The sequence below is a fragment of the Macrotis lagotis genome, chromosome X (genome assembly GCF_037893015.1).
Source record: "Macrotis lagotis isolate mMagLag1 chromosome X, bilby.v1.9.chrom.fasta, whole genome shotgun sequence".
Taxonomy (NCBI): Eukaryota; Metazoa; Chordata; class Mammalia; order Peramelemorphia; family Peramelidae; genus Macrotis; species Macrotis lagotis.
In genome coordinates, this window is record NC_133666.1 from 20,325,957 (window position 1) to 20,606,689 (window position 280,733).

The 280,733-nt window shown below is 36.8% G+C and overlaps 3 protein-coding genes and 1 long non-coding RNA gene across 19 annotated transcripts; 2 read left to right on the forward strand and 2 right to left on the reverse strand.

Moving 5' to 3' along the window:
- Window positions 1-14,179: 14,179 nt before the first annotated feature.
- LOC141502738 (LYR motif-containing protein 1-like) lies at window positions 14,180-14,653 on the forward strand. The gene is made up of 2 exons (XM_074207640.1): window positions 14,180-14,288; window positions 14,469-14,653. Exons 1-2 carry the CDS (start codon window positions 14,180-14,182, stop codon window positions 14,651-14,653), a joined length of 294 nt encoding a protein of 97 aa, XP_074063741.1.
- An 8,388-nt stretch (window positions 14,654-23,041) lies between these two features.
- On the reverse strand, window positions 23,042-131,618 carry THOC2 (THO complex subunit 2). 10 transcript variants are annotated; one of them, XM_074200203.1, is made up of 39 exons: window positions 131,495-131,618; window positions 120,800-120,858; window positions 117,744-117,835; window positions 115,418-115,469; window positions 109,242-109,312; window positions 106,093-106,214; window positions 105,508-105,641; window positions 102,590-102,756; window positions 101,599-101,691; window positions 100,169-100,324; window positions 98,949-99,121; window positions 97,856-98,051; window positions 76,482-76,523; window positions 71,501-71,631; window positions 70,596-70,697; window positions 68,704-68,788; window positions 67,140-67,233; window positions 65,245-65,325; window positions 64,618-64,714; window positions 60,740-60,857; window positions 51,408-51,587; window positions 50,436-50,600; window positions 49,797-50,072; window positions 47,883-48,024; window positions 47,114-47,271; window positions 45,896-46,024; window positions 44,830-44,961; window positions 44,553-44,737; window positions 43,838-44,022; window positions 43,459-43,561; window positions 42,079-42,512; window positions 41,811-41,869; window positions 40,259-40,294; window positions 28,636-28,773; window positions 28,249-28,318; window positions 28,013-28,167; window positions 26,688-26,764; window positions 25,934-25,979; window positions 23,042-23,463 (listed from the first exon to the last, which is right to left on the reverse strand). In XM_074200203.1, the coding sequence occupies exons 1-38, from the start codon at window positions 131,578-131,580 to the stop codon at window positions 25,952-25,954; spliced, it is 4,803 nt and encodes a 1,600-aa protein (XP_074056304.1). In that variant the 5' UTR covers window positions 131,581-131,618; the 3' UTR covers window positions 23,042-23,463; window positions 25,934-25,951. The 10 variants fall into 10 exon arrangements, 8 of the variants coding, with proteins under 8 accessions (XP_074056304.1, XP_074056302.1, XP_074056303.1 ...); XM_074200201.1 differs by having other exon boundaries at window positions 40,259-40,411; XM_074200202.1 differs by lacking the exon at window positions 25,934-25,979 and having other exon boundaries at window positions 26,681-26,764.
- A 48,356-nt stretch (window positions 131,619-179,974) lies between these two features.
- On the reverse strand, window positions 179,975-194,827 carry LOC141497530 (uncharacterized). Its single transcript, XR_012471348.1, has 3 exons — window positions 194,634-194,827; window positions 193,946-194,014; window positions 179,975-180,061 (listed from the first exon to the last, which is right to left on the reverse strand). It is a non-coding gene; the product is annotated as an uncharacterized LOC141497530 (long non-coding RNA).
- XIAP (X-linked inhibitor of apoptosis) lies at window positions 193,531-258,794 on the forward strand. 7 transcript variants are annotated; one of them, XM_074200212.1, is made up of 13 exons: window positions 193,531-193,762; window positions 211,377-211,512; window positions 218,059-218,099; window positions 220,553-220,594; window positions 220,733-220,810; window positions 222,114-222,212; window positions 223,025-223,235; window positions 242,706-243,614; window positions 245,301-245,400; window positions 246,617-246,695; window positions 247,139-247,181; window positions 250,092-250,307; window positions 252,750-258,794. In XM_074200212.1, the coding sequence occupies exons 8-13, from the start codon at window positions 242,738-242,740 to the stop codon at window positions 252,941-252,943; spliced, it is 1,509 nt and encodes a 502-aa protein (XP_074056313.1). In that variant the 5' UTR covers window positions 193,531-193,762; window positions 211,377-211,512; window positions 218,059-218,099; window positions 220,553-220,594; window positions 220,733-220,810; window positions 222,114-222,212; window positions 223,025-223,235; window positions 242,706-242,737; the 3' UTR covers window positions 252,944-258,794. The 7 variants fall into 7 exon arrangements, with proteins under 7 accessions (XP_074056313.1, XP_074056314.1, XP_074056310.1 ...); XM_074200213.1 differs by lacking the exon at window positions 223,025-223,235 and adding an exon at window positions 229,876-229,942; XM_074200209.1 differs by lacking the exon at window positions 223,025-223,235.
- Window positions 258,795-280,733: the final 21,939 nt, after the last annotated feature.

Below are 280,733 nucleotides of genomic sequence, written 5' to 3' on the forward strand. Positions count from 1 at the left end.
GACACCTGCTAACAGCTACATGTTATGATAGGAATTAAGTTTCTTTAATTTTTAGAAGGGATATTTAGGTAAGAAGAAGAATGGGAAATCAGTATAATTATAGTTCTAAGGTCTAGCTTAAGGAAAGGAATGTGAGTCAGATAAGTATATCAGGAAAAGGAAAATCAATGGTATATTTGAGAATATTTTGAAAAATTTCATTTTTAGTTAAGGATGTTTGAGCCATTACTGTAATAAGAGCAAAGGCTAAGATTGTTTTATTTTTAAACCATATGCTGGGTACTCTGAACTAAGATGATTGTTGAATGTATGTTACAAGCTTAAGACAGTATGACAATTCTCATTGGGAGTTCGCTCATATAGTAAAAGTTTATTGTGTTAAAATTAAGTACGTGCATCAATATGGCAATAAGGCAAAATGTAAATTGCAATAAGCTCCAAAATCTCATTGTCTTGTGAAGAAAACATGTGTTTTGATCTAAGTAAAATGTTAAGCAAATCCTTTACCAGAAGACAAAGTTTCAACTAGTCACCTGAGCTGGAGAGAACTTTTTAGAACCAATTCAGAAGATGCAGAAGGATACTGGAGGTCTCCAGGAGAGAAGAGAAGAGAACAGAGACACTGGACCAGTTCATCTCTACCATTTCTCACCAATATTTACATTGTATTGTCAAGTGATCTGTTTTTGTAACCTCCCCTTGATAATGAGAATGCCCCTTGCCAGAATAAGAAGGGAGGCCCTCACCACCCTAACCATAGCCACCCTATTTGGAATAGGTCTGGTAGGAGCGGGCACAGGGATTTCCTCTCTCACCCCCCATCAGAAAGGTTTCAATTCCCTCAGAGCAGCGGTATAAGAGGATATTAGCAGAATAGAGGAATCAATCTCACACCTGGAAAAATCCCTTACCTCTCTTTCGGAAGTAGTTTTACAGAACAGGAGAGGCTTAGACTTGATTCTCCTACAGCAGGGAGGATTGTGCTGCACTGGGAGAAGAGTGTTGCTGACCATACCAGCGTAGTCAGAGAGTCAATGGCTAAAGTAAAGGAGGGGTTGGCCAAACGAAGGAAAGAAAGAGAACAGCAAGAAGGATGGTTTGAAGCATGGTTCAACCAATCCCCGTGGCTCACCACATTGATCTCTACCCTGATTGGCCCCCTGATACTGCTTTTACTCCTCCTAACCTTTGGGCCCTGCATGTTAAAGCGAGTGCTTGCTTTCATTAGGAACAGGTGTAACACTATCCAACTAATGGTACTCAGGCAGGCTTACAATGGTCTCCCTGAGGGTTCTGTGCATCCCTTTGAGGAGCATGAGTGCTCCTGGATTGAACAAGAAGAGGAGGGAATGTAAGACACCGAGTTTCAAAATCTGTGAACTTTAGCCTGAATGCCTGTAAGACCCTGAGTGTCAAAACCTATGAACTGCTGCCTAAATTCTGCCCCTAAGTTCCTGCTTGGTCAGCTAGCTGAGTTTGTGCCAGATCAGCTCCTGAGGATTCTGCCTGGTCAGCCCTCGGACCATGCATCAGGGGGGCTTCTCTGAGGGCCTGCATCCAATAAGACCACGCTGCACCATCTCAAGACAAGCTGCAGGCAGATGCTTGAAACTCCCCTACCAAACCATATATAAGGTCTCTCCTCACTTTACTCGGGGTTCCAGGATCCTAGCCCTGACCTAGGATGGAACCCTAGCTCGAGCTAGTTTAATAAACCCTTGCTATTGCATCTCCATCGTGTCTAGTGCCTCTGTTCTGTAATTGAGGACTTTTCTCGGACCTTAACAATGGAATGTCATGGAAGAGGAAAAGAAAGAAAACTCGTTGTTTGACTTTATAATGGTCCTAGGAAAGAATATTGGCGTCAGGTCCTGAAAGGCTTTAAGCTTCAAACATAGGAATTTGCATTTGAACCTACAGGTAATAGGGAGCCACTAGAGTTTACTGAGCAGGAGAATACCATAGTCAAACTTGTCCTTTAAGAATATCAACAAAGGATACAGAGTTAAAGTGAGTCTACTTTAGAATTGATGAATAATCTGAATTTCAACCTGAAAGGCATCCCAAAGAGTGTATAGTTCAACTCATTCCTAAATGAGGATTCTCTCTATAACTTCCCTAACTAAACCCTCTTCAGCTCCTATCTTCCCTCTTGCCATAGAGGACAACACCATCCTCCTAGTCTTTCAGGCTCATGACCTCACTATCCCTCACATCCCCCACATCCAATCTACTGCCAAAAATCTATTGTCTTTGACATCTCTCAGAAAAATCCCCTCACTTCTCTCCTTTTAAATTGCCCCCACTCTGGTGCAGGCCCTTATCACTTCATGCCTGGACAATTACAAAAGCCATGCTGTGGGATTGGTCTATCTCAATTCTCCCCAATCCATTCTCCATTCAGTCACTAAAGTTATTTTCCTAAAGTAAAAGTTTGATCATGTCACACCCCTATTAAATAAATTCCAGTGGCTCCCTATTGACTCCAAGAGCAAATGCAAAATGTTCTGTTTAACATTTAAAAGCCCTTTATAACTTGACCCCTACCTTCTCAGTTTTCTTATACCTCATGCCCTCCACTCCTTGCATACTCTTTGATGCCTTGATCCTGGTCCCATTATTCTTTATACAAGACACTTGTCTTGGCTCCAGGCCTCCACTGTGCCAGGAATGTCTCCCTTATTCCATTCTGCCTCCTGATCGCTCTGGTTACCTTTTAAGTCCCAACTAAAAATTCCAACTTTTACTGGAAGCCTTCCCCAATCCCTTTTTTTAGGTTTTTGCAAGTCAAATGGGGTTAAGTGGCTTGCCCAAGGCCACACAACTAGGTAATTATTAAGTGTCTGAGACCGGATTTGAACCCAGGTCCTCCTGACTCCAAGGCCAGTACTTTATCCACTATGCCGCCTAGCCACTCCCCCAATCCCTCTTAATTCTAGTGCCTTCCCTCCATTATTTCCTATTTATCCTATATATATATATATATAATTTGCTTTGCATATATTTGTTTGCATGTGGTCTCCCCCATTAGATTGTAGGGTACTCGAGGGCAGGGACCATCTTTTGTCCTTTTTTGTATTCCCCCTGTAGTTGGAACATAGTACATGTTTAATAAATATTGATTGATTAGAATGATTTCTCATCTTTCACTTAAGAGTCAATGTTTTCCAGTGGAAAGTGAAATTATCTTAGTGTCAGGAGATTAAGATGCCATCTTTGCCAATTACTACCTGCATGGCCGCCAGGCCTTGGTTTCCTCACCTGTAAAATGAGGGAACTGAATTTGGATGTTTCAAAATCTAGGCCTATGATTCAATGAGAGGTACCCAGCACTCACCAAGGTTTCCCATTCCACTAATTCCGAAAAAGGGCTTTTAAGGTTTATTTTCTCATTTGCTGCTTTAGAGAAAAGTATGGTAGACAAAGAGCTGGAAACTTAAGGCTTAGGAGGCTTCTAAATTATCTTTTGACTTCAGTTACCCAAGTCATTGCTGGCCCTTGTTTTCACCAATAAATTAGCACTAGGTGTCATCAGAAAGCCTTGAAACTGGTGAGAGCCTATCGGACTGTTAGATCTCATAGACTGTTCATTTCTCTGGAGAAGTGGTAGTAAAAACAATGCAGTTACTGCCTCTCTACAGCTAACTGCCATCCTTACTACTACAAAGAGAAGTGATAAAGGATGCAAACAAATAAAAATCAACCAATAGAGAATGCAAACCTTTCCAAATCAGGCAGTTCCACTCCACCTGCCTTGAACAGGATGGAGTCAATTCCAAGCCCTCTGAGCAGGAAGGCAATGAGGTTTCCTGTGGAGAGAAGCTTCCCCAACCCCATTTTTGCACTGATTGGATAGGTTCTGGTCCCAAATACATGCAAAGGATAACAGTGCTACCCCTCGACCAGACCAGTTCAACCAGCCCTCCCCTTGCCCATGGTTGCACAGGGTAAGTCGAGAGCTTTTTACTGAGCCATTATTCACTATGTGAGAAGAGAAGAAAGAAGTGCCCACTTAGTAGCTTACTTGAGCATACTACCTCCCCCCTCCCCTTTTCAGGCCTGTGGGTTCTATATTGAATCAACCACAAGCGTCAAGTAGCCATATGGCATAGAGTTATACTGGACTGAAAAGTTGTGAAAACCTGGATTCAAATCCCACTTCAGACACCTCTCTGGGTCTGTTTCCTCTTTTTTAAAGGAGAGATTTAGAACCAGATGACCTCTGAACTCTCTTCCAGTTCCAGTGCTGTGATCCTATGTGTGATTTGGGGCAAGTAATTTCTGCTCTATAAGCCATAGTTTCCTCATTTGCTGGACTCAAGGGACCCCTTTCTAACTTATAGCCAGTTTCCTCTGAACAACTCAAACCCACTATAGGCCTGAGCAAGAGCACCCATCATAAGAGTAGACAGCAGCAGCAGCAGCATTAAGAAGAGTGAATAGATTCCAGAGACTGAGGATCTTCAGGGAAACATTCCTTTTGTCATTATGCTCAATTCATTCAACAAATGTTGGACTTTGACCAAGTACTGAACTCTAGCTTGGGTGGAGAGGCTGCTGACTCTAGGACAAAGTTGGGATACTATTTCTAATGCCTTTTCTCTATCAAACTTGATGGTAGGAGTGGCTAGGTGGCTCAGTGGATAAAGCACCGGTCCTGGAATCAGGAGTACCTGGGTTCAAATCCGGTCTCAGACACTTAATAATTACTTAGCTGTGTGGCCTTGGGCAAGCCAATTAACCCCGTTGGCCTTGCAAAAACCAAAAAAAAAAAAAACTTGATGGTAACCTCTTAAGGATGAAGTAAGCTTACCAATGCTTCCTTCCTCAGCCTGAAAGAGACCACCATGCCTCAGCCAAGGGATGGGAGGAGACTGAATCCATAGGCTGCCTTTTTTCCTACTTAATTCTCCTTGGCAAGCCCCAAAGTAATAGAAGGCAACCTGCAATGTCTAACTCAGGGTTTGAAGTCAGACAATAGTAAGTCAAGGCATCTGAAACTTCCAGGGGTGCAAAACTGACAAGTCATTGCCACGGGAGTGTAAGCACTATCTGGACAATGAGCAGAACAAATAATGTTCTATGAATAATGGGAGAGAAAGTTAACACAGTCAAACACCTATTGATGGGGCATATGGAATATATATTTTGCATACAACCTCAATATGTGATATTAAGCTTTGCATATGGTTTATCATTTATAACTACCTAATTTATGCATTATGTTTCCACCTCTGGCCTATACATCTGATCTACCACATGCAATTCTAATTGGAAAGTTATCTTACTATATATCCAGGTAGATGACTATAATGATACTATTTGTAATTTAATTGATATATTCAAACAGATGTAACTCTGTGCCTGCTGTGATTTGAAGAGAGTGTTTTCTAAGAAGAGAATGTTATGGGGGAGTTGTAATACCAATAATGAATGGTTCAAAAGAAGAAGAAAAAGAGAAGGAGGAGGAGAATGAATGAAGAGGAGGAGGAGGAGGAAGAGGAGAAGAGAAGGAGGAGGAAGAGGAGGAGAAGGAGAAGAAGGAGGAGGAGAAGAAGAAGAAGAGGGAGAGGGAGAGGGAGGGGGAGGGGGAGGAGGAGGAGGAGAATGAAGAGAAAGAGGAGGAGGAAGAGGAAGAGAAAGAGAAGAAGAAAGAGGAGAAGGAGAAGAGGGAGAGGGAGAGGGAGAGGGAGGAGGAGGAGAAGGAGAAGGAGAAGGAGGAGGAGGAGGAGATGATGATGATGAAGGAGAAGAAGAAGTTGAAGTAGGAGGAAGACAAAGAGGAGGAGAGATTTCAAAATTCTAAAAAATTTATGTCAGGACTCAAGAATTGTGTCAGAAAATGTAGATTTTGGAAGGGATGAGCACAATCACCTGATAGGGGTCCACTTGGAAAGGGAGCTGAGCACATTTGGGAAATCTAGAGATGCTTGTGGGCTGAAGCAGTCTAGTGCCATGTGATGGGAACTCCTGAGGAGGAAAGCTAAAGTTGCAGAACCAATCCAGAGATCATGGAGGGAGGCAGTGAAAAGTCAGAGTCCAGTGTTAGAGACCAGATGAATATAACTAATGAGCTTCAGAGATCTCCATTGCAGTAACAAATTTCCAGCTTTGGTTCCCAGTTGCATGAATGGTCTTCAGGGAGCTAGCTCCTTCCCCACTGATGTGTGCCCTGGAGTTGGTCACTCTACCAGGATGTGAGGCTAGGAACCAGGGGTTTTTCCTCCCTTGATGTGCTGGAGATTATATTATAATCCTATTTATGTAGGGGGAGGATTGACCTGATTAATTTCCCCTTGCCATTGACCTTGCTATTCTGTCTTAATGAAATACCTTGTAATTTGATTTATACCATTTGCTGGATCTGGGCCTAGGGTTTTGTGCTGTTAGGGGCTTAAGTTACAATTTGCAGAATTGATTGACTCATATTGAATCTGAAAAAAATAGCAAGAAACTCCAGAGTAAGAGGTGGCATGCCTTGCTGACTAGGATACTGAATTTGTAGTTGTGAGAATCTGGGTTCAAATCCTGGCTCATGCCCTTATTAGCTATGTGGCAAATCACTTAACCAATTGGGCCTCATTTCTCTCATTTGTGAAATGGGGGGGGGGGTCACTGTTATGGGATCCTCCATAAATCCTTTTAGCTCTAAATCTCTAATCCTATGACCCATTGTTTCCAAAGAGGCCTTTATTATATGTGTCAATAGAGGGGAGGGAAAAATTTTAGTAAACCTACTTTGCAAAGAACCAGGAAAAAATCTGCCATGGCTTACCTTTTATATATCACTTGGCTCCAAATGAAACTGCCATCTCTAACTCACAATGAATAAAATAAGAAACACCATACAATCATCTAAGTAGCAAGATTTAAAATAATATAAACCCAGTTACCAAAATCAGGATGGGAGAAATAGCATTCTTTCTTCTGAGTGCCCACTCATCACTTGAAGGGTTTGCTTACCCTGAAAATACAAATCAGATGTCAACTCCAACGGACATCCAAGCAGAGCACGTTTTGGACAGAAGTCCTCAGAAGCACTGTGCAAATTGAATTTTGGTCTGCTGGATTCTGTTTGAAATGAACAAAGGCAGAGGACGATTTAAACATAAAAGAAAAAGTCCCCCTTTCACCTTGGAAATTCTGCTGCTTTCCTGATGCAGTGGATGCATGGAATATCTACACTCCTCAGTTTGAAAAGCGAAAAATGGAACCATGATTGGGCCCCTAGGCAGAGTCAGAATTTCATTAGTCATGTTCAGGAAGCAGGGTTGGAGAGCTGGCTTCTGTCACATCTCTAATGACTCTCCAGTTCCAAACTTACAGCTCAAAAAAGAGTGAGGGAACAGTGTGGAAGGTTCAGATTCCTACAAACAAAGCTCTTTCTCTTGAGAATGGGAAGACAACAAGACTCTCTGACTGAAGTCAGATATGGGAACAAGATAAGCATGAAGATTTACAGGCAAATGAACATGTATGTTTACTATTATGAATATGAAAAGAAAAATGAGGTTCATAGGAACATAAATTTAGAGCTAGAAGGGTCCTTAGTGGTCATCATCAGGAAGACCTGGATTTGAATGCCATCTCTGACACTGTGTGAGCCCAGAAAAGTCACTTATTCTCTTCAAATCTCAATTCCCTCATTTGTAAAATGAATAAAATGGTACTGACCTCTACAACTTCTCTCTTTTTTTTAGATTTTTTTTGCAAAGCAATGGGGTTAAGTGGCTTGCCCAAGGCCACACAGCTAGGTAATTATTAAGTGTCTGAAGCCAGACTTGAACTCAGGTACTCCTGCCTCCAGGGCCAGAAGTCCATCCACTGCACCACCTAGACACCCCTGACCTCTACAACTTTTAAAGTTCTTTCCACTTCTATGATCTAATTCAATTCCTTTGTTTTACATGTATGGAACTAAGACTCAAAGATTGTGACTCACCCACTGCCATAGAGTCAGGATCCTGGCTGATATTTAAACCCAAGTCCTCTGATTATAAATCAAGCAACCTTTATGTCCCAGACACTGTGCTGAAGATACAAGGCCGAAAATGAAGCAGTCCTTGCCCTCCAGGAGCTTACATTCTAATAGAGAAGACCACACACACACACACACACACACACACAGGCATAGACAGGCAGAATTAAAGTAACCCTGAAGGAAAAGGCACTGGCATCCAGAGATATCAGGAAAAGTCTCTTGGAAGAGGCTTCTCGTAGACTCAATTGAGTCTTGAAGGCAATGAGGAATTCCAAGAGGCAGAGGTAGAGAGGGAATGCATTCCAGGATGGGAGGAAAGTCAGTAGTACAAAGGCACAGAAAGAGATAGAGAGATAGGTAGGTAGAGGGAGAGAGAGAGATACAAATAGATAAAGAGATGGATAGGTACAAAGATACATAGAAAGAGACAAGTATATAGCTAGAAAGACAGATAAATACATAGGTAGGTAGGTAGATGCATAAATACATAAAGCTATAAAAGTTGACAGAAAAAGATAAGTATATAGAAGGAAATGATAGGTAGGCTAGATAGATAGATAATTTATTAAGAGGTAGTAGGGCAGCTAGGTGGCACTGCAGTGGATAGAACCCCAGTCAAATAATCAGAAGGAACTGAGTTCAAATCAAGTTTCAGACATTTATTAACTGTGTTACCTTGAGCAAGTCATTTAATTCCAATTGCTTTAAAAAAAGGGGGGGGGGGAAGGCTATCTGTCAAGCATTGTGCTAAGCAGTAGAAAACAAATACAAAAAAAAAAAAAACAATAACAGTTCCTGGCCTCGATGAGCTTAGTCTAACGGGGCACAACACATAAAAAGAACATGGAAAGGTGAAAAAGGTAGATGGTATGAAGATGGTCAGGAAGTGAGGTGTAGGTCTGGATCAGGACTAGATAAAGTAAAAGTTCACTAAGAAGAGGCCACGGTGGTTGCAAGGGAGGAGTCCAAAGTACCAGTGGAAAGGAGGCGATGATAGCCCAGGTAGAGAAATCACAGTGTGAAGACGTTTGAGAGATAAGGAATGATGAGAAAATGGCAAATATAAATTATTAAGTCATACAACAAATCATTAGGGAAAGGTAAGATTAAAAGTAAAAATAAGAGAGATAATGGAATGTTCTTAGTAAGGCATAACAAGAAGACCAATTTGGATGTACAGAAAAGTCTATGGAGGAGAGTAATAAATAATCCTGGAAAGATAGGACGGGATTAAATTTGGAAGCACGTAAGATTTTATATTTGATTGTAGAAGTAATAGGGAGCCACTGGGGTTTATTGAATAGGAAGATGACATGCTCGGATCTGAACTTAAGGAAAAATCACTTCAGTAACTGAAGGGAGAATAAAGTGTAGTGAAAAGAGAGATGTGGAGCAAGAAGAGCCTAGGAGAGGCTATTTCCATAGCTCAGGCAAGAATAATGAGAGCCTGAAATCTGGGTAGTGGCTATATAAGTGGAGGGGAAGGATGTGAGAAATATTATGAAGGTCAAAACAGTAAGAGTTGGCAATTGATTGGATATGTGGGGTAAGAGGTGAGTGTGAGGAGTTAAGAATGAAGCAGGTTGCTAAACTGAGATGTAGTCTTCAACCAAAGTAGGGACATGTTAAATTTGCCTTTGGGACATGCAATCTAAAATATACAACAGGTAGTTGATGATAAGGGACCAGAGCTCCAGTGAGAATAAAGGGAGAAGGCAAGTCATCTAAACATTCCACAATTCAATTTCTCCACTAGTAAAATGAATGGGTTGGACTAGTTTGCTTCTGAGATCCAATTTACTTTCCCTATCCATTTCCCATTTCAAACTGCCATCTTCTGGGGAACTTGGGGAAAGATCCTTCACTGTCCTATTTCTCCTCTATAAAACAAGGGAGTTTGTCCAATTCACTCACACAACCACCACCCTGAGGTCAACCCCTTATGGTCAACCCCTTATCACCTCTTGCATGGACTATGGATATAGCCTTCTCATTGGTCACCCTGTCAAATGTCTCTCCAGGCAATGAAAGTAACTTGGCTGTGAATATACTCTAAAAAGACAAGAAAAAAAGCTGCTGGGGTAGCTAGGTGGCACAGTGGATAAAGCACTGGCCCTGGAGTCAGGAGTACTGGGTTCAAATCTGGTCTCAGACACTTAACAATTACCTAGCTGTGTGGCCTTGGGCAAGCCACTTAACCCCTTTTGCCTTGCAAAAAAAACTTTAAAAAAAGCTGCTAAGCTTACATTCAAGTCTCCTCTTAGAGCAGGAGTTGGGAATGTGCAGCCTGTGGACCATATAAGGCTCTCAAAATCCTTTGGTCTGGACTACAAAGGCAACTGCAGGTGGGACTCAAAATTCAATAAACCTAGGAGCAACAGAGCAAGCTCATTTTTAAGTTGAGAATTTTGTATGGCCTGCACATATCCAAATGGCCCTTGGCAGAAAAAAGGTTTCCCACCCCTAAATTGGAGCAACATCTGTCCTTTTTCTTGTCCCTTTCTTTTTAGTACTAAGCAACATTCCTAATTGTCATGTCTATTTTGTGTCTGTGTAAATGCACAGAAACCCATCTTCAATTAGCACCAATTAGCATATACTCTCTAGACCAAATCAAGTAGCTTGGCTTTGACATATTATATCTAAAATTATTACACCAATTTTTAAAAGAATTAAACATTTACACTATGCTTCTGAGAGGTAATAAGATAATATACTAAAGAACTATAATAAACGAAGCTTCATTTTATTTGAAAGAGACAGCCTTGGTGAGGTTTGCATTAAAAAGTAACACATATGTGTGTGTATATACATATATATATATATATATATATATACACACAGGCATACATATGTGCATACATTCATGTGTACATATGCATACATGTATATCATATGTGTATGCATTGCATAGGCACATGTGATACTAATTTGATCATTAAATAATATATAATGTAGTTAAAATGCATTTATGTTGATATATTTAATAGTTTAATCAAAATATATACATATATGCTAAAATGTGGTTAATAAGCTAATCACATATTATATATATACACAATATATTTGATAATTCAAGAACACAGGTGATATATTTAGACATGCAATACAATATTTAATAATGTAGTGACACAACAGGATATATTTATGCATATATACTAATATACTTAATTTTATAATACATGATATATTATTGTATACACAGATAGTATGTTTAATAATACATTATAGGCTTGGATTTGTATTAATCATTTAATGACACAATCTCATCTACACATTTAGGTATTATCTTATGTATTTAACATATCACCAAGTAGAGATTTTAGATGAATGAACTCTTGCTTTATTTCTGGGTGATATGAAAGAGCTAGTGGATTTTCTGATCTTTAAAACAATGCTGACTGCTGCCCCTTTTTTACTTCTGTGGTTATATCACCACTGACTCAAATACAAGTGCTGGCCCCTGTAATCAACTCAATATATGACTGAAGTATCTAGACAGAACAACAATATTTTTTTTCCTATTATTCACCTGCCTCGGAAAGAAATTCAAATTGTTATCTCTACTGAGACTAAGCCCAAGGTAATCAATCAATCAAGTATTTACTAAGCTTCTACTCTGCATTGCCAGGTGCTGAAGATACAAATACAAAGAATAAAATCATCCATTTTTAAAAGGAGTTCACCTGCCAATTAGAAAGACACTTCTCTTCTGGCTCCAAGTCTATGCTCTTATACTCTTTAAGCACAGACTTAAATAGATCCAAAATAAATATAAAGAGAATGCATACAAATATATTCACAGTTAAACCCAAGGTAGTTTAAGAGAGAAGTCACAAGCAACTGGGAATCAGTAAAGATTTCATGCAGAAGGTAATACCTAGGGTATGTTTTGAAGGAAAATTGGAATTCTAAGAGAAAGAGGAAGAGGGAGGAACATTTCCAAACATATGGGTCAACTATCTAAAATGAACACGTAACCTCTGTCTCAAAGCCCATTCATCTGGAACTCTTCTTATTGGTGGAGGTGAAAAGCCTGCCTCAAGTGAGGGGCAGGGCAGAGTTGGTGAGAAAAAAATTTGTTCCAGGCTCCTTCAGTCTCCTTAGGGGGACTCCTCAAGTAGCAGTTCTCTTTTGGATACCTCAACGTTCAGGTCTAAGAGCATTAAGTCATTTGGGCATTTCCAACTTTCAACTTCACCTCAGGATGCTAAAGGAAAAGACTCTGGGAAGACATGGGAGGAGCTAGTAGTCTGCAACATGTTCCTAGTCCCAGCTTTCTAATCTAAAGACTGCAAGGGACTTTCCCCTTGGGCAAGATCAAGGAAAATCTCTCTTGGTTGACCTATCTTGTTCCCAATGGGTGAGATTTTTCATTCTAATATACATTTTCCTATGCATAACTTTACTAATTTGTTTTACTACAATGTGGACAAATGCGTTTCTCTGCTATTCATTACATTTATTCATTGTGGAACTGTTATTTGGTGGGGAAGGGGTCAAATCTTGGATGTGGAACTTGGGATCTGTTGCACTCCAATAATGACAAGGCAATAAGAAGTTAAGCTGAACCCAATCATAGGCCCTAGATTAATATTTAAAGAAGCAGATAGATATACTTCTACTTCGGTATCCTTTCTCCCTTTGAGAAGGGTGAAAGAAGAGTCTAGAGATGTCTATTCTGCTTCCCTTCAAGTCACATAACAACAGTTCTCTACACTTGGAGTCTTCCCTAAGACATAGAAATAGGTGAAGTGCCATTTGGAAATGTCATTTGAAAGGAAGAGAAAGGAAGCCAGTTTACTTGCCACAGTGTGAGGGAAAGAGTAATATTTACTGAAAATGGAAAGAGTTTGGGGCAAAGTTATGTTGGAACTTTGAAAAGCAGTTTCTCTTTTATCCTAGAAGTAATAGAAAGCCACTGGAATTGATCAAATAAGGGAATCATATGATCAGATCTGTGCTTAAGAAAAAACACTAGCAGTAGTCTGGAAGATAGAATAGAGGAGGAGAGACTCAAGGCTGAAAAAACAATTAATTAGTAGGCCATTGCAATAATTCAGGTTGGAAGTGATAAAGGCATGAAGGAAGCTGATAGCTGCATAAGTAAAGAGAAAAGGTTGGAGATAAAGGATGTTACAGATGTAGAAATGGCAAAATGTGACAACTGATCAGATATTTAAGATGGGGGGAGAGGAGTTAAGATTAATGCCACGTTTGTAAGATAGGAAGGATTGGGAGACTTTTGACAGAAATGAAGAAGTTTGAAATGAAGAAAAGCTTTGGATATTTTGAGTTTAAGATTTTTATGAAACATTTGGAAATGCAAGACTGGAGGCCAGAAGAGAAATTAAGGCTGGATTAGTAGTCATATGCATGGAAATGATCATTGAATCCATGGGAGCTGATGAGTTCTTTAAATGAAATGGCCTAGAAAGTGAGCAGAAAAAGAACCAAAACAGATCTTTGAGGGATAACATTTAGTAGGCACCAAGTGGATGAAGATCCAGCAAAGAAAACTGAAGAGGAGAAATTAAACAGGTAGGAAGGAGGTGAACCAAAGGATAGGAGTGTCACAAAATCCCAGAAGATGAAGAGAGTAATCTAGTGTCAAAGGATGCAGAGAGCTCAAATGTCAATAATACAGAGAGCTCAAGAAGGATAAAAACAGAAAGACTTAGCACATAAGATATCATTGGTAACATTAGAGAGAGCACCTTCAATTAATGATGTGATTAAGAGCCTGGTTGCAGAGTTAAGAAGAAAGTGAAAGGAAAAGATTTCCTAGGAATTTTCGGCAAAGAAGACAGAGGAATGGTCAGATAAGTAGAAGGGAAACCAGGAGAAAAAAGAGTAACTAGAAGTGATCAATATAGCAAATAGTAAAAGAAAGATGACGGTTCATCTCCAGCACTATTGGGAGGGGGTACGTAGAGGCAGCTGTGATGAACACAGTTGACAAGTCTACTTCACAATTCTGATGATCTTCTTTAAGAAAGATTAGAGAGGGGTGGCTAGGTGGTGCAGTGGATGGAGCACCAGCCTTGGAGTCAGGAGTACCTCAGTTCAAATCCAGCCTCAGACACTTAATAATTACCTAGCTGTGTGGCCTTGGGGCAAGCCACTTAACCCCATTGCCTTGAAAAATCTTTAAAAAAATAAAAGAAAGATTGGAGAGAGCACAGGAGAGACTCAGAGATGACAATAGCAACACAACAGGAATTTCTCAGCCTGTTCCAAAGGATTTTCAGACTTGCAAGGAAGTGGCATGTAGCATCAGGGCAGATGGAGAAAACCATCAGAAGAAGTAATACATGGGGAGGCTAGGTGGCGTGGTAGATAGAGCACCGGCCCTGGAGTCAGGAGGCCCTGAGTTCAAATCTAGCCTGAGACACTTAATAATTACCGAGCTGTGTGGCCTTGGGCAAGCCACTTAACCCCATTGCTTTGCAAAAAAAAATCCATAATACATTATAAATGAAGGTAGAATTTTTTTTTCAGAAAAACAAAAATCTTATGGATTCAGAACTACTTAAACAATGTATAGATGAAAGCATACCAAGAATTGAAATAGAATTGCATTATCAGATTCCATATCCCAGGCCATTTCATCTGCCTCCAATGGTCCTCACTACCCTACAAATTCGAGACTTCAAATCTTGGAGAAGCTAAGGAAACTTTCCAAACTATTCCATCTCAAGTTTCACAATGAAGTTTATTAATCCAAGAAATAGGTTCTCTGTATGAACTGTGAACCAGGCAGGGCCTGAGCACAAACTAGTTGATGAACATTTTCTCCTTAAGTCGAGTCAGAGAAAGGAAGGGAAAAGTTATAATCTCTCTTAAACACTCCAAGATTTGGGTCCTTAATCTCCTGACACTAATTTTTATATCCTTAAATTTATCAGTACCAGTATGGTGCTACTAGATAGGAATATGCTAATTCCCAAAGATAATTCCTAAGCTTGATATTAGTAACATCTTGGATGAAAGTCTGAATATAGCAAGCATTGGATTTAAAGTTTAAATTTTTAAAATTTTGTTTTGTGTTTAAGTTATGGATATATTTAAAATAAAACCTTTTATTTTAGTTGTTCTGATATTCTTTTTTGGCTTTCTTGACTCAAAGATATAATTCCATTAATATTCAAGTAAGCAAGTTTCTCCTTTACCATACCAGCAGTTTGTCATATATACTCTAGGCCTATCTTAACTTCCAGTGGAAGATATCATAATACATCAGGGAAATTTGGGGGAAGAGGGAAATCTCCCAAATAACTCTATTTTTTATTAGTTTTTGCAAGGCAATGGGGTTAAGTGGCTTGCCCAAGGCCACACAGCTAGATAATTATTAAACATCTGAGGCCGGATTTGAACTCGGGTACTCCTGACTCCAGGGCCGGTGCTCTATCCACCGCGCCACCTAGCCACCCCCTCAAATAATTCTAAAACATGACTTGTAACTCTGTCCTCAAAGCCACACTGCAAACTCAAACTACAAAAGGTAAAAGCAATCACTATTTCTAATTGACAAAAAAAATGGAATCTTACAAGCAGAAAAATATGCTGAAAAATTACAAGGCTAATATGAAAAAATGCTCCAAATCATTAATTACTGGAGAAATGCAAATTGAAACTTCTCTGGGGTACCACCTCACACCTCTCAGACTGGCCAATGTGCCCAGAAAGGACAACAATCATTGTTGGAAGCGTTGTAGGAAATCTGGGACACTATTACACTGTTGGTGGAGCTGTGAACTCATCCAACCCTTCTGGAGAGCTATTTGGAACTACACCCAAAGGGCAACAAAAATGTGCATACCCTTTGACCCAGCAATACCACTACTGGGTCTATGCCCTGAAGAGATGATGAAAAAGGGTAAAAACCTCACTTGTACAAAAATATTTATGGCAGCCCTGTTTGTGGTGGCAAAGAATTGGAAATCAAGTCAATGTCCTTCAATTGGGGAATGGCTTAGCAAACTGTGGTATATGTATGTCATGGCACACTACTGTTCTATTAGAAACCAGGAGGGATGGGAATTCAGGGAAGCTGGAGGGATTTGAATGAACTGATGCTGAGTGAGATGAGCAGAACCAGAAAAACACTGTATACCCTAACAGCAACATGGGGGTGATGATCAACCTTGAAGGACTCCCTCATTCCATCAGTGCAACAATCAGGGATAATTTGGGGCATCTGCAATGGAGAACACCATCTGTATCCAGAGAAAGAGCAGTGGAGTTTGAACAGAGTTCAAGGACTATTCCCTTTAATTTAGGAAAAAAAACATATCTTATTGTCTGATCTTGTTACCTCTTAGACTTCTTGTCTCTTCTTTAAGGATATGATTTCTCTCTCATCACGCCCAATTTGGATCAAGGTACAACATGGAAACAAAGTAAAGACTGACAGAGTGCTTTCTGGGGGGGGGGAAGTAAGATGGGGGAAAATTGTAAAACTCAAATAATATCCTTAATAAAAATAAATTTTAAAAAATTACAAGGCTAAACTAATTTTAAAATTATTTACAAACAGATCAAAAGGAGACTGTGCCTTTGTGATAAACCAAGGAAAAATCCCACTGAGAATCACCATTTTTTTTGTTCAAAGATGATTAAAATCTTCAATAAAAATTGTTCATTTGAAAAAAGAAAAATGCTGAGGACTGAAAAAATACTATTGGAATTGGTATTTTTAATAGCACTTTGGTTAATTTGACCTTCTCTTTATGTACTGTACCACAACATATTTCCTACTTTTTTCTATTTGTCCTTCGTTCTTAAAGACCATTCAACTAGGAATTTGAAAGAGAGCAGCTTTGAATTGCAGGTACAGAATTATAGATAGCAGTATGGGGAATGTTTTATGTCTGGAAAATGGTGTTTAAACTTAGCAATAAAGAAAACTGTTTTGGAATACATTTGTTACATTATTATAATTAATATATACTAAGCCATGTATGTAGACTGATATTTTGTCTCCTAATGTTTAGTTCTATTAAATATTTTCTGAATCACATCACCTTGTACCCATACTATTAGACAATCTCTTTCTGCTCTTTGGCCTCTCCACTCCTAATCTTTTTTGTAGAATTAATCTTCCTAAACTACATTGAATCCTAGATCTCAGTTGCTTTCATGTTCCTGATTGCCTTCAAGAATAAAGTATCATCTATTCCAAACTGATGATCAGGATGTAATGCAACCTTTCAGATTCCCAGTAAATGCATTATGGCTGTTACTAAGTTACTCAATTGAATACCACCAGCATTTCTGCCTTTGTTCCTTTTGTCACAGAAATTTAACCCATTTAGAATTTTCCTCTTTTCACTTGTACAAATCAGCATTAAAATCTCTCTTTAAAATGAAAAAAAGGCCATGTCATCAGGGTAGATGATGCCATGATAAGCACATAAATTGGATTTGAATAAGGAAGGCCATGGTAAGTCACCAGCCTCACTTTCTCCTCCAGAGCCATGTAGGTCCAGTGGTCAGATATGAATTGGGATGACTGGAGATGGCCCTGGATGCAAAGCAATCAGGGTGAAGCGACTTGCCCAAGGTCACAAAGCTAGTCAGGGTCAGGTGTCTGAGGCTGGATTCGAACTCCCATTGTCCTAACTTCAAGGCCAGTGCTCTATGCACTAAGTTGTCCCTTACTTTATTATACATCATTCAAGAAGTCGGCCATGCAAGTCCAGGCTTAGAGGGCTATCTAACCAAATAGGATATTACTGAAAGATATCTTTAAAGGGAGGAAATTTGTTCTCCATCTAACAAGATCAAATATTATTGAATGCTCTGGCATAAATTTACATTCATTTCTTGGATACTTCGATGGCTCCATGCTCTCATTGATGTGAAGTCCAATTCTAGTCCACTGATAAATTTTCATGAGTGAACCTTGTCTATATGTTCCCACAAAAAGGGGCCAGGGGTTCACCTAACACAAGAAGGGCCTTAAGTTCTCTTGACACTTTCTGAACATCAATAGGGCACTGGATTGTTGCCATACAACCAAGCTGCCTCCTTTTTTTAAGGCACTTTCCTTGTGCCATAATATAAGTTTACTTAACACTGTTAAAATGAGTTGGCTCTAAGTAATTGATGGTTTGGGTACTTGTTCCTTTCCCAGAAGATGGAGTATCTATTTTCTCTTAAATTAAGATTTCCAGATTTGCAGTAAATTCTGAACATCATGCATCAAGAATAAAATAGGACTTCAGTGGATAGAGCACCAGTCCTGGAGTCAGGGAGACCGAATTTAAAACTAGACTCAGATACTTGCTATGATCCTGGACATATACTGCCTCCAAAAAGAATTTAAAAACAAACATTAAAATTGGAGGACTTTTACTCTTGATTTTATTGGTATAGGAAATTTTCAAGTGAGAAATTTCTTTATATCAATTCATGTCAATACTTTCTGTGTCACTTATTAGTCTTAAAGAATTGCCTAGAGCACGGAGATGAAGTGACTTGCTCATGATCAGAGGGAGAACCTGAATCCAGATCTTCCTGGCTCCAAGACCTGCAAAGTAGTCACTAGACCACAACTGCCTTTACAAATGAGAACTCACAATGCTGTGCTTTAGTTTGCAAAAGCACTTCCTCATAATAATCCTGAACAATAGCTAGTACAAATATTATAATGCCAATTATCCACCTATCCTAATCCTAAAATGAAAAAAAAAAAAACCTGAGGCACAGAAAGATTAAATTCCTTACCTGGGTTTACTACACCGTTATTGTAAGAGCTCAACTGAATTCTTTCTGTTCTTAAATATATTCCACTAGACTATTAAGTATTAGAAGGTGGAAAATTTTAATTGAATGAACTTCAAAAGAGCAAAACTGACCTGGAGAATAAGGAGTATTCCAAATTTTCCTCCAGGACCAATGTGGCAGGTGTAAAAAGTGTTGGAGAAAATAAGTTGAGATGCAGTGTTGTCAGAGGGGAGCCAAGTTCCATTGGAGGCTAATATATGGAAAAAATTAGAAGTTCAAGAAGAAGGGGGAGTTTCTTTACTATATAATGAGAATTCCAGGACACAGTGGAAGGGGTTGCCAAGATTGGATTGGGGAGAGTTACAGCCAAGATGGCATAGAGAAGACAGGCACAGTTCTAAAGTCTCCTGATCTTTCCCCATCTATCACATGAAACAAACCTCTTAAAAGAAATCCGACCCACAAAACCCAGAAAGAAAAGCCAGGAGAAAGAACATCTACCTCAGGATTTGTCTCCCGCAGCAGCTTTGGCCAAATTCGGGCAGGTGAGTCTGGGCTCAGAGAGAGGATCAGCCCCGGATCAGCCAGATTAACAGCTGAATTGGAACCAGGAGTCTGAGGACCTGATGGATCTGCGGTGGGGCTGGAGGACAGGTGCTTGGGTCGACTGGGGAGCGGAGGCGCTGGTGTTGGTACTGTCCCCTGGGAGCTTGCGGACAGGACTGGGGGGAGAGTTTTGGTGCAGGAGAGCTGGGGACACCATCCCGGGACTCCTCTACTCTGAGGAAGACAGTCCCATTGCAGCTCAGACCTCCTCCCAAACAAACAAATGCAAACTAATTCTGCCTCAGGCCCAGGTGTGTGAGCAGAAAAACCAGCCCAGCTGGGGAAAGACCTCAGGCCAGGGTAAAGCCCACCATTGATTGAAGGCAAAAGAATTCAATAGCTCCAACTCCTCCCTTCAAGCAAAGAGAGAAGGCATCAATCAAGGTCACAGACACTCCAGAGAAAGCAACCAACACCTCCTACTAGCCAGCCAGAGAAATTGTACTCAGTGAGTAAAGCCTTTAGGGATCCCAAGCCCTTGGGAAACAGCCCCTCCCCAACTCAGGTCTTAGCAAAATGAAGAAGGGTCAGCAGAAAGGTGGATCCATAGAAAAATTCTTGGAAGGGAAAGACCCTAACTCAGAGAGGCCTGGAACCTCTGAGGAGAATATGATCTGGTCTTCAGCACAGAAAGACTTCCTTGAAGAAATAAGGAAGGAGCTTAAAAATTTGGGAGAGACAATTAATACCTTGCAACAAGAAAACAAAACCTTAGAAAGTACAATTGGACAAATACAAAAGAATAATCTCTCAGATCATCAATTGGATCAATACAAAATGAGAATAATTCTCTTAGATCCTCAAATGAACAAATGCAAAAAGAAATTAATTCTCTCAAAACCTCAATTGGTCAAAAGATTGGATTGGGGAATGGATGGAGTCAAGTTAAAAATGAGAATGAAATCACATGAAGAAGGGGCAAGGGAGTTTTCTCCTATTGTCAAGTGATTTTACAGAGATAGAAAAACTTTGCAGAATATAATGGGTGGTAAATGTGGAGAGAAACTTCGTTTCCTAGGGGAGTTGCAGAAAATGATGGGTAGAAGGGGCGGCTAGGTGGCGTAGTGGATAAAGCACCGGCCTTGGAGTCAGGAGTACCTGGGTTCAAATCCGATCTCAGACACTTAATAATTACCTAGCTGTGTGGCCTTGAGCAAGCCACTTAACCCCATTTGCCTTGCAAAAACCTAAAAAAAAAAATGATGGGTAGGCCTATGGAGTAGGGTAGGTCATGGAGTCAGGGTGGGAGGTGGGTAGCAATTCCCCTAGCAAGCAAATGATTGTAAGCAGACAAGCCTGGATCTGGGATCAGCACAGGGTTTACAGATGCTCTTAATTCTTCTCTTCTAGTGCGTCTAGGGCAGGAGAGGAAAGGGAGTTGTTGGTGGGAAGATGAGAGGAAAGCAGAACACAAAATCATCTCTCCTTATTCTCCCCCACAATAAGATAGGAAGGCTCATGTTGGATATTAAGTGGTGACTGAACCTCTTCCAATTCAGAGTTCATTAAAATTAAAAGGATTGTCCATTCTGAAAGATTTCACTGTCTCCCCCCTTCTTAATAAAGAAGTCAGCTGTGATCCTTGCACCAAATCCCCTTCTCTGCATGTTTTTTATCTAGTGTTATCTATTCTCTACTCCTGCTGGGAGCCTTCTGCTACAATTAACATCAATTAATTAAGGAAGTAATGTTTCAGAGCATCCCTTCAGTCATGAGGCCTGGTTCAGCACTTATCAAAGTATCTGGCATATAGTAGATGTTTAATAAATGTGTATTGACTGACTTCTCATATTCAACACTACCAAGGTCATTTCTCTCCAAGTTAGAGTTAAGTCCTGCCCTTTTCCTGCCCCCATTACCACCACCCTGAGTGCTGATCACTGCCAAGGATCCATATATCCAATCCTGGAGGTGAGATGTAATCCTGGGAAACACAACACTTGCTCAGAGAAGGCAAATGGTCCAACAGACCTTCACTTCAATCCCTCAACTCAGGCATGTATTGTTGTTAATTTACTCCAGTTGTCCCACAGCCAACTGAACAAAATGATGATGTTCATCCTTCATTCTCAAAGAAGACCACATCAGGGAGGTGATGCCATGATAAGCATATGAACTGAATTTGAGTGGGGGGGGGGGCCTGCTGCTAAATCACCAGTCTCACTTTTTCCTCCAGAGTCATCTGGGTTCAGTAGTCAGCTATGAATCAGTATGACTTGAGATGACCCTGGATGTAAGGCAATCAGGGTGAAGTGACTTGTCCAAGGTCACACTGCTAGTCAATGTCAAGTGTCTGAGGCTGGATTCAAACTCCAAACTCTCGTCCTCCTGACTTCAAGGCTAGTGCTCTATCCACTGCTGCATCTGCATCTGCATCTGCATCTGCATCATCATCATCATCATCATCATCATCATCATCATCATCATCATCATCACTACCAACTGACCAAGAAGTTTATGGGCAAAAGAATCTTAAGAATGAAGGGATCATAATTATCAATTGTTAAATATACTGCTCATTTTGACAAGGAAACAACTTGCAATGGCATACAAGGCAAATTCAAGACATTCAATGTCAGAAAGGTCCAAAGCTGAACTGAAATTATTTCTGACCACTTGTTGCTTTATGATTTTGAAATAGCCACTGATACTTGATTTCAATGCCAATATAAAGCTGTTTTCTGTTTATGACTTATGAAAACAGAAAAGCTTTATTACCTCTCCCATAAGGTATTCTTTTCTTCACCTAATTTAAGTCATACTTCCTTAACATGCTTTAAATATGGAGCAGCTAGGTGGTGCAGTGGATAGAGCACTGGCCCTGGAGTCAGGAGTTCAAATTGGTCTCAGACACTTACTAATTACCTAGCTGTGTGGCCTTGGGCAAACCACTTAACCCCATTGCCTTGCAAAAACTGTAAAAAAAAATGCTTTAAATATCTCAAGATTTAGAATACTTTTCATCTTAGTTAATACAACTAATCTATTGCATGCCTTTGTTGTACTTTGTTGTACACGTTTCAACATAAATATATCTCTGATTCCAAAAAATATATGAACAAATTTACCAATCTATGATACAGATTAACCAAGGCTTTCAAATTACTCTGACTTCCAGAGTATGTTGAATGAAAGAACAACCTTGCACAATCCAGGCTAAAAAGACACTTTCCACTGAAGTGAGAGGATGAGAAAATGGTCAAAGTGAGAGAGAGAAGTGTGTATGCGTATATGTACGTGTATGAGCATTATAGACTGATGGACAGATGTCCCTGGACCCACCTTTTACTGAGAAAGCAACAATACACACAATGATTTACAACTCATTGAGAAAACTATTGTTTATTTAGAAAAAAAGGTTACACTGGTAGAATTCAGTAGATTAAAAAAAAACTTTAATGTCATTATGAAACTTTTCGGACTAGAGTTAAGTGATAAAAAGCTCCTGTAAGCTGTAGAACTGAATGAAGCTTAATTTTGGTTTTGTGGGGGAAATTCTTTTTTTTCCAATTTATCTAAAAATATTATGGACAAAGAAAAAGGTCATGAAGTGACAGTAGAACTATTTACTTTTCTTTTTAAAAACAAATCTTAATGTTATACACACAATAAACATAATAAAATTCCAAAGGACTGCAGTGATCCCAACTTGGTTTTTAGTCATTGATATTATATTAAAAACAGGTCAAATAATAATAAATAAAAACGGAATTTTCAATGAGGTAACTTCAAAACAGTTAAACAGCTGTTTATTTTGTTTTCAACAATAAAAAGAATGCATTGAAAATTGACAGAATGACTAAACCCAGGCAGTATTTAGACAATCTAAACTGAAATTCTAGTATACATGTAACCTCCTCATTTGCTCCATGGCAACTGTTTGTTTGCAGCACATTGTGCTAAAAAAAATAGGGAATAAGTAACACTTTCAGCCATGTACTGAAAATAAATGTGTAAGAACCTAAGCAACAAGTTAAAATACAGAAATGCACAACTCAATTTTTAGGTTTTCAGCACGGGAAAAATAAAGCAGAAAACTGAATAACTTAAGGAGATGTAGATGGGTCCTCTTTGTTCACAAATTTCTGTGCCATCTACTTAGGAAAAGACATTTCTGGTCACAGATGACAATCTTTCCATTTCACCTGAAAAAAAAAATTACAAAGATAAGATATGTTGTGCGGGAGATGGGAATCATACTCTTGACATTTTTATTTCAAGGTTAAAAGCCATATAAGTCATTTATAATATGTAGTAGAATTGTAAGGTTTTTTTTTTAATCTATTTCCAAAAGGACAATAGACTTGCCAAAAACAAGAACAAGTCCAATAAAAAAAGAACTCACTCTACATGATTAACAAATGTCTATAACAGGACCCCAAGAACAAAGTACACAAAAACAAAGTGTCACTACTTTACTGCTTTCTTCCAAAGAAAGAAGAGGAAACAAAAAAAGAAGCTCAAATAAAACAAAACCTAAGTAAGCTTCTTAGACAACTGTCAGATGCAGGTTTGAAAACCAATGAAATAAATATGAAAGAGGAAAAGAAAATTTGACTATTCCCAAGTAGTTTGTTTTTATAATAGTGCCTCAAAAATAAGCATAGTCTAAGAATTAGGAAAATTTAGGAAAGTCCATTAGTTCAATTATACTCAAGCTTTTAACTTGACTTTAGCATGAAACGCAAAATTTTGTTAAAGAAAACTGAATTTACATATTTCATTTGTATCAAACTGAGAATTCTTATTTGTGTTTTTTGTACCACATCTACTTCATATCAATATTTTTACTGCATTTTGGACACAAAGAAGTGAGTACAGCATATAATAGGCAACAAGTAATGTGACAATATAGGAAAGAATGAAATCCTGGTCCTCAAGGAGCTTACGATGAGAACCTAGACCAAGGCTTTATTTAGCAGTAGTGGATGAGGAGATAGTAGATAAAACAGAGCAAGAGAGTTTTACATTTGGTAAGCAAGGATGTTTTAAGAAAGGATCTTGAAAGGTCAGGACATTGGGATGAATATAAAGTCTTACACTTGGGTACCAAAAAAAGACTACTTCACAAGTCTAAGACTAGGGAAGAATAGCTGAAAGCAGATACTTGAGGGGGTACAAGCTCAATTTAAGTAAACAATGTAATGCAGAAGCGTATGTGAGCACTTGCAGAATTTTCTGGCCATGTCAGACCTTATCTGGAGCATTGTATTCAGTTCTCGGTACCACGGTCCAGGGACACTGATAAAATAGCATCCAAAGGAGGGCAAGTAGGATGGTGACAGGTTTTAAGTCTATGTCATATGAAAATCAGTTGAAACAAGTGGAAATCTTTATCCTAGAGAAGGAAGGACTCTGGGGAGAACTTAACTGTCTTCAAGTATATGGAGATCAAACATATTAGATTGTTATGTTTGTTCTGAGTAAAACCAGGAGCACTAGGTCAAGTTACAAAGTGGTATATTAAGGACAGTGATCAGGACAAACTTCCTAATAAGCAGAGCTGTCCAAAAGTGGAATAAGTTGCCTGGAGTGGGTTCCCCTTCCTTTTCAAGCCCAGGCTGGATGACATGTATCATTCTTTGTTAATTCTAAGAGGCAAGTGAATATCCCCTGGATAGATGCACAAGATTAGAAATTAGTGACAGATTTGAAGTTGACAATATAGGTAGATAATAGTCCAAAGTCACAAAGAAATGAGTTCTTCTATTTTGACTCTTTGAAAAAAGCAAGAACCCACAAACAACCCTGGGGAATGTTCTCTTTTACTTAGAGACAGATAAAAGACAAATTTCCCAAACTGCTAGAAAGAGCTATTAGTATGGGTCAATTCCTTTAAAGTAAGAATCAAATAAAGAAAGGGTGACAGCTGTGCCACAGAAAACTAAAACAGGATAGAAAAGTGATTCTAAATCTAAGAAAACATATTAGTTAACAGGAAAATCCACTACGTGGAATACTTCATTTCCCCAACAATGCAGGAAAAGTCAGTAATTACTGGACAAGACAGTTGTCTTCATAAACGACTAAAGTGCTTTAATTCTAAAACCCCAATAAAATATATTTAATTTTGAAATTCGTATCATGAAATATTTATAAAGCTTCTACTATGTGTGAGTTTCTGTGCTAGGTGTTGATGAGAAGTAGTAAGATACAATCCCTTCCCCAAAGAACTTAAAACCTAGTAGTGGAACTAAAATTATACTCACAAAAAAAAAATTAAATATTGTACCAGTAATAAGACTGACAATCGATGAGAGGTGGTAGGAACTATCAGATGTACAAAATATTCCTTCAGTCAAAGAAAATACATCTTTTGCTGGAGTTCTTATATCTGGAGATTGTAAAACCAGCTCTGGGTGAAATTAGACATTTTTGTATACATCTTAGTTCTTAAAATCTTTTTTTTTAATTAGGAAATAGAGCTGAGAGCTAAGGCCAATCTGAAAAAACTTGTTAAAAATTAAGATAAATCTTATTTCATATTTATATTCAAAGGAGTAAGTGGCAATTTGAAATTTCAAATCGTCCTACTTTTGAGAACAAAAAAACCATCATTGAAATATAATTTTATATTTCCATTTAGAAAGGGAAAAGAGGACAGAAAACTCTCACCTTGATTGAAAGTCTTCATTATCTGTGCTTGTCGGAAGACTTATGAGTAGATTTACCATTAAGGAAAACAAGTCTGGCAAAAAAAAAAAAAAAAAAAAAAAAAAAAAAGATCTGCCTCTCACCAACAAGCACATCTGACTACTCTGCAAGTCCCAACCTACAATCAGCTCCACTGTTTTCATTTTGCAATCTCCCCTTCAATGGCCCCTACCACCCAGAGTTTTCTCCTCTTCCCTTTCTTCTGATGGCAGGTGGCACAGTGGAAAAAATGCAGGACTTGAAGTCAAAAAGACTATTCAATCCTGCCTCCAAAACACAAGCCACAGTAACCCTGAACAAGTCCAATCTCTCCTAGCCTCAGTTTTCTCACCTGTAAAATGACAGCACCAACCTCCCAGAGTGGTTTTAAGGATCAAAGGAGATAACAAGAACTTTGCAAACCTTAATGTGCTATGTAAATGCCAACTATTATTATCCAAGCCGTAGTGACAGCACTGTCCTGAAACAGTGAACACCCTCAATGAATCTCCACTTCTCTCGACTGCACAGAACAGATTCCAGGGGGCCACAGAACTTTCCAGGTTTTGCTATGCCCCAAGCATCCAAGCTGATATACTTGTAAACATGGTCGGAAGGAGGTATTTTTGAATTGGCAGCACATACCTAAAAGCGAATCAATTTCTGAAAAACTATAACAGTATTAGTGCTTTTTGTTACATTAACTGATAGTAGCATAAAAACACATACAGGATATTGCTTCTTTTCCTCCTTTCCTCCTGAACTGTCCCGTTTCTCTTTTTTGTCTGTTTTTTCCTTATCATGCCGAGAGTCCTATAAGGAGTGTCAGAATAAGTTATGGTAAAGGATAAAGTTGGAAGTCACCCCCACCAGCCACATCGACACTAGACATGTAATTAATAAGCTTTCACCTAAAGCTTGGCATACATTTCTGAGTAAAACAATACTGAAAAAAAAGACACATTACAAAAACATTTACCCAACTATTTTTATGACAGCTAAGATTTACTATATAACCTCAGTAAGGGAGGTAGCATAATTTAGAGAACTGGTGACAAATTCAAATAGAAATGGGAAGCACTAAATTCGACATAAGGGTGCCTGCAATCTAACTTATTAGTTTTAAAAGGAAATAGTATCTATGTTTTATTATATTTTTATTTCATTTGCTAAATATTTACCAATTAAAATTGTTGCCTGGTTCAGGCTGCACTTAGGAGTAATGGCAGGTCACATGTTTGAATCTCTGGTGTAGAGGACAGATATTGAGACGGATATTCAGGAAGACTGAAGTTTAAAACTCTCTGATGCTTAGGTTGCAAGACCCTAGTTAAGTAAATTCACCTGTGTTCCTTAAGTAACTCCCTGAAAATTATGTACTAACCCATAGATTTATAGATGAAATCACAGGTTGTTCAGAAACCACAAATCCTTTATATAAAGCTTGTTAATGTCTAATTTAAACTATAGTTTAAATATAGTTAAATTAGTGCTAAGAGTATACATAATTATATGGCACCGTGGAAGACAATGACTTCCCCTCTACTGAATTCTGAAATGTTTTATATTCTTCACAGTAAATAAAGATCTAATATAATGTTAGCGTTAACAAGTTCGAAGTTAACAGAATTTATTTTAAATGATAGTTATTGAAGACTACCTGGTTCTGTATAACTCAAGGGATATGGTAAAGGTCAGTAATATTATACCCATAAATAGCATCTGCTATTCTGAAGAAGACACTAAAAATGCAAAGGACACCATATGATAAAAGAATTACAAGGAAAGGTTACTAAGTAAAAAGAGAGCAGGAATAAAAAAAAAAAATCAACAAAGAATTTCAGGACTTGTCTCCTTACAGACTAACTTTCCTGGTGATCTTAAGACAGAGTAATGGTTAAATTCATCCAAAAAGATACAATGCTGCTTTCTTTGAAATGCTCAAGATTTTAAATGGGTAATTAAAAAAGACTGAGCAGCCAACTTTTTTTTAAGTTCCTAAAGTCATACTGGGACTTATTTTTAAGTTTGAAATTTATTGTTCTTTTGTTTTTAATTTACCTTTTTGCTACTAGAAGAGCTTTTGTCCATTTTGTCCATTTTAATGGCATCGTTGCCTTTTTCTTTGCCTGAAGACTTAGATTTGTTTTTTTCCTTCTCATTTGAACGAGGAGAATCTGATGGACTTTCACTTTTACTATGTTTTGAAGCACCAGCTAAAATTGCAAAGAAAATGATGAAAGCCCTTTTCTATCAGTCTGGGGATGCTTACAAATGAATTTGAAAAATCTACCTACTTGTTCCATTTTCCTCTTTACGCCTCTTGGAGGAGTCCTGGGGTGCTTCACGGTCATTGTTTGAATGATCCTAAAGCAAAGATGAATTATGGTATAAGCATATAAAACTTGTTACAAACTATCAATAATAGCTAGCAGTCTATAACAGTTCTAATATTTTCACTTACTTATTAGAATTGGCTTTTTAAATTATTAAAGCCAATATCAAGATACTAGGCTGAAGTTTCTTGTTATAAAAGATTAAAAGTTCTGAAGTGTATACAATACAATGGCTATTCCACCAATTTTTAGAAAAAGTAAATAATGGCCTATGAGATAAAGCAATTATTTTTAAATTCTAGTTATAGGTATGGTTTTCAAAATAGATTTTAAAAAAAGGTCACTAACCCTTTTCCGATCTTTCCTGTCCTTGTCCTCTTTCTTCTCTCTCTCTCTGGATCTTTCCCTTAACTTGTCCAAATCTTTCTTTTCCATTTCTCTCTCCTTACTCTTGGACAGTATTGGAGTAGTGTGATTAATGTAGTGCTGTGAAATTGAAGAAATATTGCTAAAGATTAGAGGTTTCCAGTATTTTGAAAAAAAAAAGTTTTTATTGGAAGATAGTTGGATTTAAAGCCAAAATTAAATTAGCCAGGTCTCTAGATTACTAAGACTAACTGAAGAGAACCTTGGCATGAATTACCAGTCTTCAATTCTTGATATTTGATACATTTTCATGTAAACTAATTATTTGACCTATACAAATTACAACTAAAGATAAAATGTTAACAAATTCCCATGTTAGAATTTTTTTGGTAGTTTTTCTATCAAGACCATATGCTGACTTATAGAAAACCCAATTTAAGACGCCAATTTAAAAAATCAACATGAAGATACTGACTGAATTTTCTTAAATGTGTTATGTTAATGTAAAGAGAAGTAGAATTCACTGACACTGATTAGGATTTTTTAAATGATTACAAAGTGACAACTAAACCTCTTCCTGCATAAAATGTCCTTGGCAACAAGAACTACAAAAAAATCATATTCAGAATTTGACCTCCAATGCACAAAACTGAGCTCTCCAGAATAAACATAATAATAGCTGCAAAAGACTTTTCTTGTGGCTCTAAAAAACCCAGAAAAATGGAGCAACAATTTAAATACTGAAAATGACAATTCACTATTTCCTCCTTTCCCTCTCCCAAATGTACTAATAATTAAAAGGTAGACAAGGAAGATAATCAAAGTGTCTCCTATGTAAACTTAACCACAAATAAAAAGGACCTAACTTTATACATTCCTGTTGTAATTCAGATACACACACACACACACACACACACACACTCTCTCTTACTGGGAAACATCCAAGTGATGACCTATTATTTTATTTGAAACTCCTCAGTTAAAAAACTTAAAAAACTGTGCCTCATTAGTTCAACTTTAGAAAGAAATGCATTCCCTTCTCTAATTTCCATGAAAAAGTTATTTATCCTCTGCTCCAACACTTTCAGTAATATAGGATTCACTACTTCTAGAGGCAGGTAATTCCATTTTGTAGAGTTTTACTATGATATGATCTACTTTATAATGAGCAAAAAAAAAAATTTGCTTAGGTTTAACTTTCATCTGTTGGTAGCTTAACTCAAGATGCTCTCTGATCCAGATCAAGTTGGATCTCTTCTATATGACAACACTTAAAATACTTAGAAGCATATACTGTGCAACCTCCAAGTCTTTCTCTACTATGAACACTCCAAGTTATTTCAACTCTTTATAACATGGAGATTTTGAACCCTGCCCCGCCCCCACCCAGTAAACTTCCTCTGGATTGATCCCCAGTTGTCAATTCCCCCTCTTAAAATGCCATACCCAGAACAGGATCACTCTGCATTAGATTTCTGATCTAATATGGACTAAGTACACTTCTTTAATCCAGGAAATATAAATTAACATATCTTAAGATCACATATGACATTTGTCAGCCATTAGTTTTAATTCTATACTGAAGAAAAATCCCCAAATCATTTTAAGCCTATCTTTCTCCAGCCTATTCTTGTGAAGGTGATTATTTTCAACCATTCTTGATATTCAATTTCATTTAGATTTAACCCCTTGTTCCAACCCATTAAAATTTTTATGGACACTGATTTTGTTATATATCTTGTTTTTTTTAGGGTTTCTTTTCTTTTGCAAGGCAAATGGGGTTAAGTGGCTTGCCCAAGGCCACAAGGCTAGGTAATTATCAAGTGTCTGAGACCAGATTTGAACCCAGGTACTCCTGACTCCAGGGCTGGTGCTTTATCCACTAACCCACCTAGCTGCCCCCTGTTATGTATTTTATTAGTTCTCTTACTAAGTCTTAAAATAGCATGCAATAACTTGAAACATATATCATATGCAGCTGTTTTAGAAGTTTTTTCTTTCCGCATCAGACACACACACACACACACACACACACACACACACTACCATCACCAATCACCAAGCTTCCCTTTGTCACAAAAGGAAATAGCTAAACAAACTTGACTGCAAAAAGACTGTAGTAGAATATACCATAGAAATTTATTTTATCATCTGTTCTCCAGAATGGAACAGTCACTGCAATTAAATAAGGTCAGCTGATTTTTTGGATTCTTTCTGTTTATGTTATCCATCTACGATATTTTCATCCAACTCACTAATAAAAATGTTAAACAGGACAGAAAGGATGGAAATCCAAAATGTAGCACTAAAGACCTCTCTTACAGACTGATATCACTGTTAACTAGTTACAAATAAATCCCTCTAACAATTATACTCATCATCCCAACTAACATTTCTCCCATCATTTCCACATGGCTAAGTGACTTTGTTAAAGATCATTTGCTGATATTAAATTCTGCAAGTACCCTTTGACTCAGCAATTCCTTTCCTAGGTATATACCCCCCAAAGAAATTAAAGAGGAAAACTACTCGTATGTAGAAAAATTTTTATAGCAGCACTTTTTGTAGTGGCAAAGAACTGGGAACTGAGGAGCTGCCCATCAATTAAGAAATAGTTGAATAAGCTATGGTAATGTAAAAGTAATAGAATGTTATTGTGGAAAAAGAAATGATAAAGAGGATGATTTAAGAAAATCTTGGGAAGATTTCTACGAACTGATACAAAATGAAGTGAACAGAACAAGAAGAACAATAACAATACTGTAAAGACAAGTAATTTTTGAAAAGCTTAAGAGCTCTGATCAATACAATGAACCACAACATCAAAGAAATCATGTTGAACCATTCGATCCACTTCCAGGTAACCAAGTGAAAGACTCAAGAGTGCAGATTTAAGCATAACTAATGGAAGAATTTATTTTTCACGACTATACATATATATAATGACTTGTTTTTCTTGCTTTTTCAGTGGGTAGGAGAAGAGGGAGAATACTAGCTAGTAATGCAAAATGAAACAATTTCAAAAAGAAAAAAAAAGGTTGCTGAAATTCAGTTACATTATCAAGATTTAGGGGCAGCTAGGTGGCACAGTGGATAAAGCACCAGCCCTGGAGTCAGGAGTACCTGGGTTCAATTCCGATCACAGACACTTGATAATTACCTAGATGTGTGGCCTTGGGCAAGTCATTTAACCTCATTTGAGTTGCAAAAACCTTAAAAAAATTATCAAAATTTAGATTACAAAGGAGGGAAGCTAGGTGGCACAGTGGATAAAGCATTGGCCCTGGAGGCAGGAGGACCTACTTTCAAGCCTTGCAAAAATGTAAAAAAAAAAAAAAAAAAAAAAGATTTGGATTAGATGTCCACTAACAAAGACCTTATGAAATTCAATTACTCTGATCTAGAGCAACTGTTATCCACAGGAGAAATTAAGAAATATTTAACCAAAATAGCAATTCAACCAATTAATCAAAACTACAAGTAATCCAGAAGATAATAGAATAACACAGTAGTAGGTTCTGTCCTAAGCCCTCTTCTCCTTTTATACAAGAGGTTCTTATCCTACGATTAAAATGTTCCTGGGTGAGAACATATAACCTGATGAAAAAAATGTTAATGGACTCCTTGCTCTTTTCCCCACTCTTCTTGGTAACTTCATCAGCGTCTGGGGACATCTATATTCAGATGATTCTCAAATGTACATATTCAGCTCCAGTCTTATCATAAAATACTCCCTAGACATTTCAAACTGCCCTGACTTAGGGTCTAAACTGACTTAGTGTCTAAAACTGAATTATTACCTTTTCCTCAAACCATTCCCTCTTGAAAACTTCTATACTTTTGTGAAAGGTACTACCATATTTTCAGTATCTTGAGTTTATAACCTTGGCACTATATTGGGCTTCTCAATCACCTACACCCCACATACTCAAATCTTGTCTTTCCTATCTTCACAACATCTTTCACATAGTCAACATCTTCTTTTCACTCAAATAACTATCACCTTAGTTGAAGCCTCTCTTCTAGATTATTACAATTGTTCTCCCAGCCTAAACAGTCTTCACCAATCTAGTCCCATCACACACTACTACTAAAGTGATTTTCCTTAAGCTTAGATATAACCATCTGAGATTCCCTAAACACAACAAACTTCAATTGTTGCTTCTAAAATACATATATGCTCTTCTGATTAGATTTTAAAGTGTAAGATAACCCAAGCCCTAACCCGTTGGATATTACTCCTCCTCACATAGTCTAAGATCCAGGACAAACTGGCCTTTTCCCTATCTCACACATGACACGATCTCCCATTTCTATGCCTTTGTAATGATTCTCCCCATAAACTCCACTCCCCACCCATAACTGCCTCATATAATCCCCTTCTTTCATTAAGATGCAGGTAAAGCTCCAACTTCTACAAATTTTTATTGATTCCAAATGCCAGAATTCTCCCTCCCAAACTACCTTGTATTAACTATTTTATGTGTACATGGTTTATATGTATTTATTCACTATATTTATGGTGTATACATTTTTATAGCTACCTTTTTGCCTCTGTCATTTTAATGTGAGTTCAATTAAAGGATTAATCAGCATATAACAAATACTTGTTGACTGATTATAAGCAAAGAGTACAAAAAAGATTCTCTAAGAACCATGACTAGAAAGGGAGGGGTTAGTTATGCATTATGAGGAAGGATGCAGTCTGGTAGCTGCAACAAGAGCCAGAAAACACTCAAGCCAGTCAGTCTACAAGAATTTATTAAGTGCTTTCTATGCGCCAGGTACCACTACTCCCCCCCCCAGAACTCTTTTACTCTATATCCCCAGCCAGAGATTTGTACAGAGAAAACTTGATCACTGTTCAAAAGAAAAATGATCATCATAATTATGAAAGTTCTCTCCCATTAAAATGTGGGATCCCTATGATTATGTACTATTTTTTGCCTCTGTATCTCCAACACTTAGCACAGTGATCATTAAGAAAAATCTATTATTCATAATGAAACATGTTATCTAACTTCAGATAGTTAATAGAAACATGGGGGGGGGGGGAGTTTTTGGTTTTTCTTGCCCTTACAATGAATGGGTGGAATGGAAGGAAGAGAATTTAGAACTGAAAACAAAGAAAACTGAATCTGAAAAGAAAACTACTAAATACCTATTGATTTGACTTAAATAAAAACCGTATGCGAATGTCTCAAATGAGAGGAGAAATACATATTATAACAATTATAAGGCTTTACCTCATGCCAAAAAAAGTAGATAAGTAACAAAAAGACAGAAACAGAATGAGATGATAGGTAAAGTATTACATTGCTAGTAGAGTTGTGATTAAAATCAATCTTTCTAGCAATGGGAACTTTCAGCAAAACCCAATAAACCTTTGAGATCAATTGACCCAGTGATCCCACTGGAAGAAATTGGGGGTGGGGGGTTGCCACACATGCCACAAAGGTATGAAGCAGGTTGGGAGGAAGAAAGACTATCTATATACATACACATATAACATACATGAACACACACATACACACAAAAATAGCAAATTTCCCTGGCCACAAAAACAAAGAAATAGAGTGAGTATGCCAGTTCTGAGCTGAGTCTGACTCAGGACAGTGTTTTGGTTGTTGTGGTTCAGTCAACTCAGATATCTCCGTCTCTTCATGACCCCATTTTGGGGGTTTCTTGTTTGTCATTTCCTTCTCCAGCTAATTTTACAGATGAGAAACTAAATCAAATAGGGTTAAGTGATTTGCCGAGGAGCACAGTGTCAGTAAGTGTCTGAGGCCAGACTGGAACTCAGGTAGGAGTCTTCCTGACTTCAGGTCCAGTACTCTAACCACTATGCCACCTCCTGTTATGGTAGTTTAACACTGGAACCAAATGAGACACTTGGAGGTCATTCAACAAAGTTAATAAAATTAATAAAAAGATTGATTATTAGTCACAACAAAAAGCTATTCAAACAAAAATAGGAATTGAGGACATCCTGAGTTGTTTCCCTTAACTGATGGAACTATCAAGAGCTTTTTGGGACAATCTTGTATTCAAAGACCAGTGGTGTCAAACTCAAACAGAAACAGAAGCCACTAGATCCTTGCAAACAGTATACTGAATTACTTTTAAAACACAACATTTTCTATGTTTCATTGTATTTATTTCATTAATTTATTTCAATAAATACCTCCCAATTGCATTTTAAGCTGGTTCAGGGCACACTCGAGTATTTTCAGGCATGTGGGCCACATGTTTCAAACCAATGAGGAAGTAACATCAATACTCTGAGATTTTTGTTTGTTGAGTCAATGAAGTCTTGAGGAAAATCTCAATGTCTTTTAAGGAAAAACTAGCCTAACCTGCAGAAGAGGAAAAGATTGGAATACTGTTCCTACCACAGGCCCCATCAATCAGGAAATGTTTCAATAAATTGTTGTATATGAAGAGAATCTAATACTGTCACATGATAAGCAAGGGCAATTCTAAGAAATTCAGAAAAATAAGCAAAGACATAAATTGATAATGAAATAAGCAGAATACAATAATTACAATAACATAAAAATACCACGCTAAAAGCTGAACTCTTCATTAACTGTAATGAGTCATATTAGTTCTAAAGAAGAGATGATAAAAATGTACCTCCCCTTCTCAGTCAAGAGGTGAGAGATCAGAAGTAAAATATATCATACATGTGGTCTAACAAGGTTAATATATGTGTATATAAAATCAGTTGGCTTGTTTACATGTTTTTCTTTCTTACAAGATATGGTAGGGAAGCACAGTGAATATCAATACATTTTTTTTTCTTAAGGAAAAAGCATAGGTAGGGTGCGATTTTTATATTGTTAAAGAGCATACCTACATCAATGAACTGAGATCCATACGAAGAAGCTTTTTGACATCTTAGGACCAAAAACAATCCTTACCTACTAATTAGCTCAAACAGCATATAAGTAATGGTAAAATACGTTAAGTAGACATACTTTTAAAACATTGAGTCAAAATAATGAAGTACTTTCATTTTAAAAAGTTGTTTACCAAAACAGATGAAAATATTAAGGATAAGGAAAATGGAAAACAAAAAAGGGTGAGAAACACACTTTGAAAGCTACTCATTAGCATTTTCCAGTGGTGAACATTATCATCTGCATAATAGTTGTACATAAGAAGGAAACAAGTATTTATTAAGTGCCTACTATGCTAAAGCACTGTGCTAAGTACTTGACAAATATTATCTCATTTGGTCTTCACCAAAGCCCCATGAATCAGATGCCATTATTTATTTTACACATAAACAAATATAGGCAAAGAGGTCAAGTGACTTGCCCAGGGAACCACAACTGATAAGTGTCAAGCCACATTTGAAATGAGGTCACCCTAACTCCAGGTCCAGTGCTCTATCAACTGTGCCATCTAGATAATATAAATACATAAGAATGTATTCTAAGTGATTTTTTAAAAATTAAAGAAAAGGTTTTATGAGACTTCCCCCCCAAAAAATAAATCAAAAATGATATTGCTGAATTTCAAAATAATAAAACCTCCTGCCTTTCCAATCACTTCTCATGAAATAATTAAACAAGACTCAAATGTTTCATTCTTGAAATAATGGGTCAATTGGTCTAATTACTGCTACCAACAGCAATATTGATATAGAATTCTAAATTTAAAATCACACCTCCCCAGAGAAGTTCTCCCAAATAAATGAATATGGGGATGGGGGGAGGGGGGAGATAATAATGGATGGATTTTAACCCCCCCCCAAGATTTTCTTCTTTTAAAAAAAAAAACAAACACGACTTCTTTGCTTTGGGCCTTAGAATGAAGGAAGAAAAGTTAGACTCATCTTACATGCTTAGTCTTGGGTTAGATTGTGGCCTCCAATTTTAGGATGACTAGTACTATTAAAAATAGTATCAATCCTTTAAGTAGTGATTACTGCCCTCCAGAATTTCAAGTTGGCTAGTCTGTCAAACACATTTTTAGATACTCATATCATCAAGTATCACCACTAGAATTAATAAGATATATAAATGCTACTGATCTGTACTGGAATCAGTTTGTATAAATGGGAGAATAGGAAGGTTGAATGATTCATTCAACAAAATATTTATTTAATGTGTGGAACTGTACTAAGTACTCATAGTCATGAAAATGAGACTACGCTATATTTTTACATTTAGGTAGCTTTACTCAAAAAGGTAAAACACACACATAGTTCCTTCTTTCTCACACACACACAAAAAAAAAACTGAACCAGTATGATTATTTCATATGATGGTTTATAAATGAAAATAATTATAGACAATTCTAAAAATGATCTGCTTAGAGGGAATATATGAGTGTGTATATATACATGTACCTAAATTACAGTGTTATTGGCCATGAGTTCAATGTTAAAAATCAGCAATCCCTAAAAAAATTTTTAAAAATCCCAGAAATTCAGAAAAAGGAAGGAGAAATTTGCCAATTTGTATATGTGAAGCCTATCTGTAAAGTATTAAAGTAAACGAGACTCACAGGAAACTAATTCTGTTTCCCCTAGGAGCAATGATTCGGTTTTCACTAATTCAACATTTATAGCAACTTTATAGAGCTTAACTATCGCAAATAGAGAGAACAGAGTAAAACTGAATGCTCAAAAATTAGAATGAAGAGAAGAATTTTACAAATAAGAATCATCAAGTAACACTAAAAAAGGACATACTTTCTAAACTCTGAGATTCAGAAGTTGAACTTACTCAATAGGACTAAAAGTCATCTATTTTGGGGGAATTACTAAAACTTTACTAAAGTATTTTTAAAAAGCATTTCCTAAAAAAAAAAAAAAATTAAAAAAGCATTTGCTGCAAAAACTTTTTAGGTAACAATTCTTAAAAATTTCCAAGTTGTAACTTTTAAAAATATTATGATTCATTACAGCGCTTTTGAGATTACAGTTGAGACAATGAAGTTTTGAAAAGCAAAAAATAATTAGGTACAGTTTTGAAAATACATTGACTTGAACAAATAGTAATTGTTATCTGGCTACAGTCAGTGCTTCTTCATAACAATTACTATTTGTTCAAGTCAATGATTTTCTAGATAAAAATCTATGAGTTAAAAAGAGAAGAGGGAGAAAAGGGTTAGGGAAAAGGGAAAGGAAATTTAAGTAAATATGGATCCTTTTTTAAAAAAAACTATACTTCATAAAAATCACAGAATGTTAATTGGAAAGGACAATAAAGATCACTTAGTCCAAATCTAGTGCCACCTTCCCTTTTCTTCAAATCAATTTGCAGATAAGCTAGTCAGAAAACAGCTAAGACTTCTGAAAAATCCAGTTCTCTGCACCAATCTTCTACCGAAAAAAAAAAGGGTGGGGGAGGAATGTATGTGTGTGTGTATGTGTGTGTGTGTGTGTGTGCTTGCAAAATATTAACAGCTTAATGGCAACCTTATATGAAAACTTACCATAGTATTACATTTGTGTTAAATAAATTATTTTATTAAATAATTTAAATAATTAAGTTAAATATGTTAAAATATATTAAAGCTTAATTTTACATGAAAGGGGATATTTTCATACCAATCTTGATATATACAATGTATAATATTATACATTGGTAATTATTATATTGTAGAATTGTGTGTGTGTATGTGTATTTAGCATTAAGCATTAGAGCTTAGTAATTGATTCTAATCATTAACACTACTCTATGACACTTAAATATCTGTGTCTCCGTTTCTTCATCTGCCAAATGAATAGTACTTGTCCTACTCACCCCCACAGAAATACTGTGAGGATGAATATGTGAAATTTCTTAGAAAAAAATAAAAAAAGGTACATAAATTGTGATATATTATTATCACTCTTTTACCAAAAAAAAACCATTTAATTATTTAACTACATTACTTTAAGCAAAGTTTTCTCTCAAAGTCACCAGTTTCATCTTTTAAACCTTTCTGGGAAAATACTTGATATAACATATTGCTGTATACAATCTACAACAAGATACAAACCTCCACTTATTTAATCTGACAAATAACTTTGAAAATATACACAATACTAGTGACATAATGACAAAATGCATTTTTCTCCATTTACATATCATTTGTTTTCTTAAGATGCATTAAATTCTTTCAAATAAATTCTTTCAAATAATCTCCCAAGAAAAAGAAACTTCTCTAGAATACCATTATCACATACTTAGAATATCATTTTATGACATATCAATAAGAATTAAAACCCTTCAAAATCAAGGTGATTTATCTGCCCAGTATCAACACAGCCATTTATTTTATTTTACAGCTACAAATCCAAAAGCAGCTGGTGTTAGGTCAAATATGGACAATTGGCTCTCTTTCAAAAGAGGAGTATAAACTCTATCCTAAGGATCCACTAGTAAGAGAAAGCACCCTTCTTAGGTAAAACTCCACTTTTATATGTAAAAAAAGCTTACCAAACTATAGTACTAAAACATAACATGGAATAAGACAGGCAAGGATCAAATATTTTAATTACTTTTTATTACAGAATATTAAGCACAAGAGTGATACCAAGGTTAATAGCAACTTTTAAATATACCTGGGTTGAGTAATTTCTGGAAAAAATGTTTTAAATAATTAAATCCCTTGGCCTTCCCATATTGTTATTAGAAAAATAAGAGACTAGCAACCTTTTGTTTACAAAAAAGAGAAGATTAGGTGTTTTCAGGAAAGTGTTTGGTTTGAATGTCTGTTTTAAGACACAGTTAGAGCACTGCCAGTCTGGAGCATGCCAATTCAAAAATATCTATCTCCAAAAGCAAGTAAAAGGGGCAGCTAGGTGGTACAGTGGATAAATCACCAGCCCTGGAGTCAGGAGGACCTAAGTTCAAATCCAGCCTCAGACACTTAATAATTACCTAGCTGTGTGACCTTGGGCAAGTCTCTTAACCCCATTGCCTTGCAAAAATCAAAAAAGAAAAAGGCAATTAAAAATGAAGACATATTGAATGGTATGCTTGCAAAATATTAACAGCTTAATGGCAACCTTATATGAAAACTTACCATAGTATTATAGTTATGGTAAATAAATTATTTTATTAAATAATTTAAATAACTAAGTTAAATGAATATAAGTTAAAATATATTAAAGTTTAATTTTACATGAAAGGGGATATTTTCATACCAATCTTGATATATACAATGTATAAGATTATACATTGACAATTATTATAATTATAATATATATTATCATACATTGATAATTCCAGTATTCAATTACCTCTGTCTTAGTTCTCTCTCACTTGTAAAATGGGGATAGCTCCAGCACCTATTTCATAGGGCTGTTGTGAGAAACAAACAATATAAATCTGGCAGATAGCAGACTTCCTTTCCATATCAATGATACAGGTGGGGAACAGGGTGTCCATTAAACACAGAAATGAACTCTTTAGTTTACTCAGTCATCTAGACCAGAAAGTTAGGTGGATTTTTAACAAGATTTAGGAGAAAAAAGATGAGCAAGAACTACAACAAGATGAGACAGTATGGGCAGTCTACATACACATCAGTGGAGATAGTATCCAATTGATTAAATCATTCATTGATAAGAATAAAATAAGCCGATTTAAAAGACTCAAACCTTTGTTGATGACTCCTTGAGCTCGCTGAGGTTGTCCTGTAGAAAATGAATGGAGATGACAGGTGAGCTGGTATAGTTCTCAGAATCCCGAGAAACTTGGAAGTATGGTTGTAACCTTGAAACAAACCAGCTACTCCTTTTCTGGGAATAAATCTAGTGATGTTATCACGTGAATATCAATATAAAAACAAAAAAAAAACAAAAACAAAAACAAGAAAAACAAAAACAAAAAACAAAAAGAAAAACAAAAAAAACAAAACAAAAAAACAAAAAAAAAAAACAGAAAAAACTATGTGAGATATCAAAAGATAAAATTTTTCATGCCCAATTTGACAAGTGAAAATTCCTCCCACTTTCTCCCAATAAATTAATAATATATGCCAATCTCTTTTTTTCTACCCCCACTTAAAATATAAGCACATTTAGAGGCTTAAAGGTGTGGGGAAAATATTACATCCATTTTTTTTCCACTAAAAGTTTAAAACAATGGAAGTTACTGTGGAAGAACTCTTATTCCACATTCTTTTTAAATCCATTTAAAAGTTAACAATATTTACTATTCATAATTTATTTCATCCTATCAAGAATACTTAGCAGTTTATACTTGGGGGATATTAAAAAATAATCACACTTTTTCCAAAGTTCATAGAAAGAGTGAACCTTATGCCTCCCACAGAAAAAAAAAATAGTAATCACGGTATTCCACCACAGTGTTCTTGATGAAGAATTAGAAACTTACAGTTTTAAAGGTTCAACGTACTGCAAATTCAAAGATTCCATGAACTTAGATGATTTAGAATTAAAATTAAACATGGAGCAAGGAATGGCTACCCTGAGTCTTCAAGAAGGCTACACCCACGATTTTGTGCTGCAGTTGAATGCCTGAGGTTTCTCTTTGCTGGGTGGTAGGACTGGATGCCACATCTGCTTTTATCGTAACGCTGGGTTCAACATGTTGGGAACCCAATGGGTATTAACAAACCTCCAAGGGAAGACACAACAGAAGCTGCATGCTCACTGAATATATACAACTACAGGAGAACTGATCACCAAGGAGACTTTAAAATGGAACTCTTTGCAAGATTCCTTCTTAGAAAGGCACACATCGGTATGATGCTCATCAAGAAGCCTGATGAATTCAGAGGTATCTTGTATATCCCGTATCATCCAGGAAGTCTTCAGTACTATATATTCTTCAATATGAATGCAGAAAAAAATAGGCTCCATTCTGTTGCCAAGACTCATTTGCTTGTAGCTACCATTGCACTCCAAAAAAAAGGACTGCTTAAAACAATAAGGCACTTCTGGGTAAAATTTCTCTTGCACTTTGCAAACACTATTTACAAATTTAGTGCTAGGTCCTTGAAGTTTTAGTAAGAAAAATATGAAACAGAAAAAAAGTCCACCAATACAGACAAGGAATGCATTTTGTAATGCAATACAAAACCTCCAGTGGCTCCAGTGAAGGCACAAGACTTGAAGGAAGTCGGGACACTGGTTTTCCAAACAGGTGAGCCTAATATGGACGCTGCCTTCCTCAGGCTATACTAACCTTTACTGTTGAGGAATGTGATGGAGAAGAGTGGGTATCAAGTTTGCGGCGTTTTTGTTCTATTAGAAAGAAACAATCAAAAAAAAAAATCACGGTTAAGAAAGTTTTCCAATTCAATTTCTTTTTCCAATTACATTTTAGAAATGAATTTCTTCTAGATATTTACTATTTACCTCCTTATTAAAGCATGTATTATATCACTGGGCATAGTTTACAAAAGAAATCTAGTAAAATGAAAGGATGCAAATATTAACAAAATTGAACGTACCCCTTTCAGACTCTGAAGATTCTGATCGGGGAACAGGTGACTTCAAGGACCCAGCAACTGGTGTCTTTTCTCCTCCTTTAATATTTTCCTTGGATTTCGTTTCCTTCGCTACATCTTTCTCTCTGGATGGTTCCTTGTCTCTTTCCTTTTCTACAGTTGACTTTGATTCAGTGTTGCTAACAACTGTCTTGAATTTTTCATCTTTAGAAGATTTTTCATCCTTCTTGAATTTTTCCTTCTCCTTGTCAGACTTAGGTGTTTTTTCCTTGACATCTTTTGCTTTATCATCTTTGTTTGCCCGCTCTTCCTTTGGTTTTTCTTTACCATCTTTACCAAGTGCCTTGGCCTCTGGAGTGGCAGCTGGAGTCTTTTCTTTTTTATCTCTGTCTTTTTCTTTCGCACTTTTATCTTTGTCATTTTCTTTAATAACTTTGCTTCAGAGAGTAAAACAAAAGAGTAAAAGATTAATTCTGACAAATAAAAAAAGAAATATTTATATGTAGTCTTACAATTCAAACAATATGAAAAACTTTAGATTGCACATTCTCACTGTCCCACTTCTCTCCCTCTAATTTCTTTTTGTTATTTTTACTCATTTTTTGCAAGGCAATGGAGTTAAGTATCTTGCCCAAGGTCACACAGCTAGGTAATTAATTATTAAGTGTCTGAGGCCAAATTTGAACTCAGGTCCTCCTAAGTCCAGGGTTGGTGCTCCATCCACTGTGCCACCTAGTTGCCCCCCCCCATTTAATTTCTAATTCATGTAAAGTACAAGATTTGAAGGAGATTTTGGTGACTTCTAGGTCATGCTGTCTCATCTATCTACAACAATCTAAATAAATGAATGAATGAACAAATAAAGTCTAACCGATCAACTTTGTTTCCACCAAAGTGAATCTGATAAATATAGACCTAAAACAAAGACCATGTAATCTGACCTCCTAATTTTACAGAGGATGATACTGAGGCCCAGAGATGTTAAACCAATGATTTATCTAAGATTGTACAAGTAAGTAAGCATTAGAGAGATTTGAAATCAGGTGACAACAAAGTCAAGACTCAAGGAATTCATAAATGACAAGTTTATAACAGGTTATTAACTGGAAATTATGCTTGCTGTATACACATAATTTTAAAAGGAGGTTTCTTTGATGGTAACAACCACATTTCTCCACAAACCATTAAGAAAAGAAATATTTGCATGAATGAACCAAAGATATAACTGACTCAGTGGGATAATCACTATGCCCAAGCAAAAGCTATATACTATATTCCAAAGAAAAATATATAAATTTTTTATGATTATACCTTTTTCAATAATGCCATATTGACTCCACAAATTCAAGAATTAATATTAAAGAGCAAAATTAGGGCTACTACCTATTAGAAGCATTGTTTCCATTATTTGTAGTCGTTTTAGGTGTTGTATTGGCAGCTTTATTAGCAACTTTCACAGCACCCTGAGACTTCTCCTTTGCTTTATCTGAAATAAAAAAAAAAATTATTATATTAAAAAAGTCCCTTATGTTTCCAGGAGGCAGCATTAAACACAATTTTCCAGTAAAATGACTAGAGAATAATAGTTATGAAGCAGCATCAGCCTAACGATTTCTCATGATGTTTAGACACTCTCCACTACAAAGCTGTCACAAAACACCATCACAAATCCACCAGGATTTATATCATTATATTAGTTTGATGAACCAAATTTTTACCCTAATTTGGGGTTAACTTAAAATTTTCTACAGAAATGGCATACCAGTCTCCTCAGTAGTGCTTTCTTCCAATTTAGCTGCATTTATTGTGACTGATGTAGAAAGGCCAACACCACCGGGCCCATTTTGTACAGTGGCAGCAACAGCATTCCTTGGGGGAGGATCTTTGTGGTGGAATTCATTTTCAGGTATCATGTATGGTTTTCTACTTTTCAACTGCCCAGAATAGCTGAAATTCGCACAAAGTGTTAAATACACAAACAAAATCAAGGTACAAAAATATGGGTCTCATTCTGTAAAATAACTACAATTCACCTTTCAGAATATACAGGTTTTTTCCCTCTCTCCCCAACCTCAACCCTGAAACTGCTGAAAGTCTTTGGAGAGAAAAGTAGGTCTCTCTATACTCTTCCACTGAAATAAAAAACATCTCAAAACATAAACAATGGAAATCTAATTTTTTTTCTTTCACTATTAGATTAAAACACTGCTAATTCATATTGTGATATAAAAGGCTAGCTCCTTCCCTCAGCCCCCAAAACCAAGATATCTTATGACTTTGAAACTGTCACACCATCCAGTATAAACCAAAAGCTGATAACTGGAAGTGACAACTCTCACCAGCCTGTGGGGACATGATCTCATAATCTCCAGAAGTAAGTCAGAAGTTAAAACTTGACCACTGTAAAACATTTCAAAGTCTTCAACATCCTTCTGTTATCTAATCTCATAAATCACTTTATAGTAAGATTGTGTTACCCCATAGCCAATGCATATAGGTCAGGTCTCTTCTCTTTCTCTTCTTGACAGATTTTATGTACTCTTCGTTCCAAAGCCTGGCCCAAGTTCAAAACTTTAGGATACCAAGGAAGTATTTTGGTCAGCACGATGAGAATATTCCTGATATGAGTATATTCACCCGTTTCAAGGCAATGCACTGATGCCTACAATAGATTTTAAGAGCTATGATGATGACAACTTAAATCAATACTAAAAAAAAATTAAGTCTGAAAAAAAATCACAAATTTGTTTTTACCTTTGTTAGCTTATAATGCCACTTGTGTACAACATGTCGAAAATTCTCATAGTCTAACTGATCAGCTTTGTTTCCACCATCAAATCCAGTTGCCCGTAAAATGGTAAGGAAGCCTGGATAGTTACCACATTCCTAAGGAAAAAGTCAATATAAAATAAAATCAACAAACATTTACTAAGCATAAAGTACGTTAAAAGTCTAGTGACAATAAATATTAGGTACTTACAATGCTAGGTACTAGAGATACAAAGACAAAAACCCTCAAGGAACTAGTAAGGAGAAACAGCATGTACATTTATAAAATGGATGAGATCATTTTAAGGCAAAGGCATAGGAAAAATTGGAGTGGAATGCACAGGGAAGCCTAAATTAGGATGATGGCCATATGAATAAAGAGAAAAGGATTAGTGATCAGTATTATGGAGATGGAAACGACAAAATCTGATGACTAGATGGATACATGGATTCAATGAGGAAAAAAAAGGATGGCATTTATAAAGTTGTGAATGTGAATGACTTGCAAATGACTAAGAAGATGGTGAGACCCTTCAAAATAATAGTGAAGTTTGGGAAGTGAGGTGGGGGAGGAAGAAAAGAAAGTAGTTCTGTTTTAGGACATGGTGAGCCTCTTGAGCTGCCTTAAGGACAGCCAGCTAAAACTATGGACAGGAACAAAACTCCTTTTCCAAGGAATTACAAAAAAATGACACTTGATTATTTGACCAAATCCCTAAAGGGTAATAAGTACATATTTAAATACTAGATGTTTTTCACATAAAGGGCTCACTGGTTTTATTCAATGATTGAATTACTGGTAAGGACTGCATCTAAATGATCTCTGAGCACCCCCACAATACAAAAACCTAATAGGTGTTTCAATACTTGATGACTTACCATTGACTTCAGATAATAATCAAAATGCTTCTAAACAACTCAAGCTTGAATGAAACCTTAAGCTACAATGAAACCTTAAACTGAACTTTATTTAGTAACAATCTTAAACTATTCATATTACAAGACGAGTTGATATTTAACTATTCATCTTACAAGTAAATAAAATTCATACCTTTTCATATATTGCTCTATCACTATGCCACCTAGTCACAGTTTCTAACATGCAGCAGAGAAATCTTCCATAGCGACTACCTTCATTTTCAGTACAGCTTGCTACTGTGTAAATTATATCTGAGAAAACCTATAAACAAATAATTAAAATATGAAATATAAAACCCATAATCACTTGTCTCAAAAGCCTTTATTCAATGTAATTTTTCTTCTAACATCTTTTGAAATAAAAAATCACCACCATGTAGTATAATAAACTGAAGTAGTCATTTGTTTAACCTAAAACATTCTTGCAGTTACAGTCTCACACCTCCACTCAAATTCTAAGGCTCACTATGGCATGAGATGACCCTGGGCTTCTGAAGGCATACCTGCTTAGCACAAGCTCTTCAGTCTTCCAGAGCTCAAAAAAGCTTCAAATATAGACCTAGACTAGTGTGTGTTCTACAAACTATCTCAGCTAGCCCTGGGGCTCATCACCATGATGGGAGGGAATGATTAATTTTCCAGCGCTATCAATTCCCAAAGACAATCTGATAAATAACAAAAGGAATTTTCCTATTCTGCATCAATGCAAAGTTACTGATCCCAGTGTAATTGGAGATGCCTAAAAAGTACTGAATGACACATTCTTCCTCAACAGACATATAGAAAAGGGAGGGGAGAAATTAAGCCTTTATATAGTGTTTACTATATGCCAGGCACTGGGCTAAGCAATAGCCTCACACACACCTTTTTTTTTTTTTCCCCAAAACAAGTATCTCAATTGAGATATGGTCAATCTCTATTAAGAGAGCAATTCTTTAAAGAAGTTCCCCTAAGAGCAAGGGGAAGGAAGAGTCAGAAAGGAGTCAGAATTAGTTATCCAACATTAATATAGAGCAGTAATTTGACTATCAAGGGGCATACATTTAAAAAAAGAGGAATCCATCAACATCAACAGTTTGAAGGAAATTTTTTTATTGATCCTTCCACTAAAACTCTCCTCTATTTATATGAAGGCATTTTTGCATTTAGAGGGAAGAAAAGATACAATCTATACTACTCATGAGACTAAATGTAGATAGACCCAATTGCTAACCTTAAGAAGTTCCTTAAGTTATTATAGGAAAATTTTTTTAAAAGCTTTTAAGAAATACTATTTACAAATTCATGGGAAGAAACCCACAATTGTAATACAAATTACCCAATTTAAGTAATTTAAGCAATACATACTTACTCGATCATAACACAAAAGTGTGGAAAAATTAAGTGTTTTCTGCTGATGGACCAATTCTACAAAACGAGCACAGTAAACAGCATCAATTGCTGAAAAAATGCAGCGAGGAAATATACACAGTTGTAGAAATTTTGTGATGGTCTCATTTTTTGTAGATTCTAAAAAGAAGGACAAGATAAATTAAGGGATGAATTCTGCCTTCTCAATTGAATATTACAAATTTCAAAACTATGAAAAAAAGTTTACTATATAAAATACTAGGAAATCCAGCATTTGGTATCAAAAAAATTATACAATGAATAAAATTCATATCTATGTTCTGGTACATTTTTTCCCCACTTATAGTTTTTTTCCCCAAAATAGAAGCAAAAACCTCCACAGAAAGAAATGTGGAAAGTAAATTGTCATTAATGAGTAGTTTTCTTTACACACAGTTCCGTGAATCATTAGTTCCCACAGAAAACAATTAAGAATGATTTTACAGGGTAGCTAGGTGGCACAGTGGATAGAGCACCGACCTGTAGTCAGAAGGACCTGGGTTCAAATCCAACTTCAGACCCTTAATAATTACCTAGTTATGTGACCATGGTCAAGTCACTTAACCCCATTGTCTTACCAAAAAAAAATTTAAAATCAAGAGCCACAGAAGAATAAACTAAACTACCTAATAAATTTTAATATAAAAACATGACATATATTTTCTAAAATCAGAAAGGGTTTCTTCTAAGTGTTTAACAGGGGAGGAAATGAACTAGTCCCATGAACTTACTTGCTAAAAGCCAGTTATCTTTTTCCAGTTTTAGTCTCTGCAAAACTCTCTGGACATGTTCAATCTGTTTCTTCTCTTCTTCAAGAAGCTTGTCCTGAAGGGCAGTACAGCGTTCCTTCTCCTTTTTCTTTTTATTTGGAGGCTAATAGGCAATAAATAAATTTGATATTCTTTCTACTTATATACAATTTATCTCCCCCTTTCTTAATTTTCTCAAAATATTCAGATCACTAAATTAGTGATTTTTTTTTGCAGAATCTTCAATCACCACTAAAATGAAAATAACTTCAAAATCTCTCATTCTCTAAATATGATCTCCTATAGTTTGCAATTTGATACCCTAGAGGATGTGCTGCTACTTTCACATTAAATTCAACATCCAAAACTGAACTTGTTTTTTGCCCTGAAATAGATTCCCCTTCCTATGTCTCTTATTAATACTACCATTGTTCCAGTTTTAACAGTGTAAAATCTCCCTCACTCTTTATTCTAAACAGTCATCACCTCTTCCTTTCAAATGTCACCCTTTTGTCCTGCACCCTAGTCTAGTTTCTCATTTCTTTATGCCACTGTTTCTGTGGCAGCATTCTAGATACCCAACTACTGTCCCCAATACTTACTAATTCCCCTCCTCAACAAAAACCAACTTTAACCCCAACTGTACCCTGATGCCAGACAATATTATCTAAAAAACCTTATTTTCTTATCATTCCTTTTCAGAATTTCAATAATCACTACTCCACTATCTACCATATAATCAAGTCTAAAACGTCTCTACTGAGTTTTCAAGATGCTACCTGTCCCAATTTAACTATACAACTTTATTTTATATTATGTGTGTGTGTCTGTCTCCATCCTCTACTACAGTCAAGATGTCCTCATGTTCCTTTCTTTTTTTCCCCCAAATTTTCAAACTCATTCTCACCTCTACTGATGTAGTTGGCCTATTCTTTCTATCAACTAGAAAACCCTATTTGATTTTTGCCACCTATTCAAATACTATCCATGTTTAAAAACCCAAGACATCTATTAAAAGTGTAGGTATAAGGGTGGTTAGGTGGCGTAGAGGATAAAGCACCGGCCTTGGAGTCAGGAGTACCTGGGTTCAAATCCAGTCTCTGACACTTAAGAATTACCTAGCTGTGTGGCCTTGGGCAAGCCACTTAACCCCATTTGCCTTGCAAAAAAAAAAAAACCTAAAAAAAAGTGTAGGTAGATGACTATTCCAGCCCATACCACTTATATCAAACTTCTGATTTCCAACTGTGTATTATACAGTGTTTCACAAGTCTTTCAAAAGTGCTGTTTTATTCTATTAAGGCTTAAAATATCATTAAGATTTTGGGTGTATTCACCCTGTAGATGGGTGAATAACAATTAAGCACTTAAAGGTCCTCTCATTTTTAATTCACTACTCTTCTCTAAGTACAATATAATTTCCTTGAGGGGCAGAAGTATTGTTATATACAACTCTGCATCCCTTAAAACAGAGGTGGGGAACATCAGACCCTCAAAATCATTTGGTCTGGTGCTGCCATGGCAACTGTAGGCAGGATCCACAATTCAATAAATCTAGGAGCTTTTTTAGCATTAGGATTTTTAAGTTGGTAATTTTATATGGCCTGCAAATGATGCTATAAATATCCAAATCACCCTTGACAGGAAAAAGGTTTTCACCACCCCTGCCTTAAAAATTATCTAACCCAATGCTAGGAAAAAAAAAGATTAACAGTCCCATATAAACCATGAAATATAAAAATGATACATTCAACTAGAAGTTTAGAATCACCATGAAAACAAGATTATGCCATTAAAGAAGATGATTTTTCTTGACCAAAGTTACTAAGCTTTAACAGTATTTATAACTTAATGCTATAAAGGTATTCTCGTTGAGCTAACAGAATAAAAACATACCATTTCCTGATTGTCATCAACTGCTTTCATCTGGATTTTCAGTTTATTGACTTCTCTTTCATAACTGTTACGTGGAACTGCAAGGTCATACATTGTCAATGACCAAAATGTGGCATAGAACTGGGGGCTGATGTCATCCCACACTTTTGGCAAATGCAAAGAGACCACTGCCTCATGGACTGGAGCCATCACTAATTCACAGGATGTGATGTACTTATGAACTTTATGTTGCTGTTTACTTCCCTTCTCAGCTTTTTTAAGCTCATCATATTTTGACTGGGGATGAAAAACAAAAAACAAATGTTTACTGCACAGATGATTTCTTTCCAGGCATATGGATTTATTTACAGGTTCTAAGATCATTGACTCTATGAATTTCAAAACCAAGATTCTACGTAACTTTGGCTAAGTATATCTTGATTTCAAAATTGTAATAGCTCTGGTCTACAGTGAAATATTAATTCATTTAAATTCTGGAGAACATATTCACCCAAGATTTTCCTTCAAGGTAGCTCAAAGTCCTACATATTAACAAAAATACAAGCAAAACTTCCAAAACTCAACAATACTGATAAACTTTTGCTATCCAACACACATAATATTCAGAAAAAATAAGAATTTTTTTTAACATTTACTTACTGAGATGTGGTGTGCATACATAGGCCTAGACAGGAAAAATGCTGCATCATGAGGTGTATGAAACTCATTACAAAGCACATCAATTGAAGGCACTCTCTTTATATAATCCTCTGTGCTTAGATTAGATGCTAAAAAGCCACCAAACTGAACCAGGGTATCATGACACTAAATTCAAAAAACAAAGATAAAAATAAATCACGTAAGTGCAAGAAAAGAGTCCTTCAAAGATTTCCTTTTAAGAAAACTTATAAAATGAGCTTCAAAATTAACTACTTGATTGAATGAAAAGTTAAATTTAAAATCATTAAATGTAAGAGCTTAGAAGGGTCCTTACAGATCATCTATTCAAATACTCTCACTTCACAGATAAAAATCTGCCATGCAAGAGAGATCAACATCTTATCCAAAGTCACAAGGAGTTCCAGTTTTGCCATAAACTAGTCTGCCTTCTGAGATAGTGACAAAGTCACGTTTTGTATCAGAAAGTAACTTACCTGGATCACAACACAAATATCTTGTATTTCAGGAAAAATTTCTTTATCTGCATAGTCTCCTAACTTCCTACATTGTACATTGTGCTTTCCAAATATACACTTCTTTGGTTTTCAAATTAAAATCTAGATTTTTAGTAAGAAGAACAGTTACCACAACTGTATCTGTGACTGGGATTCAAAATAAGGACCAAAATGAAACATACATGAGGTGTGAAATTTTTATTTAGGTGAAAACATTCAGATACTGTAAGTTTAGTACTGTAACAGGGCTAAATCAACTCTACTACAAAAATTCTACCCCTCACTCAACCTGTTTTAGCATCAAATCGTTAAATGATACCACAGAGTGACATGCATTACACAGCTATATTTGAAAATAAATGAGCATAATAGAATTTAAGTATTCATATGTAAAATCTTCTAGTTTTTGTGCTGCATATTAAGCATTTATTAAAACATACAAACCACATTTACTTACCTGGTCATATAATTTTCCCACAAGTTTTAAGTGTTTTTCTCCTCCTTCCTGAAAGATTACGCCATTTCTCTGCTGAGCCATAAGCAAGCATAGAGGAAGGGCAAGATCGTGGTCCAATAATGCATCCTTCAACCTCTGAGAGGATTTTTTAGTGTTTCTGATCTGTCCAAAATAGCCACCCTGCACCACCCCCCCCAAGAAAAAAATGATTATATTTCAATATATATTCACACATGAAAGTGCTCCAGACAGCAAGATGAAGACAATCCAGTGAGTAAAGTTCTTCTACCAAAGCAGATCAGCAATTGTTCTTCAATTGTAACCTTAGGAAGTTGGAGGTAGCAAGAAGTTCAGTGACTTATACAGGGTTAACAAACTCAACATGTGTCAGAAAGAACTTGAAGCTAAAGCTTCTGACTCGAAGGCCAGCTCTATTTATTATACCAGGTTCAAATATATTAACCAGCTACTTTGAAAAAGATAGAACAAATAATCATGTGCCTTGAATAAAACTGTAAATTCACAATTTCAACATCGCTTGATTCTCTTCCTCTTAGAGTATGTTCGCTAAATATAGAATGCTGTCAACTACAGTTACTCAATTAAAATGTTGACAGTTTACCACTTTTATATTGCTGTCTTTTCCTTCCTCTTTACTCTCTGTAATCCTTGCAAATGGCATAATACAAACAGTGCTTTTCAATGACTATTAGAAGAAACAAACTGGATCAAAATTGACATCTACATAACAAACAAAACTGAAGGTAAAAGAAATTTGTTACTAATTAGAAAATCAATAAAAAGGGAATCATAAAATAGGGGAAATAAAAAAAAATTAGCAGTCAGTTTTATCATACAGCCAAAACCACCACAAATATAATTTCATAAAAAATGGGCCATTTTGTCTCACTGCATTCATGGTGAATAATGTAAGGAATGGAAATAACTATAGCTTATGTACGAAAATCTCAGAAAGAGCAATTGGAATACAGAGGAACTGTATGAAAAGTTTGACAAGATTCTCCAAACCAAGGCCAATAAATATACTTTGATACTCAAAGACCTTGGGAAATTAAATTGGGAGGACAGATTGAGTCAAAACTTTCATACTTGATGTTCACTCAAAGACCCTAACTTCCTTTAGTCCCTTTTTAAGTTATTCAACTCCTAATCCTCTATATCCCATCTCAGCTAGAAACCGGACTATTCACATACATACTTGACTGGCATGTGAAACAAAGGTTTTCACATCCATGTTTAAGAATGCTAAAATTCCATGTAATTTCTCTTTATTCCTTCTCCTAAAAATATTCTTCATCCTAAAAATGACCTCCAGGGGGAAGGAGACAAGATGGCGACATGAAGGATCAAGTCTTAGGAGCTCTCTGATAAAAACTCATAAACTAAGGACTCTAACTAAACTTTCGAGAGACAGAACCCACAAAGGGACCCAGTGAGGCAGTTCTCCTACTCAAGGTAACCTGGAAAAGAGCAGAAAGGCTATGCTCCCCGGGGCTGGAGGGGTGGCCCGCCAGAGCCAAAGAACTTCAGCCTCCCGGAGGCAGCCCCAGGGCACTGGGAGCCTGGCTCACAGCGGGGGAGTCTCATGAGCTGCACCCCAGGGAGCACCGGCACAAAGTGGGGGAACACCTGGGGACCTCTGCCAGAGCTACCACGTGGAGCCCAGCCCTTAGGGCACACAGCCAGCAGCCTGGTCTTTAGGCAGCCCTGATCCAGAAAACAGAAGCAGGCAGAGTGGAGCCAGTAAGCAGGAGCCCCAAGGGCATGAGCTCATTGAACCTAGGGAGGGGAGTGAAGAGAGAAAGACTGCAGAGCTCTGCCCTCTGCCCCTGGAACAGGACTCTGGAGCTCTGACCACATTCAGATCCTGATCGCAGTCTAGGCCCCCCCACAGAACAGCAGGGCCCCCCCCCACACCTCAGCCCCATAGCAGAGGGGGGCGCTTATGGTCATTCACAGACCAGGAGGGAGGACAGAGCCCCACACACTGAGACCCTTGTGGGAGTGTCCCAAAAGTGCAGGAAGCACCCTAAAAAACAGGCTTAGGCTGGGAAAATGAACAAACAAAGCAACAAGAGGAAGACCATTGAGAAATATTTTGCAAATGAGCCCAAGAAAGATCAAAATACTCAGTCTGAAGATGAGGAAGCACAAGCTCCTGCATCTAAAGACTCCAAGAAAAACAGAAATTGGGCTCAGGCTATGATAGAGCTCAAAAAAGACTTTGAAAATCAAATGAGGGAGTTAGAAGAAAAACTGGGAAAAGAAAGGAGAGAGATGCAGGAAAAACATGAAAATGAAGTCAGCAGCTTAGTCAAGGAAATCCAAAAAAATGTTGAAGAAAATAGCATGCTAAAAACCAGCTTAGGTCAAATGGATAAAACAGTTCAAAAAGTTATTGAGGAGAAGAATGCTTTAAAAAGCAAAATTGGCCAGATGGAAAAAGAGATAAGAAAACTCTCTGAGGAGAACAAATCCTTCAGACAAAGAATAGAATTCAGGGAGATTGATGAATTTACTAGAAATCAGGAATCAATACTTCAAAACAAAAAAAATGAAAAATTAGAAGAAAACGTGAAATATCTCATTGAAAAAACAACTGATATGGAAAACAGACTTAGGAAAGATAATTTGAAAATTATTGGAATACCTGAAAGTCATGATCAGGAAGAGCCTTGACATCATTTTCAAAGAATTACTACAGGAAAATTGCCCTGATATTCTAGAAGCAGAGGGCAAAATAGAAATGGAGAATCCACCGATCCCCCCCGAGAAAGAGATCCCAAAAAAACAACCCCCAGGAATATTATAGCCAAGTTCCAGAACTCCCAAGTCAAAGAGAAAATATTACAAGCAGCCAGAAGGACACAGTTCAAATATCGTGGAGCTGCAGTCAGGATCACACAGGACTTAGCAGCAGCTACATTGGAAGCTCGTAGGGCTTGGAATACAATATACCGGAAAGCAAATGAGCTTAGAATGCAGCCAATAATGAACTACCCAGCAAGGCTGAATGTCCTCTTCCAGGGAAAAAAGATGGACTTTCAATGAACCAGGGGAATTTCAAAGGTTTCTTTTGGAATGGCCAGAGCTGAACAGAAGGTTTGATCTTCAGATACAGGACTCAGGTGAAGCATGGAGATTGGAGGAGAGGGGGGGAAATATGAGGGACTTAATGAGGATGAACTGCATGTATAGAAAAATGATACTGATAATATTCATATGAACCATCTCAGTTAATAGAGCAGGTAGAGGGAGCTTTTATAGTTGAAACACAGGAGAAAGCTGAATTCGAAGATAAAATATGGTGTAAAAATGGAGTCAATAAGAAAAAAAGGGAAATGGAATGGGAGAAAGAAAAAGGAGAGGGGGAATAGTCCAAGCTATTTCACATAATAAGATTTTTTTTTTATTACAATGAGCTATTGCAATGATATGGAAGGGGGGAGGCAAGGGGGAATGAGGGAACCTTTGCTCTCATCAGAGATGGCTAGGAGAGGAAACAGCAAATATACTCAACGGGGTATAGACAACTGGAGTAAGAAGGAGGGGGGAGCAGGGGGAAGGGATGGGGATGTAAATAAAGGAGGAGAGGATGGACCATGGAGGGACAGTGGTCAGATATAACACATTTTCTTTTTTTTTACTTCTTACAAGGGGCTGGGATTGGAAGGCCTGCCCAGGACCATAGTGCCAGGTGGATTCTGGGCCTAAGGGGTGGTATGGGTGCTCAGGGCTTCTTGGCCCCAGGGCCAGGGATCTGTCTGCTGCACCACTCAGCGACCCTACAGCAGAGTCAGAGTGAAAGGAGAAAGAAAATATAGTACATGGTAGTGGAGAAATAAGAAATGAGGGAGTTGCGATCAGCAATGGCAACGTTGGAAAAATATGGAAGTAACTTTTGTGATGGACTTATAAAGAATGTGATCCACTCATGACAGAGTTGATGGTGTTGGAAGAAAGACTGAAACACATTTTTTGTTATTATTATTTGGCGGTGGGTGCAGGGCAAGTGGGGCTGGGTGGCCTGCCTGGGGCCACATGGCAGGGTGATCATGGGGTGTCTGGGGCTGGATTTGGACCCAGGTGCTCCTGGCTCAAGGGCCAATGCTCTGTCTGCCACCCAGCCACCCCTACTATTATTACTATTTTATTTGGGGTCTTTTTTTTTTCTTCTTTTTGGTTTTTGCAGGGCAGTGGGGATCGGGTGGCTTGCATGTCACATGGCTGGGTGATTATTGGGTTTACGAGGCTGGATATGGACTCGGGTGCTCGTGGCTCCAGGACTGATACTTTGTCCATTGCACCACCTGGCCATACCTACAATTACTACTATTATTTTTTTTATTTTAATTTTTTTTCTCCCCCCTTTACTTTTTTGCCCAAGCAAGTCTATCTATATTCAATGGGGGAGGGATATTTTGTTTACCTGTAAACAAGTATATTTTATTAATGTAAAGAAAACATTTGTACAAAATGAGAATAAAAAATAAATTTAAAAAAAAGAGTAAAAAAACCTGACCTCCAATTCTTCCACGCGTCAGAACTTTCCCCTGAACAGCGCCTCCCCTTGGGCCACCCCCCGATTCCAAGTGCCCTTTTCTCATCATCTCACACAATATATGTGTATATGTATTATTATTGTTGTTGTTGTTGTTGTTGTTATTATTCACAGTCAAAGCAAAAAAGTGCCTTAATTGATTTTATTCCTTTCTCTATTCTTTGCTGATGCCATCTGCAATCTCCCCAAATGACCTGGTTGTTTTAGTTTATTACAAGGTCTGAGATGCTCATCATTCAAAAAAAAAAAGATAGAACTTTTAACTCTTCAGGGAAAAAACACAGTAAATAAAAGAATAAACCCAGAAATTTTAAAAATATTGTTGAGTTGTTAAGTAGAGAAATTACCAAATTAGAAATAACTTAATCCTTTTATCCCAAATATCTTCAAATAACAAAACATATCCAACTACAAAAAAAACCTTCTGTTCTTGGCAGAGAAAACAGAAGCAAAATAACAATTAACTACTTCTGCTCCTCTCTATCCACTACTGTCATCCCATTCACTCTAAGCAGCTACTCTATCCTTTCTTAGAACATCTAAAAATCTCACCTTCTGCTAGAAGCCTTTCCTAATTCTCTTTTCCCCTCATCTCACACAATTATATAATATAATATATATATATATATATATATCTAGCATTGAATTTTGCAAAGCACTTCAAACGTTGTCATTTGATCATCACCCTAGCATATAAAATCTTTGTTAATGCTAGTCTCTGATGACGAGATAGTCCTTTTCCCTTGCCAAACATAACCTGAGACCCATTCTATCTTCTCCAGCAGATTGCCCTCCCTTGTCAATCTCTTCTTTGAACTGGCTCATTCCGTGCTACTTTCAGGCCTATGCTAATTTTCCAGGTCATAATGAAGTCTTTTCTCTGACTATATTTGCTGGCTCCACATCATCACCTCTCACTCTCTTCTAAATCTTTTGCAATCTGACTTCCAAACATAACATCATTCAAGCTGCAACTTTTCTCTACAAAATTACCAATAATCTCTTAATTGCCAAATTCAATACTTACCTTTCTTGTCAGCTCTGCAGCACCTAGAAATGATGATCACCTTTTCCTCCTGTACTCTCTTCCTGGAGTTTCCATACTGCTATTTTTCTATTTTCTGGTGCCTACTATTTGGCCAATACTTGTCAGTTTCCTTTGCTGTATATTCTTCCATATAATACATAAATATATATACACACACACACACACACACACACACACACACACACACACACACACACACACACACATATATACACACACACAATTTTCTGATCTTAATCTCTTCTCTTTCAAATGATAGCTTCATAAGGTTCCATGGGTACTAATATCTCTATTTAGTTAACTCAGAGATCTACATATCTAGTCCTTACATCCTTGCTAAGTTCCTATCCCACATCACCAGCTGCCTTCTGAATATATCAAATAAGATATTCCATAGTTATCTCAAATTCACTATTATTATTAATTATTATTATTATTACCCCCAAATCCACCTTTCTTTTTAATTTCTTCACTTCTGCTGAAACACTATCCTTTCAAACATTCAAGTTCATATCCTACTAATCATTCTTTGCCTCTTTCCCTCCTCCACATACAATCAGTTGCCAAGTCTTACTGATTCTAATTTCATCATTATTATTATTAAAAATGATAATGCTGATAATGATTCTACTTCCACCTCACATATATGGTCACTAACACATTTCAGGCTCTACTCACCTCGAATGATCTCCCAATTAACTGGTCTCTCTGAATTAACTCTTTTGCCTCTCCTATCCATACACCACACAGCTGCCAAAATGAAACTTCTAAAAGCAAAATCCTACCACACAAATCTTATGCTTAAAAAAGCTCCAGTGGCTCCCTACTGCCTCTAAGATGAAATACATAAACTCTTCTGTTTGGCAGGTCAAACCTTTCAAAACCCATCTCTAGACAGGCTGTTCAGGATGATTCCAGGTTATTTCACTCTGCAGACTCTACCTTCTAGCTAAATGGGGGGAGGTAGTATGTAGGTATGCACAGCTCTTCTAAATCTATACTTTTGCAAAAAGTACATGAAATACTCTTTCCTTCCTACTCAATTCCTTAGACTACCTAGTTCCCTTCAAAGCTCAGCTCACATGCCACCTCCCACACAAGACCTGTCCTGATTCCGCGTCCCCTCAAAATTACCTGATGTATTTTGCATGAACTCGTATGTGGACAAATTATTTCCCTCCTGATAGAAAATAAGATCTTTGAGAATAAAAACCTTTTGTTTTTGCCTTTCATAACTCCTGTGAGCACAAGGCCTGGAACTTCATAGACACTTGATATATACTTGATGATAGAACATGACAAAAATAAATGGTATTACTGTGCTTTAGCTATAGTAAATGGGAAGTGATGTGAGAGTCACATAAGAAGTAACCATGTACAGTTACATCAATTAAAACAAAAGTCAAAACGAACATCAAAATTAGAACAAAGGATAAAGATGAGATAGCAAGGAGAACAAATATATTAACTTCAAAATAACCTTAACGAGTTGTAGATGCCCCCAAAATTGAAATTTGAAATAGGCAAAAGATCTTGATCTTGATTATTATAATTTTTTTGAAGAAGTTTAAAAAGTACAATGCAGAAGGGCAGCTAGGTAGCGCAGTGGATAGAGCACCAGCCCTGGAATCAGGAGGATTTGATTCAAACCCAGCCTCAGACACTTAATATTTACTTAGCTATGTGACCTTGGACAAGTCACTTAACCCCACTGTCTTGCAAAAACAAAAAAAAAAGTACAATACAGCTGCCACAACGAGGTAAAATGATCTCAGAATTTATCTTAGTCAGCAAGCACTAACTTCTTGCTAAGTAAAGAGTCATGTCAATGTGAGAAAAAACCCATTCAGAATAAAAATTTATCAGAAATACACTATGGAAGATGTTAGCAAAAGATTAAGATCAAAGCACTCACAAAAATGGCAAAAAGGGAGTGGAAGTGAAAATTTAATCCACAGAAAACTTGATGGAAGACTCAACTAAGCTACACCATTTCAAAAGCATCTATAGATTCAACTAATAGGAGAAAAACAGAAAATACAATGGTATTGCTAAGCTTTCTATCACAATCTCTTTTCATCATCGACAAAGGAATTATCTCACATGGACCCTAATATCTTGGTATTTAGACAGCCATGAAATGGCAAAGAGGAAGAAGGAAAAAGTAGCTGAACCAGATCAGGTCTGAACCAACAAAATCCCAATCGAGATCATTTTTGGATCAGTTTACAGGAAAACTCAGAGAAGGGAAAGAGATCAAAAGAAGAAAAAATTACTTTTAAAAGTGTTCAAAAAAGAAATCAAAAAATAATTAATAATGCAAATTTCAATTTTCTCACCTTTGCAAAGTAAGCTAAACCTATGTATCAAGGAGCATTCTTGATGAAAATAAGAAAAGTTAACAAGCAGTTTGCAATAGTACATATCTTTATAGTCACACAATTGACTAATAGGTACGGAGAATGCAAGATTCAGTCATGCTTATTTTGGGATTACTAAAAATTATTTGATTTAATAGAAGAAAACATTTTCTCCAACAAAGAGTTGTTCATATATGCTAAGATCATTTGATAAATGCAATGAGAAAACTCTGTCCAATGAGTCTCTGACCAATGACCTGTTGTCAAAACAAGATATAAAACAGATATGCCAAAGGTACTTGCTGTCATGGAGGATATCCTACATAAGACACAAAGAATATTGCAATTATAAATGATATCGTCCATATGTGTCTGATTGCAAATAAAAATTGTGTTTGCCAACATGAAGTGCCAGAACACAGGACTTGCTCAATGAGATCAATAGTTATCCAAGACATAGACCTGATAATTCATTGAAGAAAAACTAAATGGATAAAAATGCCTATTGTACAGACAATAACATGTGCAGCTGAGTTAATACATAAGTCTTTCTAGTCCATCCCCCATCCAACTATCTTTATATGTGTGCATACATAGATATATGACAAACACAGACAATGGATAGGACTCCAAACTGCATAGAAAGAAACAAAAGAGTGAGTTTCACTACATTTAGGAAATTATGTAGTACTTTTCAACAACACTAATCACACCAAGATTGATTTCTCTTTTAACACAACTTTACTCCTAGCTATACTGATAGAATTGGTTATAGCTTCTTGGATCACCACAATCTCTAAAATTCAAAGTATGAGACACCTTACATAACGCAGATGACCCAAAGTAAAATGAAAAGATGGAAGTGGTGAAATTGAATTAATTGTAGTATAACTTCATAGAATTGAAGGGTGGACAAACAACAGTATTATACTAGCACTGATGAAAAATGTTTTGTTTTGTTTTTTATTACTTTCGTTATTTTGCTTGTTGTTCCTAGAGAAAGACATCCAGGCACAGCAACTAAATTACCTATGCAGGACCTAAGGGGGGAAAAAAGGCAACACTAGCAAAGAACTCATGCATAAGCTGTGATCTATGCCGATCCTGGCAGTATCTATGAGATAACAAACTCATTGACCGAAGTATTACAGCAATGAAGTATAATGCAGAAACTAGAAAGCACTTTTTTGAAAAGAAAATATAACCATGAAATAAGAAAAAAATATAAATAATGCTGTCATGGTGAATTTGGTATGTAATTCACTCAAAAGTTTGTTAATAAATGACTTAAAAGGAAAAAAAAATAAATTGAGCATACAAAACCATGTCAAGGTATACACACCTCAGCTTTAAGTTGTTCCCCACCAGTCATGGCCTCAAGTTGTTCCATTGTTATTTCTTCAGTAATTTCAATTCCTGCCATTTTTTGTACAACCTCTTTCAAAATAAGTAGGTCAAAGCTATTCAAAAGGAAAACGAGAAATATGCTTATAGCAGAAATGTAATTACAGAATTATTATTTAATTCTGCAATAACAAGACTCAAATAAAACATTTTGTTCTGGAAAGGGGAACCAAACCTGGAATTTCACTGACATAATGAAATGCAGATTTACAATCTTAACTTCCTATCTTAAGAGAACTATATCTAGAACATTAAAAGCCTATATTCTGGAGTCAGAGACAGAACTTAAATCAAGATCTTTCTAAGTCAAAAATACAGCTCTCTCTCCATTCCAATGTGCTTCATCTTTAGTATAGGTGTCTACACGAAAATTCTATAAGAAATAAGTTGTTAATCGTGTATTTGTTCTAAATAAATGATCTTAGATCAGGAATATTTTTAAAAATTAAAGTTTTAGAATAAAAAACATTACTTGAGAACAATGAAATTCAAAGTATTTAAGTATATATTTAATAAAAAAAAGTGCAAGAATCTCAAAAACCCCCATATTGGCATTAGATGATTTTTTTAAACCATGCTCACAGGTGGCTGCCTAAAGCAATGAGTCAGTATTCAAGTCAAGGAAAAGAGTAGAAACCAGAGATTACATTCCAATACTTTTCTCTGCAGTGCCTGAAATACTGACTTCAAAGCATTTCCTTTCCAGTAAAGATTTAACCACAGCAATTAAGCTTTATATATTCTAGAACCATCCTTCTTTGTATATAAGGAAGATGACAAGGAAAAAACTCTTTCTGAAGGTCAAAGGGGTGAGAGAACTTTCAGAGGTCTACCCTGACACATAAAGGCCACTAGCAAGTTAAAAGTAATGGATGCAATTTTTCAAGCTTATTAGAAAATATGTATACAACAGTTAAAAGAAAAGTGCTGGTTTTCTTTTAATGATCTTGTAATTTTTTTAAAAGGTCTACTTCAAAACAAAAGTAAACATTCAAAGAAATTGGTATATTTCAAAAAAATCAAAGAGAAACCAACTATTAAATGTAATCGAATATGAATAAAAGTGTCAATTATGTATCAAGCAGTATATGTTAGGTATCAAAGATAGAAAAAAAATGAATGACAGTTTTATTTGCTATCTACTTACTTGCAGGGAAAGCAAACATTCTGTAGGCAAAAGTCTACAATTCTGTGGATCTGATGATAAGGAGAATAGTAAAAGCAAAAAGCACAATAGCTTGAAAAAGTTAGGAGTAATCAAGATTTAATCAATGCAATAATTTTAGTGATCTAAATAAACTAAGCTTTCAAATTTTTTCTTTAAAAAAGTAGGCACAAGCAGGAATGAAGCTAACCTGGAAAACATCTGGTGGTATTCCAGAATATAAAAATAATACTAACTCCCTGACTGTGGCACAAAAATCAGTGGTAAGTATTTTTTTAAAAAGTACTATTTCAAAATATAAGCAATCTGGTTCTCTAAAATTAAAATACTTAAGTATAGAAACATTTGAATCAAGAGGTTTGAGTAACTCCTCCTCCTCCTCCAAAATATAAATGTCATGATTACAAATGACTAGGATTTAAAAGATTTATTCTGGAAATAAAAATTAAAAGTTCATTGTCTGTGTGTGTGTGTGTGTGTGTGTGTGTGTGTGTGTGTGTGTGTGTATCAACGTATATAAACATAAGATTATATATTATATCTATAGTATCAAAACTATTCTCTCAAGTACTCAAAAACTTAGCATTAGCAGTTAATAAGTTTATTTTGCTAACAAATACAATGTTTTGGAGGAAAATATCTATAACTCAACATCCATCAGACTGGCCAAGTTGACAAAGAAGGGAAATGACAAAAGCTGGAGGGACTATGGGAAAACAGGTACTGCTGCTCTATTCATGTAGTTGTGAATTGGTCCAGCCATTACTAAACTATGCACACTCGATGCCTGTATCCCAAAAAAAGGTCAAAAAGATGAAATGGACTTACATGAACAAAAATATTTAAAACATCTTTTTCAGGTGGCAAAAAAATGAAAACTAGGAGAGTACTCATCAATTAGGCAATGACTGAATATCATGGTATATGCATATGATGGAGTATTATTGTGCTACAAGAAATGATGAAGGGGGTTACTTTCTGAGAAATATATGAAGATTTTTATCAAGTAATACAGAGTAATGTGAGCAGAACCAAAAGGATGATTTTTACAACAGCAATATTGAAAGACAGGCAACTCAAAGACTTAGGAACTATAATCAACATAATGACCAACTATGATTCCAGAGGAATAAACAGACTTTTATTTTTTTTTAGGACATGATCAATGAGGGAATTACATTTATTTGACTAAACATATTTTTAACACATTCTGTTTTTCCTGCTTTTCATGAAGGATTGAAGGGGGAGGGTTGGAGGAAGAAAATACAGATCAGAAAATTTTAAATTTAATTTTTTTTTTTGCAAGGCAATTGGGGTTAAGTGGCTAGCCCAAGGCCACACGGCTAGGTAATTTTTAAGTGTCTGAGACCGGATTTGAACACAGGTACTCCTGACTCCGGGGCCAGTGCTTTATCCACTGCGCCACCTAGCAGCCCCTTAAATTTAATTTTAAAAAATATCCATAGCTTCAACAAAAAGGCCTACTATTCTATGGAGTCCTAAACCCTGAGTTCAGAGACCTTGCCTTAAACTATGGAGTCCAACACTATCAACTGAGAAAGAAAGAAACTGAGGTTCAGCAAGAAAAAAATAATTTACCCAAAGTTACACAAAGCAGCAAAGACCTAGGTAGAGCTGGTAGAAGCTTAAGAGGCCATATAATATAATCCAACTCCATCATTTTACAGAAGGACTGGAATGAAGAAGTAATTGCCCAAAGTCACTAAAATAGTAAGTGGTAGGGCTAGGATTCAAAGCAAGATCCTCTAAACATAGTATTGTTTCCACTAAACATGCACTGTCTTCATTAGATGTTGAATAATTAGATATATTTTAGTGGAGTATTAATTTTGCTTACATTTTTCTACTTATATGATCCCCATAAAAGAAAAGCACAAAAACAGTGCACCACATTAAAGTCTATAATTCAGAGTCAAGTAAATGTATTTATTATGTTGCTCTTGGATATGCTTTTTCTTATTTTTTTAAGTACCAGACATTTTCCAATATCAAATCTTCTCCTAAAAAAACTATTCTAATCACAAATAAAAACAGTTAAATTGTAGGAGGATCAACATCCACTTAGATTGCTCCCTAAAAAGTAAAGAAAGTATCCTGGAGACTTACATGGCCCAGAACATTAAGATTTGAACACCTTAATAAATTCCTGTTTGCTCATGTCTAAAAGTACAGCACTTGAGGAACCATTTCACTACTGGGGCACACTACAATGGCAAATGTAGAGAGCAAGGGGAACCACATCCAACTGAATCAATGCAGTCTCCATCCTAAATTTCTTTTGCTAAACGTATGATCTCTGAGTGTCTCATTTTGTCCTAATCACAAGCCTGAACCCATCAGTTCATCATTAAAATCAATAAATATTTGGCACCTAAATATCCCCCCCCCCCTTTCTCCACAATGAGAAGGGAAGTATCTCATCATTAGTTCTCTGGAACCAATATTGTTTTTAGTCCAAGGTTAGGTGCCTTTTAGTATTGTTTAGATTTACCCATTTGTATTTTTATCTGTTGTTTTCCTGACTTCTTTCTTATTTTAAATAAAGTTCCTCAGTATAATAGAACTCAAAATAGCTGGATACTCACAGTAATGAATTTAAGAGTAGATCAAAGAAAAAACTGTATACATACCTTTTTCCTGCTTTTAGCTGATTTGCCACATACTGAAGAAGACCAGCAAGTTCAATTGGATATTTACGAAAAACTGCACCACAAAAACTTGCTAGGCCTAAGTATGAAGTAAAATGAACTGTTATTAAACGGAGTTGATGATTTAACGTATTAGTTTCTCCAACTAAATTTACAAAAATAAGGAGGAATGAAAGACTAGTTGATTTTATTGGCGATTTTATTGGAGTATTTACTAATAACTGATGAGTATCTTGCAATGGCTGGTCATTTATTCACCTTCAGTCAGTTAGCAGTTCAAAAAATTTAATCATACAATATAAGTCTTTATTAAGCACAAGGCAACATTATATGCACTTTACAGATATTATCTCATTTGATCCTTACAACAACCCTAGGAGGTATGATCTTTTATTATCCTCATTTTAAAGTTGAAGAAACTGAGGAAAACAGCAGTTAAATAACTTGCCCAGTGTCACATAGCGAGCATCTAAGGCTGTATCTGAACTCTAGGTCCAGTACTCTATCCACACCACTTTGCTATCTCAAGTAGCTGCTTGTGTTAGGGAATATTCTTCTGAGGTGTTTACTCCTTCATATACTGAAATATGTAAAAAGAACAATACTCACTTTGAAGCCAGCTTGAGATGGTTGTATCATCATGTTTCATTCGTTCCTTCTCTGGATTAGCCAAAGCTTCAATGATACAATCTTGTACAATATTAAGAAAAATATTTACCTGGAAGAGTCTCTACTAATTTCCCTTTAATAAAAAAACACTCCAATGTCTTAAAAACTGGAAAAATTATTTTGTTTTCTAATTACAATAAAAGATTACGGAGAATGCATTTATTCTAAGTCTCTTGTTCATACTCTGAGTAAACAAGTAATGCTCAATCATACAAAAACAAAGGGTGGTTGGTAAATGTAAGAATCTTTTCTTCCTCTTCCTATGGAGGAAAAAAAACTCATCTAAGCCAAGGAAGAAACAATGAAGAGAAATGGTTACTCCTCTCTATGCAAGTATATTAATGCACTGTTAGTGGAGTTGTGAATTGGCTCAGCCATTCTGGACAGCAATCTGGACATATGACCCTAAGCCACTAAAATTGTACCTACCCTTTGAACCAGTTAATAAATACCTCTATTAGACCTACAACACCAAGAGATCAAAGAAAGAATTATACATAATAAAAACATTTTTAACAACTCATTTTATGGAAGCAAAGCAGCAGAAAATAGAAGTGTGTCCACCAATAATGGCATGGCTGAACCAACTGCGAAAAATATGCAATGGAATAGTTATCCCTTCTACATCATGACTTTCCCCATCAGATTTGATATACTACAGGTCAGAAATAGGAATTAAATGGGAATTTTGACGAAGTCAAAGATGACACCATAAAGCCAACAGATGACACAGAGCCTATAAACAAATTTTTTTTTTTTTTTAGGTTTTTGCAAGGCAATGCAGTTAAGCGGCTTGCCCAAGGCCACACAGCTAGGTAATTTAAGTGTCTGAGGCCAGATTTGAACTCAAGTACTCCTGACTCCAGGGCCGGTGCTCTATCCACTGCGCCACCTAGCTGCCCCAACCAAATATTGAACCCAAATTTTACAAAGGTACTGTAAAGAACCCCTAAAAGAAAAGTAAAAAATTCAAATTTCTTCTCTAATAGGAAGGGAGAGCCAAGAATTTTTTTTGGCAAGGCAGTGGGGTTAAGTGCCTTGCCTAAGGTCACACAGCTAGGCAATTATTAAGTGTCTGGGGCTGGATTTGAACTCAGGTACTCCTGACCCCAGGGTCGGTGCTCTATCCACTGTGCCACCTAGATGTCCCCAGGCCAAGAAATTTTATGAGGATTTTCTAGATTACAGGGGCACCATGCCATCAACCCCTGAAATGTTGGAGGGAACTACTAGTAAGTTGTAAAAGATGATGAATGCAACATTTTCAGAAATACTTGGGAAAATTCATATGAACTGATGCAGAATGAAACGAGCAGAATCACAAAAATAATTTACACTGTGATAACAACACTATAAAACTGAATAACTTTAAAGATTCAAGTACGGGGGCGGCTAGGTGGCGCAGTGGATAGAGCGCCGGCCCTGGGGTCAGGAGTACCTGAGTTCAAATCCGGCCCCAGACACTTACTAATTACCTAGCTGTGTGGCCTTGGGCAAGCCACTTAACCCCATTGCCTTGCAAAAAGCAAAACAAAACAAACAAAAAAAAAACGATTCAAGTACAGAGCTCAATGGAATAACCATTTTTCCAGAAAACCAATGAAGAATGCGTTCCTATAACTCCAAACTGAGGACTCTATCCACAGTACAATAAAACGCTCAAAGGCAAAAAAAATTATCACCTGACAAATCAAAGATTGTTGCAAAAAAAAAGTTAAATATATTTGTTGGTTTTCTCACTAATTTGTCTAATAGCAATTATTTCAAGAACTATATTTTTTATGCATTGGTTTCATATTTCTTAGATCTCCATAGTATTTGATTTAAAAGGATACAGGCCAAGACATCATAGTTCAATGAAGTGAGGTATTTCAGTGAATCAACTACTGGTGTTATTAAGTTATCATACTTCTGTATCTGTGACAAAATCTGAAACAAAAGGAACAGATGAAACTTAAAATTTACAATGCCATCAGATATGGTTAATTAATAACTAGGATATGCCAGTGGATCGGCAGCTAAATAAAGTTACAAAATTAATAATTTCTTAGTCTTTTCAAGTTTAGATTCTAAACTCAGCTGATTTTATAGAAAATTGAGTTTTCATTACCTGTTAAGAATGTTTTTTAATAAATCATTAAAGAATTGATTTTTAATTAAAAAATGAATTTTCAAGTTGGGAATAACAAAATCTACTCCATACCATCTATGTTCAATGAGCTATGAGGAAAAAGTTGCTTTGAAATCTTAAATTAATACAGAAATAGTTATTCTTATATTGATAATAGTATAAATAGGCTAAATCTTACTTTCAGAAGTACAAAATGGTAGCATTTCAGGTGAAATACTATAAAAACTATGAAGAAAGTAGTGTTACATGTAGGCTGCCAGCTTTCACAATGCTGGTACACAGTAGGCATCTAATAAATGTTTATTGATTCTTCACTCTTCAATAATACAATTCACAAAAAAAATTCTCATTAATAGTTATTTTCAATGTCATTATAAAAACAACATAATCAAGAATTAGAAATACCTTTATAGTAGCATTAGCACATATTAGTAAAGAACATGATCAAAACTTATATTCCTGTACTATGTAGTAATTAAATTAAATTATTGTTTCTAGTCTAACCACAAAGATCTCTGATAAAGCTACAAGTGGGGGCTGGGGGGGCGGGGTTTGCAAGGATACACATTTAAGTGACTTGCCCAAAGTCACACAGCAAAATATTAAGTGTCTGAGGCCGGATTTGAACTCAAGTTCTCCAGACTCCAGGGTCGGTGCTCTATCAAGCTAGTTGCCCCTAAAGCTACAATTTTAATTTATATGATAATAATATTGTAAATATAAAAATACTGATGATTAAAATTTTATCTATGCAGTAACTAATCATGATTACAAAGAATTATAAAAAAATGCTATCCAGAGAGCTGCTGGACTTAAGAGTAAAACCTGATGCACATTTTATTTTCTTTTTCCTTTTAGTGGGGGGGGGGCGGGGAGAAAATATGGTTAACAGTTATTTTTTTTGTTTGATGACATATTTGTAACAGGATTTGCTTTCCTTCCTTGCCTTATTGATAAGAGAGAAAGTGGAAAAATATAGGAAATAAAAATTTTAAAGTTACTGTCTAAAGTAACCAGTAATAACTAATATTTATACAATTTAAGGTTATAAAGCACTTCATATAAATTAGTTCCTTTGAACCATAATGATGACTTACAGGGAAGAAGTGGAATTAAGAATCGCTACTGAATCTTAAATATCACCTAAGATGTTTATATAAGATGGAGGTATTATTTATATTTCTCTCTAAAATGTTTTTTAAGAAAGAGAATAAAAATGAAAATAAGTCTTTAGAATTTTTTAACATAATTTGCATATTAATACATACATAATCAAACAAAATGGTTGGATTGCTGTGGCTCAATTTTCCAATTTGTCTTCCAGAAGGCTTCACATTTTCCTTTGTCAATCGCCTGATAGAGGACAAAAAAAAGGGACAGGGTCAATTTTATCTAAAGTATCTCTCCCACTATAAAGTTCATAGATCTGTTACTTTCAGTTACAGAAGTAACTGCACGTAAAAGTCCATCCTGAATTGTTTATGTAGCAATCAGAAAATCATCTTGTATTAAGAACATTCCACAAAGGTATTTAGGATGCAAATATGCCAGAACTACTTTTTAAAAAGGCTTTAATGATTTATACCATTTTCCCATACCAATGAAATCAGATAAATACTCAAGTTTTTTTTCAACTTGTCACAATTTCTCTAAAGATCAGCATATATAATCTTGTTACTAACATCTGAGAGACCTACATCTCCATTTTATTTAATGCTGCATTATATCAGAATAATAAGGCCTAAATAACCTCTCATTATTATTATTATTATTATTATTATTATTATTATTATTATTCACAGCCAAAGCAAATAAAGTGACTTAAGTTATTTTATCCCTTTCTCTACTCCAATTGTTGAACCAATTTCCCCAAATGATCTGGTTGTTTTAATTTATTGCAAGATTTGAGCTGCTCAACATTCCAAAAGGTAGAACCTTCCACTCTTCAGAGAAAAGACACTAACTAAAAGAATAATAACAAACCCAGGAATTTTAAAATCCTGTTGAGTTGCTAATAGAGAAATTATCACACTGGAAATAACTTCATCTTTTTATCCTAAATAACGTCAAATAACAAGCCATCTTCAGCTACCAAAAAAAGCTTCTGTTCTGTCCTTTCCAGGCAAAGATCAATCTCTTTGGCAGAGGAAACGAGAAGCAAAATAAAAATTGACTAGTTCTGCTTCTCTTCACCATCTACAATCATCCCAACCACCCTAAGTAACTATTCAATTCTTTCATAGAGCATCTGAAAACCCTATCTTTTGCGGAAGCCTCTCAATTATTTTTTTTTAAGTTTTTGCAAGGCAATGGGGTTAAGTGGCTTGCCCAAGGCCACACAGCTAGGTCATTATTAAGTGTCTGAGGCCGGATTTGAACTCAGGTACTCCTGACTCCAGGGCCAGTGCTCTATCCACTGCACCACCTAGCCGCCCCTCTCAAATCTTTTAATGTTAATCCCTTCCCTGAGATATTTTGTTTAATTCATCCTACATCTAACTTATTCATACACCAAAGTTTCCCTATTATCTTCCTCATTAGACTATATCCCTTGTGCTGAACAGTGCCTGGCACTGAACAGGTGCTTCATAAATACTTCTTAACTTCTTTTTGCCCAATATAACTTTTTTTTCCAATATAACTTGTAAAAAAAAACAGCTTTGCAGTCCTTAGTATACTAACCTCAGCTCATTTCTCCTTCTGGAAGCCAGCCTTACACCCAGTTGCATCCCACCCCTGTGCCTTTGTACTCAATCTTCTTGATTCCATATTTTGCATGTCTTTTTTTTTGAAAGTCAATGGGGTTAAATGACTTGCCCAAGGACACACAGCTAAGTAAGTATTAAGCTTCTGAGGTCACATCTGAACTCAGGTCCTCCCAACGCCAGAGTCAGTGCTCTATCTACTGCACCACCTAGCTGCTCCCCTGCATGTCTTTTTAAAAATTAACATTGGCTGAAGAGTACTTTGTTAAATACATAGTCTTCTCGAATGTAAAATCTTAAAACAAGGTCCATTACATCAAAGTCGTATAATACACAAATTGCTACTAGATTAATACAATGTCCAAGAAATTAAGACTCATTAACCAACATTTACAGTTACTTAAACTATCAAAATTTACCATGATTTAACAAATATAAGAATTTAAAAAACTTACTTCATTATATACTTGGCTCTGTCTATCGTTTGAGCTTTAACTTTTACCAAAAGTGGGTGACTATTATAAGTTTCATTCTTCCACTGACCATACAGACGATACCTTAAAGAAGAAAGATCAGGGTAGAAATGTTATGACTTAAAATTCAATGCATGAGAAATTTCTAATGTCTTTTATGTATCAAGCATATCCCCAAACAAAAGTCTAAGTACAGTTTTAAACTTTAATAAATTTAGATATATCAATGCTGCAAACTCACAAAATAGATCACTTCAAAGTTTAATGATTTAAATATATTTTAATTTTGGCAAGATGGAGCACACTGTCATTATTCATTGTATACTGGGACAGTTTCTAAATGACATTTTCTCAAACCAACTGATCAGTAGTAGAAATCCTACTGTTTAACTTCTTGGTCATCTGATGTTATCTCCATTAATCTTTTTCTTATCACATCAAAAATGTATCAAAATCTCAATCTTTATATGCTCTTAAGGCTGGGATTACAAAAGGAATCTATTCAGTCACTGAGCTACAACTTTCACAAAGTTCTAAAATCATCTAGAGGAATGTATAACATAAAATACTAGTTATGGTGAATTTTATTGAGACATCTTAATATTTTTAAAAATTACATTTTCAGTTTTTTCTATAAATTTAGAGCATTTATAATACTAAAGTTACTAAAACCTTACTGTCAATGCATAAGAGGAACTGGTTCAAAATTTTAAGAATAAAAGCCAATCACCAACAGATCAATTGTCAAAGGTTTTGGTAAAAATTTATTTTATTTTTAGTGGGGATAATGAGAGAAAATAAATGCTTTTTAAATGCTTTTTTTTAAAAAATAAAGTCAATGCATCAAAATTGACAAGATTCAAATTCCAAAAGATATCAATGCATACCTGTATTGATATGGAAATGATTTAAACATTCCCCATAGTTCTTCAGACATACAAGCATTGCAATCCATCAAAGAAAGAGAAGGAAGTAGCACCTGGTCAGTTATAGTCAGCAAGCAGCTAAGCAAAGTTTCCTACCAAAAAAGGAAAATAAAAATCCAAAAGATGAGTTGATGATATTTGCCTAAACTATTCTTCAGATCAGAAATACCTATGACAATAAGCATGAAACATCCTAAATACATAACAAAGACTATATTAATATGAGAATCTTATTAAAGATAAGGAGTATATTTCTCCAAATGCATGACTTATCAAAAAGTAATCAATATCTGTATCCTCAAACTAAAGGCTCTTTCCTCAATCCTCATTCTTGACCTATCTATTGCATTTGACACCATTAACTACTCTCCTCTGGACACTCTGTCACCTCATTGATCCGAGTTCCATATCCCACCTTACAAAAATGCAGTTGTACTCAAAGGCTATATCTTAGACCCACTTCTCTGTCTATATTCTCACTTAGTGACCTCAACTGCTCCCACCAACTTAGTAACTCAATATAAATTACTCCCAGATCTATTTATCTAAACCCTACCTAATCTCATATAATCCAGTCATATCTCCAAATGTCTAGTAGATATTCAAAACTGGGCATCTCCTAGAAATTACAAATTAAATATATCCAAAATGCAGTTCAACTTTTACCCCAAAACACCCCTCGTTCTTTATTTCTACCTAGGACACCTTCATCCTATCTTTCATTCACGTTTAAAACCTCAATGGTATTCTCAATTTCTCTCTCCTCCACTCCACATTGCCAAATCTTGTGGAGGAATTAGAAATTACTTCTCTCATCACTCCCTTTTCTCTCTAGTAACACAACCACAACCCTGGGTCATCATTCTTTTCCCAGTTCCTCAACTTCCTCAAATTCCATTCTGTAATTTCTCTCCACCTCAGCCACATACACAGGAATGGCAATACTCTAGAATCTCACTAAGCCAAAAGGGTTTTACTTCCACACAATAAAACTTGGTTTTCCTTTACCTGACTAAAACCTATCAGGCCATCTCTTCCTGTTCTTCACTCTTCTAAACGTATTCTTTTCTATCATGATGGTCAATTGCTTCAGTCCTTCCAACTTTCTCAGTCTATTGTCTTCTGATGTTACTTTCTTCCCTTACAAATCTCAAACCTTTATTTAAGATCACTTCCACAAAGTCCTTTACTCTCCAAATCCCTCATCCATTACTATCAATCATGCCTTGCCAAACCCTGTCCCTGGATTACTCTGACCATCTACTATTTTTGGTCCTATTCAAGTGTTTCTGAACAAAGCTAGAAGAAATCATGCAGCCATGATGATTCTTCTAACTACAAATTTGTTATGTGATTTCAACTAGGTCCTCACAGCAATAAAGCAATCCTTTTACTCCTTGCCAATTAATCCTCTATCCCGTTCCCCAAAGAAGTCTTTTCTCCGAACATTCTTTTTCTTCTCAAACTTCCTATACCTCCCCCTTCTAAGTCTCAACTAAAGACCTAACTTCTTGCTTTATTGAGAAAATTGAAATCATTCTCTAAGTTTCCTGTTCACTTGTCCTCATCTCAAAAACCCTTGACATCCGCATTATCTTCTCTGCTCCAAGTTCTGATGAAGACTCTTTGTTACAGCCAAATTTTTTACATGGGCTCTGGGCTCCAACCCCTCATCTTCTCCAGTAGACCTCAATCATCCCCTCAGACTCTACCATCCCATCAAGTTAGCCACTTTCTCTTCTCCCTTTAATTATCCCTGTATAAATGGCCCACAGATCTATATATCCAATCTATTCTTTCTCCCAAGTATGAGCTTTGCTTATTAGACCATTTCAAAATAAAACACTGTACAGACATATCAAATTTGACTTGTTCCAAACAGAACTTATTATCTCTGCCTAAAAAAATGGAAACCTTTTCTAAATTTCTCTATTTCTAATTAGAGTAGTATTACTCTTCAAGGCAGCTAGATAGTGTGGTCAGCAGACCTGAAATCATAAAGACCTAAGTTCAAATCCAGTCTCAGACATTTACTAGCTGTGTGACCCTGGACAAGTCACTTAACCCTATTTACCTCAAGTTATTTATCTGTAAAATAGAGAAGGAAATAGCCCAGTTATCTTTGCCTAGAAAACAATGAATGGGGTCACAAAGACTCTGACACTACTGAAACAACTGAAAAACAACATTTTTCAAGTATATTCAGCTTTGAAACCTTAACTCTCCGAGCCTAACCATTTGACCAACTCATTTCTACAGACACAATATTTTTCAAATCTTTCTACTTGCAAAATTACCACATTATTCAGGTCCTCATCACCTCTTACCAGGACTTTCGCAATAGCTTTATAATTGGCCTCCTTTTCTTAGGACACAACTGTCAAAGTGATTTTTCTTAAATATAGATCTAACTGCATCACTCTCTTATACAATAAATTCTAATAGCTCCCTATTACATATAAACTCCCCTCTGTGGTTTTTAAAACCATTCACAACTTGGCCTGAGCCTATTCTTCCAGTCTTATTATATTCTGATGACTTCTTCCGCACACACCAAGCTCAAGTTAAACTGGTTTTATCAGTTTTTCACCAGAAGCAGTCTACAATCTCCCTTGTTGGAACTAAGCATCCTCTGCATAGGAATGTATTTCCTCATCCCTTCCTTTGATAATATACTATTTCTTCTGATAATATACTAGTTCAAGACTGAACTAAAGTACTATCTTCTACAAAAGAAGTCTATCAGGATACTCCACATACTAATCATAATATACACATATCATAATACTGCAATAATCCACAATTTCCCAAATTGCCCTGTATTGTGTATATTCTTAATAACTGCCTAGCTGTGTGACCCTGGGCAAGTCACTTAACCCCATTGCCTTAAATAAAAGTTAAAAAGAAATTTAAAAAAAAGAAATAAGCAGCAATAATACTCTTTACCCCCTCCCAGGATTAAGTATTTAAATGAAGTTAAGACCATAAATGATGTTTTGATTTAAAGTTTGACCAATCTAAAATGATTACTAAAGAAATTATGTATTAAGTTGAATTACTCATTGTCTCTACAAGCATTCCAAAAGCTAGGTGCAACTAGAAAATAGCAACAATCTGGATAACTGACAGTAACCATTTACACTTTATATGCTAAACATTAGTGTAAGAAAAGTCAAATCTAATGAAGAGAAAATGTATAATGGTTTATTCCAACATAAGCTTACTTGATACAGGAAAATACTGAACAAAAGCAAAGTTCAAAGGAGATTTATCTATTTTTTCAAAATAATTCTTTAAACGAAAACAGCAACCTTACTTAACTGTTCAAAATGTGTTAAACATGTTTCAAAAAAAATTTGCAGGAGAAAGCTTAAGGAAAAAATAGAAGTTATTAACTTCCATACTGAAAGGTTAGAGAAAAGTGATACCGGGGCGGCTAGGTGGCGCAGTGGATAGAGCACCAGCCCTGGAGTCAGGAGTACCTGAGTTCAAATCTGAGCTCAGACACACCTAGCTGTGTGGCCTTGGGCAAGCCGCTTAACCCCATTTGCCTTGCAAAATCCTTAAAAAAAAAAGTATGATGTAACCCTAATATGAATTTCAAATTAAATTGATTAACAAAATATGAATTGAAGCCTAGAGAGTTGATACTATTAGTAATGTCTGTCCAAATTCTCCCATGGTAGTAAGAGAAAGGAATAAAGGAATAAAGAAACAAAGGAGCAAAGGAGCACGACATTACTCTGCTCTGAATTTGAGTTTCAGTCAGATTCCAGATCTGACATGGCATGGTGATAAAGTACAAGTCAGAAAACATATCCTCCCCAGCTGATATATGGCCTTGGACACTTTCTGTGTGTCACTTAACCCTGTTTGTCTCAATTTACTCATCTGTAAAATGAGATGGAGAAGAAAATGTCAGATCACTCCAGAATCTTGACCAAGAAAATCCCAGATGGAATCACAAACAGTTGGACATGATTAAAAAGTGACTGAACAATTAATAGATGCCAAATACAAAGAACAAGAGGAAAGACATGATCATGTTCCATCCATACCAATTCTAGATGGGGAAAGCTTAAATAAACAGTTAATGAAAAGAAAGGTGACAACCTGAAAGATATGGCCAAAACATCTGTAGGAATTACTGGAAACAGCAAAATACATTTTGTTCAATTAATTGCTCTTATTTTAAACAGATTCCTACGTTCTTTTAAACATGTTACAAATGAAATTGTTCTAAACTTTCATGGGAATTAGTTTTATATGGTACATAATTGTATTTTGGTAATAACTTTTAAAAATATAACTATTACCTATTTGCCTCCTGTCTGGAGATAGGTGCAAGACAGGTTATAACAATGAAAGTTGCAAGGGTGCCACCTAAGGATACCTTAATCAAATTTTAGACTTCTCATAGTTGGATCCCCCCAAAAGTTACAATTATACAAAAGAAATTCATTACTCGTCCATCAAATGAAAAGATGCTACCAATGAATTTTAAATTATCTCTCACACAGCTTTTCAGAAATAGTTATGTAAAACAAGATATACTTATCTTTGTCAAAGGAGAATAGAATCTCCACCCCAACCCTGTCAACAGTATCCTCCTCTATTTTTAGAGCATTCCTTCATCTCCCTCTTTTACCCACCTAATTTTCCTATTATTTTTCCACATTCTCCCATCCATATTAGACAAAGTATATTTTTTCAAACAAAAAGAATGATGCTTTATAACTCCACCCTTCTCAACCTCACAGATGAGCATGCTAATCTAAAATAGCTCAGTTTGTAAGCTCTTCTGAAAAATGATATTTGATAAACAGTTGATATTAAAAAATTATAGAGCATTTTGCCACATATGGCTCAAAATAAAAATTTTCTACCTGCTGTTATGTCTAGCCAAAATATTAGATGTCATTATGTTTTCGTAGATTCTTACCATTCTGTCTTTTTCTTCTGGTTTGTTCCCTTCAGTCTGAAACTAAAAAGACAGACAAAAAATTAAAACTAAGTATAAATTGTTTCTATTAACTGCATCTTAATTAGTTCTTGTTTTATATCATATTAAGTGTTAGTCAATACCCTGAAGTATTTGCTTGCTTCATTCTTTCCATATGCACCCAAAGGAATTTTAAGAATGCCCAGGTAAGAGTACAATCAGGAAATTTCTGAATTAGAAATTTCCCCTTCAGAGATGATAAGGGCAATGTTAACAAGAAGAAAACCAAATTGCTAATATCATAAATGAAAAAAGGTGAACTCACCACTAATGAGGAAATTAAAGCAATAACTCAGAAATATTTTGCCCAACTCTATGCCAATAAATTTGATAATCTAAGTGAAATGGATGAATATTTACAAAAATATAAGTTGCCCAGATTAAATGAAAAGGAGATCAAATACCTATCTCAGAAAAAGAAATTCAATAAGCCATCATTGAACCCCCTAAAAAAAATCTCCAGGGCCTGATGGATTCACAAGTGAATTCTATCAAACATTTAAGGAACAACTGGTTCGAATTCTATATAAACTCTTTGGAAAAATACGTGAAGACGGAACTGTTTTTATGACACCAATATGGTACTGTTACCTAAACCAGGAAGAGTTAAAACAGAAAGAAAATTATAGACTTATCTCCCTGATGAATATAGATGCAAAAATCCTAAATAAAATCTTAGCAAAACGACTACAACAAGCTATCTCTAGGATAATATAATATGACCAAGTAGGATTTATCCCAGGAATGCAGGGTTGGTTCAATATTAGGGAAACTGTTAGTATCATGAATTATATCAACAAACCTATCAGAAATCATATGAAACATATGATTATATCAATAGATGCTGAAAAAGCTTTTGACAAAATACAGCATCCATTCCGATTAAAAACACTAGAGAGCATAGGAATAAATGGACTGTTCCTTAGAATAATAAAATAAATATTCTATCTTAAGTAGCCCATTTTAAAAATAAAAAACATTTCAACTCTCACATTTCTAAACTTCACAATACCTAGACTATTTTATTCAAAATCCTAGAACAAGTTCTAGCCAGCACAATAATTAAGTGGCATAATATCCAAAACTTAATTCAATGTTATTTTCTGGTGAAAAGATGAAAGGGAGGAGGGAGAATGTTAAACATGATGATCACATTAATACTAAATTATAGAAACCAATCTGAAGAAATTGTATACAAGAATCCTAAATGGAAAGAAAAAAAAAATGGAAAAAGCTAGGAAAAAAGTTAAGTGCCCTTTCACAAAGGAACAATTAAATAGAATTGTGATCTATGCCATGGAATATTACTGTACCATAAGAACACATAAACATGAGCAATTCAGAGAAATATAGGAATATTTATGACTTGATTCAGTAATAAAAAAACTGAACCAGTAGAAAAAAATTCACAACTACAATAATAATAATAATATAAATTAAAAAAGGCAGCTGAATTCAGATTAAAAGCAGTGACTAACACTTGTTTGAGAGAAGAGATGATGAAAACACGGTAATATAACTTAGCACCATGCCATGTCTCAAAAATGTAAGAAACTCTTCATAGAAATAGAAATAACTATTGCCCAATGGTCTAGAAACTCGGCTAATTTAAACCCTATTAAAAATGAACATTTGTTAAAAGTATAGAGCTGAGCTTCTCTTCTTCTCCTACTCCTCTCCCCTTTTCCCCTCTCTCCCCTTCACCCTCCTCTCCTTTCCTCCCCTGCCTTCCTCATCCCCTCACTCCCTTCCCATCCCCTCACCTCCTCTCTCCACCTCTCTCCCCCCCTCCCCTCCCCTCTCCAGCAATGGAAAACAGATCAATTAAATAGAAACTTTGTGCCCCCATTGAAAAAGTCTTTGAACTGAAGAGTTTAGAAAGGCTCCTGAGACACACTTTAAAATTGACTTGGACACAGAAGATAACAAGAAAGAGAAAGAAATGAGCAGCCTCGGGTCAATGTCAATGTGGGCTCTCCATCAGATCAAAATCCATCTATAAATTAGCAGATGAATACTAACCAGTGCTCTGAAGCTCAGAGTGGTTAGAGCCATATGGGTCAGGGATCAGATATGAGACCGGATGACTGGATAAGGCCCTGGATGCGAGGCAGTCACTGATTTGCCTAAGATCACACAACTGATAATGAGTGTGCTGTAGTTCTTGAAGAAAGAATGGTGACCAAATTTTTACAAGACTCCTAATATGCATTGAATCCAGAATTGTCCCTTTCATGCACATGCATATTAACATGGAGATGTGTACTATTGCTTCTTTATTCTCCACAAAAAGAATAATCCTGTGCCTTCACTATCTTACTAAGACCAAGAGAAACCACTGAAAAAATGGAGAAGGAAGGATTGCCCACAGGTCCTGGTTTCCTGAATGCAAAGAGGATTGGGCTTGTCTTCTGTGGAAAAGATAATGGCACAGTTGCCCAGAACAGAGCAAAGAGTCAGAGATGAACCTCCTCTCCAGAAAGAAGGCCTAACAGAATGCCAACAGATATGACCTGGGGTCCATGTTGCAGTCCTTAATATCACCAAAGAACTACAGAGTGAGAGTTAGAAGGGAAGATGAAGGTGATTTAGTCAAATACTTCATCTTACATCTTACTAATAAGGAACTAAGCCAGAATTTAAACCTATATTCTCTGATGCTCCTATTTGTCCAAATTCCCACTCTTTTCCAGATATCCTTTTATACTTATTTATATCTTTAAGTTTTTTTATATTATTATCAGAGAATATAACCATCAGCTGATTTTTTTCCATGTCAATAAATCTACATTTAGGGATGTGAATATCGAATCCACACTTGCTCTTCATTGGTCATGAAAATTTCCCAATAAATGGAGAAAAAGAGAAAGAGGGACCTATTTCATGACCATATTAGAAATTCTATGAAGGTAGGGAATATTTCCATTCTGTCCTTGAATCTCTATTTTACTTTCAAATTAAAAATATTTGTTGACTGAAATATTAACTAGCTATGTGACCCTGGGAAAATCATAAACTTTTTGAACCTTAGCTTCCTCATATGTAAAATAAAGGAGTTGGGCTTGATGGCTTCTAAAGTTAAAAAAAAAAAGTATAGAGCTGAGATTCTTATCTTTTTCTTTCCTGGTATCCTGTAACCCTTTGGCAGGCTGGCGTGCCTAAGAATCCCTATTTACAATGTTTTTGGATGCATTAATTTACAAAGAAAAAAAATCATGTGAAAGCTTAACTATATTTGTTTATTTAAAATAAAAAGAAAAAAAGATCACAGGGACCCAGAGTAAGCAACCCTAGGTTAGAATTAGGGTAAATAATGAATGAGATAGAAGGAAATCCAAATTCCAATCCAGTTTTAGATTAGGAAGTTACCCTGGGCAAGTTATTTAATCAATCTGCCTCAGTGTTCTCACCTAACAAAATGGACATAACACCTACCTTTTTTCAGAGTTGATGAGAGAATAAAATGAATTATTTAGCAAACTGCCTGGCACATAGTAGGCACTACATAAATGATGATGATGGTGATGATGATAAAGAAACAATAATTAACACATGATGGGGTCTAGGTGGCACAGTGGATAGAGTACCGGCCCTGTTCAAATCTGGCCTCAAATACTTAATAATGACCTAGCTGTGTGGCCTTGGGCAAGCCACTTAACCCCATTGCCTGGCCAAAAAAAAAAAAACTAAAACTAAATAATAATAATAATAATAATAATAATAATAATAATAATACTTAACACATGTACCAAAATCTATAATTCAATGTCAAAATGTGTACAACTGATTGCAGTCAACAGAATAATATTTTCAAGTAGTTTTTAAATAAAAGGACCCCAAATATTTGTCTAGAGTACAGGTCTGACAACCCTTGCAAGTCTGCAAAAATCAAAATAAATACTTAGACTTTTTAATTTCTAATATAGTAAATATTAGGAGAATACTCAAATATTCAGAGTATAAAAAGGGATGAGGAAATGAAAAAGTTTGATAACAGTTACTAGTCTGGTGAATTTCTCAAGTGTAATTTAAAGCTTTTTCTTACAGCTATTAATATATAGAATGAAAACTAAGACTAGAACTACGAAGTGGTCAAATTATTTTGTATTTTAATTTGCAATTATCTAAGAAAAACAAACCAACTCTCCAGATGCTCTGACCAAGGGATTCCACTAATGGGTAAATATACCCCAAGGAAGTGAGATATAAAGAAAGTTTCAAAACATTCATAACAGCACTCATCTAAGTAACAAAGAATTAGAAATAATATTGGTGGAGAATGGATAAAAAACTGTATCACATTCATGTAATGAAACATACCATAGTAAGAAATAGCATATGAAGGTCTCGGAGAAGCAAGGCAAGGTGGATATGAATTGATAAAGAGTGAAATAAGAACAAAGTAAAAAACACCAAGAACCACAAAAGTCAATCAGTAAAAGGAAGTCAAACTGACTGGAAAAGAATGAAAGGCCCAGAAAAGAGATATAATGAAAAATAAAACCTCCACAGGGAAATGGAAAACTACTACTACAGAAAATTGTCTACACTATAAGATGTGCTTGCCAAATGAGATGATTTTTCTAAACAGCAAAACAAACTTTTTGGTCTCAGAATTCATTAAAACTTAGAATTATTGAGGACCCTTATGTTGATTACATCAATCAATACCACATATTAGGCTAAAATATGGTCAAAATGGATATATGAAGGTGATTTCATAAACAAATTAGAAAAGCAAGAAATAGTTGACCTATCAGATTTATGAACAAGCAAGAGACAGAGATTATAAAATGCAAAATGGATAATTTTGATTACAATAAATTAAACCTTTTTGCACAAACAAAACCAAAGTAAGCAAGATTAGAAGGAAAGCAGAAACCTAGGAAACAATTTTTACAACTAGTTTTCTGAAAAAGGCCTTTTTTTTCCAGAGAATTGAATCAAATCTATAAGAATACAGGTCATTCCTCAATTGATAAATGGTCAGTTTTCAGATGAAGAAATTAAAGCTATTTATAGTCATATGAAAAAATGCAAATTAAAACAGCTCTAAAGTTCCACCTCACATCCATCAGACTGGCTGATATGACAGAAAACAAAAATGATAAATGTTAGAGGGCATGTGAGAAATCTGGGATACTAAGGTTTTACTGGTGGAGTTGTGAACTGATCAAACCTTTCTGGAGAGCATTAGGAACTTTGTCCAAAGGATAATACAACCACGAATACCCTTTGATCCAGACCACTATTAGATCTGTATCCCAAAGAGATCACCAAAAAGTTTTAAAAAATACACAGGTACAAAAGTATGTAAAACAACTCTTTTCTTAGTGACAAAGAATTGGAAATTGATGGGATGCCCATCAATTGGGGATTGGCTAAACAAATTGTGAGATGTGAATGTGATAAAACACTATATTCTATAAGAAATCATGAGGGATGGGACTTCAAGAAAAGCCTGGAAAGACTTGAATGAACTGATGCTGAGAAATGAGCAGAACCAGAAGTTTATACACACTACAAACATGGGATAATGATCAACTATGTTGAACTCATTTAATTCAGCAGTGCAATAATCAAAGGCAATGCTAAAAGTCTTGGGATGGAAAATACCATCCATATCCAGAGAAGGAACTGTGGAGCTTAAATGAAGCCCAAAGTCTACTATCTTCAATTTTTAAAAGTTGTCTTATGTATTATGTCATTTGTTTTCTCTAATTTTTTTTTTTTTTTGCTTCCCAGGATGATTCTTCTTTCACAATATGATCAATATTGATCTATGTTCAGCATGGTTATGTATGTAGGGCCTATATCAGCTTGCTTTCTGTGAGGGGCAGGGGAGAGGGAGTAAAATGTAAAACTCTTATCATTGCAAAAGATTGATTGGTGAAAACTACCTTTACAGGTTGTTGGAGAAATGAATAAAATTTTTAAAGCCCTCAAAAAAATTGTTCTATATCATTATTTTATTTTAGTTTTAGTTTTTGCAAAGCAATGGGGTGAAGTGGCTTGCCCAAGGCCACACAGCTAGGTAATTATTAAGTGTCTGAAGCCAGATTTGAACTCAGGTACTGCTGATTACAGGGCCTGGTACTCTATCCACTGAGCCACCTAGCCACCCTCTAAATCACTACTGATTAGAGAAATGTAAATTAAAAACAGAGGTAATATATCACACCTATTAGATTGGCTAACACAGAAGAAAAGAAAATAATAAATGTTGGAGGGGATTTTGGAAAACTGGGATGCTAATGTACTCCTAGAATTGTGAACTGATCCAACCATTCTGGACAACAATTTGGAATTATGCTCAAAGGGCAATAAAACTGCAAACCTTTTGATCCAGCCATACCACTACTAACTCTGTATCTCCCAAAGAGAGTGTGCAAAAGAGAAAAGGAACCACACATACAAAAATATAAAATAAAGCCAGAAAGCAGATTTAGAGACAAAGGATCTGTGTTCAAATACAAGCTATGCCACTTACTATCTGAGACCTTGGGACAGATACTTCCCTAGTTTCCTACTCTGTCAAATGAAGGGATTAGCCTCAAAGGTGTCTTTCAATTCTAAGATCCTTTGCTTAAGTTAGACAGTGGAAGACATTGACTATTAGAACACATAGTTGTCATTTTATCTACAGACAATCTTAATATGGGAATGACAATTATAACTATTCATTAGAAAGAAAACACTTAACAACAGTGAAGGATGAATTGAAAAGAAAAGACAAAGAAAGGAGATTGGAAAGTCAAAGGTAATGAGAGTCTGGATCAATGTGGTAACCAAAGCAAGACACAGGTGGAACAGATGAAAAAGATTCTATAAGGAAAGAAGATGACTCCAAATGCCTGAGTAATTATGAAGATCGTTTAAAAAAAGCACCAACCAAGAAGGAAGATTAAAAGGAAAGATAGATTTGGAGGGAATCAAAGTCGGTGTTGGATAATTTAAGATCATTTGGGAACAACCAAGTAGAAATATCAAGTAGGCAGGTACCAATGTAGGACTTAAACTCAGAGGTCAGACTAGAGATACCAATTTATCTGTATAGAGACAATATATAAAATCAGAGGACTGAAAGGATCACTAAGGTATGGATATAGGAAAATCTGTCACAGCCAAGAACAGAGCCTGGGGGATGGGTAAAAACTTAGGGAAACAAAGAAAAAGGCAAAACTGAAGTTCTCAAAGTAGAGTATAAGCCAAGAAGTGACAGCATCAAATCATAGTTAACCATGTCAAATAGAACAAACTTTGAAGAGGATAAAGAATAGTGGATTTTGTTGACAGATACTATGGTTATCAAGGGTCTTTTAAAAAATAATTTCATTAGAGTGGTGGGGAGACAAGTCACATTACAAAAGAATGAGATAGGAGAGAGAATTTTTTTTTTCTTAATGGGGGGAAAAAGTAAGACTACCCTTTCTATAAATTCGGTCATAAAAGAGAAAGAAGAAATCAGACAATAGTTTGAGAGGGCAAGCTTAACAGGGAAAAGTTAGCGTTCTTTGTTTTTATTTTTAAAATTAGAGTAAACCTTAACAAATTTGTAAGTAAATGGTAAGGAACTAATAGAACAGGGAAAAAATGGGAAGGTACAAAATCAAGTTGCAAATTAAGTGATCTAAGAAAGGAGGATAATCACATCCTGAGTATAAGCCAAAAGGAGAGTCAAAGACATGTAACTTTTGAAGTATGGAGAAGAACTGAGGGAACTCATGACGTCTTTATTCTAATCAGTAAAGTCAGGCAAGGTCATATGATGGGTGACTAGCTTCATACAAGGCTTTGAAAACAGTGAAGCTTATATTCCTAGAAAAATAGGCATTTAAATCTTCATGAAAATTCATCCTAAAACATTTCTGACACAGGAAAAAAAATCACAAGCTAATAAAGAATCAGAAATAGTCAAAGAAATAAATAACACCAAGAGCCAGTCTCAGAAAGACAAAGGGTTCAAAGGATAGGAACAATTTTCAAAAACTTTGCAAGTTAGAATCGACCACATGAAATAATGCTCCACTTCATATTAAACAATTCAATAATTACACATTAAAACAATGAGGAAGTTTTATCTCATACCCTAAAAAATAGGAAGGAAAATCACAAAATTGCCATAGCAAAAACTGGAAAGGATATAGGCAAACAGGTACAATGCTAGTCAAACTTCCATATCCTTTCATCCAGTACCCATTGTCCCCAAGGAAGACAAAGTTCCAGCACAAACCAATATTCACAGGACCACTCTTTCTAGTAGCAAAAAACTAGAAAACCAAAACGGGTGACCATGGATAGTGTGTGTGTCTGTGTGTGTGTGTGTGTGTGTGTGTGTTAGAAAAATATAATGGTGTGTAATTGTGTGGTAAGAAATAACAAATTTGATAAATTAAAAGAACGCAGAGTGAAATAAGTAAAATAATACAAATGTATTACATGTAAAAAAATAAATGGAAAAATTCTCATTTCAAACCCCCAGTACTTGGAAAACCAAGGAAGGTTCTAGGAAAGAGATAATGAAACATATCTCCTTCCTTTATTGCAGAGGCAGGAGACTTTAAAGGCAAAATGTTTTATATATTGTCAGATAGGTCACTGTAGGAAAGACAATGTCTTGTGCTTCACTATTTTTCCTTGACACAGGAGAGTGTTCAATCTAGGGTGTTTTTTTCTGGCCAGAAATGTCTGGTATAATGAAAAAAAGCTATTAATAAAACATTTCAAGTTCAACTGTACCAAAACTGAAGAGGTTAAAAAAGCTACTTAAGAAAATTTTAATATATTTATCATAACCAAATATTTATGTTATAACACAACTTTAACTGAAGTTAAATAGATAAAAACTTAATTACTGACTACATAAAAATTAACTACCTTAACTGTTGGTTTCTCCATGATTCTACTAAAACATATATATGATCTAGCTTTAAAAAAAAGGCATTTACGTCAGGACTGAGTTTGATACAGAAACAAAGAATATCAAAACTAGAAGGATCCTGAAGATCATCCAGTCCAGTGGAAAAACTGAATTTAGAATTCAATTCTACACTTACTGTTTTTTTCTAACTTATACCATATCATATCTAAACTAAGTACCATAAAATAAACTAGTACCAGGATTCAGGCTTTACAAATTAGTGATCAAGCATTTAATCTATGAAAAATAAAAAGGAGGGCAACCCATCAAACAAAGTCTGATCAGAGTCAGCAGCAGTGTCTGAGATATCTCAGCTATCTCCAGGTATCAAGGAGACTCAAGAGAGAACAACAGGCCAATATGACCAGAAAGGATAATGATCATTGCTGGAAGGGTTGTGGGAATCTGTGACACTATTACATTGTTAGTGGAGCTGTAAACTCATCCAACCTTTCAGGAGAGCAGTTTGGAACTACATCCAAAGGGCAACAAAAATGTACATTACCCTTGGATCCAGCAATACCACTCCTGGGGTCTATACCCTGAAGAGATGATGAAAAACAGTAAAAACATCACTTGTACAAAAATGTTCATAGCAACCATGTTTGTGGTGACAAAGAATTGGAAATGCAGTAAATGTCCTTCAATTGGGGAATGGCTTAACAAACTGTGGTATATGTATGTCATGGAACACTATTCTATTAGAAACCAGGAGAGATGGGAATTCAGGGAAGCCTGGAGGAATTTCATGAACTGATGCTAAGTGAGATGAGCAGAACCAGAAAAACCCTGTATACCCTAACAAGCAACATGTGGGTGATGATCGACCTTGATGGATTCACTCAATCCATCAGTACAAAAATCAGGGACAATTTTGGGCTGTCTGCAAAGAAGAACGCCATCTGTATCCAGAGAAAGAATTGTGGAGCTTGAACAAAGACTATTACCTTCAATTTAGAAAAACAACCTGTTATGTAATTTTGTGATCTCGTTTATACTTTATTTTTCTTCCTTAAGGGTATGATTTCCTCTCTAATCACATTCAGCTGTGATCAATGTATACCATGGAAACAATGTAAAGACTGACAAATTACCTGCTGTGGGGGTGGGGGAGGTGAGTAAGGTCAGGGGAAAAATTTTAAAACTCAAAATAAATAAAATCTTTAAAAAACAAACAACAAACAAATAAATTTCCCAGGCAGAAAAAAAAAGGTAATTTTCCCAGGGTCACACAGCTACTAAGTGTTTGAGCCTGAGTTTGAACTCAGTGCTTCCTGACTCCAGGGCTGGTAGTCTGTCTATTAAACTTTTGCCTAATTATTTGTTGGTGTAATTGTCTTCCTTGGTCTTCCAAGGTGTTTTATTTTTATGTAATTAATAATATGATTCTGGGAAAATGTCCCTAGTGAGTTAGAAAAAGTTGTAAGTAAATTCATTTGGAGAAATAAAAAGTCAAGGATTTCCAGGGATTCAATGAAAAAAAGTACAAAAGAGGGTGGCTTACTCTGACCAGATCTAAAATTATATTATAAAGCATCAGTCATCAAAACTGTCTGATATTGGCTAAGACATAGAGTGGTGAACCAAGTGGAATAGACTAGGTGTAATAGCAGGAAACAATTATAGTAATCTGTTTGATAAACCCAAAGAGTCCAGCTATCGGATAAAAACTCTCTTCGATAAAACCTGCTGCGAAAATTGGAAGTTAGTAGGAAAGAAACTTGGATTAGACCAACACCTCACACCCTATCCCGAAATAAGATCCAAATGGATACAGGATTTAGACATAAAAAATAATACTAAAAGCAAACTGGAAGGTCAAGGACTAGTTTACCTGTCAGATCTATGGAAAGGGAAGCACTTCATGACTAAGGAAGAGATGGAGAACATCACTAAAAACAAACTAGATGATTTTTTGGATTACATTAAAGTAAAAAGCTTTTGCACAGGCAAAACCACTGTAACCAAGATCAAAGGAAATGTAGTAAACTGGGAAACAATCTTTACAACTAATGTTTCTGACAAAGGAATCATTTCTAAAATATACAGAGAATTGAGCCAAATTTTTTAAAAAAACAAGCCATTCCCCAATTGACAGATGGTCAAAAGATATGCAAAGGCAATATACACATGAGGAGATCAAAGCAATTCATAGCCATATGAAAAATTGTTCTAAATCATTACTTATTAGAGAAATGCAAATTAAAGCTTCTCTGAGGTACCACCTCACACCTCTCAGACTGGCCAATGTGACCAGAAAGGACAATGATGATTGTTGAAAGGGTTGTGGGAACATTGGTGGTGGAGCTGTGAATTCATCCCATCTTTCTGCAGAGCAATTGGGAACTACACCCAAAGAGCATCAAAAATGTGCATACCCTTTGAGCCAGCAATACCACTACTGGGTCTATGCCCTGAAGAGATGATGAAAAAGGGTTAAAAACATCACTTGCGCAAAAATATTAATATCAGCCCTGTTTGTGGTGGCAAAGAATTGGAAATCAATTAAATGTCCTTCAATTAGAGAATGGCTTAGCAAACTGTGGTATATGTATGTCATGGAACACTATTCTATTAGAAACCAGGAGAGATGGGAATTCAGGGAAGCCTGGAGGGATTTGCATGAACTGATGCTAAGTGAGATGAGCAGAACCAGAAAAACCCTGTATACCCTAACAGCGACATGCGGGTGATGATCAACCTTGATGGATTCACTCAATCCATCAGTACAAAAATCAGGGACAATTTTGGGCTGTCTGCAATGGAGAACGCCATCTGTATCCAGAGAAAGAATTGTGGAGCTTGAACAAAGGCCAAAGACTATTACCTTCAATTTAGAAAAACAACCTGTTATGTAATTTTGTGATCTCGTTTATACTTTATTTTTCTTCCTTAAGGGTATGATTTCCTCTCTAATCACATTCAGCTGTGATCAATGTATACCATGGAAACAATGTAAAGACTGACAAATTACCTGCTGTGGGGGTGTGGGAGGTGAGTAAGGTCAGGGGAAAAATTTTAAAACTCAAAATAAATAAAATCTTTAAAAAACAAACAACAAACAAATAAATTTCCCAGGCAGAAAAAAAAAGGTAATTTTCCCAGGGTCACACAGCTACTAAGTGTTTGAGCCTGAGTTTGAACTCAGTGCTTCCTGACTCCAGGGCTGGTAGTCTGTCTATTAAACTTTTGCCTAATTATTTGTTGGTGTAATTGTCTTCCTTGGTCTTCCAAGGTGTTTTATTTTTATGTAATTAATAATATGATTCTGGGAAAATGTCCCTAGTGAGTTAGAAAAAGTTGCAAGTAAATTCATATGGAGAAATAAAAAGTCAAGGATTTCCAGGAATTCAATGAAAAAAGTACAAAAGAGGGTGGCTTACTCTGACCAGATCTAAAATTATATTATAAAGCATCAGTCATCAAAACTGTCTGATATTGGCTAAGACATAGAGTGGTGAACCAAGTGGAATAGACTAGGTGTAATAGCAGGAAACAATTATAGTAATCTGCTGTTTGATAAACCCAAAGAGTCCAGCTATCGGATAAAAACTCTCTTCGATAAAACCTGCTGCGAAAATTGGAAGTTAGTACGAAAGAAACTTGGATTAGACCAACACCTCACACCCTATCCCGAAATAAGATCCAAATGGATACAGGATTTAGACATAAAAAATAATACTATAAGCAAACTAGAAGGTCAAGGACTAGTTTACTGTCAGATCTATGGAAAGGGAAGCACTTCATGACTAAGGAAGAGATGGAGAACATCTAAAAACCTAGATGATTTTTTGGATTACATTAAAGTAAAAAGCTTTTGCACAGGCAAAATCACTGTAACCAATTTGGGATCAAAAGAAATGTAGTAAATGGGAATACAATCTTTATCAACTAATGTTTCTGACAAAGGAATCATTTCTAAAATATACAGAGAATTGAGCCAAATTTAATTTAGAAAAACAAGCCATATCCCCAATTGACAGATGGTCAAAGGATATGCAAAGGCAATATACAGATGAGGAGATCAAAGCAATTCATAGCCATATGAAAAATTGTTCTAAATCATTACTTAAGAGATATGCAAATTAAAGCTTCTCTGAGGTCACCTTCACACCTCTCAGACTGGATTAATGTGACCAGAAAGGACAATGATGATTGTTGAAAGGGTTGTGGGAACATTGGTGGTGGAGCTGTGAATTCATCCCATCTTTCAGCAGAGCAATTGGGAACTACACCCAAAGAGCATCAAAAATGTGCATACCCTTTGAGCCAGCAATACCACTACTGGGTCTATGCCCTGAAGAGATGATGAAAAAGGGTTAAAAAACATCACTTGCGCAAAAATATTAATATCAGCCCTGTTTGTGGTGGCAAAGAATTGGAAATCAATTAAATGTCCTTCAATTAGAGAATGGCTTAGCAAACTGTGGTATATGTATGTCATGGAACACTATTCTATTAGAAACCAGGAGAGATGGGAATTCAGGGAAGCCTGGAGGGATTTGCATGAACTGATGCTAAGTGAGATGAGCAGAACCAGAAAAACCCTGTATACCCTAACAGCGACATGCGGGTGATGATCAACCTTGATGGATTCACTCAATCCATCAGTACAAAAATCAGGGACAATTTTGGGCTGTCTGCAATGGAGAACGCCATCTGTATCCAGAGAAAGAATTGTGGAGCTTGAACAAAGGCCAAAGACTATTACCTTCAATTTAGAAAAACAACCTGTTATGTAATTTTGTGATCTCGTTTATACTTTATTTTTCTTCCTTAAGGGTATGATTTCCTCTCTAATCACATTCAGCTGTGATCAATGTATACCATGGAAACAATGTAAAGACTGACAAATTACCTGCTGTGGGGGTGGGGGAGGTGAGTAAGGTCAGGGGAAAAATTTTAAAACTCAAAATAAATAAAATCTTTAAAAAACAAACAACAAACAAATAAATTTCCCAGGCAGAAAAAAAAAAGGTAATTTTCCCAGGGTCACACAGCTACTAAGTGTTTGAGCCTGAGTTTGAACTCAGTGCTTCCTGACTCCAGGGCTGGTAGTCTGTCTATTAAACTTTTGCCTAATTATTTGTTGGTGTAATTGTCTTCCTTGGTCTTCCAAGGTTTTATTTTTATGTAATTAATAATATGATTCTGGGAAAATGTCCCTAGTGAGTTAGAAAAAGTTGTAAGTAAATTCATATGGAGAAATAAAAAGTCAAGGATTTCCAGGGATTCAATGAAAAAAAGTACAAAGAGGGTGGCTTACTCTGACCAGATCTAAAATTATATTATAAAGCATCAGTCATCAAAACTGTCTGATATTGGCTAAGACACAGAGTGGTGAACCAAGTGGAATAGACTAGGTGTAATAGCAGGAAACAATTATAGTAATCTGCTGTTTGATAAACCCAAAGAGTCCAGCTATCGGATAAAAACTCTCTTCGATAAAAACTGCTGCGAAAATTGGAAGTTAGTACGAAAGAAACTTGGATTAGACCAACACCTCACACCCTATCCCGAAATAAGATCCAAATGGATACAGGATTTAGACATAAAAAATACTAAAAGCAAACTGGAAGGTCAAGGACTAGTTTACCTGTCAGATCTATGGAAAGGGAAGCACTTCATGACTAAGGAAGAGATGGAGAACATCACTAAAAACAAACTAGATGATTTTTTGGATTACATTAAAGTAAAAAGCTTTTGCACAGGCAAAACCACTGTAACCAAGATCAAAGGAAATGTAGTAAACTGGGAAACAATCTTTACAACTAATGTTTCTGACAAAGGAATCATTTCTAAAATATACAGAGAATTGAGCCAAATTTTTTAAAAAAACAAGCCATTCCCCAATTGACAGATGGTCAAAAGATATGCAAAGGCAATATACACATGAGGAGATCAAAGCAATTCATAGCCATATGAAAAATTGTTCTAAATCATTACTTATTAGAGAAATGCAAATTAAAGCTTCTCTGAGGTACCACCTCACACCTCTCAGACTGGCCAATGTGACCAGAAAGGACAATGATGATTGTTGAAAGGGTTGTGGGAACATTGGTGGTGGAGCTGTGAATTCATCCCATCTTTCTGCAGAGCAATTGGGAACTACACCCAAAGAGCATCAAAAATGTGCATACCCTTTGAGCCAGCAATACCACTACTGGGTCTATGCCCTGAAGAGATGATGAAAAAGGGTTAAAAACATCACTTGCGCAAAAATATTAATATCAGCCCTGTTTGTGGTGGCAAAGAATTGGAAATCAATTAAATGTCCTTCAATTAGAGAATGGCTTAGCAAACTGTGGTATATGTATGTCATGGAACACTATTCTATTAGAAACCAGGAGAGATGGGAATTCAGGGAAGCCTGGAGGGATTTGCATGAACTGATGCTAAGTGAGATGAGCAGAACCAGAAAAACCCTGTATACCCTAACAGCGACATGCGGGTGATGATCAACCTTGATGGATTCACTCAATCCATCAGTACAAAAATCAGGGACAATTTTGGGCTGTCTGCAATGGAGAACGCCATCTGTATCCAGAGAAAGAATTGTGGAGCTTGAACAAAGGCCAAAGACTATTACCTTCAATTTAGAAAAACAACCTGTTATGTAATTTTGTGATCTCGTTTATACTTTATTTTTCTTCCTTAAGGGTATGATTTCCTCTCTAATCACATTCAGCTGTGATCAATGTATACCATGGAAACAATGTAAAGACTGACAAATTACCTGCTGTGGGGGTGTGGGAGGTGAGTAAGGTCAGGGGAAAAATTTTAAAACTCAAAATAAATAAAATCTTTAAAAAACAAACAACAAACAAATAAATTTCCCAGGCAGAAAAAAAAAGGTAATTTTCCCAGGGTCACACAGCTACTAAGTGTTTGAGCCTGAGTTTGAACTCAGTGCTTCCTGACTCCAGGGCTGGTAGTCTGTCTATTAAACTTTTGCCTAATTATTTGTTGGTGTAATTGTCTTCCTTGGTCTTCCAAGGTGTTTTATTTTTATGTAATTAATAATATGATTCTGGGAAAATGTCCCTAGTGAGTTAGAAAAAGTTGCAAGTAAATTCATATGGAGAAATAAAAAGTCAAGGATTTCCAGGGATTCAATGAAAAAAAGTACAAAAGAGGGTGGCTTACTCTGACCAGATCTAAAATTATATTATAAAGCATCAGTCATCAAAACTGTCTGATATTGGCTAAGACATAGAGTGGTGAACCAAGTGGAATAGACTAGGTGTAATAGCAGGAAACAATTATAGTAATCTGCTGTTTGATAAACCCAAAGAGTCCAGCTATCGGATAAAAACTCTCTTCGATAAAACCTGCTGCGAAAATTGGAAGTTAGTACGAAAGAAACTTGGATTAGACCAACACCTCACACCCTATCCCGAAATAAGATCCAAATGGATACAGGATTTAGACATAAAAAATAATACTATAAGCAAACTAGAAGGTCAAGGACTAGTTTACCTGTCAGATCTATGGAAAGGGAAGCACTTCATGACTAAGGAAGAGATGGAGAACATCACTAAAAACAAACTAGATGATTTTTTGGATTACATTAAAGTAAAAAGCTTTTGCACAGGCAAAACCACTGTAACCAAGATCAAAAGAAATGTAGTAAACTGGGAAACAATCTTTACAACTAATGTTTCTGACAAAGGAATCATTTCTAAAATATACAGAGAATTGAGCCAAATTTTTTAAAAAAACAAGCCATTCCCCAATTGACAGATGGTCAAAGGATATGCAAAGGCAATATACAGATGAGGAGATCAAAGCAATTCATAGCCATATGAAAAATTGTTCTAAATCATTACTTATTAGAGAAATGCAAATTAAAGCTTCTCTGAGGTACCACCTCACACCTCTCAGACTGGCCAATGTGACCAGAAAGGACAATGATGATTGTTGAAAGGGTTGTGGGAACATTGGTGGTGGAGCTGTGAATTCATCCCATCTTTCAGCAGAGCAATTGGGAACTACACCCAAAGAGCATCAAAAATGTGCATACCCTTTGAGCCAGCAATACCACTACTGGGTCTATGCCCTGAAGAGATGATGAAAAAGGGTTAAAAACATCACTTGCGCAAAAATATTAATATCAGCCCTGTTTGTGGTGGCAAAGAATTGGAAATCAATTAAATGTCCTTCAATTAGAGAATGGCTTAGCAAACTGTGGTATATGTATGTCATGGAACACTATTCTATTAGAAACCAGGAGAGATGGGAATTCAGGGAAGCCTGGAGGGATTTGCATGAACTGATGCTAAGTGAGATGAGCAGAACCAGAAAAACCCTGTATACCCTAACAGCGACATGCGGGTGATGATCAACCTTGATGGATTCACTCAATCCATCAGTACAAAAATCAGGGACAATTTTGGGCTGTCTGCAATGGAGAACGCCATCTGTATCCAGAGAAAGAATTGTGGAGCTTGAACAAAGGCCAAAGACTATTACCTTCAATTTAGAAAAACAACCTGTTATGTAATTTTGTGATCTCGTTTATACTTTATTTTTCTTCCTTAAGGGTATGATTTCCTCTCTAATCACATTCAGCTGTGATCAATGTATACCATGGAAACAATGTAAAGACTGACAAATTACCTGCTGTGGGGGTGGGGGAGGTGAGTAAGGTCAGGGGAAAAATTTTAAAACTCAAAATAAATAAAATCTTTAAAAAACAAACAACAAACAAATAAATTTCCCAGGCAGAAAAAAAAAGGTAATTTTCCCAGGGTCACACAGCTACTAAGTGTTTGAGCCTGAGTTTGAACTCAGTGCTTCCTGACTCCAGGGCTGGTAGTCTGTCTATTAAACTTTTGCCTAATTATTTGTTGGTGTAATTGTCTTCCTTGGTCTTCCAAGGTTTTATTTTTATGTAATTAATAATATGATTCTGGGAAAATGTCCCTAGTGAGTTAGAAAAAGTTGTAAGTAAATTCATATGGAGAAATAAAAAGTCAAGGATTTCCAGGGATTCAATGAAAAAAAGTACAAAGAGGGTGGCTTACTCTGACCAGATCTAAAATTATATTATAAAGCATCAGTCATCAAAACTGTCTGATATTGGCTAAGACACAGAGTGGTGAACCAAGTGGAATAGACTAGGTGTAATAGCAGGAAACAATTATAGTAATCTGCTGTTTGATAAACCCAAAGAGTCCAGCTATCGGATAAAAACTCTCTTCGATAAAAACTGCTGCGAAAATTGGAAGTTAGTACGAAAGAAACTTGGATTAGACCAACACCTCACACCCTATCCCGAAATAAGATCCAAATGGATACAGGATTTAGACATAAAAAATACTATAAGCAAACTAGAAGGTCAAGGACTAGTTTACCTGTCAGATCTATGGAAAGGGAAGCACTTCATGACTAAGGAAGAGATGGAGAACATCACTAAAAACAAACTAGATGATTTTTTGGATTACATTAAAGTAAAAAGCTTTTGCACAGGCAAAACCACTGTAACCAAGATCAAAAGAAATGTAGTAAACTGGGAAACAATCTTTACAACTAATGTTTCTGACAAAGGAATCATTTCTAAAATATACAGAGAATTGAGCCAAATTTTTAAAAAAAACAAGCCATTCCCCAATTGACAGATGGTCAAAGGATATGCAAAGGCAATATACACATGAGGAGATCAAAGCAATTCATAGCCATATGAAAAATTGTTCTAAATCATTACTTATTAGAGAAATGCAAATTAAAGCTTCTCTGAGGTACCACCTCACACCTCTCAGACTGGCCAATGTGACCAGAAAGGACAATGATGATTGTTGAAAGGGTTGTGGGAACATTGGTGGTGGAGCTGTGAATTCATCCCATCTTTCTGCAGAGCAATTGGGAACTACACCCAAAGAGCATCAAAAATGTGCATACCCTTTGAGCCAGCAATACCACTACTGGGTCTATGCCCTGAAGAGATGATGAAAAAGGGTTAAAAACATCACTTGCGCAAAAATATTAATATCAGCCCTGTTTGTGGTGGCAAAGAATTGGAAATCAATTAAATGTCCTTCAATTAGAGAATGGCTTAGCAAACTGTGGTATATGTATGTCATGGAACACTATTCTATTAGAAACCAGGAGAGATGGGAATTCAGGGAAGCCTGGAGGGATTTGCATGAACTGATGCTAAGTGAGATGAGCAGAACCAGAAAAACCCTGTATACCCTAACAGCGACATGCGGGTGATGATCAACCTTGATGGATTCACTCAATCCATCAGTACAAAAATCAGGGACAATTTTGGGCTGTCTGCAATGGAGAACGCCATCTGTATCCAGAGAAAGAATTGTGGAGCTTGAACAAAGGCCAAAGACTATTACCTTCAATTTAGAAAAACAACCTGTTATGTAATTTTGTGATCTCGTTTATACTTTATTTTTCTTCCTTAAGGGTATGATTTCCTCTCTAATCACATTCAGCTGTGATCAATGTATACCATGGAAACAATGTAAAGACTGACAAATTACCTGCTGTGGGGGTGGGGGAGGTGAGTAAGGTCAGGGGAAAAATTTTAAAACTCAAAATAAATAAAATCTTTAAAAAACAAACAACAAACAAATAAATTTCCCAGGCAGAAAAAAAAAGGTAATTTTCCCAGGGTCACACAGCTACTAAGTGTTTGAGCCTGAGTTTGAACTCAGTGCTTCCTGACTCCAGGGCTGGTAGTCTGTCTATTAAACTTTTGCCTAATTATTTGTTGGTGTAATTGTCTTCCTTGGTCTTCCAAGGTGTTTTATTTTTATGTAATTAATAATATGATTCTGGGAAAATGTCCCTAGTGAGTTAGAAAAAGTTGTAAGTAAATTCATATGGAGAAATAAAAAGTCAAGGATTTCCAGGGATTCAATGAAAAAAGTACAAAAGAGGGTGGCTTACTCTGACCAGATCTAAAATTATATTATAAAGCATCAGTCATCAAAACTGTCTGATATTGGCTAAGACATAGAGTGGTGAACCAAGTGGAATAGACTAGGTGTAATAGCAGGAAACAATTATAGTAATCTGCTGTTTGATAAACCCAAAGAGTCCAGCTATCGGATAAAAACTCTCTTCGATAAAACCTGCTGCGAAAATTGGAAGTTAGTACGAAAGAAACTTGGATTAGACCAACACCTCACACCCTATCCCGAAATAAGATCCAAATGGATACAGGATTTAGACATAAAAAATAATACTATAAGCAAACTGGAAGATCAAGGACTAATTTACTAGTTTACATGCGAGTGATGATCAGCCTTGATGGATTCACTCATTCCATCAGTGCAACAATCAGGGACAATTTGGGACTGTCTGTGATGGAGAATACCATCTGTATCCAGAGAAAGAACTTTGGACCTTTAATTTAGAAAAAGAACTGATATATCATTGTCTGGTCTTGCTATCTCTTATAGTTTATGTTTTTTCCTTAAGGATATGATTTCTCCCTTGTCACCTTCAATTTGGATTAGTGTGTACCATGGAAACAATGTAAAGACTGGCCACTTGCCTTCTGAGGGGGGGGAGTAAGATTAGGGAAAAAATTTTAAAACTCAAAATAAATAAAACCTTTATAATTCAAAAAAAAAATAAATAAATAAAAGAGTGAACACCAGGAGGGTTAAGAGAACAGAAGCAGGTCTCGTCCCTCCAAGGACAGATGAGTAAGTAGTTCACAAAGAGCAAATAATAATCTCCCCAAAAATGCTATTCTGGAAGTTTAGAAATCAGTTTAGAAATCAGAATATATTTATCCACAGAAACATAAATGGTGGGCAATACATAATAAGTGGCTAAAAATGTACTATAGTTTGTTATAAGTCTCCCTGTAAGTTTAACAGCAGCTATGGAAAAAAAAGTTTTTCATTTCTCCAGCATTATTTTATCAAATAACTAAAATGTTCTTTTTGCCACTTAAGATCAACTCAGAAAAAATTTAAAGTCAAAGAAAATCATGGAAAATACGGATGAAGCTAAAATTACCTCAAAATAAAAGAAAATAACAGAGGGGCAGCTAGGTAGCGTAATGGATAGAGCACGGGGCCTGGAGTCAGGAATACCTGAGTTCAAATCCGACCTCAGACACTTGATGATTACCTAGCTGTGTGGCCTGGGGCAAGCCACTTAACCCCACTGTGTTGCAAAAAAATAAAGAAATAAAGAATAACTATTCCAAAGTATAGTTTGTTGGTGTAATATTTTATCCAGTGTGAGTTTATGTAAGATTTGATTTACCTATTGTACTTCAGACTTAATTCCCCCAAGCACAGCTTTTTAAAAATTAGACTGTTATATTCTATTTTCAGGGTTAGAAACACTTTCAATACAATCTAAGAACAGAAAATTTCTACATAAGAAATGATTTTCTTAGAAGAGAAATCTTACAAACCTCTTTCATAAATGCTTTTCCTAAGCGTACTACTTTGGCAAACAAAATGGGATCATGAGAAAGGTGAGGACCAAGCTGACAAAGCATGTTGAATACTTCTTTTCTCATATCTTCAAAACTCTCTGCCTGTTTTGGAGCTCGTTTGTTTTGTAACAGAGCAACAAATGATCCTTTAGCACCTTTAGGTACTCCAACTCTAAAAGAACAAGAAATAAAACAATTTTTATACCATAGGGGAAACCTACACCAGTTTAAAATTTCTAGTTCATATTTACTTTACATCAATAAGTTACTTTATACCTTCTATATTATATATCCCCCACAATTTTATTTTATTAGAATAGTAGATCAAAGATCTATTTACATAGTGCAAAAAAACATAACAAATATCAAGAAAAAAATAAGGAATAGGCCTCAAATGGCATAGAAAGCCGAAAAAGATTACGTAGAACTATAGGTTAATCAAGTGTTAATGCTTTTCAACCCAGGTGCTTTCTAAACTAACTATTGGGGAGATAAAGGGGAAGGGGGTCAAATTATATATGTAATTTGAGGCAAATTCATAAGCCCAGAATGCTTCCTCATAACATAAATAGCAATAAAGAAAAATAATATCTTTATAGGATACAAAATAAAGACTCTGAGGCTATTGCTCCTAAGCAGTTCCACAGTACTCCTGGCACTATCAAAAAACTGAAGAATAGCAAAGGTTTAGATGGCAATGGTAACAACAGCAGCCTGCAGAGCTATTTAATATGAGAAAGAGGTAGATGACAACAGACACAGACCTTAGGAAAGAGAAAATAAAGAAAAATGGAAAGAAAAGGAAGAGAAACAAGTTTCCACTCTCCTCAAAGATCTAGCGTCTAGGTATCACTATGACTTAAATTTCTTGGTATATAAATGTGCTTAAACCCTGGTTTAGATGAGAAGAGAACATTTGATCACTAGTTAATCATTTTCCTTAATAAAAATTCTACACTACGCATGTTTCATTTCAAGTTAACATAATGTACAATTTGACAAAACAAATAATATCTGTTACTGTTCTAAAGGATTTCTTCAACATTTAATAAAGAATGTAATAATATACCTTCGGTAGAGGGGGTCAAGAGTTACATGGATAAGCTGGCAAAGAGCAATGGCAATTGGCCTGTGTGAAGAAGCATAGAATGGAGGCATCTGTTCCATAATGTTCTCTGCATGTTGCCAATCACTAATCTTTAAAAGAGCTTCTAATAAACCAAGTTTCTGATTGTCAGGTGGCTAAAAACAAAGAAAAAGACAAAAAAAAATCAGGATACATTTTCTACTAAGATCCATAACCATTTTCATGCTTGAAATATAAACTGGGTTCCTTAAAAAACAGAAACTATAATTGATTTTAAAAGATTAATAAGAAAAATAAACTTTCCAAAAGTTATTTTAATAAAAGTATCATTAAGGGCTTTAGCTAATTTTTTTAAATGACAAAAACTGTATCAAGAAATTAATAAGGTAATTATGTTGATACCAAAGTCTTCATTACTCTACAATTATAGTAGTATTACATTTTCTTGATTCAGGGAAATAATGCTCTTATCAAATGAACTGGTTACCTAAGTAACGTTTTGGTTAAAAGCCCAATTTGCATACTTTCCTGCCTTAAGGACATGAATCTTTTTGATAATTGAGGATTCTGCATTATCTCCAGGTTAACAATTATGACACTTACTAGCACTGAATTTTATTTTTTAAAAAGTTGTTTCTGGGGTTCAGCACAATCTCTAAGTTGTGTTTTCTTAAATAAACTCCCAATATCAGGGGATATGTTGGTAATTTGCCTCAAGCTAAAAGTAGATTGATTGCCAAAAGAATTCTGCTAGTTTGATAACATTTAAATGGAGATTTTTACCATATAAAAATCTTCCTATTATTCCTTATTATCTGGGGAAGATGAAATGTTTTCTCACCTGCTTTTAAAATTACTTGTAGACTTGAATTAAACCAGTTTATCACCATTTATCTTAGTTCACATCTACCACAAATATCTAAAACCTTTGAATTTCATTTAAAGGTTATTTCATAAATACTACTTTTTTAAGTTTCAAGGAAAAAAATGTGATCAGCAATTTTGGAAAGCTGTTAAAGAGATTTGAAAAACAGTCAATTTTAAAAGTTAGCAATGTCCCCCAAAAATACAGGGTTTCATTGGCAGCAAGAATACTTTTATGAATTTTTAAGCCCATAAATTGATACCATTGATGAGAATTCTTCTTCTTGGATTAAAATTAAAGTGCAATGCTTAATTCTGTTTTAGTATACTTTAAGTACCTTATCTGTTTTCTCCTCCTCTTTTTCCTTTTCTTTTTCTTTCTCATCCATCTTTTCAGAGGACAAGACAACCATGGTAAGTTTTCTAACAATCTGCTTGGCTTCCACAATTTCTTGTTTGTGCTCATCAAGAATGGTATTATCCACTGGAAGAAGCTATACAAATAAGAATTAAAATTATGTAAAAGGGATAATCCCAATTACCTGCCCATTTCATCAAAAAGCCAGAAATGAATTCTTAAGAACTTCCAAAAATTTCTCCAAAAGCCCAAGAGCAGCATAGGGTAGTCGTAAGAATGCTGGTCTTCAAATCAGTTGAGAATTGGATTCAAATCCTACCTCCAACACTTATTAGTTATGTAACCCTGGACAAATCACTTGATCTCTCTAAGTATCAGTTTCCTTATCTAAGAAATGGAGATAGAGTGAATCGGTATAGAGACAGAAGAGCACTGGATTCATAATCATAAGACCTGAGCTCAAAAACTGACTCTGCTGTGCTATTTACTAGGCATGACATTACAGACAAATCACTTAACCCTTCTAATTTTCTCCTTTATAAAATAAGAAAGCTTGACTAGATGACCTCTAAGGATCTTAACAGCTTTAAATCTATGATTTTTAGGACTTCATAAAGAATAGGTACACAATGCATTCAAAATTACAAGTCCCACCTATACTTATACCTATAGTTTTCCATTTCCCTCCTAACTGGGTGTTTTATTAATTTTCCTTTATTGCCTCTAAAGGATTATATTGACTTACTTTGGACTAATTTAAAAAGATTTAGTGATTCTGAGTTTTAAATGGCTTATCTGTCAGTTTAAAGGATTCTAAAATAAGCTTTTGTCTCGAATATTAAAAACTTGAAAAAGTCTAAGAATTGGTTTATTAGTAACAGACAGGAGAATTCACTGCTACTCAGGGGAAGTAAATATGAGTTATGTTATAGATATGTTGAGTTTCAAGGGATAGGACACATAAATGTTATCATAATCCAAGAAAATATACTCATAAATCCCAGTTTGCTAAGGTAAATTCCTAAACCATAGACCTACCAAAGTAACCATCATATAGTTTAAAGTCACAGATTTAGCATTTGCATTAAGAGGGAATATTAAATAATAATAATATTAAAGAATATTCCCTAATGTCAAAAGGCAGCCCTGGTCTGAGGTCAGTCTATATATCTCTAGCTTTAAGTGTACTGCATTATTGAGCTTAGTCATCTCTGCACAGACCCAAAGTTTAATTTGTAAACATAAAGTAATAACCTACAAGGACTAACAAGTCAAATGCTACCAAGTACTGTGTTTATCTTCCTTGAATCTAAACAACTTTAGTCAATTTTAGTCAGTCCTACATGGGTCCCCCTTCTTACTTCCCAACTGCATGATGGGCAGATTTTCTCTTAGGTCTAAATAACTTACATGAACATAAAGATCGTCTAAATCAATAAGATCATACTGCAAAAGTATTGCTGCAACTCTATATAAAGAGGCTGGCGTTTCTCCATTTGGTTCCTAAAACAGAAAAAAGAAAAAAAAATTAATGAATGCCTTGTAACAAAAGAACCACTAAAATCAAAGTGCAATCTTTCACCTACATACAGTATGATCCAGTAGAAGGAACAGAATCTGAAGAAGCCTAAATTAAAAACTTATTTTACAAAACTTTAAGTACTTATATGAAGTCAGACACTATTAGTAATGCCATGACCATCAATAAAGATAAATTAGACCAAAAATATCTAATTCAAAGGTAGATTAAAGAACTAGAATTTTTGAAGGGGATACTTAATATAAATAAAATGGCATAATTTCAGTAAAATTTATAGATAACAATGAGAACATAATCAAGTGAACCAGAGTACTATTATCTTTCTATCTCTATATCCAATAGGTCCTGGGCCTATTTTACTCTAAAATATTTGTCACTCTTTTCTCTTAAGATGATCAGAGAAGAGAGTAGATTCCCCTGACTGCTAGTAAGAGAAGCAAATACTTTTCTTCTCTGGTCTTTCTCCCTCTCTCCAAAGAATTTTTGATATTCTTCTTCTGTTTCTACATTTCCAATCGTTCCTCACAAATCTCTACCTTCTCTCAGATTTGGAGATTTTTTTATTTAACTTTTTTCGTGGATGTTCCATTTCCCCCCTCTACTGCCTTCCAGGGGCCCCCAAGGAAAAATGATTTTTATTAAAGTAAAATAACCAGCAGCCCACTGGGATGGTTCTTCAGCTGCAAATTACAGATTTTTCCTATCATAATTAGGAGACCAAAAGAATAAAACTAAAAGTATTAAAATAGGGCTTATATTAAACCTCAATCAATACCATTTAAAATTTAAGAAAAAATTTAAATCTAAGATTTACACACATTATAAATCAGTTAAATTATAAGATATACATATAAATAATACCTGATAAAACTTGAATTTGAACCCTAGAATATGACAAAGTGTTTGAGGTTCACACATACACATATAGGATTCTATTAAAGGTACAAAAAACTCATCATATTCGGGTCTGCATTCATAGACTTCTAAAATGACATCCAGAACTCTGTTTGGGTCCAGATTAAAGCATCCTATAACAGATATAATAGGGTCAATAAATCATAATTAATTGAACATCATTTCTTGTAAAAGCAGTGACAACTTAATCATACAAAATAATGGGCACAAAGTGAGGCTAATGCTATGCTATTCCTAGCCTAAGGAAGATTAAAAATTAAAATTATGTGAGACATTACTTTGAAAAGTCATCCAACTACCACTAATCAGGTGGTACTTCAGTTATTAGAAGACGCAAATCCAAATCACAATACAAAAAATTAGGATTCAAAAATACTATTCTTATCGTTAAGTTGTGAATTTTCTTTAACCAAGTAGAATGGTTCTCTAAAACTATTTCTTAAAAGACTAAGGGGAAAAAAAACTCTCTATTTTTCCTCATTTTAAAAACAACCCCACAGGTAAGTAAAAACCAGGGTCTTCAAAACCCAGTAACACAGAACAGTTCATATGGAAACATGCTCTATCTACTTTTTTTCCCTTCCTCAGTGAAATGTCAAGTTAAATTTCTGAAAATATTATTTTTCAAATATGAAAACTTAAATCCCTGAGTAATCACCTTAAGAAATCAAGGTTGAGATATATGGTCAACTATTTTTCATAAGTAAATAGTAGCTTATGGACACACACAAAGATGAACACATAATCGTGTGAAAAAAATTAGACTAACAGGGAGTTATACTTCTTAAGTACTTTGGAATTATAGTGGATTACTGACTATTAAAGTTTTTACTTGAATACAAATGTATAACTGAAATATGAATATTGTTCTCCTTTATTAATGTTACAAATTCTAGTGAAATTGTTACATCTATGTTATCATCCATTCACTTCCAAATATAATGCACAGTCAAATGATTTAGCAATAAGGACCCGATACATTTTTCATCTGAATGAGATTATATAGTTTCCAAGAGAAATATAGGTTTCTAATTAAATAATTTAAGTGATATTAGCTCAATTAATAACTCAAGATCAAAAATTAACATAAAAGGAGACAAACTAACCGAAACAAATGTTTAAAACTTTAAAATTGTTCTAATGAGTAAGAAGTCATTTTTTATGGATGGAAAACTCAGTTAACAATAATCCTTAAACTTGTTTTTTTTCTGAAAAACTTTTATCTATTAACAACTGTTTAGAGTACATAAGGTATCTAAGTCTGAAAAATGCTCTTTGCCCTGCCCCGGTATCTGTTTATATAAATAAGACCCTTTTCAAGCCACAGTAGAGGGCTTCCATAATATTCAAACCAGCCTATTGTAATACAGAATGGGAATAAGGTTATCATGACCGTCAGAGCAACAAGCATAATCACTGTAAACTTATTAACATTAGATGAATGTACACATGAACCACTAAGAGTCAAGGAATTTCATAAAGCAAAAAAATAAGATATTATAGTAACTAAGGGCAAAATTAAATTCTTAAGAGAAAAGGACTAAGCAATGGTATTTTATGCAAATGTGTGATTAGAACAAAATGGCTACCCAGCAAACTTGGAAAAAAAAAAAAAACAGCAACTTTGATTTTGCTACCTTTGAGTAAGAGCTCTAACTGTAGGAGATAAAAGAGAAAGCCTTCTCATAACTCTGAACACCTAGTCACTAGACTTTATCTCCTGTCATTGCTATTCTTTCATGTCCTTCAAACTTTCAAGAAGGCATAATCTATCTCCTTTATATGTAGAATAGCTAAATTCCTTAGGTCTAAGTGAAAAGTTCAACCCTGATCCTGAATGACTCCAGAGAAGTATTTTTTTTTAGGTTTTTTTTTTCAAGGCAAATAGGGTTAAAGTGGCTTGCCCAAGGCCACACAACTAGGTAATTATTAAGTGTCTGAAACCGGATTTGAACCCAGGTACTCCTGACTCCAAGGCCGGTGCTTTATCCACTACGCCACCTAGCCGCCCCCAGAGAAGTATTTTTTAAACTTTTTAGTACCATGGACTCCTTGGCAGTCTGAAGTCTATGGATCCCATTCTCAAAATAATATTTTTAGACAACTGTAAATTAAAAGGAAGGCCACCTTTGAATAAAAGGAAAATGAATAACCTGTCTTCTGCCCAGGACTAAAGAGGGGAGAAGGAAAATAAAGGGCTTAGGACTTTTAGGTTTTTTTTTTTTAATTGAGTAATGAGAATGAAGAAAATAAAGCCTACTAGAGAGAGCTGATCGCAATCAGGAAAATCTGGTTTCAAGTTCTGCCTCTGACACATACTTGTATGAACCTAGGCAAGTACCTTAAGTTCTTAGTGCCCTAAGTTTAGTACTGTAAGACTAGAAGTTGCAGAAAAGGTGCTGATGTGCCCACCTGAGAGTTCTCTAAATAACTGAAAAGCATCAGTCTACTTCAATACTTCAATGATAGGATGATAATGAACCATGTAAAGATTTAAACTTTGCAAAGCACTTCACAAAATCTCTACTTTGAACCTCTTAATAACCCTGTAAGGTATTATTATATAGTAAGGTATTATAATAATTATAGGTATCATTATCCCCATTTTACATACCCAAAAAACCGAGGCTGAGAGGTTAAGTGACTTGTCTGGTGACATAGTTGTGTCAGAGGAAGGCCCTGAACTAAGGTTCAACACTCTATCCACTATAGATAGTACACTCACTCCAAGCAGTAAGAGGTTTAAAAAAAAAAAAAAGCATATGGAATGCATTAATTTAAGGCCATTCTCTATGGAAAATCATTGGCAATAAAAAAAAAGCTCTTTCAGAATACAAATATCAAAGGCTGTGTATGTGCCTTACCTATTAAAGATTTGATATTTTCTAAAATTAAGTCACTAGTGATATTTCCAGACAAATCCTGCCCCAATTCTGCAATCAGTTTTGCATAACCTTCGTTCTCTTCTCGTAAGAGATTGAATTTTTGCTGCTTATAACTGAAATAGATAAAAATAGTTAAGTTATCAAACAAATTATTTGTGGGTGTAAATTGTAATCTTAACATTGGTAAGATTTTCATAAAGAGGGGATAAAAAAGATTGTCAAGAAAAATATTAACTTTTTCTTATATGATGATGAAATCATTACACTGAAATTCAAAATATAACACCAGGCAGGACACTGAAAGAAATATACTATCTTTCTTTTGTAATTACATTATAGTTAATATTTTGTTAAAATTAAAAACAATAGAAATAATTTTAATTCAATAATAGCTTTATATTATCAGAGGAAAATTTTAACTACTGATGTAACTTTATCTACTTTAAGAAGGTAAAGATTAAAAATAGCAAATACCCTGGTCTTTAAAATAACCAATATACACAAATTATGAACTAAAAATATAAATTTAACTCTATCACTTAATCTACAACATGGCATACTTACAAAAGTTTTGTCTTGATTTTAACAGATTTTTGATTGAATTGTTGGGACTGCTTAATAAGACCTAAAGATTCCAAGGTTTCTGGATCCAAACGCTCCTTTAATATTGTGTCTGAAACTAAATACTACATAAGAGAAGAGTGGTGTAAAAAATGTTATTTTTTAAGTTTTCGAGGCTATATTTCATTCTATATGATTTCAAGACATTTTTAACTCTAGAAACTCTAGAAAATTAAAAAATAAAATAAAAAACTCAGTGTGTACGTATCCATACAGAGACCCATCACAAAAAACCATGAAACACAATTTTGACTTTTAAGTAATTTAATTCAAAAGACAAAAAAAAAAAGATATCTGGTATTTATGAAAATAGTCAAGAAAAAATTTGCCATATGCAGTCTACAAATTTTAAGTATTAAGGTGAAATTCTAGTTAAAATGAAACTCATCTTAACCAAACATTCTAATAAACCACAAGTTAAAATCTATTACAACATGGAGAGGCACGTTTCTCATTTCCAGTATTGGAATGCTACCTTTGTATATGCTATGAAAATCTTATTTATATAAAAATATATTTAAAACAATAAAAAAATATTCTAATAATATGGATCATTTTTTGATAATTTTATTAAAATGTAGATAAATTATCACTTTTTTAAATATCTCAGTTCTTTGGGAAAATGCCTTTTTAAAGATTCAGAAAAAATATATATTAGCAAATTTAATATCAATTATGTCCAAAGAAACTTTCCAAAATTATTTTCTCACACTGGATATTTTAACTAAAACTTGTTCTAATACGATCTAGGAAATACATGGCTTGGACACTTCTACTGAAAATGTATACACGTAAAAGGAATAGAACCTTGTTACACATTATTCAACATATCAACTACAAGTATATAGGTGGATATGTCTTCATCACCATGCATGGGTGTTAATTTAATAAAATACCAACAAAAAGAATGTTGTTAAAAAGCAGTCTCACTTACAAAGCAGTCTTTACAGGGACTAAGAAAACAACATAATAGCAGTGCTGAAAAGTTATCAGTTATTTAATAAACTCTCAATTTTCCAAATAGGAACAGAAAATTTTTAATATTAAAATCATCAGGGGTACGTACATAAGCGCTTTGCTTTTCAGCTTCTGTCATAGTCTCTTCTCCTGTTTAGTTTTATTTAGCAACAAATCTATAACTGAGTAAAAATGGAAAAGGAAGGGCCACTGAGATTTTCTCACTCAGATCAATGCAATGGTCAACCAACATTCCAGAGGACTAAAGACGAAGCATGCTACTGATCCCCTGACAAATAGGCGGAGTCAGAGGTTAGAATAAGGCATACCATTTTAGACAATGCCAAAGCTAGATATTTTGTTTAACTATGCATATTTGTTATAAGAGATTTAGTTTTCTTATTTTTCAATTAGGAGTAGGAAGAAAAGAGGAAATAAAAAGAGGAAAGACAGGGCAGCTGGGTGGTGCAGTACTTAGAGCAGCAGCCCTGGAGTCAGGAGGACTCGAGTTCAAATTCAGTCTTAGACACTTAATAATTGCCTAGCTGTGTTGGTAACTGAGCAAATCACTTAACCCCACTGCCTTAAATAAATTTTGAAAAGAAAAAGAAAAAAAGAGGGAAGCCAAAAAAAGCTTTTTTTAAAAAATGTCTATTTTTTTATTTATTTAAGGCAATGGGGTTAAAGTGACTTATCCAAGGTCACACAGCTAGGCAATTATTAAGTGTCTGAGGTAGGATTTGAACTCAGGTCCTCCTGACTTCAGGACTGGTGCTCTATCCACTGAGCCACCTAGCTGCCCCCCCCCAAAAAAAAACTTTTAAGACCATCACTAAAAGATTTTTTTAAAGGTAGAGAAAGTGACTGAAAGAAACAGAAAAACAGAACAGTTCTGCAATTTTTCATTATATAACCAAAATGAAAAGCAGCTGTACACAACTGAGAGTTACAGTTTCATTTGCTCTCTTTCTATTCTATCTGGTATATAGAAATGCTTATTTTATCTACTGTTTAAGAATTTTTTAACATTTCCTCTACACACTCCAGTACAAATAGCATGACTTTATCATTACCATACTTGAAAATGACAAACAAAAAGGTAGAATTCAAATAGGTCCTTTGCATAAGCTGTATGATCACTCCCAAAATCCAGTTAGACTGGCCAACTTTCTATTCCTCAAGATAACACTGCATCTACCAACTCTGCATTTGCAATATTTGTGCCCCATGCTTAAAATGATCTCCCACGTCACCTTGAATTTCTAAGTTTTATCCTTCGTTCTCTAAGAAGACCATGACATCAGGGAGCTGATGCTATGACAAGCACATGAATTGGATTTGAGTGAGGGGATGCTATGCTAAGTCACAGGCCTTACTTTCTCTTCCGGGGCCATCTGGGTCCAGTGATCAGATATGAATCAGGACAACTGGAAATGACTCTAGATGTAAGGCAATCAGGGTTAGAAGACTTGCCCAAGGTCACTCAGCTAATAAGTGTCACGTACCTGAGGCTGGATTCGAACTCCCATCCCTCCTGACTCCAATTTCTCTATCCACCTAGCTGTCCCTTGCTATTCTGTTTTCTTCTTTTTCAATTGGGGGTAGGGAGGAAGGGAGGGGAAGTATAAGGAGGAAAGCAAAACAAATTTAAGACCACTAATCAAAAAGTTTTTGTAAAGGTAAAAAAAGAGACTGATATAAAAACAAAATAGCTCTGCAAGTTAATTTTGCATTTATTATATACCTAAAATGAAAGGCATTTGATAGAGCACTGGCCTAGGAGTCAGAAGAATGGGAATTCCAATCATATATCTACTTATTACCATGTTGTCTCCTCCATAAGAATGGGAATCAAGAAGGAACTAAGCAAAAAGATTTTAATCACTCCCTTCCTTAATCAGGTATTAATTAGCGTTTACACTGCTGTTTAGTGCTATGAATTTTTTAATATGTCAGATATAGCCAAAAATATAAGCACATATGCATTACAAAGCCAAATTTGATTTGGAAATTATCAGATTACCTACTGTCATTCCATGGCTCATATTAACATGGAAAATTAAGAGACCAGCAGTATCACATTCTAAATTAAATCACATTCAGTAAAGAAACGATTTTCTAAAGGACATACTTACCAAACAGGATAACACCAACTGTGTGTACTGATCTCTCTTGCTTTTTTCTTCTAAACAACTTATCTCAATATCTATGACAAATGACAAAGATAAAGAAAATGAATTGCTTTATAGTTTTTGCTGCATGTTTTAACCTTCTAGCTACTCCAAAAAAGGTTATTTCATTTACAATTATTACTAAAACAAACTGTTTTTTAAGTTTATTACTGTCCTCCACATGTGAAAGGAGTTTTTCCTGCTAATGGCAGTAATGATCATACTCTCTCACCAGGTTCCCTTCAGACTAATGAACATATATATCCATAAGATGGTAGCCAGTATGAAAAGTACAGTTCATGGCCCTGGAAGTTAAGAGTACAAGTTATTTTTGTTTTGTTTTATTTTTAATTTAACAAAAAAGGAGGGGGGGAGTATCGAGGGGAAATACCTAACAACTAGAGCTGTACAAGCAATAGAATCAATAGAATGAGGTGCCACCAAAAATAATGAAGCTTCCTATCAGAGAAATATTGGAGCAAAGACTAAGGATCATGCAAAAAAGATTTATGTATTGATTAAATGACATCTAAAGTCACTTTCAACTGTGGTATATGTATGTCATGGAAAACTACTGTTCTATTAGAAACCAGGAGGGAAGGGAATTCAAGGAAGCCTGGAAGGATTTGTATGAACTGATGCTGAGTGAGATGAGCGGAACCAGAAAAACACTGTACACCCTAACAGCAGCATGGGGGTGATGATCAGCCTTGATGGACTCGCTCATTCCATCAGTGCAACAACCAGGGACAATTTTGGGCTGTCTGCAATGGAGAATACCATCTGTGTCCAGAGAAAGAATTGTGGAGTTTGAACAAAGACCAAAAGACTATTACCTTCAATTTAGGAAAAAAAGAAAAAAAACCATTATCTTAGTATGTAATTTTGCAATCTCTTATACTTTTTTTCTTCCTTAAGGATGTGATTTCTCTCTCATCACATTCACCTGAGATCAATGCATACCATGGAAACAATGTAAAAACTAACAGAATGCCTTCTGTGGAGGGTGAGGGAAGGGAAGCAAGAATGGGGGAGAAATTGTAAAACTCAAAATTAATAAAAATCTTTCTAAAGAAAAAAATTTAAAAATATAGTCACTTTCAATTCTATTATTCTAAATGGTACAGTTGTAGATCAAAGAAATGACTGACTGACTTAACATTCTAACCAAGTAACCTATTCAACAACAAAAAGCCTCAAATATTTCACTGATTTTGTGTTCCCTGGAATGATGCAAAATTCAACCTTTCTATTCCTGTCTCTGTGTTCTTGTCCACATCATCCTAAAAACTTACCACAGGGATATACTTTAAAGAAGTTTTGAAATTTCCTCAAGATAATCTAGTTTCACTCTTCTAGTTAATTTGGGTTTAACTCCATTTATATTGCTCCACATACACAAAGACAAATCCTAGGGGTTGCCCATTCAATTTGATTGTCATAATCTGGGCAAGAGAAATTCTTCATCCACTTAGCTTTCACTGTATACATAGTTAACTCTAACTTTTTGTTAGTTTTGGACATAGTGCAAGAGAACCTCCAACATTCTAGGACTTGATGTGAGTAGCACAATAACCTTGGTGAATGAAGACATTTGTATAACTTCACCCTTTGTAGGGAATCAACCAACTTAAGACTCTGTTCTGGATCTCCTCTATCATAGCAGGAAACATTTGTCTCATTTTGTACTTCATCTAATATATATGATCAGGAAGTCATAAATCAAAATTTCATGTGTTATATATTTCAGAGTCTTGAATGATTATCATGTACACCCAGGTAATACCATACTGGTGTCATTTTGCTCTACCAAATGACACACTAGTACTTCTATAGCTTTCTCAATTTGTGTGATTGTAAAAATGTGGGCCATCATGTAAATACACTGTCCTTGAAGGATGAACATTTGTTATAAAAAGTCTGATATTCCCTTTTCCACCTTTATTCTATTTGGTGTTCCTCCATTTTCATTTTTAAATACCCTTGGCATGCCTCTCCTGCAGACTACTGAACCAGGGAGCAGCTGGGTGGCACAGCACCAGCCCTGGAGACAGGAGAACCTAAGTTCAAATCCAGCCTCAGACCTTTGATACTTACTGAGTATCAAATTTAGAAAACAAACAAAAAGAAACAAACAAAAGTTCTACTGGTCAAATTTTCTTTAAAGTGTCCTTGCCCTCCACTGCTTTTCTCTGCTTTGTTTATGAAGCAATAATATTCATGATCTTTCAATATAGTTCACCGTAAGATTTCACAAATGAGTATAAATTCCGAATTAGTACTGTTGATGGGCTGACAAGTCAAGTATTTGCTGACTAACACCACTCATGGTCTCATTTGAGAAGTTAGATTTTTTCTGTAACATTATTATAAGCAATGTCAATACCCTTTCTTCAGTCCATTATCCACTTCCCAATATCAATAACTTTGGTGAATATGTAAGGAACTGACTAGTTTCAACTGTATGTCAAATCTTTTACTCCTCCTTTCTTCTAGTTGCATGCCATTTCTGACCTCTACTCTAAAGAGACATTGCTCTGACTATAGACAATTGATTCAGGAATGACTTAGCAGTTATAAATTGTCTCCTGTCTTCAGGAAGAGACTAGATGATCATTTATATGATGCGTTTTAGTGGAGGATCCCATAATCAGGTGACTGGTAAGGCCCCTTCCAACTCTCAATTCTATGATTGTTTAAATATAATACAACTCATTTTTGTAATGCTATTAGGTGTTAACCATTTCTATCATTTATTGGTTCTTTTGTTTTAAAAAGCATTCATGAAGGAAAGACGTGAGGCTTCTGTGTAGTATGCAAATCTTTGGCCTCTTTCATTTCTTATTCCTATAGTTCATGTTTTCCAATATACTTCTCACCATTCTTACTCATTTCTACCTTCAAACTGAAATTACCAAGTATGTTTTCTTAATTTGGAGGGCATTATAGGGTGGGTTCTTTAGAGAATTTATCTACTTCTTTAACTTCTGCAGAGGTTAGTGCAAAAATTACCACTATTTTCATAGTATTCCTTTGGTGATATTTATTACAATTTCTGCAATACAAGATAATCAGTTGCCCCATAAAATGTTTTTTGTTGCCTTTGGGCACAATATAAAAATCAACCCCATAAATTCTATTGTTGGTACCTCCAAGGAGTTAATTAGGAGCCACGGACTTGTTTCTTCAACCTTATTAATCTGGAATCTGTTATTTCTTTTAAATTTTTTTGATGACTGTTTCAATATAACTGACTTTATAATCATATACAGATTATTTTATCCATTTTTAAAACCTTAAATCTGAGAAGTCCATAGGCTTCACCAGACTGCTCAAGGGTCTATGAAACAAAAAGGTTAAGAACTCTTGATTCACAGCAAGAGTATCAAGATTGATATCATTCAGTCCATTTAATCACTAAACAAGGATATCAGATTTAGAATACTAGTCACCAAGTTTTATAGACTGTCTAAAAAGAGGATGATCTTTAGTATTCTTAGTACCATTCTATCACCATGAGGGATAGAGGGTCACAGACTGAACACAGACTGAAGGTCATTTTGTTTTGCTTAATGGATTACCCATAGTCAGCAAATAAATCAACAATTCTACTAATAAGGAACCTCTGAGTTTGACCAATCTTCAAAAAGTAGACTCAGTTCATTGCCATGAGTATAGTTGAAGCTTGTCTAGCTAGCATGGCAAGCCCTGGCAAAATATATAGCATCTTTCAAGAAAACAGGATATCCATACCCCCCAAAAAATTATATCACATTTCCAAAACCTTAAAATGTCACACTAAATGTCTAATAGCTAGCATAATCTATACAACCGTTGAGTCATAAAATTTTCTAACGTCAGAAAACTAAAAGTTCCACAAGTTTCTTCAAAGCACTCAAAAAATAGATGTAAAAAAATCCTCCTTTGTAAAATAAAGACAACTAGTACAATGAAATAGTTCCAAGTTCATGGAATCAAGAAACTCAATCATTACTAAGGAATAGTGAAGACTCACAGATGCACTAATATTCACAACTAATCTTTAACTAAAGAGTAAAAAAATTTCCAAATACCAACAGAGTTGAGTTCCAGGCACAGTCTCTTCACATAGGTTTCAGAATATCAATCTACCCCCCCCTTTCCAGACACTTCCAACTACCACTATACCCTTACGAGTCAGTTGGCTTCTCTGTCAGCTTTCAGTGTAACAGTCTTCTCATTTACCTACAATATTCTGGTATCTTCCCAGATCTCTATCCCCCAAAGCTTATCTCTTTCATCACCCTAAATCTCTAGGGAATAAAAACATTTTCCTTTCTGGAACCCAGGTCCATCCTCTTTGGCTTCACATAAAAATCATTCTCCTGGCAGCCACCCACCATGCCCTATCCAACCTGTGTCCCCCTGACCTCACAATTCTTTTAATTTTACCCATTAACTTATCCTCCTTAGCACAACCTAAGTCTGTCATACAAGTGCTTCTTGCAATTCTTACCTGGTGTTTTGAAGCTGTTTTAAAGGTGGAGGGGGCCCATTACCTCAGAAGCCTGTTCACCCACTCTAATACCACATGTATCTTTAAGTAAAGGTCTGGCACCTACTTCTTTACCCCCAAAGTACCAAATAAATGTGTGAATTTCTTTACCAGCTTTACCTGGGAAGACCCAGGGAAATAAAAAAAAATTTGTTACATGGCTATCTTATTCACCTTCCCAAAAACTAAATTGTGTGGGCTATAGATAGGGTTATCCCCCCCCAAAAAAAGCACCAAATATGAATTCATAAAAATTTTATCTATTGAAAAATAATTATTTTACAGGTACATCATAAGAATAAAGCACATTATTGAATTATTCAAGTAAAAAAAAACTTTTTCTTCCTGTCAAGGATTTCTAACAAAATAAGTCAACTGTCAGAATTCTAAAACATCAGTCAAAACCATTAAACAAAAGCTTTAAAAAGTGACTAAATTAGGTTTTTACTTTCAAAAATTCCATGATAAATAACAACCAGCATATATTTTTAAATTTTCATTTAGCTTATGTTAAACCTCTCTCAAGATAATTTAATTAGATACAAAAGAAATCATAAAAACCTATTCAACAGGCTCAAAACAAGCAGCCAGAACTGACTGGAAAAAGTCACTCAAACTCTATGCCTTGTTTCACAAAATCTTACTCACAACCCTGAAGCATTCTGATTTACTCATTGCAATTCTAGGTCTTATTTTTGCAAGCTTGAAAGAGGTATTTTCAAGGGGTATTCACTTATTTAGGCCAAAAGTATACTTTGAATGAGATAGAAGTATCCTAAACCAAGATATGAATGAACAAATTTATGAAAGAGCCAAAGTAGCAATTCAAACTTGCCATATAAACTTGGAGGCTATTTTATTCCACAAGAAGTGTTTAAAAGTGGTGCAATGTTTGTTTTTTAAAAGTTAAAAAGTAAAGATGCAATCTAACTTTTAATAACCATCACTAGGCAATTATGTACTCAAGATTTTAGTCCAGATATGAGATTTTTTTGAATGAAAATAAATGTATCATCCCACTTAAAAAAGCATAAGAGAATGATTAGATTTCCTTACCTACTTTAGTACATGGTCACTAAAGCAAAACCAGTACTTTTTTAATGTGGCACAAGTTCTCTTGAACAAGTAGAAAACTGGCTATTTCTAAATCTTATTCATTCACTGGCTTAAAATTTTCTTAACTTCAAAACTAAAGCAGTCTTTTTTTAAAAAGTCATTAAGGAGGATGAAGCACATTTGTGGCAAATAAGAATTTTAGACCTTACCATAAATTCAGATAGCTTGTCTATTAAAATTGGCAACAAAATGGGGGGTTATTTAAACTACTGTAAATTATTTAATTACTACTCGAGTCCATCAAATAATCTGAAGTCAACTTTAAATTGCTTGGAATCCCTCTACCTATCAAAAAAGAGTAAATTAACCCAAAATGCCTGAATTATTGCTGTACTTCACTCATAACACTCCAATTTCCAAAAAGAAAAACAGTTAACTACATAGGTCCATAGAATCATTTGTAGAAATTTTTGTTTTGGGGAGGGGGGTGGAATTTTATGAGCTTACCAAATGGCTCTTTTCATAGTTGAAATGAAGAACTGATACCTACCTAAGATGCAGAATACATCAGCTAGGATGGAGGGCATATCCTCACGAAAGTCCTAAATTTTGAAGATATAATTATCATGGCATTAGAACACCACCCTTAAGTGATTTTTTTTTAATAATACTGTTGAAAGGTCTAGGCACCACTATATCGATGTGTACTTAAATCCATCAATTGAATTTCCTACATCTAGAAAATTAAAAAAAGGTCAGAAATTATAAAAATCATAGATGAGAAGCATGGGAATCATGAAATAATTTGGCAGAATGTATAACAGCACAAAAGTATAACTCCTTCAAACAGCATCCTAAATTAGAAACCACTTGTATTAAAAGGCACCTCACATCTACCTAAAACAAAATGATAAAGAACTATTGCAGAAACATTTCTTATTTAAGTTTATGTTAAGTTCATATTTAAGCTATAAAACACTAAGCTATGTAAAAATTAGTCTATTATACTCACACTTCATCAGGGTAGAAGTATAAAAAAATACCAAAAACCCTAATATAAAGTTGTCCTATACTCTTCACTCTTTCAAGATACATATTACATATTTATATACACCAGATCCCACAATCTAACTTCTTCCATTACTAATCATCTGTTATGTCTTTCACCTTTGGAGAAACTCTGTAGTTGATTCTTTTTTTTTCATTTCTAATACCACACTTTATAAGCATTTTAAGTATTTTCCTACGAACAGTCTCATTTTTTCTACCTCCCTCTTTTCAATTAGTAACCATCATAGAAGAGCATCAATTAGTTGGCTAACACTATAGCAACCTTAACTAAACTATTTGCAAAGGCCTAATAGAAACCAGCATGAGTCTTAAAAAAAATCAAGATGCTAGAATAAACTAAATGAAATGCATTTATCATTAAAATATAAGGCAGTTCAGGTTGCTGTGCTGTATGTATGCCATGACAAAAGGAACAAGTAAATACAACATACAACCCTGGTTAGCATTGAGAACCCAAAGTAGACATCCCCCCCCCCCCCAGGAAAATGTTCATTCATACTCTTCACATATCAAAATAGTTTATTTGGAGGGTATGTTAAATAAGTTACCCTCACCCTCCCCCCACCCAAAAAAAAAGCTCTTCATATCTACTCCTGTAAACACCACCACCCTCCCAAAGGAAAAAACAAACAGATAATACTAAAAATGCAACCCAATTTTCAGAATGGAAAAATTAAATTACTAACTACTCTGATGCTAAGTTTCAAAAGGGTCAAAGTCTTTGATTTTAATTCCATTGGTTTACCTGGGCACCAGAAAACAAGAGTCGAGTTTTTAAAATATTACACATTAGCTGTGCATGGTGCCCAGAAGAATAAGCAGAATGTTCCAGACGAGTACAATAGTACCAGGCTCATATTGTCTGAGAATATCCAAAGAACTACAGGCTGCCCAAAACCCAAGATACTTTATTCCAAACCAAAAATCAAGACAAAGGCACTAAGGAGCACCTGAAGACTTGCCCCTATCTCTGCCAATCAATAAAGCACTTGGAAAATAGCTGGCTTGAAGCAGCACGGAGAAAAATTTACACAGAGACAAAGAGTCTCCAATAACCAGGAAACACCAAGAGAGGTGGTTTTTGACTGTTGGAGGGATTTTGTTCAAGTCTGCTTCATTTCACTCCCTAACAGCAGAACTGAGCAAATGTAAATAAACTTCTAAAAATTTATGAACTAACTTAGTCTCCATAGCCTTACCATTTAGGAGTCAATCTTCCAGATAAAATATCAAATTAATTAGAAACATTCTCTCATCTGAAACAAAGCTAAATTCTAACAAAGAAAATGAAAGGATGTCAATTCCTTTAATAGAAGGGAATAAATTTTAACAACTGGTTTCTTTGAGGAATATTATTTACAACACTGGTGGAGACTAATAGGCAAAAGATTTCAAGAAAAAAACAATGCATCATTTTATAAGCAGACTCTAAAATATAATTGCTTGGTTTTAGTCATTAAAATTTCAAACTACATACACAAAACAGAAAAATGCTTAGCTTTATACTAGGTATTTTTTTAACTGGTTAGATATTGACCAAGGTTCTTGTGATGTTTTCACCTTCAGCAAGCTTCATTCTAATTTTCTTTTACCTCCTCTTCAAATATAGTCTGCTTTGTTTTCAACAGGGGAACATTTTAATTCCATATAACCAAAATAAGTTGGCATTATTAACAACTTTAAAATAACACAAACACAGGTGAGAAAATTTAATAAATCTGAAGAACCTCTATTTCAAAAGACATCATGTATTAATATTGTTTCATCTCTACCTTTGGAGATAAGGCAAATGTACATATACTTACAATAATGTCACCAAGAATACTCGCTGCTTGTTCATGCTTTAGATTTCCCTTTATGACATGACATGATAACTCATAGATAACTTGCTGGAGATCTGTTGAAAAAAATATACATTGCAAATGCACTATTACTAGAACACAAGCATGCTTCTTTGGGAACATTTGCCTAACTTTCAGATACTTTTAGTTTCTACTGTAAAAACATCAATACTGAAACTTTTAACTAGTAATTTAAAAGGTTTTTTTAAAACATGTGTTAAGTTCTAGTAAATTAAAATCTTAAGAACTAGGAGAGAGGGGCAGCTAGGTGGTGTAGTGGATAAAGCACCGGCCTTGGAGTCAGGAGTACCAGGGTTCAAATCCGGTCTCAGACACTTAATAATTACCTAGCTGAGTGGCCTTGGGCAAGCCACTTCACCCCGTTTGCCTTGCAAAAACCTTAAAAAAAAAAAACAACTAGGAGAGAAAGGCAACACAAAACCCTGATTTTCTCTCCAACCTATTAAAACACAATGAACCTCTTTCTTTCTCCAAAACTTATCATTTCTATTTCCCTTCTCTATTGCCTAAACTATTATAAAATGCAAATAGGAAGGATTGTTCAAGAAAACTCTATGCTGAACTACCATTAAACTCATTCCTCTCCCCCCCCCACTGCCCCAGCATTTCTAGCAAAGAAAATAAATAAGGAAAGAAGAGGAAGGGGGCCCTCTTCTTCCAAGTCATCCCACCTATATTTTGATCCTTTACACTATTAGCTTCACTTCCAGTGCTTCTCTCTCTACCTGATGGAAAATAGAACCCTTCAGACTTAGCCACATAACAAAGTATATTTCAGCTCTCATGGGGGAAAAAAAGTGAAAACTATTCTTCTACAGTACCTCCAAGACACAAGGGAAAGCAACATTACTAGAGAAAGAAAAAAAAAATCTTATATTCTTTCTCCCCAACCCACAAATGGAATTAGTAAGACACAATGAAAACAAATGTGCCTCAACTACATTAGCTAGAGGGGAAAAACAAGTTTCACTACAGTTCCTTAAAAGATGTATAAATACCCATCATCAACACAACATCCCTGCTCCCAAAAAGGGGAAAAACAAATAATTAGAATCATAATCTAACAAAACGTCTCAGAAGGTTCTCAGTGTACACTGGAACTATGACTTCTAGTTTTGAATAAATGGAATCAATTGGTTGGTTATGATAAAAGTCCAGGCAAAAATTGATAAAGTCATGAATTAGGAAGCATTGAGAAGGGGATAGATAAGAATAATGTGCAGAATAAACAATATGAGGAAAAGTCAAGGCTGATTCAAATGGTATTATTATTATTCATCATAATCTCATTGGATCAGGGCAACAAAGTGGCTCAATGGATACAGCACCAGCTATGGAGTCAGGAGGACCTGAGTTCAAATCTGATCTCAAGGCACTTAATAATTACCTAGTTGTGTGACCTTGGGCAAGTCACTTAACCCCAATGCCTTGCAAAAACATCAATAAAATAAAAAGAATCTTATTAGATGAGTTCATACAAGAAAATAACTAAGAAAAAAAGTAATTCTTGAAAGTATCTCAAGAATAGCAAGAAATTGGGGCCGCTAGGTGGCGTAGTGGATAAAGCACCAGCCTTGGAGTCAGGAGTACCTAGGTTCAAATCCGGTCTCAGACACTTAATAATTACCTAGCTGTGTGGCCTTGGGCAAGCCACTTAACCCCATTTGCCTTGCAAAAACCTAAAAAAAAAACAAAAAACAAGAAACAAAGAATAGCAAGAAATGGCATTATTTCAGTGATTATAACCTTTGATGATAAATCTCAAATTTCCCAGAAGGGAAATCATTTATATTTTATCTTGTCTATCAATGTGTACTTCATTCTATCACCCTTATAAACCATCCAGTTCTCACTACGTATTATTAGTAGAGGGACAAATTGAGTAACTACTATAACTTTTGCTTATTTTAAAAAACTTACCTAAAGTATGTTTTAAAATGAAGAAAAGTTTTTTTTTTTAAGTCAAGCAAATGCAAGATAAAAGGTTCTACTAAAAGGAATACTACAGGAAATGCCTTCAACTCCCTAGAAATCTCAAAGTTTTTCCTCTCCTTAATAACCAAACCACAGCATTAATGAGTTGTTCAACACTGCAAACACTCAGTTCTTAAAAGATAAGAGTAAAAAATGTTATTTGGCAAAGATGCACTTTGAAAAAGGAAATAAATTTTAAAACAAATTAACAAATAAAAAATTGATCATGTACTGCTTTCAAAACATACATTTTAATTACACTTTCAAAAAGTATTTTAAATTATAATTGTAATATAAACATTCCCTCTGCTTTTAGTTTTCCATAACTGATTTAACAAATTCCTAGATATCACTTAAACATAAACACCTCAGCAATTTAAAAAACAGAACTCCAATTTCTGGCAATGTTTTTAGACAAGAGAGTTGTTCTTTCTACAACAGTTTATTTTGTTCTGTTTCTCACTGATAATTGCTAGTTGAATTAGAATGACAACCTAGATACAAATACAATCCATTTTAAAAGCATTCTTGGGCAGCTAGGTGGCACAGTAGATAGAGCACCAGCCCTGGAGTCAGGAGTACCTGAGTTCAAATCCAACCTCAGACACTTAATAATTACCTAGCTATGTGGTCTTAAGCCCATAGTCTTGCAAAAAAAAACTAAACTTAAAAAAAAGCATTCTTATCATATAGGTTTCATTAAAATGCAAGCCAAATACTATCACCTGTTTGTAATAATGTACCAAGAACTTCCTACTATATACAGAATCTAAAACAGATGTTATCTTCACGAAAATTATGTTGAAATTCCTATTCTATTTTACAACCTTGTTTTTTTTTTATTCTCAAAGAACAATAAAAATACAAATTCTTAAAGGATTCAGCAGGACAGATAAAAATAAAAACTAGGATAGGCATTCTGTATCTAATAAGTTATATTTTGACTTTTGTTTTTACCATTTTAAAAGAATAAATTGAGACCATCATATTTACCAAATTTTTATTCAGACTAGTTTTAAACTTACCTCTGAAAATCAAATGTTCACGGGTTTTGTTTTCACAGAGGGCTCGACATAACTGCACACTAAAATAAGACAAAAATATTAACATGTCAACTTGATTAGAGAAGTATACTTGGATATCTCAAGTTACTTGATTCATTCAGTGTCTTCCAACTAAAGTAATAGCATCCAAGAATGCATATGCAGGGCAACTAGGTGGTGCAGTGGGTAGATCACTGGCCCTGGAATCAGGAGGACCTGAGTTCAAATCTGACCTCAGACACTTAATAATTACCTGGATGTGTGACCTTGGGCAAGCCACTTAACCCCATTGCCTTGCAAAAAAAAAAAAAAGAAGAATGTAAGCTTTCTGAAAAGAGATACTATTTCATTTTGGGGGGCAGCTAGGTGGAGCAGTGGATAAAGCACTGGCCTTGGTGTCAGGAGTACCTGAGTTCAAATCCAGCCTCAGACACTTAATAATTACCTAGCCGTGGGGCCTTGGGCAAGCCACTTAACCCTATTGCCTTGAAAAATCTAAAACAAACAAACAAAAAAAAAGAATGCATATGCATATATATGCACGCACGCACACACACACACACACACACTATATATATATATATATATATATATATATATATATATATATATATATATATATATAGTGACCCCAGGAATGGATACAAATCTATATGCAAATACTAACATTTACACTTAAATTATTCTTGCTCACTGCAGTATTTTACTGGTGAGCAAGTTTCACTATTTTTAAAAAATGGACAAATCCAAAAACTAAAATGCTACAAGAATACTAACTGAAATGATTTCCAATTCTAAAGAATATTCACATAGCAGGTTACTATTCTGACTAATCCAATTTAGTTATAAAGATATATCATGGGAAGGCTAGGTGGCGCAGTGGATAGAGCACCCGCCCTGGAGTCAGGAGTACCTGAGTTCAAATCCGGCCTCAGAAACAATAATTACCTAGCTGTGTGACCTTGGGCAAGCCACTTAACCCCATTTGGCTTGCAAAAAAAAAAAAAAAAAGATATATCATAAATCAGAGCATAATGATTGTATGCATAATCTAGTCTAGCAACTATAGGTATATATTACATATTGATAATATATGTCAGTTTTTATTAGTTACTAAAAAGATTAAATGATTCAGGACTAGTGCCAAAAGTAATAATGAATATGAAAACTTTAAAAAAACAAACAGAAAGTGATTAAGTTATTTTAAGTGATTCAAAATGAAAAAAAAAGAATTAGAGAATATAAACAATTGCAACTATTTTTAATCTGAGTTAGAAATTGGAAGTTATTTATAAAGTTGCATGATCAACCACAGAAATTATTCTTAGGTTTTACTTAACTTTTTTGTCTACAGCAGCTACAAATGAAAGGGTGATGGGGAGGGTAGAAACACCTAAAGCTCTAAAGGAAAACTGGCTTTAGTCATTTTGGAGTACACCTAGAGAAACTAAGTAAGAGAAAATAAGGTATCTAGGTAGATTCCCTTCAGTCTCCAATCCCTTAATCTTACATCCACTCTACTTTCTCTTTACAAAAAAAGTTTAACAGGATTCAAAAATGTTTTTCTGAGATGAAGTGACTTAAACTTCTTTGAAGGAAAGAAAGCAAGGAAGTTGAGAGGGAGAGACTACAAGAATGGAAATGACTAAAGGAGCAGGGACCTAGAAAAAAGCAGCATGTGACAGAGTACACAAATGAAAGAGGTATTAGTTCTTAAAGAGAAAGGCTACTTTCTCCTCTGATTGAAGAAAAAGATTAAAAGAAATACAGATGTTAGGAAAACACTGAACGGTCTCTATTTTCTCCAAGTTCCTGCAAAAATAGCATAGTACAAAAGCATAGTTGTTTTAAAAAAAAGGGTTTTAAGATTTCAACTTACTCATGCATCTTTTTTTTAACAAATAGGAATTACAGGACCACATAGGAATGATATAATTCCATATTTCAAAATTATACTTCATAGTTAGAATAATGCTTTGCATTTGTGCTTTCAATAAAATTTTTAATCATACAAAAGTGCAGTGGATAGAGGGTCAGCCTTGAGGTACAAGTAGTTGTTCAACCACCCAGTGATTGTATAGGATGAATAAAAACATTTAACCTGTCATTTAAGATAAAATGACCAAATACAGACAAGTAGTCAATCTACATCAGAATAAAACTCTGCAAAACATTATTCAAATTTATCATGTCATTGTATCAGAATATTTTGCTTAGCTCATTTATCACAAAGCTTTTCCTTTCCTTCTATTCTAGGAGAAGGGGTGAGAGTTCCTATTCCAAAAATTGGCTCCTGTAAAAGACAAAAACATACTAATAAATTTTTTTTAAGTCAAATACTTTTTTCTCCAGTATAAAAACCGGAAGACTCTCCAGTTTGTTTTTTTATGAAAGTGAATACAGCAAAAGGAAATCATTTTAATGTTTTAAAAATATGTATTTGGAGCCAACTAGGTGACATAGTAGATAGAGCAAGGGCCCTGGAGTCAGGAGTACCTGAGTTCAAATCCGACCTCAGACATTTAATAATGACCTAGCTGTGTGACCCTTGGGCAAGCTACTTAACCCCATTGCCTTGCCAAAAAAAAAAAAAAAATCTAACATATATATATGTATGTATGTATTTGGGTCAACAGAAATAGAAAAAAAATGAAGATTACTCAACAAAATCTTTTAGTGTTACTTATCTACCACATTAACTTTTATAGACCCTTCCTTGGCACCTAAATATTAGCTTTGTTTTGCTTTTGCGAAACCCCCCCCCCAAAAAAGAATGCCAGTCTACAAGTTTGTTACAGTCATTCAGGCTAATTGAATTAAAATACTAATTATCAAGCCAGAATTTGAAAGTAAACCGTGGCTAGAATCTCTATTAAAAAGAACGTAAAGAACAAAGAAATTACAAGAATAATTTCAACCATATCAGTTCCACAACTATCATTGAAAGCTTAAAAAAGGGGGGATTTATACACACTGATAATCTGAGCCAGATTAATTTCTTATTAGCACAGAAATAAAATGACATGCCCAAGGTCACACAGTTAATTACTAGAACATCGGTCTGACTCACAGGTCTATGCCTTGGAACGTTGTAAAAATGATCAACAAATCATTCAAGATGTCCTTTTTCCCCCTAGAGAAGGATTTTAGTAATGGTTGGCTATTCTAGTTATCAAGTAGGTTGGTTCAAACGTTATTATATATTAAAATACCACTTGTCCTTCAAAGAGTCACAGGTTTGCTGAACTTAAGCAAATGTGTATACCTAACTTTAATAGATCTTTTAGTCATTTTTACATTATTCAGAAACCTAGCATAATCAAAAATATATCTGATTTTGGAGAGGTGGTGAAAAGCACTGAATTTTCTTTGCTGAAAGATTTGCTATAACCAAAATTCCACCATCAACTAGCAAAATAGTAGGAAAATCATGCTAAGCTTTAAAGTGGCTAACTTCTTTTTAGGGAATTATCTTCCAGACAAAATTCCATCTACATGAGAAATTATGCGTTGTTTCTGTTAAAAACATTTATGTTCAGCTCTTCCACTAGACATGTTTGGGAATAAAAAGCACTCAGATCAGGAAATTAACTCAGATCAGGAAATTAACTTTTACGAAGCTCCATGAACATAAAGAATCAAGTAAAAACTGAAGCAATTGCTTTGTACTTTCTGAGAAAAGGTTTGCCAATAAATGACCTGGAAGCCAGAAAAAAAGCATCAGAGGATCCTGAGGATTCCTTCATCAGAGGTCTCAGGCAATGTTTAACACTTTTTGAAGAAAAGTCTAACACTTTTTTTTTTTCACTGAGAGGGTAGGAGGGAACACTTCAACTTAGAAATTTCTGAACACTGATGTCAGGAAATAAGTTCCAAATTTGAACAACCAAAAAAAAGACAAATCTGAAGGAATAAAAAAAAAGCATAATTCCAATGGACAGAAACCAAGAAATGCACTGATAAATTATAATTCCAATGCACAGAATCTTTTTTTAAAAAATTGTTTTAGGTGTAGTCTAGCCTAAATAACAACTTTCCCAAAAATAATTAAGCTTTACCCACCAAATGACATTTCTTTTTTTGTTGTTTTTAGGTTTTTGCAGGGCAAATGGGGTTAAGTGGCTTGCCCAAGGCCACACAGCTAGGTAATTATTAAGTGTCTGAGACCGGATTTGAACCCAGGTACTCCTGACTCCAGGGCCAGTGCTCTATCCACTGTGCCACCTAGCCCCCCCCATGACATTTCTTAAAGTGATTCACTTATCAGTCTGTCATTTATGATTTAGAACCAAAAGAAAGCCTGAAAATTAGCTAGTCCACAAAATGAAGAAACAGGCTTGCTAAATGATTTCTTTTTTTTCAGTTAATGGTAAAGGAGTATTAAGGGAAAAGAGATAATTTAAAAAGTGATGCTCCTTCCCCTCAAAAAGAATAATTTTAATAACCATTGTAAAAATGTACATATGTGCATAAAGAAGGAAAATCAGAAGGAAGTAGTTTCAAAGTAACATTCATATTTAAATTTATATATATTCATATTAAAGTAAAATTTCTATTTTTAGGTAAGCAGTATGAAATAGAAATTCCTTATTTCATCTGTAATTCTTTTTTACAATCTGCTGTAAACATGGAAATGCTCTTTTTGGAGTTTTAAGTTCATAATTTTTAATCTAGGCCAATCTCTTCATTTTACAAGAAATTGAAGACTACACAGGGTTAAGAGATTTGCCGAAGGTCCAACACCTAATAAGAAAAAGGATTTAAATAGCTCCTCTGACTCCTCAGCTTCTCAAGGGCAGGTAAGAAAGAAAACATAAAGCAATGTGACTGTCTTTTTGGAGCTAGTTCATATGTGACTAAAAATTATCCCAAAAGAAGAGTTTTAAAATTTTTCTGAGCAAATAGTTGCATTACCAAAATAATCATCCAAGGTTAACTATTCAGAAAGGAACAACATTCACATTTACATAGAAAGTTCTAGAATGATTCTTTTAAAAAAGTTTTTATTCTGGAAAGTTAAGTCTGTTTCTCACACTGCCTATGAGACCCTGGACAAGTCACCCACTATCACAGTGTCTCCAGGCAACTCAGAGCAGGTTCATTGGTAGAAGTTTCCTCAGTTTCTTAAAGCAATGAAGTCACAGATCTTTACTAAAAAAACAACTCCTCCCCCCCCCCCGAAAAAAAAACATATAACTACATACAAATCCATACCCTTGTCAAATTTGGAAATACACTGGGATTTATATAATAGCATTTGTAAATAAAGAGGATAAGATAAAACCTTTTTCTCCCAAGGTTTCATGTATAAGAAAATCCTTTACTATATTACTAATTCCATCCACTACAATGAGAATCCTCTATTAGAGTTTTACTATGACAAAAAATCTCATCCTCCATATCAGTCAAATTCTGTACTAAATATAGTAGATATTTTAAAAGTATATAAATTAAGATACAGCCATATAAGCCAGAAGATTCCAAAACCCAAACTGCTAAAAACCTGCATGTTATGTAATGTGAAAAAAATTTATAATTGGGTAAGAGAGCTCTAAAAAAAATTCCAGAATACTAATGGAAAAATTGATAACAATAAAGTACAGACACCAATACATTAAGCATTTCATTAATGCCCTATTTTTAAATACTTCTTAGGAAAGACTCACAAAATATTTTAATTTCCTTTCTTTAAAAAGAATGCACAAGATTACTTGAATTAGTTCATAGCAAAGAAAGTAAAACCAAAATACAGGGAATGACTTCGATAAAGTAAACAAACACCCTAAAATGCCATTAGAAGCCAGATTAAATGTACTGATCAATCATAATTCTAATGGACAGAGAAAATTTATTTCCTTCCTCTAGGAAGAAAGACAATTAATAACAGGTGTTAAGTGTTAGACAAGGCAGTTGATTTTGCTATTTCTGTTAAAAGAGGGAAGGAAAGAACAATCATGAAAAATGGAAAGATGAAAGGGAAGGGAGAGGAGAGGGGGAAGGGAAGGAGGGAAGAAGAAATGGCGGTGAGAAAGTGGAAAAGGGAGGGGAGGGGAGAAGGGAAGCTGAGAACTATGTCCAAAAAGTTATTACTAAAACCACGAAGTGTCTGACCTAGCAGTAACATTACTAGAGCCCAATCCTAAGAATACCAAAAAGTAAAAATAAATTCAGTAAGTAAAAAAATATCTATAGTAACAGAAAACTAAGGGGATGCTGATCAATTGGGGAATGAACAAATTATAGTAAGTATATAATGGAATATTATTGTGTTATAAGAAATGATTCAAGAGTCACTTTCAGAGAAACCAGGGAACCTGTATTAAGAGTAGAACTGGAACAATTTATATTATAACTACATTGTAAAACTGAACAATTATGAAAGACTTAAGATTTCCAATCAATGAATGATGTATCACAATTCCTTAGTACATTTAATAAAGAACTCATCTCCTGACTGAGGTGATGAACTAATATGTGGAATGGAACATTTAATGTATACAGTCAATGTGGGAATATTTTGTTTGACTATGTTTATTTGTTGCAGGAGTTCTTGTTTGGAGAGGGAGTCAGGAGAAGAAAAATCCTTGACAATTATTAAAAAGATTAATTTTTTTTTACAGTAAAGGCAGAAAAGTTGGTTATCTGGGATATAAGAACACATGGCTTACTCCACTAAGTAACCCTGACATTATCTAGTAGTACCATAACAACTTATAAGAAGTTCCACTGCACTAAAATATAGGCCATAGAAGCTCAATGCCTTTGGAAACATGAAAAATCTCCAATCTGTTGGCTTTAAAAACAATAATTAGCAAGATGTTTCTAGCACAAAGTACAGCAAAATTCTACTTCTTAGAACTTAAAACTTAATGTACAAAGAAATGAAATTACTCTTACTATTTTTAAGCAGGTAAAGAATCCCAGAGAAACAGAAAATGAACAATCAACCACCATTTATCAAACACCTACAATGTACTACTGTGCTAAGTTTGGAGCAAGAATCTTACATTCTAAAGGGAGAGACAACATGCAAATGTCTTACAAGCAAAGGTATTATTGGAGTCAAAGCTAATCTATTTAGTCCAGTAAAACAAACTTTTCTAGGGCAAAGGCCAGGTCATTTTTATTTTCCTATCTCTGGTACCTAGTATAATGCCTGGCACATAATAGGCACTTGATAAATGTTTGTTGAATTGGATTAGTTTGATCAAGGAGAGAAAATACATCTAAGATATATAATTTGAAATATGTGGTATTGATGATGGGGATGATAATAAGCATCGATCTTTGACCTTCCAATCTTCCCACACACACTACAAGGTAATCATTAATTTGTTAGGTTTTACATTTTCAGAAAATATTTTTTCAATAATTTAAGATACCTTTAAATCTTGCCCAGAGAAATAAGTGAAAAATATAACTCAGAAAAAGGAACAAAAAGTTAAGTGATCTACAAAAATATTAACTTGATAACTTTATGAAATATTTAATTTTTAATTTCATTACAATGTACAAAAGATCTTCTGTCGTCAACTCTTGTTTATGTAATAGAACCCCATTATAAGCTATAGGAATTTAAATATAATGCAAATAAATCATGTCTTTCAGAAATTTAAGTATACATCGTACAGTGTTGATAACTAGTGTTGATAACTGAGTTCATAAAAGCTGCCTACTACTGCCAACGTGTTGCATTTTCAAAACAAATTTTTTTATGTTTTAACCTGCACAGAGCCTTACACCACAAAAAACTCTGAATTTCACTATATTTATCCCTAAACGCTTTCTGTTCAGTAGCAAACTGTCCCAAAAATAGTAGTCAAGGCAAGCAAGCTGCAAAATTTCTATTAGTCCCTATATAAATGAAATGACTTTCCATTATTGACAATAAAAAAGGCTTATTAAGCAGGAATCAATATAGTATACAGGTCTTTTTAAATTATAAAATATGTATACATGTGTGTACATGTATATATAAATGTATAGACACATAAACACAATAATTTTTGGCAAATATCAAATACTTTGGTACTTACGGTCAGTCCAGATTAGTCATTGTCCATTCTCTTAGCTGCATCAATGTCCCTGGCTCCACCTTTCCTTCTATGTCTTTTCCCCCTCCCCCTATTTAGTACTTTACACAAAATAGTAGTGTCCTAAGAGGACAGCGACAGTCGTTCTTTTTTTTGCTTGCTTGTTGATTTGAAAACTTAAAGCTGGTGCAAAGTGTTCAGTGTAAAGATCTTGATGTTCATAAGAACGAAAAATGGAAGCTGTTCTCTAGTGGAAAGCACCTGAACACCAATCCACAAAATATTACTTCAAGATATTTCTGTGTTCAGCCCTGGTACGAGTTGGGAAGGAGGGATAAAGTAGTATAAAGGCGTCTCAGAGGTTATATTGGTGAAGAAAGTAGAACCGGCCAACAGGTAATCCGGTCACTTAAGTGATTGGAGAATAAGTCAAAGATCACTACAAAATCCTTTCTCTGAATTCCTTTTGCACCAAGAGTGTAGTATTCAAAAGTTTTATTGGGGGAATTAAATCTCCCATTGGGTCCTATAAATATATGTTTGGAAATTTCTATTTAGGAACTATCTAAGAACTAAAGCTCAAAAGATTCATATTTTAACAGGACCAAATGCAAGGCTGGCAAAGCAAATAAAACTAAACGCACCCACTTCTAACAAAGTTTTTGTATTGCTACCTAGTTTTAAATGTTGAACAATATCTTAGAAGCCAATGGTGATTTGTTTACAATACAATTAAAGAGCCCTAAGTATTAAGCAGGTCTTCCGGCTTGAAGAATGGAACTAAACATCCTGCTGCAAAAGCGGCCAGTAATACCTTAGAATTTAGGTTTTATTAACCACAAAGTATTTAAAGTCAATGTATAGGGCACATTTTGTTCAATTACAACATTTTCTAAAAGATGAGGGAATGGATACCGTCGGTGCCTTCATGCTTTCTGTTTGTTTGTTTGTTTTTAGCTTTTTGCAAGGCCATGGGGTTAAGTGTCTTGCCCAAGGCCACACAGCTAGGGAATTATTAAGTATCTAAGACCGGATTTGAAACCAGGGCCTCGTGACTCCAGGGCCGGCCACCTGGCCACCTGGCCACCCCACCTGCACAGTTTTCCAAATTGTAGAGCATGAGTTTTTTTCAATCACCAAAAACCCGTGGGACTTTTTTTCAATGCAATGTGAATGTGGCACATGGGCGGACATCCTATTAGAAGCATTTTGTGATTAAATGTAACTAAATTGCGCAACGTCCTTAATTAAAGGAATCTGACCAAGCTAATCTATTACCGAGCGCCCTCATCAACGCAGCAGCTATAAGTAGGGGCGATCGAAATAATCAACTACATGGGAGTGTCCAAGGGGAGTAATTACGGAGCGCCGAGGCAGGTGACTGCCGAATTCGTTCCGTGTCCGTGCCCAAGTAACCCCACGCAGCAACGCCACCCTCGAGACGGCTCGGGCCGCGCCGCTCCGCGAAAGCGCCCTCCAGCAGGAGCACTCCATCACGGGGAGCCAGAAGGCGCAGGAGGAAGAACGGAGCAACTTGGCAGGGCACAGCCCCGGCCGGTATGTCAGCAGGAGCAGGGACCCGGGGAAGCGGCCGCGCTCGCCGCGCCGCAACTCCGGCGGGAAAGCACAAGAAAAGCGCCAGGGAGCCCCAGGGGCCCAGAGCGCCGCGGGAAGCACAGGCGGAGCGGCCGGGGAGGCACGGGGAGACCCAGGCATAAAGGAGAAAGGGCCCGGCGCCAACGGGGGTCGGAGGAAGGATGGCTGGGGGGGGGGGGGGCAGGCACGGGATGGCGAGGGACGAGCGGGGTGCAGGAAGCCTGAGGGAGCCTCGGGGGAGGGGGGGGCCCCGGGGAAAGGAGGGCTGCAAGGGGTGGGGAGAGAACCCAAAGCAGGAGAGAAAGTCGGCAGGGGGCGGGGAACAGCCGGGAACACTGGGCGGCCAGGGGGGCGCCAAGAGCAACTCGGCGGGAAGGGGGCAGGGGGGTGGGGACAAGAGCAGGGAACACTCCGCTGTCGGGGGCCGGAAGAGAAACTCCGCCCGGGGGGGCCCCCTGCCAGGAGAAGGAACAAGGGAGGGGTGCGGGCGGAGGGAAGCAGGCGCCGGGGCGCCTCCGGGGAGGGAGGCCCTCGGGAAGGAGGACTAAGTGGCGGAGATCGCAGCAGGGGGCCGCGGGGGTGGAGAACCCCCGGGGGGCGGGGGGGCCGCCCGGGAGGCACAGCGGGGGGCAAAGGGAGTTTGGGGCGGAGCCAGAGTCAGCGAGGGGAGCTGCAAGTGGGCAAAGTGGGGCCGAGGAGGAGCAGCAGCGCCGGAGCCGGAGCGAGCCGAGGGTGAAACTGAGCGAGCGCTCAGCGATTCGACGCGCAAGCCCAGGGCGGGAAGCGCCGAGCTGCGCCTGTCACATTTGAAAGCGCAGGGCGAGGAGAGCGTCTGCCCGGCGCCGGGGCGGCGGCCCTGGGATCCGTTTGGGGCTCGAGGCCTCGGGACTTACAAAGTCCTCCCTAATTCCCTGCCTTCGTGTAGGGAAGAGGGAAGGGTGGGGGAGGGAAGGGCCGCCGCCCCCCCAAGGGCTCATGGCCCCCGCAGCACTCTCGGGAGTCCAAAGATCCAGGCCCGACCGCCCCAGACGAGCCCCCCCTCACTCACAACTCGGCCCTGCCCGCTTTCTCCCAATTTTTTATCCACTCGTAGGGAACCACCGAAGTCGATCCGCTTGTCGTTGCCGCCGCCATCTTCCTCTCTCGAGGAGCTGAAGCCCGGATGTGTAGTGAAGGAAAAGCGGGTCAAAGGGGAACCCCGCCTCCCAGGCATGCTGGGAACCGCGGCTCCAGCTCGCCACATTCCCCGCCTCCCAACTTCCAGAGGCAGCCCCACCCCCGTCCATCACCGCCACCTACTCCTGAGCCTGAGCCTGAGTCCCGGGCCTCGGCTCGGCGGCCCGTAGTCGTCTCCGTCCCGGCAGCCCTGGCGGAAAAGCCGCCCTGGCTCCCACGCCTGGGCCTATCCCGGCTCCTTCTCTGGCTTCAAATCCTCGGCGAGCTGGTGGCGGGAACCCAAGTCCCCGGCGGCATCTGCCACGTGTGCATCTGCACGCGCTCAGGGCCTGCCCTGCAGCCTGCCTCTGCTCCCTCCTCAGCGTCCCCCTGCACACAAGTGGGTCTCCTGGGTCCTGGGCCTTCCCCGGGCCTCCAGCCAGCTGCTCAGTCCAGTCCGGACAAGACGGGAAAAAAACACTACCACGGGCTCAAGGTGCCTCAAGGACTGTTGGCACTACCAGCCTGAGGAAGTACTTGGGAAGTTGACACTATTATCTCCTGGAGGTGTTAAGGGCGGCTCTGCCCTCATCCCACTCAGCAGCATTGTGCAAAGCACGCAACAATGTAGACACTGGCTAATTGCTTTCTGTGGGGGTGTGGGGGACGAAAGAAACATGGGGGGATGGGAAAACCCAAAGAAAATCCTAGAAAACTGAAAAAGGGCACTTTTGGTTCAGCATCATGAGCCCCTCAATCCTCTCTGCTACCTTACTACACGGACCTGATTAAAGTTCAGGCTACTCCGGGCGACTAGGGGGCTCAGTGGATAGAGCACTGGCCCTGGACTCCAGAAGACCAGAGCTGAAAGCCGGCCTCAGACACTTAATGACCTAGCTGTCTGGCCTTGGGCAAGCCACAACCCCATGGCCCTGCAAAAAGAAAAAAAAAGAAAAAATCAGATTAGTCCTTTCTATAATCCTAAAACTATGCCCTTCTCTTGGTCTCAATTTTTCTCCACTCTAGCAAGAGTAGGGTCAGATAGTCTCTAAAACTTCTTTCCATTCCGACTTCGTGCTCCTAAACCACTTCCCTGGCCTATACTCTCAGATATTCCATTTTAAGTGGAGATGATGAGACTACCCCATCTCTAAAACCTGTAGAGCTCAGACATACTATGATTTTCATTCCTTTTTTTCCCACTTAGACAAATCTCCATTTCCTCTTCAATATCAGCAGCATTTCAAACAACTCGGACTCCTAAAAGTCACTGTGATGCTAGTTCTTTCCCATCCGAGTACCTCAGTTTCTTGTCTTGATGTAACATAAAAGGGCTTGACACTTGTTCAATGGCATTCTGCTATTTCTGATATTCTGAACTTGTACATTTCTCCATTCATCATATAAGCTAACATTCAGAGAAGCTTAGAAAAAGTAAATTTCTGAAGAAAATTATACTTTCACAACAGGAATAAACTTATCAAACTCATCATATTGAGAGGCCCCAAAAAAAGGAAATTTAATATGATAGAATAGAGGTTCGGGCTATCCAGACCCTTCTCCACAATCTAGTCCATGAGTTATTAAGTTGGGGCCTACCGAATCTGTTGACTGAGAGATTAGTTAAGGAGTTCTGCTTTGAAAGGTTTTATGTATCTAAATATATCCACTTATTCTGTAGTCTTCACAACCATAGAACTTCATGGTTTACAACATACAAACATACATGATCTATTTGTTGTTAATCACTAAATGGTAGAGATTTTTTGAAGACATGTATGTGTATGTATGTATGTCAGTTGCTCTTCTCAAAAATTTTACCATACAGTTGAAGAAAAAAACTGATAACATGAACATCAAAGGACAATATAAACCAAAATATAATTGAGAAGATTGTTACTATTATCTCACTTCCCTCATTTATGATGGAATTGAAATATAAGGAAGTTATCCTGCTATTTTGGGGGGGGGGGTTTGGTTTGAGAAATGAAATATTTTAGAGACACAGTTTGATAGTACCGACACAATTCAAAGAATATAAATTTTCCCTAACTCTTCACAAAATGTATTTCCTGACAAGTTTAGAAAGAGTAGGATCATGTTTTCATTTTTGTTTCCAGTTCCAAATTTTCTACCTCCCCCACTCACTGAGAAGACAAGAAATATGACACCCATTATATACATGAAGTCATGCAAAACCTATCTCTACATTAGCTATGTTATGAAGAAAGAACAATAAGAAAGAAAAGACATACCTCAGTCTCTACTCAAAGATCCTCACTTCTTTATCTGAAAGTATATTTTGCAAGTGTTTTGAACCAGATCTGTGATTCCATAAACATAAGGAATTCCTGTGTGAAAAAGCTCACTCTATCAGTTTACATTGACACTTTTTGCAACAATCACCTAAAACACTGGCAAGTCAAGTGACCTGTCCAGGGTCATATAGACAGTACATTTCAGAGAACTGATCTGAACTGAAATTCAACTGAAACTGACCTTTCCAAGTTACTGACGATGGATCCTTAATTGCTAAATCTCATATGCTTTATGCAGTCCTCACCCTTCTTATCTGAAAGTATATTTTGCAAGTGTTTTGAACCAGATCTGTGATTACATGAACATAAGGAATTCCTGTGTGAAAAAGCTCACTCTTATCAGTTTACATTGACACTTTTTGCAACAATCACCTAGAACACTGGCAAGTCAAGTGACCTGTCCAGGGTCATATAGACAGTACATTTCAGAGAACTGATCTGAACTGAAATTCAACTGAAACTGACCTTTCCAAGTTACTGACGATCATCGTTAATTGCTAAATCTCATAGGCTTTATGCAGTCCTCACCCTTCTTGAACTTTTGGCCCAGCCACTGACAATGTTTCCTTCATTCTCTCTGAGTTTTTGTGGCATTGCTCTCTTTTGCTTCTCCTCCTCCAAGTCTGACTATTCCTTTTCAGTCTCCTGCACCCTCTTCTCTGACCATACCATTTTATTTAAAGATCTCCCACTAATTCAATTGATTCTCAGATCTATTTATCCAGCCCAAATCTTTTTTCCGATCTCTTGTCTGGCATCTCCAACTTCTCAAATTGGATATACTGTCGATCTCACTAAGTGTTCGAAGTAAACAGACCTCATATTAAAAACTAAACTCATTACCTTTCCCCCAAACCCTCCCCTCTTCCCAATTTCCCTGTTATCCTCCCAGTCACCCAAGTTCAAAATCTAGTTGTCATCCTTTATTGTTTACTTTCCTTTCTCTCTAATCATTTGCCAAGTCCTGCTGATTTCTCCTTGAACAAAAATTACATATACATACATATATTTACATATATAAATTCATACACATAGAGATGATATAAACAGATATATAGAGATATAACTATATCAAGAGATCTACACATAAACAATCCACTTCTCTCTTCTGATACTGCCATCACTCTCATGCATGTCTTCTGATTGATTGTTCTCCCTATCTCAATTCTCTCTTCTTTTCAATCTATCCTCCACTTAGGTATCAAATTGACAGTCAGGACAGATCTGACCATGCCACTCCCCTATTCAATACACTCCAGTGATTGATCCTTCAGGATCAAATCGAACATCTCTGTGTGGCTTTTAAAGCCCTTACTAACTAACCTGACTCCTTTCTATCTTTCCAGTATTTTTATACTTTACTCCCCTCTCTCCTCTCTCTGATCCAGTGACACAAGCCTCCCTACTATTATTACTAATCTCCTAACTTTATACTGTTCCCCCAACCCTCCTCTACTCTGCCTCTTGGCTTCGCTAACTTCAAGTCTCATCTTCTAAAAGAAATCATTCCCAGTTCCTCTGATTTCCAGTGCCTATTCTCAGAGATGATCTCTAATTTCTCCTGTGCCTATCTTGTTGACCTACAGTTGTTTGCATGGTGTGGCTTTCTTTGTATCCCTCAGCACTTAGCACAGAATCTTACCAAATACAGTAGGTACTGATTGACTGACTTGGATCTTCCTGGTTCCAAGTTCAACTGTTTATTGACTATGCCATATTTCCTCCCTTCCTGGACCTTTTATATTTAATGTTTTGCTGTTTCCCAGGTGAATAAAATGGCTGCTTTTTGTTACTTAATATTTATATTGGGGTGTAAGCTCATCTCTAAATTCACTGAAAACATCTTTGTGAGGGCTCCAGGAATAGACAAGATATTATGTGCCTCGTCCAGTTGCCAACAAGGTTTTGATTTCTAAAAATATCTCATTTGATCTTCACAACAACCCTGGGAGGTAGATGCAATTGTTATAGCCATTTTATAGATGAGAAATCTGAGGTAGATAGAGGTTAATGACTTGCTCAGCATCACATACCTAATAAGTATCTGAGACTCAGGTTTTCCTGAAATTGGTGCTCTATCCACTATACCATCTAGCTTCCTAAAGTCAGGTTGGTCTCTATATTTTGAAAGCTTCACTCCATAACTCATCAACACACTGACATCTATTAAAAACATCATTTTAATTTATTATTGTCATTGTAAATTATGATTACTTTGTAATACAGGAAATAAATGCTGTGGAAGTCAAAGAACAGATAAATATGGTCCTGGAAAAATTCATATGAAAATTGAGAACTTACCTGAGTCTGGAAGAATTAATAGTAAAATTGCCTCCAGTGGTGTGCTAGATCCAGCTCTTAAATAATTCCAAGAGTCAATTGTTACGTTCAGCTGGTTAGTCCACTGGATATAGGACCAGCTCAGGAGGATCTCACTTCAAATCCAAACTCAGACACTAAACTAGTTGTGACCCTGGGTACACAACTCTGATTGCCTTCCCACTTCAAAAAAGTGCCAATTATTAAAATTTGAGTGTATTTATACCTCAGAAATTAAAAAAATAGAAATGAACACTAGACTTGGTATACTGGTAAGTTTTACAAAATAAGCTTTTTCAAAACTGGAGATGATTGTACATAATGAGTACAATAACCTAAGTGAAAGAAAGGAAATACAGGGCATCTGAATTCATGAAACATCATCAGTCTTGATTCCAGAGAACAACATGTTTTTCTCCTCTCTTTAGTGATGGGGGAGGAACTATAGGTTCGAGATGTTACAAAGGTTACATGTGGTTATTTTTTGTTGTTTTTTTCAGGTGATTCAATTTACTTGCTTCTCTTTTATTTGGGGTATTTGTTTTGCAAGGCAATGGGGTTAAGTGGCTTGCCCAAGGCCACACAGCTAGGTAATTATTGAGTGTCTGCAGCAGGATCTAAACTCAGGTACTCCTGACTCCAGGGCCTCTATCCACTGTGTCACCTAGCCACCGCTTCTTTCTCTTTTATAAGGTGGAATTTTTTTTTAATTTTTGCAAGACAATGCGGTTTGGTGACTCCCCCAAATTCACACAGCTACATAATAAATGTCTGACTGCACATTTGGACTCAGGTGCTCCTGACTCCAGGGATGGTGTTCTATCCACTGTCACCTAGCTTCCCCAAGGTGGGATTCTTAAATTGGAGTTCATGTACTTTTTTCTGTGTGTATGGAGGCAATGAGGATTAAGTAATTTGATCATCAACAAAAATGTGCAGACCATGTAATCCAGGAACACCACTACCGGGTCTATACCCTGAAGAAATGATGAAAAATGATAAAAATATAACATACAAAAATAGTCATAGCATCCCTATTTATGGTGGCAAAGAACTGGAAATCAAGTAAATGTCCATCTATTGGGGAATAGCTGAACAAATTGTGGTATATGTAAATTGTGGACCACTATTGTTCTTTTAGAAACCAGGAGGGATGGGAATTCAGGGAAGCCTGGAGGGATTTGCATGAACTGATGCTAAGTGAGATGAGCAGAACCAGAAAAACCCTGTATACCCTAACAGCAACATGCGGGTGATGATCAACCTTGATGGATTCACTCAATCCATCAGTACAAAAATCAGGGACAATTTTGGGCTGTCTGCAATGGAGAACGCCATCTGTATCCAGAGAAAGAATTGTGGAGCTTGAACAAGGACCAAAGACTATTACCTTCAATTTAGAAAAACAACCTGTTATGTAATTTTATGATCTCTTTTATACTTTATTTTTCTTCCTTAAGGGTATGATTTCCTCTCTAATCACATTCAGCTGTAATCAATGTATACCATGGAAACAATGTAAAGACTGACAAATTACCTGCTGTGGGGGTGGGGGAGGTAAGTAAGGTCAGGGGAAAAATTTTAAAACTCAAATTAAATAAAATCTTTAAAAAACAAACAACAAACAAATTTCCCAGGCAGAAAAAAAAAGGTAATTTTCCCAGGGTCACACAGCTATTAAGTGTTTGAGCCTGAGTTTGAACTCAGTGCTTCCTGACTCCAGGGCTGGTAGTCTGTCTATTAAATTTTTGCCTAATTATTTGTTGGTGTAATTGTCTTCCTTGGCCTTCCAAGGTGTTTTATTTTTATGTAATGAATAATATGATTCTGGGAAAATGTCCCTAGGTATCCCCAGATTGCTAAAGAGATCCAGGACTCAAACAAAGTTAAGAACCCCAAGGACTGAAGAAAAGTCGTTAGGGAAGGGGAAGTATCTGAAACTAACTGTGTTATTAAAAGTACAAGAGACAATAATAAAACTTTTGTTGATGTAGTTAATGATGGTGTAGATGTTGTTATCCAAAAGTCTTAGAATGATCGGAATAATGACTCAGGAATCTTCCCAAGATTTTCCTTAGACTAAACAAAGCCTAGAGGCTAAGAAGTAAATGTCTAAGCATCCAATGCAGAAAAATGTATTTAAAGATAAAATGCAGAAATCCCATTCAAAGTAACCTCAGACAAAATAAAAATACCTGGGAGTCTATTTGCCACGGCAGACTCAGAAACATTTTGAAAACAATCATAAAACACTTCTCCCATAAATAAAATCAGATTTATATAACTGGGAAAGGATCAACTGCTCATGGATAGGTAGAACTTCTGTAATAAAAATGACAATTCTACCAAAACTAAACCACCTGCTTAGCGCCCTACCAATTAAAATTCCAAAAAATTACTTTAGTGAGGTAGAAAAAGTTGTAAGTAAATTCATGTGGAGAAATAAAAAGTCAAGGATTTCCAGGGATTCAATGAAAAAAAGTACAAAAGAGGGTGGCTTACTCTTACCAGATCTAAAATTATATTATAAAGCATCAGTCATCAAAACTGTCTGATATTGGCTAAGACACAGAGTGGTGAACCAGTGGAATAGACTAGGTGTAATAGCAGGAAACAATTATAGTAATCTGCTGTTTGATAAACCCAAAGAGTCCAGCTATTGGAGAAAAACTCTCTTCGATAAAAACTGCTGCGAAAATTGGAAGTTAGTACGAAAGAAACTTGGATTAGACCAACACCTCACACCCTATCCCGAAATAAGATCCAAATGGATACAGGATTTAGACATAAAAAATAATACTATAAGCAAACTATAAGATGAAGGACTAGTTTACCCCTCAGATCTAGGGAAAGGAAAGCACTTTATGTCTAAGGAACAGATGGAGAACATCACTAAAAACAAACTAGATGATTTTGATTGCATTAAATTAAAAAGATTTTGCACAGGCGAAAACACTGTAACCAAGGTCAAAAGAAATGTACTAAACTGGGAAACAATCTTTACAACAAATGTTTCTGACAAAGGAATCATTTCTAAAATATACAGAGAATTGAGTCAAATTTTTAAAAAAAACAAGCCATTCCCCAATTGACAGATGGTCAAAGGATATGCAAAGGCAATGTACAGATGAGGAGATCAAAGCAATTCATAGCCATATGAAAAATGGTTCTAAATCATTGCTTATTAGAGAAATGAAAATTAAAGCTTCTCTGAGTTACCACCTCACACCCCTCAGACTGGCCAATGTGACCAGAAATGACAATGATCATTGTTGAAAGGGTTGTGGGAACACTGTTGGTGGAGCTGTGAATTCATCCGATCTTTCTGGAGAGCAATTTGGAACTACACCGAAAGAGCAACAAAAATGTGCATACCCTGCAAAGGCAATTTACAGATGAGGAGATCAAAGCAATCCATAGCCATATGAAAAAATGCTCTAAATCATTAATTATTAGAGAAATGCAAATTAAAGCTTGGCTGAGGTACCACCTCACACCTCTCAGATTGGCCAGTATGACCAGGAAGGATAATGATCATTGTGGGAAGGGATGTGGGAAATCTGGGACACTATTACACTGTTGGAGCTGTGAACTCCTCCAAAACTTCTGCAGAGCTATTTGGAATTATGCCCAAAGGGCAACAAAAATGTGCATACCCTTTGACCCAACAATACCACTACTGGGTCTATACCCTGAAGAGATGAGGAAAAAGGGTAAAAACATTACTTGTACAAAGATATTTATAGCAGCCCTGTTTGTGGTGGCAAAGAATTCGAAATCTAGTAAATTCAATTGGGGAATGATTTAGCAAACTGCGGTATATGTATGTCATGGAACACTAAGGTTCTATTAGAAACCAGGAGGGACGGGATTTCAGGGAAACCTGGAGGGATTTACATGAACTGATGCTGAGTGACATGAGCAGAACCAGAAAAACACTGTACACCCTAACAGCAACATGGGAGTAAGGTTCAACCTTGAAGGACTTGCTCATTCCATCTGTGCAACAATTGGGAACAATTTTTGGCTGTCTGCAAAGGAGAGTACCATCTGTATGCAGATAAGGAGCTGTGGAGTTTGAACAAAGTACAAGAACTATTCCCTTTAATTCGGAAAAAAAAAACCCAGATGTCTTATACTTTGATCTGGTTACGTCTGAGAATTCTGTTCTCTTTAAGGATATGATTTCTCTCTTATCATACCCAATTTGGATGGAGCTACATCATGGAAACAAAGTAAGGACTGACAGAGTGCTATCTGTGGGGTGGGGGTGGGGGGAGGGAAGCAAGATTGGGGGAAAACTGTAAAACGCAAATAATATCGTTAATAAAAAAAGAAAGGAAATAGTGGAACACACTAAGAAATAAAACAAAAATGTGCATAACCTTTGAGCCAGCAATACCACTACTGGGTCTATGACCTGAAGAGATGACGAAAAAGAGATAAAAACATCACTTGCACAAAAATGTTAATAGCAGCCCTGTATGTGGTGGCAAAGAATTGGAAATCAATTAAATGTCCTTCAAATACGGAATGGCTTAGCAAACTGTGGTATATGTATGTCATGGAACACTACTGTTCTATTAGAAACCACAGGGGTGGGAATTCAGGGAAGCCTGGAGGGATTTGCATGAAATGATGCTGAGTCAGATGAGCAGAACCAGAAAAACCCTGCATACCCTGAGAGAAATATGTGGGTGATGATCAACCTTGATGGATTCACTCATTCCATCAGTGCAAAAACCAGGGACAATTTTGGGCTGTCTGCAATAGAGAACTCCATCTGTATCAGGAGAAAGAATTGTGGAGCTTGAACAAAGACCAAAGACCATTACCTTCAACTTAGAAAAAAAAAAACTGTTATGTCATTCTGTGATCTCTTTTATACTTTATTTTTCTTCCTTGAGGGTATCATTTCCTCTCTTATCACATTCAGCTGAGATCAATGTATACCATGGAAACAATGTAAATACTGACAAATTACCTTCTGTGGGGGTAGGGGGGGAGTAAGTAAGGTCAGGGGAAAAATTTTAAAACTCAAAATAAATAAAGTCTTTAAAGAACAAACAAGAAACAATAAATTTCTCAGTGAGAAAAAAAAGGTAATTTTCCAAGGGTCACACAGCTATTAAGTGTTTGAGCCTGAGTTTGAACTCAGTGCTTCCTGACTCCAGGGCTGGTACTCTGTCTACTAAATTTTGGCCTAATTATTTGTTGGCGTAATTGTGTTCCTTGGTTTTCCAAGGTATTTTATTTTTATGTAATTAATAATATGATTCTTAAAAAATGTCCGTAGGTTTCCCCAGATTGCTAAAGAGGTCCAGGACTCAAAAAAAAAGTTAAGAACCCCTAGGACTGAAGAAAAGTCGTAAGGGAAGGGGCCGTCTCTGAATGTAACTGTGTTATTAAGAGTACAAGAGACAATAATAAAAGTTTTGTTGAGGTTGTCAATGATGTTGTTGATGTTGTTATCCAAAAATCTTAGGATGATCCAAATAATGACTCAGTAATCTTCCCAGGATTTTCCTTAGACTAAACAAAGCCTAGAGGCTAAGAAGTAAATGTCTAAGCATCCAATGCAGAAAAATGTATTTAAAGATAAAATACCGAAATCCCATTCAAAGTAACCTCAGACAATATAAAAATACCTGGGAGTCTATTTGCCAAGGCAGACTCAGAACCTTTTTGAAAACGATTATAAAACACTTCTCCCATAAATCAAATCCGATTTAAATAACTCAGCAAGTATCAACTGCTCATGGATAGGTAGAACTAATATAATAAAATGACAATTCTACGAAAACTAATCTACATTAAAGTGCCCTACCAATCAAAGTTCCAAAAAATTACTTTAGTGAGTTAGAAAAAGTTGTAAGTAAATTCATATGGAGAAATAAAAAGTCAAGAATTTCCAGGGATTCAATGAAAAAAAAAGTGCAAAAGAAGTTGGCTTAGTCTTAGTCTTACCAGATCTAAAATTATATTATAGAGCATTGGTCATCAAAACTGTCTGACACTGACTGAGACAAAGAGTGGTGAATCAGTGGAATAGACTAGGTGCAATAGCAGGAAACAATTATAGTAATCTGCTGTTTGATAAACCCAAAGAGTCCAGCTATTGGATAAAAACTCACTCTTCGATAAAAACTGCTGCGAAAATTGGAAGTTAGTAGGAAAGAAAGTTGGATTAGACCAACAACTCACACCCGATACCAAGATAAGCTGGAAATGGATACAGGATTTAGACACAAAAAAAAATAAAACTATAAGCAAACTAGAAGATCAAGACTACTTGTCAGATCGATGGAAAGGGAAGCACTTTATGACTAAAGAAGAGATGGAGAACATCACTAAAAACAAGCTAGATGATTTTGATTACATTAAATTAAACATCTTTTGCACAGGCAAAACCAGTGTAACCAAGATCAAAAGAAATGTAGTAAACTGGGAAACAGTCTTTACAACTAATGTTTGTGACAAAGGAACCTTTCAAAAATATACAGAGATTTGAGTCAAATTTTTAAAAAAACACGCCATTCCCCAATTGACAGGTGGTCAAAGGATATGCAAAGGCAATATACAGATGAGGCGATCAAAGCAATTCATAGCCATAGGAAAAATTGTTCTAAATCATTACTTATCAGAGAAATGCAAATTAAAGCTTCTCTGAGGTACCACCTTACACCTCTCAGACTGGCCAATGTGACCAGAAAGGACAATGATCATTGTTGAAAGGGCTGTGGGAACATACATTGTTGGCGGGGCTGTGAATTCATCCCATCTTTCTGGAGAGCAATTTGGAACTACAACCAAAGAGCAACAAAAATGTGCATACCCTTTGAGCCAGCCATGTCACTACTGGGTCTATGCCTTGACGAGATGACGAAAAGGGTTAAAAACATCACCTGCACAAAAATATTAATAGCAGCCCTGTTTGTGGTGGCAAAGAATTAGTTGGAAATCAAGTAAATTTCCTTCAATTAGCGAATGGCTTAGCAAATTGTGGTATATGTATGTCATGGAACACTACTGTTCTATTAGAAACCACGGGGGTGGGAATTCAGGGAAGCCTGGAGGGATTTGCATGAACTGATGCTGAGTCAGATGAGCAGAACCAGAAAAACCCTGTATGCCCTAAGAGCAACATGCCGGTGATGATCAAACTTGATGCATTCATTCATTCCATCAGTGCAAAAATCAGGTTCAGTTTTGGGCTGTCTGCAATGGAGAACGCCATCTGTATCCGGAGAAAAATTTTTGGAGCTTGAACAAAGACCAAAGACCATTACCTTCAATTTAGAAAAAAAAAACTGTTATGTCATTCTGTGGTCTCTTTTATACTTTATTTTTCTTCCTTAAGGGTATCATTTCCTCTCTTATCCCATTCAGCTGAGATCAATGTATACCATGGAAACAATGTAAATACTGACAAATTACCTTCTGTGGGGGTAGGGGGGGAGTAAGTAAGGTCAGGGGAAAAATTTTAAAACGCAAAATAAATAAAGTCTTTAAAGAACAAACAAGAAACAATAAATTTCTCAGTGAGAAAAAAAAGGTAATTTTCCCAGGGTCACACAGCTATTAAGTGTTTGAGCCTGAGTTTCAACTCAGTGCTTCCTGACTCCAGGGCTGGTACTCTGTCTACTAAATTTTGGCCTAATTATTTGTTGGCGTAATAGTGTTCCTTGGTTTTCCAAGGTATTTTATTTTTATGTAATTAATAATATCATTCTTAGAAAATGTCCCTAGGTTTCCTCAGATTGCTAAAGAGGCCCAGGACTCAAACAAAGTCGGAACCCCTAGGACTGAAGAAAAGTCGTTAGGGAAGGGGAAGTATCTGAATGTAACTGTGTCATTAAAAGAATAAGAGACAATAATAAAACTTTTCTTGATGTTGTTAATGATGTTGTTGATGTTGTTATCCAAAAGTCTTAGAATGATCGGAATAATGACTCAGGAATCTTCCCAAGATTTTCCTTAGACTAAACAAAGCCTAGAGGCTAAGAAGTAAATGTCTAAGCATCCAATGCAGAAAAATGTATTTAAAGATAAAATGCAGAAATCCCATTCAAAGTAACCTCAGACAAAATAAAAATACCTGTGACTCTATTTGCCACGGCAGACTCAGAAAATTTTTGAAAACCATTATAAAACACTTCTCCCATAAATAAAATCAGATTCCTATAACTGGGAAAGGATCAACTGCTCATAAATAGTTAGAACTAATGTAATAAAGATGACAATTCTACCAAAACTAAACTACCTTCTTAGCGACCTACTAATTAAAATTCCAAAAAATTACTTTAGTGAGTTAGAAAAAGTTGTAAGTAAATTCATATGGAGAAATAAAAAGGCAAGAATTTGCAGGGATTCAATGAAAAAGAGTGCAAAAGAAAGTGGCTTAGTCTTACCAGATCTAAAATTATATTATAAAGCATCAGTCATCAAAACTGTCTGATATTGGCTAAGACATAGAGTGGTGAACCAGTGGAATAGACTAGGTGCAATAGGAGGAAACAATTATAGTAACCTGCTAATTGATAGACCCAAAGAGTCCAGCTATTGGAGAAAAACTCTCTTCGATAAAAACTGCTGCGAAAATTGGAAGTTAATATGAAAGAAACTTGGATTAGACCAACACCTCACAACCTATACCAAGATAAGGTCCAAATGGATACAGGATTTAGACATAAAACATAATACTATAAGCAAACTATAGGAGCAAGGACTAGTTTACCAGTCAGATCTAGGGAATGGGAAGCACTTTATGACTAAGGAACAGATGGAGAACATCACTAAAAACAAACTAGATGATTTTGATTGCATTAAATTAAAAAGATTTTGCACAGGCGAAACCACTGTAAACAAGATCAAAAGAAATGTAGTAAACTGGGAAACAATCTTTACAACTGATGTTTCTGACAAAGGAAACATTTCTAAAATATACAGAGAATTGAGTTAAATTTTTAAAAAAACAAGCCATTCCCCAATTGACAGATGGTCAAAGGATATGCAAAGGCAATATACAGATGAGGAGATCAAACCAATTCATAGCCATGTGAAAAACTGTTCTAAATCATTGCTTAATAAGCAATGAAATGAAAATTAAAGCTTCTCTGAGGTACCACCTGACACCTCTCAGACTGGCCAATGTGACCAGAAAGGACAATGATCATTGTTGAAAGGGCTGTGGGAACATTGTTGGTGGGGCTGTGAATTCATCCCATCTTTCTGGAGAGCAATTAGGAACTACACCCAAAGAGCAACAAAAATGTGCATACCCTGCAAAGGCAATTTACAGATGAGGAGATCAAAGCAATCCATAGCCATATGAAAAATGCTCTAAATCATTAATTATTAGAGAAATTCATATTAAAGCTTCACTGAGGTACCACCTCACACCTCTCAGATTGGCCAGTATGACCAGGAAGGATAATGATCATTGTGGGAAGGGATGTGGGAAATATGGGACACTATTACACTGTTGGTGGAGCTGTGAACTCATCTAAAACTTCTGGAGAGCTATTTGGAACTATGTCGAAAGTGCAACAAAAATGTGCATACCCTTTGAGCCAGCAATACCACTACTGGGTGTGTACCCTGAAGAGATGAGGAAAAAGGGTAAAAACATTACTTGTACAAAAATATTTATAGCAGACCTGTTTGTGGTGGCAAAGAATTGGAAATCCAGTAAATTTAATTGAGAAATGGTTTATCAAACTGTGGTATATGTATGTCATGGAACACTATGCTTCTATTAGAAACCAGGAGTGATGGGATTTCAGGGAAACCTGGAGGGATTTGCATGAACTGATGCTGAGTGAGATGAGCAGAACCAGAAAAACACTGTACACCCTAACAGCAACATGGGAGTGATGTTCAACCATGAAGGACTTGCTCATTGCATCAGAGCAACAATTGGGAACAATTTTTGCCTGTCTGCAAAGGAGAGGACCATCTGTATGCAGATAAGGAGTTGTGGAGTTTGAACAAAGTACAAGGTCTGTTCCCTTTAATTCGGAAAAAAAAAAACCCAGATGTCTTATGGTTTGATCTGGTTACCTCTGAGAATTCTGTTCTCTTTAAGGATATGATTTCTCTCTCATCACACCCAATTTGGATCGAGGTACAACATGGAAACAAAGTAAAGACTAATGGAGTGCTATCTGTGGGGTGGGGGTTGGGGGCGGGAAGCAAGATTGGGGGAAAACTGTAGAACTCAAATAATATCTTTAATAAAAAAAAGAAAGGAAATAGTGGAACACACTAAGAAATTTAAAAAAAAAATGTGCATACCCTTTGAGCCAGCAATACCACTACAGGGTCTATGCCCTGAAGAGATGACGAAAAAAGGATAAAAACATCACTTGCCCAAAAATATTAATAGCAGCCCTGTTTGTGGTGGGAAAGAATTGGAAATCAATTAAATGTCCTTCAAATAGGGAATGGCTTAGCAAACTGTGGTATATGTATGTCATGGAACACTACTGTTCTATTAGAAACCAGGAGGGATGGGAATTCAGGGAAGCCTGGAGGCATTTGCATGAACTGATGCTGAGTTAGAAGAGCAGAACCAGAAAAACCCTGTATACCCTAACAGCAACAAGCGAGTGATGATCAACCTTGATGGATTCACTCATTCCATCAGCCCAAAAATCAGGGACAATTTTTGCTGTCTGATTTTGGGCTATTACCTTCAATTTAGGAAAAAAAATCTGTTATGTAATTTTGTGATCTCTTTTATACTTTATTTTTCTTCCTTAATGGTATGATTTCCTCTCTTATCACATTCAGCTGAGATCAATGTATAGCATGGAAACAATGTAAAGACTGACAAATTACCTTCTGTGGGGGGGTGGGGGTGATTAAGTAAGATCAGGGGAAAAATTTTAAAATTCAAAATAAATAAAATCTTTAAAAAACAAACAACAAACAAATAAATTTCCCAGTCAGAAAAAAAAGGTAATTTTCCCAGGGTCACACAGCTATTAAGTGTTTGAGCCTTAGTTTGAACTCAGTGCTTCCTGACTCCAGGGCTGGTACTCTGTCTACTAAATTTTGGCCTAATTATTTGTTGGCGTAATTGTGTTCCTTGGTTTTCCAAGGTATTTTATTTTTATGTAATTAATAATATGATTCTTAGAAAATGTCCGTAGGTTTCCTCAGATTGCTAAAGAGGCCCAGGACTCAAAAAAAAGTTAAGAACCCCTAGGACTGAAGAAAAGTCGTAAGGGAAGGGGCCGTCTCTGAATGTAACTGTGTTATTAAGAGTACAAGAGACAATAATAAAAGTTTTGTTGAGGTTGTCAATGATGTTGTTGATGTTGTTATCCAAAAGTCTTAGAATGATCGGAATAATGACTCAGTAATCTTCCCAGGATTTTCCTTAGACTAAACAAAGCCTAGAGGCTAAGAAGTAAATGTCTAAGCATCCAATGCAGAAAAATGTATTTAAAGATAAAATGCAGAAATCCCATTCAAAGTAACCTCAGACAAAATAAAAATACCTGGGAGTCTATTTGCCACGGCAGACTCAGAAAATTTTTGAAAACCATTATAAAACACTTCTCCCATAAATAAAATCAGATTTATATATCTGGGAAAGGATCAACTGCTCATAGATAGGTAGAACTAATGTAATAAAGATGACAATTCTACCAAAACTAAACTACTACTAAACTATCGCCCTACCAATTAAAATTCCAAAAAATTACTTTAGTGAGTTAGAAAAAGTTGTAAGTAAATTCATATGGAGAAATAAAAAGGCAAGAATTTGCAGGGATTCAATGAAAAAGAGTGCAAGAGAAGGTGGCTTAGTCTTACCAGATCTAAAATCATATTATAAAGCATCAGTCATCAAAACTGTCTGATATTGGCTAAGACATAGAGTGGTGAACCAGTGGAATAGACTAGGTGCAATAGGAGGAAACAATTATAGTAACCTGCTAATTGATAGACCCAAAGAGTCCAGCTATTGGAGAAAAACTCTCTTCGATAAAAACTGCTGCGAAAATTGGAAGTTAATATGAAAGAAACTTGGATTAGACCAACACCTCACAACCTATACCAAGATAAGGTCCAAATGGATACAGGATTTAGACATAAAACATAATACTATAAGCAAACTATAGGAGCAAGGACTAGTTTACCAGTCAGATCTAGGGAATGGGAAGCACTTTATGACTAAGGAACAGATGGAGAACATCACTAAAAACAAACTAGATGATTTTGATTGCATTAAATTAAAAAGATTTTGCACAGGCGAAACCACTGTAAACAAGATCAAAAGAAATGTAGTAAACTGGGAAACAATCTTTACAACTGATGTTTCTGACAAAGGAAACATTTCTAAAATATACAGAGAATTGAGTTAAATTTTTAAAAAAACAAGCCATTCCCCAATTGACAGATGGTCAAAGGATATGCAAAGGCAATATACAGATGAGGAGATCAAACCAATTCATAGCCATGTGAAAAACTGTTCTAAATCATTGCTTAATAAGCAATGAAATGAAAATTAAAGCTTCTCTGAGGTACCACCTGACACCTCTCAGACTGGCCAATGTGACCAACTCAAACAAAGTTCTGAACCCCTAGGACTGAAGAAAAGTCGTTAGGGAAGGGGAAGTATCTGAATGTAACTGTGTCATTAAAAGTACAAGAGACAATAATAAAACTTTTGTTGATGTTATTAATGATGTTGTTGATGTTGTTATCCAAAAGTCTTAGAATGATCGGAATAATGACTCAGTAATCTTCCCAGGATTTTCCTTAGACTAAACAAAGCCTAGAGGCTAAGAAGTAAATGTCTAAGCATCCAATGCAGAAAAATGTATTTAAAGATAAAATGCAGAAATCCCATTCAAAGTAACCTCAGACAAAATAAAAATACCTGGGAGTCTATTTGCCACGGCAGACTCAGAAAATTTTTGAAAACCATTATAAAACACTTCTCCCATAAATAAAATCAGATTTATATATCTGGGAAAGGATCAACTGCTCATAGATAGGTAGAACTAATGTAATAAAGATGACAATTCTACCAAAACTAAACTACTACTAAACTATCGCCCTACCAATTAAAATTCCAAAAAATTACTTTAGTGAGTTAGAAAAAGTTGTAAGTAAATTCATATGGAGAAATAAAAAGGCAAGAATTTGCAGGGATTCAATGAAAAAGAGTGCAAGAGAAGGTGGCTTAGTCTTACCAGATCTAAAATCATATTATAAAGCATCAGTCATCAAAACTGTCTGATATTGGCTAAGACATAGAGTGGTGAACCAGTGGAATAGACTAGGTGCAATAGGAGGAAACAATTATAGTAACCTGCTAATTGATAGACCCAAAGAGTCCAGCTATTGGAGAAAAACTCTCTTCGATAAAAACTGCTGCGAAAATTGGAAGTTAATATGAAAGAAACTTGGATTAGACCAACACCTCACAACCTATACCAAGATAAGGTCCAAATGGATACAGGATTTAGACATAAAACATAATACTATAAGCAAACTATAGGAGCAAGGACTAGTTTACCAGTCAGATCTAGGGAATGGGAAGCACTTTATGACTAAGGAACAGATGGAGAACATCACTAAAAACAAACTAGATGATTTTGATTGCATTAAATTAAAAAGATTTTGCACAGGCGAAACCACTGTAAACAAGATCAAAAGAAATGTAGTAAACTGGGAAACAATCTTTACAACTGATGTTTCTGACAAAGGAAACATTTCTAAAATATACAGAGAATTGAGTTAAATTTTTAAAAAAACAAGCCATTCCCCAATTGACAGATGGTCAAAGGATATGCAAAGGCAATATACAGATGAGGAGATCAAACCAATTCATAGCCATGTGAAAAACTGTTCTAAATCATTGCTTAATAAGCAATGAAATGAAAATTAAAGCTTCTCTGAGGTACCACCTGACACCTCTCAGACTGGCCAATGTGACCAGAAAGGACAATGATCATTGTTGAAAGGGCTGTGGGAACATTGTTGGTGGGGCTGTGAATTCATCCCATCTTTCTGGAGAGCAATTAGGAACTACACCCAAAGAGCAACAAAAATGTGCATACCCTGCAAAGGCAATTTACAGATGAGGAGATCAAAGCAATCCATAGCCATATGAAAAATGCTCTAAATCATTAATTATTAGAGAAATTCATATTAAAGCTTCACTGAGGTACCACCTCACACCTCTCAGATTGGCCAGTATGACCAGGAAGGATAATGATCATTGTGGGAAGGGATGTGGGAAATATGGGACACTATTACACTGTTGGTGGAGCTGTGAACTCATCTAAAACTTCTGGAGAGCTATTTGGAACTATGTCGAAAGTGCAACAAAAATGTGCATACCCTTTGAGCCAGCAATACCACTACTGGGTGTGTACCCTGAAGAGATGAGGAAAAAGGGTAAAAACATTACTTGTACAAAAATATTTATAGCAGACCTGTTTGTGGTGGCAAAGAATTGGAAATCCAGTAAATTTAATTGAGAAATGGTTTATCAAACTGTGGTATATGTATGTCATGGAACACTATGCTTCTATTAGAAACCAGGAGTGATGGGATTTCAGGGAAACCTGGAGGGATTTGCATGAACTGATGCTGAGTGAGATGAGCAGAACCAGAAAAACACTGTACACCCTAACAGCAACATGGGAGTGATGTTCAACCATGAAGGACTTGCTCATTGCATCAGAGCAACAATTGGGAACAATTTTTGCCTGTCTGCAAAGGAGAGGACCATCTGTATGCAGATAAGGAGTTGTGGAGTTTGAACAAAGTACAAGGTCTGTTCCCTTTAATTCGGAAAAAAAAAAACCCAGATGTCTTATGGTTTGATCTGGTTACCTCTGAGAATTCTGTTCTCTTTAAGGATATGATTTCTCTCTCATCACACCCAATTTGGATCGAGGTACAACATGGAAACAAAGTAAAGACTAATGGAGTGCTATCTGTGGGGTGGGGGTTGGGGGCGGGAAGCAAGATTGGGGGAAAACTGTAGAACTCAAATAATATCTTTAATAAAAAAAAGAAAGGAAATAGTGGAACACACTAAGAAATTTAAAAAAAAAATGTGCATACCCTTTGAGCCAGCAATACCACTACAGGGTCTATGCCCTGAAGAGATGACGAAAAAAGGATAAAAACATCACTTGCCCAAAAATATTAATAGCAGCCCTGTTTGTGGTGGGAAAGAATTGGAAATCAATTAAATGTCCTTCAAATAGGGAATGGCTTAGCAAACTGTGGTATATGTATGTCATGGAACACTACTGTTCTATTAGAAACCAGGAGGGATGGGAATTCAGGGAAGCCTGGAGGCATTTGCATGAACTGATGCTGAGTTAGAAGAGCAGAACCAGAAAAACCCTGTATACCCTAACAGCAACAAGCGAGTGATGATCAACCTTGATGGATTCACTCATTCCATCAGCCCAAAAATCAGGGACAATTTTTGCTGTCTGATTTTGGGCTATTACCTTCAATTTAGGAAAAAAAATCTGTTATGTAATTTTGTGATCTCTTTTATACTTTATTTTTCTTCCTTAATGGTATGATTTCCTCTCTTATCACATTCAGCTGAGATCAATGTATAGCATGGAAACAATGTAAAGACTGACAAATTACCTTCTGTGGGGGGTGGGGGTGATTAAGTAAGATCAGGGGAAAAATTTTAAAATTCAAAATAAATAAAATCTTTAAAAAACAAACAACAAACAAATAAATTTCCCAGTCAGAAAAAAAAGGTAATTTTCCCAGGGTCACACAGCTATTAAGTGTTTGAGCCTTAGTTTGAACTCAGTGCTTCCTGACTCCAGGGCTGGTACTCTGTCTACTAAATTTTGGCCTAATTATTTGTTGGCGTAATTGTGTTCCTTGGTTTTCCAAGGTATTTTATTTTTATGTAATTAATAATATGATTCTTAGAAAATGTCCGTAGGTTTCCTCAGATTGCTAAAGAGGCCCAGGACTCAAAAAAAAGTTAAGAACCCCTAGGACTGAAGAAAAGTCGTAAGGGAAGGGGCCGTCTCTGAATGTAACTGTGTTATTAAGAGTACAAGAGACAATAATAAAAGTTTTGTTGAGGTTGTCAATGATGTTGTTGATGTTGTTATCCAAAAGTCTTAGAATGATCGGAATAATGACTCAGTAATCTTCCCAGGATTTTCCTTAGACTAAACAAAGCCTAGAGGCTAAGAAGTAAATGTCTAAGCATCCAATGCAGAAAAATGTATTTAAAGATAAAATGCAGAAATCCCATTCAAAGTAACCTCAGACAAAATAAAAATACCTGGGAGTCTATTTGCCACGGCAGACTCAGAAAATTTTTGAAAACCATTATAAAACACTTCTCCCATAAATAAAATCAGATTTATATATCTGGGAAAGGATCAACTGCTCATAGATAGGTAGAACTAATGTAATAAAGATGACAATTCTACCAAAACTAAACTACTACTAAACTATCGCCCTACCAATTAAAATTCCAAAAAATTACTTTAGTGAGTTAGAAAAAGTTGTAAGTAAATTCATATGGAGAAATAAAAAGGCAAGAATTTGCAGGGATTCAATGAAAAAGAGTGCAAGAGAAGGTGGCTTAGTCTTACCAGATCTAAAATCATATTATAAAGCATCAGTCATCAAAACTGTCTGATATTGGCTAAGACATAGAGTGGTGAACCAGTGGAATAGACTAGGTGCAATAGGAGGAAACAATTATAGTAACCTGCTAATTGATAGACCCAAAGAGTCCAGCTATTGGAGAAAAACTCTCTTCGATAAAAACTGCTGCGAAAATTGGAAGTTAATATGAAAGAAACTTGGATTAGACCAACACCTCACAACCTATACCAAGATAAGGTCCAAATGGATACAGGATTTAGACATAAAACATAATACTATAAGCAAACTATAGGAGCAAGGACTAGTTTACCAGTCAGATCTAGGGAATGGGAAGCACTTTATGACTAAGGAACAGATGGAGAACATCACTAAAAACAAACTAGATGATTTTGATTGCATTAAATTAAAAAGATTTTGCACAGGCGAAACCACTGTAAACAAGATCAAAAGAAATGTAGTAAACTGGGAAACAATCTTTACAACTGATGTTTCTGACAAAGGAAACATTTCTAAAATATACAGAGAATTGAGTTAAATTTTTAAAAAAACAAGCCATTCCCCAATTGACAGATGGTCAAAGGATATGCAAAGGCAATATACAGATGAGGAGATCAAACCAATTCATAGCCATGTGAAAAACTGTTCTAAATCATTGCTTAATAAGCAATGAAATGAAAATTAAAGCTTCTCTGAGGTACCACCTGACACCTCTCAGACTGGCCAATGTGACCAGAAAGGACAATGATCATTGTTGAAAGGGCTGTGGGAACATTGTTGGTGGGGCTGTGAATTCATCCCATCTTTCTGGAGAGCAATTAGGAACTACACCCAAAGAGCAACAAAAATGTGCATACCCTGCAAAGGCAATTTACAGATGAGGAGATCAAAGCAATCCATAGCCATATGAAAAATGCTCTAAATCATTAATTATTAGAGAAATTCATATTAAAGCTTCACTGAGGTACCACCTCACACCTCTCAGATTGGCCAGTATGACCAGGAAGGATAATGATCATTGTGGGAAGGGATGTGGGAAATATGGGACACTATTACACTGTTGGTGGAGCTGTGAACTCATCTAAAACTTCTGGAGAGCTATTTGGAACTATGTCGAAAGTGCAACAAAAATGTGCATACCCTTTGAGCCAGCAATACCACTACTGGGTGTGTACCCTGAAGAGATGAGGAAAAAGGGTAAAAACATTACTTGTACAAAAATATTTATAGCAGACCTGTTTGTGGTGGCAAAGAATTGGAAATCCAGTAAATTTAATTGAGAAATGGTTTATCAAACTGTGGTATATGTATGTCATGGAACACTATGCTTCTATTAGAAACCAGGAGTGATGGGATTTCAGGGAAACCTGGAGGGATTTGCATGAACTGATGCTGAGTGAGATGAGCAGAACCAGAAAAACACTGTACACCCTAACAGCAACATGGGAGTGATGTTCAACCATGAAGGACTTGCTCATTGCATCAGAGCAACAATTGGGAACAATTTTTGCCTGTCTGCAAAGGAGAGGACCATCTGTATGCAGATAAGGAGTTGTGGAGTTTGAACAAAGTACAAGGTCTGTTCCCTTTAATTCGGAAAAAAAAAAACCCAGATGTCTTATGGTTTGATCTGGTTACCTCTGAGAATTCTGTTCTCTTTAAGGATATGATTTCTCTCTCATCACACCCAATTTGGATCGAGGTACAACATGGAAACAAAGTAAAGACTAATGGAGTGCTATCTGTGGGGTGGGGGTTGGGGGCGGGAAGCAAGATTGGGGGAAAACTGTAGAACTCAAATAATATCTTTAATAAAAAAAAGAAAGGAAATAGTGGAACACACTAAGAAATTTAAAAAAAAAATGTGCATACCCTTTGAGCCAGCAATACCACTACAGGGTCTATGCCCTGAAGAGATGACGAAAAAAGGATAAAAACATCACTTGCCCAAAAATATTAATAGCAGCCCTGTTTGTGGTGGGAAAGAATTGGAAATCAATTAAATGTCCTTCAAATAGGGAATGGCTTAGCAAACTGTGGTATATGTATGTCATGGAACACTACTGTTCTATTAGAAACCAGGAGGGATGGGAATTCAGGGAAGCCTGGAGGCATTTGCATGAACTGATGCTGAGTTAGAAGAGCAGAACCAGAAAAACCCTGTATACCCTAACAGCAACAAGCGAGTGATGATCAACCTTGATGGATTCACTCATTCCATCAGCCCAAAAATCAGGGACAATTTTTGCTGTCTGATTTTGGGCTATTACCTTCAATTTAGGAAAAAAAATCTGTTATGTAATTTTGTGATCTCTTTTATACTTTATTTTTCTTCCTTAATGGTATGATTTCCTCTCTTATCACATTCAGCTGAGATCAATGTATAGCATGGAAACAATGTAAAGACTGACAAATTACCTTCTGTGGGGGGTGGGGGTGATTAAGTAAGATCAGGGGAAAAATTTTAAAATTCAAAATAAATAAAATCTTTAAAAAACAAACAACAAACAAATAAATTTCCCAGTCAGAAAAAAAAGGTAATTTTCCCAGGGTCACACAGCTATTAAGTGTTTGAGCCTTAGTTTGAACTCAGTGCTTCCTGACTCCAGGGCTGGTACTCTGTCTACTAAATTTTGGCCTAATTATTTGTTGGCGTAATTGTGTTCCTTGGTTTTCCAAGGTATTTTATTTTTATGTAATTAATAATATGATTCTTAGAAAATGTCCGTAGGTTTCCTCAGATTGCTAAAGAGGCCCAGGACTCAAAAAAAAGTTAAGAACCCCTAGGACTGAAGAAAAGTCGTAAGGGAAGGGGCCGTCTCTGAATGTAACTGTGTTATTAAGAGTACAAGAGACAATAATAAAAGTTTTGTTGAGGTTGTCAATGATGTTGTTGATGTTGTTATCCAAAAGTCTTAGAATGATCGGAATAATGACTCAGTAATCTTCCCAGGATTTTCCTTAGACTAAACAAAGCCTAGAGGCTAAGAAGTAAATGTCTAAGCATCCAATGCAGAAAAATGTATTTAAAGATAAAATGCAGAAATCCCATTCAAAGTAACCTCAGACAAAATAAAAATACCTGGGAGTCTATTTGCCACGGCAGACTCAGAAAATTTTTGAAAACCATTATAAAACACTTCTCCCATAAATAAAATCAGATTTATATATCTGGGAAAGGATCAACTGCTCATAGATAGGTAGAACTAATGTAATAAAGATGACAATTCTACCAAAACTAAACTACTACTAAACTATCGCCCTACCAATTAAAATTCCAAAAAATTACTTTAGTGAGTTAGAAAAAGTTGTAAGTAAATTCATATGGAGAAATAAAAAGGCAAGAATTTGCAGGGATTCAATGAAAAAGAGTGCAAGAGAAGGTGGCTTAGTCTTACCAGATCTAAAATCATATTATAAAGCATCAGTCATCAAAACTGTCTGATATTGGCTAAGACATAGAGTGGTGAACCAGTGGAATAGACTAGGTGCAATAGGAGGAAACAATTATAGTAACCTGCTAATTGATAGACCCAAAGAGTCCAGCTATTGGAGAAAAACTCTCTTCGATAAAAACTGCTGCGAAAATTGGAAGTTAATATGAAAGAAACTTGGATTAGACCAACACCTCACAACCTATACCAAGATAAGGTCCAAATGGATACAGGATTTAGACATAAAACATAATACTATAAGCAAACTATAGGAGCAAGGACTAGTTTACCAGTCAGATCTAGGGAATGGGAAGCACTTTATGACTAAGGAACAGATGGAGAACATCACTAAAAACAAACTAGATGATTTTGATTGCATTAAATTAAAAAGATTTTGCACAGGCGAAACCACTGTAAACAAGATCAAAAGAAATGTAGTAAACTGGGAAACAATCTTTACAACTGATGTTTCTGACAAAGGAAACATTTCTAAAATATACAGAGAATTGAGTTAAATTTTTAAAAAAACAAGCCATTCCCCAATTGACAGATGGTCAAAGGATATGCAAAGGCAATATACAGATGAGGAGATCAAACCAATTCATAGCCATGTGAAAAACTGTTCTAAATCATTGCTTAATAAGCAATGAAATGAAAATTAAAGCTTCTCTGAGGTACCACCTGACACCTCTCAGACTGGCCAATGTGACCAGAAAGGACAATGATCATTGTTGAAAGGGCTGTGGGAACATTGTTGGTGGGGCTGTGAATTCATCCCATCTTTCTGGAGAGCAATTAGGAACTACACCCAAAGAGCAACAAAAATGTGCATACCCTGCAAAGGCAATTTACAGATGAGGAGATCAAAGCAATCCATAGCCATATGAAAAATGCTCTAAATCATTAATTATTAGAGAAATTCATATTAAAGCTTCACTGAGGTACCACCTCACACCTCTCAGATTGGCCAGTATGACCAGGAAGGATAATGATCATTGTGGGAAGGGATGTGGGAAATATGGGACACTATTACACTGTTGGTGGAGCTGTGAACTCATCTAAAACTTCTGGAGAGCTATTTGGAACTATGTCGAAAGTGCAACAAAAATGTGCATACCCTTTGAGCCAGCAATACCACTACTGGGTGTGTACCCTGAAGAGATGAGGAAAAAGGGTAAAAACATTACTTGTACAAAAATATTTATAGCAGACCTGTTTGTGGTGGCAAAGAATTGGAAATCCAGTAAATTTAATTGAGAAATGGTTTATCAAACTGTGGTATATGTATGTCATGGAACACTATGCTTCTATTAGAAACCAGGAGTGATGGGATTTCAGGGAAACCTGGAGGGATTTGCATGAACTGATGCTGAGTGAGATGAGCAGAACCAGAAAAACACTGTACACCCTAACAGCAACATGGGAGTGATGTTCAACCATGAAGGACTTGCTCATTGCATCAGAGCAACAATTGGGAACAATTTTTGCCTGTCTGCAAAGGAGAGGACCATCTGTATGCAGATAAGGAGTTGTGGAGTTTGAACAAAGTACAAGGTCTGTTCCCTTTAATTGGGAAAAAAAAACCCAGATGTCTTATGGTTTGATCTGGTTACCTCTGAGAATTCTGTTCTCTTTAAGGATATGATTTCTCTCTCATCACACCCAATTTGGATCGAGGTACAACATGGAAACAAAGTAAAGACTAATGGAGTGCTATCTGTGGGGTGGGGGTTGGGGGCGGGAAGCAAGATTGGGGGAAAACTGTAGAACTCAAATAATATCTTTAATAAAAAAAAGAAAGGAAATAGTGGAACACACTAAGAAATTTAAAAAAAAAATGTGCATACCCTTTGAGCCAGCAATACCACTACAGGGTCTATGCCCTGAAGAGATGACGAAAAAAGGATAAAAACATCACTTGCCCAAAAATATTAATAGCAGCCCTGTTTGTGGTGGGAAAGAATTGGAAATCAATTAAATGTCCTTCAAATAGGGAATGGCTTAGCAAACTGTGGTATATGTATGTCATGGAACACTACTGTTCTATTAGAAACCAGGAGGGATGGGAATTCAGGGAAGCCTATAGGCATTTGCATGAACTGATGCTGAGTTAGAAGAGCAGAACCAGAAAAACCCTGTATACCCTAACAGCAACAAGCGAGTGATGATCAACCTTGATGGATTCACTCATTCCATCAGCCCAAAAATCAGGGACAATTTTTGCTGTCTGGTTTTGGGCTGTCTATTACCTTCAATTTAGGGAAAAACAACCTGTTATGTAATTTTGTGATCTCTTTTATACTTTATTTTTCTTCCTTAAGGGTATGATTTCCTCTCTTATCACATTCAGCTGAGATCAATGTATAGCATGGAAACAATGTAAAGACTGACAAATTACCTTCTGTGGGGGGTGGGGGTGATTAAGTAAGATCAGGGGAAAAATTTTAAAACTCAAAATAAATAAAATCTTTAAAAAACAAACAACAAACAAATAAATTTCCCAGTCAGAAAAAAAAGGCAATTTTCCCAGGGTCACACAGCTATTAAGTGTTTGAGCCTTGAGTTTGAACTCAGTGCTTCCTGACTCCAGGGCTGGTACTCTGTCTACTAAATTTTTGCCTCATTATTTGTTGGTGTAATTGTCTCCCTTTGTCTTCCAAGGGATTTTATTTTAATGTAATTAATATTATGATTCTGGGAAAATGTCCCTAGGTTTCCTCAGATTGCTAAAGAGGTCCAGGACTCAAAACAAAGTTCTGAACCCCTAGGACTGAAGAAAAGTCGTTAGGGAAGGGGAAGTATCTGAATGTAACTGTGTCATTAAAAGTACAAGAGACAATAATAAAACTTTTGTTGATGTTATTAATGATGTTGTTGATGTTGTTATCCAAAAGTCTTAGAATGATCGGAATAATGACTCAGTAATCTTCCCAGGATTTTCCTTAGACTAAACAAAGCCTAGAGGCTAAGAAGTAAATGTCTAAGCATCCAATGCAGAAAAATGTATTTAAAGATAAAATGCAGAAATCCCATTCAAAGTAACCTCAGACAAAATAAAAATACCTGGGAGTCTATTTGCCACGGCAGACTCAGAAAATTTTTGAAAACCATTATAAAACACTTCTCCCATAAATAAAATCAGATTTATATATCTGGGAAAGGATCAACTGCTCATAGATAGGTAGAACTAATGTAATAAAGATGACAATTCTACCAAAACTAAACTACTACTAAACTATCGCCCTACCAATTAAAATTCCAAAAAATTACTTTAGTGAGTTAGAAAAAGTTGTAAGTAAATTCATATGGAGAAATAAAAAGGCAAGAATTTGCAGGGATTCAATGAAAAAGAGTGCAAGAGAAGGTGGCTTAGTCTTACCAGATCTAAAATCATATTATAAAGCATCAGTCATCAAAACTGTCTGATATTGGCTAAGACATAGAGTGGTGAACCAGTGGAATAGACTAGGTGCAATAGGAGGAAACAATTATAGTAACCTGCTAATTGATAGACCCAAAGAGTCCAGCTATTGGAGAAAAACTCTCTTCGATAAAAACTGCTGCGAAAATTGGAAGTTAATATGAAAGAAACTTGGATTAGACCAACACCTCACAACCTATACCAAGATAAGGTCCAAATGGATACAGGATTTAGACATAAAACATAATACTATAAGCAAACTATAGGAGCAAGGACTAGTTTACCAGTCAGATCTAGGGAATGGGAAGCACTTTATGACTAAGGAACAGATGGAGAACATCACTAAAAACAAACTAGATGATTTTGATTGCATTAAATTAAAAAGATTTTGCACAGGCGAAACCACTGTAAACAAGATCAAAAGAAATGTAGTAAACTGGGAAACAATCTTTACAACTGATGTTTCTGACAAAGGAAACATTTCTAAAATATACAGAGAATTGAGTTAAATTTTTAAAAAAACAAGCCATTCCCCAATTGACAGATGGTCAAAGGATATGCAAAGGCAATATACAGATGAGGAGATCAAACCAATTCATAGCCATGTGAAAAACTGTTCTAAATCATTGCTTAATAAGCAATGAAATGAAAATTAAAGCTTCTCTGAGGTACCACCTGACACCTCTCAGACTGGCCAATGTGACCAGAAAGGACAATGATCATTGTTGAAAGGGCTGTGGGAACATTGTTGGTGGGGCTGTGAATTCATCCCATCTTTCTGGAGAGCAATTAGGAACTACACCCAAAGAGCAACAAAAATGTGCATACCCTGCAAAGGCAATTTACAGATGAGGAGATCAAAGCAATCCATAGCCATATGAAAAATGCTCTAAATCATTAATTATTAGAGAAATTCATATTAAAGCTTCACTGAGGTACCACCTCACACCTCTCAGATTGGCCAGTATGACCAGGAAGGATAATGATCATTGTGGGAAGGGATGTGGGAAATATGGGACACTATTACACTGTTGGTGGAGCTGTGAACTCATCTAAAACTTCTGGAGAGCTATTTGGAACTATGTCGAAAGTGCAACAAAAATGTGCATACCCTTTGAGCCAGCAATACCACTACTGGGTGTGTACCCTGAAGAGATGAGGAAAAAGGGTAAAAACATTACTTGTACAAAAATATTTATAGCAGACCTGTTTGTGGTGGCAAAGAATTGGAAATCCAGTAAATTTAATTGAGAAATGGTTTATCAAACTGTGGTATATGTATGTCATGGAACACTATGCTTCTATTAGAAACCAGGAGTGATGGGATTTCAGGGAAACCTGGAGGGATTTGCATGAACTGATGCTGAGTGAGATGAGCAGAACCAGAAAAACACTGTACACCCTAACAGCAACATGGGAGTGATGTTCAACCATGAAGGACTTGCTCATTGCATCAGAGCAACAATTGGGAACAATTTTTGCCTGTCTGCAAAGGAGAGGACCATCTGTATGCAGATAAGGAGTTGTGGAGTTTGAACAAAGTACAAGGTCTGTTCCCTTTAATTCGGAAAAAAAAAAACCCAGATGTCTTATGGTTTGATCTGGTTACCTCTGAGAATTCTGTTCTCTTTAAGGATATGATTTCTCTCTCATCACACCCAATTTGGATCGAGGTACAACATGGAAACAAAGTAAAGACTAATGGAGTGCTATCTGTGGGGTGGGGGTTGGGGGCGGGAAGCAAGATTGGGGGAAAACTGTAGAACTCAAATAATATCTTTAATAAAAAAAAGAAAGGAAATAGTGGAACACACTAAGAAATTTAAAAAAAAAATGTGCATACCCTTTGAGCCAGCAATACCACTACAGGGTCTATGCCCTGAAGAGATGACGAAAAAAGGATAAAAACATCACTTGCCCAAAAATATTAATAGCAGCCCTGTTTGTGGTGGGAAAGAATTGGAAATCAATTAAATGTCCTTCAAATAGGGAATGGCTTAGCAAACTGTGGTATATGTATGTCATGGAACACTACTGTTCTATTAGAAACCAGGAGGGATGGGAATTCAGGGAAGCCTATAGGCATTTGCATGAACTGATGCTGAGTTAGAAGAGCAGAACCAGAAAAACCCTGTATACCCTAACAGCAACAAGCGAGTGATGATCAACCTTGATGGATTCACTCATTCCATCAGCCCAAAAATCAGGGACAATTTTTGCTGTCTGGTTTTGGGCTGTCTATTACCTTCAATTTAGGGAAAAACAACCTGTTATGTAATTTTGTGATCTCTTTTATACTTTATTTTTCTTCCTTAAGGGTATGATTTCCTCTCTTATCACATTCAGCTGAGATCAATGTATAGCATGGAAACAATGTAAAGACTGACAAATTACCTTCTGTGGGGGGTGGGGGTGATTAAGTAAGATCAGGGGAAAAATTTTAAAACTCAAAATAAATAAAATCTTTAAAAAACAAACAACAAACAAATAAATTTCCCAGTCAGAAAAAAAAGGCAATTTTCCCAGGGTCACACAGCTATTAACTGTTTGAGCTTGAGTTTGAACTCAGTGCTTCCTGACTCCAGGGCTGGTACTCTGTCTACTAAATTTTTGCCTCATTATTTGTTGGTGTAATTGTCTCCCTTTGTCTTCCAAGGGATTTTATTTTAATGTAATTAATATTATGATTCTGGGAAAATGTCCCTAGGTTTCCTCAGATTGCTAAAGAGGTCCAGGACTCAAACAAAGTTCTGAACCCCTAGGACTGAAGAAAAGTCGTTAGGGAAGGGGAAGTATCTGAATGTAACTGTGTCATTAAAAGTACAAGAGACAATAATAAAACTTTTGTTGATGTTATTAATGATGTTGTTGATGTTGTTATCCAAAAGTCTTTGACTCAGTAATCTTCCCAGGATTTTCCTTAGACTAAACAAAGCCTAGAGGCTAAGAAGTAAATGTCTAAGAATCCAATGCAGAAAAATGTATTTAAAGATAAAATGCAGAAATCCCATTCAAAGTAACCTCAGACAATATAAAAATATCTGGGAGTCTATTTGCCAAGGCAGACTCAGAACCTTTTTGAAAACGATTATAAAACACTTCTCCCATAAATAAAATCAGATTTATATATCTGGGAAAGGATCAACTGCTCATAGATAGGTAGAACTAATGTAATAAAGATGACAATTCTACCAAAACTAAACTACTACTAAACTATCGCCCTACCAATCAAAGTTCCAAAAAATTACTTTAGTGAGTTAGAAAAAGTTGTAAGTAAATTCATATGGAGAAATAAAAAGTCAAGAATTTCCAGGGATTCAGTGAAAAAAAGTGCAAAAGAAGGTGGCTTAGTCTTACCAGAACTAAAATTATATTATAGAGCATCTTTCATCAAAACTGTGTGTTATTGGCTAAGACATAGAGTGGTGAACCAGTGGAATAGAGTAGGTGCAATAGCAGGAAACAATTATAGTAATCTGCTGTTTGATACACCCAAAGAGTCCAGCTATTGGATAAAAACTCTCTCTTCAATAAAAACTGCTGCGAAAATTGGAAGTTAGTATGAAAGAAACTTGCATTAGACCAACACCTCACACCCTATACCAAGATAAGATCCAAATAGATACCGGATTTAGACATAAAAAAATAATACTATAAGCAAACTAGAAGATCAAGGACTAGTTTACCCATTAGATCTATGGAAAGGGAAGCACTTTATGACTAAGGAAGAGATGGAGAACATCACTAAAAACAAACTAGATGATTTTGATTACTTTAAATTAAAAAGCTTTTGCACAGGCAAAACCACTGTAACCAAGATCAAAGGAAATGTAGTAAACTGGGAAACAATCTTTACAACTAATGTTTCTGACAAAGGAATCATTTCAAACATATACAGAGAATTGAGTCAAATTTTTAAAAAAACAAGCCATTTCCCAATTGACAGGTGGTCAAAGGATATGCAAAGGCAATATACAGATGAGGAGATCAAAGCAATTCCTAGCCATTTGAAAAATTGTTCTAAATCATTTCTTATTAGAGAAATGCAAATTAAAGCTTCTCTGAGGTACCACCTCACACCTCTCAGACTGGCCAATGTGACCAGAAAGGACAATGATCATTGTTGAAAGGGTTGTGGGAACATTGGTGGTGGAGCTGTGAATTCATCCCATCTTTCTGCAGAGCAATTAGGAACTACACCCAAAGAGCAACGCAACAAAAATGTGCATACCCTTTGAGCCAGCAATACCACTACCGGGTCTATGCCCTGAAGAGATGATGAAAAAGGGTTAAAAACATCACTTGCGCAAAAATATTAATATCAGCCCTGTTTGTGGTGGCAAAGAATTGGAAATCAATTAAATGTCCTTCAATTAGAGAATGGCTTAGCAAACTGTGGTATATGTATGTCATGGAACACTATTCTATTAGAAACCAGGAGAGATGGGAATTCAGGGAAGCCTGGAGGGATTTGCATGAACTGATGCTAAGTGAGATGAGCAGAACCAGAAAAACCCTGTATACCCTAACAGCAACATGCGGGTGATGATCAACCTTGATGGATTCACTCAATCCATCAGTACAAAAATCAGGGACAATTTTGGGCTGTCTGCAATGGAGAACGCCATCTGTATCCAGAGAAAGAATTGTGGAGCTTGAACAAATTCCAAAGACTATTACCTTCAATTTAGAAAAACAACCTGTTATGTAATTTTGTGATCTCGTTTATACTTTATTTTTCTTCCTTAAGGGTATGATTTCCTCTCTAATCACATTCAGCTGTGATCAATGTATACCATGGAAACAATGTAAAGACTGACAAATTACCTGCTGTGGGGGTGGGGGAGGTGAGTAAGGTCAGGGGAAAAATTTTAAAACTCAAAATAAATAAAATCTTTAAAAAACAAACAACAAACAAATAAATTTCCCAGGCAGTAAAAAAAGGTAATTTTCTCAGGGTCACACAGCTACTAAGTGTTTGAGCCTGAGTTTGAACTCAGTGCTTCCTGACTCCAGGGCTGGTAGTCTGTCTATTAAACTTTTGCCTAATTATTTGTTGGTGTAATTGTCTTCCTTGGTCTTCCAAGGTGTTTTATTTTTATGTAATTAATAATATGATTCTGGGAAAATGTCCCTAGTGAGTTAGAAAAAGTTGTAAGTAAATTCATATGGAGAAATAAAAAGTCAAGGATTTCCAGGAATTCAATGAAAAAAAGTACAAAAGAGGGTGGCTTACTCTGACCAGATCTAAAATTATATTATAAAGCATCAGTCATCAAAACTGTCTGATATTGGCTAAGACATAGAGTGGTGAACCAAGTGGAATAGACTAGGTGTAATAGCAGGAAACAATTATAGTAATCTGCTGTTTGATAAACCCAAAGAGTCCAGCTATCGGATAAAAACTCTCTTCGATAAAAACTGCTGCGAAAATTGGAAGTTAGTAGGAAAGAAACTTGGATTAGACCAACACCTCACACCCTATCCCGAAATAAGATCCAAATGGATACAGGATTTAGACATAAAAAATAATACTATAAGCAAACTAGAAGATCAAGGACTAGTTTACCTGTCAGATCTATGGAAAGGGAAGCACTTCATGACTAAGGAAGAGATGGAGAACATCACTAAAAACAAACTAGATGATTTTTTGGATTACATTAAAGTAAAAAGCTTTTGCACAGGCAAAACCACTGTAACCAAGATCAAAAGAAATGTAGTAAACTGGGAAACAATCTTTACAACTAATGTTTCAGACAAAGGAATCATTTCTAAAATATACAGAGAATTGAGCCAAATTTTTAAAAAAAACAAGCCATTCCCCAATTGACAGGTGGTCAAAGGATATGCAAAGGCAATATACAGATGAGGAGATCAAAGCAATTCCTAGCCATTTGAAAAATTGTTCTAAATCATTTCTTATTAGAGAAATGCAAATTAAAGCTTCTCTGAGGTACCACCTCACACCTCTCAGACTGGCCAATGTGACCAGAAAGGACAATGATCATTGTTGAAAGGGTTGTGGGAACATTGGTGGTGGAGCTGTGAATTCATCCCATCTTTCTGCAGAGCAATTAGGAACTACACCCAAAGAGCAACAAAAATGTGCATACCCTTTGAGCCAGCAATACCACTACCGGGTCTATGCCCTGAAGAGATGATGAAAAAGGGTTAAAAACATCACTTGCGCAAAAATATTAATATCAGCCCTGTTTGTGGTGGCAAAGAATTGGAAATCAATTAAATGTCCTTCAATTAGAGAATGGCTTAGCAAACTGTGGTATATGTATGTCATGGAACACTATTCTATTAGAAACCAGGAGAGATGGGAATTCAGGGAAGCCTGGAGGGATTTGCATGAACTGATGCTAAGTGAGATGAGCAGAACCAGAAAAACCCTGTATACCCTAACAGCAACATGCGGGTGATGATCAACCTTGATGGATTCACTCAATCCATCAGTACAAAAATCAGGGACAATTTTGGGCTGTCTGCAATGGAGAACGCCATCTGTATCCAGAGAAAGAATTGTGGAGCTTGAACAAATTCCAAAGACTATTACCTTCAATTTAGAAAAACAACCTGTTATGTAATTTTGTGATCTCGTTTATACTTTATTTTTCTTCCTTAAGGGTATGATTTCCTCTCTAATCACATTCAGCTGTGATCAATGTATACCATGGAAACAATGTAAAGACTGACAAATTACCTGCTGTGGGGGTGGGGGAGGTGAGTAAGGTCAGGGGAAAAATTTTAAAACTCAAAATAAATAAAATCTTTAAAAAACAAACAACAAACAAATAAATTTCCCAGGCAGTAAAAAAAGGTAATTTTCTCAGGGTCACACAGCTACTAAGTGTTTGAGCCTGAGTTTGAACTCAGTGCTTCCTGACTCCAGGGCTGGTAGTCTGTCTATTAAACTTTTGCCTAATTATTTGTTGGTGTAATTGTCTTCCTTGGTCTTCCAAGGTGTTTTATTTTTATGTAATTAATAATATGATTCTGGGAAAATGTCCCTAGTGAGTTAGAAAAAGTTGTAAGTAAATTCATATGGAGAAATAAAAAGTCAAGGATTTCCAGGAATTCAATGAAAAAAAGTACAAAAGAGGGTGGCTTACTCTGACCAGATCTAAAATTATATTATAAAGCATCAGTCATCAAAACTGTCTGATATTGGCTAAGACATAGAGTGGTGAACCAAGTGGAATAGACTAGGTGTAATAGCAGGAAACAATTATAGTAATCTGCTGTTTGATAAACCCAAAGAGTCCAGCTATCGGATAAAAACTCTCTTCGATAAAAACTGCTGCGAAAATTGGAAGTTAGTAGGAAAGAAACTTGGATTAGACCAACACCTCACACCCTATCCCGAAATAAGATCCAAATGGATACAGGATTTAGACATAAAAAATAATACTATAAGCAAACTAGAAGATCAAGGACTAGTTTACCTGTCAGATCTATGGAAAGGGAAGCACTTCATGACTAAGGAAGAGATGGAGAACATCACTAAAAACAAACTAGATGATTTTTTGGATTACATTAAAGTAAAAAGCTTTTGCACAGGCAAAACCACTGTAACCAAGATCAAAAGAAATGTAGTAAACTGGGAAACAATCTTTACAACTAATGTTTCAGACAAAGGAATCATTTCTAAAATATACAGAGAATTGAGCCAAATTTTTAAAAAAAACAAGCCATTCCCCAATTGACAGATGGTCAAAGGATATGCAAAGGCAATATACAGATGAGGAGATCAAAGCAATTCATAGCCATATGAAAAATTGTTCTAAATCATTACTTATTAGAGAAATGCAAATTAAAGCTTCTCTGAGGTACCACCTCACACCGCTCAGACTGGCAAATGTGACCAGAAAGGACAATGATGATTGTTGAAAGGGTTGTGGGAACATTGTTGGTGGAGCTGTGAATTCATCCCATCTTTCTGCAGAGCAATTGGGAACTACACCCAAAGAGCATCAAAAATGTGCATACCCTTTGAGCCAGCAATACCACTACTGGGTCTATGCCCTGAAGAGATGATGAAAAAGAGTTAAAAACATCACTTTCACAAAAGTATTAATAGCAGCCCTGTTTGTGGTGGCAAAGAATTAGAAATCAATTAAATGTCCTTCAATTAGGGAATGGCTTAGCAAACTGTGGTATATGTATGTCATATAACCCTTTTGTTCTATTAGAAACCAGGAGGGATGGGAATTCAGGGAAGCATGGAGGGATTTGCATCAACTGATACTGAGTGAGATGAGCAGAACCCGAAAAACACTATACACCCTAACAACAACATGGGGGTGATGATCCACCTTGATGTACTTGTTCATTCCATCAGTACAATAATCAGGGACAATTTGGGGCTCTCTGCAATGGAGCATCTCATCTGTATCCAGAGAAAAAACTGAAGTGTGAACAAAAAACAGGGACTATTAACTTTAATTTAGAAAATAACTGATATCGTATTGTCTGATCTTACTATCTGTTACACTTTATGTTTCTTCCTTAAGGATATGATTTCTCTCTCATCACACTCAATTTGGATTAGTGTATACCATGGAAACAATGTAAAGACTGACAAATTGCGTTCTGTGGGGCATGGGGGGAAGGAAGTAAGATTAGGGGGAAAATTGTAAAACTCAAAATAAATAAAATCTTTCTTAAAAAACAAAAAACAGGGGCGCTAGGTGGCGCAGTTAATAAAGCACAGGCCCTGGAGTCAGGAGTGCCTGGGTTCAAATCCCATCTCAGACACTTAATAATTACCTTATTCTGTGGCCTTGGGCAAGCCACTTCACTCCATTTGCCTTACAAAACTCTGAAAAAAAAAGGATATGATTTCTCTCATCACATTTAATTTGGATCAATGTTCAACATGGAATCAATGTAAAGACTGACAAATTGCCTTCTGTGGGGGGTGGGGGGAGGGAAGTAAGATTAGGGGAAAAATTGTAAAACTCAAAATAAATAAAATCTTTAAGTACCTAAGCAAAAAGATAAAATACATATAAAATAATTAAATATATCATATACCTTGAACATCAAGTAGTTGATTTTTTTTCATGGAAATGGGGTGATTGTAGAAATTATAGGGTCCCACAAGTACTATGGATGGTGAGAAAAGTAAAACAGAAGAATGCAAGCAAAGAAATAGAAGAAAAATGTTTTCTGTGTTATCAGAAAAATAGGTATGTTTTTAAAATATATGGATGTAAGGAGTGTGCCCAGGACTGAATTCCACTTTATATCTCTTTAAGGAAATTTCTTTATTTTCTCTTTGTTAAAGATGAAAGGTTTCGGAACAATTTTACTCCTTTGTATATTTATGTGATTGCTTTTGTTGATAGTTGTTTTAAAAATAATCAAGAAAAAAGGAGACTTAAATTAAGCTGGAGAGTTGGAAAGAGACCCCCACAGAGAGGAGAAACTAGGTTCCCAGGATGGGGCACCTACATATCCATCAGGCCTCGGGATTAGTAGTGGCCTGATAGCCAGAAGAGCTGCTGAGTCAAGCCTACCCAAACCCAGAAGAGGAATTCTTGAATTGACTATAATTAATTCCTTCATGAAAAAAATCTGACCCAGCTCGGCTCTGTAACATGAAGAACAGATCCATAGAACGTCTTTCTGATATGTTTTTATAACAACCACCCAAAAAGTAAGTTCCTGGGTTCCCACAAAATCCCCTCATCTAAGATCTTTGGATTATAAATTTAGATGTGGAAGGGACCTCACAGGTCATTTGTCTACCCCCTTCATTTTACCTTTATTAAGGCCTGGGAATGAACACACAAAGTAAGCAGAGTCATGAATTCAAGTCAGATCCTCTACATCCAAGGTTAGTGATTAAAATTACATTGCTCACATTAAGGAAAACAGATCCATTGAAGTATATAGATCTATTATGCTGAGGTAGAGTAACCTTAATGATTATTATTATCACTAATAACAATAATAACACTAAAAATGACCACTTATTTTACACTTTACCATTTGCAGAATGCATTCCTTCTATTATCTCGTTTGAACTTAACAAAACAACCCTGTAAGGTGGTATTATAGGCATTGGTATCCTCATCCTGAGGTTGGCCAACAGAACATTAAACCTATCCTTAGACTGTTGAGTTTTCAAAGGTAATTTTTGTCTTAATGGACTCCTGAAAACAACCCATAGTGGCGGCAAAAAATTCAAAGGAGACATTCTATTAATTAAAGGCAGATACAATCAAGAAAATGTCTATTTGGACTTTTACTTCTGAGAATCATGAACTTAGATATGATCTCTATACTGCCTACAATCATACCCACTTCTCGAACTGGGATGCGACTACTCCCAGATATTCAGACTGTTTGCTCAAGAAAAGAGATGGCAAGCCTTCCCACATAGTCCTCTGCCAGAACTCTCTCTCAGAAAGTCAAAATCAGTCCTTACTCTTTTATATAAACTTCATTTCTTTTTTTTCAAATTAAATGTAGAGTATGTATGTGTGTTCATTTGAGATGTATATATCATCATCTAAACATAGAGATAAGAATTGTAAGGATAAGCATTGATAGATCTCTTTGGAATCTTGCCAGCCCTTCTCCAAGGGAGACTATGATTCCTACCTTGAGGGGAGCAGAAAATGGGATCATCAGACTAGTTATTCTATTCTCCAAGTCTCTGAGAAAGGAGTGCTAGACTAGAATCTGTCCCCTAAGAATTCAATGGGTTCAAAACCAAAGCTGCTATCTTCTCTATTCACTATCCCTTAAAGAAGAGAAGTATTTGAACTATCTGCCCAGTGGATCTGTTTGCCTACAGGGGAATGATATCTTAATACTATACTTACATTTCATTGAGCATATGTTGTATGTTTTTTAAAATATATTCAGTCCTCAAAATGACTCCAGAGATAAGACAAGGAAGACATTTTATCATCCCATTGTCAGATAAAGACACTGAGGTTCTAAGATCATAACTTGCCACTTTGAGATGGAAACAGGAGAGAGCCTTCAAAGGCCTACTCTCTCTCCTCTAGGTATTAGGGGTGTTGGACTAACTAGAGGTTCAGGTAGAATTGTGCATTTTCTTTTCTTTTGAGGGGGAGAAGAAAGTATACATTTTCAGATATGACTGAGGTTTTAACCATGCTTATTTGCTTCATCCCATTCTTCAAATGTGAGGTTAAACCTAAGTGATCTCTTCAGAGTTAAAGAAGTTGTATCTTCTCTTGAATTCCTGCATTTGTTTTGAGGGGTAGAGGAGAGCTGCCAAAAACTGAGACTGTGACACTAGTGCAGTTGAACCAGAATAAAATGTAATTGTGAAATATTTAACAAAATTAATAAAAACACAATAGAACATAGATAATGTTAAAATGTGGTTTTCTAAGTCAGTTTGAAGTCTGCAGTGATCCTTCCATATGATATAGCTTAGCAGATCCCATTTTATTTGAGTTTAGCACCACTGAGATAGACAAAGGAAACCTAGTGGCATCATCAGTTTTGTCCCCAAGGTTGGAACTTAATCTCTGACCCTTGCTTCAATAGACCTTGTCTTTCAGTGTCTGGACTTTGGTTCTATGTGGGAGAGAAAGTCTTTATGGCATTTTAAATGACTTCAGTAACCAGGTTTTTTTCTTAGTGGATCATAAAGGTGACTTGGAGAAATTCTGAATTCCTAGCAGCCCTCCAGAAGATCCCTATCCGAGTGGACCACCATCATCATCATCTTCGCCATCATCATACTTAAAGGCTTGCAAAGTCCTTAACAGATGTTGTCTCACTGGATCCTCACAACAACCCTGGGGGGGTTATGATTATTACAGATAAGGAAACAAAGGTAGACAGCAGTTAAGTGACTTGCCGAAAGTCACACAGCAAGTAAGTGTCTGAGGCTGAATTTGAACTCAATACTCCCTAACTCCAAGTCTAACACAAAGTTTTAATCTACAGCACTCCTAGCTGACTGTATGTTGCTCCTACTTCCAGAAAAACCACACATACCACCATTATATATTGGCTTTGATAATGCATAACTCTGTTTACTGTGAACATTTCATCCTTTGCACCTATTGCCTGTTGAGTCCCTTTTCCAGACTCTTATGTTGAGTCCTACTTCTGGACTCCCTCAATCTTCCCCAGGTGAGCCTTGGAGGGGTGGAAGACAAGGATAACAAGGGAGACAAGTACTACATCAAGATCTCCAAGTGCTCCAAGTACTCAGTTTATTTACCAAAACACCAGTGCTTAAATATCCTTTCCAGTCTCTAATCCACTCCCATTCCTGTGGCACTTAGTAAGATAAGACTCTGGTGTTCAAGGACACCAGGTAAAGATAATTTACAATCCTCCCATACACTACAGTTTCTAACAATTCCCTACAGAATCTTCAACTATATTGAGCTGGGTCATATCTGAATGACTTTGAAAATCTTGTAAGCATTATCAGTTGGTGAATAACATGCAGAAGTGGAAGACAATGTCATTTGGGCAATTGAGGCTGCAGCTCCTGGACTTAACCTATGGTAGTTCTATGGGACTTTGCCAAAGAGATCAGGCATTAGACACTAAAAGGGTAAAGGGGGTCATCAGAGGCTGCAACTTCAGTACCTTGATGAGACAGGAGGAAGAAGATGCCATTTATAATTTCCATTTTCTAATATATTCTTTACCCTACCCTAATCCAGAGTGCTATCCCTTATAATAAAAGATTTTAAAAGCAGTTCAGCAAAACCTACACATTAATTCATCCAACAGTATTTGCCATATGCTACCCTCTGCAGTCCTCCATCTCTGTATAGGAGGAAATGTAGTGCAATAATAAAACCCATGAGAAAATAAATTCCATTCAAAATAACTATAAAATATGTAAAAATATCTAGGGATCAATTATCCAGGCACATCAAATACTGTATAAATATCATGACAAACCCCCCAAAATAAATAAATATCACTACAAAACACTTGAAGGATTATAGTCCTTTCATTCTTGATGAGATAAAGGGGTAAGATTAGATGGCCTTTGTGGTCCCCTTTCAGCTCTAGATCTAAGAACTTGTGACTGACCTGGCCCAACATTCTCATTTTGTACAGTAGTTAATGAAACTGAACTCATGGAGGTTTATTGATGTGCCTGTAACCCATAATAAGTATTAGTTTCTTGACTCCACCTGCTGTACTTTTTATAATTATATCAGCCTCTCCACCTCCCCTGAAAAAACCATTTGAATAACAGGAGGCATACTGCTTGCTCATGACTAGGTTGTACCAATGTAATAAACTGATGATTCTACATAAATTAATTTACAAATCTAGTCCTATTTCAAACAGCCAAGAGAGTGCTAAATAGAACTAGACAAAATAATAACAAAAATTTCATTCGAAGGAATATTGGTGGGGTGCTAGGTGGTGCAGTGGATAGAGCACCGGCCCTGGAGTCAGGAGTACCTGAGTTCAAATCTGGCCTCAGTTCCTCAGACACTTAATAATTACCTAGCTGTGTGGCCTTGGGCGAGCCACTTAACCCCATTGCCTTGCAAAAACTAAAAAAAAAAAGGAATATTGGTTTAGAATCTCAAGGAAAATAATGAAAAAAGGTAGGAATGAAGGGGGAAATAGCACTTCTAGATTTCAAAGCATACTATAAAATGGTAATTATCAAAATTCCTTGGTATGGGGTTAAAAAATTAGAAAATTAAGTCAGTGGGATAGACCAGAAACAAATGAACCCAGCAACCTAGTGAATGAAAAGTGTGAGAGCACAAATACTTTATAGGAAAACAACTAGAATCCATGACCTTGGTTTTTTTTAAATATTGTGACCACTATATCGCAATATCATTGCACTAATAATAATACAAAAGCCTTTTCATCTTTCCTGAAACCTCTCATGGTTCTCCCCCTCCCCACCCTCTTAGCTGAGAACCTTTCTCATATTTTATTGAAAAAAATTGAAGTGTTCACTAAAAGCTAATTCCCTGTTCTCCCCTCCTCTTCATCTCATATCACTTAGATGCTGTCTGACACTATCTCTGCATTCACCTGTCTCACATAATGAGATGATGTTTTTTCTGTCCGAGGCAAACCCCCTCTATATGTACAAGTGTTCCCCTTCCACCCTATCTTCTCCAACAAATCACCCCCTCTATCATTCACATTCTCTCATTTTGCTTGAATCTCTCTCTGTCTGCTGACTGCCTCTCTACTACCTACAAATGTGTTTATTGCCCTCATGCTCAAAAAATCTACACTTAAACCTTTCATCTCGAATACCATACCACAGTTCTCCTTCATTTTGTGGCTATACTCCTTGATAAGGCAATCTACAATAGGGACCTCCACCTCCTTTCCTCTTCCCCTCCCTTCTCTATAACCTGACTTCTCATCATTCAATTAAAACTGCTCTTTTCAAAGTTACTGATTATCTTTTTTTTTTTTAGTTTTTTGCAAGGCAATGGGGTTAAGTGACTCGCCCAAGGTGACACAGCTAGGTAATTATTAAGTGTCTGAGGCCGGATTTGAACTCAGTGATTATCTTTCAATTACCAAATCTGCCTTTTCTTTTCCTCAGTCTTCTTGACCTGCCTGCAGTCTTGTCATATTCTGATCACCCTCATTTCTCTGATACCCTCCTCTCTCTAGTTTGCCTGACTAGTTCTTTTGCCTAGTTCTCTTGTTTAGTCCTACCCTCCCTCCTCTCCTTCAATCTATTCTATTCCTTCTAGCGATGATTTCCAATTGATCCTGTGTCTATCTTGTTTCCCAGGCTTATTTGCATGTTGTCTCCCTCATTAGACTGAGTTCTTCAATACCAGGAACCTTTTCTAGTATCCCCAGTGGATACACAGGGCCTATGCCTGATCCATTCAGATGTTGAGAAAATGTGTACTGAATAAATTTAGCAGAGTTATCAAGGCCCTGTACAAACTTCTGTGTCCAACCTTGTCCCCTATCACTTTCCTATACAAACCCTCTGGTCAAATAGATCTACTCTCTGCCCTTTGCAACACACCATGTGTTTTCCTGACTCCAATCCTTTGCTCCCACTTAGAATGCCTTCCTCTACAGTTATCTACTAAAATCTTCATAAAGCCTTCCCTGATCAATCCAGTCATCAGGTATCTCTTCAAAGATTTACGTTTAATTTGACTTATTATTTCAATGTCTTATCAATGTGGTCACTGATTTAGTTTCCAGCTTTAGAGAACAATTTCATGTCGCTATGGCAAAAACAAAACAAAACAAAATAAAAAAAAACAACTTTAAGTCTCTTCCCTTTATGGTCGATTTTCTACTGATATAACTTCTCCAGGTTGAATTAGACTGGTCCTTGAGAGGAGACACATTGCCTGGTCTTGGTTCAAAGCCTTGCCAGCAGAGTAGGACTTGTAAAATTTTGTGTCCTGTATTGAAAATTTGGAAAAGTCAAAACCATCTGCAGCCCATCAGGAGACATCAGAAGAGGACTGCTGGAGGGGCACTCAGATATGCCCCTTCTTGTTGTATTTCACATTGTTTTTTTGTATCCCCAAAACCTGGCACAGTTCCTGATGCATGGTAAATGCCCAATAAATGCTTAGTAATTAAATGAATGAATTAATGAATATAGCCTGTTTCCACCAATTAGAAAAAAAAATTCCCACAGACTAAGAAACCTAGATTAGATTATTCTATATAACCAACATACAATGTAACAGTACATGGTAGAAACCCAATAAAAGCTTGTAGATTGTGATGGAAATGATTTTTTAAAAACTCCTCTATTGACCAAAACTCCACAAATAGGAACCTTTCAGTTAACTAGTAGATTTTTATTTCTTCTGTTTTTCAGGGAAAAGAGGCAGATAACCTAAAAATGGAGGTTGGTTTTCTTTTTTAGAAAAAAAAAATTCCAGAGGATACCTTGAGCATGACTTCCCATTCAACTCAATTTCCTTCTACCTCTCTGGTTATTGTTCATTAATATTTAGAATAATGACCTCCCCAGGCATTTCCGGGTCCTCAGTTGTGTCCAGTGTACTCTTCCACTTCCATTAAAATTCTCATCTCGGGGTGGCTAGGTGACCCAGTGGATAGAGAGTGGGGACACTGGAGTCAGGAGTGCCTGAGTTCAGATGCAGCCTCAGACACTTAACTTAGCTGTGCGGCCTTGGGCAAGCCACTTAACCCCATTTGCCTTGCAAAAACCTAAAAAAAATTCTCATCTAAAAGGCTAATGCAGCTGGACTAACAGCTCTGGAAGGTCCTATTAATCTGGAAAGGCTTTGAATACCAGTCCAGTGTGTTTGCTGTCTGTGGACCAACCTGGCTAAGTCTGGACCATCACTAGACTGGTCTCAGTGGAATGAATTCTTTGAACATAAAACCAAAATCAAATCAGAAAATAATGAATGAGTTGCATTTTGCATCAGTAGAAGGAGTCCATCACAGATATTTGAAGTACTACACTGTGGGAATAAACCATCTTTACTAAGACAGAAAAGAGCACTAATATATTTTAAATAGATTTGAGCTAAGAAAAGATTGAAATAAAAAGGATATTCTAGTTAACTTTCAACATAGAGTCATATTATTTACAGACTGGAAGGAACTTAAAAGATCACAGGATCATGGTCCAACATGTCTATTTAGTCTTTGTTTCAGTTATACTGTTCATTTTTCATTTAGCAAATAAATAAATTTAGTGATAAATAATTAATTAAAAAACTTAAGAACTCTTATCAATACAATAACCAACCATGAATCCAGGGGACAAAGGAAATGTGAGAATTTGTTTGCTTGACTATACATTCTCATTATGAGGTTTTTCTTTTTCTTTAACTTGGGGGGAAGAGAGAAGGCTAAGGAAACTCATTTAGTGAGTATTTATTTTCTTTCCTTCATGATAACTAAACCAGGTTAAGGGTAACAGATGGGCTACAAACTCATTGGTGAGTTGGTGAAGTGTCTACTCTCAGGTAAGTGACTTTTTATGATGAAATAGACAGATAAGAACAATTTGTTCCAATGGCCTTGACGGTGACAGAAGTAGGTGCTATAGATGATTTAGCATTTGGTCAGATCATCAAGATCATCTACTGCATCCTGGGCTAACAATCAGTCATTCTGATGTTTGTTTTGCTACTGGACTTTGATGACTCTGGAAGAAAGTGAAGGTGATTACTTGGTGCAATTCTGCCTCACTTAAACCCAAGTCATAAAGGAGTCAAGACATCACTCCATGGTGTCACTGGTCCTCTTCAAAAATGAAGGACAAACATCATAAATTGTTCTCTTTGTTTTGCTCACTTCACTCTGCATTGGTTCATGCAAGTCTTCCAATATTTCACTGGATCCATCCCTTTCATTATTTCTCATAGTATTCCCTTCTTTCTACTCAAGTACCATAATTTCTTCAGCTATTCCCCAATTCATGAACATCTCCTTAGTTACTTCCTTTAAAAAAAAAATTTGTTACATTTTGAGTTCTGAACTATCTCCTTCCCACCCTACAAACCCTGTACTAGAAAAGTGTATATATGTGTATATATATATATACACATATATATGAAATCATAGAATAGGAAATAGATCTAATAGTGGTATTGCTGGGTCAAAGGGTATGCAAAATTTTGAAACTCTTTGTGGATAATTCTAGATTGCTCTCCAAAATGGTTGGATTATTTTACAACTCCACCAACAGTATCTTAGTGTCCCAGTTTTTCCACATCCTCTCCAATATTTGTCATATTTGCCTTCTCTCAAATTAGTCAATACATATTAGTAAAATAGCAATCCTTTCTATTCAAATATCATAATTTGTTCAACTATTGTCTAATTGATGAGCACCTTCTTAGTTTTCAGATCTTTGGAATTATAAAAAGAGCTACCATGATCATACATATGGTTCCTTTTGCTCTTTCTTTAATCTCTTGAGTTATTGGAATAGTGCATTTTTGGGTCAAAGAGTCAAAAAATTTATTAACTTTTGAGGCATGGTTCCAAATTGCTTTCCAAAATGGCTACATCACTTCATAGTTTCACCAATAGTATATTTTTTATTTTTATTTATTTAAGGCAATGGAATTAAGTGACTTGCCCAAGACACACAGGCAATTGTCTGAGGCTGGATTTGAACTCAGGTCCTCCTGACTTCAGGACCAGTGCTCTATCCACTGTGCCACCCAGCTGCCCCCACCAATAGTATATTAATGTTTCCATTTTCCCCTCAGACCCTCCAACTGTTATTATCTTCCTTGTTTATAGCTTTGCCATTCTGATGGGTATGAGGTGAAAGTTGGTTCCTTTAATTTACAATTCTCTAATTATTAGTAGTATGGAGATTTTTCCATGTGATTGTTGAGGACTACATGTCTCCTCTAAATTTAATGTGCACTTCCTCAAATAGATTTCAGAGACTTTTCTCACTTAGTCTTAAGGTCTATGATTGATTGATTGATTGATGGTTATCTGTTCTTATCTGGTGAAGGCAACAAGCTAATATGGGGTGGAATGGGTTTGACCTCTTCTGTTATTTGTCAAACATGGGACTAGAATTAAATGAAGTCTAATAGCCCTCCTAGCCCAGATATTTAGTTCAGTTGAGTTAGCTAGAGTTCTAATCCCTTGAGCATCTCATTTATTCTTGATTTTATTGTACCTATAATTAATCCTTTGATGTTGGTTCTTTGTCCTTCCCCCTATATGATTTAGCTGCAAAAATCCCACTCCAAAGTCACAAACTGTTTTTAATTCTGGAGTCCTTGACTGTGTAACCTGATCCTTGAAGTTGGAAACTAAGTACCAGGGCACTAGATGGAGCCAAAGACTTGAGTCCAAGAAGTCTAAACCCTTAATTTTACAAATGAACAAACTGAAGCACAGAGGGATTTAAATGACTTACTCAGGAGCCAATATCAGAAACAAAATTCAAACCTAGGTCTTACTGACTTCAAATCCAGTGCTCCATGTCCTATGCTTAGAAATACAAGCCTAGAATAGAATCAAAATTAATATATGCTATAACAATAATGCTAATCTATTAGCAAAACTTAAGGTTTCTGCTTTGCAAGCTTCCTGTACAAGAGGGAGGGAGGGAGGGAAGCACATGATACATGGGAATTAGTTATGTGAGCTTTCTGAGCCTCAGTTTTCTCCTTAGTAAGACTTTCCCTCTCTCCATCAAGAGGCTGGGAGTAAAGCACCTTGGAAACCACAGTGTTATATAAATCTTAGCAGGGCTGTAAAAGTGTTTGTCGGTACAAATGACAATAGGCTATTCACTGAACTTGACTTGGCTTGTCATTGTTACCTGCCCTAAGGGTAGCATTGCAGGATGAGGTCATTCATTTCACTCTGCACATCATGTAGTGGGGCTGCCAAGATGAGATTTGCCAAATGACACCCATTTAAAAGGATTGAGCATTTTTTTGAAGCATAGAAGTATGCAACCATGGTGTCCCAGATTTCCCACAACCCTTCCAACAATGATCATTATCCTTTTTGGTCATATTGGCCAATCTGAGAGGTGTGAGGTGGTACCTCAGAGAAGCTTTAATTTGCATTTCTCTAATAATTAATGATTTAGAGCATTTTTTCATATGGCTATGAATTGCTTTGATCTCCTCATCTGTAAATTGCCTTTGCATATCCTTTGACCATTTGTCAATTGGGGAATGGTTTTTGTTTTAAAAATATGACTCAGTTCTCTGTATATTTTAGAAATCAGTCCTTTGTCAGAATCATTAGTTGTAAAGATTGTTTCCCAGTTTATACATTTCTTTTGATCTTGGTTACAGTGGTTTTATCTGTGCAAAAGCTTTTTAATTTAATGTAATTGAAATCATCTAATTGGTTTTTGGTGATGTTCTCCATCTCTTCCTTAGTCATGAACTGCTCCCCTTTCCATAGATCTGACAGGTAAACTACTCATTGATCTTCTAATTTGCTTATACTATTGTTTTTTATGTCATAAGACAGCTTTTTAAAAATGGAAGATGATAATCTTTGATCTTCATTTAAACTCCACAGTTCCTTCTCTGGATACAGATGGTATTCTCTATCACAGATCCCCTAAAATTGTCCATGATCATCGCCCCCATGTTGCTGCTGTTAGGGTGTACAATGTTCTTCTGGTTCTGCTCATCTCACTCAGCATCAGTTCATGCAAAGCCTTCCAGGCTTCTCTGAATCCCCATCCCTCCTGGTTTTTTTTTTTAATTAAATATTTTATTTGAGTTTCACAATTTTTCCCCCAATCCAAATTCCCTCCCCCCACCCCCCACAGAAAGCAATGTGTCAGTCTTCACTTTGCTTCCATGTTGTACATTGATCCAAATTGAGTGTGATGAAAGAGAAATCATGTCCTTAAGGAAGAAACAAAAAGTATAAGAGATAACAAGATCAGACAATACGATATCTTTTTTTTTTCTAAATTAAAAGGAATAGTCCTTGAACTTTGTTCAAACTCCACATTTCTTTAACTGGACACAGATGATATTCTTCATTTCAGACAGCCCAAAACTGTCCCTGATTCTGCACTGATGGAACGAGCAAGTCCATCAAGGCTGAACATCACCCCCATGTTCCTGTTAGGCTGTACAGTGTTTTTCTGGTTCTGCTTATCTCACTCAGCACCAGTTCATGCAAATCCCTCCATGCTTCTCTGAATTCCCATCCCTCCTGGTTTCTAATAGAACAACAATGTTCCATGACATACATACATACATACACCACAGTTTGCCAAGCCATTCCCCAACTGAAGGACATTTACTTGATTTCCAATTCTTTGCCACCACAAACAGGGCTGCCACAAATATTCCTGTACAAGTGATGTTTTTACCCTTTTTCACCATCTCTTCAGGGTAAAGACCCAGCAGTGGCATTGCTGGATCAAAGGGTATGCTCACTTCTGTTGCCCCTTTGGGCATAACTCCAAATTTCTCTCCAGAAAGGTTGGATGAATTCATAGCTCCACCAACAGTGTAATAGTGTCCCAGATTTCCTACAAGTCTTCCAACAATGATTGTTGTCCTTTCTGGTCACATTGGCCAGTCTGAGAGGTGTGAGGTGGTACCTCAGAGAAGTTTCAATTTGCATTTCTCCAATAATTAATGATTTAGAGCAAGTTTTCATATGGCTATGGATTGCCTCGATCTCCCCATCTGCAAATTGCCTTTGCATATCCCTTGACCATTTGTCAACTGGGGAATGGCTTTTTAAAAAAAGTATGATTCAGTTCTCTGATTAGTCCAGAAATGAGTCCTTTGTCAGAATCATTAGTTGTAAAGATTGTTTCCCAATTTACTACATTTCCCTTGATTTTGGTTACAGTGGCTTTATCTGTGCAAAAGCTTTTTAATTTAATGTAATCTAAATCATCCAGTCTGCTTTCGGTGATGTTCTCAATCTCTTCCTTAGTCATAAACTGCTCCCCTTTCCATAGATCTCACAGGCAAACTAGTCCCTGATCCTTATAACATTGTTTTCTATGTCTAAATCCTGTATCCATTTGGATCCCATCTTGGTAAAGGGTGTGAGGTGTTGGTCCAATCCAAGTCCCCTCCACACTAGCTTCCAACCTTCCCAGCAGTTTTCATCAAAGAGAGAGCCTCCATCCCAATAGCTGGACTCTTTGAGCTTATCAAACAGCAGACCACTATAATCGTTTCCTGCTATTGCACCTAGTCTGTTCCGCTGGTCCACCACTCTATTTCTTAGCCAATACCAAACAGGTTTGATGACTGATGCTTTATAATATAATTTTAGATCAAGTAAGGCTAAGCCCCCTTCTTTTGTACTTTTTTTCATTGAATCCCTGGAAATTCTTGACTTCTTATTTCTCCATATTTACTTACAATTTTTTTCTAACTCATTAAAGTAATTTTTTTTTCAAATTTTTATTGGTAGGGCACTAAACAGGTAGTTTAGTTTTGGTAGAATTGTCATTTTTATTATATTAGCTCAGCCTCTCCATGAGCAGTTGATATTTGTCCAGTTATTTAAATCTGATTTAATTTGTGTGAGAAGTGTTTTGTAACTGTTTTCAAGAAGTTTCTGAGTCAGTCTTGGCAAATAGACTCCCCAGTATTTAATATTGTCTGAGATTACTTTGAATGGGATTTCTCTTTCTAGCTCTTCCTGCTGTATCTTGCTAGACATATATAGAAAAGTTGAGGATTTATGAGGGTTTATTTTATATCCTGCAACTTTGCAAAAATTGCTAATTTTTCCCAGTAGTTTTTTGGATGATTTCTTGGGATTCTCTAGGTAGACCATCATGTCATCTGCAAAGAGCGAGAGTTTTGCCTCTTCTTTCCCAATTCTGAATCCTTCAATTTCTTTTTTCTTCTCTAATTGCTGAAGCTAACATTTCAATAGTAGTGGTGATAATGGGCATCCTTGTTTCACCCCTGATCTCATTGGGAATGCCTCCAGCCTCTCCCCATTGAATATAATGCTTGTTGATGGTTTCAGATAGATGCAGTTTATTATTCTAAGGAACAGTCCATTTATTCCTACACTCTCTAGTGTTTTTAGTGGGAATGGGTGCTGTATTTTATCAAAAGCTTTTTCAGCATCTGTTGATATGATCATATAGTTTCTGATAGGTTTGTTGTTGATATAATTGAGTATACTCACAGTTTTCCTAATATTGAACCAACCCTGCATTCCTGGGATAAATCCTACTTGGTCATAATGTATTATCCTAGTGATAGCTTGTTGTAGTCGTTTTGCTAAGATTTGATTTAAGATTTTTGCATCTATATTCATCAGGGAAATAGGTCTATAATTTTCTTTCTGTTTTAACTTTTCCTGGTTTAGGTATCAGCACCATATTGGTGTCATAAAAAGAGTTAGGCAGAGTTCTGTCTTCCCCTATTTTTCCAAAGAGTTTATATAGAATCAGAACCAGTTGTTCCTTAAATGTTTGGTAGAATTCACTTGTGAATCCATCAGGCCCTGGAGATTTTTTTTTAGGGAGTTCAAAGATGGCTTGTTGAATTTCTTTTTCTGAGATAGGGCTGTTTTAGGTATTTAAGCTCCTCTTCATTTAACCTGAGCAACTTGTATTTTTGTAACTATTCGTCCATTTCACTTAGATTGCCAAATTTATTGGCATAGAGTTGGGCAAAATAATCCTGAATTATTGCTTTAATTTCCTACTCATTGGTGGTGAGTTCACCTTTTTCATTTATGATACTAGCAATTTGGTTTTCTTTTTCTTTTTTTTAATCAAATTGACCAGAGGTTTATCAATTTCATTGGGGCTTTTTTTTTCGTAAAATCAACTCTTGGATTTATTTATTTAATAAATCAATAGTTTTTTTGCTTTTGGTTTTATTAATTTCTCCTTTAATTTTTAGAATTTCTAATTTGGTATTTAATTGAAGAGTTTTAATTTGTTTTCTCTAATTTTTTTAGTTGCATATTTTGCATTGATTGCATTGATTTCTTCTTTCTCTAATTTATTCATGTAAGCATATAAAGATATAATATATCCCCTGACAGCCGCTTTGAGTGAATCCCATAGGTTTTGGTATGTTGCTTCATTATTGTCATTATCTAGGATAAAATAACTTATTCTTTCTATTATTTGTTGTTTGATCCACTCATTCTTTAAAATGAGGTTATTCAGTTTCCAATTTGTTCTGGGCCTATATCTCCTTGGCCCAATATTGCATATGACTGTTATTGCATTGTGATCTGAGAAAGATGTATTCACTATTTCTGTCTTTTTGCAGTTGATCATTAGTTTTTTATGCGCTAGTACATGGTTAGTTTTTGTAAAAGTGCCATGTACTGCAGAGAAAAAGAATATCTTATATATTTTAGATTTGATACCTTTGTCAAAGAAACTTGCTGCAGAGATTTCTTATCAATTGCCCATTTCCCTTCTGATTTTTACTACATTAGATTTGTGCAACATTTTTATTTTATAAAATCAAAATTATCTGTGTTGCCTTATGTCATCTTTTCTATCCCCAGTTCAATAATAAACTCTTCCCCTATCAATAATCTGAAAGGTAATTAGTTTCTTTCTTGCTCCTCTAATTTGATTATGATCTGATTTTTTTTTTATATCTAGGTCATGGATCTTGTCTTAGTATATGGTGTGAAATGTTAGTCTAAGCCTGATTTTTCCCGGACTGTTGTCTTGTTGCCTTGTTGACAAATGGCCAGTCCAATCCCCAGCAACTGGGATCTTTGAGTTTATGGAACATCATGTCACTATGTTTGTTTGCTTCTCTATATTTGTATCTAATTTGTTCACTCATCAATCTCTTTTTTTAACCAGCACTAAACATTTTAATTGATGTCAAACTCAAATAGTAACAAATCCCTGTAGCCATGTAGTTTTATTTTTTATATATTTTATTTGTTTTCCAATTATATGCAATAATAGTTTCTACATATCATTTTCTGTAAGGTTTTGAATTTTACAATTTTTCCTCCACCCTCCCTTCCCTCCCCCATCCCCCCCACAGAAGGCAGTCTGGTAATCTTTTTATTGTTTCTGTGCTATACATTGATAGAAATTGAATGCGTTGAGAGAAAAATCATATCCTTGAGGAGAAAATAAAATATCAAAGATAGCAAAATTATGTAATACATGAGATACTTTAAAAAAATTGAAGGAAATAGACTTTGGTTTTTGTTTAAACTCCACAGTTCCTTCTCTGTATACAGGTTTATTCTCCATTGCAGGTGCTCTAAAATTGTGCCTGATTGCTGCACTAATGGAATGAGCAAGTCCATCAAGGTTGATCATCACCCCACATGCTGCTGTTAGGGTGTACAATGTTCTTCTGGTTCTGCTCATCTCGCTCAATATCAGTTCATGCAAGTTTTTCCAGGCTTCTCTGAAATTCCATCCCTCTTGGCTTCTAATAGAACAATAGTGTTCCATAACATCTTGCAGTGATTTAGAAAACCACAAATTAATATTATTTATGTTGTATGGTATTTTATTTTGGTAAACATTTCCCAATTACATTTTAATCTGGTTCAGTCAGGAGTTTTGACTAGGCTTTTGGGAAGCTGCTAATATTGTAACTCTGCTTTTTTTTTAAGGTTTTTGCAAGGCAGTGGGGTTAAGTGGCTTGCCCAAGGCCACACAGTTAGGTAATTATCAAGTGTCTGAGACCGGATTTGAACCCAGGTACTCCTGACTCCAGGGCCAGTGCTTTATCCACTGTACCACCTAGCTGCCCCTGTAACTCAGGTTTTAATGATCATTGCTTCATAGTACAGTTTGAAATCTGGTACTAATATCCCTCCTTAATTTCTAGCTTTTTCATTATTACAAAGATTATTTTTGAAGCTCTTGATTTCTCATTCCTTCATATGAATTTCATTATTTTTCTCCAGCTCTGTAAAATAATATCATAGGAGTTTAATTTGTACTGTGTTGTCATTTCACTCATATTCAATTCTCCATGATCTGAGTTGGGGTTTTCTTGATGAAGATTTTTAATTACTTGTCATTTACTTCTCTAGCTCATTTTACAGATGAATAACCGAGGCAAAGAGGGTTAAGTGACTTGCCTAGGATCATACAGTTACTAAGTGTCTGAGGCAGTTTTTGAATTGAGGTCATCCTAACTTCATGGCCTACACTTCTATCCCCTATACCATGTAGGTGTTCCTTTTTATATTATACTAAAAAAAATAATTTAGGTGGTATCATCATTTTGATTATTATATTATTGGTCTGACCTACAGAACACTCAAAACTCATAAAATATTTAACATTTTCTTCTATTTTATCTTTATTTGTAATACAATGATATTTCTTTCCTCTAATGGTATGTTAACTCTATTCATTAGATAATAGCCTCACATTGAATTATATGACAGACAGAAATTTGGGTGGAGCTATAAGAATGTAGGACCAAATCTTTTATCTTACTAAAATATTATTCAAATTAATATTTTAGTGAGATAAATATGATTAGATATATATTGTTATTTTTCAAAATCTTTGGATATCCATATGGGAAAGTAGAACAAAAGTTATTGGATCTTACTAAAATTATTATTCAGATTAACATTTTTAGTGAGATCAAAATGATTGGATAGTGTTGAAAAAATGAAAGTCTTCCAGAAAGTCTTTATTAATTTAATATAATTTTACATCCAACAATTTGAAGTAACATTGAACTAGGCAAGGAAGGAATAATATGTTAACATACAATTTAGAGTTAATATTTCAAAACAGTAGTAACTACTCAGTTCCTTCCTGGACTACTCCCCTCAAGTGTTCTCCAGAAATACAAGGGGACCTCTTCCCTGAAAGCAAGTGGAGAAGGGTAGGTCATAGCATTATCACTTAAGGGGATGAAGGCAGAGGGGTCTTTCCTCCTTGCCTAACCAGCCTTCAAACAGGGAACTCTGGAGAGGGTTTTTTAGATCAGAGAAATATATTTGTAGTTTTTTTTAGGTTTTTTTTTTTTTTGCAAGGCAAATGGGGTTAAGTGGCTTGCCCAAGGCCACACAGCTAGGTGATTATTAAGTGTCTGAGACTGAATTTGAACCCAGGTACTCCTGACTCCAGGGCTGGTGCTTTATCCACTGCGCCACCTAGCTGCCCATATTTGTAGTTTTTAGTAAGTGTTTTAGGAAGTTTTTAGTAAGCTTCATTATTTTTCAAAATCTTGGACAGTGATCATTCTGCTCTGCAGCTGCCTCAGTAGACCTGCTAAATGGCTAGCTTCTGACTTCACTGGTTAACTTGGCAGATTATGAAGCAACTTTCAAATCGTGGTTGTAAAGTGTTAGTTCATTCAATATCTTTTTTATAAAGAAAGCTTCTAGCACACCCTACCTCTCCGCCCAGATTCATAACTGACTCCTATATGATTGCAAAGTACTTTCTCATGTATTAGTACATTTGGTTCTATAGCAGCCCTGTTAAATTAGTTAGTCTAAATATTACTTACTGTATGTATTTTACAGATGAGGAAACTGAAATTAAAAGAGGTCATCAAATAATAGATCTAAAAGAACAAAGGAGCTCAGATGGCAGCAAATTCTATCCCCTCATTTGACAAAGCAAGACTCAAGGAGTTAAAATGCCCAAGATCACATATAGATTCTTAGATCTAGAAGATGAAAGACATTCTAGAGGCCAGCTAGTCTAACCTTCTCATTTTTCAGAAGAGGAAACTGAAGCCCTTGAAGATGAAATGATTTGGATTCATAGGTCTACAGGAATATCAGAGACCTCCAATCCCCTCATTTTACAGAGAAGAAACAGAGGTCCAGGAAGTTAAGTGACTTACCCAAGATCACACAGATAGTATCAGTCAGGATTTAAACTCATGTGGCTAGAGTGCCAAGTCTGGAGTCTGGAAGACTCATTTTCCTGAGTTCAAATCTTGCCTCATACATTGAATAACTATATTACCCTGGGCATCCAATTTGCCTCAGTTTTTTTATCTATATATGCAAAGGCAATTAACAGATGAGAATATCATAGCTATCCATAGTCAATTGAAAAATAGCTCTAAATCATTACTGATTAGAGAAATACAAATTAAAGTATCTCTGAGGTATCACCTCACACCTCTCAGACTGGCCAATATGACCAGAAAGGAGATTGATCAATGTTGGAAGGGATGTGGGAAATCTGGGACACTGATGCATTGTCGGTGGAATTGTAAACTCATCCAACCTTTCTGAAGAGCAATTTGGAATTATGCCCAAAGGGCAACAAAAATGTGCATACGCTTTGATCCAACAATATTACTACTGGGTCTCTACCCCGAAGAGATGATGAAAAAGGGTAAAAACATCACTTGTACAAAACTATTCATAGCAACCCTGTTTGGGGTAGCAAAGAATTGAAAATCAAGTAAATGTCCTTCAATTGGGGAATGGCTTAGCAAGCTGGTATATGTATGTCATGGAACACTATTGTTCTATTAGAAACCAGGAGAGATGGGAATTCAGGGAAGCCTGGAAGGATTTGCATGAACTGATGCTGAGTGAGATGAGCAGAACCAGAAGAATATTATACATCCTAACAACAACATTGGGGTGATAATCAATCTTGATGGACTTGCTCATTCCATCAATGAAATAATCAGGGACAATTTTAGAGCACCTGCAATGGAGAATACCATCTGTATATAGAGAAGGATCTGTGGAGTTTAAACAAAGATCAAAGTCTACTACCTTCAGTATTTTTTTAAAAAGTATCTTATGTACTACATAATTTTGCTGTCTCTAATAATTTATTTTCTCCCCAAGGATATGATTTCTCTCTCAACACATTCAGTTTTTATCAATGTACAGCATGGAAACAAGGTAAAGATTATAAGACTGCCTTCTGGGGGGGGGGCAGGAAAGGCAGGGTGGGGAAATTGTAAAATTCAAAACCTTACAGAAAATGATAGGTAGAAACTACTATTGTATATAATTGGAAAAGAAAGAAATATTAATAAAAAGAAATTATGAGTAAAAAAAAGTTTTCTCATCTATAAAATGAGATTAGAGAAGGGAATGGCAAACCACAATAGCTTCTTGGCCAAGAAAACTCCCAATGGGGCACAAAGAGTTTGATACCACTGAAAAATTACTAAATATCAACAATGTGTGACTTTAGGGCACATGCTGCTTCTGTCACATTACAATTTCTCTTCAAATGCCCTCTCAAGCAACTTATTCAAGTTCATACAACTGTTAAATACACTTCAACCTGGGTCTTCAGTTTCCACATCTAAAGCTCTTGCCACTGTGACTCATTGTCTCTTACACTGAGTTAATTTTCTACTTTTTACTGAATTATTTGGATTGCAGTTCTCCTTTTCTTACCAGGAACAGTCACAACTAGGATAAAGCCACTGGGGTTTTTACTTAGAGGGCCAAGGTTAAGTTGTATTCTGGTCTACTATCTTGGCACCTTATAGTCATTTACCTTCCCTCTTCTTGGTATCAAGAACCTTGCTTCTTCAGTCTGACCTGAGCTACCTACCATTCCCCACCACTACCCACTCTGCAGTACCTCTTAGAAGGGGGCCAAGGCAGGACTCTCTGAGCTAGTATAAAATAACCCCTTGTCACCATAGTGTTTAATTATTTCTATCAAGAAGGCAAGAGAGGGAAAAAGATAATTTTATACGGGTGCTCTGAACTATCGTTGATGCAATTTTGATAATATATGCCTTTTGTAGATTGCCCCCCCTTTTCTTAATGGATTTCTCAGCTGCACTTTCCAAGGATGAACACCAGAGGGCACGATCACCTAAGCTAGAACTAAAATTTCCCCGCCCACTTGGCCAAGAGGTTTACTTTCCATTTATTTCTTCCCAACACTTCTTTCCCTTTCCCTCCACCCCCAAATAAACCAATGAATGAGCTGACTGCAGCAACACCCCCCTCCCTTAAACTTTGGCAGAGCTAATGTGTTGCGAAATCTTCCTGCCTCTAAACTGAGGATGAAAAATTGTGAGGTTGCAAAGTAACTCCAGTTTAAACTGCCCCCAGTCTTGCAGAGAGCTTTAGTCCCCACCATTGTTCGGGAGAGGCACAGAGAGGGAGCCAGAACTAGGCCAAAAAGGGGGTGGGGGGAGAAAAACCTGGGAAGGGGAAAAGTAACCATGAAAAGGAAAAAGTTTTCCCATAATCCATAGCAGTCCCACACTATAATTGTTTTGGTCCTTCAAACATATCTGTGGGAGATAATGTGGTGACCCTGAAGTCAGAAAAATGTCCAGATCTAGTTCTGTGCTACTGTGATCATAAGCCTATAATCCTGCCTTTGAAGCTGTGGGTCCTTTAGACCTGTGGGTCCTTGGGAAAGTCACTTCCTTTCTCTGGGGTTCAATTTCCTCAACTATAAAATAAGGGGGTTAGATTAGCTGGGGCTCTAAGATCCTATAATTTGCTGCCCCATTGCTACACAGTGTTTTAATACTAATGTCTATTTCTAGAATTGTCCAGTTTCTTAAAACCACCTCGGTTCTGATAATCATACAAAGCAATTCTGGGCTTTCTTTTTTATGCTATAGTCATAGATCTTTCATCTCAAATTAAAAGGAACTTCAGAGGATATCAATTCCAACTTCAATTTCTTTTACAGATGAGGAAAATGAGGCCCAGAAAGGTAAAAGAATTTGCCCAGGGTATACAACCAACTGGTAAGTGTCCACAGCAAGATTCAAAGTCAAGTCTTCTGACTTCAAACCCAGTGTTCTATCCACTATACCACACTGTTTCCCTTTTATCGATGCTTGAAATATCTGTTAAATTTGATTAAGTACATTTTTGAAATCTGATTATAACTGAATGATTAGGCACTCTACTCTCATTCTGTGTTTGACTTTGTCCTTTTTGGAAGAGTCGTTCCCCAAATGAAAACTGATCAAAGGATATGAACACAAAGTTCTCAAGGTAAGCTGTCAACAGCCATGTGGGGAAAAAAATGCTGCAAATTGCCAATAATTAGAGAAATCCAAATGAAAGAAACTCTGAGCTTATATCTCACATACATCAGACAGGCATCATTGACCCCCCCAAGAAAGGGAAATGACAATTCTTGGAAGAGACAGGAGAAAATAGGTGTACTAATATACTGGCATATTAACAGCAATAATGCTATCAGAGCTATGAATTCTAGCCATTCTAGAAAGCAATATGGAACTATATACAACAGTATGTACAACTGTACATATGCTTTGATCCAGCTATGCACTATTAGGTGTATGCCCAAAAGACACATATGTATGTATATATGCCACTTATAGCAGCTCTTTTTATGGTGGCAAAGAACTGGAAACTAAGGGAGTGCCCATCAATCGGGGAATGACTGAACAAATTGTGGTATATGGATGTGACAGAATACTATTGTACTGAGAAACGATGAAGGGAACAAGTTTGGAGAGACGTGGGAAGACCTATATGAAGCAAGGCAGAGTGAAGTAAGTAGAACTAGGAGAACAACTTAGAAAAAAATAACTATTATAAAGATAAACAACTTTGAAAACTTAAGAACTCTGATCAAAGCAGTGGCCGGTTACCATTCCAGAGGACTCATGATGACGCGTGCTATCTACCTCCTAAGAATGATGTGATATAATAGACTCATGATGCAAATTGATGAGACATATATTTTCTGGACATGGCCAATTCTGGGATTTGTCTTGCTTGACTATGTATACTCATTTTAAGCATTTTGGTTTTTCCTCTTCTTCAATGAAAGGATGAGGGAAAGAAGGAGGATTTGCATTAGTTGAAAAAATAATTCAAATAATTATATAGGAATGTAGTGGAATGCTATTGTTTTGTATAAAAAATGACAAAAGGAACAGTTTCAGACAAGACTGGAAAGACTTTAGTAAACTGATGTACAATTAAGGGAACAGAACCAAGAGAATTTAAGCACAAGCTCTCCAATCAACACAATGATCAGTCATGATTCTAGATGACCAATAGTGAAGAATATTACCCATCTCCTAAGAGAAAGGGGATAGCTATATTCAGAAAGAGAGAAACATTTTTGGATTTGGCCAATGTGGGAATTTGTTCTGCTTGACTATGCAAGGCTCCTCCCTATCCCCCAGGGGTGTGGAGAGGTAGGAAAGAGAAAAATGAAAAGAATGCAATTTATTTTTTTTTTTCCAGAAGGAACTTCTAATTGGCTTTATTCAATCTTAGATCTAGGGCTAGAAGGGATCTCAGAGACCATCTAGTCCAACACTCTCATTTTACAGAGGAATGGAAGTGATTTGTTCAAGGTCACACAGCAATTGTAAGAAGTGGGATTTGAAGCCTGTCTGCAAATTCAGCCTGTAGGTATTTTATCATGCTGCCTCTCTTGGGTGCTCCCCTGAGTCAAATCTCCTTTTACTAAGCAGGAGCTTTAATTATCAGAGTCCTCAAGAAGCTGCTCATCAAGGAGAAAATTCAGAAGGGAACATGGATAAGCAGGGCAGTTTTATTACTATTACATTACATTTAAAATATAGTTTGTAAAAATCTATGCATTAACAGGTCATCATTTTATGTATAACTCTTTTATGGTATGGTTTTTGCACATGAAAATATTTATCTTTGTTGATGTTTAAGTTCATAAAAAAACTTTTTAAAGCTACTTTTCAAATTTTCCTTTGGCCAACCCAATTCCTCCTTGGTATTGGAACTGCCTTGTTTACTGAGCTTTCCTGTGGTACTCCGAGTCTCTCCAATACCATTTTCTGAAAGATGCCTTTTGTGTTTTGCAATACTAATCTCCTTGACCTGTACAGTTAACCATGCCGAATTTTTCTCATTCTTCCAAGGGCCTGATGGTTTTGACCCTCAGCATATATTTTTCATGGGTTTCAAATAAGGTGTTGTAAATGGTCTCTAGGCTTCCTCTTGGTTATTGATTTTTTAAACTCTGCCTTTTCATTTTCCCTAATGCTTACATTTAGTCTGGCTCCTTTTTCTTTTTTAAGTTTTATTGATGCCTTTTGTTTCTTTACCTACATCTTAGTTGCTTTCAAATATAGCCTTTCCCTCTCCCCCCACAGAATTCTACTTTGTAACAAGGAATAATGGTTAAGCAAACTCAGCTGATTCATTGAACTCCCTGTAGTCCAGCCCTCTCTGCCTCCTATAGGAAGAACTGCATCCTCTGGAACTAAGATTTCACAATTAATCTGAGATCTGATGTCTTTTAGTAGAGTTTTCCTAAACTTTATTGTAGTTACTGTGTATGTCATCTTGATCCTATCTTCTTCTCTCTACATTGGTTCATACCAGTCAGTCAACAAGCATCTAAGTCCTTGCTATGAGCTAAACACTGTGCTATGCAGAGACAAAGACAAAAACACAATCCCTGCCCTTAAGGAGCTGATCTTCTAATGGGTACCATAGACATCATGCAAAAAATTGTTCATTCACAGAATAAATGCAAGGGATTCTCAGAGAGAAGGTATAGGGTAGAAAAATGGGACCAAGAAAGCCTTCCTGGGCCACTAGGTGGCACAGTAGATTAGAGTACTGGCCCTGGAGTCAGGAGTACCTGAGTTCAAATCCGACCTCAGACACTTAATAATTACCTAGCTGTGTGGCCTTGGGCAAGCCACTTAACCCCATTGCCTTGAAAAATCTAAAAAAAAAAAAAGAAGCCCCAAGATAGAAATGAATAGAGAGGTCATTCTAGGTTTGTGATACTACCAGTAAAAAACATGGAGGGGCAACTGGGTGGCACTGCAGTGGATAGCACACAGGTCCTGGTGGCAGGGGGACCTCAGTTCACCTCAGATGCTTAATACATCCTAGCTGTGACATATTCAGTACTAGGTGGGTAAGTCACTTTAACTCCATTTCCTCACAAAAATGTTTAAAAAAATGAAAAGACATGGAGTTAGAAGATGAAATATTATATGTGAGGAATACTAAAGGGCAATAGAATATATGAAAAGAAGAAAAGTGTAAGAAGACTAGAAAGGTAGCGAGAGACAGATGAAGAACTTTGAAAGCAGAAAAAGAGCAGTTTGGATTTGGTCCTGGAAACAACAGGGAACCACTGAAGATTATTGAACGAAGGTAGCAGGGTGACTTGTTTAGGAAGATCACTTTGGTGGCTAAGTAGAGGGTGGAATGCGGTGGGGCGAGTCTTGTGGCAAGGACACCAACCAGCATGAGATTGCAACATTCCAGGTGTGAGGTTATCAGGGACTGCACCAGAGCGTCAGCTGTGTGAGTGGAGGGCAGAGGACAGATAGGAGGGGTGTGGTGAAGGTAGAAATGATAAGACTTGGCAACAGACTGGATATGTGGGTTGAGTACAAGGGAGGAGTCAAGGATGAGAACATGGTTGCAAGCCTGGTATCTTTCTCAGAATTACTCATATTCATTTGTTACAATAGAACAATATTTTGTGGCATTAATCTTCTCCATTTATTCAACCATTCTGAAGTCAAGGACAGACCTTCCCTACCAGCTGGGCAGAGGATGGGGGTGGGGGGAGGAGATGTTATTGCCTAGTAGGAAGAGTGAGAAAATTGCCAATGGCTCAACCCTCTGTGACCATCACCACCAGGATCCTGCTCAGAATTAGAGATTCTGCCATTAAGGTGAGTAAGTCAACAACACCTTTAACCTTTCATCCCCACCAACCTAGAACCAGATATTGGCTTAGGGACTGGAGCTGGGATTTCATTTTTATATCGAACTCTGAGATGAGGGGGTAATGCAATTTGCCACATACTCTGTAACCTAGTCTTAGAGAATTATATACAGCAAAGAGAGTGACTTACCCAGGGTCACAGTGCCAGCATTTCTGAAGGACAGTTGGAACAGTTCTTCCTGTCTCTGAGACAGGCTCTCTGTTGGGAAGAGAGAAAAAAATCAACAGTGCTTCAGACCTCCATAACTGTGAAGTACTGAGAACCAGAATCTCCAACACCAGAGCTTCAGAAATCAAACCACTTGGTGAGAAAACATTCTTCCTGGGTCTACCAGGACCCAAATGCATACTACATATGAAGTATATCTTATGACTACATAAATCATCCCCTGTCTTTTAGAGATGAAGCAAAGAAACTGAATTGCTGAATGTGAGGTTAACCAAGTCCCTGGGGTCCCAATTATTGGATTTTGACTCTATTAATCTTCCTTTTTTCTTTGGTGTTTGGAAAAGAATATAGTGCTACTACCCTCTAACATCATATGAAGTCTTTGGGGTGGGAGCCCCAATTAAAGGGTACTTCCTTGTTCTATGGCTAGCAAACACTAATCTGTACTGCTCACCTAACCCTGTGATTCACAGTCACAAGCTGGCTAGTTGAAAGCCTCCTTCCCCTACTAGCATTACTCAGTCCACATCTCCAGTCACATCAGCCCTACCCCTCCCATGTCCCTATCCTCTTGTGCCTCCCCTTCCACTGAGCCCTCTACAAACCCTCTTGGCCTCTTAATGAATTCTCCTTCACCTTAGACCTTTACCTCTGAGCCTCCTTCCATTCTTTTTATTTAATTTTATTTTTGGCTCCTTCTATTCTTTGCAGTCATGAAAAAGTTGGCTCCCCCGCAGAAAACACTGCATCCCTGCTTATCTTCTCAAGTAATGGTGCTTCTGTTATGCCCTAGTCATGCTGAATCAAAAGGAAAGGAAGGCATACTCTGTGGTCTTCAATACCACTTACAGGCCCTCAATCAGATCTCTGGGTAGCACAGTGGATGGATTACTGGACTGGGAGTCAGGAAGACCTGAGTTCAAATATGACCTCAGATGGTAGCTGTGTTACTCTGGAAAGCCACTTAACCTCTGCTTGCCTCAGTTTCCACAATTATAAAATGCAGCTAATAATAGCCCCTACCTCCCAGGTTATTTGTAAAATTATGCAACACAATGCCTGGCCTAGTGAGCCATGAACTTGTTCAATGATGTGCTGTCCTTGACTTTCACATCTTTTCCCTCCTTGCCTTATCACTACTCCCCCCAACCCAATCCTGGTCATACCCTGACTCCATAACCACTTCCTCTGTTCCCACCACCATTCAGTGCCAGTAGGTCTCAGTTGAAAGAGGTCACATGTCAGGTTACTAGGTCCAATACAAACTCATATTGTCTAATCTCACCTGGGGTCACAGCATGGTAATTTATTCTTCTCCAATTGATTATCCTGCTATCCACAGCAGCTGTTCCAAACTTTTTTTAATTGAAAGCAAAAACAGATATTCTAAAAAATAAAAAAGAAATAAAGAGAGAAAAGGAGAGGAAGGGAGGGAGGGAGGGAGAGAGGGAAGAAAGAAGAAAGGGGGAAGGAAAATACATCAAATTCAGTAGTGAACTAATCTGGAATGGAGAAAGGGAAGTGGTTAAAAGGGAGGATAATACTAATAAGAAAATAGATGCAAATAAACCAAACTTTGTGATACTGAAATGGGGAGATGGAGGTGGGGAAAGAAGTCAAAGAACTAGAGTTCAAGGAGAAAGGGCATTAGATGACCTCTTGGAAAATATGAGAAATGATAAACAAAATATGACATATGAATCTTGGGTTGTATAAAATGACAAATGACAGAGTAAAGTGAACAGAATCAAGAGAACAAAGCATACAAACACAGTGTAAAGAAAAATAGCTTTGGGGGGTGTCTAGGTGGCATAGTGGATAAAGCACCGGCCTTGGAGTCAGGAGTACCTGGGTTCAAATCTGGTCTCAGACACTTAATAATTACCTAGCTGCGTGGGCCTTGGGCAAGCAACTTAACTCCGTTTGCCTTGCAAAAACCTAAAAAGAAAAACAGCTTTGAAAGCTGTTCTGTACTAATGACCTTCATGTACTTGCCTCCAAAGGACCTATGATGAAGCATGTTACCTAAATTCTGAGAGGGGACAGATACAAGCTGCAGAAACAGATATTTACATTTTTGTACCTAGTCATACTTTTTTAATGAAGGGTTGGAGAAGATGGCTTGTGAAGTGTCTTGCTCTCTTAATTTTTTCCTTTTCTATTCTCTCCAATCTTTTGGCTCTCACTGAGACCTGGCTCCATTTTGATGATATAGCATCCCTAGCCACCATTTCCAAATTTTCTTCCTTCCTTCAGCCCGTTCCCCCACCTATTGAGAAAGCAAAGAACATGATGTTTGTTATTCATATAAAGTCATGTAAACTTATGTCTAACTGCCTTGTATTCTGTAACATCCCAAACTGGATGTCCTGTAGATCTCTTAATCATATACAAAACTGAACTTGTTCTCTTTCTTCCTAAACCCTCCCCTCTGCATATTTCTCACTAATCCAGCCATCTTCTACTCAGCTGCCTAAGTAACTTTCCTAAAGTGTTGATCTAACCACGCATCTTTGACCTAGCAATACCATGAATAGGTCTGTATCCCAAAAGAGATTTTTTTAAAAAGGAAAATGGCCTATATGACCAAAATTATTTCTAGCAACTCTTTTCTAGTGGCAAAGAATGGAAATTGAGGGAATGCCCAAAAGTTGGGGATTGACTGAGCAAATTGTGGTACGTAATTATGATGGAACTGGCCTTGGAGTGAAGAGGATGGGAGTTTGAATCCAGTCTCTGACACTTATTAGCTGTGTGACCTTGGACAAATCATTTTACCCCAATTGCCTCCCATTCAGGGCCGTCTCCATTCATCCTGATTCAAATCTGGCCATTGAACCCAGATGGCTCTGGAGAAGAAAGTGAGGCTGGTGACTTAGCACAACCCCCCTCCCTCAAATCCAATTCATGGGTTTGTCATGACATTTCCCTCCCTGATATCATGGTCTTCTTTGAGAATGAAGGAGAAACATCATTATTCTACTGTAAGAAATGATGAGCAGCATGCTCTCAGAAAAACTTGAAAAGACTTCTATGAGCTGATGAGAAGTGAAATGTACTGTGTACAAAGTAGTAGCAAGATTGGAAGATGATCAGCTGCGAATGACTTAGCTATTCTCAGTAATACAATGATCAAAGACATTTCTGAGGACTTATGAAAAATACTGTATAGACTGAAGCAGACTACTTTGTTCATTTTACTTGAGGGTATTTTGGTCTATATTTTCTTTCACAGTATTACTTTGATGAAAATGTTTTGCATGTCTACACAAGTATTATGTGTATCAATTGTTTGCCTTCTCAGTGAGGAAGGGGAGATAAGGAGTAAGGAAGAGAATTTGGAACTCAACGTTTTGAAAACAAATGTTAAAAATTGCTTTTCCATGTAACCAAGGAAAGAAAAACTGAAGTGATGGTCTAACCTCATCGATGTCTCTCTTTCACACACACAAGATAGTCACACAAAGACACCCACACAACCTTCCATTATCTCTGCTACCTCCAGGATCAAATATAAAATCCTCTGGCCTTTATACCTTTCCTTCCTCATCATTCTTTTGACTTGAGTCTTTTCCAAAGCACCATCCCATTACACAGGGCTTTTTGATGGTCTTCAGAATGTCTGCTTGGAATTCTGGCTTTCCTGGGCTTCCTTCAAGCCTCAGCTACAATTCCACCTTCTACCAGGAGTCTTTCCTGGTCCCTTTTCCCCTGCTAACTTTACTGCCTTTCCTTTGAGATTGCTTCCCATTTACACTGTATGGACCTATTTATAACCTCTCTCCCCTATTAAGACATAGAAACTGGGTTTTTGCCTTTCTTTCCCCCAGTGTCGTGCTTAATAAACGGTTTTTGACTGTTCTAGTAACTAGATCTCTGAGCCAATTTATGACCTCGGCCTTACTCTCCCTCAGCCTCCTTTTCCTCTTCTGTAAAATGAGAGGCCTGAACTACATGGCCCCCAAATTTCCCTTGCAACTCTAAATCTAGAATTCTGTTTTCGTGGATGGGAAGATACTACTGCATTGCTGTATTGGTGTCCATTCCCCAGGGGGGATCTTGCTTCATTTCCTGTCTCGTTGGTTTGGGGCTCCCCTAAGGATGCCGGAGAAGCAGGGGTGATTAAGTCAATAGATTCTGGGCTATTTCTACAGATCCACCCCATGACAGCAGACATTTTTAAAAGGAAGGTGACTGTAATTGAATACGCGGGACTTCCGGAGGCCTGGAAGCAGAGGGACTTCCGGGCGAGGGGGCGGGGAGGAAGGGGGTTGGCCAGCAACCAGTAGGCGCTAGAGGAGGAGAAAGGCGCACGTTGGGCCCAGCTGGAAGAGGAAGGAGGAGGGGGGAGGAGGAAGGAGGAGGCGGAAGGAGGAGGCGGAAGGAGGAGGCGGAAGCAGGCGGGGCCTGCTCCGCTCCGCAGCCCTGGGCCCGGGCTTCCTAGAAACTGCTAAGAGCTCGGCTGAATGCCGCCCCCTGATTGGCCAGGATGGGCTTGGGGAGCCAAAGAGGCTTGGCTCCTCTGCCCTCCTTTGTCCTTGAGGAACACTGCCAGCGGCCTCCCCTCCCCCTCGGCAGCCGAGCTGGGCCTGCGTGGCACTTCCCCAGCACAGAATGGCTGCTTTTCGAGAAGCCAGGAAACCCCTTGTTGGAGTGGCAGGCTGGGGTTCAAATGCTCCAAACTGGCCTCCTTCCCCGGGAAGGGGCGGGCAGTCCCTGGCAGAACCCACGGAGACCTGGGCTGCCCTGGCCAACGTATACACATTCCTTCTCCAGGCCAGGATCCGGAGCAGAGGAAAAATCGGAGCTGCAGGTCTCAACCCAAGGGATTGGGTTGCAGAACCTGAGCCCAAGGAATCTTGATTCCTTTCCCTTCTTCCTGCTTTTGTGGCCCTAAAGACCCACAGGAGCCTCTGAAAACTTCCTGAGCACTTCCCCGTGATAGTCCGGTGGCTAGACTGGACACATGCAGGCCAAATGAGGGTAGGAGTCCATATCCTGTGTGAGGCCGCCGAGCCTGAGAAACAAAATCTCCATCCCCATTAAAGGACAAGCTTCTTTGAGCCCAGAAGAGCCTCCCTGCACCAGTTCTATCCCCGCTCCACTTCTTACTGTGCAAAATAAAAACTTCTACTCACACATGTGCTCAGGGAGGTGCTCAAGGAATTATAGCAAATTAATCTGGGAAGGAGTCATTCTCATTTAGGGTTTTCTAGATTGGCCCTAACACTGCAAAAGGCCCGGAGGGGCTGCTACACACTCCCAAGAATCTCAGTCCTCACCCCAGTGATAAGACATCTGGTCACCTGAAGGGAGGGAAAAGCCTGGAAAGGTTTTTTGGCATCTGATTTTGATATGCAACCTGGAGGAGAGGCACCTGAGATCAGAAATGCTCTACCATGGGAGCCACATCTGATAAAAGATACAGGGCCAGGAGTTGAGGTCACCTATCTGGCTGTTCTTTTCCACCTGGCCAATGTGTTCCCTCGAAGTTGGGCAGACCAGACAATTATTATGAATAATAATAACATTTCTAGAATACTTCAAGGTTTGTAAAGTGCTTTACATAAGATCCCATTTGCTCCCCAGAACCTAATAAAGTTAAAAACTATCGTCTTCCCCATTTTACAGGTTAAAAAACTGATTCGCCCAGGATTACAAAATTGCTTAGAATGTGAGTGAACATTTCTCCTTAGGTTTAGCTGACTGCCCAATGCTGTGTTTAATCCATTATTCCATCTACCTGAGGCAAGGGCAAGAGGAAGATCTAGTTTCCAAGTGATCCAAGCACAGCTGGGGACTGGTGGGAAATGTTCTAGGTATCCTTTCAATCAATCAACAAAACTTGAATTAAGCTATATTCATGGGAATTACCTAAGTGCTGGGAATACAAATGCAAAAAAATGAAACTATACCTGCTCTCCAGGAGAACAGGAGGAGCCAAATGAGGAACCTTTATGTTTGTATGTGTGTGTGTCTGAAGAATAAATACAAATAAATCCAAGGTAGTGTGGGGGCAGGGGAAAGCAGGGTTCAGGAAAGATTTCTCTTAAAAATGTTAGAGCTTCTGTTTGAAGGAAGTGAAGGATTTTATGAAGTAGACAAGGAAAAGACCAAGTTCTAGGCAAAGGTCCAAAGATGGGAGAAAAAATGGAGAAAAGAGTCCTATTTTTTTGTTTGTTTTCTCATTAACGATTTTATTTATTTTTTTGTTTTACAATTTTTCCCCTAATCTTACTTCCCTCCCCCTCCCCCCCACAGAAAGCAGTTTGTCAGTCTTTACTTTTTTCCCATGTTATGCAGTGATCCAAATTGAGTGTGATAAGAAAGAAATCATACCCTTAAGGAAGAAACAAAGTATAAGAGATAGCAAGGTCAGACAATAAGATACCAGGTTTTTTTTTTAAATTAAAGGAAATAGTCCTTGGACTTTGTTCAAACTCCATGGTTCTTTACCTGAATACAGATGGTATTCTCCTTTGCAGACAGCCCCAAATTGTCCCTGATTGTTGCACTGATAAAATGAGTGAGTCCATGTTGCTGTTAGGGTGTACAGTGTTTTTCTGGTTCTGCTCATCTCACTCAGTATCACTTCATGCAAATTCCTCCAGGCTTCCCTGAATTCCCATCCCTCCACAGTTTGCTAAGCCATTTCCCAATTGAAAGACATTTACTTGATTTCCAATTCTTTGCCACCACAAACAGGGCTGTTATGAATAGAAAAGAGCCCTACTTAAGAAGAGCAGCTAGGTGTCAAAGTGGATAGAGCACCAGCCCTAGAGTCAGGAGTACCTGAGTTCAAATCCGGTCTCAGACACTTAATAATTACCTAGCTGTGTGGCCTTGGGCAAGCCACTTAACCCCATTGCCTTGCAAAAACTAAAAAGAAAAAAAGAGGGCTAATTTTGCTATATTGTAAAGTAGAAAGGCAAATCATATAAAATGAGGTTGGAAACATGATGAGTTAGGAATAGATTTTGAAAGGCTTTAAATGATCAACATGGAAGTTTATATTTTAACCTAGCATCAATGGGGAACCACTGCTGATTATTGAGGAGAGTGGTGGGGTTCATCAGCAGGATGGAAAGCCTTGTTAATAGACAGAAAATCTCTCAGATCTGGCTTGTAAAGGCCTAAGTGTGAAGGGAGGAAACTAAGGCACGAGTAGCCATAATAGTAGCCCGGAAACTAATAGATTAGACTAAGAGCTAACCCACCAAGTGTTTCCCACAAGAAAATTATAACTTACCATGCCAAACTACCTAGTTCCATCTCTTAGACTTTGCCTACTGACACCACTATACACTGTATACTCAAGACCACCAAAGCAGGTTTAGTACATCTGTAGTTTGAAGCACCCCACATGTTCACAACCTGGATGCAGGATTTCTGAATACCCAAAGTGAGATATGGTCCTCAATTATCCCCTATGTTAGAGCTGGGAATAGTGCCCTAGAAATGCATCCATCACAGCTTGCCAGTGAATGATATGGAACCAGTCTTCTCAATAGTAGCAGAACATAAGCATCATGGTCCATGAGAATAGACAATAATGATTAAACTGGAGTATCACTATAATCTCTTTCCTGGTGATAGTGAATCCTGGGTTGGAAGTTAATGGAGGGAGCAGTCAAGCTTCAAGGAATACCTGGGTCAAGCTAAATGTTTCAGTGATCAAAAGTGCTTTCCCCAGTTAGAGGGGCCTCATACAAGCTAGCTTTATTAGTTGGAAAGGTCAAAGGACCTGGAAGATGGGGCTCGCTATAGGAATGGATTATTTGACTCATTAGTGAATCTGAATTCTTTAGTGATACTAAGTGCTTTCCCCTGTTGTGGGAACCCATTCAAGATAGTACAGAAGTTGGGAAGGTCATGTAGCTCCCTGGAAGGTGGAACTCACGGTTTCAGAATGGACAAGGGGATAAGATGGGTTTCTTATTTCACCTTCATACAGCTTGGGAGTGTTATTACCCAGTATAGTATTATGTGTTTGGAAAACTGAATATGTCCTTGGGAAGAACTCACCACAGAGGGAAGATTGATTGTCTTGAGTGTTTCTGGATTTGGTTATGAGTAGATTGCATTTTTTTTTCTGATGGATTAAATAAAAGCTTTCCCATAGACGATGCCTGGTTAATCCTATGTGCTTGCAAGGGAATGTAGGGGGCCCTTTTTCTTTTGCTAGAGAGATGTGGGAAAGAGTCAAATTCTGACCTTCCTAGTGCAAACCTAGGTTACAGGATTAACCTAAATATCATGATTAGTGAGCTTTTAACTTCATTAGGTTCTGAGGAGCAAATGGGATCTTATGGAAAGCACTTTACAAACCTTAAAAGTATTCTAGAATGAAACTAGTCCTTGTTTCCAGAACTTCAGTTCTGGTCTGTAGGTTACACTTAGTGATACAACTATGTAGCTGCAATGTTAATTTTAGGCTGTGATTACTTGTATGAGAGAGAAAGCATGACTAGATGTTGAGAATTCTTTCAAATAATTGGGAATATGGACTGTAGAGAAGAAATAGGAGAAAATAGGCCATCATCAAGTGTTTTAACATCCATCACGTGGAAAAGGAATTAGAATTGCTCACAAAAGGGAGAACTAGGAACAAGTTGAAGTCATAAGAAACAAGTTTGGTTTTGAAGTCAAGAAAATCATTCCTGGATTCTGATTCAGTTGATTTTGTGAGTTGCTGGACAGAAAGGGATCCCAGCAATATCCCCACTATAATCTCTCAGCCTTATTTTAGATTGCTCTAAGGGGCCTTGGCACTCCTATTATTTTTCATTCACTGTTAGAAGGGGCAGATAGGTAGCTTGTCCTAGAGGGAGTGGTTTGTATTTGAACAGTTGTTCTGTCTATGTATGTCACCAGTCACAGGGTAGAATGCTAAAGGCAGAACAGGCTCATGTCTCCTCTTCTTCCCTCTTCCATGGGATAAAGGTGCAGAGGAGAAGGGGGGAACAGGAAGTGTCAGCAGGAGCAGTCAAATGCGATTGGGGAAGTCATACAGTGCAGCCAGATGGCAACAGGGATAATGTGCCAGGCCTAATGTGCCTTTTCTCATGCCCTATAAGTATATGGGAAGGTTTGTGTGCCTCTGCAGGCCCAGGCATTTCTCTACCAGTGATGGATACTTTTTCACAGTAGTACCATATTTTCTTCTTTTACTTATTAAGTATAAAATAATGAAAAGTTCTAACAATCATGTTCCACTTGAGTTAAGCCTGTAACTGACAGCAGGATTGATTGCTCCTAGAATATATGTTTTTTTTTTCCCTTTTGTCAGGAACAGAATAAGAGATATGGGGCCAAAAGTAATCAGCTATAAGGCAGCTCTTGGTGGTGGTGTGGATAGATCACTGACCCTGAAGTCAGTTCAAATTTGACTTCAGACACATACTAGTTGTAGGTTTACAGGTTTGGCAAGTCACTTACTTAACTCTTATTGCCTTCCTCCCACCAAAAAAAATGTAATCGGATAATAGATCAATTAACATTCACTAAGTGCTTATCCTCTTCATTCAGACTGTTTTCTGAGCTTTCCTGACACTGACACCAAGCTAATACAAAGAGAAGAACAGTTCCTGCCTTCAAAGAGCTTCCATTTTAACAAGGCTACAAAATGTATATAATAAGGCTCATATGATATTCAAAAAGAGTTAGATGGAAAGTACCCCTAGAAGAGAAGGTACTAGTAGCTGGAGAAAAGGCCTCTTGCAGAATGTGGGATTTGAACCGAATCCCGAAGAAACTCAAGGATTCTAAATCGTGGATGTGAGGAGAGAAAACATTCAAAACATGGGGGACAGTCATTACAAAGGTATAAAGGAAATGTAACATCTTGTATGAGGAATAGCAATTAGGCCAGTCTAGCTGGCTCCGAGAGAGTTCACTGAAAGGAGGACAGGAAGAACCCATGTGGTGAAGAGTTTTAAATAGCAAACAGTTGTTGATACTTTATCTTAAAGGTAATGGGGAGTCACAGGAATTTATTGAGTAGGGGAGAGATATGCTTAGACCTAAGCTCTAGGAAAATCACTTTGGCAGCAGTTTGAAGGATGAAGTTGGGAAACACTTGAGGGAGGGAGGCTAATTAGGAGGCAATTTCGAAAATCCAGGCAAAAGGTGATCCTGAACCAGGGTGGTGGTTTTGTGAGTAGAAGGAAAGGAACATATCCAAGAAATGTGGATGTTCAATTATCTTCTCTATGCAGATAATTCTCAGATCTATTTATCCAGTCTGAACTTGTCTATCACCAAACCCCTCGTAGGTATTTCAAATAGGACACTCCACAGACATCTTAAACTCAATATCTCCAAAACAGAACTCATCTTTCCTCCCCTTTCTCTTTTTTCTTCCCTCATCTCATTTCTTCTCTTCCCAATGTACTTATTACTGTTGATGGTATTAACAATCCTCCAAGTCACCCAGGCTTGAAATCTCAGTATCCCCCTCTATTCTTCACTCTTGCTTTCCATATCCAATATGTAGCCAAGGTCTGTCATTTGATCTTTATAATATCTTTCCTAAACTTACTCCTATCTCTCAAATGAATTGCTTCTCAACCTGTTTGATAATTTATGAATGTTCCTGAGCCTTATTGGAACATGACTTTTGTTTAGGTCATTTCAGTTCAAAGGTCTTTTGCCATTTAATTTAAAGTCTATAAATGAATTTGATTGACTGGGCATCTTATCTCTTACTTTGAGTGGGATAGGGTCTAGTAAATCAATCATCCCCCAATTATACTATGAAAATATGAGAGGTAAATAAGTGCGCTTTTGAAAACAGTTCCCTACAGCCAATCATATCTTTAGAATGACACAATAGACTGAAAGGTACAGAAAAAAACAAGGTTCTACTGTGTTTATTTTTTGTTGATTACAAAAAAAAATTTGACCTGGGAGAACAAATACAGCCTTATAGATTCTCCAATAAGGATTCTCTCATATTTACATTAAGCTCATACAAGATTCCTGGGTAAATGAAGCAATAGAGATTATTGTTCTACCACCCTGTAAGAGGGTGGCTAGGTGGCACAGTGGATAGAACACTGGCCCTGGAGTCAGGAGGATCTAATTTCAAATCCAACTTCAGACACTTAATAATTACCTAGCTGTGTGGCCTTGGGCAAACCACTTAACCCCATTTACCTTGCAAAAAACTAAAAAAGAGAGAATACTAAGCCAGGCATAAAATAAGCAGGTATCTGCCCACCAAAGCTGCTTGCTATCATCCTAGAGAACATCACAAGCAAGATCCAAAGGAAAAGGGTTCTTCTTGTCCTCTTTACATTGAATCTTAGGTCATGACAGAGTCTGCTCGATGGGATTTATGATTCATCCAAAGAAGTCACTTTAATAATCCAACAGGAAAACTAAATGAATGAGGGATGCTTATTGTCCAAATTCTGACATGCAGTTCCATGACCAATTCATCAAGTCAGTAAATCAGTGCATATATTCAAGACTGGTGCTATGCTACAGATGTCCAAGATTTAAGTACAGAGTTAAATAGTAAGAAAAGAATAGATTAGGTTGTATTTGGAAGTTATGTTGTGCTTTCAGTGATCCCAAACTCCTGCCCAGAGCAAAAGTATACCTTTTTTGTTTTTAACAAGGCAATGGGGTCAAATAACTTGCCCAAGGTCACCCAGCTAAGTATATATTAAGTGTCTAAAGTAAGATTTGAACTCAGGTTCTCCTGACTCCAAGACTGGTGCTTTATCCACTGCACCACCCAACTGCCCTAAAAGTATACCTTTTAGACAAAAAGATGATTGCTAATTTGGGGACATCATGATCCCTGAAGAATCAAAGATCTTGGTGCCCTAAAAAGAAACAGAAAGATCTATTATGGGCCCAAATAGTCTAGAATATATTTCAAGAAGTCACATAAGGCATATCACTGAGGAAACGGAAAGGAAAGGAAAGGAAAGGAAAGGAAAGGAAAGGAAAGGAAAGGAAAGGAAAGGAAAGGAAAGGAAAGGAAAGGAAAGGAAAGGAAAGGAAAGGAAAGGAAAGGAAAGGAAAGGAAAGGAAAGGAAAGGAAAGGAAAGGAAAGGAAAGGAAAGGAAAGGAAAGGAAAGGAAAGGAAAGGAAAGGTTCGAAAAATGCTTTGAAAACAAGGGTCAACAAAAGAACAATTTGACTGCTACACTAGTGCCAGTGAAATTTAGAAAGTCCTAGAAGGAGGCCTCCAGCACATTAGATTAAATCCTATGGGACAACAAGGAAAGAAATCTGCAGCAGTTGAAAAGTTATGGTTTTTGATCTACTCTTCACTCAGGTTCATTGAAGTATAACCAGGAAAGTGGTAGTCTCACTGTCTTCTGCCCTGGTTAGACTACAATTGAAATCTTGTGTTCAATTCTGGAAACTACATTTTAGGAAGATGATTGATAGAGATGAAAAGTGTTAACTAGAAGGGATAAGTGACATGAGATCATAAGCCAGAATTGATGGAAGGAATTTGACATATCTAACAGGGGTAACTAAGTGGCAAAGTGAATGGAGTGCCTGATCTGGAGTCAGGAGGACCTGAATTCAAATCTGACTTCAAACTTACTAGCTTCAAGACATTGGGCAAGTCACTTCATCCTGCTTGCCTTGGTTTCCATCTGTAAAATGAGTTGGAAAAGGAAATGACAAACCACACCATTATCTTTGCCAAGAAAACCCCAAATGGATCAGCTATGATAGACTTAGCTCTCCTTAGCAGTACAATGATCAAAGACATTTCTAAAGGACTTGTGATGGAAAATAGCATCTATAGTCAGAGAAAGAACTATGGAGTATGAATGTAGACCAAAACCAACTATTTTCTATTTTAAAATTTTGTTTTATCCTTTATGGTTTTTTCCCTCTCACAGTTTTCCCCCTTTTGTTCTGATTATTCTTTTACAACATGTCTAATATGAAAATATATTTAACATATTTATTCATGTACAACCTATATCATATTATTTGCTGTTAAGGGGAGGGGAGAGGGAAGGGAGGGACAGAGAAAAATATGAAACTCAAAATCTTGAATGAATATTGAATGTTGAAATTGAATGAATATTGAATATTAGAAAATGAATATTGAAAACTATGTTTAATATAGTTGGGAAAATAAATAACTTTATATAAAAAATTAATGTTAGAGGATTGTGGAATGGTAGACACACTAATACATTATTGGTGGAGCTGTGAAATGTTACAACCATTTTGAAAATTATTTTGGAATTATGCAAATAAAATGACTAACATGTCCATTAAAAAAAATGAAAACCCCAAATGGGGTCATGAAGAATTGGACATTACTAAACATCAAGTCTGGAGAAGAGAAAATTTGTCAAAGGGTAGGACAGTAGGGCAAAAAAAGATTGCTGAATTCAAATATTGAAGCGCTGTCAATTGACACATGGATTAGATGTGCTATGCTAGTCCCCTGAGGACACAATTGGAAATAATAGGTCAAAGTTATGGAAAGGCAGATTTAGGCTGGATGTAAAGTAGAGCTTCCCTGACTACTAGAGGTGTCCAAAAGTGGAATGTGGGGGTTGCTTTGGAGATCAAGGATAAACCTACGCTATAGGTCTTCAATTGAAGACTGGGTGATTATTTGTTGAGAATGCTGTATAATTCTGGTCAATATGAATGAATTACAGTTGATAGCTTCTGAGTACTGTGAAAACCTATATACATATTAACATCCATAAGAATATCTGTCACTCTGTTGCTTATGTAGTCTATTCATTGACTACTATAACTGCCCAAAAAACAAACCTCAAAGTGAATTTTCTCTTTTACAACACTATTTAATGAGTATCATCACCTTACATCTGAAGAATTAAAGTGATAATTGTCACTTTTTCTTTGCCTCTTATTTTTCTGCATTAACTCATTATTATACTATCTAATGTAAATTCCCCTCCCACCTCTATCTCTCTCCATCTGCTTCTTCATCTTGTAACCTTAGGTTCTCTCACATATGATCCCTGTAAAAGCTATCCTTGGGTAAGCATCCACCCAAACTCATAGATCATGAGCCCCCATTGGTGTTTATTTTACCAAACCAACAAGAGAACAATTAGTTCAAAGCCAATGACATTTAATTAAACAGTACAGCAAATTAAATGATGAAGAAAACTTTCCCCCAAAGATATGGAGATACATTGTCCTATGGATTTTTACACTACTGGTGAATGCAAGAAAATGCATATGGCTTACATATGACCTAGGAACAAGTATAGGAAAGGGGTACCTATGTAGAGAATGCATATAACTAGGATGCATGTATGGAACATATAAGGAAGAGATATAATCCAAGCAGGGCTAATATTCCAAAAAGAACTTTCTGCCATTTCCTGCTCCTTGCAGAGCAGGCTCCATTAACTGCTGGTCAAGTAATAATGTCAGAGTTACAGGTTGTTGTGTAGGACTGTTTGATTGCTTTGTTGAGCTATTCTCTGCTCTCTGCTGCCATCTGATGGCATTTTAAGCCTAGGCTGCTCCCTGCTTCCATCTACCACTGGTTGAAGGCAACCCTGTGACCTATTCCGTGTAGGAATGGAGAAATAACCTATGAGCTCTATTTGGCATATAAAGCCCTTCATAACCTTTCCCATCCTCCTTTCCCCTCCTTATTGTATATTACTTCCCTCTACACACTCAACAGTATAGTCAAAATGACTTACTGTTCTTTGTATATAATACTTCATTTCCCATCTCCATGACTTTGCATTGACTGTTTCCTCAAGCCTGGAATGGGGGCGGCTAGGTGTCGTAGTGGATAAAGCACCGGTCCTGGAGTCAGGAGTACCTGGGTTCAAATCCAGTCTCAGACACTTAATAATTACCTAGTTGTATGGCCTTGGGTAAGCCACTTAACCCCGTTTGCCTAAAAAAAAGCCTGGAATGCACTCCTTCTTTACCTTAATCTCTTGAAATCACTGGGTCCTTTTAAGACTTTGCTAAAGCAGGGGTGGGCAGGTGGCTCTAGAGTCAGGAGTACCTGGGTTCAAATCCGGTCTCAGACATTTAATAATTGCCTAGCTGTATGGCCTTGGTCAAGCCACTTAACCCCATTTGCCTTGCAAAAACCTTAAAAAAAAGACTTAACTAAAGCATCACTTTCTTTCTATATGAAGCCTTTCCCAACTCTACCCTTCATCTGTAAGTGGTATTCAATCATTGTATCTATTTTTTATCTATCTATCTATCTATCTGTTCTATCTGATGAAATGAAAGCTCCTTAAAAGCAGGGACACAAAACACTTTTGTCTTTTTTTTTTACCCAGTCTCTCAAATAATGCCTAAAATATAGGAGTCTGAATGATGTTTATTGATGTTAATTGCTAAATGAACCCAGGAGTTATCTTAGCTTTTTATAGTAGATAGCCAGAGAAGCCCTTAGACATTACATCTACCTTGCCTTAATGCCATCCTAAAACCTCAATCTACCATCTAATTTGCTTTTAGAAAATCCCTTTCAAATTCTTTCCATTTCCATAATGAGAATAGTGGTCAATGCAAAACTCACTTCAGGAACAAGACTGAAAGAGGATAATAGATTGGAAACCTTTGTTCTACTTTTCTACCAGGAACCAAGTCCCCATATCCTCTGAACTTCTATTCATTCTTTGAATTTCCATTCTTTTCCCTCTTTCCTTTTCTTGTCCATTAATCCTGTATCTTTTTCCCATTTTTCTTTCCCTGTTTTGAACAGTCTTATTATATATACATTACTCCTCTTCACACATTCTACAATCTAGACAAACTAGCCATCTCACTGTTCCTCCTATGCAGTTCCTCTTTTTTTCCCTCATTGGTTCAAACACTTTAATTACCTGGTATATTAAAAAATAAACAAACCCACAACATTGTATTGGGTACTGAAAGATATCCTTTGATACTTCAAAGGATCCATGACCTCATCCAAGTGAGTGTTTTCTTCATTGATGAAGATTGCAACACAGCGCATGCAATTCTCTTTTGTGTTCTTCCATAGATTTTTCATTACAAATCTATTCAATTTGCTAGAGGCCTTATTCTAGTTCACTTTACAGTCTGTGGATAACAGTGCAGAGTTCAATTCAAGTCAATATGCATTTATTAAATTGCCTACTTTGTGCCAAGCACAGGGTTAACCCTGGATATACAAAGAAAGGCAAAACTGTCACTGCTCTGAAGAAATTTCTAGTCTAATGGGGGAAAGAATATGCAAATAGATGTGTACAAATAAGATATGTATAGGATAAATTATAGATAATCTCAGAAAGAAAGTGCTAAAAATAAGGAGGACTGAGAAAGGTTTCTTGCAGAAGATAGGATTTTCACTGAGACTTGTAGAATCTCAGGAGGCAGAGATAAGAAGGGAGAGAGGAAAATGCATGGAGTCAGAGGATATGTAAGGAACAAACAAGGAGGCTGGATTGCAGAGTACATAGAGAGGAATAAGGTGTAAGAAGGTTGGGAAAGTAGGAAGTGGCCAAGTTCTAAAGGACTGGGGAGGCTAAATAGAAGATTTTTATATTTGATCCTGGAGAAAATAGGGAGCCATGGAAGTTTGTTGAGAAGGGAGGTGACTATGGTTAGTCAGACCTGCACATTCAGAAGATCAATTTGAAAACTAAGTTGGGGATGTACTGGAATATTGAAAGACTAGAAGTCTCCAACCAGCCAGCTAGTTCAATGGAACAGGTGTGAGATGATGAGGGCTTGCACCAAAATGGTGGCAGTGTCAGAGATGAAAGGGGGCATGCATACAAGAGATGTTGCAAAGGCAGAAATGACAGAAATTAGCAACTGATCTGATATAGGAAGTGAGAGAGAGTTCGAGTTATCCATTCCTTACTCTCACTATATGATATTCTTTTCTGATCTTACAAAAGGCCAAGTGAAAAGAATATGCCAGCCTTGGAGCCAGGAAAATATGAATTCAAGTTCCATCTCTGACATATAATATCTTTATGACCCTGAGTTAGTTGCTTGACCTCTCAGTGGTCTAGGCAAATTTCCTAAAATAGGCATCATGGAGGTGGGATAACATTTTTTTAAATAGAGACAGAGGAAAAGACAAAAAGGGAGAGACAGACATCTAAATTAGGAATAAACCTCCTCCTGTGCTAAATCTTCCCTGTAAGACACTCTCAAGGGGGGGAACACCTCTCTAGCTTGGTGTTTTGGCTCTTATCTTTACTTTCTCTGTGTGCTGATCTATATTTGCTTTTCCTGCCTCCTCCTAGTCTCTGCTACCCTCCCTACAGGTCCCAGGTTATATCTTCTGTTTGGGCTGCCATCTCTCCACCTCTATAACTCATTTTTTCTCAGTCTCACTTGATTAATTTCTGAATCTATATTTCAGGGCATGTTTTTATTACTCCTTTTTCTCTGTTTCTCTTAGATCTTTTCCCCAACCCACCTTCAACTATGTTGCTCTTGACCTCACCACTGCTTCTGTTGGTCACTGCCATCACCAAAAGGAATGAAGACAAGATCATTGTGACCAAATGTGTATTCCCTACTTCCAACCCTGGCAGGTATCTCTGTTCATCTATAAAAGGTTCCACCAGTTGTCCAATCAGTGAGTCTCCACAGCTGCTCACTGTGCCCACCAAATCTTTGGGTGCTCCTAGGGAAACACATCCTTGGGCACTCAGAGCCCTTGCAGCAACTCAGGCTGAAACACTTATATACAATCCTAAATACAATCTCAGTCCCATCTATCCTGACCTTAGTCTGCTTTATCTTGAAAAACCAGTGAATCTGACCCTTGAAGTTCAACCCATTAAGCTAGGCAAAGGACTGTGTTTACCCTGAGATAACTTGTGTGGTGTCAGATTGGGAGACCATTTCCAGTTTTTTTGCCCAATTTTCCAACATCTTGGGGCAGCTAGGTGGCATAGTGGATAGAGCACTGGCCCTAGAGTCAGGAGGTCCTGAGTTCAAATAGGGCCTCAGACACTTAATAATGACCTAACTGTATGACCTTGGGCAAGTCACTTAACCCTATTGCCTTATAAAAACCAAAAAAAAAAACCCCACCAAGCCTAAAAACAATTTTCCAACATTTTCCAGTGTGTGAACATTAGTATCTCATCCAGTAGCCTGCTCCTCCCTCTCCATCTTCCATCTCTTCTCTCTCTCTCTCTCTCTCTCTCTCCTCCCTTCCTTCCTCTCCCTTGTCCGTGTCTGACTCTCTGTCTCTCTGTCTCCTAAAGACTCCAGACATGGTCTAAGCTACAGACAAAAAGATTGGGAAGGGGGAAGTCTCTTGAAAGAATGCTTGGGGTAGGGGGATTTGGGTATATAATGGAGTCCTGCAGGGCCTTGGGTCTTCGGGCATGGAATGCTGTGCTCTGTTCAGGTATCCTGGCATGTGAAGAGATGACCCTTAAGGCAAGGCAGTCAGGATTAAGTGATTTACCCAAGTTTTTATACAACTAGTATCAAGTATCTGGGGTCACTTTTGAACTCAGATCCTCCTGACTCTGGGGCCAGTGTTTTCCTTGCATCACCAAGCTGATCCTTGCCCCTTAGATGACCTGAAAATCCAACCCCGAGCTCTACAAAAGAATCCAGGCATCCTGATTCTTTAGCTCCTGGTCCTTCAGATCAACTCATTTGACCTGCTCCTCCTCCCCCAGGGATGGGATTCAGGAGTCTCATGGTTCAGCCATGGATCCAGTCAGAGGCCCCAGGTTTCCTAGTTCGCATCTCTGGTTTGTATTCTGATGCATGGGATGGGAATCAAAAGGATTTAGAGATGTAAAGGACTAGAACACATACAACAGCAGGTCTGCAAAGGATCTTTTAGAAAGACCATGTACTTCAATTTTTACAAATAGGGAAACTGAAGGTTAATCTCCTATTAGAATGAGCAGAGAACCCCTGATCCAGGCACTGAAGGTACAGAGTTCTCTCCTATTTTCCAGGTATCCTAGCCCCTTCTATGAATCTACTGTTGTCATTGCTCAGGTATCCAGAGCAATCAATAACTGAGCTGGTCCCTCTGGGACCTCCCCCATCTCACACAGTAGATAACAGCCTTAGATTAATAAAATCTAAAATGGATAGATAATAGATTAATAAATTGGGAATTAACTTCATAATAGGAATCTTGCTCTCTCTCTCTCTCTCTCTCTCTCTCTCTCTCTCTCTCTCTCTCTCTCTCTCCCCCTCCCTCCCCTTCTCTCTCTCTCTCTCTCCTGTCTGTCTCTCTGTCTCTGTCTTTCTCTGTCTCTGTCTCTGTGTGTGTGTCTGTCTCTCTTTGTGTCTGTTTCTGTCTGTCGCTCTAAGTCTGTTCCTGTCTCTCTGACTCTCTCTCTCCCTCCGTGAGTCTCCCTCTGTCTCTGCATCTATTTCTGTCTCTCAGTCTCTCTCTATCGCTCTCTGTGTCTCTCTATCTCTCTTTGTCTCTGTCTCTGTTTCTGTCTGTCTCTCTAAGGCTATCTCTCTATTTCTCTCTGTCTCTGTGTCTATCTCTCTTTGTCTCTGTCTCTCTAAGTCTGTTTCTTTCTCTCCCTCCCTCTTCCTCCATCTCTCCCTCTGTCTCTCTTTCTCTCTGTCTCTCTGTCGGTCTATCTCTGTCTGTTTGTCTCTCTTTGTCTCCCCCTCCCTCTCCATCTTTGTCTCTTTTTCTCACTAACCCTCCCTCTGCCTCTCTCTCTCTCTCTCTCTCTCTCTCTCTGTCTCTCTCTCTGTCTTTCCATCTCTCCTATCTGTCTTTCCATCTCTGTCTCTGTCTGTCTTTCTCTCCCTTTGGCTCCCACCCACTCTGACTCTCTCTTTCATTTTGTCTCTCTGTTTCTCATAGTCTGTCTCTGCTTCAGTCTATCTGTATCTTGTCTCTGTTGCTCACTCTCTCTGTGTCTCTCTCCTCTATCTCTCTCGGCAAGAAAATTGAAGAAAAACCGATAGAAATAGGGATATTAGAAGAGGCAAGGTAGTTAGAAGGAGGGGTGACAGGGGTGTTTTCTATGATTCATCTAAGTAGAAATGTCTAATAGTTTGAGGCCTAGAACTGTTTACCAAAAGATTAGTCTGCCATAGAAATACATTTCACATTGTGTATAAACATAAATCTTCGTTTATAAATTACTGTACTTAAAAACTCTTCTACGATGTATTACATATTTTTAAGAAATATCTTCCTTGGGGCAGCTAGGTGACACAGTGGATAGAGCACCAACCCTGGAGTCAGGAGTACCTGAGTTCAAATGTGACCTCAGACACTTAATAATGACCTAGCTGTGTGGCCTTGAGCAAGCCACTTAACCCCATTGCCTTGCAAAAACCTAAAAATAAAATCTTTTCCTTTATGTAGCAAACGTATTGAATGGAGTTTTTCATTATTTTTTAAATTCACTTGTAAATTTCCCATTTTTAGAATGCACTTCTGTTGAAGATTTACACTTTATGGGCAAAGCATCACAGGCCAAGCTAATCTCTTTTCTAGAGTTACCAGTTTTGAACTTCTAGCTTCCCAAAATCACAAGTGTAAATCTTCAACAGAAGTGCATTCTAAAGATGGGAAATTTACAAATGAATTTTAAAAATGCACAAAGGAAAATATTGTCTAGTTTTACAAAATATTGTTTTTGTTCACAAAGATGACTATTAGGGAAATGTTTTGCATGACTACACATACCTCAGTTATATTGAATTGCTTGCCTTCTCAGTAGGGGATGGGATCTGAGGAGGGAGAAAGGGAAAGAATTTGGACCTCAATATTTTAAAATATAAATTTTAAAAATTGTTTTCACATGGAACTGGGGAAAACAAACTACTAAATAGATAAGAATTTTTCTAAATGAAAAAAATCTAAGAGGAAGTGATTACTTTGGAGAAACAATTGTGGTAAGCCTACTATTACAATGGTAGTCAAGTGGTGTGCGGTGAATGGAGTTCAAATCTGACCTGAGATACTAGGTGTGTGACTTTGGTCAAATCACTTAATCTCAATTTCCTCAACTGTAAAATTGAAATATTAATAGTACCTACTCACTGGGTTGTTGTGAGGATCAAATGAGATAATATTTAAAAAAAATATTTAGCATAGCACCTAACACATAATAAATACTATATAAATGTTTATTCTTTTCACTTCAATCTTCCAAGAAAAATAAAGCTTTTTCCTTTGTTTTTATAGTGGAGAAAGGTTCTTAGAAACTTCATTAAAAGGACCAGATCCATTTTCTATTTATGTCTTTATAAAAGGCATTTTAACCCCACAAATAACTAAGTAACTCCATTCTCATGAGTATTCTATCCAGGAAGCCTCAGTAGGATACTGATAAAGGTAATGAATAGAAGGAAAAAGCCTATTGAGTTTTGTAAAGTCTGTTATACTGGATTAGTATATAATTATGAAACCTAAGCTTACCCCTCAACTTAAATTGGTTGTAAGCCCTTCCCCAAATTATAGTCCATTCACTCTGTATGCTTAGAAAGACATTGATGTCTGGTATCCAGGTGCATTTGACTTCGATCCAACAAGAGGTTCTTTAATGACATCAATTATGAGGTAGTTAAGTGGTTCTCTGCAGAGAGCACTGGACTTGGAGTCAGAAGGACATTTATTAGATGTTTGACTAAGTCAGTCACTTCACCTCTGTCTGACTTAGTTTCATCAACTGTAAACTAGGGATGGCAATAATCCATTTCTCCAGGTTGTTGTAGGGATGATATAAGATATTATTTGTAACTTGGCACAGTGCCTTACTCAGAATAAGGAACAATGTCAGTTTAATTGTAGAAACTAGAAATTTTCTCTAAATCAGAAATTCTTGGTTTTAGAATCATGGTAAATTCATGAAAATTGTTTTTGGCAGATTTTTGTCTAAAACAGAATTGAGTATTAATATGTTTTCTTCAACAATAAGCATCTTAGACTTGGCTTCTGATCACTAATAGAAAGCCAGCAGGGGCCCAAGATGACCTCTCTTCTAAAGACTTCCATGGCAACTAAATAGAAGTTGGAGTCCTTTAAAACACTTAAATGCTGTTTTTTGGAGCAGAGATACCCAGTCTTGATGATTCCTGATTAGGTTCTTAGAATCTGACCTTTTCAAAAGAAAGGCCAAGTCTGGCAATTATAGGAAGGTATTTTTGCTTATTTCTATTAGGAAGGAAGGAAATAAGCATTTAGTTAGAACCTGCTATGTGTCAGACCCTGTGTCAAAACCTCTACAAAGATGATGTCATTTCATCCTCACTACCATCCTGGAAGGTAGGTAAACTCAGGTCTTTCTAATTGCATACCCAGATCTTGGTACTCCCTAATTGCTTCTAGGTAGAAGTAAATAAGTATTTTTCAGGCCCCTACTTATGTGCCAGGAGGGAATGGGGAAGGCATTTGGAGTGAGGTAACTTGCTCAGGATCATACCACTAGTAAGTGTCTGAGACCAAATTTGAACTCAGGTCCTCCTGCTTCCAGGGCCAGTGCTCTATCACTGTGCCAAGGTCCTATGCTTTATAATTATTTCATTTGGTCTTCCAACAATCTTGTGCTATTATTATTTCCATTTTACAGATAAGGAAACTAAAGCACAAAGAGGTTAGGTGACTTGCCCAGGGTCACACAGCTAGTGCCTCCAGGAGTCTGAGCTGTTTGTTAAATATGGTAAGACTTAGATTATGCCAGTTTTGACCCTTCCTCTACCAGCTGTAAATTAACTACCTACTCTGAGACTAAATCAATTTTAATTATATCATATTTCTTATGATGCCTTGAAGGGAATGGGACAGTAGATCTTATCTAGTACTAAGACTAGGCACCCATTCCATGAACAGGAGTTTAATTGCTTCCAACTCCTCAAAGAATCCCTTAACTCCATGGCACTCTGGCCAGGGACTCCCAAATGGATTAAAACCCTACATTTGCTATTTTATTCATTTGCTGTTCAAGTGTTTTTCAATTGTTTCTGACTCTTTGTGAACCACTTTGGGCTTTTCTTGGCAAAGATGTTGGAATGGTTGGTCATTTTGCAAGCTCATTTTTCAGATGAGGAAACTGAGGTAAACAGGGTAAAGTGACTTGCCCAGGGTAAAGTGACAGCTAGTTAGTGCCTGAGGTTGGATTTGAACTCAGGTTTTCCTGAATCCAGGTCTGCATTCTATCCCCTGGGCCATCCAGCAGCCCCATTTTCTTCAATGCTTATTATTAAATAGTCTAAATATGTGTCAACTGTTTTATGTTTAGAGAGCTAAAGACCAGGGAGTGACAGATCTTTAAATGTTCGACCACAAGAGCGCAAGGATTTCCCCCACTACCCCCAGAAATGCTTGCTCAAAATATTCTGGTCATTTCAGTCTCTGGCTCAAATTGGTCAACAGATCTTCCTATTGAGAGTCAATCTTCAGAAATGTGAAACTAGACTAAAAATACCTTTCTGCCAGAAAGACCAGATTCCCTGGATTGGATTGGAGAGGGAACCAGGTTATTGTGGGTCAGTGAGCTTAGACAACAGAGGCTCACCATGTAGATGAAGTCAGGACCAAGTGCCCAACTTAGGACAAGTTGCTGGGGGTGAGGGGACTCAGAATGGAGAACAAAGTATATTAAAATGTCTCTGTGCCAGGAGAACTCAGCCTTTATATCACCATGAAGAAATAAATAACAAATAAAATATATTTAGAGAATTCAAACATAAAGATTCTCGAACAAAGCATTTTTTCCCAAAAAAGGATTATTTAATATAAATTGGGTACACATTGTTCGTGGTATCTCAACTGGTGGGGGATGGACTGGAGGGAGAGAAAGAATTTAGAGTTCAAAATTTAAAATCAATGTTACAAAAATATAAAAATTAAAGTACAGTTCTGATTGTAATGAATGATATTTTTTGCTAGCAACATCTTTTTTTGTATATATATGTGGAAATCTCTTTAGTTAAAAAAAAAAAAAAGAAGGTCAAGGCTTAGCATAACTGAAATCAGTTTAAGAGTTTTCTCTCCACTGATTATGAAAAAAAGGAGGAAAAAAGCCTTTGTAGCTACTTCACAATTTAAAATGTTACAGTTTCTATAAGCTTAAGAACACTGAGGTATTGTCTTCATTTTCTTCTTCTCTCCACACTTGAAGGAAAGAAAGCTGGAGAAAAGGAACTACCTCAGGAAAAAAATGTAAGTAATTTTTTAAAAAAGGTAAAATTTTACTTAAAGATTTAAATTTAGTCAACCACAGTGAGCTTTTGAATGATTTGGCAGAATTTAATTGCCTGGTAAATTAGAAGCAAAATCACCTAAAAGTGATTAGAATGTATATTTACTAGTTCTTGGGGAGGAAACCAAATTGAAAGCTGCCAATAAAGCTGCCAGGAAAACTGAAAGTTTTAGGTATGATCACCTAAAAGCCAACTTTTGCAATGAATTTGAGATGAATGGGGATATTGTCCTAATTTGCAAAGGAGATTTATTAGAGGAAAAAAAGGAAACTGAAGTGTAATAGTGAAACATGATGTGAAGGCAAAGAGTAAATGGTAAGAAATTAACAATATTGTAAAGAAAATTAAATATTGAATCAGTATCAAGAGAAATGTTATATCATGATTTACAACAGTTTGGATTAAACAGATAATTAAAAAAAAAAGCAAGAGGATAGCTAGGTGGTGAAGTGGATAGAGTATAGACCCTGGAGTCAGAAGGACCTGAGTTCAAATGTGACCTCAGAGATTTAATACTGCTTTAGCTGTGTGACCTTGGGCAAGTCAGTTAACTCCATTGCCTTTCAAAAACCAAACAGAAAAAAAAAGGCAAGGCGACAAGAATTTATTAGGTATTAAGCACTGAGGATGCAGATACAGGTTAAAAAATAAAACAACTCCAGATCTGGAAGCATGGTGTCCTAGGCCTAGTCCCAAAATGAAGACACCAGAAAGAATTCCCCAGAGAGAGAAGGCGCTGGAGAGGTGCAGAGATGTTTCAGGGTCAGAAGGTCCCAGGTGCTAAGGGAAACTTGAGTGTGAAAGAGTGTGAGGCATGGTGGTAAAGTCCTCAAAGTCAGAAGCAAAGGTGGAAGGGGACTGAAATAGGACAGGTTTTGGAATGCCCCCAAACGGAAAATTGGTCAAGAGAATTAAAAGAAATAAAAGTTTATACACTGATGAGGCAGGTGAAATCCAATTTTAGAAAACGAGAAACATATAGAGAGGTTTTTGAAAGCAGAAAATTCTAAAAATATGTTTGAATACAGTAGTATTAAGTCATCTAAAGCCCAGATTAATGTCTTCAATTTGTGATTCTCCAATAGGAAAAAAAATGCCACAAGTGACTTTTCATTTAAAAAGATTCCAATCCTGAATTGGATTAAGTAGAAAAACAAATGAAAGGGAAGTTATTTTTAAGATATCAGTGAAATAAGAGAATAGTGATAGAGACAGAGATTGCCATGCCTACAGTGCAGCAAACTCCATCCTGAGAAACACTTATTTACTCCACCAGGGAGTTGTATTTAGTTTTCAGATTTCTTTTTTTTTTCTTTTTTTTATATTTTTCAAGGCAATGGGGTTAAGTGGCTTGCCCAAGGCCACACGGCTAGGCAATTATTAAGTGTCATGAGACTGGATTTGAACCCAGGTACTCCTGATTCCAAGGCCGGTGCTCTATCCACTGTACCACCTAGCCGCCCCTGGTTTTCAGATTTCTAATGAGTTCAAAACTTGGGCAAGCCACTTAACCTTGTTTGCCTTGCAAAAAAACTAAAAAAAAAAAAAAAAACCAAAAAGAACAACTTAACTTCCTGGATAGCAGTATTCCTGTGAATTTTGAAAAGAAGCTGGAATCACCTAGTAACTGAAATTTAAGTAGATAAGAATCTGAATTTGTGTGGGGTTTGAGTATGTTTATGTTAGGTTTTTCATTTAGATTGAGTTTGAGGACAGTTATTCATGAAATAGTTGATCTTTGCTTGGAATTGCAGGTGCTCTACTTTTCTAGGTGTGGCATTAAAAGCAGGAAAAATCCTCTTGGCTAGTTTCTGAATACAATCAGTATAGACTGAGAAAATTGATAGTTGAATGGAATGGAATTTTTTTTTTGTTTCCTTACAGATGATTTGGAAAATTCAATTCAATTGGATTAATATTATTAGATTGGCAATAAGTTTAGTTTCATGTTTATGTCTTAAATCCGTAAGATTGTTTTATGTTAGTGCTATGTTTATAGGTTTGGGGCAGTATGACTGGAAATTATTACATAGACTTTATTTGGGGCATTTGTAACATTTGAATACTGTGATCAAAAGAATCTAAATTATAAAGGATACTTTTGGTGAGTCTATGTTAGAAGTGTATATATATATATATATATATATATATATATATATATATACATATATATATTACAAATATAATTGCCACAGCAATTCTCTTTGGGAGAATTAAACTTACATTGGTTGATTCATCAGGCTTCGTAAAACCCTAGTCAATTGCCTGCATCTACTAATGTGAGACATTGTAGTATGTCAATTTCTGAGGACTCTCTTTTAAATACTTTGTTTTTAATTCTGTATATATTTATGTACGTTCATGTTGTATCCCACTCTGTAAGAATTGATTATTTCACTTTTGTACTCCCAGGGCCTGATACAGTAGTAAACATCCATAAGAAATAAATATTTGGTAAGTACATTCCAGAAAGAATGAAGCAATTCCTAGCTTCAAAATGTATCTTTTAGTGTTCCCGTCTTGTCTTTTCAGTCTCTCCAGCTTGAAATAACAAAGGATTGTCTTATCATGCATTTCTCTTATTATTATTAGTGATTTGGAGGGGGCAGCTAGATGGTGAAGAGTACCTGGTCTCAGATATATAGTAATTGCCTACCTGTGTGACCTTAGGTAAGTCACTTAACCCCATTGCCTTAAATAAATTTAAAAAAATTTAAAAACAAAATTAAAGAAATTATTAGTGATTTGGAGAATTTTTTCAATTCTTCTTTTGAAAATTGTCCCTATCCATTGACCACTTGCTCATCTTTTATGAATTTGTGTTCTATCTTCCCAGAGCCGTTCCAATATGGTTTGTTTCTCTTTTGTCCTGTTTCCACTTTGAAGGGCATGATGAAAAATCCCCATTTCACTAATGCCCTGGAGAATTTTGCAATTTTTTGGAAATTTTTTTATTTTAGAAAATCCTTTATTAGGGAAAGGCTCTTGTTCTCAGTTGTTGGAGGCAACTTTCCATATATATTATATATATATATATAATATATATATATCAGATACCATACTTTTTGATTATTTGATAAAAAGTTTTTGTTGTTTTACTGATTTTGCTCGAACAAACACCTAAAACAATTCGTTTAGGTGGTCTTTGATTTCATTGGCGTAGGAAACTTTCAATGAGGAAACTCCCTTTACCTAGGCAGTTCTCAGCACAAGTTCTGCAACTTATAGTTGTAGAATTGCCCAGGTTATTGAAAGATCATGCGACTTGCTCGGTGTGGGTTCACAGGATCGTTGACCTGGAGTCAGAAGGGACTTTTAAGGCCATCTAGTTAAGCTTCCGCATTTTACAGAAGCACAAAATGAGGCCAGGGAGTTCCAACGGCTTTCCTAAGATCCCACAGGCAGCATGTGTGAGAGAGACACTTGAACGCAGGTCTTTCTACGAGATCAGCTCTCTCTATTCTTTGGATACGGTCAAAATTGCCTTTTTGGTGAGCTTCTCTAGCTCAGCTTTAGAGATTTACTGTTTCCTCCTGTTGGGGGGGGGGGGGGCGGCGTGTATCTATTTGCAATTTATTTCGGAATATGGTATCTGCTGGCTCAAAGTGCTTCCCAGTTTCTGCAGAGGCTCTCATGAAAACGAGGGGGGGGGTCCCCTCTTTCACAGGAAGCAATGAACCGTGGCATTCCCTCCCTTCCAGCTCTGCCCTGCGGGTTCGGTTCAGCACGGCTCCGCCCCGCCTTCTTTTTCTTAGGCCCTTCTCCATTTTTCCATCCTTGCCTTCCTTTCCTAGCCTCCCTCCTCCCCTCGGCCTCCTCCCCAAGCCGTGGAAAACCGGAAAAGCCTTGGCGGGGCTGAAAGCGAGTGATGGTCATCGAGCATGCGCCAACGTCACCCGGGAAGGTCTCTCTGGGCATGCGCCAAGGCTGACCCCGCCTAAGTGCTGCCTGACACCGCCTTTCACTTTCTCAGCTGACCCGAAGACGTTTTTTCTCGGGGCCGAGGTCTCCTGTCAGGGAAGCGGCGCAGGTTGCACATGCGCGATAGCGGCCGTTCGCGCTGCTTCGAAAGGTAAGTGAGCGGCTGGGCAGGCTGAGAGGGAGGGGCCCAAAGTTGGAGGCAGGTGTGGGGGAAGAACCCCCCCCCCTGCTGGCAATGGGGTCGCCGTTTCTTCCGCTGCCTCGTCGGCCTCAGTCAGTTCAGTCCTTCCGGCAGGCCCGGGGAATTCAGCCCTGACATTTCCTCTCGTAGTTCTGGGTCCCGCCAGGGGCAGGTAGTGCCCCGTCGGGGACCCGCTGGGGCTCCGGCGCGCGCACCCTGCCCCGAGTGGACTCGGCGCTCGCGCGCGCGCGCGCTCTTTTTTCTTGTCCCCCCCCGCCCCCCGCGCGCTCCTCTCCGTTCTGCCCCCGGGGCTGAGCCCAAGTCCAGGACCAGGAGCCGAAGGATGGGGAGGAAGAGGGCGGCGGCGCCAGGGCAATGCCAGGGCCTGGCTTTTCCTCCCTTCCGCCACTTTGGCCAGGACAAGGCGCGGGGGCGGCCCAGTTCCCCCCAAGCCTTAGGGAGGGGGGAGGAGGAGGGCATTTACCTCCCACATCTGGAAGTTCTGTCTAGCTATCGTCTACATTCCCGGGGGGGGGCGGAGCCGGACTGAAGGCTCCCCCTAAGAGGTCACTTGGGAGCAAGGGAGCCCATGATTCAGCCTTCGGCTGCCAGGCTCACTTTTTCAGCCAACTTTGTGCAACAGAAGGATTGGAACTTGGTGGAAAACTTTTAAAAATAGCGAACACACACACAGTCACGCACACTCTTGCTCCCCTCTTTCGATCCCCATCCCCTCCCCCCCTCCCTTTTCCCCCAACAGTAATTCAGTCTTCTTCATTCAGACCCATCAAGTTTTAAGACCGTCTGACACGGCATTCGAAGACAGTTACTTCATAACAAGAAAATGCCAAAACAGTGATGCATTGGTTATGGATGTGTTTGGAGCAGACCGAGCGTTACTGGACAAGATTTGGGGTTGACGTTTTGCTGTGACTGGACAAAGTGAATGACAGTGGACTGACGTGTAAATAACGCCCTTCTACTCAAAGACATGTCAGTATTTAAGTTTTTACAAAGTGAGGATGATAGTTGGCCTTTGTTCTGGAAGACTATGGCATCAGGGAGGTGATGCCATGACAAACAAGTGAATTTGAGTGAGGGGATGCTGTGCTAAGGTCATCAGCCCAGAAGGCTACGGTGAGGGACAGAGGTACTGTAGGCCTCAAGTAGCTATGACTTGTTCCGAATAGGGATAAGAGGAGAAAAAAAGCCACAGAGGTTGCAAAAAATGAAGGCCAAAGCTACATTACCTACATTTTCTTTTGCCTCTCCCATTTCAGGATTAGCAAGTAAATGAACGGTCAGTGTTGGGCAACAGAATCTTGAGATAGTAACCATTTGGTCCCTGTTAATCAGGCCTACAAGTTCCCTAAACTTGGTCAGTGTGCTCATGTGTCTTTATCACCTGGTCTGTATCTGAAGCCCAGCTTTCCCAGGTGTTTCCTTGCAACAAAATGACAAGTGAACAGCTACTCCCCTGCCTTTGTTTATCCTTGAAACAAGTGGGGAACCACCCCCTCTCCTTTAGAAAAGAGGTACACTCATATTTCCCCTAAGAATTTAAAAAAATTCTAATAGCTACAGAGAAACAGAGATTTAAAATAAAAATTATAAACATCCTAAAAGCTTTCGGTCACTTTATTAAGTAGCTAGCTTCCCCAAAATAAGAACTGCAGATCTTTTTTAGATCCTTGCCTCTTTCTGTAATTCCTTTGGGTTCTCATTTTGGGCGTCAATCTTGCTAAAAAGCTTTTGAATTTCCTTCTCTTTTTGATCAGAAAACATCTTTAGTCTCATATCCTTGTAATTAACCATTGGTAGACTGCAGCTAAAAATAAAAGGTGTTCATTGGGTGTACAGTGGCTCACAGGAGATTTGTTTGTTTGAAGTAACAGCCTGTGTGTTGAGTTGCTACTATGATAAAAATCATCTACATATTTTAAAAAATTCAGCTTTTTAAATCACGTGTTAAACAAGGATTAGAATTTCAATTTGAAGAAAATAAACATTTTAATGCTGTGATTATTTTATTGAAACAGCATCTGTCTGAAAGGTCAGATCCTCTTTAGTTTTGAATATTAGCCTAGAAATAGTCAAGAACCTACCTAGTTTTGGTTTTCACTCACCTGTACCAGATCATCTATTCAAAATGACAGCTTTTCCAAAGAAATAGAAGTTTTTATTTCATGATTAGAACTTACCGTAAAATAATAGGCTTAAAATTGTCATCGAAAGGACATGCTATGATCACTTTAGATTTAAGAGGCAGGGTTGTTTTAGTATAAAGAAATTTTATCAGTATAATATTCTGCATTAATAACAAAAACAATGAAAACTACAGGATTATATCGATAGGTCCCAAATTTTTTTTGGACAAAGTCCAAGAGCTTTTCTGTTTAAAGGCTTAGAAAACATGAGAATAAATGGACTTTTCCTTATTGTGATAAGTAGTAGCTATCTAAATCTGAGTGAACATTATTTGTAATGGAGAAAGGGCTGTGCCTTTTCAATAAGATACAACAGAGCAACAATGTCTGTTATCATTAGTGTAATTTAACAGTGTGAAAAATTCCAGCTATCACAAAATGAGAAGAAAAAGAAATTGAGGGACTAAAGATTTAGGCTAAAAGGAAACAAGTACCCCTTTTTTGTAGATCATGTGCTCATCTAGAAAATCCTAAAACAATGAGTTGACTAAAAATTAAATGAAAATACATGCAGCAGAGTTGCAGGACAAAGAATAATATATAAACCATCAACATTTCTGACTATTATTAAAGCTGCAGGAAAGTAAAGAAAAAAATTCATTTCAAAATATACTACAGAATATAAAAAAATACTTGGGAGTCTAAATAGCCATATATGGTGCAATGACAAAACAATCTTTGCAGAGATAAAACCTTAAATAATTGAAGAAATGTTAATTAGCATTGGGTAGAACAAGCCAATATATTTTTTAAAATGACAATACTACCCAAGTTAATTTATTCATTCAGTTTCATTTCAAACTACCAAAGAATTATGTTATAAAGCTAGAAAGAAAATGAAATTAATCTGGAGGAAAAACAGTTAAAATTCTCGAGGGAAATATTGAAAAAAAGTGGGAAGTAAGGGAGCTTGAAAGTACTAGACCTCAAATATGCTACAAAGCAGTAATCATGAAAGCTATTCAACATTGGTTAAAAAATAGAGAAGTAGGGGGAGGCTAGGTGGTGCAGTGGATAGAGCACCGGCCTTGGAGTCAGGAGGACCTGGGTTCTGATGGGACCTCAGACACTTAATAATTTCCTAGCCCTGTGGCCTCAGGCAAGCCACTTAACCCCATTGCCTAGCAAAAATCTAAAAAAATAAATAGAGAAGTAGATAAGTGGAACAGATTAATTCTACATCATATAGAAGGAAACAAACACAGTAGTATAGTGTTCCATAAACTCATGGACTCCATCTACTAGGTTAAGAACTCAATTATTTGGCCCAACTGGAAAAGCTGTAAAGCAGTCTAACAGAAAAAAAAAAAACTTTTGCAGGTAGTTTCTCTGATTTAAATTTATTAAGTATAATAATTTCCCAATAGTACCCAATATCAAAGGCTACAAATAGGCAATTTTCAAAGGAAAGGATTTGAAATGTCAACAAAAGTGAAAAAATACCTTGAGTCATTAATAATTAAAGAAATGCAAATTTAGTCAACCCAGATTCTATCTTCTACCTATCAAATTGTCACAGATGACAAAAAAGGAAAATGATAATTGTTGCAAGAGAAGTACACTCATATTCTTATTGATAGAGCTACAAAGCTAGCCATTTGGAAATCAGTCTGAAACTATAGTCCTTAACAAATTGGTACATGAATGTAATCTTACTGTGTAATAAAAATTGATAACTATAGCATGGAAAGATTTGAAAGGGGCAGCTAGGTGGTGCAGTAGATAGTGTACTGACCCTGAATCAGGAGGACCCAAGTTGAAATCTGACCTCACACACTTGATGCTTGCTAGCTGTATGACCTTTAACCCCATTGTCTTGCCCCCTAAAAAGAAAGATTTGCAAAGTGAAGCAGGCAGAACAAAAAAAGGATACAAATATCATGACTACAGCAATGTAAATAGATGAACCACAAAACATTAACAATCAAAAGTCAATGTTGCAAAATTACAGAGAATTAGCTTGGTGCTAAAGAAGAGAAATGAACAACTCCATCCCATCTCTTTGCAGAGATGGGAAGCCCATGAGGGTGGTACATTGTATATGTTTACAGTCTTTTTTGATGTATTTGTTGATTTTTTTTAAAAAAATTTATTTTACATATTTGATGTAGCTTTCTTGGGAGGTGATTGAGGAGGGATACTGTGGAAAATTTTGATGGTATAAAAAAGCAAGAGATCAATAAAATTTCCTTTAAAACATTTTTTTAAAGAAAAAAGAAATCATACCCTAAGAGTCAATGAACTGTCTATATCTTTTACTCAGCAATACTACTCCTGGTTTTATTCCTCAAAAAGATCAAAAACAGTGGGAAAGGATTCATATATACAAAAAAAAAATATTTGCAGCATTTTTTTGTGACAAAGAACTGTAAACCAAGGGTTACCCTTTTGAGCAAAGGCTAAATAAATTGTGATATATTAATGTTATGAAATACTATTATGCTATAAGAAAAGATAGAATGGATCATTTCAGAGAAATATGGTAAGACATGTATGAAGTGATGCAGGGTGATATTAAAAGTACTAAATATTTTTATAATCAGCAGTATTATAAAGCAAGCATCTTTGAAAGATGTAAAAATTCTCATCAATCCAATAACTGATATAACTAATGATGCTTGTTTTCTACCTCATGACAGAGATATAATGCAATCAAGATGCAGAACAAGACAGTGCTTTCCAACTCATAAGTGGGAGTTTATTATGCGTGATTATACATGTTTTGGGTTTTTTGATTTTCAAGGAATGGGGTTGTGACTTGTCCAAGGTCACACAGCTAGGGAATTATTAAGTATTTGAGGTTGAATTTGAACTCAGGTCCTCCTGACTCTAGGACTGGTGCTCCATCCACTGTGCCACCTAGCTGCCCAAGATTATATATGTTTTAAGGGTTTTCTTTTTCTTTTCTAATTAGAGGGGATAGGGCATAAAGTAGAGATAAGGGATCAAGTTGGGGGGGAAGTCATTGAGTCATCCTTTCTTTAATGCAGGAAAGGGAACATAAGGAAGACTAGTAAGCATAGACAAGCAGGACAGCTTCTCTGTGATGAATTAATTATATACATAATGATCACATACAAAATTTGATGAATTTATTACATACATAAAAGGAAAAGCATGATGTGCATAATAGATATGTACAATCTTCTTTTTTTCTTTCCTGACTCTGGAAATGCCCAATTTGGTGTTTCTTAAGTTCAGAGTAAAAATAAAAATTTTAAAAATTATTGTATTCAAATATAATTTCTCTTAAGTCTGGACCTAGTTCAAGGGCAAGTGACTAAGTCTCTACCTGTCCAGAATATTTTTCTACTGAGGACGGGGATAGGGATACACTATTATGAGGTATCTGAAAGGGAGTAGATGAGGATGTTTGCCAAGTGCCATCCAGGGTCCTTTAGGAATCAGTCCTCTATCAGAGGCAGAGTTGACCAGAGATGGGAAGCTTAGGGGATCAGGCTGGGAGTGTTGAGGAAGTTCCCAGAGGACATAGACAAATTGAAATATATCCAAAGCAGGGTGATCAGGGTGAAGGGACTGTAGCAGAGGATCATTTGAAGGAACCGGAGATGTTTAACTTGGAGGAGACAGACTTAGTGGGGATATGATAGCTGCCTTCCGGTATTTTAAGATCTGTCATGAAGAAGGGAAAGATTTGTTGTGCTTGGCTCCAGAAGGCAGGAATAGAGGTAATAGGTGCTGATGGCACCTATTACTCTTTCTAACCTCCAACGAAATGGTGTTAGGATTATCTAGGTCACTGCTCTCCTCTAGTATCACAAATCATCAAAAGTTGATTGCCATTTGCTCAAAAGGACTCTACTTTCTGTGATGTTACCCTTAACCCCATTTTTACAGGGCAGAGATACTAAGACTAAATTCAGCAAGTTGCTTGTGGGGCAGTCCTCATCTTTTCCCTTCTCTCACTCTGTATTGACTGATAAGGAACTGTATTTCACTTTTGATCAGTAACCATTCAGTAGATGGTATCAGCCTGTTTTTTTTAAAGAAAGATTTCATTTGTTTTGAGTTTTATAATTTTTCCCCTATTCTTGCTTCCCTCCCCCCCCCCCCCCCAACAGAAGTCAGTCTGTTAGTCTTCACGTTATTTCCATGGTATACAATGATCTGAGTTGAATGTGATGAGAGAGAAATCATATCCTTAAGGAAGAAAAATAAAGTATAAGAGAAAGCAAAATTACAAAATAAGATATTTTTTTTTCTAAATTGAAGGCAATAGTCTTTGGTCTTTGTTCAAACTCCACAGTTCTTTCTCTGGATACAGATGGTATTCTCTATCGAAGAGATAGCCCAAAATTGTCCGTGATTGTTGCACTGATGGAATGAGCAAGTCCTTCAAGGTTGAACATCACTTCCATGTTGCTGTTAGGGTGTACAATGTTTTTCTGGTTCTGCTCATCTCACTCAGCACCACTTCATGCAAATCCTTCCAGGCTTCCCTGAATTCCCATCCCTCCTGGTTTCTAATAGAACAATAGTGTTCAATGACATAAATATGCCACAGTTTGTTAAGCCATTCCCCAACTGAAGGGCATTGACTTAATTTCCAATTGTTTCCCACCATAAACAGGACTGCTATGAATATTTTTGTATGTGATGTTTTTACCCTTTTTCATAATCTCTTCAAGTATAGACACAGTGATTGTATTGCTGGATCAAAGTATATGCACATTTTTGTTGTCCTTTGGGCATAATTCCAAATTGCTCTCCAGAATGGTTGGATGAGTTCACAGCTCCACCAACAATGTATTAGTGTCTGAGATTTCCCACATCCCTTCCAACATTGATCCTTGTCCTTTCTGTCATATTGGCCAGTCTTATATCAGCCTATTTTTGGACAGATGCAGTTAGCAGAAAGAAGTCTAGATTCAGTAACAAAATGTGAGTTCCAGAAATTCAGTTCATCCAAAAGCAGGGGCAGCTTCAAATCTCCTTGATTGGTTTGTTCAATGTACTATTTTAGGAAGCCTAGTGCTGTAACTTGTTAAGCAACATATAAAGAAATAATGTATTTTTAAAGGGATGTCCAATAAACTGCTAGGTATGGAATTTGGGGATAACAGCATTTCCCTTTCCTAAAAATGGGATAGATGGGAACTGTGTGCCCCACCCCCCAGTTTCTTCTCAAGTTAATTAGAATAAATAGATTGATAAGGATTTGAAATTCTTATTTATGACCAAACTATAAATGAATAAATTCTGAATGAAAGTCTAATTTCACATGCAGCTGTTTTTCTCTTAGCTGCTTCCTAATATGTTCCTGCTATTGACAGAACTTACTCTGGGATTTAAAGGCCAGCACATATTGTACGCAGAAGCATTACTTAATAGTATTATAATTCATTGAGCCAATGGGCTTCTTCAGTTATTCAAATAACCTTAGTGACCTGAATGCTTGGTTTCAGTGAAGGAAAGAATTTTACCGTCTGTGTGAGCCTAGGGAGTAGAACTGATCTGGCTGAGAATTGCTAGGTGAGTACCTCAATCATGCCTCATTCTTCTCTAATGGGACATGCCCTGGGATACTTCCTTTGCCTTAACCATAAAGCAAGGCTAGGAACTCGTCTTTCCCACCCTAACTTTCCACTTCTTGGTTAGGAATAATAATCAAATAAACATTAAATTACTAAAATGCTAAAGTATTGCATTACAGCTCAATTTACAAACCCTTTGATTCTGAATTGTGGATTACTAAGGCCAAAGCTCCATCTATTCTCATTCTCTCTCTCTCTCTCTCTCTCTCTCTCTCTCTCTCTCTCTCTCTCTCTCTCTCTCTCTGCAACAGTTCATTATCAGCCACAGCCCTGCAGTGCCTCTGTTGATAACAAACGGTTCTTCATGTTGGAGCTGTATTGCCCCCCCCCAAGAAAAAAATTGTTTGGATAAATCTTGTGGTGAATTTGCTTTGTACATGTTCCTCCGCCCCCTTTAAAAAAAGGAAATGGAAAAATCGAAACTTCTTGAGGGCAGAGAGTTTGATTTTGGTCTCTGTTTCCTTAGTACCTTGACCACTGACCTGCACATAGTGACTACCTAAATACTAATTGAATTGACTTATTTTAACGTCTGACTTCAACCTCATAAGAGCAAGTATGTTTTTGTGAAGGGGTAGGTTAAAATTTCTATTAAGAAGGATTTTTAAAAAGCTCAAGTAGTTCAAGTAAACCTTTTGAAATTTTAGATTTTTACATTCGTGATTTATATTTCATTGCAACTTTTTATTGTCATCCATAGAGATCTTAATATTATTATTCCTAGATGTTATTTCCTAATATATTTCCTAAACTCAAATGGCATTCCTAAAGGGGAAAGTACCTGTGACTAATAAAGGAGGGACTGACCTTTGTTAGGTAAGAGACAGTGCTACCCAATTAGAAAAATTATAAGTTCTTATTCCTTTTTAGCCCAAGGAAGAAAGGGACATTGGGTTTATAAAGAAATTTGCAGTTTTTCTATAAACAGTGTAAAGAAGATATTAAAACTAAGGTTATTTGTGTATCTTATAGCACATTTTTAATTTTGATTATGTAGCTCTGAAAGAGTTTGTGAACATTATATTGAACCCTCTGATTCAGTGAAAGCTTTTACAACCACTGCATTATAGTATTAGCTTAGTGTGCTAGGTTTTGTGTTTTTTTTTTAGTTTATGTTTTCTGAAAATAACAGCCGATTTGAAAACTTTAGTCTTAGAGGGGAGGGTTGTCTTGAAACTCACTAGTGGGAAATGTATTCAGGATATATTCAATTGTCTTCTAACACTCTTTTTATTGAACCTAGCACTAAGTACTAATATTTTTAAACAAAGTAGTTAGTGATATTCATGTTGATATTATATTAATTTTCACTTTTTGACCCTTCTAGATGTATAATTAGTGCAATTTTTGAGTAAGAATGTATTCTAGATACTCTTCCCTTCCTTCTCTCATGCCCCCTCCATAATTGCATCTGTGCCTTCCCTTTATTCAAGGCCCAATTCAGATCCCACCTCCATGAAATCTCAATTTTTCTGTCATCCTCTACCCCTCCCATAATGACACCCTAGTAATTTATCCCCTCCAAATTCTCTTTATGTTTTGCTTGGATATTATATCCTTATATTAGTAACAGTGCCTTGTATACAGCAAGCATTTAATAAATCTTTATTTTAATTAATAAGAATTAATAGTTAGATGCAAGAATGTAGTTCAATCTCATTTCATATTTAAGGAAACAGACTCAAAAAAGGTTAAATGACTTCTTCGAGGTCTTACAATTACTTAGTAGTCAGAGCTAGGACTTTGGTCAGGAAGGGGCTCTAAGATTCTGTGATCTGTCCTTCCTACTGTATTGTTTTCCCTTTTATTCTCTGTCAAGAGCTGGGCTGCCACTGCTACTTCCCTGCCCCCACTCTCATTATTAATAAAAGAAAAGGTTCTCTTCACACCAGTCACAACCCCTGCCTACACCACAGGACCTTTAGAGATTCATGTCACACATCATTGCTTAGCTTAAGTCAGGATTCTTAACCTTTTTGTGTCTTGGACCCCCTCTAAGAATGTTTTTAAGTGGATAAAAGAAAATTCATAGGATTGTAAAGGAAACCAATTAGTTTTCTAATGCAGTTGTAAATATTTTTAAAAATTCATAAATTCTAAATTAAGAATCCCTGATTTAAATCAAAGAGTTAATAATGCTTTTCTAATCTACAGGTTTTTCCTGTTGATGAGGTTTGAATTGATAGGGTCAGAGTTTATAATTGCACTCATTCCTTTTTTTAAGGTTTTTGCAAATGAAATGGGGTTAAGTGGCTTGCCTAAGGCCACGCAGCTAGGTAATTATTAAGTGTCTGAGGTCAAATTTGAACTCAGGTACTTCTGACTTCAGGACCAGTGCTCTATCCACTGCACCACCTAGCTGCCCCCCAGTCATTTCTTTTTTAAGAAAACATACCATCGTTTCTTTGGGAAGAATGTCAGACTAGATATTGTTATTTAATTACATTTAAAATATCAAATTATGTTTAAAATAATATATAACAAAAGTATTTTAGAGAAATAGCATGTATTAAGTAATTTGGAGACAGACCTGGGTGGAAATCTTGACTTTGAATTTAACTGTGACTGAAAAAGGTTGCTTGACTTTTTTATCCTCAGTTTCCATATCTGAGAAGCTACTAGGACTTGCACTTTGTAAAGTTTGTCCAGATATGTCTAATGGTTATTAATCCTCCTAGCCAAGAGGTTTTGGTAATAGCCTAATAGGTTAAAAAAAAGCTGTAATTTACTAACTCCTTTTGGGACTTGATTATCTTAGTGGATTTTAAGGTTTTTCCAATAGCTAAAGTTTATGCATTAATAAGTACCTGTAAGCATACCAAATAGAAGCAGCTAGATATCTCATTGGATAAAGTGCTGGACGTGGAGTCAGGAAGACATGAGTTCAAATGCAGTCTCAAGACAGTTTCTGGCTGTGTCACTCTGGGCAAGTCATTTTACTTCTGTTTGCCTTAATCCACTAGAGATGGAAATGGTAAACCACTCCAGTATTTTTGCCAAGAAAATTTCATCTAGGCTCATGAAGAAGCACTGAACAACAGTAACAAAAGCAGACCAAAGTATGAAGTGTTGCTTAGGTCTTCTAAGTTATTAGTGAGTAATCGGATGAAGCATCAATATTGGTGCCAAATCCCTTTATGCTACTTAATGCTACTCTTTGGAGAGCTCCTTAGATAAGTAGGGTCAAATTTGGTCAAGTGCTGAATGGGAAAAGAACCTTTCTGTCCAATTCAAAATGGGAATGAATGGGATTGACCTTTGCTCTAGGTGGAGGGGGGGGACGGGTGTATTTATGATCTCAAATAATACAATAAAGGAACTAGTTAAGAGACAAATTTAATGTAGAGGAGACCATTAGCAAGCAAATGTGGTGGTATATAATTATTTATTAAGTGGCCTGATCAGAAATATAAATGAAATCAGAATTAACACTTAAAGGATTTCAGTGAGTGAAAATGAAGAAGATATTCCAGATGGGCGTAGGAGAAGTAAGAAGTGGGCCTACCATGGGGAGCAGATATATTTATCTATATATCGATCTTTATCTATAGATAGATGTAGATGCAAAGAGTAACATGATTAAAAGAATTGTTGGGGAAATTCTGTTTTCCCTTACAGTACCTGAAGGATTGAAGGTGGGAAAGAATAGGAGGCAGGGGGAATTGGAAAACAGAAGTTTGGGGTGTTGACTAGGATGGGAGCAAGTTCAGAAGTGGGCATATCTAAGAGATTGGAAGGAGCAAAGCAGCGACCTTTGTAGTAATCAAGGGAGGAAGGAGAGGAAGAAGTCAAAAGTGAAAGTTTCTTGCACGATATGGATAAAGTTTCTGTTTAGTTTATGACTCTAAAGGTTCTTGGGCTTTTTTTTTTATCTTAGGAGGGTTTTTCCACTTGGAAAAAAAATGCCCCTAATCTTAACTACTAACTATCATTTTTTTAGGGTTTTTTTTTTTTTTTTTTGCAAGGCAATGAGGTTAAGTGGCTTGCCCACAGCTACACAGCTAGGTAATTATTAAGTGTCTGAGGTAGGGGCGGCTAGGTGGCACAGTGGATAGAGCATCGGCCCTGGAGTCAGGAGTACCTGGGTTCAAATTTGACCTCAGACACTTAATAATTACCTAGTTGTGTGGCCTTGGGCAAGCCACTTAACCCCATTGCCTTGAAAAATCTTAAGTGTCTGAGGTCGGATTTGAACTCAGGTACTCCTGACTCCAGGGCCGATGCTCTTTTCACTGCAGCAACTAGCCACCTCCCCCAATCTTAAAAGTTGTAGATTTAATTGAAGGACCAGAATCCTATCATGATGATAATGATATAATAATTTAGAAAGTAGAAAGGTTTGATTTCCTATGACTAGGCTTTTAAAAGAGATCAGCAGACTCAAGAAAAATAGGAGCAAAAAAAAAACCCACAAAGTAAAACTCCCAAGTTCTGATGGTATACTAACAAATTGTCCCAGTGAGGGATTTGCCTTTTGAGGAGGGCAGATGGTTCATCAGGAAAACCTTCATGAAAGAGATTCTATAAAGAGAGATGTGTGTGAAGCAGGAGAATGAAGAACAATAATCTCAGACTGAAAGGCATGTTCATTTAGGGCACCAATACTTAAAGAGTAGCAGTGGGAAATGATGCTGGAATGGGAAGTTAAGGCGGATTTGTATAGGGTCTTGATTACTAGCCTGATGTGTTTCGGCTTCTTTTGGTGGGCGATAAGGGGAGGTTGAAAGCTTTTTAGGTGTTGGAGGAAGTAATGTAATAATACCTGTCATTGTATATAGTGCTTTAGAGTTTGCAAAGCAAGCTGGCAGCAGTATGGATTGGAAAGGAGAGAGATTTGAGAAGAATGGGCCAGACCAGCTAGATTATTACAGATGTCTTAGTGAGAGGTTATGGTGACCTGAATTAGAGAGATGGGAAGGCTCCCATTGCAGGAGAGGCCAGACTCTGGTACTTATCCACTAATGGGGTAAGGGGTGGGCAGGTAGGGGAGGAAAATGGATGAGTCAAAAGATGACTCATGAATAGGACTGGAGAGGGCAAAAAAAGAGTTACTGTATGGGCCAAGATGATGAATGGGAATTTTGAGTTTGCTTGATTTTCCATCATCATTGTAATTCAGTTCAACATTTATTAGGCACCTTCTGAGTGCTGGAGGGACTAGAACAGAATAGGCCCTGATGGAATTTTGAGGTCAATGTTATGAAGATGCAAGGTCCTGCTTGGGGAGTAGGAGCAGGAGGAAGAAAACCCAGGGATTTCAGGGTAACTTTGACCCCAGAGCGCCCCTTGTATTGCTTTTGAAAGATTTAGGTCAATATGGTGTTAGGTTCTGAGTTACTTGCCTTAAATCCTTCGATTGTGGTTTTATTTTCTTTGCCTTTTAATTTTCTTTGTACAAGGCCACGTGCAAATAGGCACTTAATAAATGCTAGGCTTACGTAAGCTCTCAATTTGCATAGATAACATTCATTAAACATTTACAACTCCTTAAATGAGCCAGTCCACATTGCTCAGATTTCACCCAGAGGCCTCTAGGCGCAAACATAATCAAACAGGGTAATCAGCAAGTAGGAGATTTATGAGCTCCATGGAAACATTTAAAGGTTTTACTCTCATTTTTGTGGATTTTGAACTGTAGCTGTTGTACCATTGCTTTGGCCCTTTAAATAATATTTCTAAATAGCCTCTCCTTTCAAAGGTGCATTTGTCAAAGCTGTTAAGGATATTTTTCTGGTCAGCCATTTTAATCTATTCTGGCTGTAATCCCCAGAGTCCCCTGTTTTGTTTTCCAGTGGCTGATGCAGACAGAAAGCTGTTGCTGTTTTTGTTTTTGGCTCTGTCATTCAGTCCACAAACTCAGAAGTCTGGAGCTCATGACTTCCTGGAGTAAATTATTTTTAAAATGTTGAACCCAGGAAAACTTGATTTAAAAAAAAAAAAAAGTCACTCGATTCAATCTTATTTAAAGTGGTACACACTTGAATGCTAATAAGCTTAATCCTTAATACTTTTCCGAGTAATGCTTTTGTTCTTTGCATAGTATTTTTATTACAAGATAAATTTGATAGTTCTCAGAATGTCTAACTGTAGCACAAAAGATAGACTAAAAAGAGCTTCAGGATTTGAAATTGCTAGAAATTTGGTCTCCCCTAACAACCTTTACTAAGTAGCTGCTCTAGGCTAAAATAATTTGTCTTTAGTGCAATTACCAAATGGATATTGAGGGGGTATTTTCTTCCATTATAACTTGGCCAGAGACACTAGTAATCAATCCCTTTTTCCTATTTTTCTTTCAAATTCTTCCTCTCCCCCTTCTTCCTCAGATAAAAATAACCCATTTAGATAATAGCCCAGGCTTTCTAGGTATAATGTCAGTGATATTAACTGCGTGATGGGTTTTTGGTGCATGTGCTAGCCACCTTTGACTTGCTACTTTTCTAACTTTTATTTCACATGACTCATTTCAGTTACTGTCCCCAGGCCCAGAATAAACTCCCTCCTCCCTGCCTCTTCCTATCAGACTCTCAAAATCCCTCTTCTAGTCAACAAGCATTTTAAGTGCTTGCAATAGCCTCCATTCAAGGTGTTTTTCCTCAGATGCCAAATGAAGGAGTTTTCATATTTTTTTTTAGCTCACTTGGACTGGGTGATCCCTTCTTATTGCTTGTATCTTGTATTATGCTTCCGTGGGTTTATCTCTCTGAGTCTCTTCTTTCTCTTCCTTATCTCACTTCCTACCTCCCGTTCTACCAGTAGATTATAAAGTTGAGAGGAGTTGATTACTTTTTTCCATCTTTGACCCCAAGGTTTATCATATAATAGCTTATCATAGATAGTCACATGCTTGAATTGAATTCCTAATTAATATCAGCAACTAACTCCTTTTTCACGTTTAAGGATGGCATTGAAAGTACCTTTTTTCATTAAAGATTTTATTTATTTTGAGTTTTACAATTTTTCCCCAATCTTCCTTCCCTCCCCCCACCTCCAATAGAAAGCAATTTGTCAGTCTTTACATTGTTTGAAACTACCTCTTACAGGGCAGCTAGGTGGTTAAGTGGTTAGAGCACTGGCCCTGGGGTCTGGAGGACCTGAGTTCAAATTTGGTTTCCAAACGCTTAGTAATTACCTAGCTGTGTGACTTTGGGCAAGTCACTTAACCCCATTGTCTTACAAAAAAACAAAACCAGAACCTATCTCTTACCCCCACCCCTACACTCAGTCCCCTCTTAATGGCATCTCTTGTGCTTGTTCAGTTATTTCGCTCATGGCAGTATTTCATTCAGGCATGTCCAAAACCCAAGCCCTCTCCTTTTCCTTGTTGTTCAGTCCTCTCTGACTCTTCATGATTTGGAGTTTTCTTGACAAAGACAAATGAGTGGTTTCCCAACACATTTTGCAGATAAGAAAACTGAGGCAGAGACAGGGTGAAGTGACTTATTAGGGACACAGTACTAGGAAGTGTCTGAGGTTGGATTTAATTTTGGGATTTTAAGTTTTCCTGTCTCTAAGTTTGGTGCTTTATCCACTGTGCCATTAGAACTGTGAACAGGACTATTAAGTGTGTGCTGGATCACCTAGGCAATTTGATTATAAAAGGAAGGAACCAGTTTAGAATTGAGGAAGAAATTCTGAGGCTGTGGATTGGAATATTGGAGCAAAAGGGCCTCTACAAGCCTCTGAGATAGAACTCGGGCAAAAAGAAAGTCACAGAAAGGTCAGCTTCCTTCCCCTCTCACCAATTTCTGCTCTTTGGACCCTTGTCTGTATGCAGACTATAATATAATCTGGTGTTTTCTTGTTCATAGATTTCCAAGAAACTGAATCTTGCCTCATTCCTAAAGAGATCAGGAGTTCACTAGAAATAGATGTAAATTTAAAGTTACCTTTAACACCTCTGCCTAGGTGTAAGGAATTTTCCTAACTGGGGGCATTGTGACTGAACTCTGAATTTTTTTTTAAATCTAAAATACGCTCCCTAAAACCAAAGAGAATGGAAACCAGTCGGATCTTAGAGACTTAACAGAAGCTACTCATTGTAACATGGTGCTACACGGGAATCCCCTGCTGCCTCCTGGCACCAAATTTCCACTAGTCTTTCCCTCTACCTTAGGACATTTTTGTTATTTTCACAACCCCCCTCCCCCAATCTATTTTTTCTTATAGCCTTAAATAAGACCCTTTTATAACCACTCCAAGAATCCTTAAGATCCTCTTAGCTGCCATCTCAGCATTCATTTCCTATTAGCTGAATTCTTGCCGAAGGTACCTTCTTTTGCTACTTAGGTAGGCACAACAGTTCTATCCATATCACCCATAACTTATTTTTCTCCCATTCCTCTTCCTTGGTCTGTCTCATTTTCCTGGTCCTCAATAACCCACCTTTATTCTGGAATATTTCCCTATCTCCACTTCCCTTGGATAGTCTATATTGTATTATCTTTCTCTAGAAGCTCTCCTTTCCAGTGATGTTGTGGGGGTGGGTGGGTGGGGAACAGGCTTAATATCCAGTAGTGAAGAAACAAACAACTTTGAAAACTATAAATGAATTCCTATCTTTCTTTTATTGTTTGACCAAGAGAAGGTATGGTTCCCCCTTTGAAATTTCAAGTAGAGATGAGCATTTGTTAAAACAATGTGAGGGCCAGATTTGGTGACACCTGTAATTCCTGCTGCCAAGGAGGCAAGGACTAATCATGGCTCCTTTGCCAATAAGTAGATTTGACTCATAACTAGCTACTTTACTTCCAGCCTGAGAGATCTAGGGATACCCAGTCTCTAAAAATTGAAACAAAAGAATATAGGGAAGGGATGACTCCCAGGAAGGAGGGTGGAACACAAGGGAAAATTTAGGCAATATAACCCCCCCCAAAAAAAAATCAATAAAAATTTATTTAAAAACCAACAATAATGGACTTTAATAAAAACACCAGTTTGGAATGTGAATGTACCTTAAGTATTTATTTTTTTTTCTTTTTCTGGTTGAATTGGTAAATTAGAGTTGTTAACACCTCAAGCAAGGTAATTTTCTTTTTATTACCCAAGAAAATTATTTTTTTTGTGATAATATTGGAAGTTGTTGATAGTTGCCTAGTGACCCTCTGGGTTATATTGATTGTGTCAACATGGTGCCACAACAACAACCTATCTATTTTGTTTAAAAAAAAAAGAAAAGCAAAGGCAGACTTGTTCTGACAGGCATAATCGTTGTTTTGTGACATCACCATTCTAGTTTCTGCCAGGATTTTTCTTGGTTAAAGACTATATTCGAGGCTGTAACCACTGTTGCCATACCTCTCCCTGCCCCTGTTTATACAATTTACTGCCTGTAGCTAATACGTTTATTAATATGCCTTCTACCTCTATAGCTCACAACCCTTCTCTGACTTGGTAGATAGCCTTGAAGGGCAAGGATCTGTGTTCGTTTTTTTTCAATGTGGGAACTCCCTCCATCTAGCTGTGACTACTTGTCTATATGTAACTTAGTAGGCAGGTTTTGAATTGCTTCAGATTGAGAGAAGTTAGGTAACTTGCTCCATAAGTCACACTCCTTCTAAGTATCAAAGGAGAAATTTGAGCCAGGTTGTCTTAACTCAGTCCTCTATATCCCATTCCACTATACCACACTGCCCCAGTCTAGAGAATTTCTATGGCCAGCATGGTAATGAGCATATCCAATGATATTAGAACTCTACAGTTGGTATAATCCATTGCTGCAGCCTTTGAGAGCTCAGAGTTAATAGTTAACAACAACAAAAATAGATAACATTTCTGTAGTGCTTATTATGTGCTAGGCTCTGTACAATTATTACCTCATTTGAGCCTCACAACAACCCTGGGAGGTGAGGGCTATTATTAACCCCATTTGTAAGAGGAAGAAACTGAGGCAAACAGGTATTTAAGTGATTTACCCAGAGTCACATAACTAATTAGTATCTGAGGTCTTCCTGACCTTAGACCCAGCCCTCTATTTACTTTAACCTCACCCAGCTGGTTAGTCACCTGTGTACCACAATGAAGCACCAGAGTAGGGTTTTCTAGGAGGTGTCAGAATTGAGTGACAAACTTATATTCATATAATAATTTAAGGATACAAAGAGTCTCTTTACAAACAGCCCTATGAACTAAGTAAGTAGTGCAAGGATTCTGTGGGACAAACTCACCAAAGGGGACTTGACTTGATTGGGTTTACATAGCTAATAAACATCAGAGTTGTAATAGTGGGTAAAAAGTAATTTTTGTTGGGAAATTAGGTTGGGATTCTTTTCACCTACCCAATTTAAACACTTTAAACCAAAAGAAACCTGGTAGAATTCTTTTTCCTGAGCCAGCCTCCAGAGGGCAATATGGTCCTGGATGTTTAAGTGATCTGACTCCTGCCCAGACTTAAATAGCTGGCAGAGAATGGGTAGGAATGCATTGGGGAATCGTACAATAACCTTTAAATGAACCCAATTCTTTTCTCTGGGGGGGGGAAGGCCCCCCTTTTAAAACCCCAATATTGTTTTGGTTTTTGAAATATTAGGGCTGTAGTTGACTTCAACAATGGAGAAATGAGGAATAGCTTCACTTTCTTTCCAATGAAAATTTGCATATCAGAAGATAATATCAAGAAGGTTAGATGATCAGAAAAGGAGATACTCATGTAACAAAGGAGATAACAGAAAGCTCATGTTTTCCATCAATACTTCCATCATGGAAGGCCATCTAGTACCTTGGGTGGTGGACTCTCTGTGGAGTATTTCCAGAAAAAAGATACTTAAGAGTTACATTAGCTCAGAAAGTGTGGATGGGCTGTTTTTGGCATTGTTGAAGTGGGTATGTTTATATCACTGAGATGTATCAAACTATTATTAAAAGAAAGTATGGATTAGAAAAAAGAGTCACTATAGCTTTACCTAAAACCAGTTGGGTCATGCCAGACTAATCTCATTTCCTTTTTTGATAGACTAATACAGTAGGTGAATTCTGCAGATATGATTTGCACAGGTTTTTAGACCAATATTAGAAAACATCTCTCATACAAGTCTAATGGAGAGATGAAGAAATGTGTTCTAATGTGCATCTTTTGGAGGAACAGTAAAATTAAACATCCATTAAAATATTTAAAAAACCCCAGCCAATAGGGGGCAGTGGTGTATGCCTGAAAACCTGTGAGATTTGATGAAGAGAGCAACTGATATTTACACAACACTAAAGTTTGCCAGTTGCTTTATGCACCTTAACAATTTTGGTCCTTACCCTGTGAGATTAGAACATCAGAAATTATCTCTATTTTGCATATAAAGTAACTGAGAATTGGAATGGAGAAATGACTTGCCTTTGGTCACAGAAATTCCTGAGGGTCAGGAATAGTGTTTAAACTTTAATTCACCACTCCCCTTTCTAAGTAGGATGCTCTAGTCATATTTGTTATTATAAACAAAATCGCTTACAGTTTTATTTTATTAGGCAAGAGAATAAATTAAGAAACCTCCAAAGACTCATTGTTTTAACTTTCTGATTGTTGACTTGAAATGAGAACTAAATATGAATGCTTTGACCATGCAAGGGTCCATTTATTTGTATGTGAACTTGATAAATATCTGTATTCACCACCATGTTTTTCCAAGTAAATGACTATGTAGTTAACAATTGTGATACAGGGGCTTCAGTATTATAAATATTTTAAATTTAGTAGCAGGTTTGACCATCTCTTTCCTCAAAGGGAAAATAAAAATACCATTTTCTGCCTTGTAGTACATATGCTAAGATTATTTTGATCCCATTAATTAATTTGCTCACTTAGTGTGACAGCCACCAACCTAGTTCAGTGCTTTATCACCTCTTTCCTTGACTAGTCTAATAGCTTCCTAATTGGTCTCCCTGCTTCTAGTCTCTCTCTTCTCCGATCTATCCTCTACATAGCTGCCAGAATTATTTTCCTAATGCCCAGCCAAGTCTGTTCAGAACATTTCAGTGGCTTCTTATTTCTTCAGCTAAAACTAGAACTCCTTAGCTCTCCTCAGCCTGGTGCCATTTCTTCAGTGAAGTCTTTCCTGATCTTCTTTGTTGTTAGTCCTCTCCTCTCCTTTTTAGCAGTTCCTCACATTTACTTTTGTTAGGGATGTTGCTCAGCCCATTAATTTCATTAATATAGGCAACTCTTGGATAAGAAATCTCCATATATCAATGCCAGCCAGTACTTCTGAAACCAGGAGGCTAGCAAGTTACCTGGAGTCCTGAGAAGTTGAATGAGGTTTGCCCAGGGTCACACAGCCAATATAGATCAAAGGCAATATTAGAATCCAGATCTTCTCTAAGACCAGCCCTCCATCCACTATGCCAGGGTTGTCCAACCTTACTTTTAAAAAAGTTTTAATTAAAATAATGGACAATGTATTTTGATTTGTCATTTTAACAAGAGCTCTGTGGTAGCTAGGCTTGGTTCACTAAAGCATAAAATTACCCTGGGGGCCGCATCACTATGCCATGGTGTCTCTATATTTGCTTATGTAGATATAGTATTTCCCCTCTCCCCAGTAGAATTTAAGTTCCTTGAGGACAGGTTTTATGTGTTTTTTTTTTTTTTTGCTTTGGCATCACCTAGCCAGATACCTGCTAGATAGTAGATGCTTATTAAATATTTATAGAATCAAATTGACAGAGGAATCTGTAAGTTTTCTGTTTTTCTATTTCTTAATGAAATGCTCTCTTTTTAGGACAAGCGGACAAGTATCACCTTCCAGACAAGATGACTTTTAAGAGTTTTGAAGATTCTAAAAATTGTGTGCCTCCAGACATCAATGTGGATGAAGATTTTGTAGAGGAAAATAATAGATTAAAAACATTTGCTAATTTTCCAAGTAGTAGCCCTGTTTCAGCATCCACTCTGGCACGAGCAGGTTTCCTCTATACTGGTGAAGGAGATACTGTACAGTGTTTTAGTTGTCATGCAGCTATAGATAGATGGCAATTTGGAGACTCAGCAGTTGGAAGACATAGAAAAGTATCTCCAAACTGCAGATTTATTAACGGTTTTCATTTTGAAAAAAATGCTACACAGTTTCCAAATCCCATGATCCAAAACTGTCAGTACCGACTTGAAAATTGCTCAAAGAATAAAAATCATTTTGCTTTGGAGAGACCCCCTGACACTTATGCGGAGTATCTCTTGAGAAGAGGACAAGTCATTGATATGTCAGATACCATATTTCCAAGAAACCCTTCCATGTGCAATGAAGAAGCTAGACTGAGATCTTTTCAGAATTGGCCAGACTATGCTCACCTTACCCCACAGGAGTTAGCAAGTGCTGGACTTTATTACTTGGGTATTGAGGATCAAGTGCAGTGCTTTTGTTGTGGGGGCAAATTAAAGAATTGGGAACCATGTGATCGAGCAATGTCTGAACACAAGAGGCATTTCCCCAAGTGTTTTTTTGTTTTGGGACGGGATGTTGGTAATACTCAAATTGAAACTGATGTTAGTTGTGATAGGAGTTGTCCAAACTCTACCCATCTCCCAAGGAATACAGCCATGGCAGATTACGAAGTACGACTCATTACCTTTGCAACGTGGAAATACTCAGTTAACAAGGAGCAGCTTGCAAAAGCTGGATTTTATGCTTTAGGTAAACTTTATTATTAAGCTAAACTAATCTTTCCAAAATTACTCAAATTTTTTTAAGGAGGAAGAAAAGGAAAGGTTTGCCCCCTGAGTTGGTAAATACTTAATAACCATGTCAGTTTAATACTCAAGTTATTTCAGCTCAATTCTATGGGCAGTTATATTGGCTTTGTAATGTTAACATTTATGTTTATGGAGAAAGCACAGTCACAGTAGAGTGGTTTATTATGTTTATCCTCATTTAATATATTCTAGGGGAGGTCTTCTATATCCATGATTTAAAATCAGCTCTGGTGTTTGGAGCTAGTTACCTTCCCATTTAAGTTGAGATGGCAAATGATCCCCTATCAAGATTGTCTGGTTTTGATATGTAGAACTACTCAAGAAAAGGGGGTACTATGCTATGGAACCAGGTTCCTTTATTTTTTTTAGGGTTTTTTTTTTTTACAAGGCAATGGGGTTAAGTGGCTTGCCCAAGGCCACACAGCTAGGGAATTATTAAATGTCTGAGGCCGGATTTGAACTCAGGTACTCCTGACTCCAGGGCCGGTGCTCTATCCACTGGGCCACCTAGCTGCCCCAAACCAGGTTCCTTTAAAGAGAAATCCTGCCACATATAAGGTTCAAGCAGTTAGTTGAGAAACCAAAATAACACTGGATTGGTTGGGTGTCAGGGACTTGGATTCTTTCCCCACCCAGCTTTGCCACTTACTAATGATATCTTAGGGCAATTGATAATCCCTCTAGATCTCAGTTCCCTCTGTATGAGGACTTTGGATTAGCTTCAATAAGTATCATCCATATATTAACTTTCAGGAAGACTTTTTAAATTACATTGGTCTTTTTCTTTCTTAATTAAATTAGCCTTTTTTTTCCTGTTTCCTTTCTCTAAGTATTAGACAAAATAATTCCAAATCAAATCTGGTTGACTTACTTAAAAATATATCAATTATTCTGATTTTTATTCACAAACCCTTAACTAGCTAGTTTACAGTTGTGGGGTATTTTTTTAAACCTAAATTGACTGCAAGTGTCATAGACACAATTTTAGAGTGATTCTGGTAGAGAATAATAGATAATCATAGTCACTGTGTTTTACAAATATTGCCTTATTTCATTCTCAAAGCAATCCTAAGAAAGAAGGTGCCATTGCTACTTACATTTTATAGCTGAAGAAACTGATATAGACACAGTATTAAGTGATGCCAGGGTCATACAACTGGTAAGTGTCTGAGGCTAGATTTGAACTCAAATCTTTCTATTATACCGCCTGCCTTCCTCTGCATTTAGTGGAATCTCATGAATACTTGTAATATATGTTCTTTAGATTACTAGCATGCTAATTTAATCATCAGCTTGCTCAAAGGCTGAATATTCCCAAGTGAGAATTATAAATATTAAAAGCACAAATGTAACATGTTAGACATCTTCTTGAATAAAAAGTTGAATTTGGCATCATAAATTTTTATTATTTAGCTACTTAAAATTACCTAACAAAGCAAGTTAGTCTAAATAATAAATGAGAATTTCTTCCCCAGGTTACATAAATGTGTCAGTTATTTGAATCTTTTTTTAAAGCAAGCTCTTTTGTATATTAGCAGAAAGTCAGTTTTTCATTTTTGAAAACTGATGTTTCTGTGCAAGTTGCCACTTCATAAGCATGTGTATCTGTGCTTGTGTGTTTTCTCAGGTGACCATGACAAAGTAGCATGCTTTCATTGTGGAGGTGGACTTAATGATTGGAAACCCAATGAAGACCCTTGGGAGCAACATGCTAAGTGGTATCCAGGGTAAACTGCTTAAATATTCATATGGTAACAGGAGGAGAGGTGGAGTATTTACACTTCGAAGACTTAATCCTTGCTACTTTATTAAATATTCTTGCCATCAAAAAAGCATGGATTTCATGCCCAAATGATAAAAATCAGGTCACCTACTTTACAGGATATGGTCTCTGGTTACTAAAATGTTCATCCTTTGTTATGACTAATTATGCATCTCCCATCCAGAGGTACAAACTTCTTACTCTCCAGATTAGTAAATACTTCTTTGGAGTAGACTCTCTTCAAATATGATAAATTCCAGAATTCCCAGAAAGATTCCCCAGAACCAAAAATAGAATTGCCCATCTTTACCCTTCAAATATATTTTTCAGAAGAAAAACTCTTGTGTAGGTAGAGATATAGAATCAAAATATGATCCTAATTAGCATGAAAGAGCATCACGGGTTTGGATTTAGTGTTCAGAGAGATGTGGAATTTGTTAGGAATTGTTTGTCAAAACAAAAATACCACAAAATGGAGGGTTTCAGGAATTGAATTTTTCTTAATTTGCAAAAAAAAAAATGAGATTTGTTGATAATGGGCAGTTTTTTTTTTTTGCATGGGCAGTTTTTTTTTTTTTTTGCATAGTCGAATAACAGCCAATTCCCCTTGCAGTAAGACATGTCAGATTTTAAAGGTTACGAAAATAGAATTGGTTAGTAGCTAGAATCATCTACTTTGAACATGAAGAGGAAAGCTGAATAGTTGATTGATTATTCAGTACTACTAAGCACCTTTTATACTATTGTTTTGAGTATTTGAAATAAATTACTTTCAGATTCAGAGCGACCATTGAGAAATAAAATTTAACACTAAGAATAAAGGCTAAAAAGCTTACAGAATTACTTTGAAATGTTTAATTGGACAGCCTTTTAGATAAGACTCTGTTAATAGGAAACTCTTTAGAGTATACTTCTGTGGTGCTAATTTAATGACATTCTTGCTCACAAATGGAATATTCTTAAGTGACAACATTTATTGCTCTAATAATATATCTTAATATATATGTTGTAATAAATAGAATATATTTTTACTCTTAAAATCTAATGGGTCACCAGTGCTTATTTGTTTACTTAGTCATGTCTAAAAGCAAATTAATGACACTAGATGGTATAGATTTTCAACTTATTTATAATTTTACAAGTTGTCCATTGGTACTAAAGCTTAACCTTTAATTCTATAGATGTAAATATCTGTTAGAAGAGAAGGGCCAGGAATACGTCAACAATATTCATTTAGTGCATCCACTTGACAATTCTGTGGTAAGTCTTGTAAAATAATATATTTTATCAAATAATTTTTTTTTCCTTCCTGTTAAATTCACAGTATGGCATTTGAGATGTAGGGAAGACTTTGAAAAATGCATTTTTTTCTACCTAAAGCAAATGTGTAAATGTTAGGATGATGTGATTATTATGAGCCAGAATGTAATCTTAGAGAATTAAAAAATTTGCTTGCTTCCTTCCTGCCCAAATCAAGGGCTCTTCCAAAAGTGCCCCAGAGTCTTGATTGTGTCTTGTAGCCTATCTTATAAACTAACAGTGACAAAACGACTTTCTGAACAAGATTTAAAATCTAAAACATAAAACTCAGTTCATGGAATGAATGTTGAGTAAAGCAGGTTTTATACATTTGTGGTATATATAATTTGAAATGATTGCTTCTAACAAAAAGAATTCTAATCAGAGTTCTTATCTCTATTTAGGCTGAATCTACGAAAAAGACCTCATCAGTAACTAAAGAAATTGGTGAGTAACTTCCTTAAGTTACTTAAGTGACCTTAAGTAGTTCTATCAGTTCATTATTTGATCTTTTTTATGGAGAAGATAATAAAAATAACTACTCTGCTATATTTGTGGTATTAAGAATTGAGGAGATCCTCTGAAAGTTCAGTTTACTAATACTTAGAATGCCATAGCTTGCTTAAGGAGCATCTATAAGGCACTTCTTTCTCCCACACGCCACACGTGGCACTCACTTATGGGGGAGTAAATAAAGTATTCCAGTTGCTCTTGTCTAGAGCCATTCAAGCACTTTTCTCTTGGCAAGACTTGAAATTGTTTATTCTGTTCATGCACCATAGTTATTGGCTTTAACAGCTGAGTTTGCCTTTATCCTGTGCTAGCTATGAGTTCACCCCCCCTCCCCTTTTTCACGAGGTCTTGACAAGACCAGATCCCCATCACCACATGCAGAGGCTTTAGTGAGCAGCTGGTGGGGATATTCATCACAGATTGTATGTCCGTTATGAATCCAGGCTTTAGAATCCGGGATTAGCAGTGGGGGGATAAAGACTTTACATTGTCGGGGGAGGGGGGGAACTGAAATGGATGGAACTTCCTCAGAACATATGAAAAGCTTCTCAGTATTTACTAAGTGCCCACTATGTGCCAGCTGCCATGCTGGGAGATAAGGATTCAAATCCCAAAATGGAGCAATACTTGGATTCAAGGTGCTTGGGGGGGGGGGGTTCCAAAGGTTACACAGGTTTAAGCTATTAAAGTTTAAAACCATGCTAAGACTTCTGAGATTCCTTATATAAATAGATACAAAATATATGCAAAGTAAATACTAGGTAATTTCATGGCTGGGGAGTCCCAAGCAACTGGGAAGAGGGGGTAGGAATCAGAAAAGGCCTTATGTAGAACCTGGTTCTTGAGTTTTGAAGGAAAGTAGGGATTTTCATTCTTTCCCTTTTGTGCATACCTGTATATTATATTCTCTTGATGTGTGCTTTTTTTAGACTAAAAATTGACAAAAGATACTGATTCTATGAAGTTGGAAAAAATTCTAGATTTTTAATTTTTATTCATCATCACAATGACTTTTTATCCATTTCATGGATGCTATGGCCACTTTATTTGATCCGCATAATAACCCCATGAAGTGAGCAGTCAAGGTTATTAATTTCTTTATTTTATGGATAAGGAATCAAAGACTCAGAGGTTGGGGTTTGCTCAAAGTAGCTGGTAAAGGCAGATCTAGAATTAGAATCTGGGTTTTCTGACTCTCCTGTATCTTTGTTAGCTTTCAGAAAAGTGACAAGTAGGAAGTTTAATTTAGGATTCAGTTATCTGACAATTCCCATTTCCTGTACTTGTTGTGGCAGCATTTATTTCATATCTTCTTTACAAAGGAGAATAGTTTTTATTCATAAATATGGTTGAGAAAGACAAGAGAGCTATTGTGTTGTTACTTAATATGAGTTGCAAAAGGCATGGACAATATGTGGAATGTTACATAAAGCTGATGTGCCAAAAGCATGTTACAGTAAAATATTCAGTATAGTTTGGCAGCCATGACAAATTAGTAAAATATATTAATAAATGAGTTTAGGGTTGAATTTCCTTTTAAAATTTTTTGAGTGCCTAAGGAGCTAAAATAAGCATATTAAATGAATTCTTATTGTTTATGAAGTTCCAGTTATACTCGAATGTATTAATATACATTTCATAAAATTAGAAGGACCTTCTAGAGGTCATCTAGTGCAACTTATATTTTTAAGGCTTTCCAAATACAGAGAGTCCATGACCTGCCTTAGTAACCAGTTCTAATATTTAGTTCACCATAGTGGGAACAAAGCATTCCTTGAACTCTTGCTGTAATTTAAGCTCCTTTTGCCATTGTCCTAGCTCTGGCACTTACTAGCACTTAAAGACAAGTTACATACCTTCTTTCAGCCTCAGTTTCCTTATTCAAAGATGGAAATATTTGTACTTAGCAGGTTACATAATGCCAGTACCTTGAATATTTCTCCATCCAGGCCTATTTTGCTTTCATCTGTTCTCTTCAATAAGTTTCTTAAATCTTAAGACCAAAACTTAACATAATGTTGAGTTTTATTTATATGTGTAAGAGGAAACTTGAAAAATACCAAAAAACTGTTTATATCCCAGTATCTTAACGTTTTAACTGTACCATTCAGTTTTAATTTATGAAGTTTAAGGAGATTTGGCATAAACTTTCTCATACATGCCCTTTATTTTCTAGAAATAGTTTCTTAAATCTTTCTGGCAGCCTGCTTGTGGGTAGAGTTGATTGTTAATAGTTTGTGTTTCTCTTTTTGGAACTTGTTTATATTCTTTGATTATTTATCTGTTATGGACTAATTGACTTTTTGTGTATATATTTGTATCAATTCCCTGTATATCTTGGAAATGAGTCTTATCAGAAATGTTTGATCCAAAGACGTACTTCATCCCCATAACTTTTCTTCTTCTAGCTGCCTTGTCTTATATCATCTAAATTATCTCTTTTTTTGTGATCTCTCATTCCTTGTTTGATTATGAATTCTCTCCCTAAAACAGTTCATGGGTACTTCCTTTAGTTCTCCTGTATTTTATTAAAATTATCTTTTATATTTCATTATCCATTTGAAGCTTACTGTAGAGTGTGGTGTGAAATACTAGTCTTAATCTATTTTCTGCTAAACTGTTTTGGTTTACCTAGCAGTTGTCAAATGTCATTTCCCTAGGTCTTGCTCTTCTGATCTTTCACTAATCTATTTTTTTAAACCAAATAATTTTCATGATTTTTACTTTATGATGCATTTTACAGTCTGGTAAAACTATAACTTTCTTAGTGAGTTTGAATTATTATAACTGTAATGCAATTGACTGACTAGGATTATAGTCTAGGTTATTGTTCATCATCTCTAGTTTTCGTTTCAGATGAAATCATGTTACAGAATCCTTTGGTCCAAGATGCAATCCGAATGGGTTTCAGTTTTCATGAGATTAAGAAAATTATGGGAGAAAAGATAAAATCATCTGGAAACAACTATAAATCACTTGAGGTTCTAGTAACAGATCTAGTGAATATTCAGAAAGAAAGTACACAAGAAGGAGAATCAAGTGCAACTTCATCACAGAAAGGTAATAATTTGCTTTCCAATTTAAAAGTAAAACAGAAGTTAATGTCGGTGCTTTGGAATTCATTGCCTATTTGTGAGTTTTGGAGGTATTAATTAACTCAGGTATTAAATTTAAAAGTAAAATACAGTGATGGAAGTTAACATTTGTTATATGTGGAACCTAGGAAAAGATAAGTATTTATAGCTGAAAATTATTTTTTAGAATATTCTTAGATGTTTCATGTTCTTTAAAGATGGATGGCATTTTACTGAAAGAAAATTCTTTTAATAAATGAACTTCCTGTCTATTGCTCAGATATGTCAAATCTGACATATAGTGTGATCAGACCTGGAAGGTCAAAATAATTCAGTGGGTAGGAAGAAATAAGATGATTTAAAGAGACATACAGTAAGGAAGTTTAAGGGGAAAAAAATAGTGTCTTCAACATATTGCTTCATATTCCCTGCTCACAGGGTCAAAAGAGATCTCTGCTGTTTCCTCTAAAAATTTTACAGTGTGATGATATAGGTACTAAGCTTATGGCATTTATCAAGGTCAGACACAATAGCCAATCAGGAATGTGGATGGGATTCTGCAGTGAGTCTCTCTCTTTTATTTATTTTATTTTATTCATTGCTAAATGAAGAGGAGAAATTGATAGCTGTCTTGATGGTACTACAGTTACTGATTGCTTCTCTGTCCAGAAACCCTAAGAAGAACTCAGTAGCAAAATTCTTTAATTTTTCAGCCTGTTTCTTCTGCAAAATAGTAAGGCAACAAAAGGTAGTGGGAACTTGACATTAGAAGAACTACAGAGAAAACAGTGCAGTTTTCTAATTGCAGAGACAGCTAATGTATTGGGGCTGCCATCTTTCATCCTGGGTCCACCATTTGTTCATAGCTGAATGACTGGCTAAGCTAGCTAACCAAGCTAAGGACCAGGACAGAATCTCTCTGGGATTAATTCTCTACTTGCCCAGCCCTCCCTGATATATGTGCCTCTTTATGTTACTTGTTATGAGGTAGAACTGAAGGTGTGCAGATTTTGAGGTTGGATTAGATGACCTCTGAGGTCCCTAAGCCTGCAGGTGCTCTACAAATATATCAACTCTTATTATTAAAAAGAAGCACCGTGGAGTAGAGAGAAGGCAAGTCTTGAAGTCAGGAAGATTGGCATTCAGGTCCTACCTCTAACACATCCACTGTATCCATGGACAAATCACTTAACTTCTAAGTGTCCCTGATAACTATGTAAGTTACAAATAAATCACTTCTGTACATGAGTGGAGGGAGCTGATGAAATCACTGTTGAACCTCTTCCCAAAAAAAATCGCCCCCAGCAACAAGTTATTAGTTTGGCTGGTCTTCAGATGTCTGGTACAAAGTCTATTGCCAGATCTTTATCATACAGTGACTGGCACTGGGCCTGTACTTTCTCTCCCTCCTTCTTTATTTATTGTTTTTATTTTGAGTTCCAAATTCTCTCCCTCCCATTTCCCCTCCCCCATCCATTGAGAAAGCAGGCGATATGATAGCCATTATCCATGTGAAATCATGCAAAACATATTTCCATATTAATCACATTGCTAAAAAAAGCTAGAAAAATAAAACTGCATTCAAATGCACTTGTACTCTCAGTCCATTCCTTCCAGCCTTAGTATGCACAGCTTTGGAGAAGAACTCAGGGTTGTCTTCATGTAAAAGTAAGGCATCAGAGGAGGACTTGATTGGATTCGGTGGATTCAGTGAGATAATTCTTTAAAAACTCAACTTGTCCCCATAAATCTCTTTCTGGTCCCCCCCCCACCTGGGTGCCTGTTGGTAGAAACAATGAGTGACTCCAGCTAATTCTAGAGCTGCTATAGAATAGCATAATTGGAATAGCGGTCAGGAGCAAAAAAGCCTATCTGACCTTTTAAATTCTCCCTGTATGCCAGTGGCCTTGTGATTTGGCACAGAGAATTTAGGAGAGAAAACAAGAATGGGGACAAGAGCAGTAGAGGAAAGATGTGCAAAAACGATGTAGGGCACCAAACATGGGACACCAGACTGAATCAGAAAAACCTAGGTTTGAATTCTACCATAAGTACTTGTCATTTGTGTTCTCTAGGCAACTAACTTAACATTTCTGAGCCTCAGTTTCCTTATCATATTAACTATGACTTACTGCTTCCCTTTTTGGTAAGACTGCTCATTTCATACTGATATGTTCCTGTAAAACTTTTCTCTCAAGCATTTGTTTTCCAGTGAGGTTCTGAATTAATACAAATTAAACTGCCCAATTCACAGCAGTAATCATACATAGTTTGCTATTAGTGATTCAAGAAGACTGCCTCCAATATTGATGAATATAGCCTGGGCACTCTTCATTAAGAACTTTATTGAACTGATTCCAGACAGTGGGAGGGATCTAAGCAATTAATCTGAAGTCTGTTCGTTTTGTTCCCTCTTTTGTTCCCACAGAGATTAGTACTGAAGAACAGCTCAGGCGTTTGCAAGAGGAAAAGTTGTGTAAGATCTGCATGGATGAGAACATCGCTGTCGTTTTCATCCCTTGTGGACATCTGGTTACTTGTCAACTATGTGCCGAAGCAATTGACAAATGTCCAATGTGTTATACTGTCATTACTTTCAAACAAAAAATTTTTATGTCATGATTGGAGATCTGTAATTGGATTAGTCTCTTCTTCCTGTTGGCTTGATTGTGGGATATGAAATCACTTTAAGTGACTTTTGATTATATCTGAAGGAAGAAATAATGCTTGCAATAATAACTTTTCCTGAAAACCCCACAATCCTTGATGTTCTTGCAACCTTAGTGTAGTATCTTTCTAATTTGTTCTTCTTGTTTCACAGTTATCAGTAGAGTAGGAAGCTATCCCCCAAACCTTTTAGGTATGCTACTTTCTGTTGTTTTAACTGTGTGATATGAAGCCATTTGAATGGCTTTTGGTGATAATCTGAAGGAAGAAATAATGCAGACTGATAACTTTTCCTGAAAACTGAACATCCCTTGAAATGTCTTTGAAGCCCTTAGCATTGCATATTTCTCACTTGTTTTCTATTTCATGGTAATCAGTAGAGTAGGAATCTATCCTCAAACTGACCAAAGTATCTGCTTCTAGGTATGCTACTTCCTATTGTCTTAACTGTGATATGAAGCCATTTGAGTGGCTTTTGGTGATATATGAAGGAAGAAATAATGCAGACAGTGATAATTTTTTCTAAAAACGGAGAAGGTTCATTCCTTGAAATGTCTTTGAAGTCCTTAGTATAGTATCTTTCTCACTTGTTTTCTATTTCCCAGTAATCAGTAGAGTAGTAATCTATCCTCAAACTGATCAGACACCAAGTGTCTACTTCTAGGTGTGCTGAATGAGTGTCAATGTAAGGGACTTAATCAATTGGTAATTATTATCTTATAAAAAACTTGGTATACACCTGTGAGTCACTGTAGAATTGTGATTAACCTGACCACTCAGACTCTTTCTTTGTTCATAAAAGGAAGGAACTATCCAGGCAGTCATGAGGTAAGGCTAATTTGTAGAAATTTATATAGTTTTTCTTTCAAGTAATAATGAGGATTAAAACAAAAGTACCAAAGACCAAAGGAGAATGATGAAAGAAAAGCAATTCCTTTTGCCATTTAATTATTTATGACTTAAAGGCTTAATTGTGTTCAAACACCTACAAATATTAGTTGTTACTCAGCATTGGTTTTCCTAATTCTAGCAAGAATGGAAAGCTTTTCCTTTTGGATCAGTATTGAAAAGCTTTAAGCATTTTTTAGCACATGGTGGGGGGGGGGAATTTCCCCCAGTCTCTTGTTTCCAATTCAAACATTTCTGATTTCCTAAAGTTGAAGATGGAAAAGACTCCTCATTCCTAAGTAAGATGCTAAACACTTTTCTCATTTAAGCCTGCCCAAGTTATTCTCCAAAATTTTCAGAAGATTTTTATTAACCTGGTGTAAAACCTGGCAGCCAAGGTAAGAAAAAAGTAGAATAATGTTTGTTCTCTGATTGCCTGCCAGCCCCAGTGGGAAATAGTCTCTTTCTCCTTTGAACTCCCAAGGCACCTCACTGTAAACTTTCACGCTCTACCCTTGTATTTATATTTATTTGTGAACTTGTCTTAGTTTCCAGCTGGACTTTGTGTTCCATGAAGGCAGGGAAGACTTTGTATCTTATTCTTTATATCTCCTACAGAGCATAGCATGGGACCCTGGGCATACTAAGTGCTCAATAAATACTTTTTGTTTGGCAAATATGATTACATTATTGGCTTTAAGTGTAACTATTTTAATGTCCCCTTTGCTCTCTTTCTTCCTGTTGGGAGCACCCATTATGTGCAGTTCCATTGGTGTTCAAAAGTACCGGTGCCTTGGACCTGGGGCATGTAATACTTGGTGGGGAGGAGAGCCCTAGTTAGAAAAATTCTAAGTACTGACAAGGCCATAAGAAAACAAATAGATTTTTATGTATTGGCAAGATTGCATAAAAGCACTCCTGAATTAAGAATACTTAACTCTAATCATGGAGGTTGCCTAATGCTCTAAGGAGTACCTCAGGGGCTTGCATTAAGAGAGCCTCCTGGTGTAACACTTGACATTGAGGCATTTTACTGCACAGAAGAGGTTCAAAATACAACCATTAAAGCTGTTATTCAAAATATATTTTGCAAGGGAAAGATTAGTCATGCCCTCCTCCGAACTTCATCTGATGTCGCTTTAAGTTAGCTTTGCACAGCATTAGGTGAGTTTTTTCAAATAAATGGCTTTCTTCCCTGTTGTTCTTACTCTCTAACTTCTGTCTTCCCCAGGTCTGCATTGTCTTCGATTTGAGCTGAGTTATGTATTTTGTTTACATATTACATATATATATATATATATATGTATATATATATAAGTTTTATTAATCCTTTTAAGAAGGACTAAGTGTGAAGGATCATGTGGTTTTCTGAGGAAATTTACTTTTTTTTGAAGTGCTGGAGCCTCACACTTAAAATCAAACTTAGTTATTAGCAAAGGGCTAGATTATTTGAATGGGGGAAAAGTTTTCCTCTGTTAAGAGCCTAAGTTGAGTCAAATGGTGGGTTATTTAGAAACCTATATGTTTAGAAGAAAGTAGGGGTTGGTTGGATTTTTTTTTAGAAGCAGGCAAAGACTGTTATCATGAGTGGTGACATTTAAAGCTAGTGTAGTGGCTAACAAGTTCTATTTTAGGCGTTGTTTAGAAAATACTGTTGCTTTGGGTTCTTCAAATCATTCCAGCTTCCAATCCTATTATTCTAAGACTTTGGTGTATTTGTCCACTTGTGATAGGGTAAGAAGGGTGATTTAGAGAAGATAGTGATAGATTTGGAGCCTAGAGACCGAGGTTTAAGTTCTAGCTCCAATACTTTGTGACCCTAGGCAAATCATGTCAACTCTCAAAGACTCAACAGCTATAAAATGAAGATGTTAGCATTTTACACTAAATACCTGACTGGGTTGTTTTAGGGAAAGCATTCTTTCCCTGCCACATAGACTACTACAACAATGGAGCCACTTGCCATATTTCATCAGTGAGAGTACCTTATCTACCAATGCCAGTCATAAACTTTTCACAACTTAGAGCTGCTCCAGCCTAAAAATGAATCCCTCTGTGGCTAGTCTAGTATTGAGCTGCTCTGAACCTTGCTAGGCTAGTCCTTGGACAACAGACCAAACAGTCCATCAGACCCACTCTTGAAGCCTCCCTGGCTTGATATAAATAATTGTTAACAGTTAATTGATAAAACATTGCCAATAGTTTATAATTTAGCAGTTCTTCATATTAGTCTACTAATCCTAAAAGAGCAATGTGTGATTTCAATACTGTATCTCAGTGTTTGAGAGGGGTTTATGATAATAGACAAACAAGGCTAGGTTTAGCATTAGTCCATAGTTTGAATGTTCTTTGTTAGCTGATAGTTTTCTTAAAAATACATCTGTTTGTTAAGAGAAATAATTTATTTCCTTATTACCCTAGTAATAGCATCTATTAGGTAGCATTTCTTTTTTTTTAGGTTTGTTTTTTTTTTCTTTGCAAGGCAAATGGGGGTTAAGTGGCTTGCCCAGGGCCACACAGCTAGGTAATTATTAAGTGTCTGAGACCACATTTGAACCCAGGTACTCCTGACTCCAAGGCTGAAGCTTTATTCACTACGCCACCTAGCTGCCCCCGGTAGCATTTCTTTTGGAGAAATAAGTGGGATGGATTTTACTTTTGGCCTTTTGGTCAAACCCACTAAAAAGATAGCAGTATATTGTTAGGAAGGAGAATGTCATTCTTTTATCCAACTGGGTTTAAGTGTTCCCTCAACTGTGAGACTGAGTTTCATAGTTACACCTTCCCACATATTAAAGTCAGAGGATCAAAGATTTAGAGAGGGAAGAAACCCTAGCAAGGTATCAAGTCCAACCCTGGTACTTCATAGATGAAGAGATGAAACAAAAGATGTCATATGACTTCCCCAGAGTCACACTGCTATTAAGTGAAAGGCAGGATTTTGAGTAGGGTCTTTCCTAAATTCAACCCCCAGGGGTGAAAAATAGAGGGTGAATAGAATCCTCACCTCACAATCAGACCTGCTTTTCAAGTTCTGTTCCTTATACCATCTGTGTGACCCTGGGCAAGTCACTTTACTGACCTTTACTAGGTGAAAAATACCTATAGTACCCACCTTGTAGGATTGTTGTTAAGTTCAAATAAGTATCTTATGTATTTTTCAAACCTTAAAGTACTATAGAAATGACCATTGTTATTAAAGCAAGATCCTTCCACATCACTATCTTAAAATGTCCCCCTATGATATGTCAGTGTCACTGCTCCAAGTATCCTTGCTCTAAATTTTTAATGGCTGTATAAACTGAAAGGGATCACTTCAGAATAATGCTATTACATTATTCTTACTCTAATCCTAGAAGTGGGAAAATTATTTGCACCAGGCTTTCTAAGGATTTATATGTTATATGATCATCAGCATTTAGGACTAGGAAGGACTTTAAATAAGATCTAGTCTAACTCCCTCATTTTGCATTTGAAGAAACAGACACAGAGAGGTTAACCAGCTTGGCCAAAACCACATAGATGGTTAATAGCAGAGCCAGAATTATACCTCTGTTGCTTTAAACACTCCCCACTATACCAGTCTCCACCATTTTTTTTTAGGTTTTTGCAAGGCAAATGGGGTTAAGTGGCTTGCCCAAGGCCACACAGCTAGGTCATTATTAAGTGTCTGAGACTGGATTTGAACCCAGGTACTCCTGACTCCAGGGCTGGTGCTTTATCCACTGCGCCACCTAGCCGCCCCACAGTCTCAACCATTTTAGATTGTTTTTATTCTTTATGGCAGTGACTTTTTGCCTTAAATTTTACTGCAAGATAAATTAGAAATAATTAACAAAGGGAGGGCACTAGAATTAAGAAGGGTTGGGTTTCATATAGTTTGCATTTTTTTAAAGAATATAATAAGTTAAACTCTTTTCAAAGCTATCCAATTTGTGTCTTTTAGAACTCCCTTCTATGCATTTTTTAAAATTACTACAATGATCCTCTTTTGCTTGTCCTTTTTGTTTTTGGCACTGCTGTTGGTAGTGCTAGTCTCCTTTCTAAAACCCTCTCAAAATTGAGGTGGGGGTAGAAGCCTTCCCTTATTCCATATAAGAATTGTAAAACAACATATGTATACCTTGACCATCTCCAAATATATTTTAATATCTGTCTCAAATCTTTTCCATAACTCTCCCCTCTTTTCAAAACTCTGGGCTAGTAGGTGGTCATTGCATTGATCAGAGTTCTTAATTGTTTCTTTTAACATTGTTGTAATTATTGTGTTCATTGTTCAAGTTCTGCTCACTTTGTATCAGTTCATATAAGTAATCTCATTCTGTCTGAAGCCCTCCCTTTCACCATTTCTTTTTTTTTTTTTTTAGGTTTTTGCGAGGCAATGGGGTTAAGTGGCTTGCCCAAGGCCACAAAGCTAGGTAATTAAGTGTCTGAGGCCGAATTTGAACTCGGGTACTCCTGACCCCAGGGCTGGTGCTCTATCCACTGGGCCACCGAGTCGCCTCCTTTCACCATTTCTTAAGACACAAGAACTTGTCCTTAAATGAAAAAAATATATATATACTGTATTCTTTTGTATTGGTCATTTTTCTATATGGTTGTGTAAATGTACTTCTTAATTTTGGTTTTCATAAATTTCAAGTTTGGCTTTTATATAATTTTTTGTATTATTAACAAAATGACATTAACCCAGTAGATTTTTAAAGTCTTAAAATTAATGTTTTTTAAAGTAATCACATTAAACATTTAAAATAAAATACTATATTGATGCATATAACTATTTAAAATTTATTTTAAAACTGTTTTCTGTATTAATGGAAAGGTCTTACTGATTAGGCAGAAGAGTTCTTCCAAATGTACAGAAGCGACATTTGTAGATCAAGATAATACAATTTGTTTTTAGGTTTATAAAACATTCAATAATTAAAGTATTGTATTCTTTCAAAAAAAGGTCTCCTGTGATTTTGTGGGTTTAGCTTTGAGGCAAAATCAGATTAGACATTTTAGTAGTAGCTCATCTTACTTTACTGCTTATATACATGCTCTCTTTTCATCCTCAGAATGCCATCATAATCAGGTATTGACAAATTTTGACCCCATTTTACAAATGAAAAAATGAGGCCCAAAGAAGATACATAATCTCCCTAAGATCATAAAACTATTAAAGTGATAGAGTCAAATGTTCTGACTCCCCAAGTCCTATGTATTGTTTCTTGTTCCATGCTGCCTCTCTTTAATATCTGAATTGTTACCTCCCCTAATTAACATATGGTATATTACATCATTATGTCACTGTCTTTCATGTGGGTTGTTGCCTCTATTCCTGGATCCCATGGCTTAAAAAAAAATGATCTTACCACCAATCACCCAGTTACCTACCTTCCAAGGAAATCATGACAAACAACCAAAAGCTTAGGGAGAAAATAGTGTTCATATTTTAATAGCTGATTAAAGGAAATTGGTTTATGTATGATTATTTAGTCATCTTTTAGTTGTGTCCAACTCTTCCCAAATCTAGGCTCAAGTTCTATCCACTGCACTTACCTTTGTATTATAACAGCTCCCTAGTAGGTAGTTCCTTGAGGGCAAGGAATGTTTTTCTTTTTGCCTTTGAATGGCTCACACCTGGATGGTGTGTCAAAAAAAATTCTGGAATTAAATTGATTAGGATATTTGATGTTTTGTAGTTTGGAATTTCCTGTTTTCTGCCTCACCTGAGATATCAGAGAATCATCAAACAAGGTTTCTCATTTCTTCAAGGAATTGTGAATGATTTTTTATGTATGAATAGGAGATTTCTTGTTGGAAAGGAATCTATAAGGCAGTCCTTTGCTTGGTCAAATCAAATGCTTTTTTATAGTCCATAAACAATAAGCACAGTGGGCTTCTCCACATCACTTGTGTAATGATAAAGATGTAGTTTTCTGTGGAATCACACTTATGAAAGCCTCCCTGTTCCCTACCAATACCCTCATTGAGGATGCCCTGTATGAGTGTATGGATCATTCTCATAAAAAAAATTTTAAATAGATGGGAAAGTATCCATAAAGCTCGCTGGTTGTTAATGTTCTTTTCAGTTGCCTTTAAATCTTTTTTTTTTGCATTAGTAAGGTCTGAGATATTATTTCCTTTGATATCATGTCTTTTGTTAATCAGTCCCTCAATTGCCCTCATAAGTGTCATTGATTTTACCTCCAGCACAGATTTCCTCTATGGCTAAAATTTCTTCTATTTGACTGAATCTAGCTACTTTTTTTATCTTGTTCTCTTTAGTGCCATTTCTACTTTCTCTATAAACCCATCTGGAACTGTGATGTTAGAATCCAAGTGCTACTGAAATGTTCTTCCTGGTGAAAAGACTTCCACTTGTCTTTGTTGTTCTTCCCTGTTCATTTTTAGCTGCCCTTGGAATGATTTTGCTTGGTTTGGTCTCACAAAGCTTTCATTAAACTGATTTTACCTTCCACTGTTTCTCACTTTTATTGAAGTAATACTAGTTATAATCTTCCACTGCCTTTCTCCATAAGATTTTACACTTAGGTTTATATTATGAATTAGTATTGCCCTTAGCTAACATCTCTCTATCTCTGCTTGGCAATTAAGAGCAGTGTTTGCTGTATAAGGTGCTTTTCAGTTCTTCTGGTCTCCCTGATTTAATAAACTTCTATATAAAATTGTTGTCAGTGTTCATTTCCCATTTTTTATCATTAGTCTAAACAGAATAGGTTAGAGACAGTTGAGTTGAATACACTATTTTTCTTAAATTTTTATTCTTCTAATGAACTAATTTTGAATTTTGCTTTCAGAAGTTGGTGGCCTGATCTATACATAGTGTTGTCTTAGGAATGGTTCCCACTGCAGTAAGGGGTCATTTTTTGTTAAAATATAGTTCCCCCAAATTAGCAAATAGGTAGATTAAAGTAAAAAGACAATCACCTAGAATTACCAAAAAATTTTTCTGAGTTTATTTTTTCTTGATAATTTGATTGAGGGAAGGTATGCTTTGTCACTTAGGTTCTTATGTTCAAATTTACTTTTTTTTTCCTATGAGGGTTTTTGGGAAACCAGATGAAATATTTTTCACACCAGGATTTAAGTGTACAAGAATTGTGGTACTGTCTCATGTATAATAAAAAAGTGGGTTACAAAAATCAACAAACATTAAGCAACAATTACTTGAACCACATATAGTACTTTGCACTTCTTTGATGAACTCACTCATATAATGTATGTTATCTGTGTTGGTGTTTCATAGCTTCTCTAATGGACTCCATTGAGGGAAGGGACTCTGTCTAAACATGTTATCTCCCTCACTGCTGGGCAAAGTGTTCTACACACAAAAGTTAATCAATATTTGCAGAGGTACTATGTCAAGGCACTATGCAAAAGTTGATGAATCTATGCTTTCTTCACTGTGGACAGTCCCTTTTTATAAATCCTCCATATAGGATTCAGCCAGTAATTTAGTAGCTTTCCTCTAGTTCTCATATCTTAAGGTTACCAATGAATTACTCTGGTTGTCTATTTGTTATCTCTCATTGATTCTTTTTTTTTAGGTTATTTTTTTAGGTTTTTGCAAGGCAAATGGGGTTAAGTGGCTTGCCCAAGGCCACACAGCAAGGTAATTATTAAGTGTCTGAGACCAGATTTGAACCGAGGTACTCCAGACTCTAGGGCCAGTGCTTTATCCACTGCACCACCTAGCTGCCCCCTCATTGATTCTTAATATATAACTAGTAGTGAATTTGGAAGTGACTGAACCCCTATGAATTGATACTAATTGGTTGATGTCATCTTAGAAGGAGGTCCCTAGATAGGGATCTGTCCTTGGATCTGAGGATCTTCAGATTGTTTTTTTTTTCTCATGGACTCAGATGAGACCATTTGTCAAAATTTGCAGTTGGTATAAAACTTAGAGCATTGACTAACGCTAAGATCACAGTTAGGATCCAGAAGATCTCAACAAACTAGAATAGACCAAAGTCAACAGGATGAAATTAAGTTCTACGGTTAGGTTCCAACAGTCAATTGCACAAATACAGGATGCGGGAAGGGTGGCTAACAAATGATTCCTGTGAAAATGTATTTGAGGTTTTAGTGGACTGCAAGGTTAACATGGTCTGGCAGCTAATGGCCCTACTGTAGTGGGTACAAATATAACCTCAGACACTAGTTTTGTGACCCTGAGCAAGTCACTTAACCCTTGTTTGACTCAGTTCCTTATTTATAAAATGAGTTGGGAAAGGAAATGGCAAACCATTTCAGTATCTTTGCCAAGAAAATCCCAAATGGAGTCATGGAGAATGTGACATGACTGAAACAAATGAATAAGAAAAAAGAATATGAATCTCCCATGTAATAGGACAGCTAAACAAACAAACCTTAGCTAGGCTTTATTAAGAGATACCTAGCTCTAACCCTTCTGGTGACAGTCCTGCTCTTGATATGTTCTATCCCCTTCTCCTGTCTGGTACTCTTGCCCTGTCCTTGCTCTAGTTTAGCATATCCAGCATTCTTGCTGGAAATAACCAATTTTGTAGTTAATTGGAACTTTATGCCATTGTGAAAGACCATGCCCACCTCAACTGGCTTAAAACACCTAGATTTCCTCTGCATCATGGGTTGTCTCTGTTGTGTGGAACTGACCCAGATGTAACCCTATCGGGTAGAAAAAATGATTAGCCTTGTTCTGCTCAGCCCCAGAGGGCAGTGGGCACAGCTACAAATTTAGGCTTCATGTAAGGAAAATTTTGCTACCAAATAGAGCTCTCCAAGTAAGAATGGGCTCCTTTGGGAGGGAAGGGGCTTTCCCCCTTATTGAAAGTGTTTTAACAGACTGAGCCGTCACTGGGAACATTTTAGAAAGCAGTCTCAGTTATAGATAGCTTGAGCTTAGGTTTCTGTTCTCTTCTAATAGTTCAATCCTGAGACTTTTGGGATAGTTTAGAAGAAATTCAATTTTCACATGACTTTCCCAAAGTATATTTGTTGGGCAAAATAAGGTCTATTATAAACAGATAATATTGTACTCTGAATGCTCGTGTTTTTCAATGCATTTCTGAACAAATTATTGCATCTGATCCCAATGGCCCTGCAAAGGAAGTAGGGAAGCTAATATGCATCTTTTACCAATGAAGAAACTGAGAAGCAGAGTGGGGGGAAGCGATTTGTTCAATGTCACACAACTCATACTAAAGTGTTTCTCATTAGATGCTTGTCAGGGCATCTCTGTAGCTTACAATAAGGAAGAGACATTCCATGGCTCATTTCAATAATACGATGCCCTCTTTTGCCCTAGCTATTGTGAATACAGGGTCATCTCTGTGCCAGGGTAGTACATGGGGCAAGTCTTTCATGGATAAAATGGAATTGGATTTAGGAAAAAACTCAGTTTGTGCTGAGTGAAGTGAGAAGAACCAGAAGAACATTGAATTCACTAACACCATCATTAGATGATGACCGACTGTGATGGACTAGTTCATTTTGGCAGTACAACAATCAAATACGATGCTAAGAGACTTGTGATGGAAAATACCATTCATATCCAGGGAAGTAACTGTGATGTTTAAATGCAGACCAAAACTTACTATCTTCAATTTTTAACACTTGTCTTGTATTTTTTTTCCTGTTTCAATTTGATTCTTCTTTCATTACATGATTAATATGGATCTATGTTTAACATAGTTATACATGTATAACCTATATTATATTGCTTTCTATCAGGGGAGAGGGGAAGGAAAAGAGGGAAGAAGAAAAATGTGAAACTTAAAACCTTGTAAAAAAAGATTGTTGAAAACTATCATTGCATGTAGGAAAAATAAACTATTTTTAAAAGAAAAAAAAAGTTTGCACTCAATGTTTTTTGAAACTCATCTGTTGCAAAAAACAAGGTCCATAAGTCTGTAGCTGAAGAAGTGAGACCATTTATCTCCTAGCAATAGAAATAAGAAAGGGAAAAAAGAAAGGGAGAGATAAAAAAAAAATCAAACATTTAAAAATACAACAGGGGGAAAAACTGTTTGGAAGGGGATACAAACAGAGGAAACTGGTCACTGGTTAAATTTAACATATGCTTAAAAAGCAAAATAAATAACAAAAGTCCACAGGTTCGCATACAAACTCTTTGTGTCTGCATCTTGAAATGTTTGTGTTTGTTGACAGTTTTAAATTTCATAATAAAGTATCAGTGGGTTGAAAAAGCACTTCCTTCTTGGCAGAGGCAAGAGCTACTGGTATGAGACATCAAACTTATGTGTTGGTTGATTTTTGCCAAATTGCTTTTCTTTTTTTCTTTTTTTGTTTGTGAGACAATTGGAGTTAAGTGACTTGCCTAGGGTCATACAGCTAATAAGTGTCAAGTGTCTGAGGTTAAAATTGAACTCAGGTCCTCCTGACTCCAGGACTGGTGCTGCCCCTCTCTCCTTTCTTTCTTTTTTTATTCTTTGTTTCAAGAGATGCCTTATGGATAGAGGACTGGGGAAGGACTTGTTTGGAAATAAAGGTGATGTAAAAACAAAAGATCAATGAAAAAAGGTTTTGACAGAAAAAAAGTAAGGTCCACTTATACCTTCTCATACCTTATCAACTACTTCATCTCCCAATTCAATTTCAGCTAAATGCCTCTACTAATGTCAGATTAGTAACCATGCCACATTCATCTTCTTAGAGACCTAGGGGACTCTTCCTGAAAGACTGATATACAGGATCTCTCAAGCAATCACTAAACACTTATCAAACTTCTACCGTGGTCCAGGTCTTGTGCTAAAAGGGGCAAAAGACAGGGCTGGCTCTCAAGGAGCTTCTAATCTAATGAAGAAGATGAGATACAAACAAATATATTCAAAACAACATTTATACAGGAAATATGAGAAATAATTAACAAAGTTTTTGGAGGAAGCTTCTTGTAGAAGGTGTCTGTTTCATGGACTTGAACCTAGGTCTTCCTAACAAGGAGGGCCCTCTATGCCATATTGCCTCCCATACAATCCTCATATATCAATTCAAATATAATGAAAAAATGAGCAAACTTTAATATTTAAATATCTGATCTCTTAGGAAATGGCTGAACAAATTGTGGTATGTGTATGTTATGGAAAGAAACCAGGAGGAATGGAAATTCAGAGAAACCCAGAAAGATTTGCATGAACTGATGCAGAGTGAGATGAGCAGAACCAGAAGAACGCTGTACACCCTAACAGCAACATGGGGATGATGATCAGTCTTAATGGACTTGCTCATTTCATCAGTGAAACAGTCAGGGATGTTTTTAGGGTATCTGCGATGGAGAATACCATTTGTATCCAAAGAAAGAATTGTGGAGTTGAAACAAAGACCAGAGACTATTACCTTCAATTTTAAAAAAAGTTATCTTATTATATAATTTTGCTATCTCTTATATTTTAATTTTTCCTTCAGGATATGATTTCTCTCTCAACACATTCAATTTTGATCAATGTATAGAACAGAAACAATGTAAAGACTATCAGACTGCCTTCTGTGGGGGATGGGGGAGGGAAGCGAGATTGGGGGAAGAATTATAAAATTCAAAAAACAAAAAAATTTTAAAAAAGGAAATAACTGATCTCAGGTAATAGATGATGACAACAAGATGATTTCCCCATTATGTCAAGTCAGGTTTTATACTGAGGACTGAGTAGAAAGACTTCTATATTTCAAATAATGACTGGACTGGAGCTGGTGTCTACAAAGCTATTTGGAGTTTTCATTAGTTTTCCTCCAAATAATTACTCAACCCTTGAATGAAAGATTAAATGACGATCAATCATCAAGTATTTATTGAGCATTGACAAGGAGTATGATTTTCTGGGTCTTAGAGCTTTAGGGGAAATATTAAGATTATATACCTCGGGTCCCTATTTTCCTACAAAGCTGAGAAGGTCATCAGAGAACCCAATGGACTTTGAATTTCTGGCAGGGTCATATAAATATATCTTGGAAAATAGAAGTACTCAGGCAAATTGACTAAGAAGTCCGAGGATATCTTAGCGCAATGGCCTGGCCTTAGGCTTTGCTGAAGCTTAAGGCTAAGGTCAAGTAATCCCCAGGTAAATCCATCAATCCATCTTATTTGAAATGTGTTTCTATATTGGGAAATCTGATTGGTTTTACTTTGCACTTAAAGGGAAGTGTTTTAATAAATATTTGGTATTGAATTTATGAAATTGAATTGTCCTAGGCCTCAGTAGGCATCTCTTTCAGGATAACACTGAGTCAAATGAACTTATATATACCAGCTATGTTGGGGTAAAGGGTGGGAGGTGAGAGAATAAGAAATAGGAATTATGGAATCAGAATTAGATCTGGAAAAGACCTTAGAGGTCAGTGATTCCAATTCCTTCATTCTTGAGAATAAAATTTCAGTCTATCTCTAGAATGGAATCAAATTGTTGAAAGGAACCTAAAAGGCCAGTTAAGTTCATTTGAGGAAACTGAGACCCAGAGAAATGAAATGATTTGTTTGGGGTTATACAGCTAATAAGTTAGTATAAAGGGGCAGTTAGGTGGTGCAATGGATGGAATGTCAGGCCTGAAGTCAGGCAGCAGTCAGGCCCGAAGTCAGGCTGATTCATCTCCCTGAGTTTAAATCTGGCCTCAGGCACTGACTAGCTATGTGACTGGGCAAGTCACTTCACTCCTATTTAATCTCAGTTTCCTCATCTGTAAAATAAGTTGGAGAAAGAAATGGCAAATCACTCTAGAATCTTTGCCGAGAAAACCCCCAGTTGGATCATTGGGGACTGCCTGAAAAATAACTCAACAACAACAAAGCTAGAATAAATTTATAAGATCACAAGTCATTCCCCAATTGATAAATGATCAAAGGAAATGAACAGACAATTTCCAAATGAAGAAATTACAGATATATATATATATATATATATATATATATATATATATAATAATAATATAATATAAAAATGTTCCAAATCACTATTGATTAGAGAAATGCAAATTAAAATAACAATGAAGTATCATGTTCACTCCTATTTGATTAGCCAAAATGAGAAAAAGGGAAAATGATCAATGTTGGAGGAGTTGTGGGAGGATTGGGACATTGATGCATTGCTGGTGGAGTTGTGAAAAGATCCAACCTTTCTGGAGAGCAATATGGAACTATGCCCAAAGAGCAATAAAAACTGTTCATACCCTTTGACCCAGAAATCCAATTCTAGGTCTATATCCAGAAGCAGTTATAGAAAATGGGAAAAGTCCTGCATGTTCCAAAATATCCATAGCAGCTCTTTTTGTAGTGTCAAAGAATTGGAAATTGAGGGAATGCCCATCCATTGGGGAATGGCTAACCAAGTTGTGGTACATGAATACTATGGAATATTATTGCTCTATAAGAAACAATAAATGGTCGGACTCTAGAGAAGCTTGGAATGACTTAGGGGATCTGATGCTGAGCGAAGGGAGCAGAACCAAGAGAACAATGTACACATCAACAACATTATGAGAAGCAGCTCCTCTCAACAGTCCAGAGACCTAGGACAATTGTATTTGACTGGCTATGGACCATATTATCCCCATCCAGAGGAAGAAAAACAAAATACAACAACACACAGAAAAAAAACCTCAACCCTTCAGAATCTGATAAACACTTTATATATATATATATATATATATATATATATATATATATATATTATTTCTTATGTATCTCCCTTAATCCTAATTCCTATGGTGAAAATTACTTATTTGTAAACAAGTTTATCAAAATATGTATGTAAAATGCTGAATGCTGAGGGGAGGGGGGTGAGAAGGGAGGGTGGAGGGAAATTTTGTAACTTGGAAATATGCATGTGCATATGGATGAACAATAATTAATAAGATAAAAGCTAGAATAATGATTTGAGCCCAAGTTTTCCTGATAGTACTAAGTCCAGTATTTTGCGTAGCATACCAAACTCTCTTCCATTGAGTGGCTTTAGTCTTATTTGGAATATAAGATTATAGAAGGTTGGCTCTCCTCTCTCTCTCTCTCTCTTTCTCTCTCTCTCTCTCATACACACACACACACACACATACACACACACACACACACACACACACACAGACACACACATATAAAGACACAAAACCTTGTGACCCACTACAGTGATACATAGTGTTCAACACGTAGCAGCCCAACTCAGCAAACATTTAGGAGGTGCCCACTTTTCTAGACACCGTGTGCAAGATACTGGCTAGCAAGGGCTTGAGCAACTCATTGATTGACAAGAAACAGCTGGAGAAAAATACAAGGCCATATGTGTTCAAATTCCAGGTTGTGTAGCCCAAAGAGTAAATGACATCAGTGGCTGCCTGAATAGCTGGGGAGGATTTCATGCACATGGTGGGAAGTCTTGACTCTGAAATGAAGGGCAGGTGTAGAACTGGTCGAGAGGAGGGGGGGGGATGTTCTGGACTGGAGGGCTGTAACAGCTGTAACCTTTCCCATCCTCAGCACACTCAAATGAAAAGAGCAAGTCCTGGATTCAGGAGGCCTAGGTTTTAGTCCCAGCTTTTCTCCCACTTTGTGGGGTAACTTTGTACAAATTGCCTCTCCTCCCTGAACCTCAGTGTCTCCTCTTTGGAAAACGAAGAGGCCGAAGGAAGGCAATGACCTCCAAGGGCCCTTGCAGTCTAGTAGTTGGGTGATTTTCTCTGTGACCCAGCTTGGCAGCGTTACTAAGACAGGATTGTATGTGTGTGCAGGAATGTGGTCGGAATACCATTTCAATATATCTCCATACACATTCCATCTAATAATAACACTGGTACACATTCCATCCAAAAGGGAATGGCAGCCTCCCTGGCTTCCAAACAAGAACAGAAGCCAAGATTCACTGCAAAAATTGCACAGGCATGCTATTTTTCAGTTGAGCAATGGTCAAATCATCCCAGCACCAAACTGGGAGTGGGAGCCACTCGGCAAATGACTCATTGTGTGAGTTAAGAAGTTGAGTAACCTCTCTGTCTGTTGGAACTAATAATAATGGCCTCACTAAGGTGTTATGGAAAATAATTAAAGTTGCTTAAGTGCTTTGAGATCTGGGGTGTGGGGGGGATGGCGCTTTCCGAGCCTATAATTACACAGTGTAGTGGGTCGGGCAGGCTTGCTTCCTCCGCCGGGCTCTTTACAGGTGTGCAAAATGACAGCGTCTTTGTCCTTTTTGTGGTACAATTGTTTTATTTATCCACTAACCCAAGTGGCCTTAAACAGAAAATGAAAGCCACAGTGGCAGGAAGGATTTGGAAGGCTGGAGGCAGCTAGGGTATAGGGAAAAGGGATCAAACTTGGAATCAGAAGATTACAAGAAGACATCAAGTTGCAGCTCCTCTGCTTCTTGTGTGATCTGGGGCAAGAGGCTTCACCTCCCAGGGTCTCAGTTGAGCCCATTAATAAAATGATGGGGTGGGATTAGAATGGAGACTCTTAACCTTTGTGTGTGTCATGGGTCCCTTTGGCAGTCTGGTACTACCTTTGGACTCTGGAACAAAGTGTGTAAGATGGAAAGGAATGGGCCAGATGGCTTCTGAGGTGACCTTCTGGCCCGAGACCCATGATTCCCACCCCCTTCCTCATCGGTTAAACAAAGGGCTGGGATCAGATGATATCTAAAGTCACTTCCAGTTCAAACATTCTATGATCATTGGACTCTGGGAGCAGAGTATGCTCTGGGTGTTCCTTGTTTTGACACACATTGGTCTGGGTTCCTCTCGTGGTTCTGATCACAGTCCCAAATAGTTTTGCAAACTAACCAGGAGTCTGGTCTTTGCCTTGCTGAAGGTTTGGTAATTTCTTGTTTGCAGTCTGTGCTCTTCCCCCCAAAGCTTCTCAGCCTGCAGGTACCAGACCCTTCTCTTGATTCTAGTTGGACTTGGGAAAATACCAGCCTTGAAATTCTTTAGAGGACTCCACAGCAGGAGATGTAATCACTATGCAGAATAGAGGCTGGGATTGGGCAGAACAAGAGAACAGATGCTAGGAAGGTGGTGAGACAGGACAACCTGGGAAGCTCTCTAGGGAAGGAGGAACCACCGGAAGCCACAGGCTGGCTAGAGAACAAAGGAGCAGCCCTTCTAGGTCAACACAGGATGCAAATCCATCCCCACCCACCAGTGGGAAAACATTTGAAAGTCTACTGACATTAAGAGTGGGCAAGGGTAACATAAGCCTCTTGTGTTGTTAGAACTGATGAAAGGGACAAATACACTTTCCCTTTTAAGTCCACAGGACTTAAATGTTTGTTTCCAAATTATAGATGATAGAGTTTGAGCTGAAAAAAGAAACCACAGAGCTTTGGTTCTTCTCTCTCCTTCACCTCTATTTTCTTGAGTTCCAGCAAGGTGAAATGACTTGATCGTCAGTGGCAGAGATGAGTTGGGACCCAGGGCCTCTGAAACCCATCCAGTTCTGTGTCACAGCCCCAGCTGCACCCATATGGTTTTCTGACTACACCTGAATATGACCATTGGGACACAAATATTACGTTTGTGATCTAAGAACCTAGAGGATGTTGGGAAAGGAAGTAATTTTAATCTTTTGTCAAAAGCCCACTCTCATGTTTTGTTTTGACAAAATTGCATATATTTGCCAGCTGATTTGCTTTGAATAAGAAGTGGGAGCTTTGCATTGAAGTGTGATGTGATGGAAAAGAATCCTGGAAACAGAGTCAAGGGCCATGGTCAGAATTCCAGTTCTGCCACTTGCTACTTGCTTGGTCTTTGGCAAGTCTTCACCTCCCAGACCCTCAGTTTCCTCTTCTGTAAAATGGGGGGGGGGGGAGGGAGGAATGGACTAAATAACCCCTAAGGTCCCTTCCTGCTCTAATTCTTTGATCCTAAGTCATTATCATTAGTTATTGCTAGTAGCTTCCTTTTTTCCCTCTTCCCTCCTAGGGCCTCCTCTCAGCTTGAAGAATTCCTGCCCAATCTTTAAAGCAAAAGCTGTTTTTTTTTTCCGGAAGTCTGTTGGGACCCCCCCCCCCAAGTTGTTAATTACCTTTTCTCATGTCAGACCTCCAGGAACTTAGTTTATTCTGCTCTTCTGCCTTTCTTCTGTACTATTTTGTACTCTAGCTAGTTCTATAAAGTTTATACTAATGACTTTTTTTCTGTTGGTGAATTCTCATTTATCCTGTCTACATCTTTTTTGGACATAGTTGTTTGTATATTGCCCCCCCCCATAATACATGATCTCCCCAAGAGCAGAGACTGTCTTTTCCCTTTCCTTGTATTACAGGGCTTAGCACAGTGGAGTGTAGTAGGTAGTTTAGTCAGTCTTGTTGACTTGCATTAGGGCTTTAATCTGACCTATAAATTCCATCAGTACAGTGGTCCTTTCTTATCTAAACTTCAGATTTATACCATTCTTTCCTTATCAGTTGTTGTTATTCAGTTGTTTCAGATGTGTCCAACCCTTTGTGACCCAGTAGTCTGCCATTTCCTTCTCTAGCTTATATTACAAATGAGAAAACTAAAAGAAACTGAATGAATAACTTCCCCAGGTTCATACAACTAGTAAGAGTCTGAATCTGGATTTGAACTCAGGTCTTCTGGATTCTAGGCTTGTTGCTCTGTCCACTCTAGTGCCACCTAGCTGCCTATGCCACCACCAGAGTCTAAATAGCATTGTCACAACTTGTGTGCTAGAATGTGCTTAACCTCTCTAGTCTCCTTTCCTCATCTGTAATTTGAGGGTTGAAACTAGAAAACCTCTTAGGTCCCGGCCATCTCTTGAGTGATGGTTCCATTCTCCAAATACAACAGACATAATTGATGCATTTATGCTTGTTGCACTGAACTGTATTGAGTTATTTTTAATGGAGATTGTAAATGTTGATCCAGGATTTTAGAGCAAAGGTGCAACTTTACTATTATGTGTGAAATAAATGGTCCCTCTCTGAGAAGAAAAAGGAGGGAGAAATCAAGTTACCTTCATTAGGGTGGGAGAAAAATACCACCTGACAAGGACAAATGGCCATGTCATCGCTGACACTGCTTGAAGTATCTCACCGCTTTTACTGAGCTTGTTTTTCACTAATTTTTACAGAAAAGAAGCAGGAGCTCAGAATTTAGGGAATATGAAGTCAGCTGCAACAGCTAAGCCAGACTACCTATGCACCTTCAAGAGAGAAAGAATAGAGCTGACTTCTGAGAGAGTAGCATCTCCCTAGAAACTAAGATTTGATTAAGGAAAAATTGAGGATCAGAGAGAATGTACTGACATTTTTGCTGCTTTTCAATATTGTTTATAAATATTGTGTAGTCTTGAATTCAAATTGTGTATTCTTGAATGTTTTTTAGTTTGTTTTAGTATTTTTCTTTCTTTCTTTTTTTTTTTTAGATTTTTCAAGGCAGTGGGTTAAGTGGCTCGCCCAAGGCCACACGGCTAGGTAATTATTAAGTGTCTGAGGTCGGATTTGAATCCAGGTACTCCTGACTCCAAGGCCGGTGCTCTATCCACTGAGCCACCTAGCCTCCCCCAGTATTTTTATTTCTGACAACTTTTCAGCCCCCCCTAAGCCACATAGACCTTCCACTAAGTGATAGAGGGGGTTTCTCTCTGTGTATGTAGAGGAAATATTCACACTTAAGACATTAGAGATTCCCAAAGTATAAAAATATTAGAAAGATGTATGATTTTGTCAGTTTTGGAGCTCCCTTTACTAATTTGGATCTCAATCTTCCACCCCTCCATGGCTTAGAACAAGGATGGGGAACTGATTTCCTGCTAAGGTTCATTTAGGTATTTGTAATATCATTTGCTATTTTGGTCAAATATTTAATTAATTCACCCCTAAAATGCTCCTAGATTTATTGAATTTTCAGTCTCCCCCTGTGGTTGCTCTGGTAGCACCAAGCCAAATGGCCCGGGAGCCCAAATATTTCCTGCCCCTGACTTAAAAGAAAAACCCTAGAGCAGTGTCTGATCTTCCCCAAAGTGGCAGCATACTTTGGGTAAGGTCAGAGAGGCTAAGCGATTTGCCCACAGTCAGATTTCTCCACCTTCAAATTCAGTTCTATCAACTAAAGCAGGCCGCCCCTTTATTATTACTAACACCAGCAATATTGCATTTGTATAATACTCAAAAGTCTGCAAGATACTTTATTCAGATCGCCTCATTAGGGTCTCAAAATAATCCAGTGACATAAGTGTTTACAGATATTTATTCCCATTTTAGCGATGGGGCATCTGAGGCACAGAGAAGTTAAATGACTTGCCTAAGGTCACAATTAACTCATAGGTGAACATAGAGAGACCTTCTTGATTTCAAACTCTGACACTGGATCCATTACAACATGAAGCAAGAAATATTTTTGAACAATTTAGCAAAAACAATTAAACTTCTGTTTTGTGTAAGGCCCTCCACTGCAACCCTCCTTCAAAGGTTGATTGTGTCATGGAGGTGATTCTGAGTTCTCTGATGCCATAACCAGTGAAGTGCCAGCTCTATCAGGTTCTGCCCTTTCAGAAAGGTTTGGAGGACAGGCTGGCTAGGGATTCCTTGTCAATAATTCTCTTAGCAGATAGAAGACAAAATCATAGCTACTAGAAGCATACCAACAATGTGCTAGAGGATCCAAAAGCAAAAGTGCCAATGACGTGTGAGAATGACTGTTTCTCTGAGGACTTCAGGCAAGAGAAACCCACTGGAGTTTAAGACAGAAACATATACCCTGGAGCAGGTGTTCTTACCCTTTGTGTGTGTCCAGGACCCCAGTGACTGACAGTCTCCTGAAACCAAAAGATGGACCCCTTCTTGGAATCACATTTTTACATGTATAAAGTAAAATTCCCAGGACTAAAAAGGACATCAATCATATTGAAATAGAGTAATTACACTATTAAGTTGTTGGGGTTTTTTTGCAAGTGGGGTTAAGTGGCTTGCCCAAGGCCACACAGCCAAGTAATTAAGTGTCTGAGGCTAGATTTGAACTGAGGTCCTCTTGACTCCAGGGCCGGTGCTCTATCCGCTGCGTCACCTAGCCGCCCCTAATTACGCTATTAAAAACAAACAAAAACCAGTTCTTGTGCCACAGGTTGACCATGTGGCTGGGACCTAGGTATCCCAGATTGGCAGCAGACCCAAGCATAGGGTTCTGGAACAGTGACTGAAACTGTTAAAGATTGATAGGTGCTACTAACCCACAGTTAGTTAACCAAGCAATGGCAACTGACATAGCTGAAACCATTTTAGCGAGATTAGGAAAGATCAAGGCTAAAGACTTGGAATGTGGTTTTTAAATTTACATTTTGATTGATGTCTTTAGCCCTCATATCACCTTCATTACCAAATGTATTCTCCCCTTACTGCTCCTCCCTCCATTACTCTTTTACAAAGAATAAAACACGAGGGGGAGCCACAAGAAACTATTTGGGGAAAACTAGCCAACACATTAACTGAGTCCAAAATTATAAGGGTGTTCCACATCTGTAGTCCCCCTCCTCCCCCCATGCAATCAGCCCTGAAAAGAAGGGAAGGAGGGAGGTATGTTTTGAGGTATGAATCTGAAGAAAAATTATAAATCAGGAATCACTTCCCTCCCACCACTGAAGTGATGGCATGTCAAAGTGAGGAAAAAATACTGCACTGGAGTGAGAAGACATGGAGTAAAGTCCTTTTGCTTTTCACTGCTAGTGTACATTGGAGAAGTCATTCAATCTCACTGGGCCTCAGTTCCTTCATCTGTAATGCTTTTGTTAGTAGTCTCTCTCCATTTGGGAAGTAAGCCAAATGTTTGGTGACCAAGGTATTTTCTGAATTCTTTTTGATCCCTTTGTTGTGGAGATCAATTTACATTGTTTTAATTTTTAGATGAAATTATGACCATCAGTGCAGTTGTCATTTCCATTGTCCATTTCCCAATTTAATTTTCAATAACTTGTTTCTTCAGATCAAATCTTAATTGTATACCATTTTTTCCCTTATTACAATTCTTATTTATTATAAATGCTTATCCTAGCTTTGAAGAGTTCATGGTTTAGCTATGCACAGACTGCTGACTCCAGGATAACTCCCACATCCATAAACTGTTTTGTTTCTTGTCTGTTAGAAAGTAATCAATTTCATTTTTTTGTGAGTATTTGATGCTTACCTTGGTTGGTATCTACCAATTCTTTTTTTTGAAGAAAATGTTCATGATAGAGATGTGAAGCTTCTGTAAAATTTATGAGCCCTTGCCCTCTCTCATTTTTTTTTCCTCTAAGCCATACTTTGCCAGAAATTTCTCCCTGTCCTCATCTTTTCCCATTTTTGTATTAAAATCATCAAGTATCAGAACCTATATTGACTTTTCTTGGAAGATCTTATCATGTTCTTCACAAAATTTCTCCATTATTTGTTCTTTCTCAACTGATATTACCTTACTGTTACTTTCATGGTAGTCTTTTTGCAAATACCCATGACATGATATTTTTTGTGCTTTTGGGGCATTTGATAGAATCCAGTCTGCCACTTCTTTTTTTTTGCCTCTCCAAGGAATACCTGCAAGCCATCCTTCCATTTAGCTGCAACTTCCTTCTTTCTTTTGATTTATTTTTTAGTAATTGATTGCTGTGATTCAGCTCCTCCAGCTCACCAGAATCTCACATTCAAAGTACCAACCATAAAATTGAAGTTTGCTGATGTGATTGTGTTATTCTTATTATCCTCTGTCCTCTTTTCTTCCACTCTGCCACTATCACTAAAGAAGTGGAAGGGGCCCCCACAAGTCTTGAGGACGATTTTTTTAAAAATTTTTCTCTCTCCCATTGATTGCCTTACCCAAAAAAAAAATTCATCACTGGATGACCAGTATACTGGTGATATGCCTTCCCATGATTAGTGTTCTAAGAAAATCTAATCCTAGGGCTATACTTTAGCATTTCCATCATGAAAGAACCTTCCAGAACTTATGTATCAATGGCAAAGTCTTTGAGTACCCAGGGTAAAGTTCAAGTCATGATAAGGCATTGGGGTTGGTGGGTTGTTGTACTTCATGCACAAAAAGGACCAAGATGACATCACTATGTTCTGGTTAAGGTACAGACTGTGTACAAGTTCAGAATGCTCGATCACAGGTCAGGCACAAAAGGTTCATCTATACATATAGGATGGACATATACCTAAATTTGCACATCTCACATTTCTTTTGAGCTATTGCAATTATGCTTTGCTCAGATGACAGTACCTTCTTCGATGTAGGCATGATGATCCTTTGACTGTATCTCCCTTGTCACACAATTGATTTCAAAGTTCTTTAGAGAGAAACATAAGGATGCCCTTGTATTGCTTCTTCTAACCAAGGAAGCATCTACCTTGCATGAGTTCACCATAAAAATAGTCTTTTAGACAAACAAAAGTTTGGCATTCAAACAATGTGACCAACCTATGGGAGTTACATTCTCTGCAGTACTTTGAATGTGTGGCAATTTAACTTGAGAAAGGACCTCAGTATCTAGTACCTTATATGGCTGGTAATTTTCAGAATCTTCCTAAGACAATTCAAATGGAAGCCATTAAGTTTCCTCACATGGAGTTGATATGTCATCTAGATTTCACAGGTATACAGCAATTGAGATCAGCACAATGACTGTGTGGACTTTCAGTTTGGTAGGGAACCTAATACCTTTTCTCTCCCATACTTTGCTTTGGAGTGGAAGAAGTTTTACAAGTTACCCAACTAAGCAAAATCATCTCAAAGACATTCAAAGAAAAAAGGAATAGTATGCAAAACAGAAGAAAATTGGAAAAGATTTATAAAAAATTATTACAAATTATTTTTTCTATCAATGACAGTAGAACCACAATACAGACATTCTTTTAACATTACAGTCTCTGTTGTATTTACAGAGGACTTAGAAATGGAACTGAAGAGGACAAATCAGGAAAAGTAGTCAGACTGAAATGAAAAGGCATATCACCAATAGACTGACCACCCCATGATAATTTTTTTTTTTTGTCAAAGGCAATCTATGGTAGAGGGAAAAATTGAAAATGGCCCTCAAGTCTTGTGAGGCTCCTTTTCACTTCTTCAGTGATGATGGTAGAGAAGAAGGAAAGGGGACAGGATATTAAGAATCACACAATCATATCAATAAACTTTAATTTTATGGTTGGTACTTTAAATGTGAGATCCTTGTCTAATGACCAGTGAGTGGACATCTTTCTGGAGGAGCTGAATCACAGCAATCATGAGATTCTTGCTATAAAGTAAACCAAAAAGAAAGAATGAAGGAAGTTATAGCTAAATGGAAGGCTAGTTTGAAGGTACTCCTTGAAGAAGAAACTCAGCGAATTCCCCCCACCCCCACACACACACAGAAAGAGATAAGAAATATGTGTTGAAGGTGTTATAATTATTAAGGCATTGAGGGATCAATTTGGTTGCTGCCTTTTGTGCTTGGAGAAGACTAAGATGATATCACCATGTTAAGTAAGGGTCAAGGTACACTGAGTTCAACTTTGGCTGGTTAGATCAATATAAATTCAGAAATCCTGGGCAGAAGTAGCACATATGAACATCGGAAGTGCAGATGTCTCTTAATTTGTACATCTCAGTTTTTTTGAGCTATGAAATTCAGTTTTGCTCATAGAGCACAGTGCCTTCTTTAATGCAGGGTATGCCATGTTAGATGATCCTGAGTCACTGATAGTCTCACCTGTTGCTTCTTTACTTGCCCATTACCACAGAATTTTGAGGTAGGTAAAAATGATAAAATGCTATGTGTGATGTCCATAAATTGAATTTGTGTGAGGTAAAGCTGCAAAAGACATCAGCCTCACTCTCTCTTCCATGGTTATCAAAGTTCTATGGCAAGACAAAAGTTAAGACAATTGGTGATGGCTAGGAATAGAGTGTGTGGTGTCTAAGCTCTAAGCCTTCCACTCTGCCTGCTGCCCCATCTTCATGGCTCTTTGGAACACATTGTTCTCATCTGCCCAATCTGCTGGGGTAATTCTTTCTATGGTGGAGGTAGACACCTCCACTAATTTCATTGATGGGTTTGAGACCTGCTGGTTACCCTCAACTTGATTTACCTAAATTTACCAAATTTAGCCAGTTTACCAAAGTGTGATTCCTGTGTATGCTACAGCTTCCTAGAGCCCCAGGTGAGAATTGAGTGCCAGGTGGACCCCAAAAGTGGATGAGCAGGTCTGCAAACACCTATATACCTCTTACCAGAAGTACTAGTCTTCTCTGAATCCCATCCCTGTACACCCTAATGGTGAGGGACCAATTTATAAGATATATAAAGGATAGGGAAAAGTCATAGATAATATGGATACCAAAAATGGTGCCACAGAGAATATGAATAATTACTGACCTATATGCCTATTTTCCCATTAATAAAATATCTTTATGAGGGTCATGTATACACAAATTGAGGGTATCTACTTTGAAATTATTGTCAGGGCACATGCAGGCTTTCATAAATGATATTCAACAATAGGTTACTTCTTTCCCATCAAACAACTGACTGAACGATGTAGAGAATATAATGTCCCATTGTTAATTATATAAAAACATTTGACTTGGTAGAACAAAATGCCACCTTGGTGAGTTAAAAGTGCTTTGCAAACTTTAGCAATAGATACCTATTGTTATTGTTACTATCATTGTTTACAAAGGATTAGCATCAAGATCATTCAGTATTCCTTCAAAGATGTATGGACAGAAATAATTTTGTTTGTTGACCTTCTAATAATAAATATCAAGGGAGGCATAAATCAGGGAGATTAATGTTCACCAAAAGTATTTACCAGAGAGCCCATTTAGAGTCCAGATTGAGATTCACAGTGAATAATGAAGTCCTCCAGATGTTCCTGTTTGTGAATGTCATGATGCTGATTACATTGACCCTAAGATCTTACAGAGCCTCCTGGAAGGTATCTTTAATCATCACACAGAAAAGACCAAATGGATGACAAATATCTATTGTTTTGATTTCAACATGCATCTGAATGGGGATCTTATGGAACTCGTATAATTGTATGTATAACTGGGACAGAAAGTACACATGGCCAATGAGCTGAAACCAGAGCTGAGCAGGAAGAGGACTGTGGGATTAGATTGCTTTGGGGAAATATTGTAAAGCGCTTACTGACTTCAAGCTTCCCTTAACAATGAGGATCCATCTTTTCAATGCAAATATTTTATCAACTGTTGCTCTCTCTAATTGAGAACTAGAGGTGAGCATCATACAGGAAGCCATAGGCAGGTATATAGGGTTGGTGGTGGGAAGCAGGCTGCAGCAGATGATTAAGGAAGAATTCTGAGGGACAGAGTTCGGGTGCCAATAAAGAATTTTAAACATCAGAGCTAGAATCAAAACCCATGTTCCCGGATTTCCAATGAAGAATCTTCAGTGTGCATGGAGACTGTGAGGAGAAGTCTCTTGCTGCCAAACCAGCTGTGCTCAATGCCACCATACCGTTGGAACCAAACTTTGCCCTTGCACACAACCAATCCCCCAAAGAGAGGGATTTCATTTCTTTTCAGAGATCTAGACAATATTGTTAACACATGATAACTTTTCTTTTTAATTTCAGGGGATGGGGTGGGGGGAATGTAGTTGATCTGTTTTCAAGATCATTTCTAAGGTTCCTTCCAGTCCTCAGATGCTAGGAGCCCATGATAAAAACAGTGGATTGAAAAAAGTGCTGCACAGTAGCAATGCCCTACTCTCCCTTCCTTCATTTTCTATCCATTTTTCTCAGCTCTTCCTTCTTCCTCCCTTCCCCCACCCTGTCTGTCCCCATCTTGGTTAAGTAAAGGAAAACTAATCAGGGGGGAAAATCCCATGCACTAAAATATAGAAATAATAATAATAATAATGATGATACCTTACATTTATGTGGGCTTTTTACTTTTCTGAGCTCTCACATATTATCACATTTGGTTTCATTGTAAAGAAAGAAGTTTGGTGGCTAGAGGGAAAGAAAATGTGAAAGCAAAAGAAGGCACATTAGCATGTCTTTCATATTTGAGCTTTCATTTCAATTTCTATTCCGACATGTGTACTAGAATAGCTAGTTCAAAGGGCTGTTGTGAAAATTAATTGGATTAATTAATAAACATGAGGTTTAGGTTATGAAAGAATACTAAATAAATATAGATGGGAAATGAACTATGAAAAATTAAAGTCAAATAGTTACTAGTTAGAAACTTACAATTGTTGACCCCCAAAGACAAGTGGGACCTTGAAAGGTTTTAACATCTATCTGAAGCTGGGATCTTCTCTATAACATCTTTGGAAAATGGTCACTTAGTCCCTAGACTCTTCCAATTAACAGGAAAGGGGGAAGGAAATAAAGGACTCCTATATCCAAGGCAAAATACTAAGTGCTTTACAAATATTACCTCATTTAGTCCTCACCAAAACTCTCAGAAGTAGGTGCTGTTATCATCATTTTGTAGTTAGGGACTGCAAACAGAGGTTAAGTGATTTGCAATAGTAGTAAGTTTCTGAGGCAGAATTTCCTGAATTTGCTACTTAGTTCCATTGGTTGGGATAGCTATACATTATTAGGAAACTTCCTTTTATTAAACTAAACTCTTTTTCTGTAACTTGTATCCATTATGTCTTCAAGAGTCAAGAAAATAAATCAAATTTCTCTTCTATACACTAGCAATCAATCAGCAAGCATTTGTCCAACACATTCTATGTGCTAGGGGATATAAGCACAAAGAATGAAACAAAGTCTATTTCCAATGAGTTTACTTTTGAAAGAGGAGACAGGAATATATATATATATATATATATATATATACATATATATATATAATATATATACACACATGCAGCATAAATAAATATAACATGAGTAGATAGTAATATATGCAAAAGAAGTTAAATATTAAATAG

Coding starts and splice junctions, on each gene's coding strand:
- LOC141502738 (XM_074207640.1), top strand. CDS start 14,180: ATGACAATAGCAACACAACAGGAATTTCTCAGCCTGTTCCAAAGGATT. Junction 14,289..14,468: donor GGAGAAAACCATCAGAAGAA/GTAATACATGGG, acceptor AAATGAAGGTAG/AATTTTTTTTTCAGAAAAAC.
- THOC2 (XM_074200199.1), bottom strand. CDS start 131,580: ATGGCGGCGGCAACGACAAGCGGATCGACTTCGGTGGTTCCCTACGAG. Junction 117,836..120,799: donor TGAACATTTGATTTTCAGAG/GTAAGTTTAAAA, acceptor TTTTTTCAACAG/ATCTCCAGCAAGTTATCTAT. Junction 115,470..117,743: donor GTATTCTTGGTGACATTATT/GTAAGTATATGT, acceptor TTCAAAATTTAG/GACTTTCGTGAGGATATGCC.
- XIAP (XM_074200212.1), top strand. CDS start 242,738: ATGACTTTTAAGAGTTTTGAAGATTCTAAAAATTGTGTGCCTCCAGAC. Junction 245,401..246,616: donor CATGCTAAGTGGTATCCAGG/GTAAACTGCTTA, acceptor TTAATTCTATAG/ATGTAAATATCTGTTAGAAG. Junction 246,696..247,138: donor ATCCACTTGACAATTCTGTG/GTAAGTCTTGTA, acceptor ATCTCTATTTAG/GCTGAATCTACGAAAAAGAC.